At 52.5% G+C, this 261,774-nt stretch overlaps 2 protein-coding genes across 2 annotated transcripts; one reads left to right on the top strand and one right to left on the bottom strand.

The window, feature by feature from the left end:
* Window positions 1-7,263: 7,263 nt before the first annotated feature.
* CCDC92B (coiled-coil domain containing 92B) lies at window positions 7,264-16,432 on the bottom strand. The gene is made up of 3 exons (XM_028154717.2): window positions 16,291-16,432; window positions 12,320-12,367; window positions 7,264-7,841 (listed from the first exon to the last, which is right to left on the bottom strand). The coding sequence occupies exons 1-3, from the start codon at window positions 16,418-16,420 to the stop codon at window positions 7,264-7,266; spliced, it is 756 nt and encodes a 251-aa protein (XP_028010518.2). The 5' UTR covers window positions 16,421-16,432.
* Window positions 16,433-109,074: 92,642 nt separating this feature from the next.
* Window positions 109,075-252,134, top strand: RAP1GAP2 (RAP1 GTPase activating protein 2). The gene is made up of 24 exons (XM_054708801.1): window positions 109,075-109,231; window positions 152,336-152,420; window positions 190,634-190,669; window positions 195,121-195,165; window positions 195,918-195,950; window positions 196,537-196,749; window positions 197,911-198,014; window positions 209,507-209,585; window positions 210,405-210,458; window positions 212,980-213,063; window positions 220,128-220,228; window positions 222,922-223,051; window positions 225,253-225,408; window positions 230,137-230,208; window positions 230,658-230,744; window positions 232,186-232,320; window positions 241,178-241,315; window positions 242,768-242,886; window positions 246,290-246,403; window positions 246,601-246,718; window positions 247,161-247,287; window positions 250,496-250,572; window positions 250,948-250,986; window positions 251,804-252,134. The coding sequence occupies exons 1-23, from the start codon at window positions 109,125-109,127 to the stop codon at window positions 250,954-250,956; spliced, it is 2,223 nt and encodes a 740-aa protein (XP_054564776.1). The 5' UTR covers window positions 109,075-109,124; the 3' UTR covers window positions 250,957-250,986; window positions 251,804-252,134.
* The last annotated feature ends 9,640 nt before the right edge of the window (window positions 252,135-261,774 follow it).

Here is a 261,774-nt window from a genome sequence, read left to right as displayed (position 1 = left end):
TTCAGTCTGCAGGCCGACACTCTATCCACTGAGTCAAACTGGCTAAGGTTAAACTAGGACACTTTTGAGAGCCAGAGTGGACACTATTAATAATGACATTGGTTCAATGGGCATAAACCAAGACTTCTTGGCCAAACTGGGATGTCTGGTTCTCAAGTGAGGAGTCCGGCTGATAGACTGGGTGACTTGAAGAAAAGGACCATACCTTATTTATCGGGGTATCCCCATTATCTTCCCAGAGAATTGTAGGTGTTTAATGCATTTGTTTGTTGACTGGATGGCCCAGGTGTAGGGAGTGCCAAGCAGTCTTTTTGAGGGCTCCACAAGATGCTAAGGGGGGAGAGTTTCTAGCAGCCCAGCCTTTCACCTTTGAGCCCCGTCATTATTTATAATACCTGGGCCTTCCTTGCAGATATCCCCTTTGTGTGCTGTATGCTTTGACCTTTGTATCCTAAGCTCCAGAGCATTTTCACAATGCTTGGCTGAGACCCACCAGGCTGAACCCTGGAAAGGCACTGGCCTTGCTCCTCTGTCCTCCTTCTGGTCAGGCGCTGGGAGTGCCTACGGTCAGCATGGGTGCTGGTGACTAAGCAGTCCCAGAGGCCTTAGAGCCGTAATTTGACTTCCATGGGTCCTCTTCCCCTTCCCTAGCAGGCTCTTTTTTTTTTTTTAATATATTTTATTGATTTTTTACAGAGAGGAAGGGAGAGGAATAGAGAGTCAGAAACATCGATGAGAGAGAAACATCAATCAGCTGCCTCCTGCACACCCCCTACTGGAGATGGTCAAGGCACATGCCCTTGACCGGAATCAAACCTGGGACCTTTCAGTCCACAAGCCGACGCTCTATCCACTGAGCCAAACCGGTTTCGGCCCTAGCAGGCTCTTGTTACATAGTCCCCATCTGCAGGGCTGCCTGGGTGGTACCCTGAGCACCTCAGTTTCCCCATCTTTAGGGTTCCTGGGTAAAGATGTTAAGTGAGTACAGAGGGAGCTTTATCAAGGCTGAGACCTAGCCTACGTAATTAGCCTGCTTAAAGCCTCCCACGTCTCTAATTATTGTTATGATAGATATACCCACTCAGCCAGGCATTCCTATTCCCCGCCCCCCTCCTTTTCAGAATTCCCCACCCCCTGGATAGCAGGAGGGAACCCCTACCTCCCTGGCTTTACTCTAGGGACCCATAATAGAGGAAATGTTCCACCTCCCTCAACCCCAAACCTGTGTGGGCAGAACTGCCAGGAGGGAAGGGATGACAATCAGCAAGATGCCCTCGGCCTCAGCCTCCCGATCTATAAAATGAGGGGGTTGTACAGATGATCTCCGAGTTATTTGTTGTTGACATTGCACATCCTCACCCCACACTGTGATTCTGGATGGGCTCAGCAGAGCACCCCCAGGAATACGTGGGGGGACCCCAAGTCCAAGCCCTTCTCTCCTTTCCCTGTCTGCTCTCCTTTTTCTTGAATTGTACATGAGAACCCAGAATCCTGGGCAGATGTTGATCCAGGTCTGGGCCTTCCCTATCCTAGCTGCCTCAGGAGATAAAAGGCCAGGAACAAGTAGAGGCCCGGCCACACTTCCTGGGCTTGCTGCAGGTCTGGTCCCAGCCCATCCTGGGTTCAAACCTGATCCTCGGAGTCTAGAGCAAGGAACTGAGATGGCACAGCCTGGGCCTGCCTGCCTGCTCCGCATTGATACACTGGTTATGTATGTGACTTCAAGTCTAGCTCCATCCCTGACTTCTTCACTATGTGACCTTGAGCAAGGCACTTACGTTTTCTCTATGCCAGCTTCCCTGGAGAAGTGTCATGGGGAGAGATGTGGAAGCCACCCCATGTCTACGAAGTCAAATTCAGAAACCGTTGTGTCTGTTGAACTTCTTAGTCGTGGCAGCTGGAAGTCCCTCCCCAGGGCTCTGTGGATATTTTATTCAATGGACTTTATTGGTTGCATCCACTTGATTTGCCTCCACTGATTGTTTTTGACATCATCCAGACTTTTGAGGTTAGCAAGGCACTGCAACTCAACTCAAAATGGCTTTAAAAGTGTGTTACAGCTTGACTGGTAGGGCTGATTCGATTCCTAGTCAGGGTAGGTGCCCGGTTTGTGGGCTTGATTGGGGGTGGGGGTGGGTGTGCGAAAGAGGAAGCTGATCAAGGATTCTCTCTCATCATTGATGTTTCTATCTCTCTCTCCCTTTCCCTTCCTCTCTTAAATCAATTAAAAAGAAGTGTGTCACAGAATGGAGGAGACTAAAAATAATAATAATAATAAAAAAAAAATAATAATAAATGCAATGGGATCCTGGATAGGATTCTAGAACAGAAAGAGGACGCTAGGGGAGAAACTGATGAGATTAAAATAAGGTCTGTGGTTTAGTTAATAATCACGTACCAATGTTCACTTCTTGTTTTTGATAATTGTACTATGATAAAGTAAGATGTTAACATCACGGGAAAATGTGAGGTATACAGTATATACCTCTGTGTTTTTATTGCAAATTTTCTCTAAGTCTAAAATTGTTTCAAATAAAAAGTAGGGGAAACCCACAAATTAATGCTCACCATTTAAATACAAAAGTGGGGGAGGGGCCTATTGGTCCATGTAACTGAAAAGGGCAGGGGTGTATGGGCCGCAGACACAGCTGGACGCAGGTGGCTTAGTTCTTAGGAATTGTCTCCATCTCAACTGATTCCGCTGCTTTGCTGGAGCTTCCTCCTCAGGCACCCCTATCCCTTGTGGTGGCAAACAGTCTGTCAGACCTTCAGGCTGGTCTTCCGCCATTTTAGATTAATGCTCATTGGCTCAGATGGAGTCAACTGCCCTTCTCCAACCCCATCATTGTGACCTGCCTTACTCCAGTCACCTGTGTGGGGTCAGCCCTCCCCCACCCCCAACACACAGACTGAGATGGGAGAAGGGCAGGCACCCAAAAGGAAGCAATGCGTCCGGCTATCAGAAGGGTCGCAGGCAGAACTCTGATGCCCCCTGCAGCCTTAGAATGCAGAGCTGCCGCCCTTTCTCCTAGAGCAGCGATTTCCCACCTTTTTCATCTCTTAGCTCACATACACAAATTACTAAAATGCTGCAGCACACCAAATGGTATATTTTTTGCTGATTTGACAAAAATAGTTATAATTTTGATTCATTCACACTGGATAGCTCTAGTTGTGTTGGCTGTCGTCATTTTTTTAATGTTATCATCCCTTAATTTGACAATCTAAGGGAAAAGGTCAGTGCCCCTGGCTAAACAGTCAGGTACTGCACGTTTTAAAAATTCTTGCGGCCCACCAGTGTGCCTGCTGTGACACAGCGGTTGAAAATCGCTGTCCTAGAGCCGCCCACAACAGGCCTACGCTGAAATGTACAGGCTTGGATTCTTGTGGGTGTTGGGTGTGCTGAGCTGTCAAACTGCAGTCCCAGGATAACCGTCATGAGTGGAGGGTAAGAATAGGGCTCTTCCCTGGGAGGCTGGCTTCTTGCAGCTGGATCAGGTGGGGATGGTGACAGGGAAGGGGATCAGCATGGCCAAAGATGCCAGAATACCAGGATTTCCTCTGGGCCAGGACCATGGTCAATTTCAGGCATGGAGCACTTCCAATCCATCCTTCCCAGCCCTAGCCAGGAGCCTCTGACCTAAGGGCTCATTTATTCATTTGAGTTGGGGTGGCATGGAGAGAGGGACAGGGCTAGCCGAGCATTGGGACAACTCAGAGGAGTGCCCTCTACCTTATGTAAGAAATATCTACTGAGCCCGGCCAGCGTGGCTCAGGGGTTGAGCGTCGACCTGTGAACCAGGAGGTCACGGTTCAATTCCCAGTCAGGGCACGTGCCTGGGTTGCGGGCTCAATCCTGGGGTGTGCAGGAGGCAGCCGATCAGTGATTCTCTCTCATCATTGATGTCTCTCCTTCTCTCTCCCCCTTCCTCTCTGAGATCAGTAAAAATATATATTAAAAAAAGAGAGAAATATCTACTGAGGGGATTCCCAAGTCTCTGCTCCCAGTCTCATCCACCCCACTGGCTGACTCCCAAACCACTATCTCCTCCGCACCTGTGGGAACAGGGTGCGGTGGGGTGCCCACAGAGAAGAGGTCTGGCTTACGTATTTTTCAGATATTTTATTAAGAATAAGGCATATGACAGTCACCCCTAAAGCACAGGGCTCTATTTCTGTGGGTGAGTGAATACACTCTGAAAAGCATCGGATTAAAAAGCACAGCCAACAGGGAGTTTGGAGCAGGAAGCTTCCTCTGCCCTGCGTGTCCCCCATTCAAGGCTGGCACCTCAATGACCAGTGCTTAAGAGATCCCCAGCTCTCTGCACTGAGATGCTACCCCACACCCCTGGCCTCCTTCCTCTCCACAGAGGAGGCCTCCATTCTGCTGCTTATTTGGGGAAGGCTCACCCCATTTCAGCCTTGGACTGATTCCCCAAACTGCAGGCCACTGTGGGTAGGATATGTGGAGGCAGGGGTACAGATCCTCACACTGCCGTCCTCCTTCCTGGGCCCCTCCATACTTGGGGAGTGGCTGGAGCTCCAACTAGGACCCCTGACTGTCCATGTCAACACGCCCCTCCCCCAATGGGGGCCCTGTGTAGCAGAGAAGAGGGGAGAAGACACGATCCTTTCCCTTCTAGTCACCTAAGCATTCCAGGGGTTGGCGGGAGGGGGTCTTCCTTTGGCAGGGTGGGCCCCCCAGGCTAGAGGATGGGGAGGACCAGAAGCTGAGGGCAGGGCCTCTCCCAGGCCCCGAGGCGGAGCTTTGGCACCTGGAGGCCAAGGGCAGGCCACCGATTCTAGTCCCATTCTGCTGCCCTGAGGGTTCTGTTCCAAACCCAGAGCTGGGCAGAGGGGTGGAGGGAAGTCCCTAGCCCAGGAGAGGAAGGGGAAAGGGAACCGTGTTAAAATTGGAACCCTGTTTCTGCCTCAGCCCCTCCTCCAGCTTGCTGAGTGGAGTGGGAAGGGTTGTCTTATTTCCTTTCCCAGGCTGAGAGTTGAGTCAGCCGCCCCAGCACTCAGAACCTTTCATCTGGGGGAATCTCCAAGCACCCCCACAAACAATTAAGTGTCATTATTTCTGCTTGTTAGAAGAGGGACAGGAGTTGGGAGTTGCTGACGGGGGTCCCTTGGGGAGAGGCAGGCAGGTCACCTGAGGATCCCTGGGGTGGGGGTTTGATAGGGGTCCCCAGATAGACACCTTGGGTTCAGGAGGGAAGGGGGAAGAGGGCTATTGCTATAGAGCTGGGGGGCGGGGAGGCAGAGTGGGGGAACTATGGCTTTCAGTGGGTGGGTGGACCAAGTATTTCACCATCTCTGTAGAAGAATCGACGCAACAAAGTCACCCTGTTCACCCCAAAAGTGTGGTTGTGGAAGATGGAGGTTTAGGGGGGCACCTCCAGAAAGGCACCCTCTCCCTCCTCTCCACAGTCCTCTGGCTCCTTCAAGTGGGTGCAGCTGAGAGAGGAGAGGCCTCCTTCAGTCACGCCGTGAAAGGGAGGTGACAGGATGAGGGAACAGCGAGTTACACACACTCGAGGGGAGACACAGAGGGCAGAGGCACAAGCACAGAGGCTGGGAGGGGAGGGTCAAGGGCAGGCAGAGCAAGGGACCTAGGTCACTGAGTTAGAGGGGAGAGCACTGTCTGTCCCGGGTGCCCACACCTTGGCCTCTGCATCCCAGCGGCCGGACACCCAGACCAGGCTGGTTATTGCTCAGTGGTCTCAGCAGTCCCGAGTGTGACGGGCTGGGAGTGTGCGCCTGGGCTCTGCTTCCCGCCGATCTGCCACTCCCTCCAAAGTGCAGTGAAAGAGGGTATGACGGGATTCCCTCTTCTCCAAGGGGCCTGTGATGGCAGAAGCACGTATCTCCCCTAGAGATCGGCTCTGCTCCCCTCATGGCCCCCTGGGTACGCTCACACAAGGCTCGGCCTCAGCCAGGGTCAGGATCTGCCAGGATGGGGTGTTTGTGAGGGAGGCAAAGGCCTCTCCCGGCCACGTGTCCTCCCTCTGCAGTCCCTGGAAGACCTCACAGGCACTTAGGACAGAGGAAGGATGGCTTGGGGTGGGGGGGCTCTAGAGGTGTTTCTTTCTAGACTGGGCTTGGGGCGAGGGCAACGAGCTGGGCTGGAAACTGCCTTTGGTCATGAGAGCGGGCAGGAGAGAAAGGCAGGGAGCAGGTGGGGCATGCCACTCTCTATCTCACCACTCCCCCCCCCCCCCCCCCAGACAGAAGGACCCTGAGCGCCACCCCACTGCCAGGTCTGATAGCACTGGGGGCCTCCCTGGGTATGTCCTCCCCAGCAAACCCAAACCTCTATCAGCTGCCACTTCCAAGAAGCTGGGCAAAATTAGCACCAATAAACAGGACCAGGAACCTCCCAGGGCCCAGGGCGCCTCAGGTCCCCAGCTACCTCCCGAAGGCAGTTTCTGCCCCTCCATAGGTCTGGCTGTCCCTCACTTCCCCAGCACAGCTCCCAGTCTAAATCCCTCAGGTGGCATCCTGTGGAGAACTGCGCTGGAGACAGCGCTGGACTGGGCTCTGCTGCCAAACCCACCCTAATCCTCTCCAAGGGTCTGTGGGTGCTGCCTGCCAGAAGTTCCAACTCCCATCGGCCATGCTTCCCCACCAGAGGCTCTGGGAGGCGGTGTCTTCTAGTAAATCTAAAGTGTTAGGTGCTCACCTGTACGGACCTATCAGCGGGGTCGGGGAGGAGAAGCGGCTCCGAGGAAAAGGTCCAGCCAGTAGCCCCTGAACCCGCGCCTCTCCCCGTTGGGAGGCTGGGAGGGAAGGGCAGCCGTGCGGGGCTGGGGAGGGTGGAGCTGGAAGGCAGAGGGGTGATAAGTGCCACTCGGGTTCCTTTCCCTAGACCAGCCCAGCCTTCCCCCGGGGCCAAACGATTGTCAGCTTTCCGGGATGGGGGTGACCCCCGCCCCTCCCCTCCCAGTGGCAGGGTGGGGCCCAGATGAGGAGCAGTATTGCGAGTCCCGTACAGAGAAGGTGCGCTCGCTGAGCCCCGCGGAGGAGCTCCTTCGCGGGAAGGGAGAGCTCGAAGCTTCGAAAACGTGGGGAAATACAAAAGGCGGGGCGGGTGGAAGGGAAGGAGGGAGCGGGGCTGCCTCAGATGGATCCCTGGAATAGGACCTGCTTCCTCGCCCTTTCCACTCCCCCCACCCCCCCGGACCTGTCTGCAAGGCCCGGGCCGCGTTTCTAGCCGGGGGCCGGCCTCCCTCCCTCCCCGACGCCCCGCCAACCCCGCGCCTACTCCGGGGCCCCGGGCGCACTGGGCGCAGCCGGTGGGGAGGCCAGGTCCGGGGGCTCCAGGGGAGGCGGCTGGCGCGGGCTGCGGCCGCTGGGCCGCGGGGGCCTCCGGGCACAGAGGAAGAGTGCTGGGTCGGGCATGGGCTCGGCGTCGTCCAGGGCGCAGGCCGCGCGGTCCCAGGCGGCCCAGTCCCGGCCGGGGCCCTTCGCGGCGGCCTCCGTGGCCGGCGGGCGGCGAGCCCGCTGTGCGCGCCGGCGGGGCCGGGCTTCGGCGGCGGCGCCGGGGCCGGGGCGCGGGGCCTGCAGTCTCTGGCGCGCCGCGTGCAGCTGGCAGGAGAGGTAGGCGGCCGCCTCGGTGTGCTTCTGCAGCTCGGTGCCCAGCACGGTGGCGCGGTGGCTGCGGCGGCGCAGCTCCTCCAGGAAGCGGCGCTCCTCGGCGCGCAGGCTGCAGCGCAGCGCCGTCACCAGCGCCTCCCGCTGCGCCACCTCCCGCCGCAGCTCCGCGTTGGCCGCCGCCCGCGCCGCCAGCTGCGACTCCAGCGCGCGGCACTTGCTCTCCAGCTCCCGGGACGCCTCCTCTGGAAAAGGGGACAGAGAGAGGTGATGGTGCAGACAGTTCACCCATCCTCCGGACGAAGCCCTGCGACTCCCCAGCTACAGACACGTCCGGCCCGCTCTCTCCGGCCCGCTCTCTCGCGCTCCACCAAGGCCTTCCTTTTTCTTCCTCAGGCCTTTGCGCCTATCCTGCCCTCGGCTTGCTCTCCCCTCTAATTCTCCTTTTAAATGCAAAACTCTCCTTATTCATTTATTTACCCCACAAGTATTCGCTGAGCCTTTACTAGGTGCGCTGTGTCAGGCACAGGGGCTATGGTGGATAAGAAAACATCACAGCCCAGCCTGGGCGGCTCAGTGGTTGAGCATCGACCTATGAACCAGGAGGTCACCGTTCGATTCCCAGGCCAGGGCACATGCCTGGGTTGTGGGCTAGATCCTCAGTGTGGGGCGTGCAGGAAGCAGCCGATCAATGATTCTCTCTCATCACTGTTGTTTCTCTCCCTCTCTCCCTCCCATTTCCTCTCTGAAATCAATAAATACATATATATATATTTAAAAATAAAGAAAACATCATGAAGCTTACAGCAAGCATAATGGGAGAGGTATAGGACATAATTACAAATGTGAGATTCATATGTGATGTGCCAATGCCATGACTAACAGGAGAATATGACCGAATCAGGGGAGGCTCAGTAGAAGAGTGCCATGGGCTAGAGTCTGAAAGATGAATGGGAGTTAGGCACACAGTGCGGAGAGGACAGGCGGTGCTTGGGGCAGAGGAACAACTTGTACAAAAACCTTGTGGCAGGAGAGAGACCTGCAAGAGGCAAGGACTGTTAGAACTGGGTGGGTGGGCGGGAAAGGGGAGTGAGTGAGCCAAGAACCTTGCTTCGTGGAGAGTTTGTTACATTTCGTTTCCTTTATTGCTTGCCTTTGCCTACTGCATTGGCTTTCAACCCAGGATATGGGTGGGAACCATCCAGAGAGCTTTAAAAAAGTTTCCGGGGCCCTGCCAAAGACCAGTCGGATCAGAACCTCTGGGCTGGAACCAGGGAAGTGGCACTTCTTAAATCTTCCCAGGTGGTTCTAATGCGCCTTCCGAGTGAAGGACCCCTGCTTCCTGGATTATTAGCTTCATTTCAGCTGGAACAGCAGCTCAGGATTGGCACATGGGAGTGAGTGTAGGGACATAGATGGATGAAAGTGACAAAAAAGTAGGTAAAAGGTGACTCTGGAATGGATATGAAAAGCAGTTGGTGATTTTCACAGAAAAAGAGGACAAAGAGAGCTCTCAAAGCCCACTGAGGGAGAAGATAAAAACTAGGACACTGGGGCAGTGCCTTGAGCCCAGGTGACCCCAAAAGCTCTTCCAGAGTAAGGGCAGCAGGTGGAGTGAAAGCTGCTGTTGTCACAGAACTACCCTTCCTGGTGTCTGGGATGGGTGACCCCTGCCACCAAGTACCTAGGCACCAAGAGTTTGCCCATAGTTGCCACTTAAATGGGCAGAATTCCTGAAAATGTGTAACTGCTTAGATCTTTATGCACACGTACCCGAAACAATTTGTAAGGCTCCTGACATTTTGCCTTAAATTTCCAGCTTTCCCACCCCTAACTCTTGATCTATAAGCAGCACATCAGTATGCAGGGAGTCCATTCTTACCTCTCTCCTGGCTGAGAAAGGCTATGTTTTGTGATTCATTTTTAGTTAAGCATTTACGGAATCCCTATCCACGTCAGGTCATGTGTCTTGTACTTTGAGACAACAGGTACCATCCAGTCCTAATTCTCAGAGATCGTATACTCGGGTGCTTAAGATCTCAACAATGCAACCCCTTCCATTTTTTTTTCTTAAAAAATATTTTTATTGATTTCAGAGAGGAAGGGAGCGGGAGAGAGAGATAGAAACTTCAATGATGAGAATCATTGATTGGCTGCCTCCATCACACCCCCTACTGGGGATGGAGCCAGAAACCGGGCATGTGCCCTGACCACATCCAACAGTGACCTGGTTCATAGGTCAACGTTCAACCACAGAGCCACACTGGCTAGGCCCCTTCCATTAAAAAAAAAAAAAAAAGTTTTACCCCCTAACTTTGCAAGGGCCTGAACCCTCACCCCTTCTGAAGGAAGTCTCCTGCCCCCATGGCTGCTTAACTTCCCATGCCCAGCTCAAATCGGGACCCGGGTAACAGACAGAGACTTGGCTGACAGCAGCTGCCCTCTCACTGCAACAATAATTGTTTGAATTGTCTTGAACCCATGGTGTGGGGAAGTGGGTTTTTGATATCTAAATCCAGCCTACCACCAGGAATGCTCACGGCCTACTCAAGAAGGCAAATAATTCTTTCCACTAATATTTACAGGGTAAAATAAGATTGTTGTTAGAGTAATAAATTTGACAGTAAAATAGTAGTCAAGTTTTCAGGCTAATTTAAATTTGCTAATTGAAATAAGCGAATATTCTAGAAAAATTAATAGTACTGGACAAAAAGCAGTTCCTAAAGTGTTAACTAAAATTTTTATTGGTAGTTCATCTCATGATAAAATTGCGTAACATGTAATGAACCTAAAGCAGTTATATTATAGTGCAAAAAATTAAAATTTAAAAGCTATCAAGACTACATTATAAAATTTTCAAAAGCCTCCTAATATTTAAATAAAAAAAGGGGGGATAGTAGAAGAATATCATGTAAGGAAAATATCCTGTAAGTAAATTACATCTAGAAAATTTGTACTTTAGAAAATTAATTGTAATGCTAACAGCAAGACACCCATGAAAAACACACATGGTGTCAAAACAAGCCAGAGGAAAATCATTTGGGCAAAAATTGAAAAAGGATCCCAAGTCAAATTTGTAGAAAATATTTCTTTATTAACTTTTGGTCAAGAATATGTTTGTATATTCTCAGAAAACAACTCCGAGACCATGTGGATTCCGGCAACAGAGAGGAATTGACAGGACTACTCCAGCCATGAAGACAGAAGAGAAGCAGTCCAGAGATGGAAGACGCTGACAACACCTTGCCATACTAGCAGTCAGCAGCTGTGTGTCACTGCAGGTTGCCCAGGACCAAATCAGAGAGGGTCGGACCTGCATTACCACCATTTGTCCACCATCCAGAACTGAAATATCATTGCTGACATGTGCACATAAGGAACTGTTTGACACTGAAATTGGGTCTCAAAAGAACTGTTGGCCCAGAAAGAAACTCACTACAGACTGATTCATTTGCCTTTCAGCATAACCATTATTGCTTGTCTCATTTTCGGTTCTTATAAGTGTATTTCTAGTAGCACATGATCTCACTCATCTAGGGGAAATGATGAACAACATAGACTGATGAACAAGAACAGACCCAGAAACAAGGAGGCATCGATCAGACTGTCGGGCCTCAGAGGGAGGGCAGGGGAGGGTGGGGATATAGGGGAGAGATCAACCAAAGGACTTGTGTGCATGCATGTGAGCCTAACCAGCGGTTAAGGACAACAGGGGGGTGGGGGCATGCGTGGGGAGGGGTGTGGGATGGGAATGGGGGGATGAGGACAAATATGTGATACCTTAATCAATAAAGAAATTAAAAAAAATAAAATAAAAAAAAGTTTTATTTCTGGTAAAAATAACAACATAAAATTTTTACCATCCTGTCAATTTCTAAGTGTACAGTTCAGTATTGTTAAGTATACAGATCTCTAGAACTTTAAAAAAAATAATGTTTTTATTGATTTCAGAGAGGAAGGGAGAGGGAGAGAGTGATAGAAACATCAATGATGAGAGAGAATCACTGACTGGCTGCCTCTTGCACACCCCCCACGGGGGATGGAGCACGCAACCCAGGCAAGTGCCCTTGGCTAGAATCGAACCTGGGACCCTTCAGTCTGCAGGCCGACGCTCTATCCACTGAGCCAAACCAACTAGGACACCTAGAACTTTTTTTATCTTATAAAACTGAAACTCTATACCCCATGAATACTATCTCCCCACCTCACCTGCCATTTAATGGGTGAACTAATAACCTGTAAAAAAAATCTTTTAGTGGGGAAATATTTGGGGCTGGGGAATGTAAAATGAAGGATTTGCTAATGTGCTTGTGTCAACTTTCTCTTCTAGACTCAGTTCCTTGAAGTCAAGGACCCCCTATTGTCATTGTGCTGCATCTTGACACTCATCATCTTAGAGGATTCGGACCGTGACCATGGGAATCATTTGTGCACGGATGGGAAGGATTGGGGAGGTAGGTCAGAGAGAGGAATTAATCCAGCCAGGTGGACCTACTGGACCCCACCTCCTACCTGCTTTCATTTTCCTACTTTGGCCAGGAACACGGCTACAGGGCACTGTGTATGGTGGTGCAGGCTGTTCATGCGCACGTGGGGCTGACATCCTGCGCTGTGCTCAACGAGTCTGGACTGGGACACGGAAGGCTTGGGTCCCACTAAGTGGTGGGGAAAGGTGACCTGTTGGGCCCCCAGGGCACCTCCCCACCAGTCATCCTTCTCTTACCTTGCTGGTGAGATTGGGCCTCTCTCATCTCCAGGTCACGGGTCAGTTCTGGGGGAAGAGAAAAGAAAAGGCAGTTGTGTGTGTGTGTGTATGTGTGATCAGGGAATCACAGCTCAGTAAAAGTGGCAATAAGGATCCTTAGAAACCATCCAAATCACATCCCCAGACCCACTGTGCTACAGCCCAGCCAGGGGAAGAGGTGAAGAGAGGCACCAAGGCACAGCCTGAGCCTGATCTGCCTCATCCTAAGCCCAGAGATCTTTCCAGTGCAAGCTTTGTGGCTTAGATTTGGGAGTTAGTTCAGCCCTGGTGGGACTGAGGAGCCTGGCTGCTTTTGGGGCTGGGGAAGTATTTGCTTCTTCCCAGGGATGATGTACAAATATTTAACAAGCCACTCCATCAGAGTTGGTCTGAAGGACCCCCTACTGCGCAGGGTACAGACGTATTGTGGTTTTGTTTGTTTGTTTGTTTTTTTAATAGCAAAGGTGGAAATTTATTGAGAAACAAGCACAGGCTCCCACGTGGGTAGGGGGAAAGAGTTCCCGGGCACAGACTCTTTAGTGCTTACTTGGTGGATCCAGGAAGGCTGGTGTCCTGGCTGGGCTGCTTGGTGCCACTGGAGGGGGATTCAAGGTAGTGGCTATTTACCAAGAGGACACGTGTTTCACTGTTTTCACAGCCAGTACTGCTGTGCCAATGTTATTTTTTGAACATTAGCCCCGCCCCTTTCCCCAGCTACACAGGAGAGGGGCTTCAAGGAGGACAGCGCCACCTGGTGATGAAAAGCATGCAGGGCTCTTGGAACCTCGTGTGTGGCTTGGCGCTGAGGGGGTGGGGCAGCCAAGGAGCCGCCAAGGGCGCTAGTGCAGGGGCAGTTTCCTCCTGGGCACAGGCTGGCAGCCCAGCCACACCTCTCTACCTGCCTGTCTTCCCAGCCCCGTTCCTGGGAAAGGGACACTGGGGAGCTACAGCTGCCTATGTGAGGGCACCTGCTCAGGAGCACCTTTGTGTACCTGCGAACCTGGGGGTGAGGGAAGGTAACACATTTCTGGGCCCACCTCTGCAGCAGCACCTACAGAGACAGCCGTGTGGGTCCTGTGCTGCCCCTCCTCTCTGCCCTCACCTAGCTCTTCTAGAGAAACAGGGGCTTTGCTGGAGGCGCCTTCCCTGGGGAGGCCAGCTGTTGCTAGGAGACAGAGAGCTGGGGTGCCTGGGCTTTTTGCTATGACCTGAGCCTGAACCTCCTCCCTGGGGCCCCTGGAAGGACCCTGGTGCCTCCATCCCCAGGGCTTCCTGGGGCCAAGTTGGCCCCACCTCCAAGGGCCCTGCACTGTAGCTCAAGGGAACCTGGAGTAGGTTAGGGACACAGCCCAGGGATTTCGGCTATGCCGCTAACTCCCGGTGGACTGGTTTCTCCTCGGCCCTAAACCACAGGAATTGGGGGAGGAGAGATAAATCTCAGCCGGGCCCCGCGTCCCCATCCATCAATTCTCCCTGCTCATCTTCTGGTCAGAGTTCCCTCAGTTTAGATGAGGATGCTGTGAGGTCAGATACACTGTGGCCTTGGGCCAGTGACAATACCTTTCTGAGGCTCAGTTTTCTCATCTGCAAAATGGGGACAAAACTGCTCCTGCCTCACAAGGGGCTGGTGCTGGGATTGAGAGAAACAGAGGGTTGAATACATGGGGGTAGTTCCCGTTATTATCCCGCTGCCCTGCCACCTAGAACACACTCAGCCCCCTCTCAAGACTTTCATTCTGAGTCTTCATCTCTTTTTGGCAGGCTCTCCCCATACTCTGCCTCCTTGGTTCCTACCCTGGCCCCTCCATTGCCCATCCCTTCCGGGTCCTTTAGAACAGTGGTCGGCAAACTCATTAGTCAACAGAGCCAAATATCAACAGCACAATGATTGAAATTTCTTTTGAGAGCCAAATTTTTTAAACTTAAACTTCTTCTAACGCCACTTCTTCAAAATAGACTCGCCCAGGCCGTGGTATTTTGTGGAAGAGCCACACTCAAGGGGCCAAAGAGCTGCATGTGGCTCGAGAGCCGCAGTTTGCCTACCACGGCTTTAGAACAAGCATGTCAAACTCTCGGCCTAATGAGGCATGAAGCCTGCTGGCCTGAGTTTGACAGGCTGGCTCTAGAATCTTCTTTAAAAACAAAAACAAAAAAAAAACGAAACAAAAAATCTCTTTTGTTCTGCTCTCTTCTCCTCACTCCCCCACCCCTTGGAGGGAGGGCCTTATTCAGTCATTTCAGCCCCCAGAGTGGCTGCCCCAGGCCAGCTCAGAGTTATTTTTGTCTCCTTAATCAATAACCTAGAGGCTGCGGGCCCACACCCATCTGAGAAGGATGATGGGGGCCGAGGGCACTCTGTTCCTGCCTGTTATACTTTCTTGGATCCTGGCCTGTCTCCTGAGTGGAAGGACCCAGGTCTTTAGAATTAGGGCAAAACAAAAAGGAACTAGAGGAAAAGATGTAGGGTCTGGGGATTCGCTCATCTCAATTTTTCTTTAATGTTATTGCATCAGGCAGGGGTGAGTCTGTGTGGGGCTGGCGCTGCTGCCACGCAGGCTTTGGGGGAGACTGAGGGGAGCCTGGCCTTGGATGGAGGCACATGGAGGGGGAGGAGGCTGTAGGGGTGGAGAGTCAGGACTACCAGTTTTTCCTGACAAAGTGAGAAGCCAGGCAGGTGGCTCTGGGCCTCAGTTTCCCTCTAGGGAATGGATAACCTCCCATGAGCGGGGGCTGGAGGAGAGATAGAAGTCTGGTCATCCTGGGGAAAGAATATGCAGAAAGCTGTAGAGGCACGAAGGATGGGAAGTCTAGAGATCTGGGTTCTAATCCTAGTTCTGCCATTAGCATATTGTGTCTGTCTGTCTGTCTGTCTCTCTCTCTGGGCCTCAATTTACCTACTTGTACTATGAGGAGGTTGGGCTGTTTCAGCTGAGACATCCTGTGAGTCACTGGCTCTGAAGCCTGGACTTGGAGACTCGGCCTGGGTGAGCACTTGGGTGAGGGCCAGGCAGGAGGTCAGGCCTGGGATTTAGCTTTGTCCTCAGTGCTTTCCTCTGTCCTGCTCACAAACCCAATCTGTTGCCAAGTCCTTTCCTTCCATCTGCTTCCCACGGCCCTCCCCTTCCGTTCCCCCTTCATCTCTCCTCTGGACCATTTCACCAGCCCTGTCACTCGTCTCCCTGTGCCCCTCTCCCACCAGTTCATCTTCCATACAGCGGTTGAGTTTTGTCATGCAGCATGATGCTGCCCAAAACCTTCAGTGACTCCCGCCACGCAGGACAGGCCAAACTTCTTAGCTGTATTTGTCAAGATCCTCCGTGATCTGGCTCCAGCCCTATTTCTCACCAGGCTCCTTTAAGCTCAGCTTTATCCATGGAATAGAACTCTTCCTAAGCGTTTGGTGTCCTACCTATGGAGTTTGCCATGCTGTTCCCTTCATTTGGAATGCTCCCTCGTCCCTACTCCCCTGTAACAACTCAGCATGTCTACATCTTCCTCAGCCTTGTGGGAGTGGAAATGCTTCCTTTCTCTGGGGGCCCGGGATGCCTGTCTCCTCCTTTATCACCCCCACCTCAAGCTGGACAGGGTCCTGCCATAGAACTCCCATCAGCTCTCTTTATTTTCCGTTATCTTAATACTCTCCCTGTGTGTGTCTCTCCCCAAATAGACTGAGGTTTCTTAGGGCTGGAAGGTGCTAGATGAAGACTTACTAGAAAGGGACAGGAAATTCCCAGGAATGGTTCCCAGGTTTCCCTCTGCTACCGACTCAGAACCCTTTGCCCTGAAGACTCAGTTTCCTCATTGAGAAAAACGGATGATGAACACACCTGGCAGGACTGTTCTGAAGCTTGTGGGGCTCACGGTGGACACCCCGTCAGAGACAATGACTGTGATGATGACAGTTGCCCTCCCTCCCGCCCCCCACCCGCAGCCATCCCTCCTGGTCTCACCTGAGCAGCGTTTCTGCAGCCTCAGGATTTCCAGGTGCAGGTCTCGCAGCAGGGCCATCTGCTCTTTTTTCAGGAAGCTGATGTGGCGTTGCACGCTCTGGATCTGATGCTCTAGGGACATGGTATCCATGGCAACCCAGGCCTGGGACTCACCTGGGGAGGATGACAAGGTGAACACACATCTTCTGGGCCCATCTGCCCTGCCCACCCTCAGATCCCTCACAGTCGCCTCCAATCTGGGGTCCTATTGTCACCAGGTAGACGATTTTGCCACTGAGGCCATTTCCCCTGCATTTACTCACCAAAGCTCCATAAACAGGTGGGGGTGTTGGCAGGGAAGTATAGTTATTCCCATTTAGCAGATGAAGAAACAGAGGCCCAGAGGGAAATGGCTTCACTCCCCTGCCCCAAGGCCTCTTCTGCTTCTCAGAGAGGAAAACCAATGGAGCATCAAACTCAGTGAAGAGAAACAGAGATGGGCTCTAGCTGCTTTTTTTAATTTTTTAATATATTTTATTGATTTTTTACAGAGAGGAAGGGGAGGGATAGAGAGTTAGAAACATCGATGAGAGAGAAACATCTATCAGCTGCCTCCTGCACGCCTCCTACTGGGGATGTGCCCGCAACCAAGGTACATGCCCTTGACCGGAATCGAACCTGGGACCCTTCAGTCCGCAGGCCGACGTTCTATCCACTGAGCCAAACCGGCCAGGGCTCTAGCTGCTTCTTAAGCAGCTGTGTGACTTTGGGTAAATCCTCTCCCTCCCTGGGCTCTTGGTTTTCTCTTGGCCAAACTGGGTGTGGCGTAGAAGAACCCCGAGGTCTCCTCCAGCTCCGCCATCCTGCAAGCAGGGCAGCAGGTGGTTCCGAGCACACCCTCTCCCAGTTCAACTCCATTTCTCTGACTTAACCTCAAGCAGGGCTCTGGGCTCTTCCGGGTCAGAGGAAGAGCGGATGAGTGTTTCACCAACACTGACTCTGTGGGCTGAAGGCAGGTGGTAGAGTCCCTTTTAAGAGAGGAATAGGAGAGGGTGCTAAGGAGACGCACGTGGTGAATCCACGGTGGAACTTAAGACACGGATGGGAGGGGGAGATTTGCATCCCTGAGTCCTACGGATGGCCTGGCCTTTCAGCTCTCCTGCTGGCTCCACCCCTTTCCCAGTGAGTCCCTCCTGTGGTGATGAGCATCCTGAGAAGCAGAGGCAAAGGGTAGTGGAGGCCCTGACCTCTGGAGGACTCAGAGCTCATGCCTTCTCTGCCAGGGCCTCCCTAAGCTTTGAAGGACCTGCCCCCACCTGTCCCAGGAATTCCCTGGCCAGTGGGGAGGGAGGCTAGTTGATGGACGGCTCTGGTCAGCAAATGGTCCCCTCCAGACTGGCTTCCATGTAAGTCTCTGCAGCTCCACACTTTTATTTGTAGGGTCACACCAAGCAGGTCCACCGGACACCCTCCCATTCACAGGCTTCTCTTTCTGGGCTCCCTTCCCTCGTACCCGCCCGACCTCCCTGGTCCGACCAAACAGGCCTGTCATTTCAGTAGAGGTGGCCCTCTGGCCTGTGAGAATCACTGGCTATGTTACTGACCATCTGCTAGTTTAAACAACTTTATACACATTATCTTGCTTCTGCCAACCATTCTCCAGTAGGTATGACCACACCCATTTCACAAACAAGAGACTCAGAGCCGAAGTGACCCGTGCCAGTTCACGTGGCCAGTAAGTTGTGGCAGACCCAAATGCTCCAACCAAATCTTTTGACTCCAAAGAAGATTCTCAATATTTATACTGAGGACAATCTTGGGTTTGAATCCTGGGTCTTTCAGTTACTTGCCATATGATTTAGAGCAGTGGTCGGCCAACTGCGGCTCGAGAGCCACATGCGGCTCTTTGGCCCCTCGAGTGTGGCTCTTCCACAAAATACCACGTGCGGGGGCGCGCACGTACAGTGCGATTGAAACTTCGTGGCCCATGCGCAGAAGTCGGTTTTCGGCTCTCAAAAAGAAATTTCAATCGTTGTACTGTTGATATTTGGCTCTGTTGACAAATGAGTTTGCCGACCACTGATCTAGAGCAAGAAAGTTAACCTCTCTGACGCCCCGCCCCTTCCTCCCCGGTAAAATGAGGCTACTAATAGTAACAATGAGGATGAAGTGAGATTAAAAAGGGTAGAACACACATCACAGGACCTGGGTCAGTCAGTGCTACATCCCTTCTCGTTTCTGTTAAATGTGTGAGGAGGTTAATCCCTGTCTTGATTTATACATCTCTTCATCCTTCATTCACTCAGTGAGTTACTATTGCCAACTGCTGTGCTGGTTATGGGAAAACACTGATGAACAAAACCAAGTCCTTGCCCTCAGGAGCTCCCAGGGCTCAGGGGAGAGAATCAAACAAATGAAAAGTGCACCACACAAACAATAATACAGATAAGTTTACAGTTACAATTTGTGGTAGGTGCCCTGAAAGAAACCTACGGTCTAATATGAAAGGTCCCTGAGAAAGTGATTTTAGAACGAGACCTCATGGCAGACAGAATTCTAAAAGGGGCCTCAGTATTCCCAGGCCCAGGTGGTCATGCTCTCCTATATTATCTCCCCCGACTTGGGTGTGGGTGGGACTGCGAATATGAGATTTCACTCCTGTGATTAGGTTTATGACAGAGGTGAAAGGATTGTGCAGGTGTAATTAAGGTCTCCAATCAGTTGCTTTGAGTTAATCAAAAGGGAGATTATTCTGGGCGGGCCAGTTCAAAGGGCCCTTACTGAATGAAGGAAGAGATTTGAAGCCTTAGAAAAATTCTGCTGCTGGCCTTGAAGAGGTAAATAAACTGCCGTGCTGTGAGAGAGGAATGGAGGAAACCACATCCAAGGACCTGAGAGAGGCCACTAGCAGCTGGGGATGGCCCCAGGCTGACAGCTACCAAGACCAGGGCCCTCCAGTCCTACAACCACAAGGAACTAAATTCTGCTAACAACCTAAGTGATCTTAGAAGTGGCTCTCTCCCTAGTTGAGCCTTCAGGTGAGGATGTAGCTGGTCTTAATTTCAGGCTTGTGAGATCCTGAGCAGGGGACCTAGGTAAAAAGTGCCAGACTCCTGATCCTTGGAGACTGTGAGAAAATTCATTTTTGTTGTTTTAAGCCACTTAGTTTGTGGTTAATTTTTTATGTAGCAACAGGAAAGTAATAGAGCCCTGACTGGTGTGGCTCAGTGGATAGAGCATCGGACTGCGGACTGATGCTCGATTCCGGTCAAGGGCATGTGCCTTGGTTTTGGGCACATCCCCAGTAGGGCGTGTGCAGGAGGCAGCTGATGAATGTTTCTCTCTCATCGATGTTTCTAACTCTATCCCTTTCCCTTCCTCTCTGTAAAAAAATCAATAAAATATATTTAAAAAAAAAAAAAAGAGACTTGAAGGAGGGGCAGGAGTTAGTCAGAGGAGTACCAGGAAGAGCGTCCCAAACAGGAACAGCACTTGCAAGGCCCAGAGGTAGGATAATGAAAGCTGACACTTATTGAGTGCCTACGAGAAGCAAAGCCCTATGTGTTAAGTGCTTCACATGGCCTTTCTGAGAAACAGCAACATCGCCAACTGCTGATGAAGGCTGATGTGTAAGGTACTGGGGGGAGGGTTGCAGGAAGTGAGGTTAGCAAGGAAAGGATCACACAGGGTCTTGTAAACTATGTTAAGAATTGTGGGTAGCCCTAACTGGTTTGGCTCAGTGGATAGAACGTCGGCCTACGGACTCAAGGGTCCCAGGTTCGATTCCGGTCAAGGGCATGTACCTTGGTTGCGGGCACATCCCCAGGAGGGGGGTGTGCAGGAGGCAGCTGATCGATGTTTCTCTCTCATCGATGTTTCAAACTCTCTATTCCCTTCCCTTCCTCTCGTAAAAAATCAATAAAATATATTAAAAAATAGCCCTGATTGGTTTGGCTCAGTGGATGGAGCGTCGGCCTGCGGACTTAAGGGTCCCAGGTTCGATTCCGGTCAAGGGCATGTGACTTGGTTGCGGGCACATCCCCGGTGGGGAGTGTGCAGGAGGCGGCTGATCGATGTTTCTCTCTCATCGATGTTTCTAACTCTCTGTCCCTTTCCCTTCCTCTCTGTAAAAAATCAATAAAATATATATATATATATATATATAATAAATATATACACACACACACACACACACATATATATTAAAAAATAAAAATAAATCACTGTGGTTGCCGTGGGGAGGGCAGATTAGAGGGGACAAAGTGGATACCAGGAGGTCAGCTGGGTGAATGTCGCACTGGTTCAGGTGAGAGATGATGGAGGCCTGGGCCAGATGAGGAAGATGGAGATGAAGAGAAGTTCCAGGCCTATTTTGGGGGTAGAATTGGCAGGACATGGGGATGGATTGGATTAGATAAGCGATTTTCAACTTTTTTTTAAAGGTTTCTTTTTTGAAAAATTTGATTTAAATTAATAAAAAAAAAAAAAGGAGGAAGGGAGAGGGAGAGAGCGATAGAAACATCAATGATGAGAGATAATGGATTGGCTGCTTCCTGCATGCCCCACATTGGGGATGGAGCCTGCAACCGGGCACGTGCCTTGTCTGGGAGTCAAACTGTGACCCCCTGGTTCATAGGTCAGTGCTCAACCACTGAGCCACGCCAGCCGGGCTTCAACCTTTTTCATTTCATGGCACACATGAAGTAAAATTCTGCAGCACACCAAAACATATATATTTTTGCTGATCTGACAAAACAAATAGGTGTAATTTTGATTCATTCACACCATACGGCTATTGCATTAGCTGTTGTCGTTTTTTTAACTGGACAGTCTAAACAGTCAGGTATTGCGTGTTTGAAGCATTCTTGCGGCACACCAGCTGAAAATCGCTGGGTTAGGTCGTGATAAGAGGAATGTTCAGGGTGTTTAACCGTTTTCAGCTTTGGGAAGCTCACGCAGGAAGGCACATTTGCTGGATTCCCCCCATTTCCTCACCTTTCACGTTGGACCTCTTCTCTGGCTAATCACTCCTAAGGGGGTCTTGTCCAATCCCATGGCTGTGAATTCTGCTTCTATGTTGACCCGAACACTAGGCCGACTATCTAACACAGGGGTCCTCAAACTTTTTAAACAGGGGGCCAGTTCACTGTCCCTCAGACCGTTGGAGGGCCCGACTATAGTTTAAAAAACACACAACTGTGAACAAACTCCTATGCACACTGCACATATCTTATTTTGAAGTAAAAACACAAAACGGCAAAAACACACGGCGGGCCGGATAAATGTCCTCGGCGGGCCGCATGTGGCCCGCGGGCCGTAGGTTGAGGACGCCTGATCTAACACATCCATCTGGATGTCTCACAGGTCCCTCAAACTTGTGAGTCCCAGGACTGAGCTCTCATGATCACTCCTGCAAACCCGCTCTTGCCTACTGTTCGCCATAGAAATAAACGGCACTCTATTTGCCTTTCACTCGGTTGCTCAGGACACATGACTAGGTGTCATCTTTTATTCCTTTCTTCACATTCCACAGCCAATCCATCTGCAAATCCTGTTGGCGCTACCTTCAAAAAACTTCCTCAATCCAACCAGTTCTCACTAACCCCACTGTGTCTCCCTAGTCCCGGTCACCACCACCCCTCGGGTGTAACCCTGCAGTAGCCTCCTAACTTCTCGCTTCCACTCTTGTCCTTGTTTTCCGTGCAGCAGCCAGAGTTCCTTTAGCAAATCTGATCTGGTCACCCCATCCCTCACTCAAAACCCCCCAAGGGCTTCCTATCACACTTAAAGCCAGATCCAAAGTTCTCACCAGACCCTACACATGGCCCCTGGCTCTGTTTGCCTGGCTCTGTTTACCTTCATCTCCTGCTGTTCTCCCACTGTTGGCTCCATCCCAGCCTCCTTGGCCTCCTTGCTGTTTCTTGAATATGCCAAGCACCTGGCCTCAGGGACTTTGCATGCACTGTCCCCTCTGCCAGGAATGCCCTTTGCCAAGATACCCTCGTGGCCCATCGCTCCCTGCGTTCAGGACTCTGTTCAAAGGTCACATAATCAGGGTTCTTCTCCGATTATTTGATTTAAAATAGACCCCTCTGTCACTCTCCACTCCCTTAACTGGCATTGCTTTTCTTCCAGGAATTTATCACTACATGCATATATTACATTTTTGTTTATTGTCTGGTTCCCCTGCCAGATTGTTGGCAACACAAGATGAAAGACTGTTTTGTTCCCTAGTACCTAGGACAGAATCTGGCAAACAGGAGATATTCTGTAAAATATCTGTAGAATGCACGAGTGAGTGAATTTGTGGAGCTGGTTTGTGAACTGATGTGGAAGGGCAGATTTACAGAGAAGGTGAGATCCAGCCGGTTAGATCTGGCATGCTCAAGAGACCTCAGACAAGGAGAAACAGCTGTGAAGAGGGCGGTCAAATATACTGATGCATTACTTGGGAGGAACAGGTGAGCCGTGCCTGTGCTTTTGTCTGTCTGTGTTGGGATATGTGTGCCAGTGTGTCTGTATATGCATCTGAGCCCGTGTCCATGCTGAAGGAGTACGTGTATGCGTGCATGCCTGTGTGTGTGTTGCATCTCTTGACTCTAAGTGTCTGCTGTGTGCACAACTGGAGGATGAAGGTGTGTGGGCCCGTGCTTACACTGAAGAGAGAAAATGTCGGCTCCCAGCTGCTGAAATGCAAATGTTTCGGAAGAGTCAAAGCCCTTTCCACACAGCCCTGGAGACTGGACGCTGGCCACAGTGACAGGCTGAGCCAACCAGCTGTTTCCATGCCTTCCCAGAATGGCTTGAGTATTTGCTTTCAACAAGGCAGGTGCTCTTCTCAGGGCAGAAATTGGGGTCACAAACGGTCTTGGCAAATATACTTTCTTAGACGTTATTGTTTAGTTTGTTTTGGGGAGGGCGGGAGATGGAGGTAGGAAGGGGAAACCAGGGCCAACAGGGATGTGTGTGTGTGGCTGGGGAGCCACATGTGCTTGGAAGACCCAACTCGGAAAAATGTCAGGTTTCCACACACAAATGTAGTTCTGGAACCTCCCAGCTTCGGGACCTCGTGCCTGAGGACAAGGTCCAGGCCAGCAGCAGCCGCTAAGGGGTAGGAGCTATCAGCTCCATCTTCTTCCCACACCCAGCCAGCGACGCCCAGCCTCCCAGGTTAAAGTGAGGCCTCTCACCTCTGTCCACTGTCCTGACTACCTCAGGAACTGCATTGTTCCTGCTGCCCACCTTCTCCCAGTGCTCCTACCTCTTTAATTTTCCAGCTTGATGGAAAATGTTCATTTTAAAGAACTGTCATCAAGAATAAAAAAGGACCTGTAACACAGGGTTCACAATGTATACAGTTAATTCCAAGTACTTTGGACAGGCCTCTCATCTGTCTGAAAGAAAGTTCCAGAAGCATTTGAAATCTTGTTTTCCTGGCGTGTCATCTGTTTGGCTCAAATAAACTCAAGACAAGAAAAGGAAGGAAGGAAGGAAGGAAGGAAGGAAGGAAGGAAGGAAGGAAGGAAGGAAAGAAGGAAGGAAGGAAGGCAGGAAGGAAGGAAGGAAGGAAGGAAGGAAGGAAGGAAGGAAGGAAGGCAGGCAGGCACAAATGTTTTCCATTTAGGGAAGTTGGTGGGAGGAGCCTCCTGTGTTCAGGTCCCCAACCCCAGACAGTGTCAGGTGCAGGAACCCTCTGACCCTGACACAGCTGTGGCGCTCTAAGGCCTAAGCTCCTGATCCCTGAAAAAGACCTCACCTCCTGCTTGGCTCTTTGGAGCTTTCGGGTACCCACTCTCCTCCCCAGCTAATCTACCTACAACTGACTTGGTGAAGTAGGAAATTGTGGTCCCCTCCCCTCCCCTGTGCCTATAGTTCTTTGCGTTGGAAGAACCACAGAAAGTACAGAATCATAGCACTCAGGGCTCTGAAGGGTCTTCATGATCACCTCAATCAGTGATTTTCAAATTTGCTCCATAGAACCCCAGAGTTCTGCAGAGGGGTCTCCGATGTTGTCAAAAGGGTTGGGGGAAAGGGCAGGGCTCGAGGCTCTGCTGTTTTCACCTCTCTGTTATGTGATGGGTTTGTGCATACAAATTCATTGGGGAAAAGGCTTCTGCTAACCAAAAGTTTGAAAACCACTTTTATAGTCCAAACTTCTTTTGGGGGCTAACTGCTCCCCGCTTCGTCTGTTCAATGTCCCCGAGCCTCTGCTGCCCCATCTCTCCCTCAGGCAGATGCAGTGACCGGGGAGGAACCAGAGCTAAGCCTCTGGCTTTTTGCTTGCACGGAGTCTGCCATGTCTGCCACCCTTACCCTTGCTGCTTCTCTTGTCCCAGTTTCTATTTCATTCTCAGGACTAAAAATATTTAGTCAGTCAACAAATATTCTTGCACTGTTCTGAATACTCACCCACATTTTGTTAAAAATTTTAAGTATGCCTTCTTGTTTCAAGGAGAATGTTAAACTTATTTTTATCATTCTAATTGCCAGAGGAGGTATATTAGATAGGACAGTCATGGTAATAAATGAATAAGTAAATGAATTAAAATGTTCTTTACTTTTCTTCTTTTTTAAAATATATATTTTTTATTGATTTCTGAGAGGAAGGGAGAGGGAGAGATAGAACATCAGTGATGAGAGAGAATCATTGATCGGCTGCCTCCTGCACACCCCCTACTGGGGACCAAGCCAGAAACCCAGGCATGTGACCAGGAAGCAAACCATGACCTCCTGGTTCATAGGTTGATACTCAACCACTGAGCCACACCAGTCAGGCTGTTCTTTACTTTTCTAACTTGTTATTCCTCTTAACTACCTGACTCTGAGGACTGGGGTAGGAGGGAAAGCAAGAATCAGAAAATCTTTTTCAAACATGGATGCACAGGTAATAATATTTATAATAATTACTAGAGGCCCGATGCATGAAATTCGTGCACTCAGGGGTGTCCCTCAGCCCGTCCTACGCCCTCTCGCTGTCTGGGAGCCCTCGGAGGATGTCCAACTGATGGCTTAGGCCCACTCCCCTAAGCCGGCAGTTGGACATCTTTAGCGCTGCCACCACTGCAGCTGTGCTCGCCAGCTGTGAGCCAGCTTAGGGCTTCTGGCTGAGTGGCGCTCCTCCTGTGGGAGCACACTGACCACCAGGGGGCAGCTCCTGCATTGAACGTCTGCCCCTGGTGGTCAGTGCATGTCAGAGCAACCGGTCGATTTGCATATTACCCTCTTATTATATAGGATTACTGCACAGGTAATAACACTTATAATGATAATATTATTATTATTATTAATAAATGGCTGGCACTGTTCTTAGCATTTTACATATATTAATTCATTTATCTTCATAATAGCCCTACATTGAAGGTTCCGTTTCCATAGATGAGGAAACAGAAGCTCAGAGGGGTTAAGTAGTTTGCCCCATATACTAGTACACAACTGACAGTGTCTCGCAACTTGGAGCACTCCCTGGCATTTAAGGCCCTTCACAATCTAAATGTGGTCCACATTTGCAGTCTGATCCTCTCCTCTTTTGGATTCTACCTCTTGCTGCTCTCACAACAAACTCTCCTCATACCCGTGAACACCCCTCATTTACTATCCCCCCATCCTGTCTTTACCTCCTTAAACCTGTGAAGGATGCTACCCCGCTCAAATGCAGCAAGTCTTCCCTGACCCCCACCAAGCTGAAATGCCTCTCTTCTGCCACTGTGTTCCCCAAGCATTCCACCAGGCATCCGTGTGTGTGTGTGTGTATGTGTGTGTGTGTGTGTGTGTGTCTTTCTGTCTGGCTTCTGCTCTAAGCAATAAGCTTCCTGAGGGCAGGGCTTTGTCTCCGGGAATTCCTTGCATGGAACAGGAACACAAGGAATGTTGGTGAAACAGGCAGAAGGAGCTGAGCATTATTGGCAATCACCAGGGCAAGTAAAGCGCATGTATTAAAAAACAATCACTCCCTTCATTCTCAGGTCCTCGGCTCTCTGGGGGATTTGGGTTGGGAACAAGAAGTCAGCTCTAGATAAATGTCTGAGACTTTGTAAGGTGGGGTCACCTGACTAGTGAGTGGTGGAGCCACATTCTCTAGGGGTCTCCTGGTCCTCTCCACTCCAGACCCTCTTCCTCCAATACCCCTAGGTTATGGCTCCCCCCTCCACTGAAGACCGCAGGACCCCCAACCTCAGCAAAGCAGAGGGCCCACGAACACGGGAGTGGGACGTATGGGGAAACTGGAGCTCCCACCCACTTCAGTCTTGATGTTCTGCCCTGATTACGCCTCCAATATGACTCCCTGGGAGAGGGGGGGCCTGGAGCCGGAGGGAGCCGGGGAGGAGAGGTGCCAGGGAGGACAGGGGCAGGCAGGCAGAAGGAAAGATGTGTGTGGCAGGAGATGACAAGAGGTAGCGGTGGCTTGATCTCGGCTGCTCTGGACTCTCCGCCAGGGCCGGGAAGGGTCCGAGACTGGGCGGTGGAGGACAACTTCTGCCAGCAGCCCGCGGGTCCCGTCTGCCTCCCGCGCGCTGCGGTGCCCAGCCCCACGCCAGCGCTCCCGCTAGGGAACGCCTCGGCGCCCACCCGCACGCCCACCGGCCTCCTCACCTTCAGGACCTGCGGGAGCGACAGGCCAGAGGAGCCCGGCTCCGCGGGCTGGGTGGGGGGAGGAGCTCTTCTTCCCCACGCTAGCTGCGCCCCGGGTTCCGCAGCGCCCGCCCGGGCTGCGGCGCCATCAGCTGCTTCGAGGCTGCGGGGCGGTGGGGTCGGGGCTCCGGGGGCTCTGGGGCGCCGAAGGGGGGTCCCGGGCTGCCTCCAGGCGTAAACACCCAGCAACGTGACCGGAACTGGCGAACGAGCAGTAGGGGGGAGCTGAGGGGGCGGGAGAGATAAGGGGGAGGGGAGGGACCTGGGACTGGCGGGGAGGGGCCATGGGCGGGGCCGGGGGGGGGGAAGGGAGGCTGGCGGCTCGCTGTCGGGAGAGGGGCGGGAGAACCCCGGGAGCCCCGGGAGCCAGGTCTAAGGACCCCGGAGGGCCGCCGAAACCGGAGGAGCTGGCTTTGGCTGGGAGCTGGAAGGGAAACCTGGGGAACCCGCCTGCCACTTGGCGAGCAAGGGCGCGGCGGGCGGATCAGCACCGCGGACAGCGCCCAGGCAGGCCGGCCGGGATCCGCTGGGCCCCGCTGCCTACTCCCCGGCATAGGAACCACAGACAGTGCCCCCACTGGCCCAGGAGGAGTTGGGTGGGAGGTGAGCTGACCAGGGGTCAGGAAACCTACCTTGTGCCTAGTGGGCAGCAAAGCTGCCCCAGGCCTCTCACTAGCTGTATGACCTTGGGTGCATCACATCACTCTCTGGGGCCCGGTTGATAAAACACCCTCTTTCTCTACGTGAAGGTCCCAAGAGCCAAGAGGAGATGCTTTAAAAACTCTGAAGTCCAGATCTTGGTGTTGATCCTTTTTCACTGCACATGAAGGCTTCTAAAATCAGGCTGCTTGGCTTCTAATTCTGGCTCTGTCAATACCTTCCTCCTCCCTGGGCCTCAGTCTCCTCATCCATAGAATGGGTTAATGATGGTCTATGCAGCTCATGAGATCTTTGGGTTGTTGTGAGGATTAAATGGAGTTTATATATGTAAAACGCTTAAAACATGCTGAGTTCTCATTAGCATCTGTGCTCATGATGGCAAGGGACCAGGTGACATTGTGTGAGTGGCTGGTGGCTCAGAGCTCCCTCTGGGTAAGTCATTTCAGGGAAAAGCACCGTGGACTCTGCCAACAGGATCTTTTTGTGAGTGTCATGAGGTTAGAATGAAAGGGTTTTGTAAAGTGCCTGCGAATGGGATTGTGATGACTAAGCCCCAAATGTTATTCTCCTTGATCTGTATCAAGACGGGTCCTGGGACTCGGGCTTTTCACCAATTCCAGATGCCTGTCTGAGGGGTGGCCCTGCCTGTTCTTGGGGGAGGGTCCAGCCTGGCCACAGAAGTGCTCTCAGGTGGGCATGGAAGGCCTGGCCGCTAAGGCTGCCCTCGGGACTCTTGCAACATCTTTGGCGGAAAAAATATTCATAGGTGAAACAACAAAAAGATGTGCACAAATCACTCACAGAACCACTAAAATCGATGAGCCTGCAGAGCTGAGAGATGGCCCTGTGAAGGCAGAGCTAGGTAATGGACAGGGGAGCCAGGAGACTAAAAGGTACCTCCTTAGAGGAGGTTAACAATCAGTCAGTCAACACACAGAGTTATATTGAACAAGACTGACTGCATGGCACTCTACCTGAAGTTGTGAGGAGACCCAGAGACGCATTATAAAACATGGAGGTGATGACAATAAGAATTAACATTTACCAAATACTTTCTGTGTACCAGGAAATCTATTAACTATTGTTAAAACATCCCCCCCCCCATTTTCAACATTAAACTTATAACAAAGTCAATGCAAACTAAAATGTATAAAGAGTATACATCTCACCTCAGAAGTAACCATTATTTTGAGTTGAGCACTTTACCCATTTCATCTCATTGAAACTTCAGAGAAACCCTATTGGAAATTTAACACCACCCAGTTTGTAAGCAGTGGAGCCAGGATTCAAATCCCAGTCCAGTCAAGGTCGGAGGTGAGCTTTATCAGGTCCCTCAGCAAAGAGATGAATCTACTTGTGGCAGATGAATCTACTTGTTAAGAGAGTGAGTTTGGGGTGACAGAGAAGGCCTCGAGGCTCCCTCGTCTCTTCATGATAGCTTGGAATACTGACTTTTTTTTTTTACTCCTCACCCTAGAATATTTTTCCATTAATTTTTAAAGAAAGTGGAAGAGAGAAGGACAGACAGAGAGAAATATCCATGTGAGAGAAGCACATCGATTGGTTGCCTCCTGCGTGCACCCTGACCAGGGCCCGGACTGGGGAGAAGCCTGCAATTGAGGTACGTGCCCTTGACCAGAATTGAACCCAGGGCCCTTAGGTCTGCAGGCTGACACTCTATCCACTGAACCAAACCAGCCAGGGCGGAATACTGACTTTAAAAAAAAATTTTTTTTTATTGATTTCAGAGAGGAAGGGAGAGAGAAACATCAATGATGAGAGAGAATGATTGATTGGCTGCCTCCTGCACAATCCACACTGGGGATTGAGCCTGCAATCTGGGCATGTGTCCTGACCAGGAATAGAACTGTGACCTCCTGGTTCTTGGGTCAATGCTCAACCACTGGGCCACACCAGCCGGGCTCTTGCAGATTTTTCAATGAATATATGAAAGTACTAGTTCTATTTGTAACATTTTTTTCCACTTTAAAATATGTCTTTTTTTTTTAAATTGAGATACAATTGACATAGTTTCAAGTGTCTAACACAATGATTCGATATTTGTAATATGTCGTGAAATGATCACTACAATAAGGCTTGCTAACATCACTATACAGTTAAACATGTTTTTCTTGTGATCTGCTCTCTTAACAACTTTCAGTTATGCCAGATAGTATTATTAACTATAGTCACCATGCTTACAACAAAATATATCTTGATTTTTTTAAAAAATATACTTTGTTGAATTTTTACAGAGAGGAAGGGAGAGGGATAGAGAGTTAGAAACATCAACGAGAGAGAAACATCGATCAGCTGCCTCCTGCATACCCCATACTGGGGGTGTACCCGCAACAAGGTACATGCCCCTCACTGGAATTGAACCTGGGACCCTTGAGTCTGCAGGCGGATGCTCTATCCACTGAGCCAAACCGGTCAGGGCTATATCTTGATTTTTCATGCCAATAAAAGTCTTTCTTAGTAGCTGTATAATATCCCATCATATGGACAAGCTTCTTTAAAAAAAATTTAAACATTTTTAGTTGATTTTTTAGAGAGAGGAAGGTAGGGAAAGAGAGAGAGAGAGAGAGAGAGATATTTGTTGTTCCATTTATTTATGCACTCATGGTTGATTCTGGTATGTGCCCTGACCAGGGCTGGAACCTGCAACCCTGGAGCATCAGGACAACAACCCAACCAACTAAACCACCCACCCGGCCAGGGCTGGACAAGCTTCTTTACTTAACTGATCTCCAATTTGACTTTTGTGTTGTTCCCAGTTTTATTCTATTGAAAACAATGCTGCAATGGATATTCTTCTACAGAGACCTCTTTTCACGTTTCTGATTATGCTCTTAGGATGAATTTCAAGGAGAGAAATCAAGAGACATGCACACTTGATGGCTTTTCATCATAGTGTCAAATGGCCATGCACAAGGGTTGGACCAATTTATTCTCCAACCTCAGTCACAATTAAGAGTGTCCACTTGCCTTCTCCATACAAAACTAAGTGGGGTAGTTAAAAAACAATCAATGGGCCCAGCCGGCATGGCTCAGTGGTTGAGCGTCCACCTATGAACCAGGAGATCATGGTTCGATTCCCTGTCAGGACACATGCCCGGATTATGAGCTCGATCCCCAATGCAGGATGTGCAGGAGGCAGCCGATCAATGATTCTCTCTCATTATTGATGCTTCTGTCTCCCTCACACTCTCCCTTTCTCTTTGAAATCAATAAAAACATATTCAAACAAAAAGCAAAAAAACAAAACAAAAAACAGCCTTAGCTGTTTTGGCTCAGTGGATAGAGCGTCGGCCTGTGGACTGAAGGATCCCAGGTTCGATTCCAGTCAGGGCACATGCCCAGGTTGCCAGCTTGATCCCCAATGGGGGGCGTGCAGGAGGCAGCCCATCAATGATTCTGTCTCATCATTGATGTTTCTATCTCTCCCTCTTTCTTTCTGAAATCAATAAAAATATATTAAACACACACACAACACACACACACACACACACACACAATCTATAATTCCAAATTTGACAAGTAAAAAACAGTATCACATTTAACTTTTCAAGTGTTGAACACTGGGGAGGGCACCTATGGATATAACGACAAATGTCAGTAGCCTTTGGATCCCCCTGCACACGCTTCCAGTGCTCCTGGGAATGGCCACAGACCCCAAGAAGAAGGCAAGCTCCCAGGTCCTCACACTGGGGCCAGGTTTTGTCCTCTCTGCATCAGTTTCCCTCTTGCAAAGGGTGTGGGCTGTCCTGGTATTGGAAGCAGGTGAACTGGAAGGACAATGTTCAGACAAATGTTCATACTAATAAACGTTTCTGTTTTTAAAACTCAGCTCCTTCAAACCAGGCTTGACATGCGTGGTCCCGTGATGCCTTGGGCCAGGCTGGTCTCTGCTCTACTGCAGGAATGACCGGGATCCTGGGGTGAAGCGGGGTTGAAGGCTTGGGAGGAGCTGGTCCTAGTATGGGCAGCGTGCCCCGCCAATACTGTCACCTTAAAATATTTTAACAATCTGTGGGGCACATCCGTCTTTCTTTTAAGCATTTAGAGAGGTTTAATTTTTTACGCACACCTTTCTAGGTAGGCAGAAGGGGTGTCACCGGGAGTAAGGCAGAGGTGGGTTAAGAAGATCGCCTCCAGTCACTCAGGAAGTCAGGCGTCCCGCACAGTGGAACTTGGAGAACCTGACTCCTCGCCCAGTGCTCCAGACACCAGCTCCTCCGCGCCCTCCGCCAGCGGGGCCGGGGAGAAGGCAGGGAGAGGGTAGACTGTGGTCGTTCCGGCGGCGGCGGAGGCGCGCGGTGACCCAGCCCCAGGGCACTCAGGGGGTGGGGGTGGGAGTGAAGTGGAGGTGGAGGTGAGAGTGGGGTGGGGGTGGGGGGGGAGAAGGGAAGATGAGCGCCGAACGCGCCGCACAGCCCGGGCTCCGGCCCGCGTCGCCTCGCGCCCGCCCCGCCCCGCTCGCCGGTCCCCGCGCCGCACCCCGCGACGGCGAGCGCGCCCTCGGCACTGGCCTGCGGCAGCCGGAGCCGCCTCCGCCGTGCGGCCCGCGGCGGGCGGGGAGAGGGCGGGCGGCCGGGCGAGGCATGGCGGGCCGCGGGACGCCGGGGGAGAAACGCTGGCAGTTGGTGCGCTGGTGAGTGGGCGCCAGGGGTGGGGGGCTTGGGGCGGGCGCGGAAAGGAGCGGGGCCACAGGCGCAAAGTTTCTTCTCGAGCTGAGGCTTCGGGGCCGGTTTTCAGGAGAGGCGCTGGCTGCCTGCTCACAAGAGTCCCCGCGCGCGCTCTTCGGGGCTCTCCAGGTAGTTGGGCGCTGGGACCCAGGACCAGGTCCCTGACGTCAGGCTTTAGAGGGTCCCGGGTCCCCCTTCCACAGGCTCCTCGTCAGGGCTTCCTTCCTTTCCTCTCCGCCCCCCCCCCACTTCGCTTTTCTATTTTTGCAGGGGGGCCCCCGCCTACCTGCATTCCTTCTGCTGCTCGGGGTCGGGCCAAGGACTTGGGTCCCGGAGAAGCACAACCACAGTCCTCAGCTCCCCTGTTTAAGGAGATGTCCTCGTCCGCCTAAACCGGGACCCCTGAGAGTGGGCACTTTGGGGGTCGGGGGCTTAGAGAAGGGGGCTTGGGAGGCGAGGGGAGAGGTCCCATTGCGGGGAGTGGTTGCCCCGACCCCCACTGCAGTCCTGCCCCGCGGGGGAATCAGGCCTGGGTGTCAGGTTACGGGACTGCAGGCTGAGAGGCTTTCAGACGCATCACAGCCCAGTCACCTGGGTTGGGCCCAGTGTCCCTGGCGTCCGGATGTTGAGGGCTGCTTCAGCCCGGGACCTGCCCCCTGCTTGGCGGGCTTAGACTGCAGTGTAGGCTGCTCAGCCCACCACATTCTCAAAGGAGACTGTCTGACTGGGACCCCCTCCCCATCCCACATCATCCCACCCCCACCAGGGCCAGGAGACATCTCTGGAGTAGCACACAGACACCTCTCACCAGTTACATTCTGTAGTGTGAATACAAACAGCAACAGCAATGTTATCATCCATAGCAGCAACCTGAGCCTTCCTGAGCGCTTCCTACGGGCTCCACCAATAGGATCCAGGCATTGACTTAGTTCCTCTTCACTGTGAAACTCAGAGGAAGGTATTAGCACCCCCATTTTACAGATAAGGAAACTGAGGCTCAGAGAAGGAAAGTGGTTAGTCAGGGTCACCCAGCAAACAAGTAGCAGAGACAGGTTTCGAACCCAGGTCTTGCTGAACTGATCCTTTGTTTTGCTTCCAGTCTGGCCACGCATTCAAGTGCACATTGTTAGAAAATCCCAGCATGTCAGAGCAGGAGGAGGCACTGGGTTTGCAGCCTGCTCACCCATCCCCATCCTGGGAGGATTCCAAGAATCAAAGTCCAGATATTCAAAATTAGTATTTAGCAGTGGAACCACTCTTCAAACGAAGCCCAAGGTGCATAAATCAGATCAAGGTAGAGTTAATCTGTTTGAAGAGCTGGGAGTTACTTACTGTCCTCTCCCTAAAAAGGAAAGTGTCACCCCAGGACCCCAGGACTTCCCAGATTAAACTAAATTTGCTTCGTTTCATTCCTTCCCTCACTTCATGGAGGAAACAGGAAGAGTTTTAAAGGGACAGGGCTTGGATTTCTGCTCTGACTCTCTCTGCCTGGTGATGCACGAATCATTGTTAGTGCCTCTAATTAGGTTTTGGGTCACCCCCCCCCTCCCCAGATGAAAGCCTATTGCTTGGAGAAGGTCCTGAAAGAAGTGGCTTGAGTGGTGAGGCAGCCTGGCAAGGAAACATCCTTAAGGGCAAGAAACCCTCTGCACCCCACGGCATGCTCCCAACATGGTCAGCCTTGGCCCCTGGTCCCAGGATTTCAGGTTGAGTCAGTTTGCTCAACTCAAACTGGCTTAAGAGAAAAAGGGAAGTTGTTGGCTTACAGAACTGAAAACTCCAGGAACTCTCCATGTTTCAGGCATAACTGCATTCAGGTGCTCAAATAATAGCACCAAATAATACTCTGCTCTCTTTGTCCCTCTGTTCCACTTTTTCTTTAAAATTTTTATTGGGTTCAAAGAGGAAGGGAGAGGGAGAGATAGAAATATCAATGATGAGAGAGAATCATTGAATGGCTGCCTCCTGCATGCCCCCTACTGGGGATGGAGCCCGCAACCCGGGCATATGCCCTTGGCCGGAATCGAACCCAGAACCCTTTAGTCCGAAGGTCGACGCTCTATCCAATGAGCCAAACCGGCTAGGGCCCTCTGTTCCACTTTCATTCCCGTGTGGAGGCGAGGTGGCTGTCAGCTTGCAGGCAGCCCCCAGGTGAGTGACCACCATGGAAAGAGAGCTCTTCTTTTTGAGTGGTTCCAGCCAAAGTCTCAGGATGTCATCTCATTGGCATGATTTGGGTCACATGGGTATCCCTGAGGCAATCACTGTGGTCAGGGTGATGGAGTGCTCAGATTGGCCAGGCTGGGTCATGTGTCCACTCATGGAGCTGGGGCTGCGGTCAGCTCCATCCAAACCACAGAACTTCTGAGTGGGAGAGAGGGTGACGAATGGTGAATTGTTGGGCAAGAAAAACAAGTCATGCAAACCTGCAATAAAGTTAAACGGTAAACTAGAAGCTAGATAACAATATTCCCACATAACAGGTTAAATGTTAATATGCTAAATGTAAGAAGCACTCTTATAAGAAAATTTAAAAAAGTACTGCAGGCTGGTTGGTTTAAACAACAGAAACTTATTTTCTCATAGCTCTGGAGGCTGGAAGTCTAAGATCAGGGTGCCAGCATGCTTGGGTTCTGGTGAGGCCTCTCTTCCTGGCTTGCAGAGAGCTGCCTTCCCATGTGTCCTCACATGATGAGGAGAGAGCACACAAGCTCTCTGGTGTCTCTCTCTCTTTTTAAAAAAATATATTTTATTGATTTTTTACAGAGAGGAAGGGAGAGGGAGAGAGAGTTAGAACATCGACGATAGAGAAACATCCATCAGCTGCTTCCTGCACACCCCCTACTGGGGATGTGACCGCAACCAAGGTACATGCCCTTGACCGGAAACGAACCTGGGACCCTTCAGTCCACAGGCCGACGCTCTATCCACTGAGCCAAACCGGCTAGGGCTCTGGTGTCTCTTTTTATAAGGACACTAATCCTGTTGGGTCAGGGAGCTACCTAACCTTAGTTTGTTCCAAAAAGGGCCTATTTCCAAATACAGTCACACGAGGGGGTGGGGAGGATTTAGGGCTTCAACATATGAATTGGGGGAGGGCAGGGACAAGGACCCAAACATCAACCGGTCTATAATGCTTAACAAGAAAAACACGGAAGTGTAGGTGGTGAATGATTCAAGCTCAACACCTGAAAGCTGGTGGATGCTGCTCAGGATCTCATCTGGGAGAATAATGTCTGAACATGAAGCAAGGGAGCCAACTTTGGAGCCCAAGTGTGGGACATCAGGCAGAAACAGCAGACACAAAGAGCAAGGACTTCCCCCTACAGCAGTTTAGGAGTCTAGGGGGCTGTGCAAGACTGGTGTTAAACAGTGCCACCTTGTGGTGCAGAGAGGCAAGAGCAATAGAACGTAGTTGCAGTTTTTGGGGTTTTTTTTTTTGAATCTGGTACATATTTCAGAAGCAAGACTAAAGTAAGGTTCTGGGGATTTGGAAAATTCAAAAGCAAGATATTAAGCTTTAGACTTTGAAGGGGAGGGAGGTTTCAAGTGATTAATTAGAAAAAAGATGGCCAGGTTCTCATCCTAAACTATTGTTAGAGGGCATACTAGCGTCACAGGAAATGAATGTATATGCATAGCTGTAAATTTTTGGTATTAATGGTATTTTTTAGCTGTTCAGATTGGCTAACCTTTTTATATATTCACGGTACATAGGAGCATAAGGCACACCTAAATGATCACAAATATGGGGCAAGACTTTAGTGGTTCTCTCATAAAACAAAACGCTTCACATGCTTTTTAAAAATTGATTTTAGAGAGAGAGGAAGGGAGAAGGAGAGAGAGAAACATCCATGAGAGAGAAACATTGATTAGCTTCCTCCTGCAGGCCCGGTACTGGGGGTCGAGTCTACAACCCAGGCATGTGCCCTGACTGGGAATCAAACTGGCAATCTTTTGGTGCATGGGACGATGCTCAACCAACTGAGCCACACCTGCCAGGGCTCACCTGCTTTTTTTTTTTTTTTTTTTAAATATATTTTATTGATTTTCTACAGAGAGGAAGGAAGAGGGATAGAGAGTTAGAAACATCGATGAGAGAGAGACATCGATCAGCTGCCTCCTGCACACCCCCCACTGAGGATGTGCTCGCAACCAAGGTACATGCCCTTGACCGGAATCGAACCTGGGACCCTTCAGTCCACAGGCCGACGCTCTATCCACTGAGCCAAACCGGTCTTGGCTCACCTGCTTTTTAAAAGTGAAAAACCAAGACAGAACCTTTGCCTAAGGGCTAAGTGTGGTAACCGATTACCATGTTTGAATTTGTGGGAGAATGGAGGTCTTTTTTAAAAAAGTAATGGTTAAAAAAAATAGTGGTTTTAAACAACAATGGGATACCACTACACACCTGCCAGAATGGCCAGATTCTGGAACACTGATGACACCAAGTGTTGGCGAGGCTGTGGAGCAACAGGAACGCTCAGAGATCGTTGGTGTGAGTAACAATGGTACTGTCACTTTGGAAGACAGGTTGGTGGTTTCTTACAAAACTAAACATACTCTCCCATACGATCCAGCAACTACACGCCTCAGTATGTACCCAAAGGAGCTGAAAACTTATATCCACACAAAAACCTGCACATGCATGTTAGTCGAACCTTTATTTATAATTGTTAAAACTTGGAAGCAACCAAGACATTCTTCAGTAGGTGAGTGGACAAATACATGAGTACATCCAAACAATGGAATACTATTCAGCACTAAAAAGAAATGAGCTATCAAGCTGTGAAAAGACATGGAGGAACTTAAATGCATATCACTAAGTGAACAAAGCCAATCTGGAAAAGCTACATACTGTATGATTCCAGCTATATGACATTCTGGGGAAGGTAAAACTGAAAAGGTTAAAAGTTCAGGGGTCTCCAGGTGTGTGTGTGTGTGTGTGTGTGTGTGTGTGTATGGTGAGAGGGGAGATGAATAGACAGAGCACAGAGGATTTTTAGGGCAGTGAAAATACTCAACTATAATTATGGATTCATTAAAAAAAAAAACCATATTAAAAAAAAAAAAAAGCCGAAACCGGTTTGGCTCAGTGGATAGAGCGTCGGCCTGTGGACTCAAGGGTCCCGGGTTCGATTCCGGTCAAGGGCATGTACCTTGGTTGCGGGCACATCCCCAGTAGGGGGTGTGCAAGAGGCAGCTGATCGATGATTCTCTCTCATCGATGTTTCTAACTCTCTATCCCTCTCTCTTCCTCTCTGTAAAAAAATCAATACAATATATTAAAAAAAAAAAAAAAAAAAACAACCCCACAAACTGCCCAGCTGGTGTGGGTCAGTGATTGAGCATCGACCTATGAACCAGGAGGTCATGGTTTGATTCCCTGTCAGGCACATGCCTGGGTTGTGGGCTTGATCCCCAGCAGGGGGCATGCAGGAGGCAGCTGTCAATGATTCTCTCTCACCATTGATGTTTCTATTTCTCTCTCCTCTCCCTTCCTCTCTGAAATCAGTAAAAATATATTTTAAAAAAACCAAACAAATAGCAACTCATGTCCACTTGCCCTTGAAGAATAGTCTTCTTCCTTCGGACTTTCCTTCTCCAAACCATAAAGTACCAAAAGTTAAATTAGAATTTTATTGGGCTCATTAGTTCAAGATATTAAATATCCTTTCAGCATTCCTACCACATCGGAGGCCTGTGCTGAGCCCTGCCCAATTTCTGATGGTGGGCCCTAGAGTCTGGGAGAGGGAGCGACAGAGGGTAGAGGCCAAGGCTGTGTGAGTGGTTAGAGAGCGGTACAGAGCACTCTGTCAGCGTTCTTTTAACTGGCTGCAGAGTGTTCCATTGTAGGTTGGACCATAACTTCTTCACTCAGCCTCTGTTATGACCTTATTGGTATTCTGAATATTTCGAGGTTACGAACATTGCTGCAGTGAACATCCCTGAAGCCGTTCCATGCACACATATGCACAGATGATGGTCGGATATGGTCTTCAAAGTGAAATGGCAGAGTAGAAGCATGAGCACATTGTAAAAGATTCTGCCACCCTGACCTCCAAGAAACCGAACCATTTTATACTGTCATCTCCAGTGATGTGTGAGGTGCCACTTTCCCCACAATGTCGCTCACACTGGGAATGAACAGATTTTAAAATCTTAGTCAATCTCATCAGTGAAAAATGGTCTCTCATTATTGTTTTAATTTTCTTTTTTTTTTTTACTTAGAGAGAAATTGCTTTTTAAAAAAATTTTTTTTTAAATTGATTTCCCAGAGGAAGGGAGAGGGAGAGAGAGATAGAAACATCAACAATGAGAGAGAATCATTGATCAGCTGCCTCTGCATGCCCCCACTGGGGATCGAGCCCACAACCCAGGCATGTGCCCTTGACCGGAATTAAATCTGGGACCCTTCTGTCCACAGGCTGATGCTCTATTCACTAAGCCAAACCGGCTAGGGCAGAAAAATTGCTTTTTAAAACAATTATTTATTAATTGATTTTAGAGAGAGAGAAAGAGAGAAACATCGATTTTGTTGTTTTGTTTATTTATGCATTCATGGTTGCTGTGCCCTGACCAGGGATTGAACCCATAACCTTGGTGTATTGGGACGATGCTCTAACCAACTGAGCCACCCAGCCAGGGCAGAAGTTGCATTTTTTAATGTTTATTGGTCATTTGTGTTTCTATTGTTGTAAACTACTTATTAATTTCCTTTGCCCCTCCCTATTTTATATATATATATATATATATATATATATATATATATATTTTTTTTTTTTAAATATATTTTATTGATTTTTTTTTTTACAGAGAGGAAGGGAGAGGGATAGAGAGTTAGAAACATCAATGAGAGAGAAACATCGACCAGCTGCCTCCTGCACACCCCCCATTGGGGATGTGCCCGCAACCAATGTACATGCCCTTGACCGGTATCGAACCCGGGACCTTTCAGTCCACAGGCCGACGCTCTATCCACTGATCCAAACCGGATTCGGCCCATTATATATTTTTTTCGTATTGCTTTGTAAAAGCTCTCTGTTTACCATGGGAATTAGTCTTTTTATTTTTTAGTAAATTTCGTATTTCAGAGCAGTTTTAGATTTACAGAAAAAAATGAGATGATAGCATAGAGAATTCCCCTACACACCACTCCCATGTCCCCCTTATTGGCATCTTACATGAGTATGGTACATTTGTTACATGAATGAACCAATATTGACATACTATTATTATTAGCTACAGTCCACAGGTTATTCAGATTTCCTTAGTTTCCCCCCAATATCTTTTTGGTTTGTTCTAGGGTCCCATCCGGTACCACATGATGCTTAGTGGTCACACCTCCTGAGGTTCCTCTTGGCTGTGACAGTTTCTCAGGCTTCCCTTGTGTTTGCTGGCCTTGACCGTTTTGAGGAGTACTGGTCCCTCGCTTGGGATGCTTTCTCATAATTAGACGAGGGTTATGAGTTTTGGGGAGGAGGCCCACAGGGGCAGGCCTCACGTCATAGGAAGGGGACACACTAGCCACAGGATTTGTCACTGTCGATGTTGACCTTGGTCGCCTCGCTGAGGGCGTGTTCGTCAGGCCTCTCCACCCCAGCCCCATTTCCTGAGCAAAGCCTTTGGAAGGGAGTCGCTAGGTGACACCCACATTTCAGTGGTGTAGGCTTATGAGCTGCCTCCTCGAGGGCGGGGCATTTGCCTACATGGCTTGGAATCCTTCTGCCTGAGAAGTCTGTCTCTTTGCTCCTCTTCATTTACTTTTCAACCATTTATGTCACTACACACTCATGGATATTTGTTTATTTTAAACTAGGGGCCCAGTGCACGAATTCGTGCACCTTGAAAGGAACTGTGGGCCGCGAGGCTGCGGTGGCCACAGGGGCAGGTCTCGGCCCATCCTCTGCGCCCCCACCGGGCCCCTCCAGCCACGGCCCCTGGTCCTCTATCTTCTGGCAGCCCAGCTCCCACCACCACCACTCCCACACACTGATGGTGTGGAGCAATTGGGGCCGGTGTCAGCAGCTGGTGCGAGCATTGGCTGCTGCCCTGATCGCCCCTCAAGAGCAGGGGGAGGTGGAGAAGCGCTGAGGGGCGATCAGGGCCGGCAGCCGCCACTTGCACCCGCTGATGTGAGCACTGGGCGGGACCTCGGTGCTTGGGAACAAAGAATTTTCAGTAACTACCAGAGGCTCGCCCCGATAACAGCCACCAGTGCCCCACCTTGGTCTGGCGCTCATCTGCTCCACCATCCTGCTGCAGCCGATGCCCGCCATGTTCCGCGGGCGCCCCTGGTAGTCAGCGCACGTCCTAGTGATCGGTTGTTCCGCTGTTCCGTCTATTTGCATATTAGGGTTTTATATATATAGTTATTATTATTATTATTATTATTTTTAAAATATATTTTATTGATTTTTTACAGAGAGGAAGAGAGAGGGATAGAGAGTTAGAAACATCGATGAGAGAGAAATATCAATCAGCTGCCTCCTGCACACCCCCTACTGGGGATGTGCCCGCAACCAAGGTACATGCCCTTGACTGGAATCGAACCTGGGACCCTTGAGTCCGCAGGCCGACGCTCTATCCACTGAGCCAATCCGGTTTCGGCAGTTTTTTTAATTATTGATTGTATGCATATTTTTTTATTACAGTTTTATTGAAATAGAATTCATATACCATGCAACTCACCCATTTAAAGTGTAAAATTAAAGGGTTTTTAGTATATTCACCGAATTGTGCAACTACCAAAAAAAATTGTGCAACCATCACCATAATCAATTTTAGGACATTTTCATCACCCTCAAAAGAAACCCTGTCATCTTTAGCAGTCCTTCTCCATTGCCTCTCAACCCCCGCTCCCCCAGCCTTCAGCAACCGCTAATCTACTTTCTGTCTCTATGGATTTGCCAATTCTGGACATTTCACATAAATGGTCTATTGTGACTGGCTTCTTCCTCTTAGCATAATGTTCTTAAGGCTCAGGTTTCAGTCACTGCCTGACCTACCCCTGTGTTCGACTTAAAACATGGGTGTAACCTGTGACGTGCCAGACCCTTCTCTCTTTGGTGATGGGCTGCATCCTCTGGGGGTGTCACCCCCCTGCCCCACACACACACAACCTGGGGCCTGTTTCTATGAGCAGCTCCCACCCTTCCTCTTCTCTCCCCATTCCCTTCAGTATGTTCCTGACAATGCTCCTACTCTCCCGAGGAGAATCTGAGACGCTGGTGTTTGCTCAAGTCTGAATGGCTGATTAGTGGTCTCCAGGCTGACCCTCTGCCGTATTTAATCTCCTTCAGGGTACCGTCCACGGCATTTCAGGGACATGGCAGGTTCATGGGGGAGATATTTGGGGGTGGGAGGTCTCCTGTTTTTCCTTACATTCAATGTGGTCCAATTCAGCAACTACACTTCTTAAGTGAAGTTGTACTTATTAACGGAGATAATCAGAGCTTCCCGAGGATGTGAAGGGTCAGTGATCACTGTTGCAGGTGTGATTTGCACGGCAGGCCGGCTCAGTCGACCAGAAGGCTGCACGAGGCTGTTGCAGGTTTCCTTGAGGCTGTTGCAGGTTTCCATGAGGCTGTTGCAGGTTTCCACGAGGCTGTTGCAGGGTTTCAGAGGCGCTCAGACACAGTCTTGCACTCTAGCGGGGAGACAGACAGGCTCATAAATAACTCCCTTGCGGGCGGGCAGAGAGCAACATTGTGAACAAGGTTATGCAAAGCATCCTGGGAACCTTGGAGCCGGCTTGGCTTCTGGCCGGGGTTTGGGGACAGATGCTTAGAGGCTGGTTCCAGCAGTTTGGGCGGGTGGGCAGGTCTGGAGTAGAGATGGAGGGAGAGCAGTTCAGGTCAGAGCAGAGCGGGAGAGAGGCTCTGAGAGAAGGAAAGGCAGGCACGTTTCTAGAAAGACAGGGATGCGGGGGCGTGTGCGTGTCAATGTGGAGGGGGTGGCATGCAATGACAGGAAAGGCTGGAAGGGAGCAGGGTTGGGAGAATCAGAGGAGCAGTTTGGGCGACAGCTGATATGCAGTGGAAGAGGCTACCCCTCCGGGGCGGCGTGGGTGTGGGGAAGTGGAGGCGGGTGGGGAGCGGGGAGAGGATGTGTGTGCAGCAGGCTGGTTCCGAGGAAACCAGATGCCTCCAGCTGAAGGTGCAGGGAGGCGGGCCTCTGCTGCTTCCTGCGTGGACGACCTTGGACAAGTTCCTTTCCCTCCCCTAGCCTCTTCTTCCTCATCTGTAAAATGGGGTCGACAAGGTCCACGGGGTTTGAGGGGGGGCTTGGAGGAGAACATGCCGGGAGTGGGTGTGTCTGTCATTGGTGAAGGTGTAAGGCCGGGTGGACTGGCCGCTGAGGATGATGGGGAGGGAAGGTGACCACGTGGCAAAGAGCGGCCCTCACATCTCATTTAGTCCTGCAGCAGCCCTTCACCGTGGGCATTATGATTACGCCCACTTGACGGATGAGGAGTCCGGGACTCACGTGGGAAATCACTCACCTAGAGCTGGGAAGAGGAATCCCGGCGGGGAGCCTGCAGAGAGCGGAGGACAGTCCCTGCACCTGTCTCTGGGGGAAGCGGGGAGAGGGGGAGGGGAGGGGAAGGTGGCTGGGTTTTGGCTGCAGCAAGGACGTGGAGGTGTGCTCGTGGCTGAGGCTGTTTGGACTCCCCGTGGGCGGGGGTGAGCGGTGGGTGAGGAGAGAATGTGGGTGGGGATGGTTCCTGTGTGGGCCTCTTCCTCTCTCAGCCCAGGGACCTGTGTGTGCCTCCTGGGGTCAAGCCTGGGCGTGAGGGGTCACCACCATTGGCCTTGGCTCTTGCTTCCTTGACCAGTCCTGTGCCTGCTCTGGGCCTCATGTCCTCATGTGTCAAATATAGCTGTTGGACCAATGAGTGACCTCTTGTGTTTGTTTTTTTGCCCTAATGACCTAAGACTCCATCATCAGCAGAGTTCACACACACACACACACACACACACACACACACACACGATATTTACTTCTTGAAAGCATAGTATATTTCCGTGGTTCAAATTCAAAAAGCACTAAAGCATTTACAATGCTCCCCAGCCACTCACTTCTCTTCTTAAAAAAGAATTAAAAAAAATTTGATTTTAGGGAGAGAGGAAGAGAGAGAGAGAAACATCGATGAGAAAGAAACATCAACATTGATAGGTCGCCTCCTGCATGATCCCCGGTGATTGGAGCCCATAACCCAGGCATGTGCCCTGACCAGGAATCGAACCGGTGACTTCCTGGTGCATAGGTTGACGCTCAACCACTGAGCAACACCGGCCGGGCTCACTTCTCTTCTTTGGAGGCAATTGGTGTTATTAAGTTGCTCCCACAGAGATGGCAAGAGCGTGTCATTCAAGGCTGAGTCCCGAGGAGCCCAAGGATAGGGAAAGGCGTGGAAACTTGTCATCAGAATAGGATGGGATTAACCAGGGCGGGCTTCCTGGAGGGGCCGAGGTTTGAGCTGGGTTTTACAGGAGGAGTGTCATCTTGGGGCAGGAAGCAGGTCACAGAGGAGAATCGTGTCCAAAGTTAAAGTCAGGATCTTCCCTCTAAAACATGTTCTTGTCCAGCGTGGATGGCACTGAGGCCAGTGCCTGCACAAACCAGGAGCTGGGGAACAACTTTGCCACCTGTCTCCCCCTCATCCAGGTCTATCACCAGGCGCGCAGCCAGCGCTGCCTTCTTAGCCCACTACAGAGCCCACCCATTTCACTCCCTCTCCAGCACCATCCCCTTTACAAGGCACCACTGTCCCACCTGGACCCCTGCAACAGCATCTAACCCGCCTGCCTTGCTATTTCCCACTCAGCAGCCCGGATGATCTTCCCACAGTGCCCATCAGATCCGACGGAGGAGAGTGAAGGAAACAGGCAGGAGCCAGATGCTCTGAGATGGGCGGCCTGGGAGCAAGGAAAACACTCTTCTCCAGCAGCTGCACCTTCTGGGAAATCTCCTGCCCCAGCCAATAGCCTCGGCCCCATGGGGCAGTATCGGAGCAGCTGCACAATTCTTTTTCCTCATAGCACTTTACACAGTTTGTAATCACACACCACACACACACACACACACACACACACACATACACACATACACGCACACGCGCACACGCGCACACACAAACATTTGTAATAGGTAAAACCTCTCTTGTATGAAAAGATAACATTGTTAAAAATGTCACCTCCCTCTGCCCCCACTCACCCAGTTCCCCCTTCTCCCCACCCAGGTAGCGATTTTTATTAGCTTTTGTGTCTCCAGAGTTTCCGTATATAAAGATAAGCAAATACGAATTTATACTTTATTCCTTCCCTCCCCTTTTAACATAAAGTACACATACGGCTCTTCTGCACCTGATTTTAGCTTAAGAATGTGTCTTGCAGATCTTTGCCTATGATAGCACTCAGGGAACGCCCTCATTGAAAACATATTTTTTTCTCTCTTTAATATGGCTGCACACTGTCTCACGATATGGATGCACCGTAGGTTATTTAACCAGCCCCTACTGATGAGAGCTTGGGCGGTTTCCAGTCTTTTGTTACTGTAAACGGTGCCACAGACAACCTTGTCCACATGCTGGAACGTCTAGAGCAATTCTCCAAAAGGCGCTCGTTGGGCTCTTGGGGGGCTGTAGCTTAGACATTGTCGGGTTGTCCTGCGGAGGGTTGTACCACTCCCGCTCCCACTCCCACTGGTAATGTATAAAGGGGCTGCTGGTTTCTCTCCCACAACACAGTACACTCCAGGAGGGCAGGGATTAAGTCTTTCTTGTTCATCATGATAGGCACGCAATAAATGTTGAAGTAATCCATGGATTCGTGGTTCTACCGGGAGGGGGTGGCCAGAGTGGGAGAGATCCTTTTGTGTTTGCCGTGCCCAGTCCAGCTCTCCCTGCCCTTACCCGAGGCTGACCGTCTATCTGGAAGGTGGCGGGGACCCTGGAGGTTCTGGAAGGCCTAAGCCTGGCCTTTGACTCCTGACACCCTCTCCAGAGCAGCCTTTCTCCTCTGTGAAATCAAGAAGCCCAGTGTCTCAGCACTGCAGGGGACTTGGAGAATGGACCCTTGTCTGATGCTTGAATTCCCTGCCCACACTCTGCTTACATACCTCCCGTGACAGAGAACTCACTCCTTCCCACGGGCTCCTGTCACCTTCCGACAGCTAACTTTTAGAGAGCCTTTCCATCTTGTGAGCTGAAACTTGCTCTCTGTAGCTGCTCCCTCTTCGGGGAATTTTCATTGTGGTCCTCTGGAAACTGGTCTTTCTGGCAGATGAGCCGGTGGGCAGCGGGGGGGGGGTCGTGGGAGACAGGTACCCCACGTCTATCATTTTCCAGCAAGCCAGGCCATTTCCTCAAAAGAGCTCTGCAGCGCCCTGCCCACCTGCCTCCTTCTCCCTCCTGTCCTGCAGGTACGTGCAGGAAGGGCGTTTCCGAATTGAGGAGAGGACACTGACAGCCTTCCAGTGGCTCTACAGCCCACAGCAGCATCGCATCCTCGGCCGAGCTGACCTCGAGTCTCCCTCCAGGTGAGTGACCCACAGCCTGGAATCGCATTCTTTGGCCCCCACAGGTGGTACTTAGGCAGCCACACGGGTCCATAAACCCACATTGGGGAACCCTTGTGGTGGGGAGGCCTCCCAGGGTCCTGTCAAGAGTTTGTCCGGCACTGAATGATCTGAGGCAGCTCACGACTCCTGCGTTGTCCTCTGTAACATGGGTAGGATCCCGTTTTCCCTCCCTTCTATGAGGGAGAGCCCGGTTCTCAAGTGAAATGGTGCCTGCAGAGATTCTCAAAGCCTGGAGATCAGCTGGTTCCTCTTTAAGAGGGAGAAGGGACATCTGCCAGGAACCCCAATTAGCTAAGAGCAGTGCATCTGCTCCCTCTTATCTCATTGGTGACTTCAGAAGGCACAGGAAGCAGTGAGGTGGACGGGTACTCTGGACCCAGTTCTGTCCAAAGAGAAAGAAAGGATTAAATGATGATGTGGACATGACAGGAGCCCAGGGAAAGGTGACTCAGGCCACCCAGGAACTCCTGATGTTCAGGGAACGGTGCCTTGGGCTCCAGAGGTGGATTTCAAATGACGAGGAGAAAGGGCAGGAATGCCTCTAGACCAAGCATGTCAAACTCGCGGCCCGCGGGCTGCATGCGGCCCACAACCAATATTTTTTTCGGCCCAGCCAATATAACGGTATGTCAGAAACGTTTTAATAAAAATTCCGTAACTTAATTTTTACAATATCCTGTTATACATAATTATTAATAACGAACTACAATGTTCGCTAATGACTGATCACTATAATCGTGTTGCATTCATTTCCCTTACGTGCCAGGCGCACCATTTCTCTCCACTAATACTGGCAGCGAATATTTTAGCAGCTGATTGCCATGTCATTAGTCTTGGACTGACTTGTTTGGTGTGTGCAACAGGAAATATTTCGCTTTCGGAGAACAAGAAAAATAGGTTATATGCGTTACGCTTATTAATTTGTGTAGTTATTTAGTGTCTGGTAAGTTAATGTTCAAGAAAAAATATTAATTTTTATTAAAATGTTCCATTATTTCATGTTAACAATTACTTATTTCAGCCCTTGTATTCAGCATGTCTCTATCGAAATAAACCTACATTTCTTTTTAAATATATTTTTATTGATTTCAGAGAGGAAGGGAGAGGGAGAGAGAGAGATAGAAACATCAATGATGAGAGATAATCATTGATCCACTGCCTCCTGCATGCCCCCTACTGGAGATTGAGCCCGCAACTCGGGCATGTACCCTTGACTGGAATGGAACCCTGGACCCTTCAGTCTGCAAGCCGACGCTCTATCCATTGAGCGAAACCAGCTAGGGCTAACCCTACGTTTCTATGAAAACCGAAGCTTTTGTTTTTTGTGGCCCACATGAACTTAAACCTTGTTTATTTGGCCCATGGTAGCCTTTGAATTTGACATGCTTGCTCTAGAGCTTGAGACAAGAGTATTGGGAAGGGCACAGGAATGAAATTCTGAGTGTACAGTTGTGCATGTCTGAAGGGAAAAGGAAGAGGCATTGTGGCTGCCTTGGGAGTATCCTAGGACACCCAGATAGAAGGGGACATGGATTCATTTTCAGGCAACCTGCGAAGCTTATTGTGTGCCAAGTGCCCTCTGACATAAAGTAGCTTCTCCCTCATCTTCTTTCCTTCAAAGCTCTCACCACCAGCTGACAGGATCTCATTGGTCTATTTGTTCACCGCCCTGTGGCCCCCTGCAATGTACGCTCCATGAGGGCAGGGCCTTTTCCACGTTGTTTTCCTCTGTCTCCTGAGGTGCTAGCCCAGAGAAGGAGCTCACTGAATGGAAGACAAATGAACAGAACGTAGCTCAGAACCTGTAGGAAGGCTGGTAGAGAGGCTAGCCCGAGACAGGTGGGCCAGCTACACCTGCCCAAGAAAAGAGCGAAGGAAGACTAGAGGGTGAGACCTCCTGCCTGTTCAAATGGCCTGAGGCGAATGCAGCTGCTCTGTTTTCTGAGCTAAAGAACAAGGATGCTCTTTGGAATCACAGGAGCAGACCAGAGTCCATGGATGAGGGAAGCAATCGTAAGACAGGATGGAGCCATTTGAAACAGCTTCAGCTTTCACACTTGGGAAGGCTGCATCCCAGGATGCTTAAAGAGGAGGCTCTCACCGCTCCATGACTGTACTAATTTTTATGATAGACTATTAATCGTTAATTAAAAACATATATATTTATTGATTTCAGAGAGGAAGGGAGAGGAAGAGAGAGAGACAGAAACATCAATAATGAGAGAGAATCATTGATTGGCTGCCTCCTGCATGTCCCCAACTGAGCCCGCAACCCGGGTATGTGCCCTTGACCGGAATCGAACCTGGGACCCTTCAGTCCACAAGCCAACATTCCGTCCACTGAGCCAAACCACCTCGGGCTATTTATCGTTAATTTTTGAGTGCTTATTATATGTCATGTTGTCAATGCTTTGCAGGAAAAATTGATTTACTCTTCATAACAATGCTGCGATCTTGGTGCTATTGTTCTCCCCATTTTTCAGATGACAAAACCGAGGTGCAGAGGTTACATAAAAACAGCTGGTCAGTGGCAGTGCTCACAGCGACTGTGCACACTGCTTCTCAGAGGATAGAGCATGTGCCAGAGGCAGGAGACAGGGAAGGTGCTTTCTGCCTTTCCAAAGAGGAAATAAGCCCGTTGTTGACCATAAACAAGTGAACTTAGCATCAGTCCTGGCCAAGCTCTAGAGTCTGTTATGAAAGAGATGGTGTGGGGGCACCTGGAGAAGGGGGCCGCGGGTGGATGCCCTGAGACTCCTCCCTGCTGGGGGAAGCTTACTTGCTTTTCTGATTAGTCTCCCAGACTAGAAATATGTAAGAGTTGTGAGTTTCAGCAATAAATGTTTCTTCTTTTCCTCAGCAAAGCCTTGCAGGTGACAGAGGCATGTGAGCTAGGGGTGGGGGGTTGATGAGTGACTGACAGGGGGTGAGTCCTGCTCAGTGTGTTTATGAGTGGCTTGGTGAGGGAGGATGTGGACAGCATGCTGGTGCCACTGCGGATGGCGGGAACCTGGGCACCATCCCCACAGTCGAGATGTCAGAATTGGGACCCATACTGCCCTGGGGGCCGGATCCAGGCCTAGGAGGTTCACGTCAGCTGGGATAAAGAAGTCCATTTTGGCCTCTAATCCCGTCTGTTGCCTGGGCAGGGGGGCGAGGGAATCAGAGCTGTCTGGGGAGTTCCAATAGACTAGAAGCTTGGGAATGGCCCCGTGTTTTAGGTTTTAGGAAAACGCTCACATCGTGGAACTGCAAGAGCTCAGGGCCGAGCCCAGAACGGGGGAGGGCAGGACCCGCGGTTTGGAGTCTCAGACTTTCAGAGGAATGTTCTGTGTCTGTTCATTTATTTGGTGGGCAGGCATGGAGCACCGGTCCTCTGCCAGCACCGTGCCAGATGTTACCCTTGAACGGCTGAGCAGACGGCCTTTCGGGTGATGGGCCAGGCTGCCGAAGGGACTCAGACCATGGGCTGGCCACCCGGCCTCCCTCCTGCTGTAGGCCAGGCCCTGGGGTTACAGTGCCTTGTCTCCAGGCAGACAAGGGCCCTGCCTCCATGGGGCACACATTCTCGCAGGGGAGACAGGCTGTAGACACATAGACAAGAAAATGTCAGAGTGAACTTTTCCGAGTGCTGAAGAAACTAAAGCGGGGCATCGAGGTGACGAGGGGCCAGTGGGTGTGAGGGGCTTTGGGAGAAGTGGAAGTTGTGTCTGACAAGGTGACATTTGGGCTGAGCCCTGAAGGACACAAGGGGGTCGCCGTGTGGAAAAGGTGCTGGTGAGGGGTGTTGAATGGATGGGGGGAGAAGGAGGGGGCGGGGAGGGATTCAGGAGATGGGGTGGAAGAGTATTCCTGCAGGCGGAACAGCTAGTACAAGGCCCTAAGTATGTTCTAGAAGCAGAAAGCCACTGTGGCCGGAGCAGCGTGAGGCCATGGCCAACAGACAGAAGCAAGGCCGATTTGTGGGCCAGGAAAGAAAAGGGTTTCTAGCCCCCAGGGCTGCCCCAGGGCATCCAGGTCGCCCCCTTAGGGAGTGAGCTTCCCATCCCCGAGGTGTGCAAGCCATATTCCGAGGCCGCCCTCCGTGGAGGCTGCGGAGGAGGAGACGTGGGCAGCCCAAAGGCTGCCTCGAAGGTCCTTCCTTCCTTCACCCTCCAGGTTCAGCGTGCCCTTGGCTGGGCAGAGGCTGAGGTTTGTGTGGAGTGAGTGAGTGAAAGATCCAGGCTGCCAGGTCCGGGGGGCGGGGGGCGGGCAGTTTCAGGGGTTCTGGCAGCCCTTGAAGCCCCCCAGTTCCAAGCGCAGATAGCACTGCACCCCTCCCAGTCCCTCCGCTCTCAGAGCTGGAGAGTGTCTTCAGTAGACCAGGAACCCGGGAGCTTCCTGCACCCCGGTTCCCCGCAGCCCCGGGGGTCTCACCCTCCAGGAACCTCTGTGGGCAGGTGGGCTGCTCCCTCCTTTCTCCCCTGGGTCCCTGGGACGCGCCTGCCCCGCCCCGCGCCTTTGTTCCCGAGGAGCGGCCTCGGGCGGTCCCCGGGCGGCGGTGACGAGGCGTCCCTGCCGAGGTCGCGGCGCTCGGGACCCGCGGTGCTCCCCCTCCCACCCCGCTCCCTCGCTCCCCCGTCTGCCGCGGTGCCCGACCTCCCACTCCCTCTCCGGCAGCTGCGCGGCGGCGGCGCTCGGTGAGCACCGTGGGCACCCCGGGCCCACTGGGGCGGTGTCGCGGGGGCGGGAGAGCGAGGTGGGTGCGACCGCAGCGCGCGGGTGGCGGGGGGGGGGGGACCCCAGCCTCTGGCCCGCCAGGTGTGCGCGGCTGCGGGCGGGCGCGCCGGGTGCGTCCCGAGCCGAGCCGCGCCGCCGGGTGCGCGGTGTGCGCGTGTGCGCGCCGCGGTGACGGTGCACGCGCTGGGCGGGCGGCGGGAGCAGCCGGCCGCCGGGGAGGAGGAGGGGGCCGGTCCGGATGGAGACGGCGGGCGCACGGGCGGAGGCAGCGCGGGGCGGAGGCAGCCGCCGCGACTGACTGTTGACATTCCGTCCGCGCCGGGGAGTGAGCCTGGGCGCCGGCGTCGCAGCGGGTCAGTCGGTGCGGGGCGGGGTGTGCATCCCCCCCAGTCTGCTTGGAGCAGGACGTGAGTCTCGGGTGTGACCTGAACGCGGGGTTGGGGCGCATGTTGTGAGTGTCGATGCGCGTGTTTGCAAAGAGCAGTCCTGCCCGTATGGAGTGTGTGTGCGCTCCGTGCTGCGATTCCACGGAGCGAGCCAGCTGACGGGCTGTCTGGGAGGTGGGGTGTCTGTCCTCGGAAACCCGCGCGGGTGGGGCGTTGCGCACACACGCCGTGCATAGATAGGGGTGTGTGTGCCGAGTGAGATGTGGCTCAGCCTGTCAGAGTCTCTGCTGGGGAAGCTGACGAGGGGGTCAGAGGTGGGTGTTTACAGGTGGCGGGAGAAGGAAAAAGCCAGGAACCTCAGGAGGACCCTGTGGCTACGCTGGGTTGGTGTGCCTCCCCCCCCTCCCCCCACTCGCCCAGAGGTCATAAACACCACCCCATCCTCACTCCAGCCCGTGCCTGTCACAGGGAGGGGAGCTGGGATTGTGAGGTGCTGGCTGCGAGGCCTTCATGGACCTTTGGGGCAGGGCCAGCCTCCAGTCTGATGCTCACCCCCGGAGGGCCTTGGTGTGTGTGTGTGTGGGGGAGCCAGCCCCCAGAGGGGGTCCGAGACAGGTGTGTGTTCCCGGGACCTCAGGACCGTGTAGAATCCGCTTGTCTTTGCCACCACCAGACGCTGAGTGTCTGGACCTGGTTGCTGGTGGAGGGGGCACCCTTCTCCCTCCTGTTTTCCGTAGCTCCCTCTACACCCTTAACAAACTGAAGGGCATTTACATGCAAGTGGGGTTTGGCCTCTGAATGCCGGGATCTGCCTCTGAGTGGCCCCCACCAGAGCAGCCTCCACAGGGGATAATAGGGTTGTCCTGGGCTGGGAGCCAGGACTCTGGCTCTTTTCATGCATCGTGACCCCGGGGCTGCCCCTTAAGCCCCACGGGCCTCAGTTTCCCATGGAGAGGGGTGAAGGCCCCGTCTCCCCGCTGTTCCGGCTGCGGTTGAGGAGTAAACGGAAAGCTCACCCAGCTGCGGGGGTGGCGAGGTCCCCTGCAGTTCTTTCCCCAGGAAAGGCCCATCTTGGCAACGTGGGCAGGCGTCCAGGGAGGCTCTGCCCTGTCCTCCAAGCAGGTGTGTTGGTTCTTCTGAGTCCAGGGGTGGGGCAGGGTGGGTGTCTGCCAGACCTGGCCACCGAGGCTTCAAAAAGCTGCTTCAGGTGCCCCCTCCCTTTCCAGATGTTGAGAAGTGGGGATGGGTGGGGCTTGAGGGGCCTGGTGGGCAGTGGGATGGGGACTGGAGCCGAAGAGCCACAGGAGTTTCTGAGCAGAGGCAGGTGCTCAGCCCGGGCAGGGCCAGGGCACGGCCGGCTGGGACTGCCGCTCAGCCTGGGGTGTTGAAGCAGTTTGGTGGGAGGTGACCCCGGTTCCACAGAAGATGACCCTTGTGCTGTGGGCACTGCCACACCTCCCCCTCCCTCTTCTCCATGACCCTGTGGAATCAAGCGTGGCGGAACCACAGTGTTTCAAGTGACTTGGACCTTGAGGGAAAGGGAGCCCGACATGGGTGGCGGTGGCCGCGGCAGGCACCGTGGTGACGCATACAGGCTCTGTTGTCACTCCGACGTGGGTTTAAATCCCAGCTCCAACCCCCCCCCACCCCCCCCCCCCGCCCCTCGCTCGCTGCGTCTCACCTGTGGTGTTTCCTGAAAGCAGAACCTGAGGGTATACTTGGGCAGTGGTCCCAGGGAAGCAGGGTGGGAGCAGGAGGTGTGAAGCAGAGAAGGGGGAGGCAGCAGAAGGATGCATTATTTTTATCGCCACCCCCTCTCCGTCCTGAGCCGGTCTCCCGGGAGTCCGTGGAGTGAGTTTCGACTGCCCTGTCGGAGAGAAAAACATGGGCGTGTTCATCCATGAGCTCTGTCCCCCGATGGACAAGACACCTTCATGGACATGAACTCCCATGAGATTTCAGGTGCACGTGTGTGAGCCCCGAGCGGGTTCCTGTGGGCGTCCCACACTGGAGCTGCGAAGAAGGCTTGGTGTGGCCCCGGATGGAGCTTTGCCTCTCAGCCCACAGGGGACCAGCGGGTCGTTGCCCAAGTGGCTGGAGTGAGAAAGGGGCTGAGAGGGTTTGGAGTGGGGCACTGAGGGGTCCCACATCCTGCATGACCTTGGGCAAGGTGCCCAGCTTCTCTGAGCCTCTGTTTCCTTATCTGGGGTTTGTGAGTTAAAAGAAGATGTTTGTTAAATTTTTGAACACGGTGATGGGTCCGTAGCAAGGGTTCCACGAAGGGAGCATTTCTGTCTATTTGGGAAGACGGCGCTTTACGGAGGCTCAGAGAGTCATTTGTTCAAGTGGAGGAGGCGGCTGGTGAAGTGACTGCTTATGACCTTCCTCCCGGTTGTAGAACCTGGGGCTCCGGGCCCGGACACCTACCTGGTCAGTTCCTCCTGGAGCTGAGGCCCAGGCTCCCAGACCCCCTGGAAGGTTCTGGTTCACAGTCTGAATTGGAGCCAGCAGTGCCCTGCCCCTGGGGCGCCCCCTCAGACGTGCCTCTTGCTGGAGTCTGTCCCAGGAGGACATGGAGCCCGGCAGTGGGCAGAGGGAATGAGCAGGCAGCTCAAAAGCAGGTGCCTGAAGGAGGAGTGGAGGGAGGGCAGATGCTGGCGTTTGAAGCTGGCAGATGGTCGTGGGCATTGGTCTGGGCCACATCAGTGGGGAGGACAGGGCAGGGGGATGGGAGAGAGGGCGAGAGGAAACGGAAGGCAGGAGGGAGGAAGGAAGAGTGGATTGGCAGAAGGTGGCCAAGAACGATGGAGGAAACAGGGCTGTGGGGTGAGGTGGGCAGCCCTGGTGCAGGGGGATGAGGGGTGCCTGGGTGGTGGGGCAGGCTGGGCTGTGGGGGAGTGATGGGGTGGTGTGAGAGAGGGCATGGCAGTGGTTGAGGGTTAGTTAGAGAGTCCTAGGGCATGAGCCAGAGCAGGCGTTACATTTCCGGATACAGCACCTGTAAGCCTCATTCTCCTTTTCCCAGTGTGTCTACCTGTCCCTCCCAGGCCAACCCGTCCCCCCCACCTTTGGCAGGAGAGGTGTTGTCTGCAAACACTTAGGTTCTGTTGTGAGCAGTGATTGGACAAGGCGTGGATGTGTCTCTGCTGAGGCCTGTTGCCATGGCACCATGGTGGCCCTTGTCTCCCTACCCTCTGCCATCTCTGAGCAACGTGCCAGCCCCTCGGGGAGAGGTCACGCAGTGGGGAATGTGTCCAGCTGCCTCTTGCTCATGCACGGGCAGCTCGGGCTGGCATATAAAGGTCACTGCGTCCGTCCCTCGGCCTAGAGGTGAGATCACACCCAGCCTGGGCTGAGGAGGGGCAGCAGCCACTGTCTCTATTTACGGTCATTTAAAGACTCCTTTGCCCTCTGTAATTTGGGACTCATTTTGTTTTTCATAAGTTTAGTAAAAACAAAACAAAAACAGTAATGCCAGCCTATCCATCGTCTCCGCTTTTCAAGAGGGCTTCTTTATGGAGCCAGGTGACACGCTCTTCTTGCCTACACCTCCTTCAAGCCTTGGGTGGTGCGTCTCTAGTGGGAAGTTCTGCCTCATGTCTGACCTCAGCCTGCCATGCTGCACTTGCCTTTCCCCCCTCAGTTTGCCATCCCCCCCATCCCCTGAAGGGACTTCCAAATAGTCCTAAGGGGATTCCTCTCCACCTGCTCAAGACGTGAAGCAGTTGTAGGGGCCTCCCAAGGCAGGTGGGGCGCCAAGGCAAGGATTGTGCTCTGGAGGACCTGGCCTGAGCATCCCGCGCCCCCCCCCCCCCCCCCCCGCCACTCCCGGGCTGGCTGGTGTCCCCCCCTCTTCCCTAGTTCAGATCCAAGGCTGTCAGAATCCTTCCTGAATCATGCTGGGCCTGCCAGGTCTGGGTCAACAGATGGCATCAGGCACGAGCGCGGGGGACCTGCTGATTAGATGACTGGTAGTGAGCCACAGCAGAGGGGCGTGACGGCTGTCGGGAGCAGTGAGGCGTGCACATCTGTGTGTGGCTATGTGTGGGTCCCCCGAGCACATCTCTGTGCGCACTGTTGGGTGCTCCGGGTTGTTCCTGTTCTTGCCTCTGGGTATGTGTGATGGGCACCCACCGGGCGCTCTCCAGGGTCCTCCAAGGGCGTGCCTGGTCGATGGCGGGTGATACTTGACCCCAGCAGGCTCTCCTGGCCCCTGGAATCCCTGAGGCTTATGCCCTGTCCAGCTCTGCCCTTTCTCCAGGCTTCCTGTCCCTGTCTCTCTCTCTCTGCATTGAGGAAGCTGCTTCTCCCCCAGTGGCTGTGTGGGTGCCCACTGCCATGGGGGTGGGACCTGGGGAGGGACAATCAGTCCAACCTCCAGCCCTATTTTTTGAGCTCTGAGCTAAGGGTGACGGGTGGGTAAGCCCTGGGTTGAGGAGATGAGTCAGGGACGGCTGCAGGGGTGGGTGGAAGCTGGGCTGTATGTCAGCTGCTCCAGGAAATGTGCACCCCCACCCACTCTCAGAAGCTTGGGCACCGGTGCAGCAGTGGGGAGGCCCCGCACCCCTCCTCTCTGCCCTGTGGCTGGCAGAGTGGTCGCTGAGGCTCTGGGCAGCCCATTGGGGGCCTGGGCCTCAGCATAGTTCCTGCACCACAATCACATAAATGTATGGAGCTCTTCTTGTGCCAGGTCCTGGACTGCACGCTCCACATGTATTAGCTCATTGGCCCTCAGAACAATCCCATGAGGTGGGTTCTGAAAGCATCCCCATCCTATGAGGAAGAGGAGGCTCAGAGAGGCTGGGTTACTTCTATAAGGTCACACAGCTAGTAAGTGAACCCAGGTCTGTTCTTGACACTTGCTGCTGTTCTCTCCACGCTTCACAAAGTTGGGTCTGTCTCATCCTTGCAGTCTCCCCTTCAGAGAGGCCGTCCCAGGTCCTTCCCTCTAAACAGGGCTCCCCACCCACCCAGACCCCTTCGATTATATCACCCTACGGCAAATACCTGTGTAAGGTTAAACCCCTATTATCCTCCACCTCCCCACCCTTTATACCCCCAGGGCAGGGATTTATCCGTCTTGTTCACCTAAATAGTCACTGCCCCAGCAGGGAGCCTGGAACACAGGGGGATGCAGTAAACATTTGATGAAAGAATGAATGAATGAATACATGAAGATATGTCTGCCTCCAAGCCCAAGGTCTAAATCCCTCCTCTTGCCCTAATCGGTTTGGCTCAGTGGATAGAGCGTGGGCCTGCGGACTGAAGGGTCGCGGGTTCGATTCCGATCAAGGGCATGTACCCTGGTTGCGGGCACATCCCCAGTGGGGGATGTGCAGGAGGCAGCTGGTCATTGTTTCTCTCTCATCGATGTTTCTGGCTCTCTATCCCTTTCCCTTCCTCTCTGTAAAAAATCAATAAAATATATTTAATAAATAAATAAATCCCTCCTCTGCACTGTCCCTCACCCAGCAGGGACCCAGGCTCTGGAGTCCTCTCACTTGGGTTTAAATTCTGGCTCTGTTCTCGTGGAAGCTGTGTAATAAATCACCCAGAAGCGTATGGCCTAAAACGCTGGTGACATTTAGGTAGCTCAGGCATCTGCAGTTTGGGCAGGGCTCAGTGGGGATACTTGTCTCAACTTGGCCATCGTCATCTGGGGTGCCTCGAAGTCTGGGGGCTGGAAGCATCTGAAGGCTCAGTCACTCTCATGTCTGGCATTTGGCTGGAGGCCTCCATTCCCTGCCACACGGGCCTCCCCCCCCCCCGTGTTCCCCGCAGCATGGCGGCTGGTACAGGAGCAAGAATCCCAAGAAAGAGCGAGGCAGAGGCTGTTGCACCTTTTCTTACTCAGCCTTAGAGATGACGCGGCACCGCTTCCGTCACAGTCGCCGATCCACACACATCCACGCCCCCGCCTCGTAACGGGCGGTGTCAGGTCACACGGCGAGAAGAGCATGTGGGATGGGGGATATATTGTGCGATGGGGTGGCCATTTTTGGGAGATATAATTTGCCGCAGCCACTTACTAGGAGTGTGAGCTTGAGCAAATTACTTAGTCTCTCTGTGCCCCAATTTTCCCACCTGTAAAACGGGGACACCATCAATATGTACCTCATGGGTTATTCCTTTAGTAGTGACTCCACTTCCGTCCATGGGTCACCCTTGCCACAGGTGAGGTGTTGATCGAGATTTTCACCAAACGACGGGATCCAGCCTCAATTCCCCACTCTCTTCTGTCATACAGGAGGCACCTTATTGTGCAGAGCCCTTTTGAGGGTGGGGGCGGGGATGGGGAGAGAAGGGGAGACCTTGAGTGGAAAGGCCTTTCCCGTCTCAGTTCACTATATCATTCTGAGTCAGCTCTTCTGAGAGGCAAGGGTTGACGGAGATGCCACGATGCTGGGGCTCCAGCAGGATTCCTTTGGGCCTGGGGGTGGGGCAGACCCTGCTAGGACCCCCGTCTTTCTCCAGGGAAATCAGGATAAATGAATCATGAGCAAGCTGTGTTTGAGCTGCAGGCCTTTTTAAAATTTTTAAATTTATTATTTTAAAATAGATTTTTATTGATTTCAGAGAGGAAGGGGAGAGGGAGAGACTGAAACATCAATGATAAGAGGGAATCATTGATTGGCTGCCTCCTGCACGCCCCGCACTGGGGATCGAGCCCGCAACCTGGGCATGTGCCCTGACTGGGAATCGAACCGTGACCTCCTGGTTCATAGGTCTACACTCAACTACTGAGCCACACCGGCCAGGCTGAGCTGCAGGCCTTTTTTAAAGAAGTGTCTGAGGGAGCGTTTCCTGTGTCTCCCCACTTGCCTCCCCCCGAGTCACTGCTCTCTGCCAGAGGTGTGATTTCCCCAGCCCAGGTGGCCAGTGTTGGGGGAGGAAGCTCAAGGTTCGTTCATTCCAGCCCAGGTTGGGGCTGCTCCTTCGCTGGGCGTTGGCAGGGGCCCAATGAACCTTGGGGTTGCCCTGGCCCGGCCTGGTGCTATCTCACATCTAGCACTGCCCTCATTTGGGGCCTGCTCTGCAGTAAGCCTTCCCTGTAGGAATGGCAATGTGGTTAAAAGCCGTGGCCTCGACTGAGTTTGCAACATCCCTTGACTGGGAATCAAACCTGAGACTCTTCAGGGCACGTTCGGGAGGCAACCAATCGATGTGTCTCCTCTCTCTCTCTCTCTCTCTCTCTCTCTCCTCTCTCTCTCTCTCTCTTTCTCTCTCCTCCACTCTCTCTAAGAAAATCAATGGACACTATATCCTTGGGTAAAGTTAAAAAAAAAAAAAAGAAGCCGGGGTTCTGGGTTTTAATTCTGTTGCCACCTCCTACCAGCCCTGTGACCTGAGTGGGTTTCTTAATGTGTCTGAGCTCCATGTCCTCACCAGGAAGGACAAAGTTATGGAGTAAATGAAATAAAAGGTATGGCATACCTGGTTTATGGGAGATTCTCAACAGATGATCGCAGTTATTCTTTTTTTTTAAAAAAATATATTTTATTGATTTTCCACAGAGAGAAAGAGAGAGGGATAGAGAGCTAGAAACATCGATGATAGAGAATCATCGATCAGCTGCCTCCTGCACACCCCCCACTGGGGATGCACCCACAACCAATGTACATGCCCTTGACCGGAATTGAACCTGGGACCTTTCAGTCTGCAGACCAACACTCTATCCACTGAGGCAACCCAGGTGTTCTGACCCAAGTGGTTGTTACTTATCTCTCTCTCTTTTTTTTAAATATATTTTATTGATTTTTTACAGAGAGGAAGAGAGTTAGAAACATCGTAGAGAGTTAGAAACATCGATGATCATCGATGAGAGAGAATCATCGATCAGCTGCCTCTTGCACACCCCCTACTGGGGATGTGCCCGCAACCAAGGTACATGCCCTTGACCGGAATCGAACCTGGGACCCTTGAGTCCGCAGGCCGACGCTCTATCCACTGAGCCAAACCGGTTTTGGCGGTTGTTACTTATCTCTTGCAACACAGAGAATTCCCCCCACCCCTCAGTCCCTTTTGCTAGAGGGCAATGTGGCTGCAAACACCAGCAAGAAGACACCCCCTTTTCCTCCTTGCACTACACTGACATGCCTGTAGAGGGCGCGGATGTCCACCTTCTGGACCATCTTGGTGAGGAAGAGGCTCTGCAATCTCAGGGAAGGGTTGGAGTGACCCAGCCTGATGGAGGAGAGCGAAGAGCTGGCTTCGGATCTCTTTTAGTAAGAATCCCCTTCAGACAGCAACCAGTGCCCAAGCCTTCCTGCAGATGACCCCAGCGATGGTGGCAGTATTGTAGTTGATTGCGGAATCATCTGGGGAGTTTGTTAAAGATGCAGATTTCCTGGCCCCACCCCAGAATGATGGAGTCATAATTTTAGCAGTCACACTAGCTAACGTGACTAGAGATCTATACCTTTCCCTGCTCTGAAGACTTCACATGTATTAACTCATTTACCCCATCCAAGAGCCCTAATAGTCAGGTACTGTTAGTATTCCCATTTTATAGGTGGGGAATCTGGTCTGAGGCACAGAGAGGTTAAGTAACTTGCCTAAGGTCACAACTGCTGGCAAAGCACAGGGCTGGGGTTTGACCCCATGCTATTTAAGACCCAGGTGGTTCTCACGCCCAGTGCATTTTAGAACCACTAGTTTAGAACACGGGGCCCGTCCCTTTTCTTGTCTCCTTTTGCTTCCTTTTACTTGTCATTTTAAATAGTGTGTGGCCTTTTTACTTATCAAAGGAAGACTTATTTATTTCAGAAAACTTATAACAGTCAGAAAAGCACAAAGAAGAAAAAAAAAATCATGATCCTTGATCTCACCCCTTGAACAATATGGCCCTGAGCATATGAGGTGGCCTGTTTCATTTCATTCAGAAATTTTCTGTAACTCTCTTCCCATGTCGTTACTTATACTTCCACACCTACCGGTCCTTTGCACTGGCTGAGAGGTACTCTGATGTTGGGAGATGCTGTCCGTCTGTAACCTGCCCCCTGCTGTTGGATATGTGGTGGAGGCCACTGAAAGTACAACTTGGCACACATCCCGTGAGTTTTCTTAAGGTGGAAGCACAAACTTTGCTTAAAAGCAGAGTGGATGGCAGAACCATTTGGAGTCAGACAGTGAGGGAGAGACCCTGGTCCCCCCTTTCCGGGGCAAGATGGATTCCCAACTTCCCTTTGGGGTAGAGAGGTGGTCCCTGGTCCCAGGTCCCAGGACTGGGGTCAATTTGAGCTCCAAATAGTCAAATAGTTTAAGGTTTTTTTTTTTAAATGTGTGTGTGTGTGTGTGTGTTTAAATTCTCACCCGAGGACATGTTTAGAGAGAGAAAGGGGGAGAGAGAGAAACATCAATTGATTGCCTTCCATACGGGTTCCAACCTGGGATTGAACTGAAACCTAGGTATGTGCCCTGACCTGGAATTGAACCTGCAACCTTTATGTGCACGGGATGACGCTCCAACCAACTGAGCCACACTGGCTGGGCTAGTTTAAGAAGGTTTCAAAGACTTGTAGCTTCATCTCCTCCTCTTCTTCTCCCCCACTCCTTCTATAACAAACCATCCATATAATTAACACTTTTTAATCTTTAAATTATGACATGATAACGTGTTCATGGTAAAAAGAAAATCAAGCAGCACAGAAGGACACAGAGTAAAAGGTCCCTCTGCCCCAGATTTCCCGTTCCAGTCCCAGTCTTCAGGGTAACCCACCTGGGACAATTGCTTATGTTTCCTTCTGGAAATTTCTAGGCAAATATGAGAATTTACATATTTATTTAAATTCATGGGATTCTACTATATGATCTGTGTTTTTTTTATTCTGCATGAGTTTTTAGGATATCTTTATATAGTAACATATATGAATTCTACCTTCTTTTTAGTACCTGCATAGTATTTCATTGTATGCTAGTTCCACAATATAGTTAAATGACAGTCACTTAGGTTTTTTTTTTTTTTTTTTTTTGTATTTTGCTATTACAGTGATATAATTAACACTTGTGTGCATAGATCTTGTCAACTCGTATGAACTTGCCTGTGGAATAAATTTCTAAAAATGTTGGCACAAAGTGTATGCGCTTTTAAAATTTTGATATCGCCAAATACCTACACACATTGGTGGGGGTGCCTGCTTCCTTATATCCTCACACCATTATCAAGGTTGTTTTTTAGTTTTGTTTTTTGTTTTGTTAATCCTCACCCAAGGATATTTTTCCCATTGATTTTTTTTTTTTTTTAACACAGAGTGGAAGGAGGGAAGGAGGGAGAGAGGGGGAGAGAAAGAGAGAGACTCAAACATTAATATGAGAGAGACACATCGCACCCCGACTGGGGCTGGGGCTTGAAACTGCAACCCAGGTAAACCCAGGTACATGCCTTGACCCGGAATTAAACCCACCACCCTTTGGTGTGCGAGCGAAAGCTTTAATCACTGAACCAAAACAGCCAGGGCTCAAGGTTTTTTTATTTTATTTTATTTTATTTTATTTTATTTTATATTTTATTTTTTTTATTTTTATAACCTTTACTATCTGATGGACAAAAGTGATATGTAATTATTATGTAAAATTTTAAAAAATTACAGTACATTTTGTAGCTTCTTTAGTCCTCAGCCACGCATTGCTAGTAGTTGTCTTGGTGGGCTGGCATTACTGGACAGATCAGAGTGAATTGTGCAACCCTGTGTTAGAGTCCTGCTCTTGCAGTTTTGTTTTTTGTCATCGCCTTTTTTTTCGGAACTTGCACAGTCGGAAATTCAGGCTAGCCCTTGAGATGTGAGCGTGGGAAGTGACCAGTGCACTGTAAATCACAGTGCAGATGTTGGATGCCATTTATCTCATGCCCAGGTGTGAATCCCCACCCCCTGTGGGCTTGCTGGCTCTACATGCCACTGTGCCCTGTTTTTCTGGGGATCAGAGTGTCCTCTGCCCTTGTCCTCGGTTCTCACCTGGCTTGTAAAGGAAGCAGAGGGAGGTCAGCTGGAGCCCCCAGAGTTCATGACATGTGCAAGGTGATTCAGTGGCCGAGCTGTGAGGAGAGCCGAGCCCCACCTTGTCAGGCCTGGTGCCAATTCACGCTGCCCGGAGTTGGAGTGGGTCTAGGTTGAATGATGTGCCCGCCTCTCTAGGGGCATCTGTTTCCTGAGCTTCCGGTAACTGCTTCAGCCCCACGCCCGGGAAGGGAATTTGTCTCATCTTTCAGCCCCATTGGTGGCTATGAGGACAGAGCTGCCCACGAAGAGGAAGCCACACTGTCTCTCCCTTCCCTCCTGCCCCCAGAGGCCGGCAGATACAATGGAGGGGCCGCTGGCCGGGGTCCGGGCTGCCTTGTCCCCTCTGACCCCAGCCGGCTTTCTCGGCTCTATGTTCAGAGAGCTGGGCAGGTGCCCTGGAGCTCTGCCCTGGGTCTGGGACTCTGGCTGGGACTTGCCCCTTCAGCAGGTACTAGGAGCACCCACAGGCTCCTAGGGAAGCCAGGGCCTTGTGCCTGGGAGATTCAAAGCCGGCTCTGAGGAATGGAAGGAGCAGCCTCGGGAGGGAAGGAGCCTGTCTGGCCAGGTGTTGGGAGCACTTGCCCACTTGGCCACTGTTCTCTTCCAGCTGTTGAGCTCACCTTTGCCTCCTCAGGGCCTCAGATCTCCATCTGGGAATGGGCACGGCACCCTCTGTGCATCTCTGTAGGCGTCAGAATCCACGGGGCAGCGTGATTGGCTGGTGGGCCCACTGCAGCAGATCACCGTGTGGAACAGCGGTTGAGAACTTGGGCCCTGGAGTTAGACCCAGCTGTGCCACCATCATGCCGGATCCATTTTGTCAGGGTCCTTAACCTCTCTGAGCCACGGTGTCCCCGTTGGTAAAATGGGGATAACTGTGGTACCGTCTCACAGGTGGTTGTGAGACTGAAATGAGCTAGGCCACTGGTCGGCAAACTCATTAGTCAGCAGAGCCAAATATCAACAGCACAACGATTAAAATTTCTTTTGAGAGCCGAAAACCGACTTCTGCGCATGGGCCACCAAGTTTCAATCGCACTGTACGTGTGCGCCCGCATGTGGAAGAGCCACACTTAAGGGGCCAAAGAGCCGCATGTGGCTCATGAGCCGCAGTTTGCCGACCACTGAGCTAGGCTGTTAGGTGGGTGCTGGTCCATAGTAAACTCACATCTCCACTCTGACCTCCCGCATGCTGACTCAGCTGAGGGCTGGGAGGAAGCTGGGTGTGCTTAAGGGGAACAGGAGGGCGGGGCCTGGCTCACAGAGCTTCTCTTTTCTCATGATTCACAGTCTCTCCCAGAGAGCCCGCGGGCCCCTCACTGGCCACCCCACTCAGAAGAGGGGTCAGAGCAGGGGTGACAGGAAGCTGAGCAGGGCTGAGGGAGGCAGTGGAATCATAATAGATAATAATTATAACGGCTCCCATAGCGGTGTGGGAGGCCTGTGCTAAGTGTATAGGCCAGTGATGGCGAACCTATGACACGCGTGTCAGCACTGACACGCGTAGCCATTTGTGATGACACGCGGCCGCTGAGGCGGCCGCATGCCGAGGATGAAACATTTGCTGCTCCTGAGGATGAAACATTTGCGAAATAATGTTTTTTCCTCCAAGTGACACACTACCCGAGTTATGCTCAGTTTTTTGGCCAAGTTTGACACACCAAGCTCAAAAGGTTGCCCATCACTGGTTTAGGTCCGTTTGTAATCTTGTGGGGTTTGTGGCAGCCACCCTGTATTATACAGGAGGAAACTGAGGCCTAGAGAAGTCACCGTACATAACCTGCTAGCGGGCATGCGCCTCCAAAACTTGGGGTGCTGAGTGCTGAGGAGAGGAGAGTGGGGGAGGTGCTAGGATGGCTCTTGCCTCCCTCCAGAGTGTACGGAAATCCCTCTGTGGCCCTCCCTTCTCACTCTCCAGCCCCTCACTCTGGGGAGCTAGGAGGGACAGGCTCTTCTGGCCTCTCCAAGGTTCCCAGATCTCAGTGGACTCGAGGAGGTCCAAGTTGCTGTGCAGTCTGTGCTCTCCCTCCGTGGGTTAGCAACCCCGGGTAAGAGTGGGGGAGCATGCTGGGAGTGGGTCCTAGTGGGTCTGCTTAGGTCTCCTGCCCACTCCTGAGCCAGGCTCTGTGGCCAGGAGGGTGGATGTCCTGGTTGGCCAGGCCTGGCCAGGTGCTCCGCTGGGTGGGAGGAGTGCAGAGCTGCTTTGCTCAGAGAGAGGCCAATGGATGTAGGGCAGGCAGGACCCAAGGTGACCCTGGTACCTGTTCAGCATCTCCTGGGTGTGGGAGCCAGTGTTCTGATGCAAGCCCAGAGGGTGAGCCACGTGATCCTTCCCTTCCTGGTGGTGGGGCGGAGGGTGTGGCCTGAGCTGAGGACCACCGGCTCCGCTGAGAGGCCAGCTGTCCCACACTCGCCCCTCATAGCCCTGGGCTGGGTCAGGACCCCGAAGCTGCTCTCACAGCCCACCCAGGCTGCTGCCCGTGCCCCCTGGAGGAGTCAAGAAAATAGAAATGTCTGTGCCGTTTGTCCACAACCTGGGGGTCGCCCTCTGGCACCACAGCAAGGATCTGACTCCCCAAGTAGCAGCGGGCCCCAAACAGGAAGCTGCGGGGAGAGTGGGCCAGGGAGAGAGGCCACTGGTGGCAGCCACAGCAGCTTTGTTTCCCTTTCCCTCTGCTTGGGGGCAGGGCAGGGGCCTGGCACCCCTTCTATGTCCCCCTACCCCAGTCTGGTCCAGTGTATGTGCCACGCCCCTCTACGGGCTGTTTCAGTGAGCGCCTACTGTGTACCTGGCATGCTCAGCGCCGGTGCACGAGGAGGCGAGGGCCCGCCTTCAGTTCCAGCTGGAAAGAGCACTGCACACAGGTGCCACCTCCCACCCTGTTGCATGAAGTGTGGCACTGCTGGCTTCTGTCTAGACACTCGAGGGGGTCTGGGAAGTGCAGATCTGTGCCTGCGTATGGTACCTGTGAATGTACGTTGCAGGCATGTGTACAATCTGAGCATGTGCCTGGGTTGCACATGTACGTTCATGCATGTATGTGAGCATCACATGTGATGCATGTATGTGTATCTTCATCCGTGTGTGAGCCTGTGTCTGTTGGGGAGTTATATGTATATAAGATGTATGTACATATGTCCAGGTGTCTGTTAATAAACTTGCATGTGAGTGTGCATATCTAATGACACGTGTGAACATGCATGTACCTATATGTACAGGTGGATCATACATACACATGTGCATAGGTATGTGTCCCATGCCACATGTGCACAGGGATCATTACATATGTGAAGCTGGCTTTCCTGGTGTGTGCTAAGCCATGGTGGAGCATGAGGCAAAGGTCGCATCTCGGACAGTGGGTGTGAGGGGGCCCCAGTCTGCAGGGCTCCCCTAGTGTCCCAGCCAGTTCTTCCTCCCGGCCAGGCCCAGTGTAGGAATCCTCGGCCCTCCTCCGGGTTCTGGGAATCCAGGGCTGTTTGGGGCTGAGCTGCCAGCTCGGGCTGTGGTGTAATCTGCCCGCCGAGCCCCTTCCGGAGCTGCGGGTTCCTCTGGGCGTGGGGAAGCTGCCCTCTTCAACCTCCCCTGCTTGTCTCAGTGCCTCCCAGAACTCAGGACACACCTCCTGGCCCTGTGGCCTCACCCACAGGAAGTACAGGTTGTGGGGGCAGGCCATGGGGGAGGTGTCACGCTGGGCGCCCCGCCCTACACTGGTGGCCCGTTGACCTGCTGCACCGAGGGCCCCTCGCCGACAGCCCCAGGAACATCGCTTGGACCTGGGGCCCCGCGGCCACAACCATGTTTGGCAGGAAGCGCAGCGTGTCCTTTGGGGGCTTCGGATGGTGGGTGACAGGTTGGGGGTGGTTGACGGGATGGGGGCGACTAGCTGTGCAGTCTTGTTGAGCACTGTGGGTGCCTGTGGGTACAGGGACCTCAGGTTATGCCTGAACCCTGGGTGGGGGGGGGGCTCTTTTAGATGCCAGCTGATGGAGATGGAGGATCCTGGCAGGGGCATCAGACACTGTAAGCTTTTCCTCACCGTCTGTTGGGTCTAATCTTCTAGGGAAGTTGGAAGGTTGGAGCTGGAGCCAGTGTGTGTGACTGGTGACTGGTTGAATGTGTGTGTGTGTGTGTGTGTGTGTGTGTGTGTGTGTGTATGATGTGTAGGCACCTCTGTGATGATTGTGCATGTGTGTGCGTGCCTGAGACTGTGCGTGAAGTGTGCCTGTCTGAGTGTGAGGTGTGTGCCTGGCTGGGAGGGTGTGTCTATGCGTGAGCCCGCGTGCACGCCCTTTGTTTCCGAGCAGGTGCCAGTCTGTACCTCTGGCGTTCTGTGCCTGTGTGTGTGCTTGTCTGTGCATGTGTGTAACGCTCCTGTCTGTGTCTCCTTTGTGACGCGGTGGCAGAAGGAGCCTGTGGCCTGCTGACCTTGGGGCTGCCTCCTCTCTGCAGGGGGTGAGCTGTGAGAGGAGGGGGCAGGCCTGAATCTCCAGGTCCCTCCCCTCTGTCCCTCAGCCTGGACAGCCAATCCTAGCTCTGTCCCAGCCTGAGCAGCTGCGTCTGTGCTAAGCCTATGGCCTGGTGCTCTGGGCCACCTCTTGCCTCTAAGTTACTGTCTGGGACAAGGAATAGGCTTTTTCCTCCGCTGGGGCCAGAACATGGGGAGATGGAGGTCAAAGGTTTGTCTGGTCAGCAGCTGCTGGCAGCGTCTCCTCAGCTGGGGAGCGGGGTCTAGTGGTTTTCATTATCGGTTTCCTTTCAGCTTCTGGGCCTGGGGCGTTGTCAAAGCCAAGTTCCCCATCTTGTAGAGAGGGTGGCCGGGGGTGTCCTGGTGTAGAAGCTGGTGGGCTAATGGGGGGCCCAAGAAGTGAGGGAGACCGGGAAGGAGGCCTGGGGGCTGGGAATAGAAGGGCTCTGTTCCTCTGGCTGGTTCCTTGACCCCATATGCATGCAGCTCTCCATTTCCCCTTTCTCCTCTCCGAAAGCCCTTCACCTCCCATCCTCCGGCAGGAAGGCCTACGGGTGCTCTGTGTTTGGCAGATGAGGCCAGAGGACACGGAGCTGCCAGGAGTGGCCCAGTGTGGCCTGGTGCCTGCTCATGGCCCTTCCTGACACTCACACCAAGGGGTCCTATCCTGAGGCTGGGGTTTGTGCTCAGATCCCTAGTCTGCTTCCTGGTCAGGGACAGTGTGCGAGGCTGGGCTGGGATCCATGTAGGGCTGGACCCCGGCAGTGACACGGTGTCCTCTGAGGCCCACCCTTCAGTGGGGGGCGTGGAGCAGAGAGAGGGACTGTGCTTGGCACCGCGTAAGCGCTCAGGAGACGCTTACGGAATGGCTAAGTCAGGCGTTTTGTCCTGTTGAGCTGGAGAGAATGGCAGGGCTTCCTGGTAGGCTTGGAGGTTTGGGGAGGGCTGTCAGCTGGGAGGGGATATCCATTGGTTGGGGGCTAATTTACAGCTTCGTGGAGCCTGGTCTACTGCAGACAGAGAGCAGAATCTCGGGGGTGGTTATTTGAAAAGCCCCTTTGAATGCCAGAGGTAGGCCAGGTGGTGGGAGTGAATGGGATGAGGAGAAGGTCCCGGGAGAACCTGGGGACTTTGGCTTCCGGGAAGGGAAACGTCCAGTGTCACAGCCACTGCCCTGCCTTCTGTCTCAGCCCTGCCAAGGCCATAGGCCCCGCCCTCCGGGGCCACGCCCCAGCGTGGGAACCCTGTGTGGGTCAGGCTGCTGGGAGGTGTGGATGTGGGCAGGACGGGGTGCTGGGACCCAGAGCGCGGGCGGGTGGTGAGGTGGTTGGGCTGAGAGGGTGCCACTCCAGCAGTGCAGGTTTGGTGCTGACTCCACCCTGACTCGTTGAGGAACTCAGAGGGGACACTTCCCTTCTCTGGGTCTCAGTTTCTCCATGTGTAAGTGGGGCTTTCTGCCTTGCCCACAGCACAGGGTGTTGGAAGAATTAAAAGAGACTCCTTGAGAAAATATAAAATGTAAGGGCTTATCGTTTGGGGTTACAATTGGGTTGCTCTGGGTTACAAATATCACTGCAGAATTTGGGGATCTGACTCCTCCTGGGTCCAACCTACCTTCCAATGGCGGGTTGAATGGGAGAGGAGGAGGGCCGGCATCCAGAGGGGGTTGGGGGCCAATGAGAGCTGGGGGACCAGTTGTGAAAGCCCCACATGGGGGCCAGGAGGCATGTGGAGAAGAAGCTGGAGGGACCTGGGCCAGGAGCCGTGGGGTGTGGCTTGTTTTGCTGTTGGGAACTGACATCAAAAGGTGCTGGGAGCCCTGACCGGTTTGGCTCAGTGGATAGAGCATCGGCCTGTGGACTGAAGGGTCCCAGGTTCGATTCAGGTCAAGGGCATGTACCTTGGTTGCGGGCACATCCCCAGTAGGGAGTGTGCAGGAGTCAGCTGAATCGATGTTTCTCTCTCATCGATGTTTCTGACTCTCTATCCCTCTTCCTCTCCCTTCCTCTCTATAAAAAAATCAATAAAATATATTTTAAAAAAAAGGTGCTGGGAAAACAAAGCTTTTGAGGAGTCTCAGAGGCCCTTCTGGAACACCCCAAAGTTATTCCCAGGTCAAGATTCTTACTTATAATTTAAACTAGAGGCCCGGTGCATGAAATTCGTGCACGGAGGGGGGGTTGTCCCTCAGCCCAGCCTGTACCCTCTCCAATATGGGACCCCTCAAGGGATCGGGCCTAAACGGGCAGTCGGACATCCCTCTCACAATCAGGACTGCTGGCTCCCAACTGCTTGCCTGCCTGCCTTCCTGATTGCCCCTAACCGCTTCTGCCTGCCAGCCTGATCACCCCCTAACCACTCTGCTGCAAGCCTGGTTGATGCCTAACTGCTCCCCTGCCAGCCTGTTTGCCCCCAACTTCCCTCCTCTGCCAGCCTGGTCACCCCTAACTGCCCTCCCTTGCAGGCCTGGTCCTTCTCAACTGCCCTCCCTTGCAGGCCGGGTGCCTTCCAACTGCCCTCTCCTGCTAGCCATCTTGTGGTGGCCATCTTGTGTCCACATGGGGGCAGGATCTTTGACCACATGGGGGCAGCTATATTGTGTGTTGCAGTGATGATCAATCTGTATATTACTCTTTTTATTAGATAGGATAGAGGCCTGGTACAGGGGTGGGGGCCAGCTGGTTTGCCCTGAAGGGTGTCCCGATCAGGTGGGGGTTCCCTTGGGGCATGGGGCGGCCTGAGCAAGGGGCCTGTGGTGGTTTACAAGCCGGCCACTCGCCCTGGCAACGCAAGCGGAGGCCCTGGTATCTGGAATTTATTTTCCTTCTACAATTGAAACTTTGTAGCCTGGAGCGGAGCCAAGCCTGGGGCTCCCTCCGAGGCCGGCAGCCATTTCTGCTGGGGTTATAATTGAAACTTTGTAGCCTTAAGTGGGTGAGCTGGGCCAGGGTGTGCGGAAAGCTTTGCTTCCCCTGTTGCCGGCGGCAACCCTGGCCTGCTCTCTCAAGCTCCATTCTGCTGCCATTTGTTTGAATTTGTTTACCTTCTATAATTGAAACTTTGTAGCTTGAGTGGAGGCTTAGGCCTGGCAAGGGCAGGCAGAAAGCTTGGCTTCCTCTGTTACCTAGGAAACCTTGCTCTCTGTGGCTGTAGCCATCTTGGTTTGGGTTAATTTGCATGCTCGATCTGATTGGATGGTGGGTGTGGCTTGTTGGTGTGTCAGAGGTATGGTCAATTTGCATATTTGTCTATTATTAGGTAGGATTTTAGGAAGTTTGTCAAAATATATCAAGAGGTTTAGACATTTGACTAAATAGGATCATAAGACATTATGAAGCAATCCTTAATCATCCATTTAACCAAAGTGGCAATGAAAGATTAAAAAAAAATACAGATGTTGACATAATTGTTAGCAAAACTTAGTTCTTACTATTGAGGAGATTCAGTTTTTTTTTTTAAATAATCAAGGACCCAATTAAGGCAACATAAAACAAATTATTTTGATAAAATACTGAATCTTTGCTCTCTAGGCAGAACATTTTTTTCACAGTGTCAGTAGTAGTCCAACAGTCCTTTTAGCAGAGAGAGAAAACCAAACTGTAACTTTGCTTCAGCTTACTTTTGATACCTTGCTTACCTTGGTTCACAGTGGCCTTTCCAGATAAGAAACGAAGGTTGCAAAATAAGAAGCTCAGGATATATGGGGACCTTGAGGAGAGAGGACTTAACCCCAAATCTATAGGTAGTGCAGGCGAAGTCTGATGGCAAGAACGTGGCTTAGCTTCTTAGTCTCAAGAGGACTTTTAACATTCATTCTGAAGATTCCTGAAGAATTCCAGCAAAGCAGATTTAAAAGAGCCTATGTGGTTGACACTATTCTTGCTGGACTTAGACAAATAACCAGGCCAAGTTTATTGAAACTAGACTTATTTTGCAAATAAATTAGTCTGAATTTGGCTGTTTTTTGATAAAAACGAGTGTCATCTTAGAGAGAAAATGGTTTCAGTAGAAACTGTAATATACTTTGGTGGATATTAGGTTCTAGTGCTGTTCATTGTCTTTGCAGTTAAAAAATTTTTTTTTCTACCTGTAAGCTGGATTGGATCCTGAATTTTTCTAGTTTTCTTAAGTACTTGGCTGCAGCTCTCCAAACGAACATTTTCATTCTCCCATCCATTGGAAACATGGAACTAACACTGCCTGTTTCCCAAGACCATGCAAGCTCAGGTGGGACAGTTTGATGTAGATGTCAGAGAAATCACCACAACAGCTCCACTCTGGACAGTCTTTGTTCCAGCTGCAAAAGATCACCAGAGACATTCTCACTGAGACCAGGAGGCTCTATCAGACTATGACTGTCACTCCATCGGAAGAGGATTACAGACAGATGTCTAGAAGTCTTGACTACCTGCTTTCAAACCTAGAAACCAAGGTTACAGTCTGCTCCAGTCATTAACCTTTGCTTTTCTTTTGTTTCCATAGAAATGCCTCTTATTATATACTAGAGGCCCGGTGCATGAAAATTTGTGCACTGCGGGGGGGGTGTCCCTCAGCCTGGTCTGTGCCCTCTCGCAGTTGGGGACCCCTCGGGGGATGTCCACCTGCCAGCTTAGGCCCACTTCCCCTGGGGATTGGGCCTAAGCTGGCAGCCAGACATCCCTCTGGCAGCCAGGGAGCCCTCGGGGGATGTCTGACCTGGGGAGCAGGCCTAAGCCGTTAGTCGGACATTCTTCGCACCGCTGTGCTGGCCAGCCATGAGCTGGCTTCTGGCTGAGCCATGCTCCCCCTGTAGAAGTGCACTGACCACCAGGGGGCAGCTCCTGCATTGAGCGTCTGCCCCCCCCTACCCCCCTTCCCCGGTGGTCAGTGCACATCACAGTGACCGGTTGTTCTGCCGTTAGGGTCAATTTGCATATTAGCCTTTTATTATATAGGATTTGATTGCTTGCAAAAAAAATTAAAAAAGGGTGCTGGGAGTTCACTCAGAGTGAAAGGATCCCTCCCCCACCTTGGTGCTGATTTGTGATTGCTGGGACCTCCCTTAAAAACTCTTAGGAGCACCCCATGCCTTTCCCCTCTGAACTTCACCACATGGCCCTGAGACCACTCCCCTGCCCCCGATGGCCCCAGCAGTCAAGTATATGGGAAGAAGCTGTGGCAGTTCTGAGCTGGATGGACAGGGGTGGCTGAAAGAACTTTCCAGGGTTTCAAGCATCTTGGAGGTGTGGTGATTTTGGCGGCACTGATGGTGTTACTGATGCGGTGGTGACATTGATGGGGTGGTGACATTGATGGTGATGGTGACATTGATGGTGATGGTGACATTGATGGTGATGGTGGTGACATTGATGGTGATGATGGCACCAGTGTTGATGGTGATGGTGATACTGATGGGGTGGTGACACTGATGGGGTGGTGACACTGATGGGGTGGTGACACTGATGGTGATGATGGCACCAGTGTTGATGGTGAGGGTGACATTGATGGTGATGGTGACATTGATGATAATGCTGACACTGGTGGTGGTGGGGACACTGATGGTGACAGTAATGGTTGTGACCCCTAAACAAGAGGAGACACCAGCAGTGGCAATCTTGCCTACCTTTCTGTCTCTGGAGAGAGAAAGGGGCCTCTTTTCCCAGCCATAAGGGCTGACATATGTAGGGGGTAAAAATAGAAGCTTAGCAGCGCTGCCTTGTCTTCCAGAGAGGCGCAGGCTGGGCGGAGGCGCTGGCTGCCAGGACAGTCTGCCGCAAACGTGATCTTCCCTGTGCTGAGCTCCTGGGCGTGACTGGTCCCACCTGCCCGCGCACCTGGAGCCTGCTGTCGGGTCTGTCCCAGCTGTGGGGCCTGTCTCCTTGGCTGGACTGGCAGTTCCCAGAGCAGGAGGGTCCTGGGTGCTGGAGGTATTGGGGGGGCCTGGCATCTTTTCAAAGCAGAATCCTAGGAAGTATCGATGTGTTGAATGTCCAGTTGCCAGTGACTGATGGATCTAGGTTTCAGAGTCTTCTTGTGGAATGGGGGCCATGAAGGGAGAGGCTGCCCGAAGTGCTGACTATCCCTGGGTCTGGCGTCGGATACCTGGCTTCAGGCTGGGACATTGATTTCACCCTTCTGAGCCTCAGTTTCCTGACCTCTAAAAGGGCGAGGATAACTGTACCCGCCTCAGGGTTCTGTGTGGCTCCAGCCCTCCCAGAGCTCACTGCCCTCCCTTCCGGGGCTGGAGGAGAGCTCCCCGCGGGAGCAGCTGTCCCTGCAGCGCCTTTGTCTTCATCGGGCTGGTGGTCTGGACCCTAGCGGGGAGCCTTCAGCCCTGGCACTGACTGAAGCCCTTGCTTTTCTCTTGGCAGGATCGACAAGACCATGCTGGCAAGCCTGAAGGTCAAGTAAGTAGCCACTTCCTGTTATGTAGAGGTCAGAGGGCAGACCAGAGCTCTGCTGGGGCCCTCGTTTCCCCGTAAGTTGTGGGAAACATGGGTGGGGCTGTTGCATTTGTCAGGTTCTGCTCCTCAGTCCGGGGGCTTCTGGACTGGAGGAGGCTGGTCAGGCCCTTGCTCCCTGGGGTATCTGGGGAGCAGATCTGGAAAGGAAGCGGCGGCTGGAAAGGAAGCAGTGGTGGGACTGTGTTTAGCGCCGTGACTCTTAGCCTACAACTTAGGGGTGTAAGGAAGAGAAATGTATTTCCTCCCTCCTTAGTTTTTATGGAAAGCCCTAACCCCATAGGCTGTCTTTCTGGCATGCCCACCTACCTAAAACTGTGCTGTGTAATTCTAGGACACCATAGAACACCCCGGTGTGTGTGTGTGTGTGTGTGTGTGTGTGTGTGTGTGTGTGTGTGAGCAGTAGGTTATTGAGTCCTCTGGTACCAGATGGTGCCATGCTGGTCGGCCTGGCCCTGGGGCTCTCCGAGGCTCCCAACACCAGATTCTGGGACTGGGAATTATCTGCTCCGTTTACCATGCGTGTCTGCTTGTCTGTCTGGGAAGCCCTGAGCAGACACACCTCTCTGCTCGAACCTCCCTCTGCTCTTCCTCACCGCTGTTGTTCCTTTTCTCTCCATATTTCTGGCCAGTCTTGTCTGCATCCTGTTCCTCTTTCCCCCTTGAGACTTAAACAAAAGTCACTTCCATCTGCATCCCTCCTTTGGGCCATGAGTACTGACCAGTCAGTCCCCTGCCCCGACGGAGTGAATTGAAAATGAGGGAAATTCTAGGAGGGAAAAACAGCATTGGTCACAAACTCAAAATACTATCATGCTGCACGGGAATTAGCTCACGCATGATAATACCCCCTTCGGGGCAGCTCCTTCTGCCTACAACTCCCCCATCTTAGCTGAAAGGTTTCCCAGGCCAGCCTGCCCCTGCCCTGCCGTTCAGTTGCCAGCACTGCCTGTGTATCCCCTGGGTACAGGTCTCTGGGCAAAGCACAGCCAGTCTTGAGGGTTGGCATATGAAGTGGTAAAAAATGAGGCCTCCCACTCTGGTTTGTTTTGTTCAGAAAGGCGAGGGTGGGCAATTAGGGCAGGGATGCATGGCAAACTGTTCCTGCCCTTGGAGAGCTTTTAGTCTCTTTGTAGAGTTGATGTCAGAGGTGCAGTGGGAGCAGTCCTGGAAGACTGGCAGGAGGAGGTGGCTTCTTTAAAAAAATATTTTTATTGATTCCACAAAGGAAAAAAGAGGGAGAGACAGCCGAAACCGGTTTGGCTCAGTGGATAGAGCGTCGGCCTGCGGACTCAAGGGTCCCAGGTTCGATTCCGGTCAAGGGCATGTACCTTGGTTGCGGGCACATCCCCAGTGGGGGGTGTGCAAGAGGCAGCTGATCGATGTTTCTCTATCATTGATGTTTCTAACTCTCTATCCCTCTCTCTTCCTCTCTGTAAAAAATCAGTAAAATATATTTAAAAAAAAAAAAGAGGGAGAGACAGATAGAAACATCAATGATGAGAGAGAATCATCGATAGGCTGCCTTCTGCACCCCCCCCCCCACCACTGGGGATCGAACCCGAAACCCAGGCGTGTGCCCTGACCGGGAACTGAACGGTGACTTCCTGGTTCATAGGTCGATGCTCAACCACCGAGCCATGCTGGCTGGGCAAGGAGGTGTCTTCTACTAGTAAAGCAACTTCTAAAGATGGGGCGGGACAATGGGCCCACCCCAGTGCATGAACATGGGATGCACATAGTACAGCCCAGTGTTCAGGGCCAGTCACTCTCAGGCGAGGCACAACTTCTCTGGACTTCAGTTCCTGTATCCTTTGTCCAGAGGGCACAACAATGTTTGGCCTTCCTAGAGCTTCTTATCTGCCTATTGAATGAGATATGAGCATGAAGTGGAGATACTAAGGGGTGTAGAGTGGTACCAGTCTATTTTGTGGTGCTGTCTTGTGACCTCTTATTCAGTTTCACAAGCGCATATCGAGGGCATGTTTGCTTTAACTGGTGAAGTTGATATATGTAACCTGGAGAGGAACTAGTTACAAGGCGCAGTGAAGGGCTGGGGTCAAGGGCCATCGCTGAGATTGGGACCTCAGTGGGGTCTTTGGAGACTTGGGGGACAGTCTGAGGGCTTAGGCCCTGGGGAGGTGGTGTTGAGATGGTTGTTTGAGACAGTATGTAGGGCCATGTTCCTACTGTACCTGGTTATGATTCTTTTGATTGCAAGAAACAAAACCTAGTTTAATCTGGTTAAGCAAAAGATGGAAATTAAAAAAAGTATTTTTATTGATTTCAGAGAGGAAGGGAGAGGGAGAGAGAGATAGAAACATCAATGATGAGAGAGGAATCATTGATTGGCTGCCCTCTACATGCCCCCTACTGGATATTGAGCCCGCAACCCAGGCATGTGCCCTTGATTGGAATCAAACCCGGGATCCTTCAGTCTGTAGGCCAACGCTCTATCCACTGAGCCAAACTGGCTAGGGCAAAGATGGAATTTATGGAAAAGATTCCAGGGTGCCTCAGGGAACCCAGGGGGAGGAGAGGGAGTCGAGGTTGGGAAGGGCTGAATGGGAACTGGAAACCCATCCTCATCAAATCCTAGCTGGCTTCTTTGCAGAAGTGGATAAACTGATCCTAAAATTCACATGGAAATTCAAGGATAATCTTGAAAAAGAATAATATGATTTTAAAATTTACTGCAAAGCTATAGTAATCAAGACAGTTTGGTACTGGCACAAGGATAGACATACAGATCAATAGAATAGAATTTCAAGTCCAGATATAAACCCTCACATTTGTGGTCAATTGATTTTCAATGAGTGTACCATGACAATTCAATGGAGAAAAACAGTCTTTCCACAAATGGTGTTGGGACAACTGATAGCCCCATGCAATAGAATGAAACGGAACCCTTCTCTCACACCATATACAAAAATGAACTCAAAATGGATCAAAAACCTAAATGTAAGAGCTAAAACTAAAAACCCTTAGCAGAAACATAGATAAAAATTGTTGTGACCTTAAATAAGCCATTGTTTTTTTTAGATGTGACACCAAAAACACAAGCAACAACAATAATAACAGATTGATAAATTGAACTTCATTAAAATGAAGAACTTTTGTGTTATAAAGGACACCATTAAGAAAGTGAAAAGATAACCCACAGAATGGGTGAAAATATTTGCAAATCACAGATAGGAGCTTGTACCTAAAATACATAAAGAACTCTTATAGCTCAGTAATGCAAAGACAACCCAATTAAAAAACGGTTCAAGGATCTGAAGAGGCCCTTTCCCAAAGGAGATCTGCAGATGGACAGTGAACACATGAAAAGATGCTCAACATCACCCGCCATCAGGGACACGCAAGTCAAAGCCACAGTGAGATGCTGCTTCACACCCACTCAAATGACTATAATAAAAAAGACATAATAATGAGGGCTGGCGAGGATGTGGAGAAACTGCCACCCTTACACGTTGCTGGTGGCAATATAAAGTGGTGCAGCTGCTTTGGAAAAACAATAAGGTAGTTTCTCAAAAGGTTAACATAGGATTATCATCAGACCAGAAACTCCATTTTTAAATATAGATCCAAGAGAAATGAAAATGTATGCTACATGCAGAAACTTGTACACGAATGTTCATAGCAGCATTATTAAGAGTAGCCCAAAGTGAAAATAACCCAACTGTTCATCAGCAGATGAATGGATCAACAAAATATGGCACATCTATGCAATGGCATGTTATTTGGCCATAAGAAGGAATGAAGTACTGATACATGCTACAACATAGATGCGATGACTGTCACCCAGGACTGGCTGCCGTGGGACTGGGTGAGCACGGGGTTGGCTCAGTGCAGCCTGTCTCCATTGCTGGGGCCACAGTGTCGTGCACAGCCCCAATGATGGAGAGATCTAGAACCTCTGCCTTGTAGAAATGACATCTCTGAATAGAGAGAAAGCTTGTGATGGAGCCGAGAGGGGTCGTGTCAGAGGTGCAGTGGGAGCAGTCCTGGAAGACTGGCAGGAGGAGGTGGCTTCTTTAAAAAATATTTTTATTGATTCCACAGAGGAAAAAAGAGGGAGAGACAGATAGAAACATCAATGATGAGAGAGAATCATCAATAGGCTGCCTTCTGCACGCTCCCCCCCCCCCTCTTCCTCAGGAGATGGGTGGAGAGGGCCGGGAGGAGCCGTCTTCCCCACAGCCTGGCTGGGCAGTATTTCAGCTGTACTGTGGTGTGGCCAGAAGATGACACCACACAGTCACGCTTACTCTAGCTTTCAGATTCCACCAGCTCAGAATCCAAAATCCAATTAGAAATGAGGTGACCACATAGGGCAGGAGCAGACCCCCTGGGGTCCCTGATGGCAGCTGCTGGAGCCATTGTGCACTCAGGATTGGGGAGCAGGGGTTGTTGTTGCTTCTAGAAAGCTCAGATCTCTTGCCATGTCATAGCCCTTTTACACTCAGGGCTTCCATTCCCATCCTATGAGAATGATGCATAGATGATCACCTCTGCGGACATCTGCTTCTCCTGGTTCTCTCGGTGTTGTTAGCAAGGTCACCTGCTCATGTTGGGGGGCGAGAGCAGAACCAGTGTCATGCATCAAGTCTGTGCATCCAGCTCTCCAGCCTTCTTTCCTTCTAGAAAGCCCATGCCTCCACAGTCTACCTCTCAGTCCCAGTTTAATGGCTTTTTTTCATGTGCTGGTTGAGGGCCATGATCACCAGTCCATCTTCCACCAGCTCTTCGTTTACTGTGGATTACAAGGATCCTTGAGGCGTCCCACAAAGATGTTCTAGAACCTTCTGGGAATGCTCCGTCTTAGTCAACTCCTCTCTTACACACCTAGGACATGTGCTGAGAGTTTGCTGGGGTTGTTAAGGAGAGCTTGATTTTGGGGGTGGGTGGGAGGGGTGACAGGCTGAATCAGTTCAGCTCACATTTACCTGGCGCCTACATTCCAAGCCCAGTGGCAGGTCCCAGGATTGTGGGGAAGCAAAGATGAAAAAGACAGTCTCTGCTATGAATCCTACATCCCCGCAGGGAGACAGACATGTAGACAGACAATCCCAGTGGGATGTGACAGGTGCTCACAGAGATGTTCTCAGAGAGGATGGAGGGGGCTTCCTGGAGTCTTGGCGCTGCCCGGCTGTCTCCAAGGGTGAGTGAGGTCAGGCCGGGGAAGAGGCACTCCCCAGCCGCAATGCGCCCAGGCAGCGGGGCAGGAGGGATCTGGGTGCGGTTACTATCATCAGACGGAGAGCGGGTTAGAGTGCCGGGACAGGAGGGGCTGTGCCTAGGAGTGTAGGAGGGCTGTGTGGAGGCCTGGGCTGGCTTCTCGGGGCCAGAGAAGGGTTTTAAGCGGGAGAACAATGTGGCCACATTTGAGTCTGGGAGCTCCCGGACTGCCCTTTGCCAACTCATTGGAGAGGTTGGCGGCCAGGGCAGGGGCTGTGGGCTTGGGGAGAGTGGACTGACTGGGAAGCTATCAGGGTGGTGGAGTCCCCAGCCTGGAGCTGGTTTGGGTGTGGGAGGTGAGGGCACTGGAGGTCAAGGTGTAGACTGTCGGGTTTCCCAGTGAGCCCTTGGTCCCATCTGCGGAGACGGAATATACAATCTCTGTTCCTTTTTTGCTACTATCACCTCCTGTGTGGCTGGCTTAGATCCTGACCCTTATACCTACCTCTTTGGCCCCCCTATGCCCAGAAGGGGACAGAGGAGGGGACGCAGGCAGGCAGAGCTGGTGGGGGTCCTGGACTCCGGCCCCTCCCTGCTCTGCTCCTGGAGTGCCTTTGGCAGGTGAGCTCTAGGTCAGTAGTGGCTGCCCTTGAAACTGACAGCTGGCCAGACTGGACCCTCAGGGAACCTACTTCCAGACACATTCCAGGTGGGGCCAAGGGGAAAGTCGGTTTCTGTCCCAAGTCTCAGGCCCTGGTCCACTGGTTTCTTTAGGATGGGCCTTGAGCCTGAGAACAGTGTTGGCGTGTGAAGGCGTGTGTAGGCATGTGGTATGCTTGCCTGTGCAGGTGGACATGAGCTTTGAGGGCCCATGTGGGTGATTGTGTGGTGCCTTTTTTGGCTTTAGTGAGTTCCTATGGTAACCACGAACATGTCTGTTTTGGGATCTGGAGTCCGCGGGGCGTGAGTGGCTACAGGGAGAAGCAAGGCGGGCGGGTGCTTCGCCGGCAGTTGGGCTGTGGCCTGATTTCATTGCCAGGCGCTGGGGAAGCACTGAGGGGCCACTGCCAGGCAGCAGGGGCTGCAAACTCCAGGGACTTGTGTGCTCCTGGCCCGCGTCCCAGCCCGTCCCCGACATGCCCAGGAAGCCCTGGTGAGTCCCTGTTCTGATTTCTTGATGGACACAGCTCCCTGGGTCTTCACCAGGTCTGGGGGGTATCTGCTGATGGGCAGGCAGGGAGCCAGCTGGCAGCTCTGCCCAGTAGGTGCTGGGCATTGGGCTCTTCCGAGATGGGCGTGGGACCGCGGGCCGGAGGCTCCGTTTACCCTGGGGCCCTGTGCGAGCGCATCCCTGTGCTGCAGAGCTGAGTGGTACTTGTTGATCCCATGGGACAGGGCTGACTGTGTTACTGTGGGAGACAAAGGCAGGGGTGCAGGAGAACAGCATGCAGGGGGCGGGGGAGAGGGGGGCAGCCTGTGGCCTGCAGCCCGGGGTCAACGGTCCCTCAGCTCATCCAGCTCCCCAAAGGAGCCCTTGTGGACCCCAGGTCTCTGGCCGTGCATCACCTTCTCCGCAGGTCTCACCAGGCCCAGAGGCCTGCTGGCCTCCCTGGATGGGAAGACTCAGGGGCCCGTGGAGAAGAGGCGCTGGATCTGGCCAGGGCTGGGAGGAATGGCTCCCGCTGGGCTTTGGGGAGCGGCTCAGACTCCCACATGGGCATCCCTTGTGCTTCCCGTTCACATGCTGCGGACCCCTGGGTGCGCTGGGATCCCCCCGGCCCGTTTGGAGAGGCTCATGATTGGACAGGAGCCCCGGCAGCACGCGGAGGTGTCTGGGAGTGTGTGTGGGGTGCTTGCTTTTATTCCTTCCTTTTATTCCTGCTCCTCTAGGCCTGGGAGCAGCGAGTGGGGAGGGGAGGGTCAGGAGGGGGTGCTGGGCATTGGGCCCCTTCTGAGATGGGTGTGGGACTGCGGGCAGGAGGCTCTGTTTTTCCTGGGGCCCAGCTGCTCCCTCTGCCTCTGGGGCCTTGGGTGAAGCTGTGCTGGGACAGGGTGGGCAAGCCCAGTGGACATGAGGATGGGCAGCTAGAGGTCATGGGCCTCAACCTCCCTGTTCACAGATCAGCGCAGGAGACCCCAGGCGGGGACCGCCTCACTGAGAGGGCGCAGCACGGAGGCGGTGGGTGCGGGGTCAGGACCCGAGAGGCCGGCAGCTCTTGTCTCTGCAGCGCCTGCCCCTTCCTGCTCCTCCTAGTCTCCCATCTCCGCAGCCTCCTGGCTGAGCACCTCATCTTTTCTTCTGAAGACAGACCTGCTGTCTGCAAGGATCTGTCGGGCCCGAGCACCACCGTGGTGAGGCCCCGGGCGCTGGCGAGCCGCCTCGGTGCTCTGCTGAGCGCCACCTGCCTCACCAGGCCTTCCACTGAACCAGAGAAGCTGAACATTTGGAGTTTTAGCCGAATCTTGACAATTAACTCAAGAATGAAAAAAAACAACAAAGCCCTATGTGGCCTATCCCGCAGGCCCGGTCCGCCCCTGGGGTCGCCAGCGTGCCACCTTGCTCCCATGCGCCCGGCATCCCTCTTGGGTCCCCGTTCCCTCTCCCCCTGGCGACTCCCCAGTCCCTCTGCCCAGTCACCCCTCCCCTGGTGCTCTCGTCCCTCAGCTGCGGACTGGTCGCTTCCTGCTCTGTCCCCAGATTGGACTCACTCTCAGTGAACCCTTTCTCTCTTCCAAATCCAGTTCTTTCTCTGACAGTGGGTTTGGTCCCCCTCCCGCCCTCCTCCCGGTGTAGGCCCGTTATCTCCTGCCCAGACGGTGACGAAGGCTGTCTCATTAGCCTCCCCCTCGGGGCTGGCCAGCTCTGACTAATTCATCATCCCCAGGCCGCTCTGGCTCTGCCCTCCCTGCTCCGAGGAGGCCCGACCTGCCGTGTCCACCGCAGACCTTGTTCGGGCTGATTCCCCACAGGCTTGTCCCTCAGACCCTGGTGTGCGCGGCGCCGCTCCCTGTCGGCGGGGGCTGCGCAGGCTTCGGTGGTGTTGACGCCCCAGTGACTGCTCTTTCCGGCACTGGCATCCCTCCCTGTCCTTGGTCCACACCGGATAGTGCGAGCCTCTCCCTCTGCCCCACGCAGCAGCTCCCACACCTTCCTGCCCCCTGCAGTCCCCCAGGAGGCTGTGTGCAAGGCCTGGTGCCCAGGCTGTACTCATTCCAGAACTGGAAGACAGAAGGTCCGGGGTCGGACCAGCGTCTGTACCGCTTCAAGATCCCGTCCGCGTATGAGATGCCAGCAACCTCCCGCCTAGCAGTGATAATAAAAAAATGTCTCCAGACGTTGCCACTCCTGGGGCAAATGTAGAAGCTCCCCCACCCCGCCGAGAACGGCTGAGAGCAGGCCAGGTTCACCTTGTCAGCATTCTAAAATATGCACAGAAGGAAGGGCCACCAACGGTGAATCCATCTTAGTGGCCAGGCAGCCCATGTTGAAATCCTGACTCTACCAGCTGGGTGACCTTGGGCAAACTACTTGACCTCTCTGTGCCTCAGCACAACTCTAGTTTTTCTCTTTCTCTTCTTTATTTCTCCTAACTGTGTCTCCTCTTGACCTTTGGCTCCAGCTCGATGATGCGACTTGCTTTCTGGTACTTTGTTTTTTCTGGCACCTTTCAGCCTGGACATCTTTGCTTGTGCTGTTTCCTGGCGTGAAGTGCCTTTACTTCTTCCTCCTCCATCAGCACCCTGTGCCCAGCCTTCCAGGGTCAGCCTAGAGGCTGCCTCCTCTATGAGCACCTCCTTCCCCGTGGGAACCAGGTGCTTCCTTCCTCAGGCTCCCGGGGCAGCTAGAACCTCGGGGCTCACGGTAGCTCTTCCTGCCTTGCGGTGTCCTTCTCCCCTGGGGGTCAGAGGCAGTGGGAGCCTCTGGGGTGCCCCGTCCAGGCTGCACCACTGTCTTGTTGTGCAGGTGAGGTGCTGACCCCTCCCTGCTTGGGCTGGGCTGTGAACCAGCAGGTTACCGCAGCGTCACCTTTCACCCCACGCCCAGCTCATTCTGAGAGGGTGGAGTGGGCGGAAATCCGTGCCTGGCAGGCCACAAAGCCACACAACTGACTTTCGGGGCCCTGCCCTGGGAGGTGCGTGTGACACGGCGGTCATGGCCACCTTGTTGGTTGTCTTGCCACTAGCAGATGCCATCAGGAATTGAGGAACTTGGGGCTCTGGACTCTCCCAGGCCCATTTATGGGCCCAAGAACAGGCCTTATAGGGACATAGGACAGCCCTGTCCCCACCCTGCCATGCCCCGTCCAGACCCCGTCAGCCCAGCCCAGGCTGGCCCAGTGATTGACCCGCCCCTCGCCCTCCGCCCCCCTGCTGCAGTGCAGACCCACGCTGGGGACGCAGCTTCCTCAGGCCTGGGTGGGGCCCGGAAACCTGTGTGTTATCAGGGCCAGAGGGGGTACCTCTGAGGCAGCTGGGTTTGCAGCTGTTTGGGAACCAGTGACATTTAAAGCGCTCTCTCCCCACAGTACAGGTTCAGTGGTTGGGTTCATGTGGTCTGGGTGACCTCAGGCAAGTTACACATCCTCTCTGTGCCTCAGTTTTTCTATCTGGGGATAATAATAGTACCTACATGTAGATTCCATTGTGAAGTTGGAAGGCGATAATCCAGGGGAAGCATGGAGCACAGTGCCCGGTACATAATGCTCGGTAAATGTTACCTGCCTTAATAGTTCTCATATTAGTTCATATTAGTAATAATAGTGCTGGGCTGTGTGGACACATGTAACCACGTGACACAGCATGCCTGCCAGCATACCCACCCCGGCACGCTGGAACGATGGGCACCTAGACCCAGGCCTGCTGCTGAGCACAGACATGTGCAGGTGGTGGTATGACTGTAGGCGCACACGTGAACACACGGTTACTCGATAAACATATCAGGAGGGCAGACGTGTGTCTGTGTGTGTGTGTGTGTGTGTGTGTGTGTGTGTGTGTGTGTGAAGCCTGGTAGATATGGGCTTTTATTTTATTCACACTCTGACATTATTCCTAGAGTTAGCAGCACCTGGGCTGAGCTCTGGGAGCCCAAGGTGCCCCTTGTTTCCATAGCAACCACAATGCAGTAAAAATAGGAGGCAGAGGGAAGAGACTGGAAAGGCCTGAGCTGCTGGGAGGGGCGCCCCCGCCTGCCACGGCCCGTTTCCACATCCTGGGCAGACAGGCCCTCCCTCGTGTTGTTTGTTTGATTTTTACAACAACAACACGGCAAACCTCCGAGCACGGATGACTCAGAACCGACAGTTGTTAACATTCTGTTGCGTTTTCATCGAACCTTTAACAAATTGTGGTACAATATACATAACGTAAAATGTGCTTTTTAAACCATTTTTAAGCGTACCATTTAGCGGCATTAAGCCTATTTATAATATTGCACACCTGTCACCACTCTTCGTTTCTAGAACTTTTTCATTATTCCTGAGTTTGTACCCATCAAACACTAGCTCCCATTTCTCCCACCTCAGCCCCGGCAACCACCGTTCTAGTTTCTGTTTCTGTGAATTTGACTCTTCCAGGAACCTCAGATAAGTGGAATCATGCAGTATCTGCCCTTTTGTGACTGGCGTATTTCACTTAGCATAATGTCAAGGTTCATCCATGTTGTAGCATATGTCAGAATGCCCTTCCTGTTTTTAAAATATATTTTTGTTGATTTCAGAGAGGAAGCTTAGAGGGAGAGAGAGATAGACACATCAATGAGAATCATTGATCGGCTGCCTCCTGCACTCCCTCTACTGGGGATTGACCCCGCAACTCAGACATGTGCCCTGACCTGGAATCAAACCATGACCTCCTGATTCATAGGTCAACACTCAACCACTGAGCCACACGGGCTGGGCAGAATGTCCTTCCTTTTTTAAAAAAATATATTTTATTGATTTTTTTACAGAGAGGAAGGGAGAGGGAGAGAGAGTTGGAAACATCGATGAGAGAGAAACATCGATCAGCTGCCTCCTGCACACTCCCCACTGGGGATGTGCCTGCAACCAAGGTACCTGCCCTTGACCAGAACCGAACCTGGGACCCTTGAGTCCACAGGCCGACGCTCTATCCACTGAGCCAAACCGGTTAGGGCTGTCCTTCCTTTTTAAGGTTGAATACAATTCCATTGTATGGACATACCAATTTGTTTATCCATTCATCTGGGGGTGGACACGATTTGCTCCCACCTTTGGCTGTTGTGAGTAATAATGCTATGAACGTGTGTGCACAAATATCTTTTTGAGACCCTGCTTTCAGTTCTTTTGGGTGTGTATATTCACAGAAGCTGAATTACTGGATCACACGGTAATTCTATATTTAACTTTTTGAGCCTTATTTTTAAACTAGAGGCCCGGTGCATGAAAATTCATGCACTGGAGGGGGGGTCCCTCAGCCCGGCCTGTCCCCTCTCACAGTCCGGGAGCCCTCAGGGGCGGGAGGTGACCTGGCGACCAGGGGAAGGTGACGTCCCCATCACACCTCTGCTGCTGCCGCTGCCAGCAGCGAAAGCCTCAGCCGGCCCTGCTTACCTGAGCCTTGGGCGGCCCTGAGTGGCTAGGCAGCCGCCATCCGAGGCTTGCCTGTGCCTTGGGCCGGCCCTGGTGGCTGGGGGGCTGAGGGGACTGGGGGACTGGGGGACTCCGGAGGCAGGCGCGTGGAGCAGCCGGGCCTGCCTGGGGACTGGGCACTGCCATCTTGTGGCTGTGGGTGCTGCCATCTTTGAGGGCGTGGCAGTCAGTTAGTATATTCCCTCCTTATTGGCTGTGGGCACCCTCATCTTTGAGGGCGGGATAGTCAATTAGCATATTCCTGCCTTATTGACTGTGGGTGCTGCCATCTTTGCAACAGCGTGAGGGTCAATTAGCATATTCCCTCTTTATTAGATAGGATAAAAGAAATAAAACATCATAAATTTAAGTTCCTGCAATCACTCCTTTTTGGCCCTATTACCCTGTCTCCCCATCCATGGAGGTACACAGGAATTGGTGTGTTTTCTCAGTCCATGTTTTCAGTACTTGTGCATATACAGATAGGTGTCTAGAAACACTATCTAGCTCTCTGTGAGTATTAAAAATCCACATGCATGATGTCCTTTTGAATCTATGTGAGTGTCATGAGGGTGTTCTGGCATCAATTGCTGGGGTTCAGGTCTAGGCTCTGCCACTTACCAGCTGTGAGACCTCAGGCAGGTTACTTAATGTCTCTGCACCTCAGTTTACTCATCTGTAAAATGGGAATAATAGTAATACCTGAAACCGTCTTGTGGGGTTATTTTGGGGACTGTGTAAGCTTACTTATGCCAAGCGTTAGAACAGCGTGGGGAAGGAGCGTGCACTCGATGTGAGAGTCGGTACCCTTACAGTCCTGCCTTTGTGCCCCTCCACGTGGATTTTGGAATCTGTCCATGGTGTCGAGTTCCTTCTTTTTAATTGCCATGTAGCATTTATTTGTACAAACATATCACATTTCCCCCCTATTGCATCGCCTCTTGTTCCCATTTTCTTATATTGCAAACAGTGCTGTAGTGTAGGTCCCTCATGTGACCCTCTGCACATTTGCCCAGAGAGGTCACGTGGGGAGGGCCCGGGAGCCGGGGCTGTTGGGTCCCAGCTAGGCCAGATGCAGCCAAATTGCCCCTCAGAGACGGTTGACCATTTTTACTCCTGCCCGGGGTGTGTGATATTTACTTTTCACATTGATTTGACTGGCCAGAGCACATGCTGTTTTATTCTTTAGTCCAAACTCTGAACAAGCGAATGAAAGCCTCCTGGAGTCTCTCTCCACAGGCCCGGGGGACGTGCCTGTTCTCCTTTCTTCTGCCTGTATCGCGCGCATTTCCCCATATTGGTGCAGTCTTTTATCCCCCTTTTAAAAATAGCTTCTTTTTATGATTATAAAAATAGTGCATGCTCTCCGTGGAAGAGTTAGAAAATACGTACAAATATTGAAATGAAAAAAGTAAAAACCCATGGCTCACTGCCCAAATATGTCATCATTTTGATGTGTTTCTTTACAAGTCTTTTTGTTTTTTTAGTTTCCTTTAAGAACTTACTATATAATGACATTTTCATCACCATTAAATATTCTTTAAAAACATGATTTAAAAAATTGTATATCATCATTACGATGTTCCGTAATTTATTTACCCATTGCTTTATTTTTAGATATTATGGCTGTTTATAATTTCAGACTATTAGTAAATAATGCTGCAAAAAATCCTTGCATATAGATCTTTGTATGGACCTTTGATTATTGCTTTTGGCTACCACTAAAGATAAAATGTTTTCACATATTTATCTTTAAAATTTTTTGAGAAAATATTTCTTAATGATTCTTGACTATTTTTCTATTGGAATGTTCATATTTTTCTTGTTGATTCATTAGAGCTCTCTTTTTAAAAAAAATATTTTATTGATTTTTTTTTACAGAGAGGAAGGGAGAGAGATAGATATAGAAACATCAATGAGAGAGAAACATCGATGAGAGAGAAACAGATCAGCTGCCTCTTGCACACCCTCCACCAGGGATGTGCCCGCAACCAAGGTACATGCCCTTGACCAGAATCGAACCTGGGACCCTTCAGTCCGCAGGCTGACGCTCTATCCACTGAGCCAAACCGGTTAGGGCTAGAGCTCTCTTTTAATTAAAGCTGTGAAGCCTTTGCCATTTATCTTTTTATTTCCAAATAATCTTTCTCTTTACCCTTTGCCAATAAATTTACTCTGTTGTTTTTTTAATGCAAAGGTTTTACATTTTAAGAGAGTAAAACTGCCTGTCTTTTCATTTGTGACTTCTCTTGTTACTTTTATGCATAGAAAAGTCCTTTTCCACCCAGAAAGTTGATGATTTCCTATATATTCTTTTATTTATATTTTTAACAATTTCATTGCCTTTTCACATTTAACTCTCTAATCCATTTGGAATTTAGCTTGGAGGAAGATGAGAGATGAAATTATAATTTTATTTTTTTCCAAATAATCAGGCAGTTGTTCCAGCACTGCACTTTAATTTTCAATTTCTACCACTAAATTCTTACAGATCCAAAGATGTATGCCTGGGTTTCTGTTTGATTCCATTGACCTATCTGTGAATCTTGTAAAGGCCCAGGGGTGAAAAAGAGCACAGTTTGCCTAAGTATTGGATAAGGCCGGAGTCTCGGAAGAGTGAGGATTCAGGTTCAAGGGGTGGTGGTGGGCTTGTGGGTTGTGGTGATGGGCCTTGAAGGTCAGACTTCAGAGTGTGTGTTCAATTCATTGGGGAGATGGTTGGAGGTTTTCCGTAGAGGTATGGAGGGACTCCATCTGAGCTTTATAGGAGGGCCACTGTGCTGCTAGGGTAGACCCAACGGGGCCCTGTGGAAGTGGATGGACAAGGACCAGCAGCTGCTCAAGGGAGAGGTGAAGGTGGCTTCAAGTGTGGTGTGGAAGCAGACAGATGACCACAAGATGCTACAGGGTAGGATCTGTGAAATGTGGAAGCTGGCTGGACTTGGGTTGGAAGGAAAGGGGGAGCCAAGGCTTTGCAACTGGGTGACCCAGAAAATTGTTCTATTAATTAGGCCTTTTTATGTTGCAAAAACTTACACGATGATGGTTTAATCTATATATATAAAAGGCTAAGCGACTGGCTAAGCGACTGGCTGGTAGGCATGACACGCACTGACCACCAGGGGGCAGACGCTTAACGCAGGAGCTGACGAGCAATGCAACTTTGCAGAGTGCCCTCTCGCACTCCGGGACCCCTCGTGGGATGTCAGACTGCCAGTTTCCACCCGATCCCTGCAGGCCAGGCCGAGGGACCCCACCTGCCGGAAGGACCCCACTCACTCTGCAGACGCCCTTTGAGCCCCGGTGCTGCCCCAGGTGTGGCCAGCTGGGGAGGAACCACGGGAGGTTGGCTCCAGGGCGTGTCCAGCCCGTCTCACCCAGTCCCGCCCCGCTGACCACCTTCTAATTAATTTCCTTTCAATGTGCACGAATCCATGCACCAGGCCTCTAGTATAAAGCTATATTGGGGAATAATAATTTCAGCAAACACTGCACGCTTCTTCTGTATAGTCACACTGTGTAAAATGCTCTTAAATGCGTGATCTTTAAAAAATATATTTTTATTGATTTCAGACAGGAAGGGAAAGGGAGAGAGAGAGATAGAAACATCAATGATGATCAAGCCCACAACCCGAGCATGTGCCCTGACCAGGAATTGAACCGTGAACTCCTGGTTCATGGGTCGACGCCCAACCACTGAGCCACACCAGTTGGACATTATATGCATGATCTTGATCCTTACCCAATCCCTGTGAGACAGGTGCTCTGATTCCTATTTCACAGATATGGAAAACTAGCCTCAGAGAGCTGTGGCAATCCGCAGTCCAGGCTCCAAACCAGGTTTATCTGTCTCTAAACTCATGCTCGTGTCTGCAGGAAAGAGGCACAGAAAGGCCCTGGGTAGCTCTTCAGCCACGCGGCACCCCAGCTCTTCCAGGTCTGGGGTGTGCAGCATCCTAGAAGCATGTCTGGGACCTACTAGCAACTCCAGGATCCCAGTGCCTCTCGTCTGAAATAGCAGGTGCACATGGCTTCCCACTGCCTTCGCTGAGCGAGCTTGTATTCAGGGGCCCTAGAAGAGGATCCGATTAGTCAGGACTCTGTGGAAGTGGCCAGAACCCAGGTCAAACCAGCCTATGTGACGTGTCCCGGTTCTTATAACTGAGAGGTCCAGGGAGTTGGTCTGTCTGGCTTGAGGCATAGCTGGCTCCCACGATTCAAACAGTCCTCCAGACCAGTGCTGTCACGGTCACGTGTGTCAACGTAAGTAGAAATGAATTAAGATGAATTACAATTTACAATTCAGTTCCCCAGGCGCACTAGCCACCTTCCAAGTGCTATAGTCACATAGCTAGTGGCTACTGTGCTGGACAGCACAGCTACAGAACATTTCCATCATCAGCGAAAGTTTTGTTGGGCAGCTCTGGTCAAGATCGAAGGCCAGACACCCCTGGCGGTCTTCTAAGGCCGAACAAGTTCAAAGATTCTACCTGGTCTGTGACTTGTCACATGTGGCACAGATAGATGGTCCCCAGGCCAGATGTCTGAGCTGCACAAATCCAGTGCCACTAGGTGGTGCTGAGGAGGCGGCCACGAGCTGGTATCTGGCAGCTGGGAGCTCGCACACTGGGCCTGTGAACAGAGAGAATTGGTGGACGCCCAGTTCAGTAAGTCCTGGGCCCTGACTTCTCCTGCACCTGCACTCAGACACCTACCATCAGGTACATGCAGTCAGACATGACCCACACACCTGTCACTCAGGGTCTCACACACACAGTCACATCCACTCGCACAAACACATTCCCCCCAAAAGGCACAAGCATGGCTGATGCCGCATTCCCGATGAAGGCAACAAAAAGGGCACTGGCCGTGCCACCTCACTGCATCCTCACAACTGTCCTGGGAAGTGGCTTCGATGTTCTTCCCCCTGCAAAAAGGAAGAGACCAAGACTCAGGGCGGGGAAGTGACCTGCCGGGTCACACAGCCGGCTCGAGATGGAGCGGGATTCTGTGTTCAGAGAGGACACACAGGAGACCTATGCCTTAGGAGTTTTGGTCTCCTGCCCTGGGGCCTAAATTCCTTGGGGTGAACTGGGACCCAGGCTTTGTCAGGGGAGCCCTAGCAATGTCTGCACGCCCCGCCTCCCACCTGGTGTGGGTTCAGGAATTTACAAGTGTCTGAGAAAGAAAAAAATTAGCATTATAATTCAGTCACAACACCGGCTTTTTCCTGATGTCTCACAATCCACTCCTATTCAAGTGCAGATGTTGAGTATGTACTATTGTGTCTGTTGTGGCGGAGCTGTGAGCGTACAGAAAAATGCGGGCTGACTGCAAATTCTCAGGGCGCTGCACACCGCACGCTCCCCTCTGGGGTAGCTGCCCAAAACTCTCGGCTCATATACCCATTGAGTCAAGGTCAAAAGAGGTGGCCCTGTTCCTGAATGGTTGTGTAATATGAAAGGCAGCTAGAAAGAATGCAAAACAATGCTAGAGCCATTACCGACTAGACAGAATGGGGAAGCAGCAAAATGAATGGGAAATCGTGTATTGGTCACGGTTGTTGACTGAGTGGAAGTAAGGAGATTGTGCTAGAGAAGAGGAAGAGGAGGTGGGTGGAGATGCCTGTGGCTATTCTGAAAGGAACATCTGGAACCTCTGAAGGCTGCCTCTGTCCGGTGTCCAGTTTCACCTAAAAACGTATCAGGCTCCCCCCTTTTATTTTATTTTATTATTTTTTAAATTACTTTATTGATTAAGGTATCACATATTTGTCATCACCCCCCGCCCCCCATTCCCATCCCAAACCTCCCCACACGCATGCCCCCATCCCCCTTTTGTCCGTGATCACTGATTAGGCTCATATGCAAGCACACAAGTCCTTTGGTTGATCTATCTCCCTTGTCCCCACCCTCCCCTACCTTCCCTCTGAGGTCTGACAGTCTGATCAATGCTGTTCTTGTTCTTCAGTCTATGTTGTTCAGCATTTCCCCTAGATGAGTGAGCTCATGTGATACTAGGAATACACTTATAGGAACTGAAAATGAGACAAGCAATAATGGTTATGCTGAGAGGCAAATGAATCAGTCTATAGTGAGTTTCTTTCTGGGCCAACAGTTCTTTTGAGTCCCGATTTCTATGTCCAACAGTTGTTTATGTGTACATAACAGCAATGATATTTCAGTTCTGGATGGTGGACAAATGGTGGTAATGCAGGTCCGACCCTCTCTGGTTTGGTCCTGGGCAATCTGCAGTGATGCACATCTGCTGACTGCTAGTATGGCAAGGCATCGTCAGCGTCTTCCATCTCTGGACTGTTTCTCTTCTGTCTTCATGGCTGGAGCACTCCTGTCAATTCATCTCTGTTGCAGGAATCCACATGATCTTGGAGTTGTTTTCTGAAAATATACAAACATATTCTCGACCAAAAGTTAATAAAGGAATATTTTCTATAAATTTGACTTGCGATTCTTTTTCATTTTTTTGCCCAAACGATTTTCCTTTGGCTTGTTTTGACACCATGTATGTTTTACCTGGGTGTCTTGCTGTTAGCATTACAAATGAAAGTTAATTTTCTAAAGTAAAAATTTTCTAGATGTAATTTATTTACAGGATATTTTTCCTTACATGATATTCTACTATCCCCCTTTTTTGGTTTAAATATTGGGAGGCTTTTGGAAATTTTATGCTGTAATCTTGATAGCTTTTAAATTTTACTTTTTTGCACTAAAATGTGACTGCTTTAGGTTCATTATATGTTATGCAATTTTACCATGAGATGAACTACCAATAAAAATTTTAGTTAACACTTTAGGAACAGCTTTTTTGTCCAGTACAATTGATTTTTCTAGAGTATTTGCTTATTTTGATTAGCCAATTTAAATTAGTCTGAAAACTTTACTACTATTTTACTGTCAAATTTAATACTCTAACAACCATCTTGTTTTACCCTGTAAATATTAGTGGAGAGGATTATTTGCCTTCTTGAGTAGGCCCTGAGCATTCCTGGTGCTAGGCTGGATTTAGATATCCTAGACCCCAGTTCCCCGGATCATGGGTGCAAGACATCTCCATCAAGTCTTGTTGCAGTGAGAGGGCATCTGCTGTCGGCCAAGTCTCTGTTACCTGGGTCCCGATTTGAGCTGGGCATGTGAAGCTGAGCAGCCACGGGGGCAGGAGATCTCCATCAGCAGGGGTCAGGGTTCAGGCCCCTGCAAACTTGAGGGGGTGAAGGTCTGTGCCCCACCTCTGTTGACCCCCAAGTTCTCTCCTGATGGCCCCTATGCGACTGTGCCTGTCTTAGGTTGTTCCTTCCCTGAGGAATCTTACCCGTCTCTGGCTAACCAGCCATCCTCTGGGGCCAAGCAGGGTGATGTGAGGTTTAGTTCTGTCTCCTTGGTTGCCTATGCCCCCATGGCCTCCACGCCCAGCACCTGCCTTGGGATACCCTCGCCTGCTGGCAGGGTCCCAGCACTGATCACATATCTTGTGGAACCCAGGTTTCTTCTCCAGCTCCCCCCTTTTAAATGCAGGCTTATCATGTGTGTTTCTTTCACCTGTCCCCGCAGAGCCATTTTGAGCTCACAGTTTGGACGGGTGGGAGAGGAGGAGAGAGGAAGAAACTTTGCAGATATAACTGGGTCAGAATTGGAGTAGAGAAGGCAAGAACACAGGCTGGTCATGTCTTGGAGCTGTGAACACCAAGGTCTGATGCAGGAGACAGGAAGGTGTTTGCTCATCTAATGAATATTCACTGGGTGCCTGCCTGTGCCAGGCACTGTTTCAGGGGCTGGGGATCTTGGCTCTGCCACTCAGTAATGAGGTTCCTTGGGCAAACCCCTGAACCTCTCTGAGCTCCTGCTTCACCATCTGGAAAGTGAAGATGATGCGAAGCCTTACCTTACAGGGATGTTTGAGGGTTGAATGAGCTCTCACACGAAACACACTTAGCACAGGCCTAGTGCTCACAACCGTGGCTCTTACTGAAGACACTGAGCGTGGTTAAGTGACTCAGGGCCTCGTCCCTGTGCCCCGAGAGCTCCAGTCTCTGGGGGAGACAGACATCTCAAAGCCAATGCCAGTAGAGATATGGGACGAGCAGTGAATTCTTCCTGGTGGAATCAGGGAAGGCTTCCTGAAGGAGGCATTTGGAGGTTTAAAATAAATCCCCTAGGAGGAAAGGGCTGCAGGGGGCATTTCAGACTGAGGGGATGGTAAGGGCAAAGGCTCAGGGTAGGAAAATGTATGGAGCTGTTAGAGAAACAGTGAGACGGGTACCCAGGTACTGAGGCAAGAGTGGGGTCTGCTCAGGGAGAGTCTGGAATTGGTGCTGAGGAGGCGGTGGCTGCCTTGGGAGAGTGGGATGGGAGCCCCTGTCACCAAGGGACTTTGGAGTTCTGGGGATGGGGTAGGGAGGTGAAGAAATGGTTACTGCTGAGGAAGAGGGGGGTGGGACACTGGGGCTGGAGGGGAGGGGAAGGCTGGGGCTGAAGGTGGAGTCCTCTGATGGGGAGTCTGACCTACGTGAGGAGTGGGAAAGGAGTCCTGTAGAAACGTTTTCGCCTGGAGGATTTGCAAAGCTGTCCCGTGGATCGCGGGGGAGTGTGGGAGGAAAACCCAGTTTGCAGGGGGAGGTCATGATTCTGGCCTTGAATACGGTGAGTTTGAAGAGCGTGTGGGTCCTCCCTGTGGATTTTGAAGTTGGGTTTTTGAGCTCCGAAGTGCTCAGCTGAATGAATATGGAATGGTTTATTCAACAGTGTTCGTTGCCAACACCTGTTCTGAGTGCACGTCATACATAGTGGACCCTTCAGACCCGGTGGGGCCTCGTCGTACTTTCTAACGCGGGAGGTAGACTGGAGCAGAATAAAGAACCCGGGTGACCTCAGATAAGGCCCAGGCCCAGGAAGGAAACAGAATCGGGAGGTGATAAGGGGAGGGGAGCAGGGGGCTAGTTTCGGTGGGTGATCAGCAATAGCTTGTGCATAGAGGTGACGTTTGAATGGAGACCCCGAAGGAAGAGAAGGAGCCGACCATGAGACACAGAGGCCCAGAGGCAGAAACAGGCGTGGCAGGTGTGAAGATGGGGAAGGAGGAGGGGTGGGGATGGGATGAGAGAGGGCGGGCATGTCCCAGGTGGTGGGCAAGATGGGAACAGGGACGGTTCTGGCTGTGTACCAGCAGGTGGCACTGTTAGCCCAGGATTGCCCGCTCTGGGAGGCCAGGTGGACAAGTGGAAGAGCGGGTGCCTTGACCTTGGGTTTGTAACTTGGGGATGGGGGCTCCCGCTGTCTGGGGAGATGAGGTCAACGCATGTGGGAGCCCGGGTCAGGGCTGGGCGAGAAGGTGACGATTTCCCGACGGTCTGGCTCCCTCTGCGGCGCCGTTTTCAGTGTTTCTTTGCTCATCTCCCCTCCAGCGGTGACTTTCTCGGTCTCCGTCCCTTCCCCCTCCCGTGGCTCCTGGTGCAGCTGGTTCCTGTCTCAAAGATTAATTACCTGCTTTCCGGATGTAGCGCTGACAGAGGGCCTGGTGAGTTAGGGTCAGGAAGATACTGTTATCTTTTTTTTTTTTTAAATCCTCATCCGAGGATATGTTTTTATTGATTTTAGAGGGAAAGGAAGAGAGGGAGGGAGGGAGAGAGAAAGAGACAGAGAGATAGACAGAGAGAGAAACATCCATCTGTTGCCTCCCGCACGTGCCCCAACCAGGGAACGAACCCGAAACCTAGGTATGTGTCCTGACTGGGAATAGAACCCACAACCTTTTGGTGCACAGGACGACGCTCCAACCAACTGAACCACCCGGATACTGTTTTCTTATCTCTGCTGTCTACTCCTCCTCCTTCCTGGGGCTTCTCCAGGAAAGGCCGGGTTCTCCTAGTGACCCCAGTCAGCAGAGAATACTGCTGGGGACCCCTCACTCCATGACCCCTTGGGTCTGCCTCCCAGGGCGATGCCCTGCTCACCTCTGGCACCTCCGGCAAGCAGCTCTGGCTGCTTGTCATCCCTGACAGTGGGGACGAGGGCTTTAATGAGAAGGGAGACCTGGTCAGCAAAGCATATGGCACAAAACAGCCGAAGAGCTCACCACAGAAACTGTTATGAAAGCGTCATTTTTCTTATTTTTTAATCTTTAAAAATAATATTTTTATTGATTTCAGAGAGGAAGGGAGAGGGGGAGAGAGAGAAACATCAATGATGAGAATCACCCATCCACTGCCTCCTGCACACCCTCACCGGGAATCGAGCCTGCAACCCAGTTGGGCATGTGCCCTGACCGGGAATTGAACCGTGACCTCCTAGTTCATAGGTTGACGCTCAACCACTGAGCCACACGGCCTGGGCGGAAAGGGTCTTTTTTTCATTTAATAGAGAAGCATCTACCCTACCCCGGGTTTAGGACACGCCCTTGGAGTGATTTCTCCGTGGACACTGAATGGCTGCAGCCTGGTGTTGACCCTGGCTGTCATCTGTCAGCGTTAAGGCTCTAGGTTGAGCACAGTGGTCAAGAGCTTGGTCTCGCACAGCCTCCTCCTCCCAGGTGGACAGTCTGCTGTGGCCAGCAATGCAAGTCCCTTCCTACCCTCCCTGGAGTAGCCACTCTTCAGAGTTTGGTACATATTTTTCAAGATATTTAAAAAATATTTTTATATGCATCTTAAGTAACCATAGATACCCACACACACAGACTTAGCTCACTCCTCCCAACCATTTATAGGGTCTAGCTGATGAACACATCCCACCTACTTACCTGTGTCCCTCTGAGCGTTTGTTTCTGGTGTTCTGTGCTCTATCGAGAGTGCCTCAGTGCACATCCTCACGCGTGTCTCTACACAGCTGCGTGCGTTCCTCTCGGCTTGAGTAAATCTTGGAGGTGCTATTGCTGGGTGATAGGGTAGGTGACTTTTTGTTTTAACGATACTGCTAAATCGCCCTCCAGTTTCTACACCCGCCACGAGTAGGTGTGAACATTTTGCCAGTCTGTTGTTGGGGGAAACATCCTGTCTCTTTGTCGTGATTTCGTTTCCCTGGTTTCTCACCCTCTGGGTTTCTCCAGCTGTTCGTTGCCTGCACAGCCTCTGCCCACCCAGCACGGTCCCGGAAGCCAGTGGACTGCTACTCTGCACTCGCTGGGATCTTTGCAGGCTGGCCTTTGCTGAGAATAACCTCAGCCTCCCCCTTTGCAGAAGCCCCAGGGGTCCAGAGGGCTTTATTGACTGGAGGGGTGGCCAGCGAGTCCATGATGAGAATGAATGCACGGACTCCTCCAGCCAAGTTCAGAGGGGCTGACCTTGGCTTTTCATCCTTTCACAGTTACCAAGGCACAGGCTCTGCCCTGAGAGTCCCTTGGGGGAAGCCACAGCGTGGAGCCCAAAGGCATTTCATTTGCTGATGGAACTGAGGGGCTTATTCTCCTTGGGCTAACCCAGGAGCATTGCCTGCCAATTTCAAACCCAAGGTCAACTTCCAAGGACTTGGTCCCCTGAGACAGTTACCATGGAGACAGTTACTGTCACCTACGCCCACCTTCTTGGAAAGGGCCTTACGATAGAAAGGACCATCTCTTCTAAGCCTCTGCCTTCAACTCTTAACCCCTTCACTACAGTGTCCCAGCCACCTAAATGCCCATCCCACATCTCATGGGTGTATATGGATGCGCCAGCCCTCACTTTACAGCCAGGGAAACAGACTAGGAAAGGGACGCGCTGAGAACGATTGGACCGAGGTGCTACAGGCGCTGGTTCTGCTGACTCTGGCCCAGTGCTCTTTGCACACCAGTCCGCTGTGGGTAGAACGCACGCATGCATGTGTCCACACTCATGGTCACTGCACACATGCACATATGTCTGTGTAGATTTCTGGGCAGGTACAGCCAAGGGTGATGTGTTTTTTCAACTTTTTATTTTGAAAATTACCCACCTGTGCAAAACTGAGAAGAACAGTACACTGAGCATCTGTATCCACCCAGGTTCTCCACTTACTAAGATTTGCCACAATTGTTCGCTCTCTTTCTCTGAATCATGATAGTCAAATAGAGAAAGGAAGTTTCAGACATCGATACTCCATACTAAATACTCAGCAGGTGCCTACCAAAAATAATGTCATTTTCTGACATGACCATCACACTGGTATCACATATAAGACATTAATATTAATTTAGTACTATTACTTATATGCACTCCATATTCATATGTTCCCCCAATTGAAATATGGGCTATATATTGGATTATATTACTGACATTATTAATGGCCACTCACTGTGCTTGATTGTCGCATCTCTTTAGTCTCTTCACATACAGAACAGCGGACCTGGCGAAATTGTTTTGTAGACTGTCCCACATTTGGGATTTGTCTGAATGTCCCTTTTTGAAAAACGTTTTCCTTGAAGAGTCCTTGATTTGACTGAAGAAAGACGAAATGAGTGACCCACATGCTGATAGCAAAGAGGAGGGGAGAAATTCCTGTTTTATCTGCGGGGTCAGATTTGTGCACCCTGCCTGCTCCTTGAGTAGGGTTGAGAGGACTGTCTCCAACCTGTCACTCAAGGGGTGGGTCTTGTTGGTGATGGGGAAGCGGCTGCAGGGGCTCTTCCTGGGAAGGCGTCTTCATTGTCCCTTTGGGGGCTGCTCCCTCGGGCGAAGGAGTGGGGTGGCCTTTTCACTTGCCTAAAGCTGCTATTTTGTTCTTTCATGTGTTTCCTTGCCCATTGTGTAGAAATCGGGTGTGTTAATTAACTGGACTATTAGTGACAGAAATCTAACTCAAAAAGGCTTACGAAAAACAAAAGACACCAAAAGAAGAGACATTCAAGAAAACTTTCGCAATTGATGCGTTTTAAGAAAAGTGGCTTCAGGAATGGCTGGATCAAGGTGCGTCAGAAAATGTCATCAGACAGTGTTTGTTCCTGTGTCTTGGCTCTGCTTTCCTCTGCATTCACTTCACTCACAGGCATCTCATAAGACGGCCACTGACTTCAGAAACCCCAGGGGCTAGTAAACTTCTTTCAATGCCCGGTGCCAGCAAAAATTCAGGTGTTCATTCTGTTTGGACCAGCGAGGTTTTTATGCTCATCCCTGAAGCAGTCACGGTGGCCTGGACCGTGTACTCACCCGAGAGCTCAGGATGGGTAGGCTGAGAGAGGGACAGTCCCACTTGAACCACAAAACCCAGCAGTGGTGTCAGGGTACTCCCAGGGGCAAGTCAAGATTTGTCAACCAGAAGAAGGGGCCTGAGTACTGAGCAGGCAGAAGAGTAGACTCCACTTCATCTGGAGACAGGCACGGCGAACCTCTGATTGGGCGAGTCATCTCCTGATCTCCCGAGGTCTCCAGTCTTCTTCGTTTTGGGTTTTGTGGGAGCCAGTGTCTATAGGGACCATATGTGTCTGGGTCCCGGCTCTGCTTCTTAGGAGCTGTGTAGAAGAGTTAACCTCTCTGGGTCTCAGTTTGCTCATCTAGCAAATGGGAATGCTACTTGTATTCCTGCCTTAGAGCTGTGAGTTTCCAGTGGAGTAAAAGGTGTGGAAGTGCTTGCCACTGTGAAGTGCTGTACCAAGGGGGAGGGGGTGGTGCTAACTGCCCTCAGAATGCTTCCTCTGCTTCGGGGCGAGCTGGGCCTGCCCTCGGAGCTGCTCCTCCAACAGGTGGGATGGTGACCTGCACCAGGCCAGGGGCCCCTCGGAAGGGGTATGGTGCTTCCTCCACAGCGGACCACAGAATGGGGCAGAGCACTGTCCACAAGGGGACCTCTGAGTCCTTTGCTCATTCTCTGAGCTTCAGAGGAGGAAGGGAAGAAGGTGGAAGTGCATGGACTGGAACAAAGATTCCCAGACTGCACCTGGGAAAGGGGACGTCACTGGTTCAAGGACACAGCATTGCCTGACACTGATCACCAGAGAAGAAGCCATTCCCTTTTCAGTTCTCTCTCCGTGGCCCTCACCACCTCAAGGAGAAAAATCTCATCAGGCGCAAATGCGTCTTCAGTGCCTCTGGAACACCGGCTAGCCGTCCTTGTCCACTGAGCGTGGTCTCAGGCTCGGGGCCTGGGCAGGCAGCAGGGCCTGCTTCTGGAGTGCAATACCATTGTTTCATTTTCGTTATGCTTACTTTAAAAAAGGTAGATAATTTTTCTTTTTTTTTTTTTATTGTTTAGAGTATTACATATGTCTCCTTTCCCCCCGATTGACCGTCCCCTGCCAGCCATCGCCATCCCCGGGGGCAGGCCCCCATCGCCCCAGTGTCTGTGAAAAGTAGACAGTTTTTAAAGGTCAGTTTTAGATTTGCAGGAAAATTGAGAAGACAGTACAGAGGAGTTCCCACCTACCCCATAATCCAGTTCCCCTGTTATTGACATCTTGGATTAGTGTGGTACAGCGGCTGTAATTAACGAACCAATATTGATGTTATTTACGAAAGTTCCTGGTTTTTACAAGTTTTCCCCCAATGTCCGTTTTCTGTTCTAGGACTTCCTTCTGGATCACACATTACATGTAGTTTTCACATGTCCTTAGGCCCCTCCTGGCTGTGGCAGTTTCTCAGACTGCTTGATTTTGATGACCTGGTAGCAGTTTCGAGGACAGTTCCGTGACAGTTTTGGCCAAGTGGGTGATGGGATGCCCTTCCAGTGGGATGCGTCTGATGCTTCTCTCATGATTAGACGGGGGTTACAGGGTTTGGGGGAGATCACAGAGGTAAAGTGCCATTTCCATCACATAATATCAAAAGCACATGTGATCAGTATGACCCATCACCGTTGACCTTGGCCTCCATCACCTGACTAAGGCAGTATTTGTCAAGTGTCTCCACTGTAAAGTTCGTCTTTGTTCCCCCAGTCCATACTGAACTCTTTGGAAGGAAGTCAGTATGCACAGCCCACACCCAAGGAGTAGGGCATTTATTATATTTAACTTTATAGTTACCTTATTTGTGGGAAATGATTCTATCCATTTATGGTATTAATACAAAGTATTTTTTAAAAGTAAGTTGCTTTATAGAAGAGTATTAAGTCGCTAAAGGTAAGTACTATTCAGTGATAAATTAAGTAAGTAAGTAAAGTGGTAGATGTTAGAGCTGTGGTCGGCAAACTCATTAGTCAACAGAGCCAAATATCAACAGTACCATGATTGAAATTTCTTTTGAGAGCCAAATTTTTTAAACTTAAACTTCTTCTAACGCCACTTCTTCAAAATAGACTCGCCCAGGCCGTGGTATTTTGTGGAAGAGCCACACTCAAGGGGCCAAAGAGCCGCATGTGGCTCGCGAGCCGCAGTTTGCTGACCACGGTGTTAGAGGAATGCTGGAGGCAGGTGGATATGGAGAATAAATGCACAGGCCTCGGGCTCACCTCCTGGCCTGTTCCCAAAGTCCCCTTAAGACAGGGAGCGGGAAACAGGTGAATATTCCTGGGCAGTGACAGATGTGGTCCCTGGGAAGTTCCAAACAGCCCCAAAGAGCTGGGATGGGCGTGACGACTCCCTGGACATGACCTTTCCGCTCCCTTTCTCCCCTGGTCCTCTTGATCTTGCAGCATTTCTAACAGACCAGCTCGGAGACCTGGGGTGGGGAGAGCCTGTGGCAGCCCCTGTGTAGGTGGCCTCTGAACAGGTCGAGGCCTCCAACCTCCCTACAAGCTCAAGGTCACAAGGGCCATTCACGAATGTTCACTCCACAGCCCAGGTGGTGTTGGCATCTTGTGTTGATGGGTGGAGCAGGGCCCTGTCTAGGTCAGCGGCCGGTCAGGGCCGACACTGAACAAGCACACACTTGGCCAACAGGTAGGGTTGGCCACCCACCCTTGGGTGCAAAGTAAGTTACACTGCATTTTTCTTTTATTTTTTAAATATATTTTTATTGATTTCAGAGAGGAAGGAGAGGAAGAGAGAGAGAGAGAGAGAGATTGAGAGAGAGAGGAACACCAATAAGGATGAGAGATCTACTGGGGATCGAGCCTGCAATCTGAGCTTGTGCCCTGCCCAGGAATCGAACCGTGACTTCCTGATTCATAGGTTGATGCTCAACCACTGAGCCATGCCAGCCGGGCGGGCCATTTTTCTTTTTGTAAATTCTTTTTTTAAATGGAATTTATTGGGGTCACATTGGTTCCCCAAACCATACAGGTTTCAAGTGTACGTCACAATAAAACATCATCTGCATGCTGTATCATTTGCCCATTGCCCCAAGCAAAGACTCTTTCCCTCTCTATTCCCCCACCTCCCCTTTGCCCACCTCCACCTATCCCCACCCCCTCCTTCATTTTTCTAAAAATACTTAAAAAAAAATCCCTCTAGGGCCCTGGCCGGTTTGGCTCAGTGGCTAGAGCGTCGGCCTGCGGACTGAAGGGTCCCGGGTTATACTCCCAATTAATCCCCTGTGTAGACCTCCGCCCAGCATCCCGCTGCCCTTTGGGGCGGGCGGGCTGAGACGGTTTCTGCTCCAGGTTCTCCAAAGGCAGGACCCCTTGCTTGCCCAGCATCATGAAGAAAGCGTTCTCATAACGGACACGGGGCCACCTGAAGGTCACTGCCGGCCTTGCCTGGAGACAGCCTTACACCTTCTCCACGTGTCCCCAGCAGTGACAGGGTTGATGGATGGTGTTCACACAAAGCTGGCTGCTGAGCCCAGCCCCCATGACCTTGACACTCTCGAATGTATGAAGAAGAAGGAATAATTGGGAAACTCTGGTCCTTCAGTTATTAGCTGTGACCCATCATTTGTGACCCGTCTTGCTTTGTGACTATGAGTGAGGGGGGCTGGGGCAGGAGAGAAAATGGGTGGAAGCCAAGAGTTTGTTAGGGTGGAAGGAAACTGGGTGCAGTTGCTGAAGCTGCTTTGGGGCTTGGCGTTTTCCCTAAGGGTGGAGGGGAGCTGCTCACCCAAAGAGCTTAGATTACAACAAGAGTGATGCAGGCTAGACAGCTGGGAGAACTTCCCTGATTGAAAGCAGACCCAGTGAAAAGCTTGCAAATTGCAGACCAACAGCTGCTCAGCAGGAGGTGCAGAGCTGGAGAGTCTGTGCCCACCTGGTAGCTAAGCTTTGTGTTTGCCTTGGAGGTAAAAGGACCTGATGCCGGGCGGGAAAGAGCCATTAATCCATCAGCAAGTGCAGCCGAGTGAAGGAAAGCCCTGGCGGCTAAGCACCAAGGCTTTGATTCTGCCCCCCAACAGGAGCAGCTTCCTCTGGAAAGGAGGTCTCACACATAGTTCTTTAGGGGCCCATCAAAGCAAGAGATTAATTAGTTCAGACAACAGGAAAAAGAAAAAAACGAATTTCTCAGGAATCAGGTAGGTAGGGCTCCGACTTTTGAATGTTCTGCGTGACTAGGCTTGTGAGTGATCTGCTGTGCTTGGCAGCACACACACACACACACGCACACATGCTCACACACGCACACATTCACACACATGCACACATGTGCATGCGCACACGTGCACACACACACGCACACACACACACACACACACACACACTGTGCTGGAATGCGAGCACATCTCGCTGGCCACACCGTGGGCATCTGGGTGTCAGTAAACCGCCAGACACCGCAGGAGCTCAGTCTTTCTCACAACTCCTTTAAAAACATTTTTTAGGAGAATGTGGACTTTATTCGATGGGACATCAAATAAAACCCATCCAGAGCTCCCTTTATCCCTACGGGCTCTCCCACCCCAAACCTCCGACAATCATTTCGCACCACAAAGTGGCTAGCAAGGACTAAAACGGTGCCAAGCTCCCCAAAGTGACAGATGCTCAGCTTGAGGGCGATGACTGGGTCAGAGGACCCCGTTTCTGGAGGAGCCCACCCTTGCTCTGTCACAGCAGCGGGTCAGTACTGCAGCCCCCGGGACCGGAGGCTGAGGTCAGGGACACCCTGAACATGGGATTGGCAGGCGCTGCTGGTCGAGGCCGACCGCTTACTCCCTCTGCACGTGTTTCCATTGCTTCTCTGTCATCCTGCTGCTGCCCCGCTGGTGCCGGAGAGAACCGGTGCGTGGAGACCTTTAGGCTGGGGGGCTTCTCCGAAAAAGAGGGGGAAGCAGCCAGGCTCCTTACACATGTAGGACTTGCCGGGGGACAATAGTAGATTGTCCAGAAAGCAGTGACAAAGGAGCAGCTTCTCCTCAAATAAGCATGGGGCCAGGTACTCTGTCATGCGTGTTGATCCAGACACAGAGGCCAGAGCCTTATTGATGAGAGAGAGAGAGAGAGAGAGAGAGAGAGAGAGAGAGAGAGAGAGAGAGAGAATCAGCCACCTCTTCCGCATGCCCCAACCAGGTAATATGCCCTAACTGGGAATTGAACCTGCAACCCTTTGGTGGGACAATGCTCCAACCAACGGAGGGCTCCGTTCTTTTTTGAGGTAAGATTTACATACATTGAAATGCACACATCTTAATTGTACATCTTGGACGAATGGATCCCACCACCCTATCCTGATAGAGAACATTTCCATCCATCTCTCCAGAAAACCCCCCACGGCCACTGCTCTCATTTTTTGTGCCTCAGATGGTCTGGCTTAGAACTTTGTATAAATGGAACCATACAGTGAGTATCTTTGGCATCCGGCTTCTTTCACTCAGCATAATGTTTTTGAAATTCAGCCATGTTGTTGCATGTGTCAGTATTTTGTTCCTTTTTGTTGCGGAGTGGCAGTCCGCGGGGTGGATAGATCACAGTTTGTCGATGGGCTGTCTCTTGGATAAATCTATGAACGTTTCCACACAAGTCTTGGTGTGGCCCGTGCGTGCTCATTTCATCCTTGCAAGAGCTCTAGGAGGATGGCACTGTTCTTACCCCCATTTTATAGATGACAAAACGGAGGCTCAGAGAGGCTACATTTCTAGCCCAGGGCCACACAGAAAGTAAAAGCTGGAGATGGGATTCTAGCCCAGGTTTGTCTGACTTCAGGGTCTTTTCGTTTTTATTCTCTTACTAGTATCTCTGTACCGCAGCTGATGGAGGCCAGTAGGTATAGGGACAAGTAGGTCCTCACCTCTGTGGCCTGTCAGTTCATAACTCAGTTTTAGCTCAGTACAACAGGTGGTATTGATCATAATGGCGTGATTCACCAGGAAAAGGTTACAAAAGTAGGGAAGACATTTCAGAGAAATCTGTAGCCAAGGTCATGACAGTCAAAGCGAGCAAGCAAACAGGCAGAAGTTTTGCTACTTAAAGCGCTGCTGTCTGGAAATCTCACTTAGGCGTGATACGTCATCTCCCAAGGAGGCCAGGCACACAGGCACAGAAGGCATTAACTGGGCATATAAAATAGTATATAAATAATACATGCATGAGAAACCACTCTGTGTTTTTTTTTTTTGTAGAGCCAAACAGAATGGATTTTTGGAGAGCCTGCCGGTTCTTGCTTTGAAAGATGTTGCTAAGCAATGTTGCTAATATTATGGAAAGACAGCTTCCCTCCCCACTTTTCCACTCGGCCCCAGAAACCCTAGAGCTGGAAGTGACTTGGTGGTAGCAGCAGCTGGGGAGGATTGGTAATCAGTGGTGTGGGGGCTGGTGGGACCCTGGGTCCTTGGCCCCTGACTCCCTTCAGGGACCCCTGGGCAACCTCCAGGCAAAATTCACTTCTTCATGTTCATCAAGAAACTTCACACCCAGAAAAACCCCTTTGAATATTTCTACTGTGGTAAAAATTATAGTCATGCCGCTTAGACTCATGGATTCAAAATTCCACAAATGAACCCAAAGGAACTATTTTAAATACCCTCAGTAACCCAAGGAAGAGAGGAAGAACTCCTTTCTTCTCCCTCCAGCCCCCAGTTTGTAACCCCTGGAGGGGAAGCAGCAAAGTTCGGGTGGACATGCGTTGCAGGCTCAGGGTGCCACATGAAGTGCAGCCCACAGGCTGGATGCCTGCCATCGAGTGGGATCTGTGGGTTTCCTCGGGGCAGGGCTTCCTTTCTCCCAGGACTCGGAAATGCCACGCGAGTACACCAAGATCTTTCCAAAATCTGAGCCAGTTTCTCGCCAGAACTTCAGTTCAGTCTGATATGTGTGGCTGCGGTTCCCAAGCGTGGCTTTTAGGCCTCCCAGCCCAGCCTGGGCATGGCCTGATGCTGTCACTGAAAGACCCTGTTTTGGTGGGACGGACCGTGTGGGGTGGCCGGCCTCTGAGAGAGGAGGTTAGGAGCCGGGAGGAGAGTCGACATGTTGGCAAAGACTCCTGTCGCTCTCTCTTTTCAAAATAGAAACGGCTTCCCTACCTCAAGTGACCTTCTCAATGTTTCCCTTACTCCCCCCCTCCCCCCTCTCTCCCTCCCGCGCTAGGTCTGTCCCTCCCTGCCCTCCCTCTCCCTCTCCCCCTTTCCTTTCTCCTTTTCCTCTTATGGTGGTATTCCAGAAATGCAACTGTAATGTGGCCCAGCAGGGGGCGCTCATGTACCAGCCAAGCATGAAGGGCTGTCTTAGAAGCACAGGTGTGAGTGCTCTCTGCAGAAGTCAGAGCTGAGGGGGGCTTCTGAGTGATTCCTCCCAGCCGGTGTGTGTAATGGGTGCGCCTCCAAAGGCTTACGAGTCAGGATGCCTGCCTGTCCTGAGCAGGTCTAATGTTATATGTTTATAACCCTTGAATTACTCCAGAGTTTGTGTGATTCACGGATGGATGCAGGCGTCGTCCCTGCAGAAGGGGAGGGGTTAGGCATCTGAAGATCTCTTTCCCTAAAAGCTCCCACCCATTGGCTCCAAAGCCCCTCTTGCCCCACATCTACTCCCAGTCCATTTTGTAGGGACCTAGAGGCCCTGGGCGCCAGGTGGTGGTGGTGGTGGTGGTGGTGGTGGTGTGTGTGTGTGTGTGGGGGGGGAACAGGGAGGGAGCACGGCCCCAGGCTCGCTCTGGGACTTAGGCTCCAGCAGTGGGGCCGATGCCCAGTTTCACACGGATGTGTCTCCCCGAGCCGGTTCCCAGGCACAGAAGGCCCTTTTCTTCAGGACCAAGCATGCGTGTCTGCCTGTCTCACCCCACTGGCCCCTTAGGACCGGGCTGTGCAGCTGTCTGCCCTGTGTTCATGATTAACTTCCCTGTCCCCCTCCACCTCCACTCCCACCCAGGCCCCCCGAGCCTTTGGGTTTCCCCAGATTGGGGCAGACACCCAGGCTGGCAGCTGCCTGGCACTTTGTTCTCAGGGACTGTGGGCTGGGGGGAGGAGGACTGACATGGCCTTTGAGGTCCTGTGATCTGGGACACTGCTGGGGATAAGCTCTGCCTGGGAGAAGACCTCACTCCCTGTGGACTGAATGTGTCCACCCAGCTCAGTCCACCCCAAAGTGACCCATGGAGGAGGCCTTAGAAGCCCTTTGAATCACTAATGTGAAAAGTGTTCCCTTTGGTTCTCTTTCAAACGTTGTGATTTCTTCAAGGACCGTGTTTTTGTTTGGTGCAAGGGTGTGGCTAACAGCTAACACTTATCCATTTTTCTCTTTTAATGAAGTGATTCAGGCTCAGAGTCTTTGCCAGGCAATAGCAGGGAGCTAAAATGTAAGAAATTTGTATTTGTTTCCATGGTGTGAATGACAAGTGATAATGGATTTTCATTTAGGATAATAACAGTGTTTTCTTTTAAAATTAAGTAAAGAATGAGTTGATTTTGTTAAAGCAAAAGAATAAGTAAACATTATTCTATGGTGTTAAGACAAAAACTTGTGAAGGCGGTATGCAAATTGCCTAATTTTGGGGGAACAGTGGCTGGGTCACATGGCACAAGAGAGGTGGGAATGGGATGGTTTGTGGCTGCGTGTGTATTAGGCCCTGTTTGTTCTGGGTAAGGGTCATCTTCCATTACCCTAGCCCAGTGGTTGGCAAACTCTGGTGGCTCTGGAGCCTCGGTTTGCCGCTCTGTTGACTAATGAGTTAGCCGACCACTGGGATAGGGGCTTAATCACAAGGAACAACAACAGCCTGTAATTATTGGAATCGAGAGTCTAGGTCAGTGGTCGGCAAACTCATTAGTCAACAGAGCGGCAAACCGTGGCTCGCGAGCCGCAGTTTGCAGACCACTGCCCTAGTCTCTCGCACAAGCTGTTCGCTTCCTGATGGTTTGATGGACGTTGGTGGAATGGGCAAGTCCAGCATAGACAGCCATTACCTTCCCTGCTGTGGGTGGGTTCCTCTATGCTGTGGAGTTTCCTGTGTGGGGTGTGGGCAGAAGGAAGGGCCTCTCCACCCGCAGGAAACTTCTATCTCTTAGGGCCCCCGGAATCAGAGGGGGACAACCTTGTGTTTCCAGCCCATTAGGGCTGGAAATAATCGTGGTCACAGAGGAGCTGAGAGGGCCTGGGTCCCCAGAACTACAATGAATCAAGTTACCTGCCTGGTGGAAAAAAATTTCACCTTCATCCCAAGGTCCTGTTGCCCACTGATGCATTTGACTTAAAATATCTCCTAGACAGTGTGTGTGTGTGTGTGTGTGTGGGGGGGGGGCGGTGAGTAGGGCCACCCACACTTACCCACCTGGGAGAGAGCCAGGCCTTGCCCTGAGACAAGCTGCCTACCCTTGTGTGTGGATAAAACATACCCGTCGCTGGGGCTAGACCTATGGCCGGTGCCCCCGGCATCCTCCCTGCCATTGGGCTGAAGCAATCCGGGAGCTAACCGGTCAGTTCCGTGTACCGCTGGAGGCAGGACAAGCCCTGGGCTGCCGGTGCCGGCTCTGCCCTCTTCCCCACTCAGGACAATCATTTCCCCATTCTTTTTCCAGACTGACTCTCAGGTCACTACTGGTGTGGTCCTTGCAGCTGGCCTAGCTGCAATCCCAGGGGTGGGGCCTCGGTCACTCACTCTCTGGCTGTAAGTAGATGTCCATGGCAACACTCGTGACCCCCCGCGTCCAGGCAGGCTCAGGGGGGCTGAGGGCATTGTTCATGGATGCTTCATAAATAAACCAGGCACATTTTGGCACCAGCCCGGTGCTCCCGCTCATCCACCCCAACTCCGATGCCAGCAAGAAGCTGTGCCCACATAGAAGTGGGGTTGAGGCCTCAGGCCTTTGAGTTTATCTGTAGCTCCTGTCACCTCTCCAGCAAGGCCCTCGTGCCTGTCTGGATTTTGTGTGCTTGCTTCAACACTAGACTTCATTAAAAAAAAAACAACAAGGCAAATTGCCTCAGGGACCTCCTTGGCCCCACCAGAGCTGTTTCCAAGGATGGACTAATTGTCTTGTTTTAATTCCCTCCAGCCCTCTCACGGGTTGTCTTTCCTAGGGGGGCTGGAGGGAGAAGCAAAGCCAGTGGATACGCTCAGGGTGATGGTAGGGGTGGTGGTGAGAGGGGGCAGCAAATGGAAGTGGGGCTTAGGAGCCTCCTGAGTTCATAGCAGAGACCAGGCCAGGACCCTTTTCCCACGAACTGGCGTGACGTTGGTGAGGATGAAGCTGGCCCGCGGTGCGCAGGAGCAGGGGAAGAACCGGACCCAGAGTGTGTGCGGCGGTCAGCGCTAGCGCCAGGGATGCTGGTAGGGTGGGATGCTACCCCATCCCAACCCCTGCGTCTCCCTGGCAACCTGGGACGCGTGGCCAAAGTGTAGCCTCGGGAAAATTGACCATTGACCTTATGTTGTGTCAAACTCCCGGGGCCGGGAAAACAAATGTTAACGGGGGACTGGCCCCAGCCCACTAAGGCGCCCACGCTGGAGTGAGCCACCCCCCCACCCCACCCCACCCCACAGTCCTTTCCCGGACGAGGGGAGAGGGGAGAAGGCAGCCTCCGCCTGAGTCAAAACGCCTGGGAGCCGCGGGCCGGGGAGGGCGGGCGCCCCTCTCTCCGCCCGGCCGCCGGGCTTGGGGCAGGGAGGCTGCGGCGGTGCCCGCGCGCGAAGGTAGTTTCGCTTGGACTGAGGACGCGCGTTTCCTCCCGGTGCCCGTGTTTTCTCCCTGTTTTTAAAGACAGTGACAGCATCGGACAAGTATCCCGGCGGGCCGGGCTGGGGAAGGCGTCAGCCGCCTGCGCCTGGGGAGGGAGCCCGGCCCGGCCAGCGGGGGCGGGGGCGGGGAAGGGGTGCGCAGAGGTGGGGACGGAGAGGGAGAGGCGAGCGTAGGGCGGCAGCCCGGCGCGGGGTACGGGGCGAACGCGGGCGCCGAGACCCCCGAGAGCGCCGAGCTCGAGCGGACCGCCTCCTGGTGCTGGCGGCCGGGCCGCGGGATCCGCTCGCAGCCGGGGCGCCCCGGGCCGAGCACGGGAGGCGGGGTCAGGGCGGGGTCCCGGCGCGGGCGGCGGGTCTGAGCGGGAGCCCCAGAGCCGCCCGTCCCGGCCGCGCCCCGAGCGAGCCTCGGAAATGCCCGGTGGCACCGGGGGAGCGGGCGCCGGCTACCCCGCGGGCCCCGAGGAGACGCTGAAGGTCGCCGGGAAGTGAGCGCCCAGTCACCTGACGCCGGGGCGCACCTAGGCGGGGCGGGGTCCATGCGAGGCGGGCGGCCGGGGGCCGGCAGCGGGCGGCGCGGAGCGCGCGGAGCCGGGCCGACGGGGGCGCGCGGCGGGCGGGCGAGGGCGCGGCCGGGCACCGGCGGCCTCGCCATGTCCCAGCCGGCGGGGAGGATGCATTGCCGGAAGGCGGGGATCCGCGCCGCCGTGGTGCTCATCGGACTCCTGCACAAATCCCGAAAACAGAATAAAGAGAAAAGGTAAAGCCTGGCAGCGCCACCTCCTCCTCCCCTCCGCTCCTGTGCTAACACCCCGTTTTCTTTGGGGGCCGACTTTTCCCAGAAGGGCGTTTGGCTCCGAGTTGGATTGGAAAATGCCTTTGCCCCAGCGCTGTCGGGGAAGCGAGTTCGGAGCGTGGCCCCAGACACCGGCTGTTAGGAGAAAGCCCAGGCAGGGCAGCTGGGGGGCCCTCCGGGCTTCATCCCCAACAGACGGGCACCGGGTCCTCAGCCCCCGCTCCCGGCGTTTGCCGATGGGGCCCCCTGGCCGAAGCCTGCAGCGCGGGTAGCATTGATCCGACCCGGGCGACACAGTCCAGGGCTCAGAGTGGCTCCAGGCGCTGGGGATGCCATTTGCTTCTCTGCAACTTGGCTGAGCCCGCGAGGTGCCCGCCAGGCCGCGGTCTGCTTGCTTTGAGGATGGTTCTGGTCGGCAAGGAGCAAGTTTGGAGGTTGCTTCAACCCCACCCCTCTCCTTCCCCCTCCCCCAGGCCTCTCTGTCTTAGGGTTTTCCTGTCTTTAACTCTTCACTTGGGGTTACTCTCTTAATTTTTTGCTCCTGGGTATTGAAAATCGTTCTCCCCGGTTATTTCAGAGTCACAGCTGGACCACCTATGAGACGAGGTGGGGGGTTTCCGGTGGGCCAAGGAGCTTCTGGGGGCAGCTTCCTGGGACCCCCAGGGAGCTGCCCACACAGGCTGTCACAGCCTCTCTCCTCTGCTACGGTACAGGAGCCCCAAGCTTCCCGGAATTGGGGGTCGTGGGCACCGACTGTTCACAGAGATGTGTGGAATTGGGGTAACCTCTGGTGCCCCTGCTGGATCCTAATTTCCAGGGGCGTTTTGGAGTGGTCAGTGCTTTGCTCTGTATTAGACAAGGGTTAAGATAAGGACGGAGGAGCCGGAGAGCAGAGACACCTGGGTGGTGACTGGGGCCCTGGGACTTGCCCCAGAGCTGTGAGTGCCTGGGGGAGGTGGCAGGCAAGGAACGGGAGGACTTGGAGAAACTGGCATGGGTGGTCCCTGTGGTTGTCTCCTGTCCCTCCTCTAACGCAGCCCTCCTGTAATGTGGTCCAGTGCAGGTGCTTCCTGCAGCACAGGGTGACTCTCCAGTAAAATGACTTCAGCTGATTAACCATGAAATGACATTGAGTCGCCTAGTGAGAAAGTTCTCCCCTTTTCAGTTCTCTGCAAATCCCTGTGATTTCTTCAAGGGGAAAGTTCCTGGCTGGTGCTAGTGTGGCTTTAGCACTCTTTATTTTTAAATATGTTTTTATTGACTTTAGAGAGAGGGGAAGGGAAGAGGGAGAGAAACATCTATGAGTGAGAGAAACATTGACAGGCTGCCTCCTGCACAACCCCTGTCGGGGATTGAGCCACAACCCAAGCGTATGCCCTGACCCAGAATCGGCAGCCTCTTGGGTGCATGGGACAACGTTCAACCAACTGAGCCACACCAGCCAGGGCTGGCTTTAACACTTTATAAACACTTGCTAATCTCCTGTTTATAACAAAGCGCAGAACTCTGGCTCAGGGCCTTTCGAGGGCTGCTGGACACCCCGGGCCGAGCACTGGGGTGGGGGGTGAGGTGGCTCACTCCAGCGTGGGTGCCTTAGTGGGCTGGGGCCAGTCCCCCGTTAACATTTGTTTTCCCGGCCCCGGGAGTTTGACACAACCTAAGGTCAATGGTCAATTTTCCCGAGGCTACACTTTGGCCACGCGTCCCAGGTTGCCGGGGAGACGCAGGGGTTGGGATGGGATAGCATCCCACCCTACCAGCATCCCGGGGTGCCCAGCAGTTCAGAATGGAAATGCTATGCAAATGCGATAGGAAATGGCAGGAGTCCTGCAGGTGACCTAGGAGTGACTGCTGTTGAGGACACACATGTCTAACAGAGAAGCTGCCAGTGAGACTCTGGAGTCCAGTCCAGGTCCGGGCCCCATTCTTCTCTAGACGTAGATTCTTTTCCATTCTCCGCCCTTCAGCCTTTTATCTGCAGAGATGGGATGAACAAGCCAATCCTCTAATGTCAGGAGGATAGGGGATGGCTGTTCTGGGTCAACCTGGGCCCGTTTTGAGGAGTGTGAGAAGGAAGACGTACTTGATAGCAAAGCAGATGCATCGGACCAGTACCTGTCTCTGAGTATGGGATGTGTGGTTGGGGAGAGGGGCGGGGTAGTCCCTGCCCTGGGAGCTAGAAGTGCTAGACCTGTGATGTGATAGTATAGATTTAATCTCCCTGAGCCTCAGTTTCTGCATCCACACGAAGGGCTTTCGAGGCTCAAGTACTAAAGATAATGGGGGGAAGATGCAGCTGAAAGGTAGGAAGGACCGTGTGAGGATGGAGGGGTTCATCAGGGCTGCTCTCTCTGGCCTGTGCCTCCAGAAACCAAGGTAAGATGTCTGATGGTGACAGCCCCCCTAGTAGTCAAGACCAGCCAGGCAGGGCCCAGGAAGCTGCAGGCAGGCCTGGGTCTGGGTGGGAAGGACCTGGACAGAGGACGGGAAGGGATTGGTCTGAGTGAGGATGCCCCAGGCTCGTGGCGTCTTGTCCTTCCTCCTGGACGTACTGTGCTCTTTCCTGCAATGCAGCAGACATTGGTGACCCGCCCAGCCCCCCTGCCTTCATCCCATTCTGCTGTTGCTTCTGGCATTCTGATCGGTTTGGCCATGGACTTACCCTACCCGAGGAGAGCGAGTGATTGATTTCACGTTGGTGTTAAATGACCTTTGCCTCCTTTGCTGTATTCTGGAGTTTCTTTTTCTTTAAGCATCTGAGATCAGTTCAGTGCACACTATCGACCCTTCCTCTGTGGCCACCGGCCATGGGTAGCCTGGAGCAGGCTGCAGCTGATCTTAAGCACTCCCCAAACTCCACGCCAAGTGTGAAATTTGCTGAGTTCCTCCTTCCTTCCCCCTCTCTTTGCAGGGTCAGGTCAGACTAAGGCCCCTTCTTCATTTTCCCCAGAAGGCTTGATCCATCGATCTTCCTGGCACCTCTAAGTGACAGGCGTGTGCAGATAAAACTACTGGCTGTTGGCCATAAGGGATGAAATGGTCTGTGTGACTTGCAGTGACAGCCCACAGCCCTTGTCATCTTCCTGCTCTCCCTGGACCACCTAGAACTAGTGTCTGTTGGGGCAGGCAGCTGTGCCAGGGAGGATGGTAATGACACAGGTATCCCATATGGGCCCAGAACCAGAACACTCCCAGGCACTGAAGAATTGGGCTCAAGGTTCCAGCTCAGTTTGTGCTCAGTTTGCCTCCTGGAGAAATGGGTGTGGTATGCATGGGCCTTGATGTGACAGCTCTCTTCAGGGCTTGTGGGACAAGCTGGAGGTTCTGCTGCTTTCTGTCTTCTGGGGATGCCATCACCTGGGATCCTGAAAAAGCAATGGTGTGTTTGAGGGGATGGGATTCGGGCCTGGTCCTAAGGAGGCTCCTGAATGAAGCTTTTCTTGGAAGCTGCTCTAATAGAGAGCTGCCTTAAGGGCTTTGGTCTTCAGAGGCTGTTTTCTTACAGACAGGGCAGATCGGACCAGAGCACCCCTTGAGAAATGGCAGGAGTGGGTGGTGGGGCAAGGGGTGCCCTCTGGGGGGCAAAACTTGAGGCGGGAAGGACTGGGGCAGGAACACAGTCCAAATGTGTGTGCTCTGAAAGGTCGTAAAGTCAGCGTGGCCTCAGGTGTGGATTGGAGAGAGCCCAGTTAGCATAAACGAAAAAGAACTCCAGTTCTCACTGGAGGTAGTTACTTTGGGATAACTCCCAACAAAGGGTTTATGAGGAAGAAAATAGGAATTCACTGATCATTCAGCACATCACTGCATGGCAAGCTCTGGAGGGCAGAACAGTGAATCCGATGAACCTGATTTCTCTGTTGTGGGTAGAATGTCTAGTGGGCTATTCCTGGGTAGGTTATTAGAAAAAGCTCATTCCTAGATTTAAAAAAAAATATGCACTTTTATTGCAGAAATTTTCAAGTGTGCATAAGAGGAGAGGGAGTAGTGTCATACAATACCCGGTTTGAAGTAAATCCCAGACATATCATTTCATTCTTAAATATTTCAGGATGGATCTCAAATATAACTCTTCTAAAAATATAACACTGCCATTATCCTACACCCGAAATTAACACTAATTCCTTAGTATCATATTCAGTCGGTGTTCGGTTTTTCCCCATTTGTCTCATAAAAGTTGGATTGGTGATTTTTCTCTTTATCTAGAAATGTTCTCTTCCAACCCTCTCCCCCCCCCCCCCCTTATAATTGTTGAGGAAACTGAACTGTTTGTCTTAGTGAGTTTCCCACAGTCAGGATTTGGTGGGTGGTGTCTCCGCGTTCATGTAACATATTCTTCTGTCCCTTATGTTACCCGTGATAGGTATTTAGTTTTAGAGGCTCTATCGGACTCGGTTTTTTGTTTTGTTTTGTCCCCCGCCTCCCCCGCCAGACTGGGCTGTGGAGGTTGTCTAGTTGTGTGTTTTTGTGATGTTGGCAGCTGTCACGTGGCTTGTCCTTAGGGTTTGAAGGCTGGCACCAGTGGGGATATTCGCGTTCCCCCGTGGGAGAGCCAGTGACAGCCCTGCGAGCTGGCTGGTATGGGGTCTGAGCCGGTCGGGTGTCCAGCAGCCCTGGCCTTGTCGTCCCAGGGTCCCGGGGCTGGAAGGGGCACAGAGCGGGAGCTGATCCACTCCCGGCCCCAGAACAGATGGCCGCCTTGTTCTTCAGAGGAGGTGGCCGGGTCCTGCCCTGAGTGCAGGGGCCTGTCACTCGCCCTCTTTTGTCTGAGGTTTGAATGCCACCCGGTTGGCTGTCATTGCTTTGAAGAACAAGCATCTCCCTTGAACCAGCTTTCCATGTTTAACCTCACCGAGAGTCTGAGGAGTTAGATTCCTTTTGAGCCACTATTTTTGTCTCTTATTGGTGTCCTTGCTTCTTGTCCCCCTTATCTAGTCGCCTTATGGTGGCCAGAGTGGAGTTTTAAAAATTCAAATAAGATCAAGTCTCTCTCCTGCAGAAGGCTTTCCACTGTACCTTACATGAAGGCCGGACTCCGCAGCTGGTCCTGCACCTACTGCCTGGTTCTCTGACCTTCCCTCCCACCACTATTCCTCTCCCGCTCTTTGATCACTCTGAAGCTGCTAAGGCCTTCTTTCTGTTTCTGGAACATGCCAAGCTCATTCCTGCCCCAGGCCCTTTGCACATGCTATTTACAGTGACTTAATTGATTTCTTCCTCGTCCTTGTGCTTACAAGTCAAATATCATCTGCTACAAAAGGACTCCTTTGACCATCCAATCTGAGCAGCTCACTCCAGCCATTATTTCTTTACCCTGATTTATTTCCAACATGGCACTTATCCTTAACTGGCGTCATCTAGCTTTTATAATAAACAATTTATTGACTGTTCCATCCCCTAGAATGTGAGCTTTCTGAGAGCAGGGACTTTACCTTTTTCATCTCTTGGTTCCCGTTGCCCAGAATAGGAGGTGATCAGTAAATATCTGCTTAATGAATGAACGGGTCCTCAGGAGACTCACTGACTCCCCAGGCGAATTGTGCCCATTGCCTGTTACCCCGAGGCAAGCCTCTTAATACTGCAGTGCCCTCTGACACAGGTTTCTTGGCGACCTTTGTCTGAGATTGGAGATGCTTTCCTTTCCCTCTCCTTCCTTTCTGGAAGAGATTTTGCAGGAAAATGCAACAGATCACTTGCACACATGTTGCTCCAATGTTATCCCTCCAACTCCTTCCCTGCCTCTGTGTGGTTTGGGGACCCGTAGATGTGAGGCTGCAGGCTCAGTCCTGACCATCCTGAAGCTGGGGCTGGGCACCTGACTCTGGGTTCCTAGGTCTAGGGTCCTGGAGCTGCTGTCAAACAGGCAGAGGCAGATCCCTAACACTCGTGTCAAAGAGAGGCCAGTGGGTGTGTGAATTAGTGAACAGTCACCATTAGTGATTATACATTTTTTTCTAAATGCAGCCTTCTCTCTGTGGAGCCAGTGTGGCGCACAGATGGCTGGTTACCAGGATGTTGCCAAATAGAGGGCTTGCCAGGCCTGCTCGGTTAAACCCACGGAAATCACTTCTGTGCGAACGGGGCTGCTGAAGGCGCTCAGGAAGTTTCTCAGTCATTTTAAGCAGATGACCCCCCCCACCCCCCAAAACTGAGTTTCCTTGCCTCCCAAATCCATAAAAAGTAAACCAGGTGAGCAAGATGACTTCAGGTGGATAGGTGATTTTTATTTTAATAGCTATTTTAAAAAATGAATTCTGGCAAGTGGCACTGGTTTTCCATGTACGACAGTTACATAACATTTTAAATAAAGTAAATGTGTTTAAATACAAATTGCATGTCAATGTAAAGAAAAGTGATAAGAAAAGTAGTAGGCACGGTACATGGATTTGGGAAAGATTGGGAAGACGGTGCGGAAATGCCTGCTGTTTAGGGAAGGGAGGGAGCAGATGTCTCATCGGTTAAAATGGCCCCTGTAGCACCAATGACCTGGGGTTGTTGAAGAATGGCTGTAACAAGCTACACCGTTAGAGGCTTACTATTTGCTAGGCCAGTGGTCGGCAAACTCATTAGTCAACAGAGCCAAATATCAACAGTACAACGATTGAAATTTCTTTTGAGAGCCAAATTTTTTAAACTTAAACTTCTTCTAACGCCACTTCTTCAAAATAGACTCGCTCAGGCCGTGGTATTTTGTGGAAGAGCCACACTCAAGGGGCCAAAGAGCCACATGTGGTTCACGAGCCGCGGTTTGCCGACCACGGCGCTTAGGCCCTGTGCTAAGGAAGGGCTTACATGCATATATGTCTTAATTCTACCAGTTGTTATATTTTTTGTTTTCCAGACAAGAGACAGAGCCTCAGAGACCGAGGAGTAAACTGGGGGCAGACTCAGAGGTGGAGGAGCAGGGGTTTTTCACCGGGTCTGTTGAGGTCCAGAAGTTATTCTCTTAATGGTTATGTTATTTGGATGCAGTGCCTGGCTTCTGAGAAGTGCTTGATACTTGAAACAGAAGTGCTCCTGTTTTTATGAATGTATTGAAGTGTAACTTCCATATGGTTAAGTGCACAGTGAAGGGTACAGCTCAGTGAATTTCTACATGTGTATCCACCGGTGCAGACACCACCCAGATGAAGATGCAGAACTTCCCGGCACCGGGCAGGCTCCCTCACGCCTCTCCACGGTCTGGGTGTAATCACTGTGGGTCAGGTCCGGCAGCTCTGACGCCGTGATTAAGGGAAGAGCAGTCTGGGATTTCCTGAGTAGGGTTTCTGAGTGGGAAGTAGTTCAACCTTGAAGAGGTTGGTGTCAAAGAATCCATGCCAATTTATTATTATTTTTTCTTAAGAACTTCATTTTATTATCATTTCTCCTATGCTACAACTCTTATAACACATTCCATTTAAAAAATTTGTATTAAAAATCTTTATTGTTGGAAGTATTATAGATGTCTCCCTCTCCTTAACCCCCACCCCCCAATTACCCCCTTCCACCCGGTTCTTGACTCACCCCAGGCTTCACCACCCGATTGTCTCTGTCTATAGGTAATGAATCTATATAATAAAAGGATAATACACAGATTGTCCCCTTGGGAGTTCCACGGGGAGACTGCGAGTTCGATCGCTCACTATGATGTGCACTGACCACCAGGGGGCGGCACGGAACATGGCCGGAGACTAGTGGTGGCAGTGGCGGGGCGCTGAGGGAAGGAGGAGGCGGGGAGGCCTGGAGCTAGGGAACCTGATTGGCCCTGATCATTGGCCAGGCCTAGGGACCCTACCTGTGCATGAATTTTGTGCACCGGGCCTCTAGTATATACATATAAGATCTTTGGTTAATCTCTTCCCAGCTCCCCTCCCCACTTCCCTCTGAAATTCGTCAGTCTGTTCCATGTTTCTGTGCTTCTGATTATATTTTATTCATCAGTTTATTTTGTTCATTTATTTTGATTTTTAGATTCAATTGTGGATAGATGTGTATTTATCGCCATTTTATTGTTCATATTTTTGATCCTCCTTCTCCTCCTTCTTCCACTTCTTCTTAAAGACTACCCTTTAACATATTTCATGTAATACTTGATTTGGTGGTGATGAACTCCTTTAGCTTTTTCTTACCTGTGAAACTCTTTATCTGACCTTCAATTCTAAATGATAGCTTTGCTGGGTAGAGTAATCTTGGTTGTAGGTCCTTGCTTTTCATCACTTTGAGTATTTCTTACCACTCCCTTCTCGCCTGCAAAGTTTCTGTTGAGAAATCAGGTGACAGTTGTATGGGAGCTCCCTTGTAGGTAACTAACTGCTTTTTTTCTTGCTGCTTTTAAGATTTTCTCTTTGTCTTTAACCCTTGGCATTGTAATTATGACGTGTCTTGGTGTGGGCTTCTTTGGGTCCCTCATGTTTGGGACTCTCTGCTGTTCCTGGATTTGTAAGTTTATTTCTTTCACCAGGTAGGGGGACGTTTTCTGTCATTATTTCTTCAAGTAGGCTTTCATTATCTTGCTCTCTCTTTTCTCCTTCTGGCATCCCCATAATGCCAATGCTGGTACACTTGAAGTTGTCCCAGAGGCTCCTTACACTCTCTTCATGTTTTTGGATTCTTTTTTCTTTTTTCTCTTCAGATTGGGTGTTTTTTGCTTCCTCATATTCCAAATCATTGATATGATTCTTGGAATCCTCTACTGTACTGTTGAATCTCGGTAAATTATTCTTTATTTCAGTTAGTGTATGCTTAATTTCTGACTGGTCCTTTTTTCATGTTTTTGATGTTCTAAGGTTCTTGAAATTCTCACTAAGATCTTTGAAAGTCTTACTAAGTCCCTTGAAGCTCTCATTAATATCCTTGAGAAACCTTCTAACTATTGTTTTGAATTCTGTATCTAGTAGTTTGGTTGTTTCCATTTCATCTAGTTCTCTCTCTGGAGGTTTCTTCTGTTCTTTCATTTGTGACATGTTTCTTTGTCTCCGCATTTTGGCTGCTTCCCTGTGTTTGTTTCTATGTGTTAGGTAGAGCTGCTTTGTCTCCTGGAATTGGTAGAGTAGCTTTGTGTAGTAGGTGTCCTGTAGGGCTCAGTGGCTCAGCCTCTCCAGTCACCTGAGATGGGTCCTGTAGGTGCATCCCTGTGTGGGCTGTGTGCACAGTCTTGTTGTAGTTAACCTTGATTGCTGTTGGCATCACTGGGAGAAATTAACTCCAGGCCAATTGGCTGTGAAGACCAGCTGCGACTACAGTGGAAGAGCTGCTGTGCAGGAGACATCCCTATGGAGCAGGACTTGCTTTAGTGGGGCTTTGGTGTTCACTAAGTCTTCCCCTTGAGTGTGTTGCTTGTGGATGTGTAGAGTTGTAATCTGGTATGGTCTGAAGCTGTCCACTGGATGCACCGGCTCTGGGGCCTCCCTGGAGATGCAAAGTCAGTCACTGCCTGGCCACACTGCAGGAGCCATAGAGTGATCTGCAGATGGCTGCTACTTGTGTTGAGCTTGGAAGTACCCAGGTGAGGTGAAGCTGTGAAGCATGGCAGGCTGGTGCTAGTGTCGGGTCTTGGGCCTCTTATTGATAGGTATGGGGCATGTTTGAGAGATTTTAAGAAAGTCTGAAGCCTGAGCCAGAACAGGCTATTCATATGGAAAAGCAGCTGCAAACAGCTTGGGTGGGGCTGCAAATTGGATGGGGAGGGGTCTCAGGGAATCACCAAGGTGGAGTGAACAGTGTGGTCCATGCTGGTGGAAACTCGGATATGGCTGCCAGTCAGTTCTGCAATGGGGGAGGTCTTAGCATAGGAACAGTGACCCCTGTGAGTACCCCTGTCTGGGAGAAAGCTGCTCCAATGCCAGAAAATCCAGGTCCTCACTGTATATCCCTGGGTCCCCCCAAACCACTGCCCCAGCACTGGAGCTCAGAGAGAGTGAGTCCAAGTAAGTTTGTGTGCTGGCCCTTTAAGAGGAACTGCCTGGGTCTCCAGCAGCCTCTCTGTCACTCAGCCACAATCCCTGCTGGTTTTTACAGCCCAAAGTTATGGGTACCTCTCTCCCCAGCTCTGGAACCCTGGGCTGGGGGTCTGGTGTGGGGCTGGGACCCCTTGCTCCTCATTTGGGGGCGGGGACGGGCTTTGCAGTCGAGATATCCCTTCTGATTAAAAAAAAAACCCGCCACACCTGGATGTCAGACCAACTTGTTCTGTGCCTCCACCCCTCCTACCAGTTTCAGTGTACTTTCTTCTTTAGTTCTCTAGTTGTAGGACTTCCATTTAGCCAGCTTTCAGGTGGTTCTGAATGATGGTTGTTCTGTATTTTAGTTGTAATTTTGATGTGGTTGTGGGAGACAGTGAGTACTGGCTTTTACCTACACCACCATCTTGGTTCCTTTCCCTGGAGCTCTTTTTGATAGAGTATTTGAAGGCTTCTCTGGCATGCAGATTTCTAGGGACGAGTGAGCTTGGTTTCACCTTCCCCTGTCCTTCCAGACACTCTCAGTGGGAACCGGGAGCTGATGCTGTGTTTATTCACTGCCCTTGGAGCAAGGGTGGGTTGAAAAATTGTCACTTGCTTTTAAGCTTATCAGTTATGAACACTGTTTTCATGCAAGCTGGAACTCCAGCCAAGTCCTTCCCAGAGCCCTTTGGGGGTGGGCTGACCCAGCTGGGCCTCACAGTCCACTTCTGCAAAGGCAGGAGGGAGCAGGCCTCTTGATTGGAGCCGCCCCCTCCCCTGTCCTTCCCCTCCTCCCCCCTTCTTTGTGTTCCTTTTCTGCAAAAAATTTTACAACCACACTGAGTCACACTGAATGTGAGTGGTAGAAAAAGGGCGCTGTGATTGTCCTAAGTGCTTACAACTCATAACAGGTCTCCCCGTTCTCCAAGGCACAACTCTCGCCTCCTTTACAGGACAGATGCCTCGTAAGGGTGCATTTTTCACTGTTATGAGCTCCAATGCCATGCTGTCCTGTCTTAGAGAAGGAGGACAGCAGCAGCCCTAGTCCCTGGGAGTGTGCAGTCTGAGGCGGAGGTCGGAATAGGCCCCTGCAGATTCGTGAAGCCTCTACTCTGCCCCAGACCCTGTCCCAGGCGCTGCGGAACAGCAGGGAACAGCACAGACACAAAGCCCTGCCCTTTGTTAGACCACACACGTTTCCCCCCTTTTACACTGATATTTTAAAATTGGAAGGTTCCACGCTATTTCTTGAGAAATCAGAAGCTCTGGCAACACTGACTGGGCTTGCCTTTCTGCAGGGGGCCAGTGCCCTCCTGCTCACCTTAGCATTCGTACCTGGCCACACCTGCGTCACCTGCCCCGGCCCTGAGGGATGGGGCGTACAGTGTGAGAAGCAGGAGCGTCGGGGTTGGGGAGCTCTAGGTGTACCTGAACAGGGAGGCTGGAGGCCAGGCCCCAGCTCTGCATGTCCTCTGGGCTTCCTTTGTTTGGGGCAGGTCCACTGTGACTGGAAATACAGTGTCTGGGCAGTCTGGCTGGGGGTCCTGTGGGACCTGGGCTGCAGAATGGCCACAGTTAATTTGCTGTTAGATGTTCTCCCTCCTAATTACCCCCAAATCAAGTAACAGAACTGATGGGAGGCTGGGTATTACGGCAGGAAAACTCAGGAATCCCAAGTGAAGGGGCAGGAATGGGGATTTGTACTGAGCCCCACTGCTGTGTGGCGCTGGGCTGGCACTCAGACCGCACTCACCTCATTTCATTCTCCGCACGATGCTTACCGTCGTCATCTTCATCTTTCCTAGAGGAGAAAGCCGAGGTTCAAAGGGGTGACGTATGCAGTGTCACTCAGCTTCTGCAGCAGAGCTGGGATTCAAACCCAAACCTGTCTCTTCTTGTCTGTCTTGGTGCCCAATCTTATGCCTTTTCTCCCTTGCCCGTTACAGGGGGACGCTGGCTGAGTCACTTGACCTCTCTGCCCTTGACTTTCACTTATCTGTGAAGCGGACTGCCATGCAGTTCAGGTGTATTTTGAAATGCATACCAGGCGTATAAAAAAGTTCCAAAACATCAAGAACTGTGGTATCTTAGCGTATTCTCATTTTATTTGTTTACTTACTTATGTATTTATTTATGTTTTTATGTATTTATTTATTTCATTGGTTTTAGAGAGAGGGAAGGAGAGAGAGAGAGAGAGAGAGAGAGAGAGAGACATCTATGTGAGAAACATCAGTTGGTTGCCTCACCTATGCACCCTGACTGGGGACCCAAGCTGCAACCTGGGTATGTGCCCTGACTGGCAAGTGAACCCGTGACCCTTGACCCTATGGCGCATGGGACGACGTTCCAGCCAACGGAGCCACACAGGCCAGGGCAGTATATTCTCAGTATTTTTTAAAGAAGGGACTGCCTGGGTCTCTTGGGCTTCTTTTGAATACTAGGCCTGAGCTGGGGGTATGGTGGCGCCTAGAGTGGGGGGAAGGGTCTGCCCTCCCAGGCTTCAGAGAAGCTGAAAGGTCTGGCTGCAATCCTCACTAATTAGAACAGAAATTCCCGCTTCCCGATGAGAACGGGAAGCTCTGGGCTGGAGCCTGGCTTACCCGTGCCATCTGTGTTTTAATAGAACATTTATTTTAATAAGCTGTCTCATCTGAGATGCAAAGGCAGAGGCAGTGTGTAAATCAGGAGGTCACTGAAACGGGCTTTGTGAAACCTGGATCTGCAAATGTGCCAGGAAGGACTCTTGAGTGTGACATCAACAAAGGCTCGCAGTTCTGAGAGCCGAGAAGGTCCCCCAAGGGCACAGCCACCGATGCCGGCGTTGGCGCAGGCGATGAGAACAGGGACACCTGGCTCCCACGTCTCAGTTCCCCTGGCCTCCCCAGGCCCCTCTCCACTTTCTGGAAATTGCTGTCCCCCCCGCCCCCGGCACGCGCCCTCTCTTTCTCCTCTCTAAATGCAAATGCAGGCGGCAGTCCTGCTTATTAAAGGGTTGTGTTCCAAATGTTCATTCGTGCTGTTTCAATTCACTTCCATCAATATTTGTGGAGTGCCAGATGTGCACCAGGCCCCCGACAGCAGGGCCCAGGAGAGAAAAGGACGCGCGCTCTGCCTCACGCGGCCTGTGCTCCGGGAGTGACCAGGAGATGGTGGCTCCGGGACAGGAGGTGCCGGGGGCCCTGGATGTCCAAAGAGAGGAGGGACCACCCAAAGCCCCCTTTTCCCCGAGTTCATCCTGGACATTGAGGCAGTTAGACATGTGCCTGCACTGGACTTCGTCTGGGAGGACAGGCTGGCCTGGCTCAGGGTTGGCCCTCAGCTCTGGGGCTGGAGAATGCCCCCCCGCCCCCCTCTTCTGTTGATGCTCAGTGGGGCCAGTTGCCCCTCAGCCCGGCAAGTCTGGATTTCTTGCATAGAGGTTATCGGGCATCTAGCCACAAGAGCCTGGTTGAGAGTGGTGCTGGCTCTCTGTGCTCCATCCCCCTGCTGGGGCCAAGGCCCAGCAGAGATCTCAGGGGTGTGAGAGGTAGGGCCCCCTAAATAGCAAGAATAAAACTGAGGATGGGTAGCCTGAAGCCTCATGGGAAAACCCAGGGAAGCAGCACCATGTGCATGGTGTTCAAACGGTGGCCCTCAGTTTCCCTGTCTGTGAAATGGGACTAGGACTAACGAATGATTTTCGCTTGTTCTTTTTTTTTTTTTTAATATGTTTTATTGATTTTTTTACAGAGAGGAAGAGAGAGGGATAGAGAGCTAGAAACATCGATGATAGAGAGACATCGATCAGCTGCCTCTTGCACACCCCCCACTGGGGATGTGCCCGCAACCAAGGCACATGCCCTTGACCGGAATCGAACCTGGGACCCTTGAGTCCGCAGGCCGACGCTCTATCCACTGAGCCAAACCGGTTTCGGCTTCGCTTGTTCTTTAATTGAATATTTATGTAAATAAAAATCTTACTCAGCAGTACCACTCCTAGGTATATATACCCCAAAGAACTGCCAGCAGGGACTTGAACAGATACCTGTACACCTGTGCTCACAGCAGCACGATTCACAATAGCCCGAAGTGGGAGCAACCCGAGTGCCCTTCCGCAGATGAATGAGTAAACACAGTGTGGCATAGGCAACGATGGGATGTTATTCAGCCATAACATGGGATGGAATTCTGGTACAACATGGACGAACGTTGAACGCACGGTGCTATGTGACCTAAGCCAGGCGCTAAAGGACAGATATTGTATGATTCCACTTGAGTGCAGGTGCCTAGAAGATGTAAACCAGATGAGAGAGTTTTTCTCTGGTTGAAGAAAGGATGGGCAGGTAAGGATGGCTTTGTGTTTGACCATCACTCCAACACACAAGATGGCCGCCCCCATGTGGACACAGATGGCCGCCACAAGATGGCCTGCAGGGGAGGGCAGTTGGGGGCGACCAGGCCAGCAGGGGAGGGCAGTTAGGGGTGACCGAAACAGATGCTTTTGGAGCCAGAGTGCCTTGGGGATTCCAGGGAAGCCACAGCCTCTCTTCCCTAACAGCCTGAAGTTGAAGGTCCCCAAGGCCTCTGTCCTGCCCAAGCCCACTTCCCCCGCCGATCTTCACGTGTTGCTGGGGAAGGTGGGTCTAGGGAGCAGGTGCTGGAGGCCTGGGCCACCTCGTGTGAGCTCTCCTGTTAGGCTCACGTTTTCCTTTCCTGCAGCTGTGGGCTCCTGGACAGGCATATGCCGGTGCCTCTGGGGCTCTCCTCGGAGGCCCAGGAGACTGGTGGTGGGTGGGGTCTCCGGTGGGTGGGGATTTTGGAGACTCAGCATGAGTTCCAGGAGGGGTGTGTAGAGAAGAGTTTTGGCTCCGGCTGATCTGCGGACATACATCAGAGCCCTCCGCCTCGTGATGGAGGGCTTGGGTTTAGTGCACACGATGTGGATGTCCTCAGCGACCTGCCAGCTGTCCCGGAGAGGAGCAGCGGCCACCCGGGGGGGCACTGACCACACAGAGCAGGTTTCGGGGGGAGCCATCCCTGTTGTCCTTGACCATGGCCTGGGCTTAGAACCTTCCTCTCAGCATTCTCTGGGCTGCTTCTTGCCAATCTGATTTTTAAAAGAAATGTTTATTATGTTCAAAAAAGTCTATGTTCCTTGCAGAAAATTTGGAAAACACAGAAAAGTACAAAGACTAAAATAAAAATCATCTGTAATCCCAGATGGGGGTTTGCAGAGATAATCACTATTAACATTTAATAAGTTTTCTTCTGTGTTTTTTTTTTCTTACCCAAATACATTCTCTCCCACACAATGTATTCACATCTGTACCTACATCTGTTTCTCTATAACAAAATTGGGGTTACACAATGTATTAGTCAGAACTCTTGGGGCAAGTGACAGAAGCCCAGGTTGAATTAGCCAAGTGAAATAGGAGGATCTATTGACTGGCATAATCCATCTGTGGAAAGGGGCAGGCATCAGGAACAGCTGGATCCAGGACCAGGAGCAGTTTCTCTTTCTCTCTGTCTACGTATCTCTGTCTATTTGTATCGTCTTCATTCTCTTGGGTCATCTCTCCCCAGGATGTTGCCATCATGGTTGCAGACCCCTGTGGTCTTAACATGGTAACCTCATTTCCTCCAGAGGGAAAAAGCTCTTCTGTCAGCTCTAGTTAGACAGATCCCGAGGAGTAGTTCTGATTTCTGCTTGAGTCCCTGTATAGGGTGGGGTGGGGAACTGGGATTGGCCCAGCCTGAGTCAGGGGCTCATGCCAGTGGCCAGTGTGGATATGGTGACGACAAGATTCCTTTCCAGGGGAGGAGGATAGGTCCCTAAAGTAAAGGGGGGGGTATTATTACCAGAGGGAGGGGTGAAAGTGAGTTGGGCAGGCAAAAACTACAGACAAAAAGCTGCTTTCCATTGTTTCCAGCCATGGGCTCAAGGACAGGCATATGCCAGTGCCTTCTGGGGCTAGCACAGTGTGTTGGGTGGGCATGTGGGTCCTCATTCTGGTACCAATTTAATGGGAGATCAATTGGTACCATCCCATAAGTAGTACAACTTGGCAACACCTGTCACCATTTTGCATATTCCCTTCGACCCAGTGAACCACTTTTGGGAATATGTCCAGCATGTATATTTCTACACACATGGAGTGATGTAGATCAAGGCCATTCACCACAATATTATTTGAAATAGCAAAACATTGGAAACAACCAAATACCCATCAATAGAGAACTCATTACCTAAATTACTTCACATTCATGCACTGGACTATGTATTATGTTACTTAAAGAAAAGAATGGTGAACTTTCTATGTACTGATAGAAAGTTCTTTCAAGATATTTTGGGTGGCCCAGCCAGAATGGCTTAGTGGTTGAGCATCAACCCATGAACCAGGAGATCACAGTTCGATTCCCATTTAGGGCACATGCCTGGGTTGCAGGTTTGATCCCCAGTAGGGGGTGTGCAGGAGGCAGCTGATTGATGATTCTCATTAATGTTTCTCTCTCTCCCTCTCCCTTCCTTTCTCTCTCAAGTCTTTAAAAACATTAAAAGATATTTTGGGCAAAGAATAGAATGTACAATATACTACCTTTTGTGTAACAAAAGGGAAAATAAGACTCCATCTTTGTATTGGGTTCTATTTGCATAAAGGAGCTGTAGAAGGATGTGTAAAAACCATTTCGCATCCAGCTGGGAACTGGGCGGATTGGGACAAGGGTAGGACGAAGCCTTTTCACTGAATACCTTCTGATAATTTTTTGGCTTTTGAACTACACTAAGGTGTTACTCATAAAAAAATGAACAGATCAGTTTCCATTTGGAGTGATGAAAAAGTGCTGGAATTAGGACTTTGGTGGTGGTGATTGTTGACCATTTAACATTTATTTTATTTTATTATTTTTTTTTGTTTTGTTTCAATAAAAATTTTTATTTTTCAATTACAGTTTACATTCCATATTATTTTGTAATGGTTTCTGGTGTACAGTGTAAGGGTTAGACAGTCATATACTTTGCAAAGTGTTTCTCCCAATATTTCCAGTACTTATGTGGCACCATACATAGTTACTACAATATTATTGACTATATTCCCCGTGCTGTACTTTATATCCCTGTGACTATTTTGTAACTACCAGTTTGAACTTCTTAATCCCATCATCTTTTTCACCCAGTCTCCCCACCCGCCTCCCTTCTGGCAGCTCAGTCTGTTCTCTGTCTCTCTGAGTTTGTTTCCATTTTGTTTTGTTCTTTAGATTCCACATATACGTGTAATCCTGTGGTATTTGTCTTTCTCTGAATGACTTTACTTCATTTAGCAAAATGCCCTCTAGGTCCATCCATGCTGTCACCAAAGGTTAGGGGTTCATTCTTCTTTATGGGTGAGTAATGCTCTATTGTATATGTATGTACCACAGCGTTTTTATCCACTTGTCTATGGATGGGCACTTGGGTTGCTTCCATATCTTGGACTATTATAAATAGTGGCATCGGGGTGCAGTGGCATCGGGGTGCATATATTTTTTTCGAATAAGTGTTTTGGGTTTCTTCAGATATATACCCAGAAGTGGAATGGCAGGGTCTTAAGGCATTTTTTTATTTTTTGAGGGACCTCCACACTGTTTTCCATCGTGGCTGCACCAACCTGCATTTCTGTCAATAGTGCACGAGTGTTCTCTTTTCTGCCCATCCTCGCCAATACTTGTTATTTGTTGATTTATCGATGATCACCATTCTGACAGGTGTGAGGTGATATTTCATTGTGGTTTTAACTGACGTTTCTCTGATGATTAGTGCCATTGAGCATCTTTCCATGTGTCTCTTGGCCGTCTGTATGTCCTCTTTGGGGATGTATCTGTTCAGGTTCTCTGCCCACTTTTTAATTAGCTTGTTTCTTTTTTTTTGGCGTTGCATTGTATGAGATCTTTATAAATTTTGGATATTAACCCCTTTTCGATGCATCATTGGCAAATATCATTTTCCATCCAGTAGGTTGTCTTTTTGTTTTGTTGATGGTTTCCTTTTGCTGTGCAAAAACTTTAAAAAAATATATTTGTTTTGATTTCAGAGAGGAAGGGAGAGGACGAGAGAGATAGAAACATCAATGACGAGAGAGAATCATTGGTTGGCTGCCTCCTGCACACACCCTACTGGGGATCAAGCCTGCAACCAGGGCATGTGCCCTTGACCAGAATTGAACCTGGGACCCTTCAGTCCGCAGGCTGATGCTCTGTCCACTGAGCCAAACCAGCTACGGCTGTGCAAAAACTTTTTAGTTTGATATAGTCCCATTTGTTTATTTTTTCTTTTGTTTCCCTTGTCTAAGGAGATATATCAGGAAAAATATTACTATGAGAATATCAGAGATTTTACTGCTTCTTTTTTTTTTTCTAGGAGTTTTATAGTTTTGAGTCTTACATTTAAGTCTTTAATCTATTTTGAGTTCATTCTTGTATATGGTGTAAGAAGGTGGTCTAGTTTCATTTTTTTTTTGCATATATCTGTCCAATTTTCCCAAGACCATTTACTGAATAGACTGTCTTTACCCCATTGTATGTTCTTGCTTCTTTTGTTAAATGTTAATTGACCACATATGTGTGGGCTTCTTTCTGAGTTCTGTATTCTGTTCCATCCTACCTAATAAAATGGTAATATGTAAATTACCATCACTCCGCTACGCCCACGATTGGGCCAGCAGGAGGCGCAGGGGGCGGGACTCGGGGTGGCCGGGGTAGCCGATTGGGCCAGTGGGATGCTGAGCTCACTTCGCCAGTGGCAGCGCGAGCTCAGTGTCTGCGCCATGGCTGTGCTGCAGAACAGAAGGGGCCTCTGGGGCAGCGAGCTCACGTCCAGCCGCGGACCATCAAAAGCGGGGGAGCTGGGTGCCTGTCTGCTCCGGCACCAGGCCTCTGAAAGGCCTGGTGCACCAGCGGACAGGCACCCAGCTCCCCCGCGATCGAAAGCGAAAGCGTGTAGGGGACCCTACACGTGCATGATTCAATCATGCACTGGGCCTCTAGTTTATCTGTAAGTCTGTTTTAGTGCCAGTACCATGCTGTTTTGATTACTATAGCCTTATAGTGTAGTTTGATATCAGGTAGTGTGATTCCTCTAACTTTGCTCTTCTTTTTCAAGATTGCTGTGGCTATTTGGGGTCTTTTGTGGTTTCTTATAAAATTTTAGATTATTTGTTTTAGTTTTGCGAATTACACCATTGTTATTTTGATGGAAATTGGGTTGAATTAGAGGTTGCTTTGGGTATAGATGGCTCTGTAGTAGTCTATTGTATACTATATATGCCATTCATCCCTCCAAGGACTCTTAGGTTGTTTCTGTATCTTGATTATCATAAATAATGCTGCAATGAACACAGATGTGTATATATCTTTTCCAGTTAGTGTTTTTGTGTTCTTCGGGTTTCGGTGTTTACCAAAGAAGAAGGTTGGGGTGGGGGGATGGAGGGATGGTGAAATGGATAAAGGGGGGGGTCTGTGTTTTTTGAAATTAAATTTATTGGGATGACATTGGTTAATAAGATTTCAATTGTATGTTGATGGATAGAAACTAGACTTGGTGGTGAGCATTTATAGTCTATACAGATGTCTAATTATAATGTTGTACACTTGAAACTTTATAATGTTAAAAACCAACGTTCTCAATTAAAAAAAAAAAAAAAAAGTGAGGATTACCAAGGCTGCTCAAGTCAGGCTCCCTCCCCTCTTAGCTAGCTGGGACATTTGCACTTTAATGGAAAGTCTTGAAGACTAAAACATTCAAGACTCCAGGGAGGAATGGTTGGAATTTCAGAAAAATTTATAATTCCACCTGGAGAAAATGAGGTATTTTCTGGAGGAGAGTTAAACTTTTACTTTGTCTTCACCTGTAGCCCTAGATGGTTGAGTTGGAAGCATAAGAATGAATGACCTGCCCTAGCTGGTTTGGCTCAGTGGATAGAGCGTTGGCCTGCGGACTGAAGGGTCCCGGGTTCAATTCTGGTCAAGGGCACATACCCGGGTTGTGAGCTTGATCCCCAGGGTGGGGTGTGCAGAGGGGAGCCAATCAATGATTCTCTCTCATCATTGATGTTTCTAATTCTCTCTCTCTCTTCCTCTCCCTTCCTCTCTGAAATCAATAAAAATCTATAATAATAAAAGCGTAATATGCTAATTAGACCGGACAGCTGAACGACCTTCCAGACATCATTCTGGACATCCTTCCTGATGAAGCTATGGTGGCAGGGGCTGAGGCAGAGGTGGTTAGGGGTGATCAGGCAGGCAGGTGAGCAGTTAGGGGCAGTCAGGCAGGTAGGCGAGTGGTTAGGGGCGATCAGACAGGCAGGCAGAGGCAGTTAGGGGCAATCAGGCAGGCAGGCAGAGCAGTTAGGGGCGATCAGGCAGGAGGTGAGTGGTTAGGGGCAATGAGGCAGGCAGGCAGAGTGGTTAGGGGTGATCAGGCAGGCAGGCAAGTGAGTGGTTAGGAACCAGCAGTCCCAGATTGCGAGAGGGTGCAGGCCGGGCTGAGGGACCCCCCCCTCTGTGCACGAATTTTGTGCACTGGGCCTCATCCTACCTAATAAAAAGGTAATATGCAAATTGACTGTACCATCAACACACCCACCAGCCACACCCACCAGGCAATCAGAGCAAGTATGCAAATTAACCCAACCAAGATGGCTACAGCCACAGAGAGCAAGGTTTCCCAGGTAACAGAGCAAGCCAAGCTTTCCGGGAGCTGTTGCAGGCCTAAGCCTCCACTCAAGCTACAAAATTTCAATTATAGAAGGTAAACAAATTCAAACAGAAATGGTGGCAGAACAGAGCTTGAGAGAGCAAGCCAGGGTTGCCAGCAGCAACAGGGGAAGCAAAGCTTTCCGCACACCCTGTCTGGGCCCAGCCTCCGCTTAAGGCTACAAAGTTTCAATTATAGAAGGTGAATTAACTGCCACAGAAATGGCTGCTGGCCGCAGAGGGAGCAGCAGGCTTGGCTCCGCTCCAGGCTACAAAGTTTCAATTGTAGAAGGAAAATAAATTCCAGATACCAGGGCTTCTGCTTGGGTTGCCAGGGGGCATGGCTGGCCTGCAAACCACCACAGGCCCCTCGCTCAGGCTGCCCCACGCCCCAAGAGAACCCCCACCCTGATCTGGGACACCCTTCAGGGCAAACCAGCTGGCCCCCACTCCTGCACCAGGCCTCTATCCTATCTAATAAAAGAGTACTATGCAGATTGACCATCACTCCAACACACAATATGTCTGCCCCCATGTGGACACAAGATGGCCACCACAAGATGGCCAGCAGGAGAGGGCAGTTGGGAGGCACCCGGCCTGCAAGGGAGGGCAGTTGAGAGGGACCAGGCCTGCAAGGGAGGGCAGTTGAGAGGGACCAGGCTTGCAAGGGAGGGCAGTTGGAGGTGATCAACCCTGCAGGAGAGGGCAGTTAGGGGTGACCAGGCCGGCAGAGGAGGGAAGTTGGGGGCAAACAGGCTGGCAGGGGAGCAGTTAAGCATCAACCAGGCTGGCAGCGGAGTGGTTAGGGGGTGATCAGGCTGGCAGGCAGAAGCGGTTAGGGGCAATCAGGAAGGCAGGCAGGCAAGCAGTTGGGAGCCAGCAGTCCTGGATTGTGAGAGGGATGTCCAACTGCCCACCGGGATCGGGCCTAAACGGGCAGTCGGACATCCCTTGAGGGGTCCCAGATTGGAGAGGGTACAGGCTGGGCTGAGGGACAACCCCCTTCCGTGCACGAATTTCGTGCACTGGGCTTCTAGTATATATATATGAGGCCTGCCTGATCATATATATAGAATGACCTGCTAATGGGATGGGGTGGACTAGGAGAAGGGAGGGATCCACATCTGAAGGTTTGAATTTAGAGAAAATGAGACATCCCTTGTAAAAAAAAAAACACAACAAGCTGTGGACCAATCAATAAAAAACCCCACCCCAACCTCCCTCAACCCCATGTTCACCTCCAGCTACTGCTCTCTCTGCTCCCCTTTATAGCAGAACTTCTAGAAACTGACCCAGCTTTGCTCCCCACCACAGCACAGTGGCTGCTCTGGTTTCCAAATTTAGTGGTTACCTTTCCTGCCCACAGCTCAGAGTTGTTTGACACAGCTTAATACTTCCTCCTTCCTAAAACTCTTTATTTTGCTCATGAAGACTCACCTCCCGCCAGCTTTTCCTACCTCTCCTGGCTAATCCATCTCCCTCTCATCCTCCTTCTCTGATTTCTATGTGTTGTGTCTGGGCCGCTTCCTCTTCTCTGTCTTCATCAGTGAGCTCCATTTGGCTGTCTGAAAGGCATTCTAAAGCGAGCATGCCCAAGGTGGAATTCTTGGTCTCTATTCCCCTCCCCCTCAAACTCCCCAAACTCATCCCTCCTGTAGCTTTTCCCATCTCAGTTGCTTGGGCCAAAATTCTTGGTATCACCCTTGACTTCTCTGTATTCTTACTCCCCATATCCAATCCATCAGCAAGGCCCATTGGCTCTGCCTTCCTACTGCATCTGGAGTTGGACCACTTCTCACCATCTCCATGACTGTCCATCTAGTGCGGTCCATCTTCAACTCTCATCTGGGTCATTGAGGTAGTTACCTTTTAACTGGCCTCCCTGCTGCCACTCTTTGCCTCCTTACAGTCCGTCTTCAATACTGCAGCTGGAAGGATCCTCTGAATCTAAAATCACATCTCTGTTCTGCTTTCAACCCTCCCTGCCATGGCCTCCTGTTTCCTTCAGTAAAAGACAAAGTTCTTACCGTGGCCTTAGACCCTCCAGGATCTGCCCCCTCCCTGTGATTTCTCTGCCTTTCGGCTCCTATTCTTTACCCTTTCCTCACTCTGCACCAGCCACACTGGGCCCTTTGCTATTTGTTGCCCAACTAAGCTACGCTCATACCTCAGGACCTTTGCACTTGCTCTTCCTTCTACCTGGAATGTTTTTCTCCCAGAAACCCCCATCACTTGCTTCTTCACTGCCTTCAGGTCTTCCCTCAAATGTTACTTTCTCATTGAGGTCTCTGATGACCCTATTTAAATTAGCAAACTTTTCTCCACTTTATTTTCCTTCATTGCATTTGTCACCACTTGATATATGTTTAAATAAAGTAAGTTTTATATTCTTTTAAAACATTATTTAAAGTTTTCTTTCTTACTTAAAAATTTTATATTATTTAAAGTTTTTCTGTTATTAGGTATTTATTATCTCTTTTCCCCATCGGAATAGACGCTCCATGAGGATAGGGGTTTTTGTTTGTTTTGTTCACTATTCTCTGTTTGTTGTCTAGAACTGTACATGGCACATAGAAGATGCTTAGTTAAAATGTCTCGAATGGATGTATGAAATCTGGTCTTTATAGTGAAGGTAACGGGAAGTCTTATGTAGGGGGCTTATATGATCAGATTTGCATTTTTTTGGGGGTTAATCTTCATCCAAGGATATTTTTCCATGATGCTTAGAGAGAGTGGCAGGGAGAGGGAGAGACAGAAAGAGAGACACATTGATTGGTTGCCTCCCGAATAGCACCGAGGTACCTGCTCTTGACCAGAATCGAACCCAGGACCCTTCACTCACTGGCTGACGCTCTATCCACTGAGCAAAACTGGCTAGGGCCAGATTTGCATTTTGAAGGGTCACTTTAGCTCCTGGGGGAGAAGGTGTTCGAGTGAGACAAGAGTGGGATTATGGAGATTGGCTGGGAGGATGTCAGTGGGAGATGGTGGAGGGAGGATGGGAGGGAGTGGTGGACCGGAGAGAAGTGTAGGAGGCAGAGGAAAGCATTGTTGATTATGAGAGCCGCGCTTCTCATGCTTGACCGTGCACACAGGTCACCTGGGCATCTTGTCGAAGTGCAGGCTCCCATGGGGGTCTGGGGTGGGCCTGATAATTGCATCTTAAATGAGCCTCCAGGCGACACCCCTGCTGCTGGGCCATGGACACTCCTTGGGGCTGGATGGCAAGCGTAAGGCATGGGGAGGAGTCAGGAGTGCTTGGTGCCTTTAATGGAGAGGCAGCGCCTGTGAGGAGGAACAGGTTGGGGGAAGTGATGGGGTTCCTTTTGGAGTTTGAGGTGCTGTGAGATCCCAAGGGGAGAGAGATGTCTAGTTGGCAGGGGTGTGTGAAGCTCAGAGGAGAGGCCTGAGCTGAAGATGGAAAAGTGGGAGGTGATGTCACCCGGTGATGGTGGCAAACGCAGGTCTGGCGTGGGTGGGACTGGGTGGGGAGAGGGTGCGTCCCGGGAGGTCAGGGCTGTGAGGACCCCCAACCTGTCCTGAAGCTGCATTACTACCAGGCAGATCCACTGACAAGGGAAGGACATTTGTTCAAGTCCTCGGCAGGACGTGGCCTCACCAGGCTCATTCGGCATGGCTGTGGCCTTGCTGGTTTAACAGCCTGGAGAGTAGATTGAGGGGTGCAGTGGGTGGATATGGGTTAGGATGGGGTGCCATTGTCCAGGTGAGAGATTGGGAGGTGAGGGGGTGACAGAGGCAGTGGGATGGAGAGAACAGAATCGAATGGGGAGGTGGAGAGGACTTAGTGATGAGGGGAAGAGGGGCTCAGGCCCCACGTATTCCCATCGTATCCCTAGAGGCTGGCACCTAGTGGGTGCTTTATAAATATCGCTGAATGAATGTCAGATTTTGAGAAGAGGGGGCTTTGAAGCTCTTCAGGCCCTTGCTGAGGGCCCCTCCCATGACTGCTTCCTAATAGCACCCTTGGTCTTGGAGGGGTGGGGGACGGAGAGGCCTGGGCGGCCCTTCGTGTGGGGGAAGCTGCAGGTTACTCAGTGGGAGGATGGGCGGCAGAGCAGCCTCCTGCTCTGGACCGTGTCTGTCCTCTCTTATTTCAAGGTCACCATGTTGGATGGGGCTGGGAGCTGGAGAGATGACCTTTCGGGTGAGGATCTGACCTGGGCTGGGGAGGGGGCGGGGGATAGTCAGTGGCTAGACTGGCAGCTCTGAGGGCAGCAGAGCCTTTTCTGAGTTCCTAGGGCTTGGGGTAAAAGCACTTCCTGTCTGCGGGTCGAGCTGGTTTGCCACATGCAACCCACAACCCCGGCAACCCCCGCTGCTCCTCTGGGGGACGCCCAGGGAGCACTCAGAGGTTTCCTCTGAGTTTTCTGGCAGAATTCCAGGAGGACCCAGAAAGACCTGGCCCCGTCCTTCGTATGGTTCCACTGATGCTCCTGCCACAGGCCTTGGCTCTGGGTGGCCCCGAACTGCTGGGCTTTACCAGCTTGGCGGGGGTGGGGTGGGGGTGCGGGTTTAACTGATAGATTTTGGGGTTGATGGGGAGGGAAATGTCTCCAATCTAAAAGCTCTTCAAAACTTCCATTTTTCTCTTCTCCTCTCCACCCTGTCTTTTCTCTTTCCCCTTTCCTTCTCTGCCCTTGTTTCCTCCCCCTTTCCCTCCTTCCCGTAAATCTGTAAAACAAACCTATTTAAAAAATCCCACTTATCTGTTCCATCTGCAGCTGGGAGCAGGATAAAGCTGCTGCCTCCCTTGGGAGTTGGCTTTTGCGCTCTGGGCCTTAGTCAGCTCTGTTCCTGCGGCAGGTGGCGGAGAATCCCAGGGCGCTGCCGCGCGGCCTGGGGCCCCGTCAGCCAGGCCTCCAAGGCTCTGACCCAGATAGGCAGGAGGTAGCCCTTTCTCTACTTCCTGCTCAGGGCCTGCGGGGAGGATTTGCTGGAGGCCACATCCTCCGGCTGGCTTGGGTTCCTGGACTCAGGCGAGCCATGCAACAGCACCAGGTGCTACGCCGACAAGGTCATGGCCGTGTCCTCGCTCAGCCAGACAGGAATGGATTGTTCAGCACTGTTGGAGGTGCAGGGGGATGTGAGGAGCACAGGCCGTGGTCCCTGGAAGCTTGGAGTGTGCACAGCAAGAGAGAACCATCCTCACATGCAGGACCCTGATGGATCAGGAAGGCTAAGTGTAGTGAGCCTCATGCTCTGCTGCGGGGCACGGGATGTGTGCTGTGGGAAGGCAGAGTGGGGGAACTCGGGGGGCTGCAGCCATCCCTTCATTCATTCTTCCCTCCACCCTTCCACTCATTCACTTCCACACAAGCGGGATAGCTTGGACCACGGGGTCTTGCAGTCACAATTCTTGAGTTTGAGTTCTAGTCCCCCCCGCTAACTAGCTGTGCTTCCTTTGGCAAATCAGCCTTCCCCAAGCCTCAGCTGCCTCACCTACATGTAAGAAGGAAACATCACTCCCTGTCCGGACCATCTTCGCAGAGTTGTGGTGGCAGAGAAGGTGATAATAAACGTTTTTAGTGCAGGTTGTTATTCAGTGTCAGGTCTTAACAGGCAGTTTTGAGGGCCTGTGGTGTATGCGTGCGGCGCTGGGCCCCACGCGCCATACGGAGCCGGAGCCGGCTGAGACAGTGCCTGCCCTCAGGGCGCTTGCAGCCTGGTCAGGAAAGAGGCACATTTCTTGGAGAATCTGGCTAGAAGCTTCTGTTCATGCTTTCTCTTGGGGCACTGACCCCATACAGCCACCAACCTCTTTAATTCACTCAACAGATAGTTACCCAGTGCCCTCAGGAGCAGCCCATGTGCGGGGGCCCGTGGGAGGCCTGCCAAGGCTCCAGGTGCCCCTCCCCCCCCCCCAGGACTTAAAGCTGTGCTTGGCTCCTCTAGCGGGAAGGCTTCGTGTCCTCTCGTCCCACCACCCTCCCTAAGTTCTTCGGCCAGGCCTCTAGGAGCCTCTTCATTGGCTGATTTTCTGGCTGGCCTAGGAGTGGCCTCTTCCTGTCCCTGTTTGGTCTGACCCACTGGGGCAGGGAGGAGGTCTGGGAGGGGATGACAGAGGCCCTGGGCAGGGACCCTTAATTCTCAGTGGCCCCAGCTGCCTGGCTGCCTGCAGAGATGGACTTCCTCGTGCCTCCTGGGAGAATAATGCTGTGTCCGTGGACAGAGCCTTCTAGCGTTATTGACATTGATGCATCATCTTGTCACTTAGCTGACCAGGGCAGCTGGAAATGATTCAGCGGGAAGCGAAACAGCAGCCTTTTCTAAGCCCGGTTCCCTGCGGCAGGTGCTGCGTCTGCTCCCCGGGGCCTTGCGTGCTCTGGTTTGATGGGTTGCATCAGAACAGCAGAAAGCAGATGTGGCAGGGCCCCTCCCCACACCCAGTCCATTTAGCTAGATGCCTCTGGAGTCTCTCTATTTTTTAAACCAATGAGTATAACTATTTACAATAAAATGTAAAAACCAGAAATCGAATGATGGTCTCTCACTCAGTGTACCCTTTGAAACAACCCAGAATGGGGTATCTGTACTTAAAAGGATGTTTTGTAAGGCATTCAGCAAATGAAAAATAATTTTCTCAAAAAAACACAAAAACAACAATAACAAAAAACCTCACCTCATGCCCTTTTCCAAGCAGCTTTGCTTTTGGACCTCAGGTTGGTCTAGAAGGGCACTCTCAGGCCTTTGAGCTTCACTTTTTCCGAAAGAGGGTTTATTAAATGATGCCAGTGACTCAGCTGCCAGCTCTCAGAGACCAGGACTGCTGGGTGGGGAGTGGGACTCACGCTGAGGCCTCCAAAGCAGGAGTGTGACAGAGAGGAGCCATCCACAAGCTGCCCTCCAGGGTCTTTTAGAGTCCCAGCTTTGACACTTACTTGCTGTGGGACCTTCCATAAGTCACATAACCTCTCTGAGCCTCAGTTTCTTCATCTGTAAAATGGGAGAATAATTCTGAATCATAGGGTTGTTGAGAAGATTAAATGAAATAATGCATGTAAAGAGCTTCACATAGTGCTTACTAAATATTAAGTTGTATTCTGATGATGATAACCTCTTACTATTAAAAGCCTAGGTGGTCCTCATGCTGTCACGCCGTGATGTCCACATGCCGTCACAAGATGGCTGTGCGCACAGCAGGAGCAGCTGGGCTTGATGCAGCATGCACGACACATAGCCTGCCTAGGAGTCCCGCCTCCTCCCAGCTCTGTGCACGGCCAGGCCTGGGGGTCCCATGACTACGTGTGCGTGGCGTGGAGGAGGCAGGTCTGGCCAGTCCCCACGCAGCACGGAGGCCTGCAGCTCCAGCCTACCTCTTTGGGGCAATCCATTGAGGAGCCCTGAATGGGTGGGCAGGGCCTACCTCTTTGGGGCAATTGATCGCAGGGCTCCCGCACCGTGACAGGGCATAGGCTAGGCTTGGGGGACCCCCCCCCCCAGTGTACAAATTTCGTGCACTGGGCCACTAGTATAATAATAAAAGCATAATACGCTAATTAGACTGGACATCCTTCTGGACGAAGCCGGGGCTGCGAGGGAAGCCCGGGACCCGGGTGCCAGTGCTGGCAGCCGGGGGAAGGAAGGCCTACTCTTGCACGAATTTCATGCATTGGGCCTCTAGTTAATGATAATGATAATTATGGAAGATACTTCTTTTATCTCTACTATCCGTGTCCAGAAGAGTAATGCAAGGCCAGGAGAAGAACCAGTTACCAGGGAAGGACATGAGTTGAGTAACAGATCAAACTGGTGGGGATTGGGTAAACTGTCTCAGACACTTGAGCGAGGAGTTAAGGTCATTTAGAGCAACAGCCGAGAAGACCTAATTGCAGTGGAGATAAAGGCTTGCCCCAGACACTCTAACTTAGTCCCTGAGCTCTGAGCGTTTATGAGCTCCTCATCTGCTTATTCATTCTTCAGTTCATTCAGTGCCAGCAGCTCTGTTGGGAGCTGGGCCTGTGGGCAGGGTGTACATTGGAGTCCAGTGAAGGGGCCAAAACGGTGGCTCATCAAGGCCCTGTGTTCTCGCTGAGTCAGGAGGTGAGCCTGGCCCGGGGAATAGGTTTCTGCTCACCACTTGGAGATCTTGGTTATCCAGTGGTGCTCCAGGCTGCCAAGCCCTTTCCCTGAGCCTTCCAGCCGTAGAATATGCTGCAAGGGTCATGCTCAGATTCTAGGATGCCACTGGGGCTCTCACCGTGATCCTAGCCTTCCTCTCCTACTGTCCCCGAGGAGGCAGGAGGTTTAACGCCGCTGGGTTTGGTTCACCTGCACTGGGCTCCGTAGGCGGGGTTGGAGCATGTTGTTGGTAAGATGAGATTGCAGTCCTGGTTCTTGGGGGCCGAGTCAGCTACGCTTAGTTGCTTGGTCACAGGTGGACCCCCGTGCCCTGGACATTTATCTCCCAAAGATGCAAGAATGAGGATGGGCCACGTGCCCTGTCTGCAAGGTAGCTCCAAGTATTTGTCTTTCCAAGGAGTGAAACAGATAGGGAGGAGCATTATTAATTGAATAGATCAGACATTATTATTCGAATAGATCAGACATTATTAATTGAACAGATCAGACATATTTGCCCTGAAGTGCTATGATCTGAGCCTACAGAGACTGTCATTTAGTTTGAACTAATGATGAAAATCACTGATCTGGTGACAGAGTAATAACTTATTCAGAAGAGTTAAGACTTGGGAGGCAGAGTCTTGGAATAGGGTGGGGAGATGGCTTAGCTGGGCGACTGCTCCGCTCTGTGATAGGGTGACCCCCAGTGCTAACAGACTGTTGGGTGGTTTCTGAGCACGGATGGTTTCACACACCGCTGTGCTGGGCACTGTGAGGGGGCACTTCTTCTCCCCTAGGGCTTACTAGGAATTCAGCCAAGACCAGGGACCACTTTGTAAGCCATGTGTCCTTTCAGGAGCACCATTTTTTTGGTTCGATTCAATCGTTGATGTTTATTTATTACTAGGGGCCCAGCGCACGAATTCGTGCACCTTGAAAGGAACTGTGGGCACAGAGGTGGGTCTTGGTCCATCCTCCATGCCCCTGCCCGTCCCCTCCCCCCCCGTCTGCCGGCAGCCCTCCAACCGCTGCTGCTCCCATGCACTGATGGCGCTGGCCCCGCTTGCACCCGCTGACAGTGTGGAGTGATTGGGGCTGGTGCCAGCAGCGGGTACGAGCAGCGGCTGCTCCCCAGTCACCCCTCAAGAGCAGGGGGAGGTGGAGAAGCTCTCAGGGGTGATCAGGGCCGGTGCCGGGCGCTGTCAGGAGCAGGGGGAGGTGGAGAAGCCCCGAGGGGCGATTGGGGCCGGCAGCCACCTCTCGCACCTGCTGATGGCACCAAGGGATTGGGGCTGGCGGCGGGCACCAGCACTGGATGTGAGTGGCAGCTCCAGCGTCGGCAGCGGGTGTGAGTGGGGCCAGCCCCGGCAGCAGGTGCAAGTGCCGGGTGGGACTGCGGCGTGCGCGGGAACAAAGAATTTTCAGTAACCACCAGAGGCTTGCCCCGATGACAGTGACTGGTGCCCCGCCTTGGTCTGGTGCCCCTGCTCACCTGCTCCATCATCCCTCCCTGGCCGATGCCTGCCATGTTCCGTGCTCTGCCGCCTGCTGCCAATGCCCTCCATGTTCTGTGTGTGCCCCCTGGTGGTCAACGCACGTCATAGCGATCGGTTGTTCGGTTGTTCCGCTGTTCGGTCTATTTGCATATTAGCCTTTTTATTATATAGGATGACTATCTAAATATTGTTTATTGTTGAGCCAAAGAGGGTGCTATAATTAGGTTTTCTTTTTTGTTTAACCTTCCCCGCTTTACCCCCCGAGTTAATGATTAACTCATGTTCTTCCTATTAGTATAGTTTTCTATGTACCTATATTTTTCTATTTTTTAATTTATTTTAGCGAGGGGCCTGTGGTGGTTTGCAGGCTGGCCACGCCCCCTGGCAACCCAAGGGGGGGTTGTCCCTCAGCCCAGCCTGTACCCTCTCCAATATGGGACCCGTCAAGGGATGTCCGACTGGCCCGTTTAGGCCCGATCCCGGTGGGGGATCGGGCCTAAACGGGCAGTCGGACATCCCTCTCACAACTGGGCTGTTGCTTTTGAATGCAAGAAAAGGTGCAGGGAGTAAAATTTTCTGAGCTCTTGCGTACTCTAGATAGTCTCTTCTACTCTCACACTTGGTTGATAGTTTGCCTGGGTATAAAATGTTAGGTTGAAAATAATTTTCTTTCAGAATTTTGAAGGTATTACATTATTGCCTACTAGATTCTAGAGTTGCTGTTGAAAAACCTTAATGATCTGATGATTTATATTTCTTTGCATATGGTGTGTATTTATATTTTCTCTCTGGAGTTGTTGAGGATTTTTCATTTACCCAGCTGTTCTGAAACTTGCTGACAATATTTGGAATACCTCTTTTGTCATTCATGTGCTGGGTACTTGGTGGACCCAGACTCAGGTCTTTCAGTTCTGGGAAATGTTCTTGTACTGATTCTCTGATAATTTGCTCGGATTATGGTGAAACAACACCCATTTTATTGGTTGCCTTGGCAATGGATGGCTCATCTCTGCTTCATAATGTCTTTCTAGAACCTTTATTGGTTAGATATTGTATCCTCTGATGTTTTTATCTTCTCTGTTTCATTTTCCATATCTTTGTTTCTTGTTTTACTTTTGGGGAGACTTCCTTAGCTTAGTCTTTCAATCATATTTCTGTTTTCTAAGATCTCTCTCTCTTTCCTGACCATTCCATTTTTATAGTACTCTCTCTTTATGTCATGGACACAAAATGTTATCTCTCTGCAGGTTTTAATTTATAGTATTTTTGAAGTTTCCATTGGTTCCTTACATTGTCTGTTTTCTTCAGGTTCCTCTTGATGTCTGGCCATCCTTAGCCGTCTCTCTGTACCCAAGAGCAAGGCACTAGATAGTGGATTGGGGACTCTGTGTGTTTGGGCAGGTGTGCCACCTGGGGCGTCCATGCCGGGTGATGGTTGGGTAGCAAGTTGCCTTTCCATTGGAGGAACCCCGGTGTTGTCTTTTCTGACGGATTATTCAGTTTCTCATGGAGGTGAGGGTTGAGAGGTCATCTGGCTGGGGAAGGAGGGATAGGTTGGCGGGGGGATGGGGTGGTGGGTGTCCAAAGCCCAGTGTCTAAGTCTTAAGTATCAAGAATTTCCCCAGGTCTGTGGTCGGCAAACTGCGGCTTGCGAGCCACATGCGGCTCTTTGGCCCCTTGAGTGTGGCTCTTCCACAAAATACCACGGCCTGGGCGAGTCTATTTTGAGGAAGTGGCGTTAGAAGAAGTTTAAGTTTAAAAAATTTGGCTCTCAAAAGAAATTTCAATCCTTGTACTGTTGATATTTGGCTCTGTTGACTAATGAGTTTGCCGACCACTGCCCGAGGTCATCCATCCTGGTCTATCTTCCGGGTGCCTGTGATCTCGTGTAGGCTGAATTTTTCTTTCCACTACATTTGCTTTAGTCAGTTCACACTTTAAAAATAAAAAAAACCCACACTATTCAGAGAAGCATAATAAATGCATGTGGTCAATCTGATATGTTCATCATGGAAGTCTCAACAGGCTTAAGACGATACCTATTTCTTTCTCTGTCTCTATATCCATATTGATATGCATAGTTATAGATGTCGCTCCTAGGGAAGTGAGGGAGAACTACTTACAATTACTTTCTATTGTGATACATGTCATACATCCAAGCCAAATCATAAAATAAGCACCCATGCACTTGCCATCCAGGTCAAGAAATACTAGCAGGCCGGGAAGATGCTGCCATTCTGTGCTTTCTGACTCCATGGTTTTGTGAGTGTGATTCTGAAGCTGTCTGAGGCCGTGACCTTGGGAGCTGGCCGCCTTTGCTCGGGCCATGATGTAGCTCCCTCAACGGAGGCCAGGCAGTGCCAAGCAGAACCGCTGACCCCGTATCGGAAGCTGCTCGCGCGGCAGTTTCCAAGGGATGTGGCGCGTAAAGGGCTGGATGAGATGTGCACGTAGGTTAGTGGTGTCCTCAGTGCCGGGGAAATGGGGCCTCTTGTACAGTGGGGTGACTCGCCTGCCACCACCCCTAGGCACCCGCCCTTCCCTCAGCTTCCCCACTCCACTCCGTCCCGGCGGGGTCCTCTCTCTCTCACTTCTCCTTTCCAGTCCCCACTAAGCACTTCTGTTCCTTCCTGACTTTTCAGCCCTACCTGCCCCCCTCCCCCCGCCCCCCAGCCTCTCCTCCATTGGCCTCGCCTCCACCTTTGTTCTCCTCACCCCAGTCTCTCTGTTTAGGCCTCCGTTCTCCTCAGATCCCACCTGCGTGTCCCAGTGTGACCAGAATGAATGAGTTATCAGCTGCCTCTTGCAGACCCAATTCTCCTTCGTCCGTGTCATGGTTGAAGCACTGATCATTCCGTTTTCACAAGTCTTTTCACGTGTTTAGCGCTCTCGTCCTCCTTTACCCTCAGTCACCGAGTGCTCTTCATCTTGCCTCTGAGATGCCTTATGGATCTGACCCTCTTGTTTCATATCCATGGCCTTAAGCACCGGGGAGCCCCTCCCATTCAGTCCTCCCTCCGCCTCCTCCCCTTCCTGTCCCTCTGTCCTGCTCTCTGCTGCCATGGAGCCCTCCAGCAAAGCCCCGCAGGTCAGCCAGCCCTGCCTTCGAAACCAGCTGCTCCCCTTCCCCACAGATACAGTCAGATTGCTTAGCGCCTGTTTCCCAGATTCCAGCCGCCAGCAGCCACCCTCACTGTTTCCACCACGTCTGTGTGCCACCTGTGCTGGTTACGTACTAGTTTCCGTTAACTGGCTCCATGTTCACACCATGAATAAACTGGTTTTTGAAGGCAGTGTCACTACCATAAAAGGAAAATCAGAGTGGCCTTGTCACAGATGGAAGGTCACTGTAGAAGATCAATAAATAACTATTACAATCAAGACCGCCCCAGATCACCTCGGCTGCCAGCGGGGCAGCATGCGCCCCGCTCTGGGCAAGTGTGGGGGGGCGCCCCTCTCAGTGGGCTCCTCTCTTCCCCACCGGCAGTGCGCACAGAGGTGTGCATTGTGGACTGTGGGCCAGACTGCCTGGTCCAAGCTCTGCTCTGCTACTCTCCAGTGGTGGGAACTTGGGCAAGTAACTTAACTCTCGGAGGCTCAGTTTCCCTATCTATAAAGTGGGATTAACGATACTCGCTGCAAAGGCTGTCGTGAGTATTAAATGAGATAGGATATGGGGGTCACGTCAAAGAGTACCTAGGACATGTTAAGCCTTCAGGACTGTTTGCCAGTTTTCACTTCTTCCTGAGGGCCTACTAAGTGCCAGGGATGTTTCCTCTGCATCAGGGACATCAGCCCGTCTCCCCATCGGGTTCTTTGCCTCCCCTCCCCACCTGCTCCCCAGGCCTCTGCTGCTGTGCCCCTCCTCCCTCCCCCCTCCCTCCTTCCTTCTCTCCCTTCCTTCCTTTGTTAAACCTCACCCAAGGATATTTTTTCCATTTGATTTTTTTTAGAGGGAGAGGAAGGTGGTTGGGGAGAGAGAAACATTGAAGTGAGAGACACATTGATTGGTTGCCTCCCACCTGTGACCGGGGCTGGGGGTGAACCTGCAACCCAGGTATGTGCCCTTGACCAGCATCCAACCAGGGACCCTTCAGTGCATGGTTTGACACTCTAACCATTGAACAACACTGGCCAGGGCTCTCCCTTTCCTTTCTCTCTCCCAGGCAGCTGCTGGCCCTTCCCTCCAGGTCTAGCTCAGCTGTCCACTCCTCTGTACACCTTAGCTGATCCCCAAAGAGACCTGGCCCTCCCTTCCCCGTGTGCTCATGCACTTTATTCTGGACCCGCCCTAACCCATAACCCACAGGTCACGTTTGGGAAATGGGCTTTTCACGTGGGCGTGCTGTGCCTTTCCCTTTTCCCGCCTTGATTGTCTTCTCAGATGCTTGCACGTGATAGAGGGGCCATCGCCCACGCCAGGGCACACAGCCCACCTTGGTCTCCAGGAGCTAAAGCTTGGAGGACACGAGAAGGTGCTGTGTCCTCTGTACCTCCTGCCCTGGCACTGGGGCCGGGCCGAGCTGGCTTTGTCATTGTGTCGGGAAGAGCCGTGGATTGGAGTCGGGGATCTCAGGGGTTGAGAGCCAGCTCTGGAATTTTTTTTGACTTTGTGACCCTCAGGCCCACACTGAACCCCTCGGAGTCTCCCCGTACTCGTGTGTGAACAGCATTAGCCGGTTCTAACAGTTGTCTATTCAGGAAAGGCTTCTTTTCTTAGCAGTGTGGAGATTTGCCTGTGTGTGTGTGTGTGTGTGAGTGTGTGTGTGTGTGTGTGTGTGTGTGTGTGTGTGTGTGTGTGTGTGGTGGTCCATCAGCTCTGAGACCCGATGCAGGAGGAGGCTTAGTCGTGCCACCCACGGGCCAGGGCTGGGTCACCCTGCTGTATCCTGGCTCCCCTTGGCGCCTGCCCTTTCTCCCACCCTTGGCCCAGTTTAGGGACTCAGGGCCTTCCAGGGAAGGGCAATGTCGTCCTCGCCCGTCACACCCAGAGAGAAGCCAGCATGCCCTTTGAAGCTGCTGGGACGGAGTGTCGCCCAGGCCTCCCTTGGTCCCTCATGCAGCCACAGCTTGATGCCCAGGCCATGGCCTGGGGTGGTCAGCCACCTGGCACATCTCCTTTGCAGCCCTGGCCTCTGGCGTCAGTCCACTCCTTCCTGGGCACCCCTAGAGCCCTTGGGCCGCTGCCCCTTCCCTCCCCTCACACAGGGCCCTGGCGCTCAGGCTCTGGGTGGAAACCAGCGGTGCTTCCTAGTGTGACTGCTCTCGTCCCGCCCATCCTGCTGAGGTGGCCTGGGGTCTGTGCAGCGTGCCTGCCTCAGCGTTCCTGTCTTCGGGATGGGGCTGTTGATGGTTTATACTGCTTGTCCCCGGGCTGCTGGTCTCTGTGTCCATGAGCTCTGGGGTTGGGTGTGCACGGTGGTGGGGGACAGGTTGCTGATTTGCATCCCCTGGGGAGTTTTGAAATATCGAAGGTCCAGGTGGGGCTCCGAGTCTCCACGATGCACTTTGAATATGCACGGGGATAGGATGTGACACCGAAGTCCACGGTGCCAGGTGCCGACAGGTGAGCCACACCCGCTCCGTCCCCCGGGGGTCTCCCAGGGGCACCGGAGGCTCTCCCTCCACCTGCTGGAGCCTCATTCCTGAATCCCGTCACCCCTCTCCTCCCTCCACCCCTCTGCCAGCTCTGCTGGGCCCGTGTTCCTCTCCCCGTCCACCTGGGCCCCCACACGGGGTGGACACTCACGTCTTCACCTCTGGGTCTCTCCGTTGGGGTTTGTGTATGTGCAGGACCTGGTGGCCCCCACACAATGGCTGTGCTCCCCTGTCCCTGCCTTCCAGGCTTAGGGTCCAAAGTATGTGGGCATCTGTGTCCCCCCCAGATTAGAAGCCGTCCCTGCCTCCCCTCCACCCTCTGGCTGGCATTGTGCCTTGGCCCCTCCGTCATGCCCACGCCTTCCAGCTCACTTGACAGCAGCCGTGGCAACAGTAACAGTGGCGACCAGGCCTGCGTTTTTGCTGAGGACCTGGCACTGTGCTGAGCGGGTGACAGGCCTTCTCACACCACCTGGTCAGGTGCTGGTATTTTACAGGTGAGGAAGCTGAGGTGCAGAGAGGTGAAGTGGCTGATCAGGGTCACAGGGGTGGCGCTGGAATTCTAACCCAAGCCTGTTGGACCGTAAAGCCAGGTCTTTTGATCCATTGCACATACTGCCCACCTGCCTCCCTCGAGGCCCGAGCCTGGCCCTCTGCTCCAGCCTGCTGCCAGGGTGTCCTACACACATGGATGGAACTTCTGGAATGTTTCCCATTCATGGGGATGCCGCAGCACCGCTGGCTGGTAGAATGAGGGCTCCGTGATTGTGCACTGGGCCTTGGGTCTCTATAGGCAGCAAGGTGGATTCCTCTGGGCATGGGCCCTCAGCCCCCACCTAGCCCGGTCCACTCAGCCATCCCCCTGGCCCAGCTCACCCAGTGAGCACATAATTCTCAATCTTCATGAAAAAATGTCTAAGACTAGTCACATGGAGAAGCTGAGCACACTTTGCTGAGTCCTGTGCAGGAAAGTTGGAAGTTCATAGGAGTTGTGAGTTAGGGTTGTCAGTTTCATATGATGATTTCTCTTGAAGATCTTTGTTTTTTATACTGAAACCCAAGGGGTCCTGGATTGCAAGAGGGCACAGGCCAGGCCGAGGGACCCCACTGGTGCACGATAGGGGTTGGGGAGGGCCAGACCCTAGCAACAAGCTAACCTACCGGTTGAAACATCTGCCCCCTGATGGTCAGTGCACGTTATAGTGACTGGTCGACTGGTCAACTTGTCTGCCCCCTGGTGGTCAGTGCATGTCATAGCAAGTGGTTGAGTGGCCTTTGCATATTATTAGCATAATAGAGGCCTGGTGCACAAATTTGTGCACAGGTGGAGTCTGTTGGCCTGGCCAGTGATCTGGGCTGATCGGAGCCATCTTGCCCAGTCCCAGTCGGGGCCCATTGGGGCTGGCCGGCCACGGGGAGGGACCACGGGAGATTGGCCGGCTGCTGGAGGTTGGCTGTGGGAGTGCACTGACTGCCAGGGGGCAGCTCCTGCATTGAGCATCTGCCCCCTGGTGATCAGTGCACATCATAGCGACCAGTTGACCAGTCATAACAGTCGCTTAGGCTTTCATATATATAGATTACGCTTTGATTCATTGAACAGACGACTGAATGATTGGACACTTAGCATATTAGGCTTTCATTATATAGGATTATGTTAATGCTATTTTATTTCTTTTAAAAATTTTATTTATTGATTTTTAGACACACACACACACACACACACACACACAGAGAGAGAGAGAGAGAGAGAGAGAGAGAGAGGGAGAGAGAGAGAGAGAGAGAGACATCAATTTGCTGTTGCACTTATTTATGCATTCATTGGTTGATTTTTGTATGTGCCCTGACTGGGATTGAACCCGCAACCTTAGTGTATCAGGATGACGCTCTAACCAACTGAGCTGCTTGGTCAGGGCAATGTTATTTCATTTCTTATTGTTTATGGTCTAGTTCAGTGGTCAGTAAACTCATTAGTCAACAGAGCCGCAGTTTGCCGACCACTGGTCTAGTTGGTTGTATAGGATGTAGAAATGTGCAGTTAGAACTCTAAAAACCTCTCCAAGGGGATGACTCTGCTGCATGCACTTAAGAGTGCTGGGAGCACTCTTTTCCCTCTTCATTCTTTCCTGCCTTCCATCCTTCCTTCATTCATTTTCATTGCGCTGCAGTTCACACATAAGATGTTGCTTTCAACAGGGGGAGTAGTAAGGAAACCCCACTCAGCATCTTAGGCATCATCGTAAAGCAAGAACTTGAACACAGCCTGGCCCCGTGGCCACCACAGGCTGCACACAGCCTGGCCCCGTGGCCACCACAGGCTGCACACAGCCTGGCCCCGTGGGCACCACAGGCTGCACACAGCCTGGCCCCGTGGGCACCACAGGCTGCACACAGCCTGGCCCCGTGGGCACCACAGGCTGCACACAGCCTGGCCCCGTGGCCACCACAGGAAGCTGGAGAAGAAGTTAAACAGCAGGATGACAGCAGTGGAGGTTGGTCAGCCCCTTCTTTCTCGTTCCTTTAAAAAATTGATATACAACTTATATGTAATAAAATTCACCCTTTTAAGGTGGATAATTCAGCGGTTTTCAGTATATTCACAACATTGCACAACCGTCACCACTGTGTAGTTCTAGAACATTTTATCACCTCATGCTATACCCCAGACCCATGAGCGGTCACTGCTATTCCCTCCCACAGCTCTGCACGACCACTAACTATTTTCTGTCTCCGGATTTGCCTGTTCTGGGTATTTCATATAAATGGAATCATACAATACGTGTCCCTTTGTGTCTGGCTTCTTTCACTTAAGTGTTCCATTTTTGAGGTTCATCCGCATTGTGACATGTCTCACTACTTCACTCCTTTTCACGGCTGAGTAATATTCCCTCATGGGAAAGACCACACTTTGTTTATCCAGCCGTTGGTTAATGGGCGCTTGGGTTATTCTGCCTTTTGGCTGTTGTGAGTGATGCTTTCCATTCCTCTGGGTTTGGTTTTCCCCAGTAGCTCTTTGCAGTGGCCAGCTGTCTCCATTCCTCTGGCGTGGCTGTTTGGAAAGCGAGAGAAAGCAGAGCCCCGTGTGGTGGCTGGCGGGAGGCTGGTGTCGGGGGAGACGCAGATGCTGACAAGGGGAGGGAGGGCTTACACCTGGCCCACAGCCATCTGGTGGTAAGTGGGTATTTCCCCTGTGGATTATTAACCGGCGGTTATGATCCTGAGAGTAGATCCCTGGGGCTAGAATTGGTGCTTAGTTGAGATGCCAGAAATGTTTTAAAAGACGTTTAAATGGTCCTGGACCCTTGATTCTCTCTCTACAAGGAGACCAGATCACCATTTTATGAGTCATGATAACAGTAAAGATGATGATAATAATAATGGTCTACATTTATATAGGACTTTATTTTTCATTTCATAGCCATTACTTTTAATTCCTTAGAACATTGTCACCCCCATCTGCAGATGAAGGAACTGGGACACAGAGAGGTGAGGTGACCAAGGTCGCACACAGTGGGGTAGCAAGAAGAGCCAGACTTGAACCCAGGGATCTCTTGATTCGTGGTGTGGGGCATTTTCATAGAAATGTGTGAGGGGTGATGGCTGCAAGGATCTCAGATGGTCTGAGGCAGAGCCAACGGAGGCTGGAGGTGAGGACCCTGGATGCCTGGGTGCTGAAAGTGGGGTCCTCCCCCCTCTCCCCCCGGGGCCTGTCCAGTTCCCTACAAACAGCCCATTTGGATGAATTGGCCTTTGGTTTTTCAGCTTCCCCTCCAGGCTCTTTGATCATTTCCTCCTGAGATTTGCATTTGGCCAAAGGTGGCTAGACCCTCATTTGGCTAAAGCCAGTTAGCACCTCCCCTGGCCTCCCTGACCCTCCCAGGATCGCCCAGGCTCCGGGGAAGGGACCCTGAGTACAGGAGCTCGGTGCCATGTGGCTCCAGGAGGGAGGCACGCTGAGTGGGCAGCGCCCTAGACCCCCTTAGGCAGGAGGAGGGCTCCTGGCCTGTCCATTCACACCTGCTCTTACCCGCCTTCTCTTAGCTGAGTGAATGATCTTCCTCTCCTCCTCGGCCTTCTCTCTGCCCTCCTTCCCCCTCCTCCACTCCCATCACCAGCCCCTCCTCCTGTGCGTCCCTGTGTGGGTCTGGGACCCCAAGTCTTTAGAGCTGCGGGTGGGCATTTGGCTGTCTTGGTTGAAGGGGCAGTTTCCAATCTCACTGATACATGTCAAGATCACTGTGGGCTACTAGAAAGATGTTACAAAGAATAGTGAGGGTCCCACCTCTGCTTATAATTTACTCTTATAAAAATTAGATCAGATTCAAGGTCACCCCTTGATAGACTCGTGTCACTCTCACCTACTCATGTGTGACGTTTGCCTGAGAAAGGGCTGGAATTGCATCGAGCACTGTAGTTCTTACTGTCTTATCTCAGTACCAGCCAGGAGCCGGGCCGGCTGGCCGTCCTTGGGAGGGTGGCTGACACTCGAATGTCCTTGGTTGTGGAGGCTGGGACAGGACGAGGTGGGGCCCAGCTGACCACAGCAGGGGTGCGAGGCTGAAGCAGGGATTTCATCCTCCCTGTTTTGGGTCCTCTGGTTACAAAGCCAAGGCTAGAGCCTGGGACTTGGGCAGTGTTTTTGTTTCCTAGGGCTGCCGTAACCAAGTAGCATAAATGGGGGGGGTGTGGGGGGTGGGAGGGGTGGGAGGGTGTGAGGGCTTGAAATAACAGACATTTATTGCCTTAGTTCTGGAGGCTAGAAGTCCAAAGTCAAGTGTCAGTAGGGCCAGGCTCCAAGCATCGCTTGGGAATTCCTTCTGGTGGGAGACACCCTGTGCTCCCACTGGATAGTCCTCACCACTCCCTGGAGGTTATTCCAGCGTCCAGGGCAGACAGGCTGGCGCAGGGGAGAGGGGCTCAGTCCAGGGAGGGTTTGGTACGGGGGCCCTTTGCCTGGGATGCAGGGACCTTGGAAAAGAATCGCATCTGCTCTGGTCTCATGGGAGTGGACATCGTGTGCCTTATGGACAGAACCATGTACTCGAGCGTCCCCTGACCACTGGTGTAAAACCTGCCAGTATTGCCCTCCCCTAGAGTTTGTGTTTTTGGAGAGCCAGGGCAGCTATTGGTCAAGTTTGCCCACAAGCCATCTCCAGGGGAGCAGGCCAGAGATCCTCAGCTAACCCCCAGGGTCCTATAGTCTCTGGTGCGGAGGCAGGGGGGCTTGCCTCCCCTCCCCTCCCTGCATGCTTTTTCCTACCAGGCTCCCAGCCCCCAAGGGGAGCTGCCTTCCTCTGTCCTCCCCTCAGGGGACCTTGATCATTCTTCCTCCCTTCCCTTTCCCCACCATGGCTCTCAGGGGTGCAGCCCCTAGAGGAGGGACCGTGGCTGCTTGGCAGAGGGCAGAGTGGCAGGAGGGGTGGGCCTGTGTGGACCCAGCTCTGTCAGGCCCACAGGCAGGTGAGGGCCGGAGTAGCCAGGCTGGATCCCATTGTGGGAGGGAAGGTTGGTGGTTCTGGCTGAGAGCTAGAAGAAGCTGCGTTCATTCGTGTGTGTTTGTGTGTGTACACGTGCTGAGTCTTGGCCCTGCTGGTTCTTGAGCTAGCTATAGTCTGGATCAGGAGGGAGGAGACCACCTCTCCAGCCACCAGAGTGAGGCCAAGGTCCAAGAAGAAGGAGGAGGAAAGCCCGGCCTCGTGGTTCAGTGGTTGAATGTAGACCTATGAACCAGGAGGTCATGGTTCGATTCCCGGTCAGGGCATATGCCCGGGTTTCAGACTCCATTCCCAGAAGGGTGCATGCAGGAGGCAGCCGATCAATGATTCTCTTTCATCATTGATGTTTCTATTTCTCTCTCCCTCTCCCTTCCTCTCTAAAATCAATACAAATATATTAAAAAAAAAAAACACACAAAGAAAGGAGGAGGAAGGCAGATGGAGAAGCAGAGGGCGAGTTGGCAGGATGAGGGTAAGGGGTCACAGGGAGCCTGTCCCAGCCAGATGTCCACGCAGCCTCCTTATCGTGCTTCCTGGAGGGCAGGCTGCGGGGCAGGCAGGGGTTGTGTCAGGGTGGACAGGGCCCGGGGCACCTGGCCTGGCTTCTCTTAGCCTGGGCCTGTCTGGCTGAGAGGAGCCGGGATAGGGTGGTGGCTGGGCCCGGGACAAGGGTGTGCTCTGGGCAGAGGGCTGGGCTCTGCAGGGGTGGGCTTCTCTCATGAAGGAGGTTGGGGTTGGAGCTGTGACCCCCTTAGGCAGTATGTAGGCTGGAAAGAAGTGCAGAAGCATTCTCTCGAGTTGGCAGGGGGTGTTCCTTGGTCATTTAAGGGGGACCAGGTGTCGGGCTGACTCAGCAGCTTCAGGCTGGGGCTCTGGAGAAGGAAGCATTTGCGAAGTTGGGGCTTGGATGGTTCATCCTGATCGTTTTAGGCTCCTCGTACTGTTATCCTTGCCCTCCCTCCCGTCCCAGGATATAACTAGGGCACGACCAGGACGCCAGAGTTTCTCGTCCGGGGACTCCCCTGGGTTCTGCCCAGCTGGCCATTGCGTAACCGCTGCCCCGAAGCCTTATCCTACTGCAAACATTCTGCCTGGTGACCAGACTGTGCACTAGCACTCCCTGGTCACTGGAAGGGCCAGATGGAAAGTGGAGGGTGTGCGAGAGCGGGGAACCTGTCGCAATCATGTTGTCATGGCGACACAACTCTGTTTAGCAGTCTCCCCATGGCCCTAGCCCACAGGGACTAAAATAAGTTTTACCTGCAGCTCACACAGCAGGCAGCCCCTCCTCCCAAGGCCAGCTGTCTGGCCGGTGTGTGTGTGTGTGTGTGTGTGTGTGTGTGTGTGTGTGTGTGTGTGTGTTGAGGGACAAAGGGGCCACAGAGAGGATGACTAGAAAATGTTCACCCCTCTCCCCTTCTTCTCCCACCCAGCCCCGATTCTGTATCTCTTTAGCCCCGTGGTTCTCAGCCTTCAGCGTGCCTCAGAACCACCTGGAGAGACGGTTAAAATACACATCCCGGGGCCCCGTCACCTGGGAGTCCGGGGTGCACCTGAGAATTTGCATGTCTCGCAAGTTCCTGCTGCTGGAGCAGGGACCATGCATGGAGCAGCCCTGCTCTAGGTTTTACTCCATCCCAGTCAGGAGACGCACCCCACTCTGGTTTGCTCAGTGTGTGTTTGACTGTGCCCCCAAGCCCAGCGCTTTGGAGGAGAGGGGACGGTGCAGGCCCTCACTCACCTCTTCTGTGTTCTGTGGCCTCCTCACAGGAAGCAGGAGCTGGCCAACAGCTCGGATGTGCCCCTGCCGGACCGGTCGCTGTCCCCTCCTCTCACGGCACCTCCCACCATGAAGGTAAGAGGCTTAGAGCTGGGAAGTGGGGAGGGTTTGGGAGGGGGTTCATCTCAAGGCTCTGCTTTGTTTCGGCACCAGGCCCGGCTGCGCCTGCCCAGTGAGGGCATGGGGTGCCCAGCCTCCTCTGGAAGCAGCGTTCACCTGAGCTCAGCAGCGCGGGAGGGAAGTGTGACTGAGACTCAGGGGTGTTAGGGTGAGGAAATAGACTGGGCTGAGTGGGGCTGGCAGGATGCTTGGTAATTAGTGAGAGGCCTTGTGGAACTGTGGGGTTCCGGAACAAGGGCCCCAGGCAAGAGTAAGTGGGAGAGGTTTAGAATGTAGCTGCAGGCTAGTGCCTTAAGGGGCTACTGCCCAGACAGGATGCCAGGGCCTGGGGATGGGAAAGGAGGGGTCCCATGGGCTGGGACCCTCCTGGTTCTTTTATTTTCTTTAAGACATTTTAGATATGGTTTTTAAATTGATTTCAGAGAGGAAGGGAGAAGGAGAGAGAGATAGAAACATCAATGATGAGAATCATTGATCGGCTGCCTCCTGCCCGCAACCTGTGACCTCTTGGTTCATGGGTCAATGCTCAACCACTGGAGCCACACACTGGTCAGGCCTCTCCTGGTTCTTGAATGGAACTTGCACGCAGGTCTACCTGCCTCCGACTGGCCTTCTTGGGCTGGCCCTGTCACCCCAGTACTAGGAGAGTTGCCTTAGAGGTTCTGGGTAATTCTTTTCCTGTTAACATTTTATTCACAAGTCTCTCTCCTGGGAAACCACATCCCAGGTCCCCAGGCCCAGGCCCATCTCATTCCTGGAAAGGGGCTGAGGGGGCGGCACCCTCCCCCCACTATGCCCCTCCCCCTTTCCCTAGTCCCCCTTGGTGGCATGGCCACACACACCTCATGTGGCCCTCAGGGAGGAATTGGCTCAGGCAGTATCCCTGCCTAAGCAACGCACCGCCCTCCCTCCGCCTCTCCCTCCCTTGCATTTTGCCAGGTGAGGACTAGCTTTGAAGAAGTCACCCGCTTCCTGAATCAGCTGAGGGGACATGTAGGCCAGCCTCCGTCTCTGTCCTGGAGCTCTGCTGTGAGGTGACTCACAGGGAAATAGTTAGGGCTCTTCTCTTCCCTGTTCTGGAACTTGTGGTCTAGCCAGGGAGACAAGAGTTGAAAAAATAATTTTAAGAATGAAGGATGGATAGTTCGGTGTGATGATAATTGGGGCTGCTCTCTGTTGCACCCCCTCTTCCCTGACCTCATCTGTTGCAAAGTGATATCCCCAAAGAAAGCAGATAAAAATCCACCTTTCCATTATCGTCCCATATTAAATGCCCACCATGCACAGTGCTGTGTGGTAAGCACTGAGGGACAATATCACTGAATGGCAGCCAGTGCCTGCCCTGGTTGGACTAGGATTCAGGAGTGGGTGGGGCATAGGGCTGACTGAGGACCTCTCTGCTCTCCTCCTTGTGGGGTGCCCTGGGGGCACTGACAGCCAGAGCACCTTCATCAGCCTAGTCGCAGTGCTGGCATCTGAGCCAGGGGCTGGGTGGCTTGTTTGCACAGCGGATTGCTGAGAAGCCTATGGCCATTGTGAGGTTCAGCACGTTGGTCTGCAAGATGGGGTGTGGGGTGCTTGTCTCTGTGCTCATGGATGGCGGGAGGGAGTGAGCAGGGAGAACTCTGCAAGTTTCCTAGGAGGAGTCACTGAGTCCTCTTGGCAGTCTTCAGTTGCTCACATACTCATGTAATTCATTCAACACCCAACGTTTATTTGAATGTTGTATTAGTCAGGACTCTTGGTTTCAAGGGACAGAAACATAACTCACTTTGGCTTAAAAATAAATGGGAATTTATTGCCTTCGTAATGGCAAGTATAGACTCTAGGCATGGCTGCATCCATGACATCTGTCGCTTTCTACTTCTTTGCTGTATTGGTTTCATTTTTTGTTAAACTCTGTCTCTGTGATGACAGGAACATGACAGCTGCTCCTACTTGCTAAGTGAAGCGCCTCTTTTCCTCAGTAGTTCTAACAAAAGGCCCAGGGAGGAAGCTCATTGGCCTGGCTTAGGTCACATGTCTATCTCTGCACCAGTCATTATAACCAGAGAGATGGAAGGCTCTGACTGGCTAGACTTGGTCTCATCTCTACCACCTAAACCCTAAGAACCAAGAATGGGAGAGGGGTGGCTCCTCAAAGGAAAATTTAGGTGTTACTATGAGAAGAATGCTGACCACGTGACATTGTGGTCCTTGTTCTGGAACTTGTAGTCTAGCTAGGGAGATAGGAGTTGAAAAAATAATTTTAAGAATGAGGGATGGACAGTTAGATGTGAATATTCCAAAGAAGTACAGCATAACGGGGGAACAATGTAAGATCTGTGGAGGGGGAATCTAACCTCATCTTGGAGAGTGTCAGGGAGGGCTTCTTTGAGGAAACGATGTTTAAGCTGAAGCCTGAGAGTTGAGTAGGAGTCAACTGAGGGTGGAGGAGGGTGTTCTAGAAGCTCACTACTCCAAGTGAGGCCAGGAGACCACAAACACCTGCATTATTTGGGAGATCCGTAGAAGTGCAGAATCTCAGGCCTCCCTCCAGGCCACTGACTCAGAATCTGCATGTTAGCACCATCCCCATTCATATGTTCTTTACACTCAAGAAGCCCTGCTGTGGCCTCTGAAATGCTCTGGGGCAGGAGAGCCATGGCTTCTCCAACCAGAAGACCAGCATGGCCAGAGCATCCACAGGTAGGGAGGGAGGGTCAGACCCTTGGAAGTTCTGCTGAAGATATTGGGCTTCTTCCTACCGAAGGGCAATGAAATCATTGAAGGTTTTAGTCAGAGGAGTAAGATGATGGAAAAATCACCGTGGTTGTTGTGTGGAGAGTGCGTAGGAAGGAGCGGAGTGGAAAGTGGGAGATGAGTCGGGAGGCTTCTGCAGGAGTCAGGTGTCCTGACTCTGAAGGCCCTGTGCGGTTATTTGGGAACAGTCAGATCTCAGATTTCCTACGAGGTAGACTGATGAGATAGGAGGATCTGGGAGAGGTGGGATCAACTGGATAGATGGTACAGCCATTCTCTGAGATGGAGTGACCTGGAAGGAAGGGTGAGGGCTTGGCTTCTAAGTGCTGAGTTGGACAGGCTTCAGACACGAATATGGATGTCAGTGAGTAGCTGGGTATTTGGGGGCCAGGTTTAGAAGGAGGGTCTGGACTGGAGGTAAAAATCTGGTCATTTTCATAGAGATGGGATTGAAGCTTGGGGTGTAGGGGTGGTGGGGCAGTGAACTCTCCAGGGAGAGGATGGAGTAAGAAGATTCCTGGGATAGCACCTTGAGGGACTCAGGGCTGGTGTGGGAGGAGGCTGCACACATGGTGGGAGGAGCATTCACAAAGGAGGGGCGGCTGGCGGCTGTGTCAGCTGCTCAGAGAGGCCAAGTGCAATGCGCAGTGCACAGTGGCCTTTGGGCTTAGTGCCCAGGTTGCTGCTGCTGATGTAACTGAGAACGGTTGTGGGGAGGGAGGAGGGGTGGACCCCAGACTGGGTGTGTGAGGAGCGAGTGGAGATGGTGCGGGAGTCAGAGGGTCTAGACAACGCTTGTGAGGTGGGAGACCTGAGTGTGTGGAAATGCTGAAGGAGGGAGCAGGGTGTACGGAGATACAGGAGAGAGGGGGGCTGATGGAGAATTTGGAGCACAGGGAAGAAATTATTAGTTAACATTGATTCATTAAAAAAGTTATTTATGAACATCCGCTGGGTGCCGGACCTACTTTGCTCTGGCCAGCACAGGGTCCGGCCAGCTGTCAGGGGGTAAGGCTGGCCTGCGTGAGACCCCAGGCAGCCTCAGAACAGAGCAGCCACCTGCAGGGAAATCTTATTGACCCACCGTCAGAAGGCAGCCCTAACCCCGAGTGCTCGGTCCTTCTCCTCTTTGAACTCAGCTCAGGAATTTCCCAGCCTGTGACTTGACTGTCCAAAGCCCCAAGGCCAAGGTCAAGGCTGGGAACTCAGAAAGATTCGAGGGGTTGCCCTGGAGACTCACCCTGAGTTAGGACCCTTCTGTGGTTGGCATTGGGAGGTCAGTGTGTGGTATACCTGGACTTAGGGGTCTCTTTGTGATTGTCATTTGGGCTTATTCTGTAGCTAAGCTGTAGTTAGATGCCTGCCGGTCCATGGCTAGGACTTAAAAAAAACCTCTCATCTGAGAGTATGTTTTTATTGATTTTAGAAAGAAAGGGAAAGTGAGAGAGAGAGTGAGAGTATGAGATAGATAAATAGAAAAACATTGATGTGTGAGAGAAGCATCTATTAGTTGCCTCCAACACTTGCCCCGACCAGGGATCGAACCTGCAACCTAGGTATGTGCCCTGACTGGGAATTAAACCCCAAACCTTTTGGTGTATAGGATGACACGCCAGCTAAGCCACACTGGCCAGGGCGGGACATTTTTCTCTTTTTGCAAAGCTAACTAATCCATGTGGTACTTAAAACCACCGCCCTCATTTACCTCACCAGCCTGCTCACCACAGAGGGAGGGTCCTTTGTGTGACTGCACTTACCAAGTCTGTTGCTGGTCGCGGGAAGCTTCTCTCCATTGAGTTCCTTGAGGCAGCAGCTGTCCTGCTCTGCAGGCCCCCGTCCTGGCTGGGGAGGCTGGGTGGCAGCTGTTTGTGGTGTGTTGACCGTAGGGACGTCCAGGTCAGAGGAGCCTCCACTTGATCTTCGATTTCTCTGGATTTTGCTTGAATCTTATGTCCCAGCTGAGCCTCTGTGTCCATGTGATACTTCTCTAAGTTAAGCTCATAGACATGGGTTCTTCAAGATGGGACAGAAGCCCCACCCTTCCCATCAGTCTCACGTGGATCATATGTGCAGACCGGGGTTCCCACCGCTATGAGGGCAGATCAGGCCTCCGACCTCCCGGGTTGTTATTTACAATGGAGTCCGAGACACCCGAGGTGGAGGCTGGACCCTCTCCAGGTCTCTGGCCCCGGGGGTTCTGGGCCGTGGGGGAGGGTCTCCCCTGGTTTCCTTGGCAGTGCAGGTGGGGCAGGGGTGGCAGGCTAGCTTGGGAGCCGCAGAATGTCAGGGATGGACGAGCCATTTTTTTTATGGATAAACTGCATAGAAAATGACTCACCTCAGGTCCCACTGAGGATACTTGTCTTCCTACTGTAGCCAGCAGATTGAGTTAAACTCAGAGACCCGACTATCTTTGGTAAAGTGCTCTTTTCATCCCACCCCCTTCTTGTAGTTGCTTCCTCGGCTGGGGAGGGGCGGCAGGAGGAGCAGCTGGCCTCCCGCCTGAGAAGGCCCTCCCTCCCCCAGGCCACTGCCCCCCACTGCCATGCCTGCTGCAACTGGTCCCACGCATCCTGCCCCACCTCTTTGCTGTTTGTGTTTTTCAAGGGGATTTTTTTTTTTTTTACTAATATGAAACTGAGAAAAAGCAACCAAAGAGATGCCGAGCAGATGGGCTGAATGAGAGCCCAGTTCCCAGCCAGAACTCAAACTGTGGATGGCACAGGGTGGGCTGGGAGAGGGGCTGGGGCTGTCTCCCTGGGAATACTGTGGATTATTTCCAGGCCCGCATTTGTAATGATCTGGCTTTCATGCAAAAAACCCAGATCAACAGGCATTTAGGGAGGGCTGGCTTTGTGTGCCCAGCATTGCGCTGGGTCCCAGGGGGTCACGCCGAGGCCGCAGTCCTCACCCCTCAAAGAACCTGCTGTCTACAGGGGCCCTTAACTGAGCAGAAGAAACCATATGGCTCAGCATGTGACAAGCTCAAGTGTGTCATGTGGCTTCTCAGTGGGGTGGAGAGGAGTGAGGACAGCTTCATGGGGAGGCTGTGGGGGAGCGGGAAGGGGCTCTCATGGCAAGCACAGGGGGTTGGGCTAACCCCCCTGGGACTGACCTCACACAGCAACCGTCTAGGGCTTCATGAAGTGAAGGGGATGGGGCTGACCCCCCGGGTCATCCTCCAGCTCACAGTGCAGTGCGTTTTGTTGAGGGTGACAATGCTGGGACTTGATGTGACCTTGATCTGAACCATCACACTGGCCTCTGGAGCCCCACGAGGCCTGGGCTGGCCAGGTCAGTTGGGAGGTGACCCTTGCTCAGTCTTCTCCATATCCCTTTGTGTAGGTTTGAGGGCCCCCACTCAGACCTCCTCCATCTCTCTCTCTGCAAGTCTGAGGGTGGCCCCCACTCAGACCTCCTCCATCTCTCTCTCTGCAAGTCTGAGGGCGGCCCCCACTCAGACCTCCTCCATCTCTCTCTCTGCAAGTCTGAGGGCGGCCCTGCTCAGACCTCCTCCATCTCTCTGTGTGCAAGTCTGAGGGCGGCCCTGCTCAGACCTCCTCCATCTCTCTGTGCAAGTCTGAGGGCGGCCCTGCTCAGACCTCCTCCATCTCTCTGTGCAAGTCTGAGGGCGGCCCCCACTCAGACCTCCTCCATCTCTCTCTGTGCAAGTCTGAGGGCGGCCCTGCTCAGACCTCAGAGGCGGGCCAGGCAGGTGGGCAGGTCTCCCGGTGCTAGGGAAGAATACGGGTATCAGAGGGACCTTCTCGTCATTCCCAGCTGTCTGGTCTCCTCCTCCCACCCTTCCAGGCTCACCAGGGCCCACCAGCCAGTCTCTCCCTGGGCCTGGCCGGGGTTTCCTTTCCAGCTTGTAGCACAACCTCAGGCCCAAGCCCATCTCTTCCAAACTTTGCCCCTCGTTTCCCCCTTCTCTGCTGGGAAGAGTTGAGTGAGGGTGTCAGCCCCTCTCAGGTTACCAAGTCTGTGTGAACAAGGTGAGGAGGCATTGGTGGGAAGGATGTTGGGAGCCTCTTGGGCGGGGGCAGGAAGGGCTCAAGGACACCAGCAGGGAGGTTTGGTTTTTCCTTTCTTGGAGAAAGCCCTGGAAGGGGACAGGGGAGGGCAAATATTTGTTCCCCTCATCACCACCGCCGCAGGAGGGTTAGCTGGCTCTCTTGTTGATGCTCTGCGGGCCCTGGGAGCGCCGTCTCCGGTCTCCACACAGACCCATGTCTGTCGCCCGCCCAGAGGCCATCTCAGGAGCCACTTCCAGGAGTGTTTTGATTTCAGAGGCCAGAGGACAGGGGAGCCCAAGGGCAGTGCAGACGTGAGGAAGGGCTCACCTGGTCTGCACCTGCCGGGCTGCCCCTTGGCAGCATCAAGACCGCGGAGATGCCTGTGTGTGCACCACCTGCATGGCTCCACCCCTCATGTGTGCACAGCTGCACATGTGTATATTGCCCCTGATTTTGTTCATGTGTTAAGGTCAACTAGCTTACACTTCTTGCAAATCTGGCTACACTTTAGCTGTAGCCAGATTTTAAAAAGTTGAGATACATTGAAATGCATAAATCTTAACTGTATACTTTTAATTAAATATTTTTTAAAAATTCTCACTTGAGGGTATTTTTTCATTGATTTTTAGAGAGAGTGGGTCGGGGAGAGACACACACAGAGAGAAACATCGACGTGAGAGAGACACATTGATTGGTTGCCTCCTGCACACGCCCTGACCAGGGCCCGGGCCGGGGAGGAGCCTGCAACCAAGGCACATGCCCTGGACTGGAATTGAACTCGGGACCCTTCAGTCCACAGGCCGACGCTCTATCCACTGAGCCAAACCGGCTAGGGCTGTATGCTTTTATTAAAGGGTACACCCATGCGACTCACACTCTGATTTAACTCAGATATAGGACATATGTGCCACCCAACAAAGTTCCTCATGTCCCTTCACAGTCAATCCCTCCAACCCACTACCTCCCAAGCAACGAGTGTTCTGTTTTTTTCTCACCGTGAATTGGTTTTGCCTGTTCTAGAACTCAATTTAAAAGGAATCATGTAGCGTGTACTCCTTGTGTTCAGCTCAGCACCATTTCTGTGAGATTCGCCCATGCTGCTGAGCGTGTCAGCAGTATGTTCCTTTGTCTGAACACACCGCAGTTTGCTTATTCTCCTATTGAGGGACACTCGTGTTGTTTTCAGTCTTTGGCTATAATGCATAGCCAAATACTATGAACATTCTGGTATAGGTTTTATTGTTTTGTTTTGGACATGTGTTTTCATTTCTCTTAGGTAAGTACCTAAAGTAAAACGGCTGGGTCAAATGCTGGGCGAGTGTTTAACGATATGAAACCAAACGTTTTGCCAGATGGTGGTACTATTTTACATTCCTACTGCTCCACATCCTCGCCAACATTTGCCATTGTCAAGTTTTTTAATTTTAGCCATTTGAGTGGGTGTGTAGGAGTATTTCACTTCGGTTTTAATTTGCATTTTGCTAATATTGTCAATCACTTCTTCGTATGCTTGTTGACCATTCTTATAGTTCCCTTTGCCCCTCATCCTCCTTGAAAACTGGGTTGTTTGTCTTCTTGTAAAGGCATTCTTTACCTATTCTGGATACAAGTTCATTTCTTTTTTTTAACAGTGTCTTTGATGAGCAGAAGTTTCAGTTTTGATGATGTCTAATTTATGGATTTTTAAAAAAATTTATGTCTATAGCTTTCTGTTTCCTAAGAAATTTTTGCTTAGTCCATATCACAAATATTATTATGTTTTCTTCTAGAAGCCTTATCAGTTTAGCTATAGGTCTAAGATCCATGTCAATTTAATTTAGTTGTGTACAGCCCAGTAAAGGGGTCTAGGTCTATTTAGTCCCATGTGGACATCCAGTTGTTGAAAAGATGTTGAGTTGCTTTGGTATCTTAGTCAAAAATCCATTGGCCGTATGTATCCAAGTGCACCCATGTCTCTCTAAGCCGTGGTGTTTCTCCAGATCAGGGATAGCCAACAGGTGACACTTGTGCTGTCACCCTCCCTTCTGCCCCGTGGCAGGTGTTAGTAATTGATCACGGCACTCGTTCCCATGAGCGTAGACGTGGGTCAGAAGCCTCTCCCACAGAGCACTGCAGGCAGCGTGGCCAGCCACTTGGCGCTGACATTGGAGATGAATTACTTCTGGCATCTCTGATTGAAATTGTCAGAAGAGGGTAAGTTATTTGCTCAAGATTCCAGAGCTGGTGATGCAGAGCCAGGATCTGGAGTCAGGTCTGTCTGTGTGGCTCCGAAGCCTGTGCTGTCCTATTCGCTACTCCAGACCACCCTGCAAGAATCACTTGGGCATGTTACTTACCCCCCTGACCTCCACTTTCTTCACCTGTGGAATAGGGACAGTGGTGTGAGGAGGAGTGAGGAATCCAGGAAGTAGCTAGTGAAGTGACTACATGTAGTAGGTGGTCAATAAGTCATTATAATTATGATGGTGGTGATGTGATGTGGTTCTTACCCCTGCGAAACAGTTAGGGCTTTTCTCTAGGGAACTGGGAGCCACCAGCACATGAGAGTCCCTCGCCTGCTTCCATGTAGCCTTGGGCCCCTGGCCTTTGGAGCTGGAGGCCCCACAGGGGAGCCTTGCTTCCTAGAAATTGCTAATGAATCCCACGCCCAGGCCTAGGCATCTGCCCATCTGGTCCTTATTCCTTCTCTCCTTTGTGTTGGGGAACAGGCCAGCTGGGCTTTCAGAATGCTCTCTCTGGGAACTCTCTTCCTCTCTCCTTTATCCTCTAGCCCTGTGGTAGGCAAACTGCGGCTCGCGAGCCACATGCGGCTCTTTGGCCCCTTGAGTGTGGCTCTTCCACAAAATACCACGGCCTGGGCGAGTCTATTTTGAAGAAGTGGCGTTAGAAGAAGTTTAAGTTTAAAAAATTTGGCTCTCAAAAGAAATTTCAATCGTTGTCCTGTTGATATTTGGCTCTGTTGACTAATGAGTTTGCCGACCACTGCTCTAGCCTGTCACCCTTTCCTTCTGACAGGCCACATGGAGGCCAATCCAGTCCCTTTGACCTGGATCGATCCCTTTGAGGCTCTTTCTCAATGTCGAGTAGTTAACAACACAGTTTCTGGGGCCAGTCTGCCTGGGCCGAAGGCTTGATCACTTTCTGGCTGTGTAAGTGCTCTCTGCCTCAGTTTCCTCGTTTGTAGAATAGGAATGTAAGAGAACCTGCCTCACGTGGTTGCAATGGGGACTAATTGAAATGATGCAAGTTTGTCACTTGGAACAGAGGCACGTAGCAGGTGCGGCAGAAACGTTAGTCATCGCTCCTCCAGAGAACAGCAGTGCTTACAGGGAAAGTCTGGAAGGAAGTACACCGGTTTTTCTGCTGTGAATGTAGTTTCTCCCCAGGACTCCTTGATTTCCTGCCCGGCTGGGGTCCTCACGGCTGAAGAGTCTCTCCAGGTCCAATGAACAAACATTGAGATTGCGTTTTGTGTGAGTGGCCGCACCTGAGCCCTGTGTGTTAGACCCCAAACTCTGCCTGAGAAACTGGGGTGACAGTGGGGGTACTGGCAAAAGGCCGGAAACAAAGGTCCTGCACCGCAAACTCGGACAGACCTGGGGAGGGCTCCTCGCGGGGGGAGCGTCCCTCCGGGATCATGTTCTGGGTTCCTGCGGTGAGGCTGCCCTGAGCCAATCAGGGCTGACAGTCCAGGCGGTCCCCAGGGGGACAGGAACACCCTGCCAGGCCAGGTTCCTCGTAAAGGATTTGGAAATTGGACGGAGTGGAGACCTGGACAGTTCAAGGGTATGGAGAGTCCCACGGTTGGCCTTAGACTGTGTTTCATTTTTTAAAAATATTCTTATTTAAAAAAAATATTTTTGTTGATTTCAAAGAGGAAGGAAGAGGGAGAGAGAGATAGAAACATCAGTGATGAGAGAGAATCATCGATAGGCTGCCTCCTGCTCCCCCTTTGCCCCCCATTGGGGATCGAGCCTGCAAACCGGGCATGTGCCCTGACCTGGAAGTGAACCTCCTGGGCTAGACTGTGTTTTATGAACTGTTTGTCCCCATCACAAGTTTCCTTCCTCATTCCTTTGGCCTGCGGCTACTGTTGAAATGAGTCTATGTTTCTAGACAGACACTGACCTTGTGCCCCGATAGAGCACTTGGCGTTCAGGGTGTCTCCTTGGGGCTGCTCCCCACGCTTCTCTGGCCCTCGTTATGCCACCTGCCTTTGAAGGCCTGACCAGCTGCCCTCCGCTCACTCAGCCCCTGGCTCTATGGCTTCCTGTTGTTTGGGGTCATGCTTTTCCTGATGGATTGTGGTGGGTCTGGGGCACAGGGGCCTGGGCCTGGCCCTGGGATTTAGGAACCAACGATGAGACATCGTGCAGTTCAGTCATCTCAGTTTCTTCATTTGTAGACCTGAGCCCGCCCTATGAGGTGGCTTTGAGGATTACAGGAGGAAGCAGGTGGGCAAGGGCTTCGGAAAGCACCCGGCACATACAGGTATTACATATTGGAGTGTAATGGACGCTAGTGGTTATTCTCATGGGCTCTGAGCTCAATGCCTGTGGCATTGGTTCATTGGTTAACCCACTCTCCTGTTCCAGGTGCCGCGACTCTGCACTGAGACCCACTCAGGAGGGGTGTTCTGCCAGACGTCCCTCCTGACACTCAAGCCCAGTGTGTCTGTTGCCTTGGGGGACAGTAGGTGGGGGGTCCTGTGTTTGCTCCTGAAGGGATACTGAGCCCCAGTACCTACCTCCTGTTGTCCTTTCCCCCTCGGACCCCTGGCAGATTCCCTGCTCGGTGTGGAGATGGAGTTTCAGGCCGTGGGTGTGCATTTATTTCCTGGGGCTGCTGTAACAACTTAACACAAACTTGTGGCCTAAGACAACAGCATTTATTCTCACAGTTCTGGCGGCTAGAAGTCCAAAATCAGGGTGTCGGCTGGGCCGTGTTCCCTCCAAAGGCACTAGAGGAGGAGGGTCCTTGCTTGCTTCTTCCAGCTTTTGGTGGCTCCAGGCATTCCTTTAGCCTGGGGGCTCCCCTCTCTCCTCCGTCCTCACACAGCCTCCTCTTCTCCCTGGCATCTCTGCTCTGTGGGTCTCTTACAAGGATTTAGGGCCCATCTGGATCCACTTAGGTCTCATCTCAAGGTCCTTAACTTAATTATATCTGCAAAGACCCTTTTTCCAAATCAGGTCACACTCGAAGGTTCCTGGGCAGGGACATACTTTTTTTGGGGGGGGAGGGGGTCACCATTTAACTCACTCTAGGTCTGGGCTGTCCCCTTCAGGAGCTCCTGGGGAGCTTGGTGAGGCCCAGAAGCCGTGCCAGCACCCCCTGACCCTTGTGTGGTTGGGTGTCATGCAAGTGAGACTGCAGGGGCGTGTTGGATGGGGCAGGGCGCTGCAGGGGCAGGACTGGGAGGGTCTGGCCCAGGGCGGCCCTGGCTCACATCCCAACAGGACAGGGCGTGCTCTTCCCATCCTTGCTGCCACAGGGCCTGGTGCAGAAGGGCCCACAGTTGGTGATTCCTAAACACTTGGTGGTTGGTGCTTAGTAAATGCTCATAGTAGGTGATTTATGAATCCTCACTGATGGCTCCAACCTTGAGAATGTGGCATTGAACAAAAAGCCCAGTATTTTCTTAGAGAATGTTTATAAGACTTCTTTTTGAAATAAAATGGTATATTGCTTATTATAAAAAATTCAAGCAATTTTAAAGCACAGAGAAAGTAAAAAAACACACCACACACCCTAATAATAATTCTACCACCCAGACATATTCATCCTTACCATTTGCTAAGCGTCCAGACATCTTGGCATCATACACAGATACAGACATAAATAAATGGGATCGCACTGCTTGTGTTCCTTTATAATAAAAATAGTTAAATTCAATTTTACTTGCATTTAACCAGGAAAGAAAAAAAACCTGGCGGCTCAGAAGGGATTGCTGAAGTTCAGCTAAATGTTTCCTCTCTATAAGAGATATTAATTCCTATAAGAGTCCTCTGAAGATGAGCTGAAAGATTAAAAAGAATAATTTTGAGGGTGGAAATGTTAATTTTTATACTAAATTATTTCAAGCTTATACATAGTGAGTGGGTGGCTCCCCGATTTGAAATATGAGGACCAGTGGCTTTGAAGGGGCGCTGGTGCAGTCTGACTCGGCCCCTCGGGGGGCATGACTGCTGCTACGGAGGCGAGGAGCACTGCTCTGCCCTCACCAGGAGGCTGGGCTGATGGGCTCCGCACCTCCAGCCTCATGGACGGAACGTTCCAGAGCCCGGGCTCAATTAACGGGAGATCAAGCTGAGCGCTGCTGGGGGAGTTGCGAGTGTGAATAGGTCTGTTAGCAAACGACACGGGGCTGAGCTGCTCTGCTTTGGCAGGAGGACGGAGAAGTGTGTGAAATGTCAGATGTGAATGTGATGGCTGGTTGGCTCTAAGTGGGAAGCCAGAAGGGAGGGTGAGTGAGGCAAGGAGAGGGAAGAAGGGACAGAGTAGAAGCAGGGAGGGGGAAGAGGGAAGGAAGGGGTTGCGAGGGGAGGTGGGAGGTGAGGTGGAGGAGAGGGGTGTGCCTCATTGAGGATCACTAGCTGGTGGGCCCTCTTTTTCCCCAGATGAGCTTGTTTCGCCAACAGTTCATTTCCATACTATGGGGAAGGGCGAGTTCTCTTCAGCTCCTATTGTGCCTGCTACCCTTCCTGAGTCCTACAGGTGTCTGGGTTAGGACCTTGGCCAGATGCCCTGCTGCTGTTTGTAGAGCTCTCCCTTCCCAGGGGCTGGGTGTAGTGGTGGCCGAGCTCAGAGGAGACCAGATGGGGTCTCACCCCAGGGACGCGGTGGGGGTCGGGATGATTGAGACTCCGGCTGGGTTCCCTCATGGCTCCTTGGCCTCACCCTCCCGTGGATGGATGATGGGGTCCAAGACAACATTTGAGTGTCCCTTTGGGGTGGGTATTCCGTGCTTGGGAGGGCTGGGCTGTGGGAGGCAGGAGGCAGGGTCTGTGGGTTATTTCTCTTCATCTCCTCACGCTGGTGACCCTTTTTTGCACCGGGGAGGTATGATCTCTACTCTTGGAGGGTCTGATGGCTACGAGGAGGCAGAGCCCCAGAAATCACACTCTGAGAGTGACCCAAGGTGGGACATGACCTCCCCTGAGTGCTCCCGGGGTCCCTGCTGGGAGGTGGAGGCAGGGGTGCCTGGGTAAGTGTGAGAAGGCAGGAAACCCGGGCACGATGCTCTTCCTATCACTTTGCCATGAGGGGTGGATCTTGGGGTCCGGGTGCCCTGGAGTGAGTCTCTTAAACACCAGGAGAGTGAAGCAGGAAGCAGGTCAGGAACCATGGTCAGCTCTGAGGAGCAGGAAGGTGGGACTTCAGAGCCTGGGAGGGTCCCGTAAGGGTCAGGGCTGGGCCTCGTCACCCGGAGAGCAGGGCTGAGCTGGGGATCCAGAGCCTGGGGAACCTGAGGGCAGTGCTGGCAGCGGAGGTGGGAACTGGGAAGCCAGGCCCCCCAGGTCCTCCGTCCAGCCTGAGTCGTCATGGACGGGCAGTGTCCCGAGTCCTGTTGGTCCTTTACACCCGGAGGGCAGCCTTTCTCCTTTCTGCATGAGTCCTGCACCCGGGGGAGGTCCGGAGTCCACACCTGGTCTCTTGAAGATTAGCAGAGCGCTTTAAGGCAGCTATCAAAATGTCAAAGTAAAGTTCACCCCAGACTGAGGAGGTGCCACAGAGCATTTCAGCTTGGAGGAGCGGGGGAAGGTTACCCCATCAGAGGCATGGAGCAGAGTGTCCGAGGTCCTTCCTCCCCACAAAGTCCTATTGGACTTGCATCTGTTAGGAGGTCTGTCTTAGTTTCTTTTTTATTTTTATTTTATTGATTTTTAAAAAATTGATTTTTTTAGAGAGAGAGAGAGGAAGGGAGATGGAGAGACAGATAGAAACATCAATGAGAGAGAAACATAATCATTGATCAGGAGCTGCCTTCCTGCACACCCCCTGCTAGGAATCAAACCTGCAACCCTGGCCTGTGCCCTTACAGGGACTCCAACCCGTGACCTCTCCATGAACAGGACAGTGCCAAACCAACTGAGCCACAGGGCACGTGTCCATGAGTTCTTTCTCCTTCCTTCCTTCCTTCCTTCCTTCCTTCCTTCCTTCCTTCCTTCCTTCCTTTCCTTCCTTCCTTCCTTCCTTGTTTTTTTTTTTTCTCAATCCCTCCACCTCCCTATTGCCCCTAAAATGGGGGATTTTCCCCCAGCACATAGAAGGCCTTTCTTCTATGGGATTCCATGCTTTCTCCTATGGACTCCATGGTTCTGCCGCTGATTCTCCGGCTGCCTTACTTTATTCCTTTGTGAACTCATCACCATTCTATGATTCCAGAGGTCCTGCCCTGGACCATGGGGTTTAAAGGGTAGGTATGTTGCATGTCCTTACACTTTTCCACAGCGGAAAGAAGGCCACAACCCACACTGTCAGTCTGGAGCTGAGATTTGGCCTTGGTTTTGTCACCTTAGGCAGCAACTTGCTGATCCCCCACCCAGGTGGAAATATAACCCCTCATTGAGGAAAGAAAAAGAGATGAGCTTCGCTCAGCCCTGATGTGAAGTTGTCCAGTCTCTTCTGGAAAGGAGGTGCCATTGCCCGCCTCAATCACATGTTGTCCTCTTCCTCCCATCTAACCTGAGTCTTTCTTGCGGCGCTTCCAGCCTCCTGGCTCTCAGTTTGGCTGGCAGGGAGACAGCAAAGCTGCCCCCCAGGTCAGTAATGGCACCTAATCCCAGTGATCTGCTTCTGTCTCATCCTAACAGTGCCACCACTTCCGTCCCCAGAACCACCCTCTGCTTCTTCCCGTCAGCGTGCAGTCTGTCGTGTGGGTCTAGGGCCGTGGTCGGCAAACTGGCTTGTGAGCCACATGCGGCTCTTTGGCCCCTTGAGTGCGGCTCTTCCACAAAATACCACGGCCTGGGAGAGTCTATTTTGAAGAAGTGGCGTTAGAAGAAGTTTAAGTTTAAAAAATTTGGCTCTCAAAAGAAATTTCAATCGTTGTCCTGTTGATATTTGGCTCTGTTGACTAATGAGTTTGCCGACCACTCTAGGGTCATCTGGGGGTGAGGTGGGAAGGCCCGTGGGAGGGGAGGGAGGGGCTACTATACTGACACTGGTCGTGCCTGGATAATGCTCCCCAGGTGACCTGCCTGGCACAGAAAGTCCCCCTCCTGGTCCCTCAGGTCCGATAGCGTTGCCTGGCTACCAGGCAGCCAGCGAGGCTCTGGCAGGGAAAGTAAACAGGGACACATGTTTACCATTCGGTATTGCCGGGTAGGCAAACACCCGGCAGGGCCTTCCAGCCCCCCGATAATCTCTAATTCTCCTTGCTCCATTAGTGTGGGGGGCTCTGCACCCAGACCCAGATGGTCTCTTCTGGGAATTGGCTGTCAGCTGTTGTGAGGGACGGGGAGGGGGTGGGTGAGTTACAGCCTCAGCCCCATGGGGACTGTTACCACCGTCATCTGGGCAAGACTCCCGAGCCACCCTGAGCCTGGCCTGCTCTCCTCAGCTGATGGGCCTTTGAGGGCACTGGGCTCTGGTGCAGCTCAGATGTTGCCTTGGACTGCAGAGACCCTGGGAAGGTGCGCACTGCCCGGGGCGCCCAGCACAGGGGAGGAGTGGGGCTGAAATTGGCCACCCGCTGGCCAACAGAGTGTCCCGGGAGGGCCTGTATCTGGCCAGCAGGTTGGTTACCTGAGGGGTGCCCTTCGCGAACTCACACAAAGGCACTTTGTAGGCTCGCCTCGGTTCTCGCCATGGAATTTCAGCTTGGAGGAGCGGGGGAAGGTTACCCTGTTAGAGGCATGGAGCAGAGTGTCCGAGTTCCTTCCTCCCCACAAAGTCCTATTGGACTTGTATCTGTTAGGAGATCTGTCTTAGTTTCTTTTTTATTTTTATTAATTAATTTATAAACTCATGAAGTCGGTTGAGTCCCGAAGACCACGCGTGGGATGCTGAGTGTCATGGCTTGTCCCACTGCCTCTCGGGAGAGCAGGGGTCCACCAGATGTGGGAGAACTCTCTGTCTGGGGCGGGAAAGCAGGCCAGTCTCCTCTTAGCCGAAGGCGCACACATGGCTGCCTGGGATAGCGCCCGGCACTCGGTGGTGGAGGTCATGGGATGGCGTCCCAGGAAGGTCACTCCTGTCCGGGGTCACGTGACAGTGATGGGTGGTGAGCAGCCAGTGAGGTTGACTGTCCTCCCTGCATGTGCTTTGTGCTCACTTCCCTTCTCCCCGATCCTATAGCCTCCCTCCTTCTCCCCAAATCTCCTCACTCAGAGGCACAGCTAGGATGCCACCTCCCCCATGAAGCCCTCCCTAAGCTCCTCTAGCAAAAATGGAAGGAGAGAGGCCAGATTGGAGGCTGTTGCTCTAGTCTGGACAAACAGTGCGGGGGACTTGGACCTGGCAGGTTGGCAGTGGAGATGGCCAGACATGGATGGATTCAGGTTGTATTGAGGAAGCCAAGACAGCAGGTGTACCTATGGGTTGGACATGGAAGTGAGGGGAAGGGAGGAATCTGGATATCAAGTCGTCCCAGATGGGACTTGAGCAGTGGATGGGTTTTGTTCCCATTCTTCTGAGATGGAGAAGCCTGGAAAGGTTTGGGGAGGAAGTTCAGGGGCTCTATTTTGGATGCTCCGAGTTTGAGAAACTCATGAGACGGTGACGTGGAAAATCAAACACGCATCTGGAGATGCTGATGTGGAGGTCCAAGGAGAGGTCAAGGTTGGGGATATGCATGTGGGGGGATCAGCACAGAAACGGTATTAAATCCGGAGGGGTGGGTGGGTAGCATGGGAGGACAGCGGAGACAGGGATGGGAGGAAGGGGAGTCTAAGGGGGCTGAAGGCAGACCAGGAGAGCGGGGCTGCTGTGGAACCCAGAGGAGGGAACGCTGCAAGAAGGAGGTGTGGTGCTGAAAGTTCTCCTTGGGTTTGGCAGCTTGGAGGTCATGGGTGACTTTGACAAGAGCATTTCAGGGGAGCTGTGGGGCCAGATGGATTGGCTGGTGGGGGCAGGAAGACTGGCGCTCAGTGTGTGCAGAACCCCACGGAGCTGACCAGAGTGGCCAAGTAAGTGCAGGAAGACTGATGCTCCATCCTCTCCCTGTGGAGGTGGGGTCGCCATATGCAAGGCGAGGCTCTCCTCCTGGTGGCTGGGACCCAGGACTGCCTGCCGCTGGCTCCTTGCACAGTCTGGACACGCTGTTTCCCAGGGCAGAACAGATCCAGGCTGCCTGATGGTTCTAGGAGAGGATGGCTGTGAGGGCGAGTGCCCAGCCTGAGTCTCTCATAGGTTCAGCCAAAATCAGGATGCCCCTTCCCACTCCAGGAGACATATCCCGTCCTTTAGGCCTGAGAGAGCAGGGTTATGATTTCACTTCCTGGTGGCCCTTCCAGGCTGGCCACTCCCAGGGCTCCAGGCCACCCTTCCCTTTGGATAGCCGTGTGGCCAATTTAGTGAAGATGGGGCTGTGCCCTGCGGTCCGGGCACATCACCTGCTCTTGGGCGGCTGAAAGAGCCCTGGCAGTGTGTCTGGGCCGTAAGGAGCCAGGGCTCTCTTTAGATAGGTCTGCTTTGCGGTCATCTGTCCACATTGCAGAGGATGGCACAGCGCCCCAGCTGCGAGTCTGCACCTCCGTGTGGCTCAGCAGGCCCCCTGGTGGCTGATACCATCAATACTAGATGATCGGCTGGGTGGCGGGGGGAGGGGCCTAGGAGAGGCCACAAGCCCACCAGCTGCTGGCTAAGTCAGCTGGGCAGACTCAGGGGTCAGGTTGCCAGGAGCTGGGGCCTCACCACTGTGTCCACAGCTAACCTCACCCCTCAGGGGCCCCTGGAGACCTCCTCAGGGGAGACCAGGCCGACGTGGGGGCTGTGCAGCCTCCTCGGTCAGAATGAGCGCTTCTGCTGGGCTGCACACTCCCAGCACAGCAGGCTCACCTGCGGGCCGGTCCTGCCCAGATGCAGTCCTGGGAGGTGGCGCCGGCCTCTGAGCCCGGCGCTAGCACTGCTTCAAACACACTCACGGGAGGCGTGGAGCTCTTTTGGTGGAAAAGGAAGTGGATGGTGAGAAAGAGGCTGAGGTTTCTAATTTCATCTTTCTTGCCTCTATTTGCCTCCTTTGCCTCTTTTGAGGAGGGGACCATTGGGCAGGCACATTGCAAGCGGCAACAGATGATTACTATTTACTGCAGCAGGAGGGGTGTGCACTGGGTCTTGGGGTCCATAAACCTCCCTGAAGCCTGGGTATGTATGTGTGTGTGGGGGTGAATGTGAATGTTGGGGAGCTCTTCATGTACCACCCGTGTGTTTGGTTGTTTCCCTGGGGGTGGGGGCCGCAGGATGCTGCGTTGGTGTGAATGCATTTGCAGCCAAATGCGTCCTGCAGCCCGAACAGCTGGGCCTGGGAGGGGCAGCCCACGGGCCCTACCCCAAACCTTGCCAGGACCTGCATTTGCCCCAGCACCCCATTCACCAGCCCCAGCTGGCAAAAGGGGGCAGGGCAATCGTGGTATTTGACACATGGTTTATGGGGAAGAAAGCTGTTCAGCATCAACACCCCCACGTGGTTGTATATGTATAATTAGGCTGTTGGAGCTTGGGGAGTGACTGTTAGAATCACTGGGACTGAAGCATTTATTTAGGTAATCATTAACTAGAAGACGGGGGAAGGCAAAGAACATGCAATTTGCAGACATCCCCCTTCCCGCAGGTTAGCCTGAAATGAACCGCCCCGAAGGTGTTCCTCCTGCCGTCTCCCTCTGGGGAGGAGAAGGCTGGGGTCTTTTAGGGGCTGCCAGAGCCGAGGTGGGGTGGCATCTCTCAGGGCCACTGGTAACCCCCAAAGTTACCAATTTCCCATGACTTTCTTTTCCCTTTGCTCAGCCAAGCCCCGTGGCACAAAAACACACATTGATTGACTGACTCAGTTCTCAGTCCAGCGCCTCTGGTGAGCTGATTGTAACAGTCAGTCTCTGTGGTAAGCGAGGGACTGGCTCCAGCGAACTCCCAGTGATCTACTGTCCGGGGTGGAAGGGTGTTAACAGGAAGAGCCCAGGCAATTGAAACTCTGGCTTAAAGGATCTCCAAACCTTGCTTTTGCCACTGACGGACAGCGTGGCGTGGGCTGGGGGGTGGGGAGCTGTTTCCCTCCTCACCTTGGAGCAGAGGTCGCGCGGCATCTCCTAGGCAGGAGGGAGCTGGCGTCACCAAGCGCCGGGCAGTCATTGGCCTGCGGCTGCTCATAGGCACCCAGTGGTCCCTCTGGGGTGACAGCTCAGCCTCCTGCATTCCCTATGATGAGTGTGGAAACTGAGGCACAGAGTAGGAGAGGCCCATCGGGAAGGGGGGTTGGTATGTGGTCTATGCCTGGGTATGTGGCGCTTCCTGCTTTAGACATGGTGTGAGCGCGCGTCCTCACTCACCGAGTTCCCCGGCAGCCCTGGAGTGAGTTGGGTGGTGAGAATGGCGTGAATCGTTATTTTGGAGATGAGAGAACTGAGCTCTGGCCACAGCCGAGTGGCTGGCAGGATGAGGACAGCCTCTGGAGTGGCAGCTGGCTGGTTCCTGGTTCCTGCCAGGACACTCCACTCTGCCTGGAGGGCAGCGGTTCTCCCGTGGGCAGGGGGAGCTGGCTGTAGGACTGCTGGGCAGCGGGACAGCTGCTGAGATAAAGGACGGGAGCAAGGCCTTGGGGGAGGGGGCAGGTTCCACGTTCGCTCTGTGATGGGTTCTCTCCGGAGCTTCCTCAGCCTCCCTTCTCTCCCAGGCACGAGTCAAAGCCAGGATGCAGGGAGGCGGCTAATTGGCTCCCGGTCCACAGAGTCTGTTCCTGGAACCGACTTGGTGGAGGGAGAGGTGCAGAGGTGGTGGCGGGCTCAGGAGGCTTCTGCTGCCCCAGCTGCAAACCCAGAGTCCGGGCTGCTGGGCCTGGCTGCGCCGTCCACTGCGGGAGCCAGCAGGGAAGTGGGCAGGACTGAGCGGAGGAGAGCGGGAGAGGGGAAGGCAGGGAAGTGGGCAGGACTGAGTGAGGAGAGCGGGAGAGGGGAAGGCAGGGAAGTGGGCAGGACTGAGCGGAGGAGAGCGGGAGAGGGGAAGGCGGTGATGTGAGAGGGTAAGTTAGAGGGTAAGTTGGACAGTGCCCTGGTCTGTGCAGGAACCTTGCCTGGGGAACAAAGACCACCGAGTGAGAGAGGGAAGGAGCCACTTCTGATACCCAGCCAGACACTCGCCTGCCAGCGCCAGGAGCAGGTGACCCCGCGTCGGGGACAGGAGCCTCAGGGAAGCGGAGGTTTTCTGGAGGCTGACACTGCCGTGTGTGTCTAAGCCCTCAGCCTCGGGGCTGCTTTACCTCCTATTCCTCAGGAGAGGCACAGGCAGGGGGCCTGCGCTTTTTGCCTGGGCCCAAGTGTGGCCACGGGTGAGACGAAAGCCAGACTGGCCCCTCCTCACTCTCCTGCCAACGAGCCTTTGTCCAGCTGCTGCCTCCCCTGAGCCTGAACCCCCAGGTCAGCCTGTTGCAGGCCTGTAAGGTTGGCTTCACATACCCGATGAGATGCACAGAGCTGTCTTTAGACTCCCCCACTGTGAGGTGCAACCGGAGGCCGAGCCCGTGTGTTGGGAAGACTGGACGTTTCAGGCCACAGACGGGAACAGAACTGGGAGCTCTGCCAATTGCACCCTGAAGCCTGGCCTAGGGAGCCTCCAGGGTGTAGACACCGCGGTTCCTCAACCAGTGCTGGGCCAGGGACACGTGTCACGCCCTGTGCCGAGGTCGGGACAACGTGGGAGCAGGTTGTTTCCTAGAAGATGGGGCTGGATTGCCCCAGGGCCGCCACGTTCTCACAGCACCCCCTGCAGACACCATGGGGCTCCCGGCCTCACTCATAACCGCGGATGGTGTCCACTGTCCATTCTCCACCTTCTTCTGGTTTGCGCTTCAGGCTGATACGGTGCTTTACAGTTCATAAAACACTTCCTGGAACTCTCTGGTTCTCACAGCCACCCTGGAAGAGAAGGAGTATTTTGCCCACTTTATAGATGAGAAAACCGAGTCTCAGATACATGCAGTACTCCCCTGAGCCAGCGGGTAAGACGCAAACTGGAGGCTTGCGATCCCAAATTTGCGTGTTCTTTCTATTACTCCAAGAAGTACTAGTAATTACCGAGTGCAGATAATTACTGAGTGTCTACTGCTGTTTCTCATGGCGTGTAGGACACCTCCTTCCTCTCATGTAACATCTCTGAAGTCGGGCTGTGTTTCACTAGTAATAGCAGCCGTTGCCTGTGATTGGCGGTGTTTTTGCTTTGTTCGTGGTACCTAACGTAGTGTGCATCTTACAATGGATGTCATTTTATTTATTTATTTTATTTTTTTATTGATTTCAGAGAGGAAGGGAGGGGGAGAGAGAGATAGAAACATCAATGATGAGAGAGTATCATTGATCGACTGCCTCCTGCATGCCCCCTACTGGGGATTGAGCCCGCAATCCGGGCATGTGGCCTTGACCGAACCCGGGACTTTCCAGTCTGCAGTCTATCCACTGAGCCAAACCAGCGAGGGCTAGATGTCATTTTAGATCCATGAAGCTCGGTGTGTGTGAACTGGGTGTGTGCGGAAGTAGCTGCTGCCTGTCAGGGGTTTTCAGTCCAGAGCGAAGATCACAGTCCCAGCCACTGACAGAACACAGACGATGTATGAACCCAAACCGGTGACCTGGGAATCCTGGCTGCGGGGGCTCCGAAGGATGTGTTGGAGGGTGGGTGGGGTTTGGACCCTGCGCACCCCGCTTCTGGTGCACCAGCCAGCTGATGGGAGGGACAGGCCCAGCTCCCGTTCGTGCGGCTGTTGGGCGCGTGGACGCTGGAGGCTGTCTGCATCGCCGATGCTGCCTGTTGACCTAGTTCTTGAACGCTCAGCCTCGGTTTCCACAGCTGTCCAGCGGGGATGACGGTAGTGACGGCCTCCTGTGAGGAACAGCTAAGAGAACACATGGGAGGGACTTAGTCAAGGGCCTGGCACATATGGCGAGAGCTCCGTTAGTGCCAGTTACTCCCAGCGTGGCATTCTAGAAACTCGGCAGAGCCGGCCCACCTTCGTTGATCAGCGGCTGTCCTTGTGTTGGTTGTGCTCACGTTTGTCACCTCATTTCATTTTCAGAAGCACCTGGGAAGGTGAGGGATGGTGCTTGTAATTTTACAAATGACGGGAACGGGGCCCCCGCCCCCCAGCCGGCTGGTGGCCGGGCTCCCGGCTTTGGATGCCTGTCTGTCCGTCTTTTGACTGGAGCACAGCTGCTGCTGAAATTACAGGCGAGAAGGAAACCCTGCTGATCCCGGGCCTTGCTTCAGGCAGGGGATATCATAATCCAATCATTACCCTCGGCGGGCCTTCTGAACAGTGGGTTTTCTGCTGTCGGAGGGAGGGAGGTCTCATTCAGCAGCGCGGGAGGCTCATTTGACAGAGGGGAGATTTGCTCAGGCCTTCCCCTCCCTCCCTCCCTCCCTCCGTCCCTCCCCGCCGCTGCCAGTGGAAAGCGGGCAGTTTTGCCTCAGCAGAATGGCCGTTTGTCTCCCTGACCCTCATTCCTTCTTTTGTGCTTGGCTGTGGTCTGGCCTCCCTCTCCCTGGCCTGTGGGCTCCCCCTGTTTTCGGTCCTGCTACCACTGCTGCTTGTGACCCTGCCATGGGCCGTGAGTGTCTGTCCTGCCTGTGAGTTTAACACAGGCAAACACACACCTCCTCTCCCTATTCTCTCCCCCTCTTCCTCTCCTTTCTCTCAGAATGATCCTCTTTTCCCCCTAGAACACGTGGCTCTGCGATTAACAGGCTGTGTGAGCGTAAGCAGGTCAGTTAACCTCTCTGAGCTTCATGCCCCACCTCCTCCCCGAATGGATAGTCCTCAGAGTCCAATGGGAGGCGCTGGGAATGAATCCTGGGCCTGGGTATTGGCTTTCCCACTCTGTATCCTTCGATGCAGGACTTGATTGTCTTGTACCCTCTGTGGCCTTAGCTGCGAAACGGGGAGAGTAGCCGTTTTCCGGAAAGTCTTCTTCTCAGTACAGCCATTGCCTAACTCCTGTGTGTCCCTGCACTACTTATCCCCACTCCTCCTCTTCCCCTGGGTTGTAATTGTTTAGTTTTCTGATTGTCTTAGTCCCCAGGTGGAAGTCAGTTCCTTTGTTCAGTTATTCATTCAGCAAGTTCTTACTCAGTACCTACCTATGTGCCGGGAGCAGAGGTTACAGATGAAGCCCGGGGAAAACAGACACACAAAAGAAATGACAATACAAAGAGAGCAATGATTTGACAGGGCACCTGTAGGATGCTACGAAGTACAACCTGGGGGAGGGGAGGAGGCCAGGAAGGCTTCCTAGAGGAGGTGATCTTCAAGCTGAGGCCTACAGGAGTCAGACCGATAAAGGGGAGTGGGTAGCAGGAGGGGGGCTGAGACTGGTCTTTGTTGGGTCTCCAGCCCCAAGCCAGTGCCTGGACCAGGGGGGATGAGTAGGTTCGTTTCCTGTCTCTTTCCTTCCTCACTGCCTCTGAGTGCATTCCTGCACAGAGGCAGGGGCTTGGACCACAAGGCTTCCTGGGCCCTGGGGTGCTGTGGACAAGGGGGGTGCAGCAGAAGTGTTCTGGATATGGCATGTCCTGGGGAGCGGGCTGCAGGAGTGGGCATGGCGGGTGTGAGGGGCCCTGCTAAATGACTCACTGGCTCTGAGTGGGAATGCAGGTGAGCCAGAGCAAGTGTGGGAGGGATCAAAGTGGATGTTGAGGATGCAGGAGCCTTATCCTGAGAGAAGGGCTTATTCAGGACAGCCCAGCTGGGCCCCTGCCCACCCCTTGACTGCATCCCTTCTCCCAATGTGATCTTTTTTATTAGAAAAAATTTTTTTTTTGAGAGAGAGAGAGAGAGAAGGGAGAGGTGTTGTATTGTAAATCAGTGAGTTTAATAGAAGGAATCTTATTAAGCCGAATTAATTTGGAGTCTTTTATTACGCTAGCGGGCTCAGAGGAATATTGCTTCTCAAATTCTGGGCCCCTACATGGAGGAAGTCTTTCCTTTTTATACTTTTTCCCGTTCTTTGTCTCCTAAATTTGGAAGGAGACTTCCGGACCTTCTGAGAAAGAAGCCCTGTGTGCTGGGAAGGGGCCATGAGACCATATCTCAAGGCCTGGCGTGGTGCCAGCACTGACAACTCTGTCTGGGGTATGGTTTATGGCCTCTCTGAAATGGGAGTAGTCTTATTTTCCTATTATTTAAGCAAGCATGCATATTTATAGAAGCCAAGAATAGCTGAGTTAAAATTGCAAACAGCAGTTTTTATACCAGATGAAGGTTACTATGCTTCAGAGGGAGAGTGATAGAAACATCAATGATGAGAGAGAATCATTGAATGGTTGCCTCCTGCATGCCCCCGACTGGGGATCGAGCCCAAGACCCAGGCATGTGCCCTTAACCGGGAATCGAACCGTGACCTCCTCATTCATGGGTCAACACTCAACCACTGAGTCACTCCTGCCAGCCATGCTGCCTTTTTTTGAGGGATTTAAAAAGTTCAATTTTTCCCCCTTCTGAGTTGGGCATATTGCTCTCTTCTCAAAGCTGGGACAGGACCGAGAGCAAGTGCTGTGTTTATCAGTGTTGGAAAGAGACTCGGAGACCCAGGTGAGCCCTGGGCTGAGCTCCAGGGCCTGGCCCCTCACTCCCCACACTTGTGCTCCTGTTGACAGCACGGCTCTTGAGCGCCTCTGGGCCCCGAGCCTCAGATGCTGTGCGAGTCTCCCCACGCCATGCACCAGGGGTCCTCAAACTTTTAAACAGGGGGCCAGTTCACTGTCCCTCAGAGAGAAGGAGGGGAGTCGGAGAGTGCGGTGCACATTCCACACATGCGCACTGCGGGCCCCTGGACAAGTTGGCTGCTAAGCAGGACAGGCAGCGGCGGCAAAAAGCGGGCCGGATAAATGTCCTCAGCGGGCCGCATGTGGCCCGCGGGCCGTAGTTTGAGGACCCCTGCCATGCACTTTCCTCCTTTTTAATTTTCCTTGTGGGGTGACCACAGGGCATGAGGACTGCTCTCTTTTTAAAAGAACATAAAAAAAATTTTTTTTAAGCCAAAGTAATACAATGCAATGATTAAAAACCCACACCCAGGCTGTTCACTATGGCTCTGCCCTCGACCCCCTCCCCAAGCTTCACCCGCAAAGGAACCACTGCGTTCTGTTTCAGCCTCTCTTCAGACCTTTGAGTGAGACATTTTAGGCTCCGCGAGGCCCGCCTGAATGCACCAGCTTTCTTTCTTTTAGTGCTTTGCCTTCATTCTCCTTACACATAGGGCTCCCAACTCTCAGATGGGAAAACTGAGGCCCCACGCACGTGGGTCTGCCTTGAGTCCCACGACGCGTTAGGTACTGGGCCCACCACACGTTAGACACTTGTACTGTCTTCGGGTCTTGTGCTGTCCTGGGCTCCAGTCCTGCCTCCCTCCGGCATCCCGTGGGCCAGGAGCGTTGGGAACTCATCCAAGTAAGGATGGAAGGGCGGACTGCTTCTGCACCCTGACTCTCCTCGGCCCCCAAATGAGTCTCTCTTACCACCTGCTGGCACGGTGCCTCTTCCCATGGAGGGACCTCTTGCCTTATAACATACAACGTGTGGTGACTTCACCAGCCCTGGGCTCCCCAGAAACACAACATTGGCCAAGGAAGGGTCAAAGGTCAGGGCTAGTCAATGTGGCATAACAGCTCCGGGCGGACACCCAAATCCTGTAGTTCCTTGTTTGATCTTAAGGAAGTTGTTCAACGTCAGCAGCAGCAGCAGCTGGGGTGGTAGCAGCCACACCTACAGTGGTGCCCGGGCAGGCAGGCAGGGCCCCCCGACGCGCAGGGCACAGGCCCGGTGGAAGATGATGGATTTCTTAAAGAACCTGTTGGTGAGTGTCCCGGGCTGTGGAGGAGTGCGGGTCCGGGGCCCCCCTGCCTGGCGTGGTGGGTGGCGGTGGAGCCAGGGCCCCTCCTGCTGTCCCTGGCAGGGAGCCCCTGGTGGCTGGTGGCCTATCATGGGGGCAGGAAGCTGCCTGTCACTCAGGGGAAGGAGGAACAGACATCAGGTCCAGAGAGGACTGTGTGTGGAGGGGGACCTGGGAGGCCATGGCACAGGGTCAGGGGCGAGGGCCTCTCCCTGGCCTGGAGAACTGAGGTGGGGGTCCTGGCACGGGACTGGGCAGGGCTCCCCTCTGCGCTCCTCTGGCAGGGCTTCTCGGCGCTGTGCCAGGGCCTGAGGGGACCCGCAGCCAGATGCTGGCTGTGCGCAGGGAGTGGGGGGGGGGGGTGCCAAGGCGAGAGAGGGAGGGACTCCGCAGCTGGGCTTCCGCCTGGCTGCAAACACTCGGAGCTGGTCCGGCCAGCCCTGTGGGGATGTGTGGTGCCCGGCGTGGCCCTGGCAGGGGACTCTGTCCCGTCTCAGAGCCTCGGGGCTGTGTGGTTAGTGTGACACTCGGGGGTGGTATGTGTGATGTTCCTGGCTGGCCTGGAGAGTCAGCATACTTTGCTGAGCAAGACTGTGCCAGGAGGCTCTGTGGGTCCCTGGTTTCAGCTCCTCCAGACCCTGTGTGTCCCTCCCGGTGACCACGGGGGCCCGGGCAGATGGGGCCAGGTCAGGACTGCAGGCTCTTCCTCATTCCCGGACCTGCCTGCTGCAGCCGGGCGTGGGCTGTCCCTTCCCTTCTTCCTCCCTTTGCTGTGTTGTCCTGCTTTCTCCAGGGGAGCTGAGCATGACAGGTTAGGGGTGAGTGTGGGGGGTGACAGGGCACTTGTTTGGGGTTGGGCCAAGGAGTTCCCCAATCTCAGGCTGTGTCACCACTGGCTCCAGGACAGGGAGAGCCTGGTGTCCGCTCACCAAAAGGAAATGGCCTGACCCTGGTACACTGCAGGGTCTTAACTTGGGGACTGATGGCACCTGACTTATCTTTCAGAAAGACCATGTGGCTGTTGTGTGGGTAGTTGGTTTAGTGTGGAGGCCAGGAGCCCAGTGATGGCCACATGGTCCCCGTGAGGGACAGTGAGAGATGGTGGGGCAGGGGAGCTGCTGAGAAGTGCTCAGACTTGGGATATATATAGATATATATATCTTAATCCTCACCTGAGGATATGATTTTATTGATTTAGAGAGAGAGGAAGGGGGAGAGAGAGAGAAAACATTGATGAGAGAGAGAAACATCCATCAGTTGCCTCCTGTATGCTCTCCAACTGGGGATTGAACCCACAATCTAGGTATGTGCCCTGACCGGGAATTGAACCCGAAATCTTTTGGTGTATGGGATGGTGCTCCAACCAACTGAGCCACCCGGCCAGGGCAGTCAGGATATATTTTGACGGCAGACTTGCAGGTGGGTTGGAAATGGGGGATGAGGATGGAGAAATCAGAGGTGACCCTTAGGGTTTTGTCCTGCGTGTCAGGGTGGCTGGAGGATGGGAGATGGGCTGGGGTGGAGGAAGGTGTTTGAGGGAAAAAGTTAGGGGGCCTTCTGTTGGGCTTCGTTGAATCTGAGGTGCCTATCAGACATGCATGTGAACTCAGATCGACCTGGACTTGAACCTGGCTTCTGCCTTTTCCATGTTCGCTGCGGACAGTTGCTTACCCACGCTGGCCCTGCCACTCTCTAACCCCCTCCCTGGGCTCTTGTGAGGCTTGGGGGTTGGCATTTGTGAAGTGCTCGACTCAGTGCCTGGCCCATCACGGGTACCCAACAGAGGATACCTGGGGGCTTCCTAAAGCTTTGCTTCTATCATCCCATTTTCTAACTCGGAAACATTCAGTCGCTCCCTATTGAAGAGGTGAGCTTGGAACTTGTGTCTTGTGGGCTGATTTGGCTCATGGATGTATTTTGTCTGGTCCACATAGAGATCTTTAAACAGTTGGATTGGTTATCAATGTATAAGAATTGGGAGCGTTCACATTCAAATTTGGATTTCTGAAAAGTTGAAAAGTTGAAAACTCTGGTTACATCGAGCTTGTATTTCTGCTTGCAGCCCGGCACCAGATAAGCAGCAGCTTCCCCTTTAAGAAGGGGGCGTGTGCTCTTCAGTTCACCATTGTTTCACTCCCCCACTCTTAGGTCATCTTTGTTGTTGAGCTGAAATTTACAGAACATAAAATCAATCACTTTAAAGTGGACAGTTCAGTGGCACCTAGTACAGTCACCAAGTTGTGCAACCACCATTTTCTCTAGTTCAAAAATATTTTTATTACCCTCCCATAAAACTCCCTTAAGCAGTTACTCTTCCTTCTCCCCTCCTTCCAGCCGCTGCAGCCAGTAAGCTGCTTTCTGTATCTGTGGACTTACCTAGCCAGGATATTTCGTAGAAGTGGAATCATACCATACAGGGTGGTGCAAAAGTAGGTTTACCGTCGTTCATATGGGAAATACTACAATAACTGATAAATAATAATACAAGAATAAACTCTGTGCTTTGCATACTCACAATTGTAAACCTACCTTGGCCCCGCCCTGTATGTAACCATTTGGTATCTTTCACTTAAGCATAATGTTTTTGAGGTTCATTCACATTCTAGCATGTATCAATACTTTATTCCTTTTCTTTTTTTTTTTTTAAATTTTTACCTGAGGCTATTTTTCCATTGATTTTAAGAGAGAGTGGAAAGGAGGGGGAGTGACACACAGAGAGAAACATCAATGTGAGAGAGACACATCGATTGGTTGTTTCCTGAATGGTCCATGAGAACAGGCCTTGACCAGGGCCGGGGCTGCAACCAAGGTAAGTCCCCTTGACTGCAATTGAACCTGGGACCCTTCAGTCCTCGGGCCAACGCTCTATTCACTGAGTCAAAATGGCTAGGGCACTTCATTCCTTTTTATGGCTATACTAGAGGCCTGATGCACGAAATTCGTACAAGAGTAGGCCTTCCTTCCCCCGGCTGCTGACACCTGCTTCCCTCTGGCACCCAGGACCCCGGCTTCCCTCGCAGCCCCAGCTTCGTCAGGAAGGTCGTCCAGTCTAATTAGCATATTACGCTTCATTATTATAGATGATACTCCATTGTGTGGATATACCACAGCTTGTTTTTCTATCCATCCGTTGATGGACATTCAGTATGTTTCCACGTTTTGGCAAGTGTGAATAGTGCTGCTTTTCAGTGTACAAGTGAACGGCATTTGTGTACAAGTATTTGTTTGAGTTCCTGTTTTCAGTTCTTTTGGGTAGGAGTGGAATTGCTGGATGATATGGCAACTCTGTGTTTAACTTACTGAGGAACCGTCAAGTGTTCTCCACAGCAGCTACACCATTTTACATTTCCACCAGCAATGCATAAGGGTTGCAGTTTTTCCACATTCACAGCAACACCTGTTATTTTCTGGTTTGTTTTTGTAATCCTCACCTGAGGATATTTTTTCTATTGATCTTAAGAGACAGAGAGTGGAGGGGGGAGAGAGAGAGAGAGAGAAATATTGATGTGAAAGAGACACAGGGAGTGGTTGCCTCCCGCAAGTGCCCAGACTGGGGCCGGGTCTGCTGGCTGCTGCTCTAACCACTGAGCAACTTGCCCGGGCTATTTTCTGTTTTCTGATTATAGCCATTCTAGAGGGCATGATGTGGTATCTCACATGGTTTTATTTTACATTTCCCAGCAACTAACGATGTTGAACATCTTTTCATGTGCTTATTATCTGTATATTTTTGGAGAAATTTTGGAGAAATGTCTATGAAATCCTTTGCCCATTTTAATTGGGTTGTTTGTCTTTTTGCTATAAGAGTTCTTTATATATTCTGGATTGTAGTCTTTTATCAGATGTATGGTTTGGGAATATTTTCTCCTATTCTAGTGGTTGTCTTTTTACTTTCTTGATAATGTCCATTTCTTTGATGAAGTCCAATTTAGCTGTGTTTTTGTTGTTTGTTTCTTGTGGTGTCATATCTGAATCCGTTGCCAAATCCAAGGCTGTGAAGATTTACTCCTAAATTGTCTTCTAAGAGTTTTATAGTTTTAGCTCTCAGGGTTAGGTCGCTGCTTCACTTTAAGGAACTTTTTGTACATGGTGGGAGGTGTAGGGGTCCAACTTCTTCCCTCTGCACAAGGATATCCAGTTTCTCCAACACCACTTACTGTTAGGAGGTTTTTGATGACTAAGTCAATCTATGTGTTATCCCTTCCCTCCTATGTTATTTGCCTGGTACCTGTAGTCATCTGCATTTTAAAATCCTGTCTTAGAGATTTAAACATCAGTCTGTTGAATTTTTAAGATGTCTTACAAAAACCCAGTCATCCTTCCATTCTTCCTCCTGTGTCTGAATACAGCTCATTGTTGGAGCACCCGTTGTGGGTAGGGTTGGCTGTCCAGGGTGAGGGGTACAGTCTGTTGCCAGAGAACAGACAGTACTTACTGGCAGGGACACAGGCCTGCCCAGGCCTGGGACTCAGCCTCCACCGTGTGCTCCATCCTCCTCTTGCTGGGCAGAGTTAAGCATTCGGTCATTCATTCAGCACGCATTTCTTGAGCATCTACTATGCACCAGGTGGTTCTAGGCCCAGGGATACAGCAGTGGACAAAATAAAGAGCCCTGCCCTGGAGGATCTTGCGTTCTTTGCCTTCTTGGGGGGAATAACCCCGATGTTTTCCAAAGGCCTTGGCAGCCAGACCGGAGACCAAGCTGGCCCTCATCCTGCCCGCCCTGAGGATGGGGCGCTGAGCCGGCAGCAGAGCCCAGCCAGTGCGGTATGCACCGTGGTTAGGCAGCTGTAAGACTTACCGGATGTGGCTCCCAATGGGGTATGTGTTGTGAGTTTCTAGCTCCCCTAGCTTTCCAAAAAACTCTCCAGAAGTCCTTTTCGTGTGATGTCTTCCTTCTCCGTGGGGATGAGAAACTTGCTCTGAACCCCATTTTCCTCCTCCCCTAATCGCTGCGCAGCCCACATCTCCATCCCATTTTCCTGGGACCTGTGTGGGGTGAAGACACCTTGTCCTCCATCCTCGTCTCTTTAGTGTTTCTCGTTGCTGTTGACATGCCTTTGCCCCTCGTGTGTGTCCTGGGTTCGGGCGGGCAGGGATAGGAGGCAGTGGCTCCTGTGCAGGAGCCTGGTCTGTGTGGGATGCTATGCCAGACTGCAGACTGGCTCACGTTACCCCACCACAGCCCCGTGGTCCCCCTGTCAGCCCTGCTCCAAGGTGTCCTGTACTGTGAGCAGTGGTGGGTGGCAGTGGGTGCCACTTCTCCAATTAGGGTCAGGGAGGAGGGGTGTGGGGGGCTATTGGTGGGGGCCTCCTGGGCTTGGATGCAACAAGGAGAAAAGAACAGGCAAGGCCGTGACCATGGGTAGAGCTGCTGTGGACCAGAGGGAGGCAGGCTGGGCCGTTCCTGCCACGGGAAGGACACGGGGTGGAGATGGGGGATGCAGTGGCTCTGCTGTACTGGAACATGCCATTGCTTCTGCTCCTTCACCAGCTGGGCAGGGGCCAGTGCCAGAGAGCAAGTAGGGGCATCGGGAAGATTTCTCAAGACTGGCCTTGCGATGCTTGCGCTCTTCTGCTCCTGCTACCTCGGACCTCCTCCAGCATCCTCCCCGCCAAGGACTCGCTTTGCCCTTCCAAGGGGAGGCCGGGCAGTTTCTATATCGGGAGGTGTGGACGACAGGGGTTGAATCCGAACTGAACCCCCGGGGACCAGCCTGCAATTTCCTTGGCTGGGCGCTAGCTCGGTGCGATTATTTCACAGCCTACTTGACTACTGGCTGTTAAAGAGGAGCCCATGGGGGAATGCTGGCCGGGGTTCTGAGTTGAGTGGCAACAGCTGTTGCTAATAATACATTAGACAGCTGAGTGGATGCTGCTATTGATGAGGAGGCCGGATTACATTTCCCTGAGACAACCCAGTGCCTGGCTTCCTGATGGAGGGGGAATTCCCTTCCCAAGCGTGCCCCGGGCAGGACTCCCCTCTGTCCTAAAGGGCTCGTGGAACCACACAAGTGAGTCAGTGAGCATCTATTGAGTGCCTGCTGTGTGCCCTTGGCTGTGTGCAGCAATTTCAGGGGGTGTGGACCAGGGTGGGTCCGAGTGGCCAGAGCCACTGTTCCAGGCTGGCCTGAGTCACCCTGCTTCTGGGTGGAAAAGGAGACCTGCTCTGTGCCAAGGCTGGAAAGTTCAACCAGTCCCCGAGCAGCAGAGCCAGCCTGGCTGAGGTCAGGTTGCCACGGGCCGATTTCTGCTCCCTGGCACTGTCCTGGCACCAGTGGCCCATCCAGTGCGTCACTCGGGGCTGAGGCTGAATCACGGTCCTTCTCTCTCACCAGCTGTGCCAGCCCCTGGAGCATCTCGTTTTCATTCGGGAAACACAGACCCATTTTGATACTCATTTAAACACCCGTTTCTGGGAAAACCAATGATGTCAAGAAAAGCCAAGTGTTCCAAATCAGGAAAAATGAACCTGAAACTCCTCGCCGGTCCCCGTCAGGACAGGGCTTTTTGCAGAGCGAGCTCTGCAGTAGTTCCTTCTGCTGTTTCCTGAGCGCTGGCTGTGCACCAGGCTTTGGCCGGAACGTCTTGTCCACGCTCTCACTTCAGCCTCACCTGAGCCCTGAAAGGCAGGGGTGACACCTCCCGTTTCCAGGGGAGGGGACTGCGATTGAGTAACTTGCCACATGCCCCACAGCTGGGCAGTAGCCGGTGGCCACTCCCAGACCTGGCTGTGACCACTGGACTCTACTGCATCCTGTATCTACTGTACCCAAACCTCAGTAGCTCTCCACTGCCTTCCAGGTTAAGCCTGAATTTCTGGCATTCTCTCAGGAACTCTCAGGCCTAGACTCCAGCCCTTCTTTCCCGTCTGATCTTCAGGCTGTTGACCGAGAGGCCTCAGTCCAGCCAGATTGATCCAAGTTCATCCAGTCCACATCATGGTTCTCCACCTTCCCCGCCTTTGCCCACGCAGTTGCTACTGCCTGCAATACCCTCTCCACCTCTCTGTCAAGTGATCTGTTTATTCTTTAATGTCTGCCTGGGATTCCACCTTTTGCAAGAAGCTTCCCTTGATGTGGTGGTTTTAAAATATGTCCATGAAGCCAGGCCAGCGTGGCTCAGTGGCTAAGCGTCGACCTATGAACCAGGAGGTCACAGTTTGTTTCCTGGTCAGGGCACAGGCCCGGGTTGTGGGCTCAATCCCTAGTGTGGGGCATGCAGGAGGAAGCCGATCAATGATACTCTCTCATCATTGATATTTCTGTTGCTCTTGCCCTCTCCCTTCCTCTCTGAAATCAATATAAATATATTAAAAAAATAAAAAATGTCCATGAATATTGTTCTGCTAAGTGAGATCATGCCATATAATCTCACTTATATGTGGAATCTGATGAACAAAATAAACTGATGAATAAAATAGAACCAGAGGCATGGATACATGGAGCAGACTGACAGATGTTGGGGGGGGGGGGTGGAAGGGGGAGGGGCTGCATAAAAGAAGGTGAAGGGATTAGCTGGCGTCCTTATTGGAACCAGTGGAGAAACCCTGAGCTGGAACTACACAACTAAGCCACTTCGGAAGTCCTGACCCACAGAAATTGTTTTGAGTCACTAAGTTTTGGAGTCATTTGTTACACAGCAATAGAGAACTAATACACTTGACCACTCAGCCAGAAGTGCTTTTTGCCCCTGGACCACTGGTCATCTGTAAAATAACCCTGGGTACTTTGTCTCGTAACTAAGATCAAGTACCCTGGAAATTGGGCCCTGGCCTAGTATTTCCAGCATCCAGTCCATGCTTTGCAGGGGCTTATTAGGTTAGGTTAACTGATTAACCCAGTGGTCAGCAAACTCATTAGTCAACAGAGACAAATATCAACAGAACAACAATTGAAATTTCTTTTGAGAACCGAAAACCGACTTCTGCGCATGGGCCATGAAGTTTCAATCGCACTGTACGTGCGCGCCCGTACGTGGTATTTTGTGGAAGAGCCACACTCAAGGGGCCAAAGAGCCGCATGTGGCTTGCGAGCCGCAGTTTGCCGACCACTGGATTAACTAATACAAGGGCATTGTCTAAGAATACACCTGAAATATTGTTTGATTGCCAGTTGGCACGGATAACAGAGTGAGCAGAATTTGGGGGTGATTCAGGAGAGCCTCGAAGTCTATACTACACCAAGCCAAGGTCAGACCTGGACACGAGTTGGCCTGAATCCAGGGACTTCCTTTGAGCACCAAAGGCTGTCCTTGTGTCCCTGAACACACCCTGTCATGAAAGTGGCGGAAGGGCCTATAGCAGGAGGTGGGGGAAGCAAAAAGGAAAAGTTTATCCTTAACCTGTAATTCATTTCGGCATGTATCCTTCAAGATCTATTTCTCTGGATGACTCATGTGTATATTTATATGCAGATATATCTATATCTATCTATCATCCATGTATCTATGTAGCCATGAATCTATCTATCTCTATCCATTCATCCAAATAGGTTTTTTACATTTAATTTAAAAAAATGGGATCATGCTCTAGACTATTTTTTTCACTTAGCCACACGTTGTAAATATTTGTGCTAACAGAATCAGCACCGATCTCCTGTCATAGTATTTGATTGTATGAGCTTACTCCCATGCAGTATTATTCTTTCCCTCACTGGTGGATACTTTGGCTGTTTGTGCTTTTTTTTTTTTTTTTTTTTGCCTATAAACAATGTTGTGACAAATATTCTTGTATACATATCCTTGTGTAGTTGCTCGAATATTGCTGTAGAGTACATTCCTAGAGTGGGTTTATTGGACCAAAATATGCGAACGTTCTAGACTTTGGGCTCACAGTGCCCATTTGCCCTTCAGAAAGGTTGTGCCAGGTGCACATGTACCTACTGCCCCTGTGTCCTTAGCTCCATATCCTTGCCGGCACTGGGTTTTCTCCTTAATCTTGGCCAATCTGATAGATGGAAGATGTTATCTTATCTTTATTTCTTTAATAACCAGGAGGGTTGGGCATGTTCCTTGTGTTTCTTGGTCATTTTATCTTTCTCCTTGAGCAACTTGTTCATGTCCTTTGCACATTTTTTGTTTCCCTTACAAAACCAGTACTTGATTCCCTTTTATGGCTAAGTACGATTCCATTGTATGGATCTCTGCAGTATTTGTTTAATCATGAGTTGGTGGGCGTTTGGGTTGCTTCCACTTGTTGGATATTATGAATGTTGCTGCTGTGAACATTGGTGTACAAGTTTCTGGTAGGCATATGTTTTTATTTTTCTTGGGGGTATATTGCCCAGGAGTGGAGTTGCTAGGTCAGATAGTGAGTCTTTGCTTAACTTTGTGAGGAACTGCCAAACTGTTTTCCACAGTGGCTGTACCATTTTATATTCCCACCAACAGTATACGAGGGTTCTAATTTCCCTTTATTCTTGCCAATACTTGTTATTGCCTTTTTGGTTATAGCCATTCCAGTGGGTGTAAAGTGGTCGCCCATTGTGGTTTTGTTTTGTATTTCCCAGTGATTAATGATGTCGAGCATCTTTGCATGTTCTTGTTGTCTCTTTGTATAACTTCCTTGGAGAAATATATTCTAGATACAAATCTCTTATCAGACATATGACCTGCAAATATTTTCTCCTATTCTGTGGATTGTCCATTGAAGTACAAACACTCTTCATTTTGGTGAAGTCTAATTTGTTGTTCTTTTTTAAAACAATGTACATGCACATGGGGCTTCCAGACCCTGCAACCTGAACTGCTGGTGGGTCAGAGACACTCTGCCTCTGTCAGGTCAGCTTCGGCCTGGGAGGGGCCATCTGGAGCCTGCCGCAGGGCTGGGTCTCCCCAGGTCACTTCACGAGGGACCCTCCCATGGCGGTTCTCTCCTGAGGACTCTGAGGGCAGCCGGGCTCCAGGTGGTCCTGGCCATTGATGCCTGCAGAGGAAGGGAGAGCGTTTGGATGCTCTAGCTCTGCACGGAGAAGTGACAAGGACACACTTGGTCCTCCTTATCTCTGCTTTCTGGTCTTTCCTCTCTGTCTGGGCACTCATGAACTCATGGCTTGCCAGGGCCCAGATGTGGGCAGTGGTGTTCAGACAAGAAAATGTGGCTGTTTCCACAGAATGGGAAGTGGGGAAACCCGTGTTTATTTTGTTAGGCTAGAACTTTCAGCCCCTCACACCTTCATCCCACTTCCTCCTTCTCCTTTTTGACTCACCTGGAGTTGACAAAGGTGGTACCCAAGTAGGATACTGATTTGGACTTACGTAGTTTGAGATTTTTAAAACAGCCCATCCGGGCCCCCGGAGGATGCCGTTCAGTGGCTTCCAGGTTGTGCTTCTCCAGCTGCAGGCACCGGGCAGCCACAGGCAGGGACGGCATAGCCAGGGCCCAGGCCCCACCGCTGCCCTGGCCAGGATGGCTCTGCTTCTATTGCCTTTAAAAAAAAATCTTCGCCCTAACTGGTTTGGCTCAGTGGATAGAGCGTCGGTCTGCGGACTCAAGGGTCCCAGGTTCGATTCCGGTTAAGGGCATGTACCTTGGTTGCGGGCACATCCCCAGTAGGGGGTGTGCAGGAGGCAGCTGATCGATATTTCTCTCTCATCGATGTTTCTGACTCTCTTTCCCTCTCCCTTCCTCTCTGTAAAAAATCAGTAAAATATATTTAAAAAAAATCCTCACCCAAGAAGTGAAAATATTTTTTCCCATTGATTTTTAGAGAGGGAGTGGAAGGGAGGGGGAGGGAGAGAGAAAGTGGGGGAAGAGAAAAACATTCATGTGAGAGAGACACATCAATTGGTTGCTTCCTGCACGTGCCCTATTTGGGTGCAGGAATCGAACCTGCAACCCAGGTGACGCGCCTTTGACGAACCTGAGACCCTCTGGTGCGCAGGCCAGTGCTCTAACCATTGAGCAACCCCTATTTCTTTTCTGTATTAGAGTTCCAAGTGAGATTTTGTATAAGGAGATGGAAGGGCTGTGTTGGCAAAGCAGTTGGACAACTGCTCGTGGTGGACACCTTGGCCCCATTGTTGGGTTGTAAACATCCCGAACACGAACCCTGCCGGAGGCCGACTCCCGTGGTTCTCTGGGGAACTCGGATTTTCCCAGAGGCCCCCACGCTCCTCTCTGCTGACAGAGACAGAGCGGCTGCTCTCCCCGTGGCACTTGCCAGCCTCCATGTTTAACCTTTCCTTTTGTTGATTGGGGTGTTCTGGCCCTGCAGCTCTGCGAAGGCAAAATCAAATTACCTTCCCTCTTGATCCAAATGCATTTTGTCTCCGGGAGAGCCCTGGGCTAAGGAAGCTTTTAGACGGTCCGTGAGGCGGTTTTCTCAGCAGACCTCCTGGCTGACACCCCACCTTTCTCTCCCCTCTTTGTGTCTTTCAGTCGGCGGAGTTCTTCGAGATGCTGGAGAAAATGCAGGTGAGCATCCATCCCCAAGGGGGAGAGCCGAGCCCTGGGGGGCCGGGGTGCTGCAGCGACCTCGGGGGACACCGCACCAGGCAGAACCCACGCGCAGAACGTGGGCGCCTTGGAGGGAGGGGCAGAGAAGAGAGAACTCACCGTCCCAATGGCCCGGACAACCCGAGGCCATTTCCACACTGAGCGGCACAGTGGCTTCCGGGCCGGCTCCTGCCGAAGACCAGGGAGAAGATCAAAAACAGAAACCCCAGCAGAGTGGACGGACGGGCTGCCATCGGCCCCACGGATGTGGGGAGAGTTTGAGAGATGCTCCTGGAATGGGCCGGAAAGAAAGCCCCTTCGTGGGGGCCTCATCCTGTGTCTGGGAGGCAGAGCGGAGGGCGAGAGACAGACCTGAGTTCAAACTCTGCATCTAACGCTGGCTTGCCAAATTCCTCCCCCTTTCTAACCACCGCTCGCTCCTGTTTTTTGTCTACTAACAGACGCGTTCTCCCCTCACTCTGACACCAAATGTGTGGTTGCGTTCCCCCCACCAGACCATGCTGTGAGCCAGCTGGGTTCCACGCCGTTCTGACGCTGTCTCCCTGGAGGTAGTGTCAGCTCCCACAGGGCACTCAGATGCCAGTCGCAAGTCCAGGTTGCCACCTGGACTTCTGACCGGGGCACCGGCTATAAGTAGGAGGTCCCCACGACCCCCTTTTCCAGTTCAATGAATTTGCTGGAGTGGCTCTCAGAACCCAGGAAAAACGGTTTACTTACCAGATTGCCAGTTTATGGTAAGAAGGATGCAACTCAGGAGCAGCCAGCTGGAAGAGAAGCATAGGCAAGGCCTGTGGGAAGAGCCCGGAGCGGCCATGCCCTCTGAATGCCCCAATCTCCAAACCTCCACGGGCCCACCAACCCCAGACGCTCCCCAAGCCCCATCCTTTTGGGTTTTATGGAGGCTTCATTATTTAAGGCATGATGGATAAAATCACCGGCTGTGGGTGATTGTCTCAGCCTCCAGCTTCTCTCCCCTCCCCCGCGAGTGGGAGTGGCTGGTGGGTTCCCCTGTCAATCAGCTCCCATCCTTAGGAAAGTCCCAGAAGTCACCCCATTAACATAAACGCACTAACACAAACTCATGGGGAACACTCCTTTCGCCTTTATGGCTCTGGAGCTGTTGCAGGAACCAAGGACGAAAGACCAGATCCTAGAACAAAACTGCTCCCAAGTTCTCTCATTGCTCTTGTCACTTAGGAAACTCCAAGGGTTTTAGGAGTTCCGTGCCAGGAACGGGATAAAGACCAAAATATATATTTCTTGTAATAAATCACTGTCACAGCCTCCATAAAGATAGAAGAACGAAAATGTCCACTTGCATCGTTTCTGGGATGAAACGAGATAATTTTTGTAAATACTTGGTGGGCAGTGCATAGAATCAGTGTTTCGGGTGCGGGCTTTTGTAATTGCTCATCACCAGGGGGTCGGCCTCTCAGGAATATGGGGAGAGGTCCAGAAGGTATAATTGATGCAGGTGGAAAGAGTGGCAAGAACACACTGATAATAGGGCATATATTTTAAGCACTGGTCTGGGGTAAGAGATTGACAGGTGTTATCTCATTTCTTCTTGACAAGGCCTCCAGGAGGCAGGTATGTTGTTGTTATCACCACCATTCCCATTTCACAGGTGAGAAAACTGAGGCACAGAGATATTAAACAAAACACTCAAGGGCTCATGGCTAGCAAGTAGCTCCCGAGCCAGAAGGCATAGTCATTCTGTCATGCTTCTTACCTGAAGTAGATGCTCCAGGCGCAAGGAAGGAAGGGTCTATAGGAATGGTCTGGAATAGGGGGAAAGGCACGCAGGGTGCCCACTGCCGTCCTGAGACGCAGGCGGAGCTTCTGAGAGCGCTGCTGCTGTGAGCGAGCCAGGTCCTCCCTGGAAAGCAGGTCTCCCTAAGGATGGGGAAGGGGAGGGCTGGTTTGAGAGAAAAATATTCGTAGTGGTTGTGTCATTACCACGAGCAAGTTATTAAGACCCGCCTCTGTGTCCAGCAAAGTGTGGACTCCCAGCTAAATTAATATGTATTTATATGCATTTAGGGGACTTGGAACCAGGTGGCGGGCACAGGGATGGCAGGTGCCTTGACAGCGAGTGCCTATATAACGGAGAGCTCCGTCCGCTGGAAAGCCAGGTCTCACCCGAGCCCACGGAGTGGTGGCAGTCTGGGCAGCTGGCAGGGCGTCCGCAGCGCACCCTGCCTTCTCTCTGGTTTCTCCACGACCGCCCATCCCTCGCCCCCAGGGAGCAGCCCGTTTCTCAGCCCTGCGTAACCGGCCTTGTGCTGTCCTGTTGTTTGGAGGCCGCGGGCTGGACCTCTTAGCTCGATCGGGAGCCTCTGCAGGGCGGGCGTCTGGCTGTGGCTCCCCCGGTGTCCTCACGGCAGCCCACCCCAGGGGCGGTTGCCGACTCCGTGTCAGTGGAGACTTCGGGGTTTAGATCAGACTTCAGTGTTTAGGTCCCGACCGTGTGCCCACTGGGCCCCAGCCTCTGAGGGGCCGGGGTTTCCAGCTCCTCTGGGTGTAGGAAACTCACATGGAGAAACCCACGTGGGGATTCTGCCCCTGAGGGTGGGTGCCATCTGGCCTCGAGCTGCAGTGTGGGCCTGAAGCTCAGCAGGCAGGTGCCCGGGCCCTCTGTGAGTTGTGAGGAGCAGAAACTAAGACCCAGGACTCCTGACCCCAGTCCTGGCGGCTAGGAATGTGAAGAAGGGCACAGGTCCTGTGCAGCACAGTTTTGGGTCCCCTCCGTTCTGGGTTCAAGTTCTAACGCTGACAGGCTGCAGCGGAGTGACCTTGGTCAAGCCGTCCGACCCCCCTGAGTCCCAGTTTCTTCATGGGGGAGCGGGGGGGGGGGAAGGAGAGATAATGAGGGGAGGGGACAGCAGTGGCTGTGTCCAGGCGGAGGGGAGGGGACAGGAGGAGGTTTGTTCTCCGGCCCAGGGGCTGTTCCCAGGCTGGGATGACTCATGCAGGACACACAAAACAAACTTCTGACGTCAGGCCCTTCCCCACCCGCCCAGTTTGCCTCCCTGGACAGGGTCTGCAGGCCACCCAGGTGGTTTCCTGCCTGTGTGGGGAGAGGAGCACCTGCCCAGTGGGAGGGGCCCCCCACCCACCTGACCAGGGCCGCAGGGTGACTCAGCCCAGCGAGGCCGGAGGAGCCGCCGTCTAAGTCTGCCCAGTGAGCAGGAACCCTGAGCCCGTGGGCTCGGCGATTTGGTCATGCACTTGGTGGACAGATGGCCCGGCTTCAAAGCCAGGCCCTTCCACGCACTGACGGTGTGGCATCCGGCAGGCAGCTTCCGCCCTGGGCCTCGGTTTCCTCTTTGGTAAAAAGGTGCTGAGGGCTTCGGAGGGGCCGGCAGAGGGAGTGCGCTGTGGAAGGCTCCAGTCCCCGGTCTTATGACGAGGCAGCAGCTGCTTCCCGACCCTCTTCTCTCCTGGTTGTCCCACCGATGATGTGGATTGATTCACGTGCCCGTGGGAACGCCCTGTGCTCTCCGCCCACAAAACCCAGTTAAGTGGGAACTGGACCGTAAGGTCTAGGCACTGTCCCCGCGGGGAGTCTTCCCCGATGCCTGCAGGGGAGCCGTTTAACCCAGGCCCCGCCGTGGTGGTGTCTGCTCCTTGCAAGGACACACCTGAGAGGGGGCGGGCGGGTGTTAGAATCCTCGTTTCACAGAGGAAACTAGGAGGGCTACAGAAGGCTTAGCATTGTGAAGCGTCACTAATAGCAGGGCAGTGGCAGGATGAGGACCAGGCTGAGGCCACCTGCCTGCCGCCCATGGGCCCTCCCACCAGGGAGGGGGTGGAGCTGGTGTGGCATGAGGTGCAGAGTCTGGCTCTGACCCCCACAGACGTGGGTTCCCTTTCTGCCCCTCACCTCATCCTCTGGGAGACTGGGGGCGATATTTCAACACCATGATGATGATACTGCCTACCTCGTGGATAGCAGTAAGTCACAGCCTTTAGTATATGCCGTCACTCTTCCACGGGCTTAACCTGTTCTCCACATTTTACCGTCACCACCATCGTAGGTGCCCTTGCTGTTCCCATTTGACAGCTGGGAACACTGAGCCACAGAGAGGTTTTGTGACTTGCCCGAGGTCATAAGGTCATAAGTGACAGTGTTGGGATTTAAACCCCGGTGATCTGGCTGAGTCCATGCTCTTCACCCCCTGCCCTGCTGCATTCAAGGTGAAGAGCATGGACTCAGCCAGATCGCCAGGCTGTGAGGTCTGAGTGTGACGAGGTGTGTGACTTGCGAGGGCCCAGCACGTGGCAGCCCTTTGCTGTTATGGCCACTGACCCCCGGCTAAGGCGGGTGCTCCCGAGGGACTCCTCCGTGCCGTCTCTATTCTGTGACCCTTGCTTGTCCATGGATCCTCTTCTCCTTGTTTCTGCAGGGGATCAAGCTTGAAGAGCAGAAGCCGGGACCCCAGAAGAACAAGGTGGGCTGGGTGGGCGAGGTGGCAGCCAGGTGGGCCCCGTGAGGGGGCCGGGTGAGAGCAAGGCAGGGGGAGCGGCCAGCATGCTGGGGCCCGCTGTCTTACTCCATTGAACTCGGGTTTTCACCAGGAGCCACTGAAGTGGCTGCACTTTGTTGACTAGGGCACGGGGAGCAGGAAGCGAGGCCTTTAGGCAGCTGCAGAGCAGGCTGGGGCGGAGGCCTCGGGGGAGACCCCAGGCTTGCAGTGTGGCCTGGCTCCCGCACACCTGCTCCTGTGAGCGAACCGCACAGTGTGTAGGGGTGGCAGGCTCTGCTCCAGGCTCCCGCAGGCAGTCAGCTCTCGGCTTCCGGGTCTGTTTCCAAGGCCCAGGAGTGCAGTTTATCCCCCGGAGATCAGCCCCCTTCCCCGGGGTGGGGACCAGGCCCATCTCCCTGTGGGAGCCTCCTGGGAGAGCAGCTCGTGTCAGGATGCGTGTGAGGTCCAGCGCCTTGTGTCCTGCGTCTTCCTTCCTCTGCACTGCATCTTCCGCTGGCCCCTTTGCACTCAGGTTCTGTCCGTTCGGGGAAGAACTCGAGAGAAGCCAGAGCCCAAGCTGCCTCTAGGCTGTTCACCCGCCGATGCGCCCGAAGCCCTGGTGCAGCCCGCCAGGCCCCCAACACCTCCCCCCAGGCCTGGGGGAGGGAAGGGAAATAGTGACCAAGCTTCACGGGCCGTGCTGGGGCTCACGGTGGCATTGTGTGTTTGTCTTGCAGGACGACTATATCCCGTACCCCAGCATCGACGAGGTAGGAGCCCCCTGGATCCTGTCTCGGGGCCAAGGCTCGGGGCGCTGATGGTGATGATGGTGATGGTCCCTCTGCCGCCCCATGGTGGGGAGAGCCTTGGGACTTGAGGGCCTGAGACCTTTCCCATTTGTGACTTCAGCTTTTTAAAAAAAATCAGCCCTAGCTGGTTTGGCTCAGTGGATAGAGTGTCAGACTGCGGACTGAAGGGTCCCAGGTTCGATTCCGGTCAAGGGCATATGCCTGGGTTGTAGGCTCCATCCCCAGTTGGGGGCTTGCAGGAGGCAGCCGATCAATGATTCTCTCTTATCATGGATGTTTCTATCTCTCTCTCCCTTCCCCTTCCTCTCTGAAATCAATTTAAAAAAATGTAAAAAAAAGACAAAAAAATAAAAATAAATCAGGAGTGCCGAAGTTGGAGATATTGTGGGTCTTGGAGGAGGGGTTCATGTTACTACCTTTGGATTTATATATGGGGGTCCCCCTGTGGAGTAGCTCAGATTGGGGGGGGGATACCACCATTGGTGCCCCTCCACTCCCCCTGTAGACCAGGGCAGGCTGCAGGGCAAGACTCTCCCTTTGCCTCCAGGTTGTGGAGAAGGGAGGCCCGTACCCCCTGATCGTCCTGCCCCAGTTTGGGGGCTACTGGATCGAGGACCCGGAGAACGTGGGCACGCCGACCTCGCTGGGCAGCAGCATCTGTGAGGAGGAGGAAGAGGACAGCCTCAGCCCCAGCACCTTTGGCTACAAGCTCGAGTGCAAGAGTGAAGCCAGGGCCTACCGCAGGCACTTCCTGGGCAAGGTGAGCCAGGCCTGGGTGAACGCGGCTGCCGGGAGGGGGGTCTGCCTGGGGAACCCAGCGTCCCTCCTCAGTGCCCCCCTCTCTGCCCTCCCCCTCCCTCGCTGCCTGCCTCTGTCCTCCTCGGAGAGGTCTGCCTGGCTCTGCTCCTGGGCAGGGGGCAGGGGTGTGCAGGAGCCCAGGGGCCAGTGTGATGGGTCCTTGTGGGGACCGCCACAGGGAGGCGGTGGAATAGGTCGTGTTTGGGGTGAAGGAGGGTGGAAGGAGAAAACACATTCTCACTCCTTGGAAGTCTCCGTGTCCATGTAAATAGTACAAATCCCTCGTGGCCTCACTCAGCCGGGCCCGTGTGCTTGTGCTGGGATGTGCTCTGAGCCTCTGATTGCTTAACCGGGACAGTTCCGTTCTTTAAATACATCCCGCCCTTCAGCCTTGCCAGGTTCCAGAAGTCCCGAGGGCAGGCTCCGGAAGTCTCCGGCTGGCCCGTCAGCTTTGCTGAGTCTCCCGGGGGGAGATGGATCAGGACCCCCCTGTCTCCCCGCCTTGTTAAAATGCAGATTCCAGGCCCCGCCCTAATACAGCAGGCTGGGTGCGCCCCCTGAGCCGGGGTGAGACCCACTGTCCAGCCATCTCCCGGCTCCGCGTGGTGGAGGTGCCAGGCCCTGCCCCTTCGTTATTCTCACAAATCTGCTCCCTGGGGCTGGGAGTGGACTCAGTGTCTTGTGGGGAAGCACTTGAGCTTCATCAAGGCGTGTGTGGGTTTGAATCCTGGATCTGCCGCCTACTAGCTGTGTGACCCTGGAGAGTGACTTAACCGCCCTGCACGTGTTTTCTCCATCTGACGTGGGAGCTGCCCCCATAAAGTTGTGGTCTGAGTTAAAGGAGATAATGGGTACTAAGCAATTAGCCCAGTGCCTGGCACAGACAGCCTGAAGATTTGGTCATTGGAGCCAATCACTGTGATCCTCCTCCTCCTCCTCTCTCTTCTCCTCCTCCTCCTCCTCCCTCTCCTTCTCTTCCTCCCCATCTATAGCAGCCACAGCTGGCGCATCCTGCTCTTCCTCCTTGCTGTGGGGCTTCTCACTCCTGGTGAAGGAGGTGATTTTGGGGGCTGTGCCTGGAAGGCCCCCCTCCTCCCTGCTAACACCCGATTTCTGCTTCTAGGATCATCTAAACTTTTACTGTACCGGTAGCAGTTTGGGGAACCTGCTCCTGTCCATCAAGTGCGAGGAGGTGGAGGGCATTGAGTACCTTCGGATTATTCTCAGGTGGGGCTGCTGCAGGGTTGGAGGCCACACCCCTAGTGGTGGGGACCCGAAATACCAGTCTGACCAGTCCTGTGTGTGTGTGTGTGTGTGTGTGTGTGTGTGGTGGGGGGGGCGGGGGTGAGGGGGGGGATGGGGGAGACAGACCTGGCTATGTTCTATGTTCGGGTTGCCAGGCAGGAAGACCAGGTGTTTTTGCCAGCTGACTGACTGTGGGAGTCGGAGTGGCATCCTGGTCTCAAGGTCAGGTGGACCTTACCCTCACCCGCCTGTCTCTGGCTGTGAGGAAGGCGGAAAGGGAAAATAGCGATGGCTCATTTTGCAGAGACACAGTCCCACGTGGTCCTGGGAGAGGGTTTGCCGGGACTCTGCCCACGGCACGCATCCAGCCGGGAACTATAGACCCCAGAGCATCAGCGTGCCTGCTGGGGCCTCAGGATGTGGTGGTGGCCAGAACGGGAGCACCGGTTTACAGCTAAGCCAGGGACCTCTCTGGAACCGGTTTCTGTTCGGTAACCGTTCGACTAACCTGTCCCGTGGAACCTGCTTTGTACCAGGAGCTGTGGCAGGGGCTTGGGCTGCAGTGGAGCCCGAGCGTGGTCCCTCCTCTCTAAAGGCTGCGGTCTAGTGGGAGAGAAGAACGGGGTTTCCGTGTGTGGCACAGGCGCTGTGTCAGCGACGGGCACAGGTGCTGTGGAGCACAGCGAGCCCGTCTCACTCCTCTCTGTCCCTGGGCCGGTGGGGAAGCCAGGACGGCCAGTGTGAAGGCCGAGGCCGGTGCTTGGCAGGGAGCTGTGAACCTGTCAGGCTCCCGATCCCTACTTGTTGAATCGAATTGGAAGTCCTTGAAGGAAAAGAACAATAACATTTGGAAAAAAGCAGTAACCTTTTTTTTCTGCCTAAATTTTGAGATAAATTTGGGAGGGGACAGGGACACAGAGCCCTGCTATGGGAGAGTTGGGGCGGAACCAGGAAGTTGTTAGCAAAAATCAAAGGAGAGCATCCGGCCTGTCCATTGGTGATGCTGCAGAGAAGCTGGGGGAGATGTGGAGGCGGTGCTGCAGGCGGCCGGCAGCCCGCGGACAGGAAGGCTGCTGAGCTGAAGGATACTGCTGCATCCCGAGCTAAAGGAGAGCCTGGTGCGGCAAGAAGGGAGTCGTCAGGGCTGAAAAAGCAAGAAAAAGAAGAAGAAAAGGATGATGAGGATGAAGAAGATGAAGATGATGAAGAAGCTGGTTCTAGCACAATTTTTTTCTTGTCTATAAAGCATTTAACCTCCTGTACACAATCACTCCTTTTAAAGAAAAAAAATTGAGAAGTAAGGCTGTGAAAGATTTGTTTTTAAACTGTACAATGTCTTTTTTTTGGTATAGTTAACGCACTACCGAATGTATCTTTAGATAGCCCTTCCCTGGTGCTATTTTCTTTCTTTTCTAAAATATGTTTTTATTGATTTTAGAGTGAGAAGAAGGGAGAGGGAGAGAGAGAGAAACATTGATTGGCTGCCTCCTGCATGCCCACTATCGGGGACTGAGCCTGTAACCCGGGCATGTGTCCTGACCGGGACCTCTCGCTACATGGGACAACGCACAACCAACTGAGCCAAACCAGCCAGGGCCCTGGTGGTGGTTTCCATAGCCACTAGCCTTGCCTAGTGCACTATGGGAGTTGTAAATTGGCATGGAAATTTGAAGTGGGTTCTTGTTGATGCACAGCTCTAATTAGTTATATCTGGGGATGACCGTTTTTCATCTTAAGTTGTCTCTAATGCAGCTTATGGGAAATAGTTGTTCTGTTAACGGAATATAATTTTGTAATTGCAAAAAACAATTGCAGCTTTTTAAAAATACATATTTTTATTGATTTCAGAGAGGAAGGGAGAGGGAGAGAGAGATAGAAACATCAGTGATGAGAGAGAAGCATTCATCGGCTGCCTCCTGCACGCCCCCAACTGGGGATCTAGCCCGCAACCTGGGCATATGCCCTGGCCAGGAATTGAACCATGACTTCCTGGTTCATAGGTCGACACTCAACCCCTGAGCAACACCAGCTGGGCAATTGCAGCTATTTTGTTGACATTCTGAATGCATCTAAGTAAATGCAATTTTTTTTTTATTTATTAAAACAAAAGGAAGCCTTTCTTCCTTCCTTCCTTCCTTCCTCCCTCCCTCCCTCTTCCTTCCTTCCTTCCTTCCTTCCTTCCTTCCTTCCTTCCTTCCTTCCTTCCTTCCTTCCTTCCTTCCTTCCTCCCTCCCTCCCTCCCTCCCCCTTCCTTCCTTCCTTCCTTCCTTCCTTCCTTCCTTCCTTCCTTCCTTCCTTCCTTCCTTCTTTCCTTCCTTCCTTCCTTCCTTCCCTCCTTCCTTCCTTCCTTCCTTCCTTCCTTCCTTCTTTCCTTCTTTCTTTCTTTCAACTGAGGTTCACCTGGCTAAAATTTGTAAAGCAGGAAGAGTCAGTTAGCTCTTTGGAGCCAATTTTCTGAGGGAACAATATCTGAACACCCATGTCCAAACAGAATTTTGAGGTAGGTGAACCTCTGTAAAGAAAATTTCTTCCTTCATAAAAATCAGACCCAGATTGGGCAGGATCTCTGAGTAAGATGACAGTTGAACATAAGGGTCTAACCTCCTTTTTCTACTACTGTATCCTATCTGAAATGTTGCATCAAATGAAAACTAGAGGAAGATGTTAGGTATGTAACATGCTGATTTTTTTTTTTTTTGTAATCTGTGGGGCAGTTAGGACTATAATGTAGGTGAGATTGAGAGCTGGGCCCCCGTTCCCCTTCCTTAGAAAGCAGTGTAATGTGGAAATACTGAGACTGGAGATTCTGGGGGCGTCCCATACTTTTCAGAGGTGAAGGTGAGTCCTGGCACAGTTGGAGTCTTTCCACATGGAATCACTTCTGTTGTTTTGAGCCAACAGCGTTGAAATCAATGCCATGGGAGCCCAAGGGCTAGCTCAGATGTGGCTCCCACAGACAGCCAGTGGGTAGGGTGGTGGAGAGAAGCCATATACCCGCTAGGGGTGGGACAGTTCCATGATGTGCTTGGAGTGATGGGCAGGCATAAAAATTGGAAACCAGACATAAAAAATTGGCCCCATGGCTTAGCGGTGTTAGCAGACACAAAGAAGAAATTATGCAGAGATGAAATTCCCCCATTGGCGGTGACTCCTGTCCCAGCTGCTTCCTCGTTCCTCATAGGCTTCTGGATTATTTAATTGATGTCTCATAACAACCAGCTCTTCAGCCTAAAACCTGAGAAGAGTATTTTAACAGCCTCTGTACGTGCCGTGAGAGTAGCCAAGAAGAACCTACCCACAATTTGGAAACAAATAACAAACCAGAATCAATTTCTTCCTTTTCAAGTTCACATATGAAGAAGAAGGAAGAGGAGGAGAAAAAGAAGATCCCCACAAATCAGTGAAAGAAAAGTTTCTGCATCTAAAAATGCATAACCTAGCCCTGGCTGGCGTGGCTCAGTTGGTTGGAGTGTTGTCCCGTACACCAAAGGGTGGTGGGTTCGATTCCTAGGTTGTGTGTTCGGTGTGGGGCAACCGATCGATGTTTCTTTCTCACATCAATGTTTTCTCTCTCCCCCTTCCTCTTTCTAAAACATACACACACCCAATTAAAAAAATTAAAAGAGCGTAGCCTAGCATTCAGAAGGTAGGGCAATAATAGTGTTTTAGAAAGGATTTATTACAGAAAGCCAAGTAAAATTTAGTTATCTGTTAACTTTGTATTTTCAGCAAACTTCTTGAAAAAAATAAGCTGTGTGAAAGAAAAGAGAAAAGATAAAGGAAGGCAACAAGAATGAGACAAAGGTTTGCTGCTGAAATGAAGGAAATAATATAAGTAAACTAAAAATGGCCCCAAAGAATTTTCAATGGCATTAGAAGCAGTAAAGAACAGAATCTATGCTGAGCCTTTTTATTGTTGTTGTTGTTGTTTTTTAATTTAAAATTTCTTTATTGATTAAAGTGTCACATATTTGTCTGCATCCCCCCATTCCCACCCCCCACCCCTCCCCACGGATGCCCCCACCCCCCTGTTGTCCTTAACCATAGCCTTTTTATTGTTAACAGTATATATTATGATATAGTGTGTATATATATATGTATGTATACATATACACACACACACACATATGTATACATACATATATACATATATATGTATATATATAATGATTAAACTATGCAGAAATTCACAGAATACGATTATAGTGGTAGATTAAAACACACTTCTTATCACTTACAGATAACACAACTTATCACTTACAGATAGGAAATGAGAGGATTTGGATAATCTCAGTATTATTTATGTGAATTATATATATTGATCTTTATTTGTATCTAACTATATTTAACTATCAAACTTGGACCCTCTAACAGAGATTTCTGCTGCTTTTCAAGTGCCTATGGAATATCCACACATTGATTGTAAGGAGATCAGTGGTTTTCTGTGAATGTGCTGCAACAGTCATCTTGGAGAAAAGCGAAAAACAAAAAACAAAACTCAGACCTCTAGGCTCAGACCATTTAAAAGATAATAAAGCCCAGCCAGTGTGGTTCAGTGGTTGAGGATTGACCCATGAACTAAGAGGCCCTGGTTCGAGTTCCGGTCAGGGCACATGCCTGGGTTGCGGGCTCGACCCCAGTAGGAAATGTGCAGGGGGCAGCCGAATGTTTCCATCTCTTTATCCCTCTGCCTGCCTCTCTCTTTCAAAAATAAAACACACACATGTTTTTTTAAAATGACAATAAAAATTTAAACATGCACATACATATACAGTATATTTGAATATAAATATGTAAGACATATAAAGACATAAATAACATATTCCTATTCCTTTTTTATTTCTAGAATTCTATAAACATTGTTCTGTAACTTACTTCTCTTAATATATTTAGAGTTCTTTCTATATTAGTACATGAAGAAGCTAGCTTGTTAATTCCTTTTACTGCTGCATAGTATTCCATTACATGGACATGAAATAATTTATTTAATAGATCCCCTATTAATGGCCACTGTCAGTATTTTGGTATCACAAATAATGCTGCAACGAATAATCTGGTGCAAATTGTGTGGTTTAAAATAATTTCTCAGAAGTGAGTTGGCTGGGTCAAAACATAAATGCATTAGTGTTTTAATAGATATTGCCAAATAGCCTTCTGTAGGAGGTCTATAAACTTGAACCTTTACCAGTAATGCATCAGAGTACTTATTTTTCCAAAGCCTCTCCAACAGAATATTTTGTCAAGCACTTGGATTTTTGCCAATCTGATAAGCAAAAATAGTATGTTAATGTAGTTTAAATTTACAACAATTTTACTGAATTATGTTGGACATCTCTTCATATATTTAAGGAACACATGTATTTATTTTCTGTACAATGTGTTTATAACCTTTTTTGTTTCTTTTAAAAATGGAATTGTTAATCCAAATTTCTATTTTTAAAAATCTTGCAGGTAATTCTTGATAGCATGTGGATTTAGGAACCAATCTCTTGAGGCACAAAGTAAATCTGTATAAATTTCAAAAGCAGATACTTTGCCAAACATATTTGCTTTATAATTTGATACATTGTAGCTATTCAACAATAGTTGCTGCTATTATTATCATCAGTATTATTACCTAAATGGAATAAGAGGAAGGAATTAAGAAAGATTAAGGACACAAATAAATTAGAAATAAAATGAGCACAAGACTTGATGTAAAAATCTAGGCTACAGATTTATATGTAGTGTAGAAAAAGATATACTTCATTTGGAAGAAAACAACAACAAAATAGGTAACTAGCTAGTCAAATATAGATAAACATAAAATAAAAATCTACAAGATTAGGCATTAGGAAAGGCATATAACCACAGATGTGAAGAAGATTAAAAAATTACTAATAGATGTTATATTCAATCCACATTATTATAGTGGAATTTTTATTTGAAACAGACGCCTTTCTAGGAAAGCATGCTAATTTAACACGAGATTAGAAACCTGAACAATAACTATGTAATAAATGGAAAAGTTTGCAAGGAATTCTCTCTCCAAAAGTTTCTGGGTCTGGCTGGTTTGCAGGTAGTTGTTTTAAGCTCACAAGGAACAGATTTCAGGCTGGCTGCTTAAATTGATCAAGAGAAACAAATATGAAAGCTTCCCAATTAATTTAACAATGCTTAAGAGATTCTCATGAACAATATTAGACCAATGAAAGGAAAAAAAGAAAGGAAGGAAAATAGGGCCCAATATTCCTTATGAATATAGAAGTAAAGATTCTAAATAAAATACCAATTCCAGCAACTCAAATCTAAGCAGTCTATTAACAGAATAATTCACTGTAGCCAAGAAAGAGTTACTTTAGGAATGCAGCAATGGTTGATATTAGGAAATTATTTATCCGCTCAGTGTTTGTTTAACCAAAGCATAACAATACATGCCAGACTTTCTCTAGGGAGAGGGACACGTGAGGAATAAGCTCTTGTTACCTGGCCATAGGAAGCATTCCGTTCCCATTACATATTCTTATTCCTTCTTACTCATCTTCTCCTATGGACATGGATTATTATTGGCTTGGGAAGATGATCCAAAAATAGATAGTCTGGGAGAAGTGAAAGAAGTTCCGAAGAGCTTGAGTGGTGGAGTGTGTGCATACAGGTGTATATACAGGTGTGAATATGTGTAAGGTTGAATGGTCATGCTGGAAAGATTAAAAAAAAAAGGCTAAATCATGTATAAACTCTGTCTAGGAACTTAGATTTTAATCCTGTGAGCAAACAGGAGAGCTCCTGAAAAGAACATCATGACCAGACTTGCACTGTGGAATGAACGCTGGCTAGAGTAAGGAGGATAGCTTGAAGGGAAGGCAAAGCCAGCAAGCAGCAGGCAGATGAGTCAGGAGGTTGCCTTGATGAGTCAGGTGATGAGTCAGGTGATTGCCATATATTATGAATGGTGACCCAAGAGCTGTGCTATCCAATGGCCCCGATGGGAACTGGAACCAGGATGCCTTGCACTGAGGATGGAGAAAAATGGGGGGAAATTTCCAAAATACCCAGGGAAAACGCACATTATGAAAGAGCCAAAAATATCAGCAATGAGAGATGGATTTAATCCAGTGAAATGTAAAGAAAGGTACTCTTTCAAAATGACTTAAATATATTTAGGATTCTTAGAAGATTAAGAATAGCATCTATAAAAGGGATACCGAATTATGATACAATGAATGCATAGAAATGAATCAAGAATGGTTATACATGGGCATAAAAAGGAAACAATCGCAATTATTGGAAATAAATAGTTGTTGAAGTAAAAACACTTAATACATTGGGTAAATTCTAGTCTTTTAACAGTCAAAGTGAATCTGTGAATTAGAATTCATCAAGAAATTCAACAAGAGCACAGTACAGATATAGTGATAAAGTATATGAAAAAGAAGATATATGGATAATAGACTGAGAGCCCCCAGCATTTGTCTTAAAGGAGTTCCAGGAGAAAAGAATGGAGAAGCCTGGAGAAGAACTATCCGAAGAGAACATGGCTGAGAATACTTCAGAACTGAAGAAAGAAGGCACACCTGTGGTGCTGGACAAGATTTTAAAACAAAACAATACTTCTAGACACTGAAGTGAAATGTTAGAACATCGAAGATAAAGAGACGCCCTGGCACATGCGGCTCAGTTGGTTGGGAGTTGCCCATCCACTGAAAGGTTGCTCATTCCATTCCCGGTCAGGGCACATACCTGGTTGTGGGCTCGATCCAGGGTAGAGGCCATGCAGGAGGCAGCTGATCCATGTTTCTCTCTGGCATCGATGTTTTTTTCTCTCTATCCTTCTACCTTCCCCTCTCTCTCTAAAAAAAACAACAAAATACAAAAAAACAACAAAAAAGAGAAAAATTTAAAGCGACCTAAGAATCGGGACATTATCTGTGAAGTAATGACAAGCAGGCTGAGAGCAGACTTCTTATCAGCCACGGCACAATTTCTTATCAGCAATGGGACAATATTTTGAAAATATTGAAGGAAAGAAAGGAAGAATCTTTTTAACCTAAAATTCTATACCCAGAAAAACTATTTGCAAAGACGAAATAAAACTGTGTTTAGACATAAAAAAATGGAAGGGAGTGGTGTACCACTTACGCACTCTCCCTGAAAGAATTACTAAAGGGTGTGCATCAGCCAGAAGAAAAGAGAAACCAAAAGAAAAGATACAATTAAAAAGTGACAAGAAATAGGTAAACTATGTTGATAAATTTAATTACTGACTGGAAGAAAGAAGTAGTGTATTTGTGTGTGTTTAAGGAGGCTTGAGCTAAATTTATAAACAAAAGTAGAGGGGCAATGGGATGGGAAGGGTTCAGTAGTTACTGTTACCCTTCTCTCCTCAAGAGAGAGATACGTCAAATAAGTTTATAGTTTGTTGGAAAAGTATATAAATATGTGTATTAGAAGTTATAGAAATACAGTCTATAGCAGAGCCACAAAAAGCATTTAAAAAACTTTATTAAACTGATGACAGGAAAGGAGAAAAAAGGGGAAAAAAACATAGGATAATAGAAAACACCAAATAATAAAAGTTGCAATACATTAGTAATCACAATAGGTATAAATAGATTAAAACAGCCTATGAAAATATCAGACTATCAGATGGAACTAAAAACACAGCTCTATTTTGCTTGCAAAAGACATACCTAAAGAAAAACAATGTGAAAAGATTTAAGATGAAGAAATGGAAAAAGATATGCTGGGAAAATATCCACCAAGAAAGGATGGCATAACAATATGAATATCAGACAAAACAGAATTCCAGGAAAAGAGCGTTCGTAGGGTAAGAGGAGCACTCCTTGGTAACCTGGGAGCACCTCTCCCCACTCTTGAAGCTTCCTGCGGTGTGGAGGGAGCACTTTGTGCAACTCCGCTGGCTCTCTCCGCCCTCTCTGTCGGCGCATCTGGGAGCAAGAACTTGACACGTGCAGCTGTGTTCTTCCCCTTCCCCTCTTGGAGCTAGCTGCCGTCAGGGCCTCCCTCTGCTCCCCTCGACTGCAAGTCCCCCCTGAGCAGACCCCACGCGAGGAGGCTTGCCCCTGCCCAGCACTGGCTGTGACTGGGTGGGTAATTCTAGAGTTTAGTCAGAAGATTCATTTCATCTTCACGCTACCCTGCATGCTTCCTCTTGGCCTTTATCAGTAACAAAGGAGTTATTTTGACTCCCAACTGCCTTACTGTTAATTTTTTGTTTGTTTCTGAATGTGTTCATCACCTGGGCAAGGAAAGATGCCCTTCACGGGAACCTCGGGGTCCTCAGCCTACGTGATGGTAAAGAGAACAGTCCACCCAGAAGAGCTAACAGTCCTGAACGTGTAAACCTGTTCTTAGTAACATAGTCTTGAATTTAAAAAGCCCAAAACTGTTAGGAATAGAAGGAGAAGTAGACAAATCCTCGTTTATAATGGGAGGTTTCAGTAACATCTCTCATATACCGATGGACAAGCAGACAAAAAATTGTGAGGCTATAGAAGATTTGAACAATACAATGAACAAATTTGATCTCATAACACACTTTCCTGAACTCAACAAAAGAAAAAAGTACATTCTTTTTTTTTTTTTTTTTTTTTTTAAATATATTTTATTGATTTTTTACAGAGAGGAAGGGAGAGGGATAGAAAGCCAGAAACATCGATGAGAGAGAAACATCGACCAGCTGCCTCCTGCACACCCCCTACTGGGGATGTGCCCGCAACCAAGGTACATGCCCTTGACCGGAATCGAACCTGGGACCTTTCAGTCCGCAGGCCGACGCTCTATCCACTGAGCCAAACCGGTTTTGGAAAAAAGTATATTCTTTTCAAACCCATATAGAACATGAAAAAAAGTCCATGAATTAAGTCAATACATTTCAAGTAATATCATACCAATTATGTTGCATGAATATAAAAAATTTAGAAATCAACAGTTAAAATACTGAAGAAAAACAGTCATACATTTGGAGAGCTAAGGAAAAATCCTTTTAAATTACTCATGGGCTAAAGGGAAAATCACAAAAGAACTGACAAAATATTTAGACCTAAATGACAATGAAAATACTACTTATCAATGTGTGGGACACACACAAAAAATGGTGGAGACAGATGTATAGTTTTAAATGCATTCATGAAAACGAAGAAAGATTAAATGTGTAAGTGTCTGGGTCAAGAAGTTAGGAAAAGAATAGGAAAAACCCCCAAAGAAAACAGAAGGAAGGAAATAAAGAAAAGAACAAGCTGGCAAAGTAGAAAGCAAAAATAACAAAGAAATAGAGACAATCAACAAAACTGAAAACTATCTACCTGAAAAGATGAATAGATAACCCCCGAGGGAGGGCTGACGAGGGAAAACAGAAAATACGAAGATGGTATTACAGCATGAAGGAAGGGACCCAACTGCAAACAGAGATGAAGGGCAAAGAGAGCCCCAAACAACTTTTTATCAATGCATTGGATGATAATTTTATAGAAAAATATAAATTACCAAAATTGATCCAATAAGGAATAGGAAACCTAAATATTCACCATTAAATAATGGAATTGGTAGCCCAGGGATCCCCTCACAAAAAAGAGGCCCAGAGATTTCACACATGATTTCTAGCACACCTTTAAGAATCCGAAGATCTCCGTGGTATACAAACTCTTTCACACGATGAGAAGCTCTCCAGCAATTTTATGAGGCTGGAATAACACCCTGATATCAAAGCCTGACAAGGGAAGCACAAGAAAAAAAAAAAAAAAGGCCAGTGTTGCTATTGAACATAGATGGGAAACTCTAAATAAAATATTAGCAAATTAAATTTAGCATGATATGAAAAAATAATACGCACGCAAGTGGAATTTTACCCTTGGAATGAAAAGATGGCTCAACAGAAATGTAATCCACTAGTTTTTACAGATTAAAAACCCTATAATTATCTCAGCAGATGCAGGAAAGCATTCAGTAAAATTCAGCACACTCATAATGTGCTAAATGAATTGGGAACAGGATAAATTTAGAGTCTTATGGTAAATCCCTTTATAAAGCAACTTTCATCCCATTTATATTTTGAGTAAATCCAGATTTTCAAATATTAGTTTCTTTTTATAAAGGTTCAGTTGCATGTGAGAACCTAAATAGATCCAGAAGCTGTACCCAGTGTTTTGGGAGAACACAAAAACCCCACAAAGAAACCAAAAAATAATGGTGACCTTGAAGGTGACTATTTGGCTTTTCCCATATTTTGGTTTTGGACAGCTTTACCAGGCAGGCCCTTCAAGTGTCCACTCCCCCCATCCCCTCCCACATGAGGTACCTACGTAGCATTTCATTTTCCCACCACTTGAGTGTGGTGCCCATCGCGTGGGTTGGGTGGAATGAGGCAGATCTGACCCTGGGAGACGGGAAGCAAGTGTCCCTGCCTTGAGGTTGGGCGTGATCTCAGCCACCTTCCTCACTGACCCCACTGCTTGTGGACACGTCTCCTTTTGCAGGTCCAAAGTGAAGACGGTGCATGAACGGATCCCCTTGGCTGGACTGAGCAAGCTGCCCAGCATCCCTCAGATTGCAAAGGTAAAAGCCAAGCCCCGAGCGAAGGTGGCTTCCTCTTTTAGCCCAGGGCTGGCCTCTGGGCTGGGGGTGCAGGCTTGTCCTGGGTGGGCTTTACCCTTGGGGAGGGGAAGGCCACTGTACTCTTTGGCCCTTGACTGCATGGATGGGGTTGGCAGGGGAGGGGCCGGCTGTTGGCAGACACCTCTGTCTTCCTGACACCCTCCCTTATCTCATCCTCAGTATAATCCGGGGTCTCGGCCCCCAAGTTCATAGCCAGTTCAGGAGACAGGAGACGTGGAAAGAGAGGGCTGGGTGTGGAGAGTAGGACTTCAGAGGAGGAAGAGGAGGGGTGGCCAGGGAGCCTCCACAGCTGAGGAGAGTTGGGCTTAGGGTTGGCCGGGCTGTTGATTCAAATGGAGGAGCCCTCAGGCCGGAGCCACCAGCTGGCGGGCGGGAGGAAGTGGGAGAGAGCAGCGGGCGGGAGGGGGGGGGGGAGGGGGGGGTTGTGTCTGCTCTGGGATCCCGGGAACTTGGGAGCAGAATCAGCCAGTGGGATGAGAAGGATGGTCAGCTGAATTGGGCTGGCCCCGCACTTAGGGAGCGGGAACGCTGGGCGGAATTGAGCCCAATGCCTTCGGTGGCCTCACTTCATCAGGAACCCAGAAAGTTAGTTCACTTCCCTGGCCACTCGATAGTGAGCAGCAGAGCCCGGATCCAACGCCAGGCCTCCCGACACCCACCGCAGGCCTTGGCCTCCCCTGCTCTTTCCCCAGTGGGCAGGGGAGCCCAGATGCTCTCCAGATGTGGTCCCTGAACTGTGTGTTCTCTTTCCCTGCTCAGGCGTTCTGTGATGACGCAGTGGGACTGAAATTCAGCCCTGTCCTGTACCCCAAGGTGAGACGTCGCCCCGCCCCTCCCCTCCCCCAGGGCTCCGCAGCTGGGCAGGGATTTGTACACCAGGGGCTCTGTGGGAATCCTCCGCATCTTGGTGGGGGTTTGTGCGATCTCTGTGATAGACCTCCACGTCTCCCCTCTCCCTGCTCATCCCTCACAAACTGGCCACGCCTGGGTCTCCGGCTCCAGATGTCCCCAGCTGTGTGCAGGTGGCTGAGGGCTAGCTGAGTGGCAGCTTCTCCACCTCCCACCTCCCCTGCTCCTGCAGCCCTGAGTCGGCGCTGGGGGGTGTTGCACCTCGAACTGGGGATGGAGGCTGGTGCAGACCTGGTCAGCCATCACAGGGGGAGGGAGGGGGGCAGAAGGCAGAACCCCACTAAAAAGGAAGAGGCCAGACTGCAGCTCCTCATTGCCAGTGTTACCGCAGCTCTGAGGCCTTACAAGCCCCCGCTCGGCCCTACATCATAAACCGGCTGGTTCTAGTTATTAGTTTCCTTAGGACTGTCCTAATCTTCACCCCGGTTCTGATGTGGGCATGGGGGCGGAGGGAGGAGCAATAATAACACAGCAAACCAACAACCCACCGAAGAACCATTATGGCGGGACAGGACTTCCATCACCCACAGACGGTGAATTGCGTTAGATTGGCCGCAGGAAGAGCCCCCGTGCACCCACCGCTGCTGTGTGAGCCGGTGGGGTCTGGAGAGAGGCGGGGTGCAGGGCTGAGCTGAGCCTGCACTGCAGTCAGCATTGTGGCCCCTGGGCTTGCTGGGGCTGGTTCGGTCCATGCCCGAGTCCCAGTTCTGACAGCCAGGAAGTGTTTGGCGGGGAAGAGAGGCACTACCCCGGCTGGACATCCAGAACCCTCTGGAACAGACACCTTAAATGTTCACGAGTGGGCAGGTCACTCTGCTTATCCCTGTGCAGCTGGCTGAGCTAATGACGGGCCCTCTCAGTGCAGAGAAGGCGCCAGAGCCCTTCTCTCAGGCACCTCTGCCTAGTGCTCTGAGCATCCATAGGCACTTACCCCCCGCACTGAACACTGTCCATCACTCCAGACGCCCTACTTTTTATAATTAAAGCTGAATTAGTGAGGTTTAACCAAACACGAAAACCCCACCATAAAGGCCCAACTTAACTACAAGTTGGGCAGTTTTTGTTGTCAGATCATATCCACGGAGAGAGCCTGATGACGCCCATTTGCATGGCTCTCTCTGTCACTTGGAAGGCCTCCTGCTCTGGTAGCAGTGGAGGAGCGGCTGGGTGTTCATGGTTTCTGCATTGGAAGGCCGGCTTAGTCCGGCTGGGAAGTTACTCCGGCTGGTGTGTGTGTGTGTGTGTGTGTGTGTGTGTGTGTGTGTGTGTGTGTTTAAAATTCACAGAGTTTAGAATGTTCCTTGGAAGGTCTCCATGGCCGGGTGCCTCTTCTCTGGCAGGGCAGCTGCTCTGCTCCTCTGAGTCATCCCAGCAGCGAGTGGGCGGCTCCCTGCGGGTCGGCCAGAGGTGCTCCAAGTGTCCGTTTCCCAGGGGGCTGCGGGCCTCCCAGAGACATGCAATGTGTGGCAACCTGTCACGGGCCTCGTGTTGCGGCCAGACAAGTCGCGCCCGGTTTGTTTCTCCCGTAGCATGACAGGAGGTTGGATCCCTCCTTTTTTATTGCAAAGGGTATCCCAATAGCATCCAAATCTTCCCTCCCGCACTGGGCGGGGTCCACTCTAAGCTTTCTGGGGAATTACATTGAGGCTGATGAGGATGAGGATGATGATGATGATGGCAGCTGCTCTGTGCGCAGCACTTTAAGTGCTGGATCTCATTGAACCTTTACAACCACACATCTCCATTTCACGGATGAGGAAACCGAGGCCCAGAGAAGTTACGTGGCTCACTCGGATCTGTGAACGTAAAAGCAGCAGATTCACAGTGGGAGTTTGGCGTTTCGGACCCTCAGATACCAACTCTTGGAAGCGCAATGGGAAGTCAGACAGAACCAGTGGTCAGATTTCTCTGCCCTCTGCAGATTGTGTTCGGGTGTGTCACTCCTAACAGGGGGCTCTGTGTAGACCTCTCACTTACAGATAAAGGGGATTACAGTCCGGCCGGAGCAGTGCCTTGTCCAAATCACCTGCTGATTACAGGTGGGAGGCGAGCTGGGGTCACCCTCGCTTACCAGTTTTGGGGGCCTGGCCTCATTTTTCACACCACAGGTAATACACTGGGGTAAAGTCAGTTCCCTGAGTCCTGCTGGACCCCCTGTGCGCCCAGGCCGTGGCTGGCACATCTGGATGGGAATGGAATCAGTGATCCAGAGGTTTGGCCACGACTGGGGAACGCTCAGGTGGTGAGACGTAGCTAAGAGCTTTGGAGGTGCATCCTGACCGCCTACTTCTGACTTCACCCTCTCTCCCCTTCTACGTGTGGGTGTCTCCTGTCAGGGGGCACACTCTCCGCTGAAATGGGTGCTTCCCCCTCCATTTCCCTCCAAATTAATAAACAATCTGATTTTTCTTCCCACATTTTCCAGGCCTCCCACATGATTGTGTCCTATGATGAGCATGATGTCAAGAACACATTCAAATTTGGGGTCATTTATCAAAAAGCCAAGCAGGTAAGCACCACGAATCCATACTGGTCACTATATCCTGTGGGTTCTCACTGGGGACTCTTTATTTCTTCCCCCAAGTACCTGTATCATGTTCTTAAATATTGTGAATACAACGATTTTAAGTATGAGTTAGACGGGAGGTGGCCGAATTGCCACGGTAGGCTACTCCTCACACAGAGGCCCGCAAAGCCTTTAAGTGGCAATGCAGTTTTCCATGCAGTAAATTCTAAATCTTCCCGGCTGCCTTAGCTTATCTGTTGGTCACAAGAAAAAATCAGACTGGGTAGAGGGAATGGATTAGCCCAAGCTGCTCCCTTTGCCCACCGTCCTCCCAGCTGGGAATAGCTTTCTCTCCCCAGACTTCAGCAGTGCGGGAGCCAATTGTGGGCATTTGTTCCCAAATCTGTGTTCAGCGACGTCCTGTTTGTAGCTGGAATCCAGCTATGGTGGAAGTGTTTGCACCACGGTAATTGGCAAACACCAGGGCTTCTGTTCCCCAGTTTGGAGAACTGGTTGTTAAAAAATTTACCTGTACACCCACTGCTCCCCCTCCGCTGTCTCTTATGGCTTTGTAGTTAGTTACCGGTAGTGTTTCTCAAAACGTGTTCCATGAGACAGCCTGGTGAAGTACTCTGTGAACAAATGACATGGAGGGGGGTTTGGTTGTACAGAAACGTTTTAAAGGCTCTCAGAACCCCCATTTTAAGAACTCCTTATAACTTTGCCGAATCTTTATTAACATCTTGAGAAGTAGCCTGCTGAACAGGATAATGATTCCTCACCTCTGTTTTATGAAAGAAGGTTCCACACTCATTTTATCTTTGTATCATCCGGGATCCTAGCATGGGACTTTGTGTAATTACACTCCTAATGTTTTTTTATGTGAATTAATGAACGAATAAAAGCTTTTGGCCCTGCTTATGGTAGCTCAACAGTACCTTTCACTATTATCCGTGGAGTTGTTTTTTTTTTCCATGTGTGGCTGGCTACATAATAGCTGACTTCCTTGTCTGAAGATATTAGACCACAAGAGACATGTGTTCGCTTAAAAACACTCTAATTAAGTGAAGAGTTTAGGAGCTGCAAAACCAACACAGATAAATCATGTAATTGAAGGGAGATTATTCAGGTAGCTGCTCTGATTGTTTTCACATATTGCATTTTTATTTTGTACAGCTCTGCTCATGTAACCCACCTAATTAAAGCTCTTAGCTTGTGAAATTTACCAAAGCAGATCTCATAAAGTGATTACAATCCAATGTTCCAGCAAAGTTATAATTGCTGAACATTAACCATCCACCTCCGAGCAGGAGTCTGTCTGTTGTTTATGTACCTGATGCTGTGGAGGCAAGGTGGGGGCGCGCAGGGAGATGTCTTTTTTATTTTTTTTTTTTTAAACTTGGCAGATTGTTGTTCTGCAAACCTACAGCCTGGGGACATTTAATGTGAACATTTGTTGCATGAAAGCCCTGCGCTGGTCTTAGGGTATAAACAAATATCTAACTCTTCTGTTTGTCAGGCACTGTGTGCTAAGCATTGTGGGGGATACAAGTGATGACTAAGACCCCCTCCCTGAGTGCATGGTCAAGCTCAAGGCCAGTACAAAATAAAGATAATGCGAATGCCAGGCTGGGTGTCAATCTGGAGAGAGCTCTAGCTGGATGGTTTTCCCAGAAGGAGATGCTGTTGCCTGGAGCTAGTTGTTCTCCCACACTCGGCCTCATAACCTGGGGCCAATGGGATGCTGGGCCTTAGTTGGGACGCCTTCCTGGCACGCTGTGAACGTTTCCTGTGCAGGGCTAGATGGTAAATAGTTTAGACTTCCTGGGCTATGCTGTCTCTGTTGTAGCCACTCAGCCCTGCCTCTGTAGTGCAAAGGCAGCCAAAGGCAATATGTAAATGAGTTGGCCTGATTGTGTTCCAATAAAATTTTATTTATAAAAACAGGCAGCAGGCCAGACTTGGCCCACAGGGCATAGTTTGCAGGCCTCTGCTAGAGAGTGGTGTGTCCCAAACTTCAGACATCCACCAACCATACTCAGTATCGTCTGTTCCACTGTATGGCACTGTTACAGTTTTTATCACACCTCTACTATCAATTGCTTAATATTTTCTTTAAAAGTTTTTTCAACTGAAATGCATTTATTATTATTATTATTATTATTATTATTATTTAGTATGTTTTTATTGGTTTCAGAGAGGAAGGGAGAGGGAGAGAGAGATAGAAACATCAATGATGAGAGCGAATCGTTGATTGACTGCCTCTTGTATGCCCCCTAATGGGGATTGAACCCACAATTCCGGTATATGCCCTGCCCAGGGATGGAACTGTGACCTCCTGGTTCATAGGTTGACGCTCTACCACTGAGCCATGCCGGCCCGGCTGAAATGCATTTACTTTTAAAGGAAATTTTTATATTGATACTCTAATGGGAACATCAGTATAGTTTTACATGAAATGAAGGTGGTTCTAAACAGAAATACTGTAAAAATTAAAAGTTACTGAAATCTAACTAGATTCTGTTACCTGTTGAAGGCTTGGAACCTGGGGTCGGCTCTTTTTTGTTTAATGTACGCGTTAAGGAGGTGTTAAAGAACACCTGTTGGAGGCTTTCTCCTTCAGGCGGTTGTGCAGCCTGGAGTGTCAGCGTCATCTGAGGCTGCTCATGGCCGTCTGTGGATGCTTGCGGAGCCCTAGCTGTTTGCAGATCCTGCCACTGTGGGAGAGCCTGTGGATCGGTGGGCCACTCAGTGTTTTAAGCTGTCACAATTGTAGAGCCTACTGCTGTTTTTAGCTTTGCCTTCTATTTAAAAACTTTATTAAACTTCTGATTTTTAGATATTTGTAGATTTACATGTAGTTGTAAGAAATTATATAGAGAGATCTGTGTACCCTTTACCCAGTTTCCCCCAGTGGTAATTCCTATATAATAAAGAGCTAATATGCTAATTAGACCAAGGGCTGAATGACTCTCCTGAATGACCTTCTGGAACGACCTTCCGGAACAACCTTCCAGAACGACCAGTGGGTGGGGGGTGGGGCTGCGAGGCAACAGGGACTGCAAGGGCCAAGGCAGCCGGGGCTGCAAGGGCCTACTCTTGCATGATTTTTGTGCATTGGGCCTCTAGTGTCTTATAAAACTAACTAGAGGCCCAGTGCACGAAATTCGTGCACGGTGGGGGGGTGTGGTGCTGTGTGTGTGTGTCCTTCAGCCCAGCCTGCACCCTCTCCAATCTGGGACATCCCTCTCACAATCCAGGACTGCTGGCTCCCAACCATTCGCCTGCCTGCCTGCCAGATTGCCCCTAACCACTTCTGCCTGCCAGCCTGATCACCCCCTAACCACTCCCCTGCTAGCCTGATTGATGCCTAACTGCTCCCCTGCCGGGCCGATTGCCCCTAACTGCCCTCCCCTGCTGGCCCAGTTACCCCTAACTTCCCTCCCCTGCAGGCCTGGTTCCCCCCAACTGCCCTCCCCTGCAGGCCTGGTCCCCCTCAACTGCCCTCCCCTGCAGGCCTGGTTGCCCCCAACTGCCCTCCCCTGCAGGCCTGGGTCCCCCCTAACTGTCCTCTCCTGCAGGCCTGGTTACCCCCAACTGCCCTCCTCTGCCGGCCTGGTCACCCCTAACTGCACTCCCCTGCAGGTCTGATATCCCCCAACTGCTCTCCCTTGCAGGCCTGGTCCCTCCCAACTGCCCTCCCCTGCTGGCCATCTTGTGGTGGCCATCTTGTATCCACATGGGGCAGCCATCTTGTGTGTTGGAGTGATGGTCAATTTGCATATTACGTCTTTATTATATAGGATAGAGGCCTGGTGCACAGATTCGTGCACTGGTGACGTCCCTTGGCCTGGCCTGTGGGGATTGGGCCGAAACTGGCTCTCCGACATTCCCTGAAGGGTCCTGGATTGCGAGAGGGTGCAGGCCAGGCTGAGGGACCCCACCGGCACACCGGGCCTCTAGTATGCATATAAGATCTTTGGTTAATCTCTTTCTACCCTTCCCCTTCCCCCTTTCCCTCTGAGATTCATCAGTCTGTTCCATATTTCCATGCCTGTGGTTTCCGCTCCTATATTGAGCGTCTGCTCCCTGGTGGTCAGTGTGGGTCATAGCTACCAGCCAGCTGGTCACTTAGGCTTTTTTATACAATATCACAGCCATGCAATCATAGGTCTTGTTCTGACTTCCCCAATTTTATAAGTACTCATATAGGGTATGTGTGTGTGTGTGTGTGTGTGTGTGTGTGTGTGTGTGTTTCATTCTATATAATTTCATCACATGTTTACGTTATACAGTCAAGATACAGAATTCCATTGCCCTCTTTGCTTTTAGCACATCTTGTGTTTTCTTTTTGTAACCACGCTCCCTTCCCCCTCCAGTCCCTAACTCTTGGCACCTACTAATCTGTTCTCCGATTTCTAAAACTTTGTCATTTCAAAAATGTTTTCTGAATTGCATCGTACAGTATATAAAGTTTTGGGATTGGCTCTTTTCCACTTGGTGAAGTTCATCCAAGTGTTGCAGCATGTCAAGAGTTTATTCTTTTTTATGGCTGAGTAGTATTCCATGGTGTGGGTGTACCACATTCTGTTTAACCATTCACCCAGTGACCAAAAGCTGGGTTGTTTCCAGGTTTTGGCTATTCTGAATAAAGATGCTCTGAACATTTGTAGACAGGTTTTTATGAGCGTAAGTTTTTACTTTTGTGGGATAAATGTCCAGGGGTACAGTTGCTGGGTCATATGGTACCTATATGCTTAGTTCTGTAAGAAACTGCCAAACTATTTTTGAGAGCGGTTGCTCCATTTTGCATTCCTACCAGCAATGTTTGATTGGTCTGTGATTTCCACATCCTTGGCAGCATTGGGTGTTGTTAGTATTTTTTTATTTTGGCTGTTTTGATAGATGTGCAATGATACCTCATTATATTTATATCTTATTATTATTTTAATTTGCATTAAAATAATGCAAATTATCTCTAATGGCTGATAATGTTGAACATTTTTTCATGTGCTTATTTGCTATCTGTATATCCTCCCGGGTGAAATGATTGTCCTGTCTTTTGACTATTTTCTTTTATTAGCATAGTAATAGAAACGTCAAAAGGAAAGTTAATCACAGTAGATCCTAATCCTTAAAATAGAAAGCAGAAGCAAGAAGAGGATGCTATTTACAGCCACAATCTTCTGTATCTCTGAACAGTACAGAAAGATTCCAAGAGAAAGATTAAGATGGCTGACTGTTGATTATATTCTAATTGGGTTATTTTTTACTGTTGAGTTAAAATTAAAAAAAAAAATTTAAACCTTTATTGAAGTATAACACAGATACCATATAGTTCACAGTGGTATGTGGATGATCTACACTAATAAAAGAGTAACATGCAAATTTACTGTACCTTCACGATGCCCACCAGCCAATCAGGAGTGGGTATGCAAATTAACCCAACAAAGATGGCAGGTTAATTTGCATATGCTGGCGCTGAGTGGCCTGGGGTGGAGCAGGATGCTTGCGGCATTGCCATGGCAACAACACAGGCGTTCTGCACCACCCTTGGCCACTCCGGGCCTCTGGGCAGTGTGGGAAGGCGGAGAGGCGGCTCCGGGCCAGAGCAAAAAGGTAACTCCAGCCGGAGCGAAGGTGGTACCGGCAGCCAGGGGAAGGAAGGCCCATTCTTGCACGAATCTTCGTGCATTGGGCCTCTAGTATCTAAATAAAGTGTATAGTTCAGTTGAATATTCACAGAATTATGCAACTATCACCACTATCTAACTCCAGAACTTTTCCATCAACCCCAAAGAAAGTCTACATTCATTAGCAGTCACTCTTCATCACCACTCTCTCTACCTCCTGTTAACCACAAACCGACTTTCTGTCTCTATTGGTTTCCTGGTCTGGACATCTATATATATAAAAGCCTAAGCGAGTGTTACGACTGGTTGGCCGAACAACTGATTGACCGATGGCTATGACATGCACTGACCACCAGGGGACAGATGCTCAATGCAGGAGCTGCCCCCTGGTGGTCAGTGCGCTCCCACAGCCAACCTCCCGCGGTCCCTTCCCTAGCCGACCGGCTCTGATCGGCCTCGATTGCCCGCCAGGCTGAGGGATCCCACCTGTGCATGAATTCGTGCACCAGGCCTCTAGTTTCATATAAATGGAATCATAACATGTGGCCTTTTGTGTCTGCGTCTGTCACTTAGCATAATGTTTTCGAGATTCATCCATGTGCTAGCATGAATCAGCACTTTACGCCTTTTTGTGGCTGAAGGATATTCCATTGTATGGACATACCACATGTTGTTTATTCATTTGTCAGCCGGTGGACATTTCAGTTGTTTCCATTTTGGGGCTCCTATGAAGCATGCTGCTATTAACATTCCAGTGCAAGTTTTTGTATGGACTTACGTTTTTATGTCTCTTGGATGTAACTCTTAGGAGTGGAATTGTAGGTCTTATGGTAACTCTTTGTTCAGACTTTGGAGGATCTGCCAGACTTTCCAAAGTGAGAGCTCCATTTATATTCCCCCCAGCGGCGTATGCGGATTCTGATCCTTCTATATCCTCACCAACACTTGCCTTTCCTTTTGGTTCTAGCCATCAGTGCGTGTAAAGTGGTATCTCCTTGTGGTTTTGATCACTATTGAGTTTTAAGAGTTCTTTATGTATTCTAGGTTGGCGTCCTTGGCCAGAAGTCCAGCTATCAGTTTTTCCCTTACGGATTGGTTCTTGGGACCCTAAGAGCTCTTTGCTTCAGCTTTGTTTTTTGGTGTATGGGAGGATGCTCAATTAACTGAGCCACACCAGCCAGGGCTTTTTAGCTTTGCTTTTTGTACTGACCAGCAGCTTGTGTTTGAAGAGAAAGTCCTCATTGACCAGCCCCCCAAATCCAGGTCTGTGAGTGAGCCCCAGTCCTTCCTCCAGGCGAGGAGAGAGCCACTGGATGGCGCTTGTGGTGGGGGACGGGGAGGGAGAAAGGGACCAGTAACTGGACAACCATGTTCCTTCCTTTGGCACCAAGAAGGCTGTTTCTAACCCCTGCCCCCGGCCTGCTTGTCTTCCAGACCCTGGAGGAGGAGCTGTTTGGGAACAACGAGGAGAGCCCAGCTTTCAGGGAGTTCTTGGACCTGCTGGGGGACACGATCACCCTGCAGGACTTCAAAGGGTAGGTGTTAGCCACGTGATGGCTGCAGCCCCACGGATGAGGACTTGGAGGAAGGGCAAGGGGCGACAGCTGAGTTTCAGGGAGGGCATGTGAGAGTTAAAAACATACACAAGAGCCCAGCCGGTGCGGCTCAGTGGTTGAGCATCGACCTGTGAACCAGGAGGTCACAGTTCGATTCCTGGTCAGGGTACATGCCCGGGTTGCGGGCTCGATCCCCAGTGGGGGCCATGCAGGAGGCAGCCGATCAATGATTCTCTCTCATCATTGATGTTTCTATCTCTCCCTCTCTCTTCCTCTCTGAAATCAATAAAAATATATTAACACCCCTTCCCCGCCCCTCCCCCCCCCCCCCACACACACACAGGAAACACAGGGTTGTTTTTCAGCAAACAATCAACACTCCTTTCTAAGGGAACAGAAGCCCAGGGGCTAATCAAGGATGGCAGGTTATCTGAAAGGCGTTGACATCCGGCCTAGGATGCATGATGAAACTGCTCCACCTCAGATGCGCCTTCCTAATTACATTTGGCTCAGACTGAGAGCTTAATGAATCCACCTTCCCTATCACTCACCTGCCAGCATTCAGGGAAGAGAGCCCTGTGCTGTTTGGGGGAAATGATCCATTTTAGATAATACACAGAAAGAATCATAATTAAGAGTTGGTAGAAAGAAATACAGTAGCCCACACCCCTAGCCCCCTCCCCCTGGCAGGAATCTATGCAACAGTCTGTGGTTCTCCAAGTGGACAGAAAGAATGTGGGAGCTCTTGCTTGGAAAACTCTGGCCTTTGATTTCCTTGGCAAAGGCCACCTTTGGGCGGGACCTTCAGACCTGGCCGGGCTGTGCTGTGTGTCATGGCCGGCACGTGGCAGCCCTCCGAATCCCCCACTCCAGCAGCCACGTTAATAGGATCTCCCAACCTGTGTGATAACCCCCAGGCCTGTCAGGTACTAGGTGTTCTGTGACCCGTTTCTTCCTCTGCTTCCTTCTCTCCTCTTCCTTCCCTCCTCTTCCTTCAACCTCCCCCCTCCTCCCCCCTTTCTCCATCCTCCTTTCCTTCAAGGTCACCACTGTCCGGAGTCAGTCTCACATGGGTTACAGTTCCGCCTCCATTACTTGGTAGCTGTATGACTTTGGACACGTGACTTCACCTCTGCAAGCCTCAGTTTCCTCACCTGTAAAAGGGAGATAAAGACAGGGCTGACCCCACAGGTTGCTGGGGGTTAAGGTAGATAATCCCGTGAAGCACATAAGCTGGTGCTGAGCACAGAGGACCCACCGGGGGTCATTGTCACTGTGGCTCTACCACCTCCATTGACCCTGAGGTGCCATCTTTGTAAGGTGCATCCAGAGTTCACAGATCTTAAAATGCAAAAGGATGTGTCTTAGAATAGATGCAATAAAGTCTATTAAAACCAGGAAGGACCCCAGAGGTCATGTCATCCTATCCCTTTATTTTTTAAATTTACGTATTTATTTGTTTACTTTTGTTAATCTTCACCTGAGGATAGTTTTTCCATTGACTTTTAGAGAGGGTGGAAGGGGAGGGACACACACACACACACACACACACACACACACACACACACACAGAGAGAGAGAGAGAGAGAGAGAGAGAGAGAGAGATATGTGAGAGAGACACATCAATTGGTTGCCTCCCACACGTGCCCCAATGGGGTTGGGGATCAAACCAGCAACCCAGGTACATGTCCTTGACCGGGAAATGAACCCGAGGCCCTCCGGTGCAGAGGCCAATGCTCTAACCACGAAGCCATGCCGGCCAAGGCCTACCCCTTTATTTTACGGAGAAAGGAAACGGGCCCAGAGAGATGGAGTGCGATGCTAAGGCCCTGTGCTGACTCAGGGGCAGAAGCAGGTCTAGAACCTGGAGTGCCTGACCCCGGCCCAGCGTGCTTTCTGCCATGCCGGCTGAGCACATTTCCTGGACGGTATTGCAGAGCCTGGGGGGACTGATGTGCAGGGTCTATTTGATTTCATCTTCTTAAAGGAACCGGCATCCTCCTCTTCATGCTGAAGAGTGTGATCCATGGCTAGCAGCCCGTTTCCATAAAGGAAGAGGGGGCAGCTGCCAGAAGCCACCCAGTTCCTTAGCTCCTTTCCTGCCTGTGGGGAGAGAGCAGGAGAGGGGGCCTCCCTGGGTACCTCCAGGCTGGGTGCTGCCGTGTGGGGTCCGGTCCCCACATGGGACGCTGGCTGGGCAGAAGTCAGGCATCTGTCACCTCTTCAGGCTGCCTCTGGGGGCTCCTATGGGGCTCACCACCACCCAGCAGGATGGCCGGTTTCCTGGGCTTTGGGCCGAGGACTTGGACGTGGCCTTGCAGAGAGCGTAGGCTGGTGCCCAGCCTTAGGGGCTATTGGCACCCAGGAGAGCACTTGTCTGGGATTTGTGGGTGGACGACCTCCCTTCCCACATGACTTACGCTATGGAGGGGACGCAGCCAAAGCTTGGCATTTGTCTTTGTCTTTTCAGTGTGGGTTTATGGGCGAACGCCAGGGCTCGTCTGCTCAGAAGGGCAGATCTGCCTGCTCTCCCCCCATCGCAGTCTCTCAGCCAACTCTCCACGCCCCTCATCCCTTCACCTGCCCCATGTGTTTAGGGAAAGCTGCGCCGAGTTGCCCACTAACCCCCACTCTCTCTCCCCGTGGCACTTGCCCCGATTTTGTGCTGACAGTTTCCGAGGAGGCCTGGACGTGACCCACGGACAGACGGGGGTGGAGTCGGTGTACACGATATTTCGGGACAGGGAGATCATGTTTCACGTCTCCACAAAGCTGCCCTTTACCGAGGGAGACGCCCAGCAGGTAACCTGGGTCGGGAGGGATCCGGGAGCCTGGGGCGTGCGAGGTGAGAGTCTTCTTCTGGTCCCATCTACCTGAGGGACTGCACCCCCCCACCCCTTTCCTAATCAAGAGGCCGGTCTGTTCAGCGGTGCCCTTCCCCTCACAGCCTGTTCTGTCGCATTATCTCACCAACACCGACGTGCGACAGGACAGCAGGGCTGTGGTTATCCCGCTCTGACCAGGGAGGCACTGCAGCTCGGCGTGGTCCAAAGACTGTGTCCCAGTTGCTGGGGGCAGAGCTGGGAGCAGAGCCCAGGGGCCCTGGTCATGTGGGGGGTGGTGAAGAGTCGTGACGGGGTCTGCAGATGGCAGCTTGACGCCAGCTCTGCACTTCGGGGTACGTGATTCTGGGCAAGCGGTTGATCTCGTGGCCTCCTGGTTCACATCTGTAAAATGGGGATAGCGCCACGTATGTCCGAGCGTTGTTGTGGGGATCCACATGGTTCTGAATGTAGGACTCAGAACGATGCCTGGCGTGCGGCCGCCTTCCTCCCTAACAGCTGTTCGCTACCCGGCACCCTTGGGCCCCGCTTCCTGCCCCAGCGACTTAAAGTTGGTTAGTGCACGGGACACCTCCACCCAGCTTTTCTAGTCTCACAGCCTCCTCGCTCGGCACACCTGCCTGCGGGCAGGAATTCAGCCCCTCCCTCAACCAGAGAACCTGGGGGAGACCTCGCTCCCAGGGTTTTCCTGCTCGCCCTCCCCGTTGCGGCTCTGACGGCTGTGTGTCCCCTGGGAGGGCCTGGCTTTTTCCCTGTTGAGCCCCGAAACCAGCAGCTGATCTCTGGCTGCTGCACCATTTCCCCGTCCCGCTCTTTGCCTTTTCAGTCTCTAGGAGAATAAGCAAGGAAGGCAGGCCTTTCGCCAGACGCCGACCCATCCATCTCTGAGCAGGGGACGGGGCGGGAGCACAGATGCAATACTGTAAACAGTGCTCGGCTTCTATGGAAAAAAAAAAAAAAAAAAGGAAATTGGCAAACGGGACTGTGATTTGGCTCTAAAAGAACGACTGAATGTTCCAGAAACAAATGGGACAGGATTCCTTTGTATCCAAAGCAGGTTTTCGCTCTGTGTTTCACCTCGGTCTCTGTCCCCTCACGGCCCCTCCCGCCACCCAGCCTGTGGCTGAGGGCCCTTCCTCACCTGTGTTAAGTGGGAAGTTGGTCGAGACTGGCTGTTGGCAGGGACTGAGTAAACACCACGTTTCTCTTCCCAAGAAACGAGATGGCGTGTGGAGAGTAAGTGAGAGAATGTGTGTAGAAGTGCCCCGCATTGGGCTCAGTATATAAAACAGTTGCTCAGTAAACAAGAAACTCAAAGTGACTCATAGGGCCTGCATGCAGTAGGTGCTTAATAAAGGAACAAATGCACAGGCAAGCACCTCGCCAGCACTTGGTGTACAGGAGGGTCTTGTCATTGGAAATCATGCGTGTGGATAGCCCAGCATGGCTCCTGACGCACAGCAGGTGCATGGTGATTGAGGTCACCTGTGAAAGCACCTGGCACAGTTTGCGGTACTGAGTCGGGGTTGGATTTCTCTCCCCCATGACCTCCACTAAGCCATGTTGCCCCTGTTTCTCTAAGCATGGGTCTGCTCCCCTCTGGTGTGGAATGGTCTGCCGCCTCATCCCTGCTCACCCACATTCCCATCAGTTGTCCCCCCACTACCTCCTCTTCCAGGAAGCCTTCTCAGATTACCCTCAGGCCTCTGACTTTGCCCTCCTCCCTGCCCCCTGCCCCCCACAGCGGCAGGCATTTGTGTGCAGGAGCTGATTTACCGCTCTCGGGCTGGTGGCCTTGTTCCTGTTCTCAGGTAGCTTCACCTGTGTTTGTGTTTCTCCTGGCTCAGTTGCAGGCTCTCCCAGGGCAAAACCGGAGCCTCAACTTTTAACTCTTCTCCCCGAGTCCCGAGTGTGAGCTCTGCACACCCTAGAGTTCAGCGAGATGCCTGCTGGTCTCTACCTAACAACGTGGGCAACTTCCCCACTTTTTCCTTTTTGATGGGCTTCCAGAGATGAAATGAAAAGCTCCCCGGAGAGCCAGGTCTCCGGGTTCCAGGGCTTATGTATAAAGATAGCAGAACGAGGCATTTCCTGTATAGATCTCTTCTGCTTTCAGGATGTTCCCAACTGGCTTGTAACAATGGGGCGCTTTTCGTTTAGCTCCAGAGAAAGAGACACATTGGGAATGACATTGTGGCCATCATCTTCCAAGAAGAAAACACACCGTTCGTCCCAGATATGATTGCCTCCAACTTTCTACACGCCTACATCGTGGTGCAGGCCGAGGGCCCGGGCACGGACACCCCGGCCTACAAGGTGAGGAGGACGTCTCCTTGGAGGGCGCGGTGGCCGGGGCACCTGGCCTCACTGACGGATTCCGTGATACCAGGAAATAGCAGTCCCCAGTGGGTCCTCGAGCTGGTCTCCAAGATGTCACCCCTGGCTGTGGTGTGACTGGTTTCCCGCGGCTCTCAGGTTTCTGAGATTTGGGGGCTAGATGCTGAGTGGAAGGCACCCACCCTCTGAGGTCATCTCATCCATCCGGTTCTCTCCAGGCTCAACCCCATCTCACCTAAGGGTCGAGAAGCCCGGATGCTCCTATTTGGAATCTGGTCACGCCATTGGCAGAACCAGAGGGGAGGAGGAAAACAGAGGGAGGACTGTCAGGATTCGGAAAGGAAGAGGGTGGCAACAAAGAAAAGAAAGAAAAGAGGTGTTCGTGGTGAGAAGGGTGGGGTGCAGGGGCCTGGGAGACCTGGCCCCCGGGGGGCCCCTCTGGTTTAGCTGTTCTGGAATAAATGCTCGATCTTAATTTGAAGACTGCCAGGGGATGGATAATGAGTACGTGGGTCTCAGGCCCCTGACCAATAAGCAGTCTTCCAGACGAGCTCAAAATCCTCCTGGATGCCGGTGAGCCCACCGCCTCAGCGGCCCTCACACGGCCCTCTCGTGGCTGAATCACTAACTGTCCCCTCCGCTTCTCCGCCAGAAATAATCCCAGCCCCTTGGGCATCAGTTTCTCCGAGTCACAGTGTTGGGGGGCATGAGACCCCAGGGAGACAGACTGAAGCAGGGTTTCTAAGTGGATGTTATATAGCCTTTGGACGCCCTGCAGATCCGTGCAGAACGTTGAGTGTTCTCTGCCTTTCCTCGGGAGAGAGGCCACACGCAGCTCAGGTCCTCAGAGGACCGCCCGCTCCCCACAATGTAGGAGCCGCTGTTGTAGGGAGAGGGAGGGGCTGATGGGACACTCGGAGGCCCGGAAACATTTCCTGTGTCATAACTTGGGCCAGAGCTGGTTCTGGGGGTTTACGAAGCCCTAGCGCCTCGTGGCCGTCTGCGTGAAGTACCCATTTTGCTGGAAGTTTTTGGGAAAAGAAAGTGATGTTATATACTTGCTATTATCAGTACAAAGCCAGATGGAGTAAGTGCAGAATTCACATCAACTTTAAATCCAAGTATGAGGCTTCAAAAAGAAACCCCCAAACCAACCAACCAACCAATACACAGCCGAACAAGCCCCACCCCGCTCTCCTGTGGAGGAGAGCCGATCTCTTTCATGCCCACGTCCATGTTCGTGGCCTCCTGCCACTGAGCGGCTTTAGCCGAAAAGTGAGAGCAGCCGTGGTTTGGGCATCTCCCCGAAGGCTCACTGGCTTTGACCGAAATGGGCGCATAGCTGCTGGATTTGTTGGTGGAAGCAGACTTGATTCACTCAGTGCCTACTGTGTGCCAGGCGTGGGCACATGCAAGTGACGTTCAGAACCAGCCTTCAGGGAAGAGAGAGAAGAGCTACTGCTTGGGATCCCCAAACAAAGGTGTGTGGTCGGCAAGAGGCGGGGTGGGGGTGGGGAGGTGAGGAGTGGGGACGGGGCTCCCAGACCCAGCCAGGCAGTTCCATGCATACTCGGGGCTCCCAGACCCAGCCAGGCAGTTCCATGCATACTCGCGGTTTGTCTGCTGGGCCTCTGCTGGGCCTCTGCTGGCCCAATGGGCCCTCTGGTGGACGCTTAGCATTTTTAAAGTTTCTGATAGGACGTGGAGCCCCGCTAACTGGCTTCTCCACTTTCCCAAGAGCTTAGCAGCGTGGGACAACACAGAGAAAAATCACAGGCCCCCAAATCGGCACCCCACCTCCAGCTTTGATGCTAGAAGTCTTTACCAAGTCTTCCTCGCCACAGTCGGCGGTCCAGGTAGAAGCGCTTTCCTGAGAGCGGTGGCGAGAAGCAGGGAAGCAGGGCCCACAGGAAGAGCCGGGCTGGCCCAGGATGTGGGGCCTTGTGCTCCCCCTGACAGGAGAGCGTGGAGGTTGGAAGGCACGATCTGCGAATGGGGCCAGGGAGGCAGGGGGCAGGGAGGGAGACCAGCCTTCCAAGGTGCTCCCCAAACCTCTGTGAACCCCAGGTGATGAGCAGACTGAGGAGGAGCTGGTCAGGTCCCTCGGGGGGTCCAGGGTGGAACGAGACCTTAGCTGGCGCTTGCAGGCTTAGGGGCGATGGAAAAGCAGGGTGAGTGAGGTTTCCCTGGGGCTCAGCAGTGCCTGGGGAAGCCCCCACGGGGGAGGACAAACAAGAGGAAAGGAGGGGAGGGTGGGGTGGGAACGTGCAGGGAAGGGCCCAGGCCTAGAGTCTCGGAGCCTGGGGTTCTGGTCCTCTGCCTGTGACCTTGGCCAGTCCCTGCTCCCTCTGGGCCTCTGATTCTGTCTGTGTGAGATGAGGAAGTTGGGCTAGACAACCTCAGAGTTCCTTCCAGCCCTGATGTGGTCGGAAGGGGAAGCGGGGAAGTTGAGAAACAGGTGTGTGTGTGAGATGGATGAGAAGTGGTCTGGGGGAACTCTGCAGTACCTCAGGTGCCCTTTACTAGATGCATTTCGTAGGGAAACGGTGGAGGCGCCATGTCCAGGTCGGCCTGTGGTCGTTGACACCGAGCCGTCGGAGCAGGCGGGAACTTGGCTCCAAAACCCGGCTGCGCGTGAAATGTCACATGGGCTTGTTCTTCAGACACAAATTTGGACCCCATCCTGCCAGGTTGGAAGGGAATCCCAGCCGAGCCATCATCAGGACTCCCTCCCTCCTCTTCCTGCCTGAGCCACCCTGTGCCAGGCCCCCGAAGGCCTGCACAGGCCTCAGGAGTCTTACGTGACGCCGATCCTTGGAGAGGGGTCTGGGTGTGCCCCCTTTCCCTCCCTGCCGTCCATCGCTCCAGCGACCTGGGGGTTCTCTGAGGTTTCCAGGCCCCACGTGGGCGCGAGCCTGCGAGGTTCCCACCTCCTGGCGCATCCTCGTTCCTCACAGGCCCCGGCCTCCGTCCACTTTCCAGCCTCAGAGTCTCTTCCCCTGAGTAACCGGCCGCCTCTGAGCCCTGCTGGGCCCCTGCTGGGCGGCCTGCGTGCGGAACTGAGAAAACAGGAAGGTGGGGCTTCTGCTTTCAGCCCAGCAACCCAACCGTCCCCAAGAGGCGGGAACAACAAAGGCCCGCGCTCTGCTGGAAAGGGGTCAGGAGAGGGAGCACCGTGGGGATGGAGAGGAATGGCCGGCACGGGAAGGGTCCCGTCCCCTCCTTTCTGACGTGGCTGCTGCGGTGGACTTGTCTGTCTGCACACTTGGTGGATTTCAGAACACACGTGAAGCCATTTGCCCAGTCAGCACAGCTCACGCTGCTGCACGCCTGAGAGGGGGTGTCCAGGTGGGAAGAGGAAGGGCTAGGCCTGGCCTCCGGCCTTGCCCCAGTCGGCAGCCTGTCAGGAGCCTTCCCACCACCCCCTCCCCAGGTTCTGGCTCTGTGGGTGGCACTCTTGACTTGTGCCATGGCGCCTGGTGGGTGGTGGTGGGGAACTGTGTTTGGCAGCTGGAACCAGCCAGAAATCACGTCAGCAACCCATACCCCGGTTCCTCACTGTGGTCGCTACCGTGTGGGCCCTGCAGACAGCTTTGAACTTGATACTGACCAGCCCTCCCCACTCCCTTCCCCTGCAGACCCTGGCCGGGCCTTTCCTTGGCCAGGCTCTGAGCTGCCTGCTCACCCTGTCTGGCCGACTCTCAGCATCTGCCCTACTTCACCGGCCAGCAGCTGGCGGTGGGCCAGGGCCGCGCTCACGTCAGAGCCGCCCGCCTGGGGAGGGGAGAGGGCAGATCTCCAGAGAGGCCTGCAGCCTCGTGGGCCGAGAAGGGGTGAAACCAGGGCACCTCTGTGCAGAGGGGAGATGGAGGTGTGGGGCCTGTCCCAGGCCTGGGGGACCCCACACAGAACATCTTGGGGCTCTCACTCTATTAATGCATGCCTCGCCAGGCTGGCCAGAGGTGCACGCGCACCCAGAGCCTGGTACCCCCTCTGCAGCAGCACGCAGCACACCTTGATGTCCTCCACCCCCACTTCCCAGCCCGGGCCCCCCGCTATTGGCTCAGGCCTCACCCCGACTGCCTGACCCTGTGCGGGGCTCAGGGCTTCCAGACGCTCACCCGCCCACCGCACAGGGGCGCTCAGGGGCTCACAGCTGCAGATCCCTGGCCCGCCTCGGCGCTGCTGCTGCAGGCGTGGGGTGGAGCCCGTGCAATTGGTATTTCTTGTTTAAGCACTTGAAGTGTGGGCAGGCTGGGAGCCAGTGTTGTGGGAAGAACCCCAGAGCAGGGTCTGGATTCTCTGTTCCCCTCGGTGGCGAATCACCTGTGTGCCTTTGGGGGAGGGTCACTCGTGTCTCCGGGCATCTTGTTTCCTCATCAGTGAAAGGGCTAAGAATTCTCCCAGTGCCTCCCCCGTGGGCTGAGCATCCCAGTCAGTGCGGTCAGGAGGTGAGGTGTCCTGGGAGCAGGGTCCCAGGCTCTGTCCACTCATCTTGCCAGGCTCACGTCTGGCCTCCAGTGGTGCAGAGGAGCATGTAGATAGTTCCATGCCATCCAGCCCTCTCCTAGGAACTCTGCCACGCTGGCCATGGCTCCCAGGGCAAGGGGAGGAGGGGCGAGATCTGCCGTGGGAAGGGCTGCCCCGGGGCCCGGGCACGGCACGTGGATCTCTTCCCGCCTGGCCCACACCGAGGCTCTGTTGCAGGTCTCAGTCACCGCGCGGGAAGACGTGCCTGCCTTTGGCCCACCTCTGCCCAGCCCCCCTGTTTTCCAGAAGGTAGGACACTCTCCTCCTGCCCCTCTCATATCCAAGCTCCAGGTTCCCATGTCTGAACGGCAGGGATGGCAGTGGGGCGGGACCTGGGCGGGGACATTAGCCGGGCCTTTATTCGGCAGGGTTGGGGGGCTTTACTTGGGGTCTCCCCCATCTCTGCTCCTGCTGCCAGCCTGGCCTAGCACAGGGTCTCGTTCAGCGTTTTTTTTTTTTTTTTACCAGGAGCAGGGGGCAGAAGTCGCCTCCAGGCACGGGAATGCCACTGTGGTGTGGAGGGTTGATGTCCCAGGACCCGGGGAGCTGGTTCCCATGTTGGCATCGTAGCAGCTGGGCTTGGCCTGGGCTAGATGCGATCCAGTGTCTGAAGGGACTTTTTCAGGGGTGCCCCTAGACCCCCCGTTCTGCCTGCCCGTGGCGAGGCTGGGAGAGTCCCAGAGCGTCTTGTCTTCCAGGGCCCCGAGTTCAGGGAGTTTCTGCTCACCAAGCTCACCAACGCAGAGAACGCCTGCTGCAAGTCGGACAAGTTCGCGAAGCTGGAGGTGAGAACGAGGTTTCTGAGGTCTTCCTTCTGCCCTCCTGTTAGTGAGCCAGACGCTGCCGGGGTCTGTTCCTGGGGGCTGTTCAAGCGGGGAGAGCATCGTCTTTGCCCCTCGAAGTCATCAGTCCTGTGTTGATATGGTAACTCTTCTTGTGGAAACTAAGTCCAAATTTCAGGTCTAGTCAGCCATTTACCAATTGTTTCTTGAGCACCTACTGTGTGCCAGGCTCCGTTCTGTTTCCTGGGATACGGGCCTAAATGCGACTCAGTTTCTGCCCATTTAGAGTTCACAGGCTGGTGGGAGGGGCCATTACTAGAGGTATGATACAGTTTGCCAGCCCTGAGCCCTGATGGAGGCCAGCATGGGGGCTGTGACTTAGGATAGTGACTGCCTCTGCCTATGGGGGTCTAGGGGAGTATTCAGGGAAGGCTTCCCGGAGGAGGTGGCCCTTCAGCTGCTGAATCTGGGTATCTGATGAGCCGTTTGCCAGGAGGAAAGAGTGGGGAGGGCTATTCCAGGCATGGGAGCAGCATGAGCAAAGAAGAATCAGGGCAGAATCAGAGCATGACTTGGTGAGGGGGTTCCTGAGGGTTTGGTGTGGCCTGAGGGAAGGACTCCTGTGGGGGATGGGATGGTGGGGACTCAGCTGGAGACGTAGGTTGGGTCATATCAAGAAGGGATTTGAGCTAGAGGGGATGGGCCCTATTAAAGGACTTAGGCGGGAGAGTGGTGTTTGCTTTGCATATTAGATGATCATTCTGACAGTGGTGGGGAGGGTAGATTGAAAGGGAGGAGGGCGGGAAGGGTGGCCAGTTAGAAGCTATGGGAGGAGTTCAAGAGAGACGATGGCAACTTGCTTACCCCAGGCACAGGAGGGAAGGATTTGGGGAAGACCCGGTGGACTTCTGTATTCAGGGTGGGGGGAAGTGGATTGGTGGGGTGGCTCTTAGGCCTTCAGCTGGGCTCGTGGCTGACAGGGGACCACTGGGAGGTAGCTGTGCCAGGGACTGCTGACCTGGAGGTGCCTGCGCAGGCTGGGTTACTGAAAGGGCCAGTCCCGGTCTGGTTGCATGGCGCCCCCTAGAGGTTGTATGGATGGCTCTGGAGGAACATCCGGATGGAGAGGAGCAGTGGGCAGTGGTATATGGATGTGGGGCTTGGGGTAGAGATCTGGGCCGGGCCAGGAGTCAGGTAGAGCTGGGAGGGTGGGGCGGGGTGGGGCGGGGCGGCCCAGCGAGAAGGGGCAGAGGGAAGAGAGCAGAGGGCTGGGCATTGAGCCGTAGTGTCAATTGTGACATTTGTGAGCGTGGAGCCCAGCCTGGCCTGAGGTCCACACCGTCACCGAGATGCACTTGGCCCGAAGAGCAGCCCTCAGCCAGGCATCTGGAGCCCCCTCTGCTCTCAGTGCCCGCTCCACAATCTCCACCCTCCTCCCTCCCAGGACCGGACGCGGGCCGCCCTCTTGGACAACCTTCACGATGAGCTCCATGCCCACACACAGGCCATGCTGGGACTCGGCCCGGAAGAGGACAAGTTTGAGAACGGGGGCCACGGGGGGTTCCTGGAGTCCTTCAAGGTACGGGCACAAGGGCGGCTGCCGATCGCTGTGGCCGGGAGGGTCGGGACAAACGAGGGAAGAGGTCCAAGATCCACGTGATCCTGACCCCAGAGCCCAGGGCCAGCCAGACGTGGCAGGACCAGCAGGGGCACGGCAGGGGTTGGCAGAGGACAGGGGCATGAGGACGTGTGAGTGGTTGGAGCAGCCAACAGTCTTGACCGGGATCCTCTCCTCCTGGCCCGGAGTCTGACTAGTGGGGCCGGGGGAAGAGTTAGCAGGAGAGGAGCCAGTGCGAACCAGGGACACTCCTGCTCCCACCTGCCTCCTTCTGTGGTCAGGGCGCCCGGGGCAGAATGGCGGGAGCAGGGACACGGGTCTTCGCTGTCTTCAGCAGCTGGTGTGGGGTTCCGCAAGGATTTCTCCAGCTGCCAGGGCACCCGAGGACCTGGCCAGGGCCAGTGTGATGGCGTTAGAGGCAAGTCCCTGTGGACTTTGCAAAGGGAAGAACTTTCTAACCAGAATGAGCTGCTAAAATAAGTAGTGAGCTCCCTGTCCCTGGGAGTATTCACGTGGAGCTGGGACAGCCGCTTCGCTGGCCGGGCATAAAGAAGACTCATTGTCATGTGCTTGCCAAGTGCGTGCTGGTCCGCACAGCACTTACATCCGGCATCTGATCTGAGCCTGGCTGTTACCCTTTCCGGTTAGCACGGGCCTTGTTACTTCCACTCCCACACAAGGGGACAGGATGAGAGGCCACAGGGCTGCTCGGAACCTTACACCCACTGCCCGGCCGGCGTGGCTCAGTGGTTGAGTGTTGACCCACGAACCAGGAGGTCATGGTTCGATTCCTGGTCAGGAGGGCACATGCCCAGTTTGCGGGCTTGATCCCCAGTAGGGGGCGTGCAGGAGGCAGCCTATTGATGATCCTCTCTTATCATGGACTAGAGGCCCAGTGCATGATTGAATCATGCACGTGTAGGGCCCCCTACACGCTTTCGCTTTTCACGGTAGAGCTGGGTGCCTGTCCGCTGGTGCACCAGGCCTTTCAGAAGCCTCCGGCTCGGCGGAGGCTTCTGAAAGGCCTGGTACCGGAGCAGACAGGCACCCAGCTCCCCCACTTTTGATGGTCCGCGGCCGCTGAGGGGGGCTGCCGCGGACACCTGGCTACCCTGCCGTTGAGAGACGCAGCTGGGTGTCCGCGGCAGGCCCCCTCAGCGGCCGCGGATCTGGCCGTTGAGAGGCACGGCGGGGGGAGGGAAGGGTGAAGGGGGACTCCCGCCCCCTGCGCCTCTCAACAGCAGGGTAGCCCCCCTCAGTGGCAGCGGATCCATGCCTCTCAATGGCCGGATAGGCCACCCTGAGTCCCGCCCCCCAGCCTCCCGCCGCCCAATCGTGGGCATAGCGGAGTGATGGTAATTTACATGTTACTTTATTATTAGATAGGATGTTTCTATCTCTCTCTCCCTCTCCCTTCCTCTCTGAAATCAATAAAAACTTATTAAAAAAAAAAAAACCCCACAAAAAAAACCTTACACCCGCTCAGAGGTAAAGCCTTGTTTCAAACCCGGGTTTTCTGGTTCTTAGTCAATGTTCTGCTGATTGCCCGCGGCAGGATGATTTATAAAGTTACCGTTTTGGGGACCGTGTGTGGGGTTGGGGTTGGACCTGCCTGTGTTAGAATCCCAGCCGTGTGATCCTGGGCACAGTCTTTCAAGTCTCTGAGCTGCATGAACAGCACAGGGATGATCGACGGGACCTGCGTCTTGGCGTTGTTGGGAGAAATGGAAATAGTCCGAAGAGGTCGCATGGCCCGGAATAGAGTCAATGCCCGGTGAACGTGTGCGCTGTTCGCGTTGCCCTGTACAGTGAAAGCTTAGCACCCGCCATCCCTCTAAGCTCTCACGCTGCTCCCTGTGCCCTGTGCAGGGCTGGGGTTAGGGGTAGAATCACTGATACCCAGTTTCAATAATTAGGAGTGTCATTTTGCACGTGAGGAAACGGAGACCTGAAGAAACAGAATCGTTTGTCCCAAGTCACCACCCAACAGATTCGGGAGTCGAAGCTGTGTCTGGCAGGTTCCGAAGCGTGTGTTCCCAAGTGCCACATGACACCGCCGCTGGGTCCCAACTCAATTAAGATTCCACCCACTAGCCCGGCCCGGGCACGCCTGGGGTCTGCCCCCCTGCCAGGCAGCGGCACAGAGCGCAGGGCAGGGCCTGCTGGTCCCAAGGGCCAGCTGCCGAGATTCCTCACGCGGGCGCGGGCAGGAGCCGACTGCGTGTCCGGGCTGGTGGGAGATTCCTGGGACATCTGTCTCAGCCCTGATGGACAGTGGCGGCCAGGGTGAAACAGGAGGAATTGAGACCCAGAGGAAAGGGGGGTGGGGGAGAAGAGGAGCGGGGGAGGAGAGGGAGCCGGAGCAGCTAGCCGGGCAGAGGGAGGGGTGAATGGGAGACCAGGTAACTAGGAACACTTCTGAGGGCTCCGCCCACATCCTGGCAAGCTTGTCAGATGCTCCCGGCTCCATAGCAGATGTAATTCGTACATGACTCGAGCTGTCGCCGACTGCAGACACCTAGTGATTTGTTGCTTTCCGTTTTGCAGGTTTCTCTCTGCCTTTTGGAGGTAACAATAGTTTTTTTCAGTTTTCAAATATTTCTATAACCTGGGAACTCCTGCAGGCCGTGGGCACCGTGCCCACCGTGCCCAGCGGATAAAACGGCCCGGCAGCGACCTCAGGTTGCCGGTCTAAAGGACAGTGACCTGAGGCCATTTCCCAGTCCCCTGCCTCTGGGCCGACTCCAGCGGCTTGACTACGGGGTTTCCCAGAGAGGGAGATCTTCAGGCCTTGCCCATTCCTTGTCTCTGATCCAGTAATCCAGGGAAGCTTTCTCTTCAACCCTAACTCCTTCCACCTGTGGGCTGCGGACAGTCCCTTCTACCTTCGGCTTCCATGCCCGTGTCCGAGGGGCACTGTGGGGTGAGGGAGGGGCCGTCAGGGCCAGTCGCGCAGAGCACACCTTCCGAGCTCTGCGGGATATGAGTAGCTGTTTCCTCCTCCCGTCGGGACACGAGCTCTTTGCCCGTGCGTCCCATCACGGCCTGCGGTGGGTGTCCCAGCCTGTGGTCTGCCCCAGCTCAGGACACCGTCTTCCGTTTCCCTGTTTCTTCCCAGGCACCTTGGACGGTGCAGTGGCGTCAGAATTATCGGCATTCCTCTTGGCCAGGCGTCCTCATACTACGGCCCGCGGGCCACATGCGGGTGTTTTTGCCGTTTTGTTTTTTTACTTCAAAATAAGATATGTGCAGTGTGCATAGGAATTTGTTCATAGTTTTTTTTAAACTATAGTCCGGCCCTCCAACGGTCTGGGGGACAGTGAACTGGCCCCCTGTTTAAAAGGTTTGAGGACCCCTGCTCTTGGCGTTCTGTCTGGACCGCCACGAAGTCCTTGCAAGAGTGGTGCATGAGGCGATTCCAGGAGGAAAAGCTCCTGCTGTCTCCTCGCTGTCACAGTTCTCGTCCCACAGATGCACAGAAACATAATCCAGACGTCCCAGGGCTCACAGCGACCCCAGTCACCCATCCCTGCCTCTGTGGCTGCTCCCCCTCCCCTACAGCCCTTTGCCGAGAAGCAGACCGGTCGCTGCCCCAGGCTGTGCTCCTGGCTCCTCACACCACTTAGAGTAGCTCTCCTCCTCTCCACGCCCGGCTTCCGTTCACGGGCTGTCGGCTTAGTGTTTCTCCCACGAGAAACAGAACAGTTGGTTCATGGACGCCTAGACCTGCTTCTGAGGAGCTTGGGGATATTCTCGGGAGTCCCCCAGTTCTACAAACACGTACACATTTTGCATTTTTACGTAGCGGATGATATAAAAAATGCATTTCCAGTCGAGATTAAACTTTGGCAGCGAGACTCACCATCGAAAGACATGAGTAAGTAGGCAGGGGCCAGTGCAGCCGGGCGCCCCGGTGCTGGGGGTCTGTGGACATAGTCTTGGAGTCTTGCAAGAATAGTTTTATGTTAAAAACATGTATATTAGTTATTGTTGACAATGTTACAGATGTCCCGCATTCCTTCCCCCATCGCCCTCCGCCTCCTCCACCCAGAATAGTTTTCTTTTTCAAGCAGCTGGGTGTTACTCACATCTGAAAAATATTGATCTCTGAACTGTTGTTCTCAAATGCGTGCTCAGCCACTGCCCGCTGTTGAAGTTTCTGTTGGTCCCTCATAAAGTGGAAGGGCAAAGGGATGCTACTTGATGTATCAACGTATGTACACAAGGCACGTGGGAGCCACATTTTGAGAAACCCCGAGTAGCCCCACCCTCTGATGACCTCATGCAGAAGGGGCCTGAGGGCCAGAGGAGAGGGTCACCACCAGCCCCAGAACTGGGACAGCGGAGAGCAGGAGTGTTGGGTGAATGTCTCCCCGCCTCTGAGGGGCTGGCAGCCGATGCACTGGTCTGCTCTGACCCCTAGTGGCCGGAGCGCCACTCTGCAAGTAGCTCCGGCAAAGTGCCCGCCGGCTGGGGCAGCTCATGGATTGGAGCTCTGGTCTGTCTGAAAGGAGACATGGAGGGTTATTTCCTACTCCCATCAGCCTTCCTCCTTTATTTGTGCTGCCAAAGGGGCAGAAGACCCTGCTTTGGACCTCAGATTCTTCCGATTAGGGGGCCGTCATAGCCGGCAAGAAATTAGCATCTTTCTCTCCGTCGGCCCTGCCTCTGTTGCTTACTTGCTACAGATAAGCATGTGTTCCCCTAGTGTTATCCTTGTGCATTGGGTCCCCCTCGTTGAATTTGTCAGATTGAAACAACTCACAAAAGCCATTTGTAAAGAAGCGGGGTTTGGGGTAGGCCCGGAGGAGACGGGCTCCCTCTGTGACACCAGCTGGCGTGACACACGCAGACATGCGGGAGTGACTCCATCCCTCTTTTCTCACTCCCCACAAGGTGTGCTGAGGGCTGGGAAACCATGGCGACTCAGCGTGGGGGACAGAACTAGAGGCGATTAGCTTGGAGGAGAGCATCTGAGGACAGATAGGGATAGTTGTGTGAAGTATGGAACAGACTAGTGTGAAGTATGGAACAGAACTAGAGGCGATTAGCTTGGAGGAGAGCATCTGAGGACAGATAGGGATAGTTGTGTGAAGTATGGAACAGACTAGTGTGAAGTATGGAACAGAACTAGAGGCGATTAGCTTGGAGGAGAGCATCCGAGGACAGATAGGGATAGTTGTGTGAAGTATGGAACAGACTAGTCCATGGCGCCGACATCTGGAAATGGTACGATTTCAGCCTGGTGTGCAGAAGGTCTTTTCAAAGGCCAGGGTGCTCACCCACGAAGGCAGTGAGCAGCCCGTCCCCGGGAAGATGCAAGCGGAGAGGACATGAACTGTGGCCTGGATGTGCAGGGCCTGAGTGGGAGAGGGGCCGGGTGGTCCCCGGAGACCTCCTGCCGCCCCGGCAAAGGCTTCACGGGCCTGTCCTCTTCTCTCCTGCCTCCCTCTGTCCACATCGCCGCCCTCTGTCCTCTTCTTCGCCTTGTACCTGACTCTCCTGACCGATTTGAAAAGGCTGGTGTGTCCAGCTCTACCTCAGATTGCCATGTGACATACTCTAGACCATGTCACTGCATGATTTTGTCCAAACAGAGCATCATTGTAGGGTTTCAAGGGAGCCATCACCTCTCTTTTCCCATCCCTAAGAGTGGGCAGGAGAGATGACCTTGAGTAAGCAGGTGTCACACCAGGGATTGGTCATCCAGCATGTCATGCTCACGTGGGGACCATCACCACGCTATACAGGGGAGGAGACTGTCTCAGAGGCTCACACACTGTGCTGGGGAGAACCGGGAGTCAAGCCCCGCACATCCCGGAGTTCCCTGCAGCCACTGTGTCCTCAGACTTACCTCACTGACTCAGCAGCGCCACGGGCCTTTGAGGAGACGAGTCCTCCCTGATGTCAGGGAGGCCGAAATCTCTTGGTTTCTCATCACCCTCAGTCCATCCGCCAGTGGAATTACATGTTCAAGCTGGGATGGTTCTTGGGACCCTTTGGTCTGGAGCCCAGGGTCCTGGGTTTGGTCCTGGTTCCATCTCTTACCTTTGGTGTGACCTCGCAGTCAGTTGCGTTTCAGGACCTTTTCTCTGTGCCTGTCCTCTCTGTGTCCCAGAGCTGGGAGGATGCAATAAGATCACGTGTGTGACGCTCCGTGGACCAGCTGCCGTCACACAGGGCTCCTTTAATCTCCTCTGCAGAGAGACAGTGAGAAAGCATCCGAACACAAATGAGTCATTGACATGTCACAGTTGATGACGATGGTGGTGGCGGCACACACAGGTACCAACGGAATGGAATGAGGTTGAGTTGATGGAGCACGTGACTCATTTAAGGAAACTCTGTTTATCCAAGGACACCTCCGAGGGGTGCCACGCCTTCCCTGCCTTCAGCTTTCCCAAGGGCACACGTCTGACTGATCTTTGGGTGGTGGAATGAAGAGAAGGTGCTGGCTGTTTATCCATGTTGCTAGGTGACGCTCTTCTGTGGTCTAGAAAGAGAGAGAGTTGATGTCCCTCGAGGGGGCGTCTTCGGCTCAGACAGGCCGGGCCAGATGAATGCCATCAGGGACACACGGCTGGTGGGCTCCCCATCCAGGACCATCATCTTTGCAAACGGCCCTCCTTCCTGAGGCACCTTCCTCCCAGGATAGAGAGGCAGGCTGGGTGCGGTCCTCGGCCACTCCTGAGCTTGGCGAATTCCTGACCTGGGGGAGAGCTCCCGGGGGACCTGCGATTTGGGTTGGGGGCAGCATCCCCGCTGCTTTCTTGGGACGACCTTTCCGTGGACTCAATGCTTCAAGGGAGGGAAGGGCGGCCGTTCCACGTAGGTGGACACGTGGAGCGCGGAAGCAGACACATGTGGTTCACGCGTGGGTGTGAACCAGGCGAGGGTGGGGGCAGTGTCCCACCTTTGTCCTTCTGCATCGGTTTTCTGAAGCCGAGGTTCCGAGAACTCCCCGCCTCCGCTGACTCACGCAATGAGGAAGATCCACTAGCTCACTTAACCGGAAGGCCCAGGTGGCTCGTGGCTCTGCGTGGTCAGTGGCAGGCAGGTTCCATCCCCTTGCCCCTCTGCCACCCCCATCTTGTCAGCTTCGCCCGGAGGCTTGGCCCCGCACAGCCCCACGGCGGCGGTGTGGTCCTAGGTGCAGAGGTGTCACACCTCTTTTGGGGATCACTGAGGAGATCTTTCCTCAGAGCCCCCAGGGACGTCCCCTCATGTCCCACTGGCAAGGGCATGGATGACGTGACTGCCTGAGAGGGTCATGGTTTACTTCTTTGTCCTGTGGAGGAAGGGGGGACGTTGGGCCAGACAGTGGCTCTGCCAGCAAGGAACATGGGGGGATGGCACTTGTATGTGAGCCACTAGTAATGTCTGCATCCGTGAGTCTTTGCATGTGGCTCTGAGGCCGGGGGGCCTGGACAGGTGGTTAACACAGTGGCTCTGGGCCTTTTCCATTGCCCTAAGTTTAGGGATGTCTTGTTTCCCTGCTGACTGTACACTCCTTGGAGGCAGGGGCCATCTCTCCTACGTCTTTGACTCCCCTCCTGCAATTCTCCCAGTTTCTGGCAGTGCTGGGCATGGGCACACAGGAAGCACATGACAAATGCTTGCTATTAACAAGAAGAGTGGCCACATTGATTGGGTACTTAGTATGTGCCGGGTGCTCTGCTAAGAGCTTTATATGTGTGGCCACCTGGCCGCATTATCGAGGGACTGAATGACCGGTCATAGGGAAATGATGTGGGGTGTGGGGGATCCTGGAGAGAAACCTCCCTTCCTAGAACTCCTGTCATCTTTGAAGGCCTTCAGAACCAGGGAGCATCGTCCACATGGTGGGTGGAAGCCTCTAGGACTTCCCGTGTCAGGAAATCCTCCCTCGGGTCCAGGTGGGATCTGTCTGCCTCACTCTAACCATCCCCTTGGGTCAGGTTCCAGAACAACGCAGGCGGCCTGCAGAGCCCTGCCGAGCAGTCCGAGAGCAGCCGGCACCTCCCAGCGCCCTCCCTGCCGTGGGCGCAGCAATCTGCATTTTAACTGTTCTCGTCCTTGCGGGCACTGGGACCGGTGACTGTCCTGGTTGTCCCCTCCTGGGCACTGCGCTGTGTACAAATGGGCCCTTCGTTCTTTGGTGGCCCTAAGTGGGCACAGGGCTCCACGCGGCCTGAGCAGCTCCGGGCCCTCTGAGGCCTCCAGCCTGGAGTCTGAGAGTGCATGTCCTGTGTCGGCGGCGGCACCAGCTGCGGGCTCATCGTTAGCCGCTGCGAGTGTGGTGTGGCTCAGTGTACGGACCCGGAAGTGCTCTGTGTACGGACCCGGAAGTGCTCTGGCCGCAGTGCACCAGCTGCGAACATATACCAGGTTGTACCAGGCACACTTTGGGGTGGCAGCAGAAGGGATACCCAGTGTTTAAATACAGGAGGACGCTTAGTTTTCTGCTGCTTGGACCGTGTCATTCCTGATTTGCAGATGAGGAAGCTCAGGCTTGGGAAGCTCTCCAAGCCTCACTTTCCTTCCCTGTAACAGCCTTTGTCCACCTAGCAGGGCATCTGGGGCTCTGACCCCTCAGACTCCGCTGTCCAGCGTCCTCCCTCGCCTCTGCCTGCAGAGCACCACGTGCCCAGAACCTGTGAAAGCCCTCTGCAGACTGTAGTGATTAGCATGTGGGCCTCGGAGAGAGGGAGAGGGAGGGGGAGGAGGAGGGAGAGGGAGAAGAGCCTGGGGTGTGTCTGCAGATCCCACTGAGGCAGCGGGGTCATCTGGAGAGGCCTGGCTCCAACTCTCAGGCCCCCCTCGCCTGCTGTCCCCACAGAGGGCCATCCGCGTGCGCAGCCACTCCATGGAGACCATGGTGACGAGCCAGAAGAAGCCGCACGCCGGGGGCCTCCCCGGCAGCCTCAGCGGGGGCATCTCCCACAACAGCGTGGAGGTCACCAAGACCACCTTCTCGGTGAGTGTCTGCAGGCCCTGGGGTCCCCCAGGCCGTGGTGGGGGGAGGGGTGTGTGCACCCAGGCTTGGGCCAGGTGATCAGCAGGGCGAGCTGAATGATGGGGAGGGAGACTGAGGCTGCCTAGGGGTAACCCCGCCCCTCCCCTTGAAGTGAGAGCCCCCAGCCAGGCAGCACTGGGGGCTGGCCCAGACCGGAGCCCACCTGTTGTCCTGCTCTCTGAGTTTCCTTGTCACCCGGGCCTCCTCAGGACCAGCCCTGCGCAGTGGTCCTGGGCCCTGGGACCAGTGAGAGGGCCCTGCCTTTGTTATTCCTAATGACACGCAGCTGCCCCCTGCCTGCTGGGCACCAGGCACTGAGCGAAGTAACTCCTGGGTCCCTGTGACAGCTGTCTGAGGGAGGTGCTGAGTGCTCTCCATTGCACATCGGAAAAAGGGGAGGCCCCGAGGGGTTAGGTAACTTGCTGGAGGTCGCCCAGCTAAGCCAAAGAACTGGGATTTGGGTGTAGGTTGCCCAGATCCCAAGTCTTTGCTCTCAATCGCTGTGTGTACAGTTCTAAGAAAAGAGAGCCCGGCCGGTCCGGGGGGTTTGGGTCTGGTCAGCTTGCCCCAGGAGCTGGCCAGGTGAGGGGACCAGAGTCCCTCCTTTTATAAAGCAAAGTGGCTTTGGATTTGTGCACGTTGGGGTTTTCTTGTTCTTTTTTGTAATAGCAGAACATACCCACCACGACACTGACAGCTGGTATTGTAAACGATCGTGTATAATGCCTTTGATTTACCAAACAGTGTTTTCATAGCTGTTACCTTGTTCCTCCCAGAGGGTCTGTGAAGGGACCAGGGCAGGGCAGTTACCTCCAATCTGTGGGTGACTGAGGCCCAGAAAATTCTTCCACTTGCCCACGGTTGCACTGCGGGTAAATGGCAAACACTGGGGCCTGCCCGGCTTAGGGGCCCGGGGGGCTCCCATTGCCCCCTTCTCATTCTGCCACCCTCCTCCGTCCGTCCGTCGTCCCCCGCACGGGGCAGAAGCAAAGCCACATGCCTGGCAGCCCCCTCTGCCTGTGGGTGCGTGTGGACCGCATGCTGGTCCTGCCTGGGATGTGCTACGTGACCCTGACCCAATTCCCTCGGCCCTCCATCCTCCACGTCCTCCTTCGCAAAGCGAGCAGTTGGACCGGGGCACTCCCAGGACTCTCGCAGCTTGTGGTTCCCAGTCTGTGACCCTCAGTCATCCTGTCCTCTCAGTACCTGGGGTTCTCCTTAGGGTGGCCCTGACCCCATGTTCCTCTGAGAATTCTGTTCTAGCGGATTACCTGTCGTGTTTCTGGGGGTCTCTCCAGACCAGTTGTGGGGGTGGGAGGTGGTGCACAGGCTCTCTGTAGACCAGGAAGGGGGGTGAAGGGAAGGAGACCTGGTTTGGGGAGCGAGCGCTCATTTTGGTGGTCGCATTGGCAGCCTCCGGTGGCGGCGGCAACTGCGAAGAACCAGTCGCGGAGCCCCATCAAGCGGCGGTCGGGGCTCTTCCCCCGGCTGCACACGGGCTCTGAAGGCCAAGGGGACAGCCGGACACGGTGGTGAGTGTCCAGCGGGGTGTGGGTGGGCGCCCTCGGGAGGGCTGCGGCAGCTTCAGCTTCGAGCGATGGCTTCCTTCTAACCCTGGTCCCACGTCAGGCCCCCATGTCCCCGTCACTCATTCAGTGCTTCGTCCCCCATGTCCCCGTCACTCATTCAGTGCTTCGTCCCCATGTCCCCGTCACTCATTCAGTGTTTCACCCTCCATGTCCCCCGTCACTCATTCAGTGCTTCGTCCCCATGTCCCCGTCACTCATTCAGTGCTTCGTCCCCTATGTCCCCGTCACTCATTCAGTGCTTCGTCCCCCATGTCCCCATCACTCATTCAGTGCTTCGTCCCCATGTCCCCGTCACTCATTCAGTGCTTCGTCCCCCACCTCCCCCGTCACTCATTCAGTGCTTCGTCCCCCATGTCCCCATCACTCATTCAGTGCTTCGTCCCCCACCTCCCCCGTCACTCATTCAGTGCTTCGTCCCCATGTCCCCGTCACTCATTCAGTGTTTCACCCCCCATGTCCCCGTCACTCATTCAGTGCTTCGTCCCCCACCTCCCCCGTCACTCATTCAGTGCTTCGTCCCCCATGTCCCCCGTCACTCATTCAGTGCTTCGTCCCCCACCTCCCCCGTCACTCATTCAGTGCTTCGTCCCCATGTCCCCATCACTCATTCAGTGCTTCGTCCACTCGGGCAGCTTTGCAGTCCCTGCACCGGACAGTGAGAATGGGTCTTGCAGTTTGGCCCGAGGTAGAAATGCTGCTCAGAGTTGTTTGTTTCTGTGCCTCCTTTTGCCAAGCTCACTCAGATGGCCTCTTTATGGAAGCCGTCCCTGATTCCGACAGCAGAGTTTGTGGAACCTGCCTTTGGGCTTCCAGAATTTTCTTCCTTCCTTTCTCCCTTCCTTCCTTCTTCCTTCCTCCCTTCCTCCCTTCCTTCCTTTTTTAGAATTTATTTTTATTGTTTATTACAGATGTCCCCCATTTCTCCCCCCTTTGCCCCCTCCACCCTGCCCCTCCCCCTCCCAGCCTTCCCCGCACTGCTGGTTGTGTCCATGGGCTGTGCACTTATGCGTATAGCTTCTTTGGTTAATCTCTTCCCGCCCCGCCCGCTCCCTCTGAGATCTCTCAGTCTGTTCCACGTCTCCATGTCGGCTTGTTCCTCAGTTTATTCTGTTCATTATATCCCCCGTGTAAGTGAGATCATGGGATAGTTGCCTCTTTCTGACTGGCTTATTTTAGCATAAAACGAAGGGAAAAGTAAACAGATGGGACTACATCAAACTGAAAAGCTTCTGCACAGCAAAAGAAACCACCCACAAAATGAACGGGAACCACTGTATGGGAGACTATATTGTCCAATGATACATCTGATAAGGGATTAATTTCCAAAAATATGTGCTGAACTCATACAGCTCAACCACTCCCATATCCCACTTACCCCGTCCTTGCTAATTGTCTCTCTGATCCTTTAGTCAGGGAGCCCGCCTGGTGTTTAATTCGGCAGTCAGCATCCCTCCGGTGCCTGGCGTGGGGCTCAGTGCTCAGCCAGGAGCTCCAAAGACACAACCTGCCCTCCGGGAGCTTACAGTCTCGCGAAGGAAAGGGAGGCAGGCAGGTTGACCTCCCGTGCACAGGTGTCTTCCTGTAGCCCTGGTGGCGGCGCCTGCCCCGGGCAGGCAGGACGAGGGCGGTGATGGAGGAGGAGAATGAAGAGCTCTGATTGGAAGCTGTGTGTGTGACTGAGTCCTTGTGGCCCACTCATTAGGGAGACCCAGAGCTCTGAGTGCTCAGAATTGCTGGTCCTGAGCTTGGGAGAGGCGGTGACTGAAGGTGGGAGTCACCGGGAGGGGAGGGGGAGGGGAGGGGGAGGTGGTGCTTAAGATGAATCAATGAATACGCTTGCCCAAGGGGGTGTGGAGAATGCCTGGGGAACACCAGCACTTAAGGGCAAGGGGAGAAAGGAGGCAGAGCCAGTGAAAAAGACCAGGAAGGAAGGGGAGCGAGGAGGAAGAGAGCCTGGGGAGGGGGGACCCTCAGAAGCCAGGGCAGGAGACCTTGCAGGAGGGAGGTCCGCGTGGCAGCCGAGCAGAGAAGTCTAGCACAGTGACCCCAGCCCCTGCCGGGGTGGACAATGAGGAGGCCCCTGGTGACCTCGTTAGAAGTGCATCGGGCACTTCCTGCCTCCAGGATGGTTATAATACGAAAGACAAGAAGGAAGTGCTGGCAAGGACGTAGGGAAATCGGAACCTCGTCCCCGGCTGGTGGGAATGTGAACTGGCGAGGCGGCTTTGGAGAACGGCCTGGCAGCTCAGAGGGTTAACCGTGGAGTTGCCATCAGGCCCAGCGATTCCCCGCCAGGTGCACACCCAAGGGAAAGAGCACACGTGTCCGCATAAGCACCAGCACACGGATGTCCGTGGCAGCATTGTCATAGTAGCCCCAAGCGGAAACGATCCACAGGCCCACCCAAAAAATGAAGTGCTGTCTTGCAATAAAAAGGAGTGAAGTATGACGGACACATGCTGCAACATAGATGAGCCTTTAAAACACTAGCTGAGTGAAGGAAGCCATTCACAAAAAGGCCACACCGTGTTGTATGGCTCCATTCACATGAAATGTCCAGAGTAGGCAAATCCATGGGGACAGGAAGTAGATTCTGTCAGGGGCCGGGGGGAGGGAGGAATGGGAGTGGTTGCGAGTGGGTCTGGGGTTTCTTTGAGGGAGGGTAGAAATGTTCTAAAATTGGATGGTGGTCATGGTTGTGAATATACGAAAAACCATTGAACCGCACGGTTTAAGTGAGTGAGTTGTATGTGGATTGTAGGTCCATGAAGCTGTCATGAAAATACAAGTTCATTAGGGACAGGGCCCCAACAGTGGGCACCGAGCAACTGCTGGGCAGCGTTTGTGGCCTTAGTTAAACTGCAGAAGGAGAGCCGTGGCCCTGGCTGGCAGTAGCCTGTTTCCCCAGAAGCCCTTCCCAGCTCTCAGCACACGCATCCGGGGAGCCATTTTGTAGCCTGTGTGAAGGGCGTCCCTGGCGTTCTGCAGCCGAGGCCCTGCCGGGGCCCCGCGGGGTGCGTGTGCGCTGGCTGTGATGGTGGATGGCCCAGACCTCACTCCATTCCCTCTGTGGCCTGCCCTTGACCTAGAGCTCTGCCAGCTGGGATGGACTTGGGCTCGGGGGCATCAAGCCGGGCCTCCTGCCTGGTAGCTCTGGACTCTCACCCAGGAGCCTGCAGGGGAGGGACCCTGGCAAAGCAGAAAACCCTGTTGTCTGATGGGGGCATGGGTGGGATAGATGGCCTATCTATCGGGGATGCTGTGACCCCACAGGCCCCCCTGGTGCAGTCTCGGGCCTGGGTGAGGTGGGGAACCGGCTCACCCCTCTTCATCCTCATCTCCTCAGTGACAGTGCATCCAGCAACCCCAAGGCTGTGGACGGCGGGCACTCTTCGCAGGAGATAAAGTCTGAGACCTCGTCCAACCCCAGCTCTCCGGAGATCTGCCCCAGCAAGGAGAAGTAAGAGTGAGGCTGGGGAGGCTGGCTCTAGCCCCGCGGGCCCTGGAATAGGTCTCTGCGCTGGCATCTCCCGCTTTGGGGACTCCCTGGAACGCACAGGCCCCAGGCGGGGCCATGGGGAGCCACTCAGTCTCTGCGGGGCCTGCCCAGCCCTCAGGCCCCGTGTGTGACCGGGGCCGCCTTCCCGCCCCCTGCAGGCCCTTCATGAAGTTGAAGGAGAACGGCCGGGCCAACATCTCCCGCTCCTCCTCCAGCACCAGCAGCTTCAGCAGCACGGCCGGGGAGGGCGAGGCCATGGAGGAGTGTGACAGTGGGGTAGGTGCGGCCTGGCCAACCTGGGCAGTGAGGAGGCACCTGGGCCCACCGCTCCTCTGTGTGTTACAATAGCTCCTGGGGGCAGAGCCCCCTCCAGGCTCCGGGGGGGGGGGAAGCGGGGAGTATGGAAACAAGAGGTGGCCCACCCAGCCATCTCCACCCTCTGGGAGCGGTGGTTTGGGGTCTCCCTGGGGTGACAGAGGAACAGCAGCAGCAGAGGGTCAGAGGTCAGGCTGAGCGTGTCCCTGCCGTGGGGTTCTTGGCTGGAGAGGAGAGGGCTCAGCGCTGCATGGGTGTGGTCAGGGGCCCTGCCTGGGCTGGAGGGGAGCCAGGGCTGGAGGCAGCGGGAGGAAAGAGCGTGTCCACGTGGGCAGTGGGAGGCCGGGGCTGCCCGGGTCCGCTGAGGGTGGGCCCGCCTCGCTCACCCGGCCTCTCTCCCCAGAGCAGCCAGCCGTCCACAACCTCGCCCTTCAAGCAGGAGGTGTTTGTCTACAGCTCGTCCCCAAGCAGCGAGAGCCCCAGCCTGGGGGCAGCCACCACCCCCATCATCATGAGCCGGAGTCCGACAGGTCGGTGTGCGCCACGTGGTGTGCGCCACGCGGCCAGGGCAGGGGCTGGGCCCTGAGCACTGTTTGTGGGGCGCCAGCCCCAGGCGTCCGGAACTGGCCGGTCTCGGTCCAACCCCAGTGTGAGGCCTTGAGCTCTGCTCCCTCACTGCGTCTGCGCATCAGCCTTCGGGGCCTGTTCTTGTCCTCTCGTTACTCACGGGAACCGAGCTCAGAGAGGAGTTGGGACTGTGTGAGTCGAAAGCCGAGGTTCTTTCCACGGACCTCTCGCTCTTCCCCATCTCTGACTCAGGGCCCCCCATCACAGCGATGGTCCTCAAAATGCAAAGGTACCAGGTGGGGAGAGCGTTGCAGGTGGAGGGGACAGCACATGAGAGGCCGTCATCTGGAACCACACGTGGGTCAGGGGGGCTGGAGTTCACAATGGTGACAGGGGACAGGTGAGGGGACAGTGGTTAGGGGACAGGGACAGGGTGATGGGGGACAGGTGAGAGAGGAGACAGTGTTAGGGGACAGGGCCAGGGGGACAGGGGACAGGTGAGAGAGGAGACAGTGGTTAGGGGACAGGGCCAGGGGGACAGGGGACAGGTGAGAGAGGAGACAGTGTTAGGGGACAGGGACAGGGGACAGGTGAGAGAGGAGACAGTGGTTAGGGGACAGGGACAGGGGACAGGTGACAGGTGAGAGAGGAGACCGTGGTTAGGGGCCAGGGCCAGGGGAACAGGGGACAGGTGAGAGGAGACAGTGTTAGGGGCCAGGGCCAGGGGGACAGGGGACAGGTGAGAGGAGGCAGTGTTAGGGGACAGGGCCAGGGGGACAGGGGGCAGGTGAGAGGAGACCGTGGTTAGGGGACAGGGCCAGGGGACAGGGGACAGGTGAGAGAGGAGACAGTGGTTAGGGGACAGGGACAGGGGACAGGTGAGAGAGGAGACAGTGGCTAGGGGACAGGGACAGGGGACAGGTGAGAGAGGAGACAGTGGTTAGGGGACAGGGCCATGGGGACAGGGGACAGGTGAGAGAGGAGACATTGTTAGGGGACAGGGCCAGGGTGATGGGGGACAGGTGAGAGAGGAGACCGTGGTTAGGGGACAGGGCCAGGGGGACAGGTGAGAGAGGAGACAGTGCTTAGGGGACAGGGCCAGGGGGACAGGGGACAGGTGAGAGAGGAGACCGTGGTTAGGGGACAGGGCCAGGGGACAGGGGACAGGTGAGAGAGGGGACCGTGGTTAGGGGACAGGGCCAGGGGGACAGGGGACAGGTGAGAGAGGGGACCGTGGTTAGTGGACAGGGCCAGGGCTGCCCCTGGTGAGGATTTGGGCTCTGTCCTGCAGGCAGTGGAAGCCATGGGAAGGTCTTAAGCAGAGAAGCGCCATCTGGGGTTGAGAAAGACCATTTTGTGGCTGCAGCTGGCCCAGGAGGAAGGACTGGTGGGAGCAGGTGCAGGGGGAAGATCCACAAGGGTCACAGTGAGTGGTGAGGGGTGATGGGCCATGGATTGTGGGGTGATGGAGCATTGGATTCGAGAGATGCCAAGGAGGTAAATCTTTGGGGCTCAGTAGCAGGGCCTTTAGGGAGAGCAAGGAGTCTGGGCCTTTGGGGTTCTGGGATCCCTGCAGTTGGACAGAGTAGGAGGAGCCGGCTCTGGGGAGAGGGTGAAGGTTGGCACCTGTGGGGCATGTCAGTAGACGTGCCTGGTAGGCACTGATGGGCTCTGTGGGCCCAGAAGTCAGAGCCTTGGTCCCGCCCTCCAGGAGGGCAGCACGGTGGGATGGGGGCAAGCACAGGACCCTGGGTCCACCACTGACGAGCGATGTGACATTGGACACGTTCCTCAGCCTTCCCATGCCTCCAATACCGGAAGAATATTTACTCAGTTTTTTGTGCTATTCACAATGCTATAGACACACTTTCACATTGAGTTTATATTACTAATACTAGAGGCCCGGTGCACGAATTCATGCACGGGTGGGGTCCTTCTGGATAGCCTGCAGGGATCGGGCCAAAACCCACAGTCCAGCACTCCTGCAGCTCCTATCTGCCGCTCCCGCTCATCCCAGCCCCACTGTGCCTGCCGCTGGCTGGCGCCCAGTCAGTTCCGATCAGGAGAAGTTGCCGCAGCAGCACTCACCAGCCATGAGCCCTGTCCCTGGCCCCCTCCCAAGGGGAGTGGCCTGCAGGATTGGGCTGAAACTGGATCTCGGACATTCCCCGAGGGGTCCCAGATTGTGAGAGGGCATAGGCCAGGCTGAGGGACCCCACTGGTGCATAATTGGGCCGGGGAGGGATCGAGGGAGGGCTCCAGGGTGTGTCCTGCCCATCTTGCTCAGTCCTGATCTGCTGGACCTCAGCAGCAAGCTAACATACCAGTTGGAGCATCTGCCCCCTGGTGGTCAGTGCATGTCATAGAGACTGGTTGACCAGTTGACTGTCTGCCTCCTGGTGGTCAGTACACATCATAGTGAGCGGTTGAGCAACCTTTGCATATCATTAGCATATTATGCTTTGATTGGTTATTTGGTTGTTCTGCCATTCGGTCTATTTGCATATTACCCTTTTATTATATAGGGATTCTCTCCATTAGTTTCTGAAGTCTCAACGACAAAACAGCAGATCAAGTTGATTTGTAGCATTTGCTGATCTCAAGCCACCAATGTGACTGACGTAACCTTAAAAGAATAGGGAGTGGTAAAATGTAGTGAAGTAACGAGGAAGCGATGGCTTTTGAGTATTTATTACCTTTGATGAATATCACTTAATTATAAGCTTATAATTAATTTTTTTTAATTAATCCTCACTGGAGGATATTTTTTCCATTGTTTTTTTTTAGAGAGAGTGGAAAGGAGGGAGGAAGAGAGAGAGAGGGAGAGGAACATTGATGTGAGAGAAATACATTGATGGGTTGCCTCCTGCATATGCCCCAAACTAGGGCTGGGGATCGAACCTGCAACCCAGGTACATGCCGTTGACCAGGAATCGCTCAGGCTGCCGCTCTAACCACTGAGCACACCGTCCAGGGCTAAGCTTGTGACTGTGTGTGTAACAACCAGCTCACAACATTTGTAAAAATGTAAGGGTTGGCTCTTGTGAATTGGTGCGTCCGCTAGAGTGTCTCGTGGAGGGGAGCAGCCCCTTCTGGCCTCCCTGCCCAGTTCCCAGCAGCCCGTGACCGCCACAGCCCCACCCTCTCCATGGGCATTCTTCTTTTTCCTAGATGCCAAAGGCAGAAATTCCCCGAGGTCAAACCTGAAATTCCGCTTTGATAAGCTCAGCCATGCGAGCTCCAGTGCGGTAAGGATCTAGGGGGGTGGGGTTGGCAGGGGGAGCCTCCCGCATCCCACATTCCAACCTCCTCCCAGCCAGCCTTCCTTCCCGGGGCACGTCACAGCGGGGGGAGGAACCTCTGGTCCCATCTGGGGGTGAGGCTGTTGGTCCCGCGTGGTGCAGGCAGCAGCCTGGGGGTCGCCAGCCACCTCTGCCCCACGTCCTGTGTTAGAGCCACACCCTCGGACACACAGATGTGAGTTGTGAATGGTTGGCTCCCGGGGCCTCGGGTCCCTTCCGAGCTCACCAGAGAGCCGAGAGCTGGGCGGACAGAAGGTGCAGTCGGCAGGGGTTATGTTGCCTAGTTTTATAAAACTCTCGCATGGATTTTTCTTGAAACAGGGTCACTAATGCGAAAGAGGAGACCTTCGCCTGTCAAAGGTGGGTCACGTGTTTGTCCTGCTGTGGCCACGGGGCCTGCTGACCCGACACTGTCCCGAGACCCTGCCTGCTGGGGAGGGTAGTCGCCTCTTCTGAAGCCTCTGCGATGGGGCCCCGGATGGGAGGAAGGCGGGTGGCCTCGGTGTGGACGGGAAGGGTTGTTAGGGTCTGGGCCGGACTCACTGAGTTGGTCCCCTTGCCCCAGAGGAGCCTGGCTGGGGCAGTCGCCCAGAGCGGCTTCCTCTCCTGGAGGGAGAGGCGTCCCTTTGCCCCTGCCTTTCTGCCATCAGGGCCCTGGGCTGAGCTCTCCTCCCCGAGTGCCCAGAGATGCCTCAGCACCCTAAACACTGCGCGGCACCCCGAGGGAGGACCCTGCTGGCAGCCACAGCCAGTCGGGGGGCGGGCAGGAGTGTGTGGTTTTCAGCAGATCGGGCCTGGGCCCAGCTCCCCGCAAGGCCCGAATGTGTGCTGGTGAATCAGCAGAGACCCTCTGATTTCCCCCCTGCTACGGGGCTGCAGGGCTGAGGGTCACAGTTGGAACCAGGGGGAGGGGCAGAGCTGAGCCCATTTGCACAAACCTGAGCTGTAAAAAAGCAGGTGAGCTGGGGGTGCCGGCACGCTCACTCCCATCCTGCACTGCACACCCTGTTCACCAGGTTCCTGTCGATGCCTACCTGCTCCGCTGTCTGACGCCGGGCACCCTGTGTGGGCCCCTCCTGTCCCAGCATATCCATGGGCTATGGCCATGGGCACACGTGTCTGCCCTTCCTTCCTTCACCCAGTGTTTGACCGCCTCCCTCCTTCTTGTCTCCTCCAGGGAAGCCCCGATTCTGTCTTGGAGAAGGCTCCTATCCTAGCAGTTTGGGGGTGCCATTCACTACTCTGACCGTCACAGGCCTGTTGCTCCATCGGCCACCTGCCCACCAGACCAGCGACCTGTCCCAGTGCCCCGACCGGCACAGCCCTGCCCGTTCCTTTGCCAAGACACCCTGCGAGCACCTCCCCCTCTCTGGACAAGGCCTCATTCCTCCGGGCCCCCCTGCTCCTGACCCCCCATGTGCTGTGTGTCTGGGTCATTTGTTACCTTGTTTTTGTCTGCAGCAGCCAGTGTTGGGTGAGCGGGGGTCTGGGTACTGGGGACTCAGAGAGCCGAGAGGCAGAGCCTGGTGGGGGTGGGGGGAGCAGAGGCCCAGAGGGGACTGCGCCTGGGGAGGGGCAGCGCCGGGTCCTGATGGGGGCATTTTGGGTGCTGGAGGGAGCACTTTTCCAGGAGCCAATTCTGTAGCTCCTTGAAGATGTCCTGGTAGAAGTTGACTCTGTCGCTCCCACATTTCTGGAGCTCCCAACATCTGTTTGCTTCTGTGCTAGGAGCTTCTTCCCCACCTGCTGACAGCTGCCGGGGCCTCTGTCCCTGCTGCCCGGGCATGGCCCGGTGAAGCTGCGACAGGGCTGGGCGTGTGGGAGCGGGCGCCACACTCTTCCTCGCGGCCTCATTCACACAGGCTCCCGGGTGGTTGCTGTGGGAGAGGCCGGAGCCAGTCTCTCCCTTTGAGCAGATGCTTTTCCCACGGAGGGGTGGGTGCCAGGAGAGGAGGAGCTGGGAGGGAGCGAGGCAGTGAGCGCCTGGGCCTGGGCTGGAGACCCTGAGACCCAGGCCAGGCCAGGGTCCCTGTCCCTGCTGGTGGCGGAGGCTCGTAGTAGGTTCGTGGGGAGTCACTTCAACCCACCTCTTGGTGAGAGCGGGGAGGTGAGGTGGGAGGACTCGGGTGCGGTCAGGCCTTGGCGAGGGGGGAGAACTCTGGTGAGGGGAAGGGGCGGCCTCCTTCTGCTGCGTTTATGTTCTGGCATCTGTGGGAGACCCAGTGCTGCCTGGGGGCTGTGCCCTTGGGCTGTCGGGCTCGACCTCCGCACCCCCCTCCCCCAGTCTCCTCTTCCCCTTTCCCATTGTCGGTCTACAGGCAGCTGTCACACCGGTGGGATTCCTGCAGCCTGGGCCCCGGCTGGTGCAGCTGAGACACCGCCTGCCAGGGCCCCTCAGCCAGAGCCACCTCCCCGGGGGTGAGCCAGCGTGCTCTCTGCGGGCAGCTTCCTCCTGGCTGCTCCCCACCCCGAGTCTTCGGTGGTTTCTGGGTGTCCTCCAGGTAAAACGGAGTCTGAAGAGCAGACCCTTGGAGGTGCGGCGGTTTCCAGGGCACCTGGGCCCTCTGGGACACGGGCGGCCAGGGCTTTAACCAGCAGCTGACAAGGGTCTCCAACCCAGTGCTTTATTTGCATCGGATCTGGGCCTATTCCCGAGTCAAGGCATAGAAACGTCACACCTGCTTTTGTGACCATCTCCCCGTTGCTTTTGCAGTGAGAGCAAAACCTCGGCCCTTCGTCCCCCACTCAGGTGGACCCCGTGGGACCCTGTTTGCAGGCCGCTGGGCCTCTCCCCTCGCACTGTCTGGGAAACGTGTTTACTTAAAGGCCTAGCCCCGTGGAATTTATTCTAGTTAGAAGGTCAACAAACGTCTGCGTGGCGTTGATTAAACGATCCCGCAGCGGCACCCGCTGCTGTGACGAGGCCTGCAGGTCCTGGCGGCGTCCTGTTGGCTGGGTTTCGGAAGGAACTTGGAAGGCCGAACTGCATTTCTTTAAAAACAACCCCAGGCTCTGGCTTGCTTCTCTGGAGAGCTGGTATTTGCAGCTGCTGGGTGGTGGTGCTGTGTTCATGGTCTGGGGGGCCCTCTGGGGTTTCCAGGTGGTTCCTACTCTGTGCTGCTTGGGAACCTCATATCCACCTTTCCCCCACCGTTCGCCCCCCACCCTCCCTGCAGCCCCCGCCTCCCTGGAGGGCCTTGCTCCTGCCTCTGAGCCCGGGGCCAGGGTGGCTGGGCGTGTCCCGGAAGCCGAGAGGCACAGGTCTGCCCCAAGAATCGCAGGCCTGAGCAGTGGGTCTGCCCTCTGCTAACGGGGATGCCTGGGAAGGATCTGAAAGGTCCCTCCCTCTGTGTCTGCATCACCATCTTTAGCAAGTCCATCCTGTAGCTTCCAGAATGTTCATGGCCAGGGTGAGGGGGAGAGGAGAGGAGAAGCAGGACCCGCATTCGCCCCCCGCCCTCGGGACCACGGGGCAGGCAGCTTGCGTGCCTGGACCGTGTCCTTGCATCCGCTCTGGCCTCAGATGTCTTTCCTTTTATTGCTGCGCCCAGTCTTGGGGCTCATAGATGTGCCGAAGCCTCGTGGGTCCCTGTGACTAGACTCGTCCCGATGGTGCTCATGCTGGTACCCGAGGGGGTCTGTGTGTGGCCCCCGACAGAGGCGAAGTGTTTCCCGCTCGCGCCTCTGGCTGCGGGAACCGCCCGGCTCTCGGAGGAAGCTGCCTATGGGCTCTGCAGGCACCCAGGTGCCTCTGCTTAGATGATGCTTAAAAACAGAGGCAGGAAGAGCTTCTGCGAGGTCTCAGCTGGAGTTTCTGTCATGAGTGGAACGCGGTGTTTCCTGAAAAACGATCCTGTGGTTCAGCCTTGTCGGGAGCATCTTGCTGTCCACGCCTCCCGGGCTTCTTTTAGCATCGAATCCAGCCAGGCCATGGTCCAGAGGACAAGCCTCCGCCCCGAGAGGGGAGCGTAACTTGCTGGAGGCCACATAACCAGCCAGCGGCAAAGCTGGGCTGAGAACCCGCAGCCCAGGCCCTTGCCTACGTGGCTGGCGCAGCGTGTGCTGGGGCCCTGAGTTGTGGGAGCCGGTGAGCTGGGGTCTGGGCCCTGGCTGGGGGGTGTGAGCCGCCCAGGGTGCTGGCGGGGCTGTTCATCGGGAGGGATATTCGCTGGGACTTTGCAGTGAGGGCCCTGGGGCTCTGGGTGCAGCTTTGGGCCCCGAAGACAAGGCGGGAAAAGAGATTTCAGTGGCTTGTTCCTCAGTGACATCGGCCCTTCAACTCTGGCGTGTAAGGGGGGTGGAGGCCAGGGCGTAGACGCAGTTATCCGACCCTCAGTTTCCCCCTTTCCAGTTAAAAAAAAAAACCCTTTGATTCTCCCTGATCCTTAAACCACGGTGGTTAGTAAAAACGTAGACGCAGGTGACCAGGCGGGACGGGAGGGAGCCTGCTTCAGTTTCTCGCCCTGACAGTTTAAGGTGCCAACGCAAACACTACCTTCTTCATTCAATGGTGAGGCGCCAGAGGCGGGTCTGTGGTGGGGGGATGGTTGGGGTTCAGGCAGATCTTAGGGCCGCAGGTGTCCGGCAGGGACCTGGCCGCTCAGGACCCCACGGCTCCTCCCAGCCTCTGGCTACCCCTCCCTCAGGGCGAGGTGGGTCAGAGGGGTTTGCCAAGCCTGGCCCGCAGCTTGCAGGGAGCAGTTGGGGCATTCTCTCCAAGCTCTGATATCTGTTTCATCGCGCGCCCTTTGCCCGAACCCACGTGTCCCCACTTTTAGCTGGCCATGGGCCCCTGGGGAAGGAAGGAGACAGCCCCCGGCAGGGCCAAGGACGGGGAGCCCTGCCTAGGGAGAGGTGCTGGGGCAGCGGCTCTGCTCTGTGCCTTACCAGCCCCGGGGAGAGGGTGTTTGGCGGGAAGGCTGGAACTTCGGCGCTGTTGTCTCTGATCCTGTGACGTTTCCGCTCGGCAGGGTCAGTCCCCGCTTGCCGCTCCTTCGCATGTGCGCCAACCCTCCCTGTCATGCGCTCCCCTTCCACACCCGGCCCGGGGAGGCTGCCGTTCCGTGTGAGCGCTTCCTCCGGGCGGGCGCCGGCCCAGGGGTGCAGCTTGGACCTGAGGCCCCCCGTGGTGGTGACTTCCCTTCCTTCCCTCTTCGTGAGGGGGTGACTTGTGGACCCTGACTGCCTATGTCATGTAAATAGTGTACATTTAATTTATTGCTATGGTAGCACATTGTATTTGTTAATGTATAAAACAAATTCTAAAAGGTTGACAAATGTATATTTTGTTGCTTAAATGTGTCTTTGCAGAAATTGACAATAAATAACATATTTTGTGTCCATCAGTGTTCAGACTTCTTTGCTTGGGGCCCCACCCCTGAGCGAGCGTCGCCTTTTAGCTCACCAGAGGTTGAATACTGGCAGCCCCCCGGGGCCATGTGGGGCCCGCAGACGTGTTACTTTAGCCTAAAAAGTGTTTTAAAATTTCCCAATGAGTTGCTGATGTTTAAAAAACTGACTACAGCCCGGTCAGCGTGGCTCAGTGTTTGAGCGTCAACCTATGAACCAGGAGGTCACCGTTCGATTGCCGGTGAGGGCGTGTGCCTGAGCTGTGGGCTGCATCCTCAGTGTGGGGCACGCAGGGGCCAGCCCATCAGTGATTCTCTCTCATCATTGATGTTTCTCTCTCTCTCTATCTTTCTCTCTCTCTCTCCCTTCCTCTGTGAAATAAAAAATATATTAAAAAAAACAAACAAAATACTGACTACAAACATTTTTTGAAAACCTAGAAAATCGCAGAAACTTCCCGCTTCTGTCACAAACCCGATGCGGTATCCGCGCCCGTGGAGTGGCAGGGGTTGCTCAGAGCTTACAGAGGCGCCGCGGTGGGGCCTGTGCACCCCAGTTCCCTCGGTCACACCTGGAGCCTCTGACCCTTTCCTGCTATTGCTCGGCCTGGCCCAGGTGGGCGTCTGAGTTGGAGACCCCTGCCAGCCACCGGTTTGTCCTCAGCCTGGGGTTTTCTCCTTCTGCCCACTTTCTCTCCGGAGTCCCAGTTTATTTCTCCAGGGATTCTTTCATGATTAAGTGCCCTCCCTCCTATCCCCTTTGACTCACGAATGGCCACACCACACTCTTACATAGATACACTTTGTTTTATAATGTTTGGATGTGTGTGTGTGTGTGTGTGTGTGTGTGTGTGTGTGTGTGTGTGTTTTCCTTTAAGAAATCTGAAGGCAAGGAACAGGCCTTCATTTATTGGGACTTGGTTGTGTGATCTTGGACAAATTTTTTAACCTCTTGGATTTGCATTTTCTTTTATGTGTAATTGGAAAAACCATATAAAAGGGAAGCACGAGGAGAGAAGTGAGTTTATAATTGGGAAAGAGCTTTGAAAAAAACTGGCAAGTGTTATTCAAGCGCCAGAGGTTCCATGATGATGTTGTTATTGTAATAACTGGAACAGCAGCTGACATGTATTAACTGTTACCACGAGCTTAAGTGCTTTACATATTCAGCCAGTTTTCCTGTAACACGACATATTAGTTCCTAAAAAATCACAACACTATGCAAAGTTGTGCAAGTGGGAAAAATAGAGCGAGGGATATAACACAAACGTTGTCAGTGACACATAAAAATAAAAATTCATTCATTAGCCCTGGCCCGTGTGGCTCAGTTGGTTGGAGCATCCTCCTGTACACCTAAAGGTTGCCGGTTCGATTCCCTATCATGGCACATACCTGGGCTGTGGGTTTGATACCCGGTTGGGGTGCGTACGGGAGGCAGCTGACCAATGTTCCTCTCACAGCTCTCTCTCTCTCTCTCTCTCTCTCTCTCTCTTTCTCTCTCTCTCTCTCTTCCTCTCTCTCTAAAAATCAATGGACATATCCTTGGGTGAGGATTAAAAAAAATCATGGTTGGTGAAGGCCTGGGGCGGGGGGCAGAGGTGGGCTGGAGGGGGTCCATGGGGGAAAAAGGGGGACATATGTAATTCTTTCAACAATGAAGATGAAAAGAACAAACAAAAAACTTGCTTTTAGATTTGGAAATTGCATTTCTGAAAATTATCAAGTGGATTCTATTGTAATTCAAATAAAGCAGCATTGCTAATTAAAAAAATTCATTCCCTACTGAGTGGAAATGGCAGCACAGTTGTACACGTTAGAGGATTATGAAATATATAAACTCTACAATAAACACGCATTCTTACTGTGAGCCAGACCTGAAGTTTGATTGTGAAGGCCGGTGTTGGAAGGGTTGCCGCGTGTGAGTTACCGAGAGGTCTTCTGAGACCCGGGGACAGCAGTAACGCCAGATGTGGAGGGGTGTGGCTCACAGCTCGTGGTGCGCCCTGAGGCTGGTGGATGTTGGAGCTGTGCCATGTGGGCTGTGTGTTCCTACGCAGCTCGATTTAGCTGGGTGCGGTGTTCCGCGAGCACCCAGTATTCTCATGGCGGGCTGCATATTCAAACATGCAGTTTGTGTTAGGCTCATGTTTTCTTCTAATATATCAATGGCATTGGACCAAACTGCCATTTTCAAAACAAGTATTTGAGCAGAACTGACTGTATTATCTCACTTTGTCATCCAAACAGCCCATTAAAGTGTGTGTTATTGTCTCCAGGTCGTTTAAAGAGCCAGAATCAAATTTCAGTTTGGAGTGCAAGTTTGGTGCGGGTTTCCCTGGATGTGCGGACCTCAGTATGAAAGTGTGTTCCGGACTGGGGTTCCGGATCACCGGGACGGGCCCGGTAAAGTGCATCCAGCCCTCTGGTTCCTCTGCCCGGCTCAGAGCCGCAGTCCGGGAACCATGTCGGCAGTGTCCTGGCCGCCGAGATCACTCCCACGTCATGTGGGGCCACTGTGGTCACTCCCACATCATGTGGGGCCGCTGTGGTCACTCCCACGTCATGTGGGGCCACTGTGGTCACTCCCACGTCATGTGGGGCCGCTGTGGTCACTCCCACGTCATGTGGGGCCGCCGAGGTCACTCCCACGTCATGTGGGGCCGCCGAGGTCACTCCCACGTCATGTGGGGCCGCCGTGGTCACTCCCACGTCATGTGGGGCCGCCGTGGTCACTCCCACGTCATGTGGGGCCGCCGTGGTCACTCCCACGTCATGTGGGGCCGCTGTGGTCACTCCCACGTCATGTGGGGCCGCCGGGGTCACTCCCACGTCATGTGGGGCCTCCCCCGAGCCTGTGGTCTCAGGCCTCCTATTTCTCAGCTTTTAGGTTCCATCTGCGGAGTCCCCACGGCTGCAAGTGAAGCTGCATCTTTTACACAAACATCCAGGCCCGTCTGCACCTCGTGGGTTGTCTGCTTCCTGGGTTCATGCCCTCTTCCCCGACTCGGGGGATCGCTGATTCCACGGAGCTCTGTGGAGGGAGACTGTTCCCTGTCCGTGTGGGAAGGGCTGTCGGGGGCAGGGATGACTCCAGCCGGGCCAGTTACAGGTCCTCCGACCAGGGCCGGGGCACCTCTTTTCTGCCGAGGGCCATGTGGATATTTACAACTTCATTCTCGGGCCACACAAAACTACCAGCTTAGAAAGTGGCCTGCTGTATCTGGTCAACATTTAATTAACTCACCCCTAGTGCCGCGGCAGGGCCGGACCAAATGACTTCTCCGGCCTCGTGCGGCCTGTGAGCCGGACGTCCCCCACCCTCGCTAAACCTTCAGCTGGGCCTGTTCAGTCCCTTTAAACCTTCAGGTTCTCAGCAAGCTCACCCGGGCCTGTTCAGGTGTCCCCCACTAGATGGGGCACTCTGTCAAGTTAGGGGCTCCGTCTTCAGACTCCTGCCACCTGTTCCCGCACCTCGGTGTCCAGCAGCTCGCAGCCCTCATCAGACCTCCTGGGCCATCACTCCGCCTCCCCACGGGGAGAGGCCTGCCTGCAGCTGCTGGGCCGGGCTCGGCGTGGCTTCCATCTCACTCTCCAAGTGCCTGCTGCACCCAGCGGTGTGCCAGCCAACCCGCCTTTGCCCCTGGGTAGCTGGCTCCAATGCCACTACCGCAGTCCAGTTCTCTAACTTTGCAGTAGCAGCCAGTTATTAAAACAGGGCCATTTCAGTTCACTCAGTCCTGTTCGTTTTAAACGTCAGCTCACATCCAGGTCTAGCATCCCCACCAACCTTTTGGGGCAGGTTAGCCTGTTGGGCCCAGGGGCCTGTGTGTGGCAAGGACCTCCTCCTTGAGCTAATCTCTGAGCCCCCTTTTCAGCTAGGTGTCATCTTTGGCCCGTCCTCAGCCTGCCCAGCCCAGTTTTAGCAAAGCATCCCATTAAACTGGTTTATCAACAATCCTCCCCACTCATCACCTTTGATATCCAAGTTGCCCTTCCCCAGCCTTTGATACATAACCAAGTTCCTCGTAGTAATTTTCCATCCAATCACTCACCCTGCCTGCTGGCTAGAACTCCCCACTCATTCCTGTTGTACGTGGAGCTGCGGTCAATCTTGCTCCCCTATTGCAACGGTCTTCAATACAGTCCTCCTTGCCTGTTGAACTCATTGGGTGCAGATTTTGACTGGTGGCTGCTTCCCCCGCCCCCTATGTCCAAGCCCCTCCTCCCTCTGCACAGTGTTGGGGTGGGGAAGAGAGAGGCCAAGAGGCCTCCCATTTGGGGACTGCCTCTGAAAGACCTCAGTGGTAGTCTGAGTACTCTGAGAAGCAGACACCCAGAGGGGAATAAGGAATGTATTAGAGGAAAGACCTGTGAGAGGAAATGGGGAAGGAGCTGGAAAAGGCTGGAGAGCCCTCAGACTGATGCACGTCTGCCCCTAGTGAAGGAGCGATGGGAGAACCATGGTGGGATGGAGGCATCCTATATAATAAAGAGGTAATATGCAAATTGACCCTCACACCCTCGCACAAGATGGCCGCCCCTATGTGGTCAAAGATGGCCACCACAAGATGGACAGCAGGGGAGGGCAGTTGGGGGTGACCAGGCCTGCAGGGGAGGGCACTTAGGGGTGACCAGGCCTGCAGGGGAAGGTAGTTAGGGGTGACCAGGCTAGCAGGGGAGGGCAGTTGGGGGCTACCAGGCCAGCAGGGGAGGGCAGTTGGGGGCAATCAGGCTGGCAGGGGAGCAGTTAGGCATTGATCAGGCTGGTAGGGGAGTGGTTAGGGGGTGATCAGGCTGTCAGGCAGGCAAGTGGTTGGGAGCCAGCAGTCCCGGGTTGTGAGGGGTCCCATACCTAGAGAACCTTTGTAGAAGGCCATCCCCAACTTCACAGCAGCCCTCTGCACTCTCAGAACAGGATGCTGCTCCCAGCTGTGGAGGAGGCCTTCTCCTCTAGCAGCTCAGCCGCAGGGCACCTAGGAATCCCTGGAGGATGTTAACATGCAGATTCCAGAGACTAGAACTCACTGGACTGGGCGGGCCCCGGGGCCTGTATCTCACCAAGCACAGGAGGGGTTCTGCTGTGGCCTTTCCCTTTGGGAACCACTGATCCAGGGTGCAGGCTCTGTGCGAGCCTCTCTCCTGTTACAGTGTCTCAGGCCCAGTGAGGAAGCGGTGGGGGAGGTGAGGGTGCAGGGGGGTTGAAAGATGCCGGCCCCCCACCTAAGGGACTGTCATAATCATTGTCACACAAATGTCTGTCCCAGCGAGACACAAGATCTTGCAGGAAAATGAAAGGGAATCGCCAGAGAGAACAGAATAGAGAAATATGCATCCAACAAAGCTTGTAAGGAGTGGTTTCAGGGGAGAACGGACTATGGCTGCGTGGAGGACGTCACAGGGCAGCCTGTAATAGGAACGCTGGGAGAAAAGATGAGCACCATGCAGGAAGCAGAAGGAACTCAGTGAAAAAGGAAAATCAGATACCGAGAGAATCAAAAGTTAAATGGAAATTTAAAATTGAAAACAGCTAGAGCCCCTTTCTTCAAATCAAAACAAATGATCAGATGCGAGATGGGACGTGAGGCCGAGGGAAACCTACCTGCCGTCTAGGAATGAAATCGCTGCCGGGAAGAGCTGAAGGTGCCCAGGGTGAAGTGTGCCCGACACTAATGATGTTAAAGGCGAATGAATCTCGTAACTCCGGCAGGCGAAGAATGTGGATGATGAATTGACTCCATCAAGTGGACGAATAACATGACACAGCCCCTATGAAAGAAGGAATAAGAAGAACTGCAACATA

This window comes from Eptesicus fuscus, chromosome 20 (assembly GCF_027574615.1).
Source record: "Eptesicus fuscus isolate TK198812 chromosome 20, DD_ASM_mEF_20220401, whole genome shotgun sequence".
NCBI lineage: Eukaryota > Metazoa > Chordata > Mammalia > Chiroptera > Vespertilionidae > Eptesicus > Eptesicus fuscus.
The sequence above is the reverse complement of the archived record's forward strand: the minus strand, read 5'-3'. Positions and strand labels throughout refer to the sequence as shown.

What these genes read in the sequence shown, in the direction of transcription:
- CCDC92B (XM_028154717.2), bottom strand. Translation starts at nt 16,420, where the DNA reads ATGGATACCATGTCCCTAGAGCATCAGATCCAGAGCGTGCAACGCCAC. An exon ending in GCTGCAGAAACGCTGCTCAG is followed by an intron (nt 12,368 to 16,290) that starts GTGAGACCAGGA and finishes CTCTTCCCCCAG; the next exon opens with AACTGACCCGTGACCTGGAG. An exon ending in GGCCCAATCTCACCAGCAAG is followed by an intron (nt 7,842 to 12,319) that starts GTAAGAGAAGGA and finishes CCCCTTTTCCAG; the next exon opens with AGGAGGCGTCCCGGGAGCTG.
- RAP1GAP2 (XM_054708801.1), top strand. Translation starts at nt 109,125, where the DNA reads ATGTCCCAGCCGGCGGGGAGGATGCATTGCCGGAAGGCGGGGATCCGC. An exon ending in CCGAGGGAGACGCCCAGCAG is followed by an intron (nt 223,052 to 225,252) that starts GTAACCTGGGTC and finishes CTTTTCGTTTAG; the next exon opens with CTCCAGAGAAAGAGACACAT. An exon ending in CGGACACCCCGGCCTACAAG is followed by an intron (nt 225,409 to 230,136) that starts GTGAGGAGGACG and finishes GCTCTGTTGCAG; the next exon opens with GTCTCAGTCACCGCGCGGGA.